Below are 267,603 nucleotides of genomic sequence, written 5' to 3'. Positions count from 1 at the left end.
TAACAGAAGAGTTAACGCTTGCTCCGAAGTCCTGAACTATGATTCCCCAAATTATCTTTTGGATCAAGACAAAACTCAGGCTCAAGAACATCCAACTACTACTTTTTGATACCTATATTTAATCCTCTCCTAATCAATTCTGTGCTACGACATGGGGTGTCAAGCCACCAACCGTTGAGTCTTCAGAAAGTGATCCAGGCAGGCTTCTCCTCTTCTTACTCTTCCCTGGAGAATTCTCTTCCTGGGATCTCTCCATTCTTTTCTGTGTGGTTCTGCTTACACCACTGGGCAGAGATGAAGAACCAAACAATCGGCATCGCTTGCCCTAGAAGGAGGGAGATAAGTTGCAGTTCTCTAGCAAAGATTAAAATTAGAAACTAAACAAGCCTCAGACTTTTGGAGTTTCAAAAAAAAAAAAAAAAAAAGCCACACATACACCACCACCACAACCAAAAACAAAATTCTACCTTATACAAGCCCTTGTCACTGCACAGTCAGAGCAGGACGCGAACAGGAACAGCTAAATTCAGGATCTATGCCTCTGTTTACACTTATTGCCCATTATGCAGACTGGGTGAGCTTGGAATATCGACATGCTCACAGAGTGATTTGCATCAATTAGCAGGCAATCCATTGACAGATTAAAGAGCCTTTTGCCTGAACCTGAATTCCCTTCAGCCTATCATCAGAAGACCTGGCTATAGGCATTCAAGGTAAGCCTACGTAGAACGGATTCTCGATACGTCAAAGAGTACCTGAAAAGAGAAGGTAGGATCTTTCTGCATTTTTGAAGCATTTTTGTAAAAAGGAAGTTTAAAGCCTGTGTATGCACACAATGAGCATTGTTCTATACTGACACAAACTTCCAGGCAGATGGGCTTTAGAGACAACAGAACACTGTAGAGGTTTCATACCATATCTTATTATGCCACTGATATTAGGAATACAGGATCAGTAACAGTGTGGTCACTTGTCTCAGTAGTGAAAACAGCTGCCAAAACAAAGCCCCTGTATGTGATCTGTTGTGCTCTGGTAGAACACTTACCCGACTGTCTGTTTTCCTCATGACTAGTGGCGCAGTCCAGAGGCTTGCCACATCAGATGGCATCTCTTCATCATTCTGAGGAAGGAAGAAAGTTTATTCACATCGATTTCATCATCGATAGTGACTGGAGATATCTAAGGCTTCTGCACAGCTTGATCAAACGTTCCAGCTCAATTCAGCTGTCAGAGCAGTTTTACAAATTACTTTCTCCCCTCCCCCTACCACAGATGGGAGCACCGCTTCAATGAAGTATTAGTTCAATAGAAACCTCAATGAAACCATGAAATTGAGTTAAGAAGCATTGGAAAAGGTTAGTTATATCAACTCCTTAATTAATAAGGATGCTACTCGCACTTTAAGCATTTCAAATTCAGCTAGAAAGGGTTTTCTACTTTAAGTAGCCTGAAAACAAATACTATTACCCCAGCTCTCTTTCAAGCAGGCTTCTAAAGTTAATACCCCCCGTACAAATAGTTTTCTCCAGTAAATGCAATTCAGCTACCAATAGGGACAGCAGCAACTACTTCCTTAGACTAAACGCTATCCACATCCCAAGTAAATGCCGTTGTCTGCACTAGGAAACAGTGCAGATACAGCAGAAACACTGAAGTGTATGAGTTGAGTTAATCTCATCATCTTTTTCATCTTTCACGATGTCCCAGTACCTATGCTTTTTGCAGTTTCACTTGTCACACTGACTTCTACAAGAACATTACGCACCACGGACACACTGTTGGCAGACCAGTAGCGTTATCCAGATGCGAGTTTAAAATATCTCATGTATTTCCTTTGTACATACCTTCAAGTCTTGATCGTCTAACAGTTCTAGGAATCCATCATCATCTTCACTTTCAGAGGAGGTTAGAGAAGACTGCTGCAGGAAAGCTGGCCTGTAGTTTTCCACGTCACCTGTGGGTACTTCTCCAGGGGGAAACTGAGACAAGACACCTAGTTTTAACAACATTCCTTCTCTTTTCTTGTAGGATACTGTAACCACAGAGACGGTGCCATGCTTCCCGCCACACTCCAGAAAATATGGCAGTCATTCCACCACTTTGAATACACTGACTTGAGCACCCCAAACTAGGGTCCAATACTTTTGTTTGGCCATTACAGTAGTGGAGCGCTTCATTAGCTTGGTTAAGCAATAATCTTCTCCTCTGGAAAGAGAGGCTATCCAGTGAACGTGCAAAGAGAGAAGACGGTGGTGTCTAAGGAATAGGAATTAACGTTATCTCTGCAGTTCCCAAGCAAGAAATCAGGAGTATTAAGCAGGATGAAGGACTATCAGGCTCAAGGAGGGGAGACAAGACCTAAGAGCTTCCACAGCTCATTCTGTGCAAGGAGCCATCACATTTTTCTGTTGCCTTTGCTAAGCAACAGAAAACGAAGAAGGTCGTATTTTTTCCTGCATGTCCTTTCTGTACACATGGTCCAGCTGCAGCAACACAATAGGTTTCATTGCTCCTAACGCATATAAATATCTACTTTATTGTCAGTGGACAATACAATTACAAACTAACCTCCTTAGTCTATACTGAGGTCCACGCTCGCTTGACCTTCTGCAGCATAAGCTCAGTTCTGCATGGACTAATCTTTCACAAACTACAGAATAATCCATGTTTTAAACTTTCAACTGCTCATGAACTGAAAGGGAGGAGAGTTTTCTTGTCCAGCAGACTGATAAGCTTTTCTATTTAGCACATGAATAGTGGTGATTAACGGCAACCTCTTTAAACCAAGAGCCACAATGCAAATTTTTCTTCCTCTCAGACAGCAGGTCCGTAGAAGATTAGGCAAAAATTAGTTGCCAAGAATACTTTAGTACTTACCATCTGAGCTGGGGCTGAATTCTGCCTTTGGCCAAGAACATCTTTTCCATCACGGGAATGGACGTGCACAGAACTACGAGAAACTGGTCTGGTTGGCTTCTTAAACTCAAATGATTCCTGAATTAAAAGGAGCGGAGTGATCACTTTACCAAAATAACAAACTGCAGAAGCTGCTAGGACCATTGTATCATTGTTTTTTCTGCCTGATGTTTTGAATTTAAGTTCCCTGCTGCCAATAGGAATAGTCTGAGTGTGAATGTTTTCAGAGTAAAGCTGTTGCAGGAGTGACTAAAACCAACCTTTCATCCTCTTAAATATCACCTACAGGCTTTCCTCTTTCTTTTGTCAGTCAGCTTCTCCGCAAGAGATATCATTATGAAGGCCACCAAGGCAGCAGCTTGGTCAGAATTATATTTGTTGCTTGGTGACTGGTACCTTCCTCCTGGTTTTCTGTAGAAACCTGTCCAAGTCCTGCCAATGGCATTTCCAGCAGCAAGGCCTTACAGGCCAAATAGGGAAAAGGATATTCATGCTGCTGACTGCAGATGCGGTCAGGAGCCACAGCTCCCCATGTAAGCAGTGGCAAGAGGTCAGGTGATCTAAACAGCCTTCTGGCGGCACCCAGGTAGCTGTCTAAAGCTAGCAGCATGAATACATTTTCCTTTGCCGGAGTCTAATCGGAGTCAGGGTTCAGTAGCATGAAGGAGGAGTTGCATAATCAAAGCCTTCAGAAGTCTGATTCACCTATAATCAGTTTGCAGACAGTACTTCAGTGCAAATTCCCTCAAGATAAGCTATGCAAAACTTTGATACATCTAAACTGTAGCCTGGCAGATAGTAAAAAAAAAAAAAAAAAAAAAAAAAAAAAAAAGCCTTTCCCACCACATCTACTGCTGGAGAGCTATGCTAATTCAGTTTCCTTGATACATCCTCTCATGCCATATCATCTCAGAAGACGAAAGAGCAACACTTACATTCTCCTTATTTTCCTCTTGTTCTGATAGTCGAAAAGCTTCGCAATCCAGAGAGTCTGAATGGTTTCTCTTCAGAGCAGGACTGGAGCCCAGGAGCCTTTGCTACAAAGTTCACACAGTAATGCCAGTTCAGTATTGCACAACTACATCTTAAGCAAAAGAACAGATAATAAAGAATAAAGTCTCTGACTACAAACTGGTGCAGAATATGTGCACGAGTCGTCGAAGCCGACATCTCAGAGCACAAACACCAAAACGTGGAGCTCTAGCTGCAGCAGAGTGACAAAGCTACATCACTGAAGTTTCACAGCAACACGAACCAGATTAAGTTTCTAAACTGTAATTTTGAGTTTCCATTAAGTATCATAGCAGCTGTTCTTGAGGCTAGAAAATTAGCAAGTAATGGAATGTATCCAATTAAACAATGCTTAGTATACTAAATCATTTAACATTTACACAAGATGAACGCCATCCTCACTTACTGGCAGTGAATGTATTCTTCTGAGCGGCAGTCGCATGCTACAATGAAAAAGAACCAAGAGTTATTTCAATATTTTGTTTTTAAAGATAGTAATATGAGGAAAATTCATTTTATTCAATAAAAGCTCTAAAAGCTGGAGAGGCAGATCTAGACCAGTCACTAACAGAAGTTAGAAGAGAAGCATACTTACTTCAGTCTGCTAGATTCAAGAATTGCTTTCTCAAATCTGAAAATAAGCGAGATGCCCTGCAGTTAATACCAAAGATAGTACACTAAATCAACCTTGTATTTAAGTCATGAAGTATTATCCTGAACAGAAGCCAACATGCTTCTTGATTACACTGTCTTTCTCAAGGTATACAGAGCCAGCTCATCCCATGCTTGTTTTTGCAATGACTAATTAGACTCCTTCCTCCCCCTCTTCTCCCCAAATTCTTTTCAGCATTGTTTAGAAAGGAAGCTAGCTTAAAAGAAAAAAAAAAGCTTGGTAAATCAGGAACCAAGGGGATCTGTCCCTCATCCCTAGGGGGAAGAGATTAGAGGAAAAAAAAAAAAAATCCAGTTGAGAGCAGCAAATTCCAAACTAAGAGCAACTGCTTGATATCAGTTAAGGCATACACAGGCAAAAATTATAGTTTTAAGCACTGAGTGAAAACTGCAACTTACATGCCAGTTGGTGCAGCCTCAGACTCCTGGTAAGGTGCCAATGTCATGCTCAAACAGTCTGGTTGGTACAACACATTAACTTAGACCCAAGACTTGTAAGTACTCTGGGACATAAGACAAGACAGAAAGCCTAGCATCTCAAGCTGCAGTGCACTACAGCACACACTGCTAGAAGCTTAATTCAAGAGAGAAAAGCCCATCGTACATGTGCCAGCAAAGGCAAAGCCATTTCAAGCCTCTCATTAGCCTTCATTTGTTAATGGCGCAACTTGAACTGCCAGAAGTCAAGCTTAGTATATGGTTACATACGTTTCCTCCACGATGTCGTCTGGGGTTGGAGGACCGGGTGAATCCAAAGCATAGCCTGTGGAAGAAAAAACAGGTTTTTCTACTGAGTGATGTCTTAGCACCTAGGGAACGTGAAGTATTGGACGTTGCTATGGATTTCTTCAGAAAGACACAGTAGCTCAGACAGGAGCTTAACACATGTAGAAAGCCCAGTCTGCAGCTTCATCTCAGTGTGGAAGTAAACAACAGCTACAAAAACACCCTAGCCTGTACTTTTGACCATAGATAACCAGGTATCAGAGGAAAAAAGAAACAATTAAAAAGAAAAACCCTCCCTAGACCTGCCTTGCAGGAACGTCATTCAGGATAGAATCTCATCACCTAACACAGAATACTCTTGGCTTATTTACTCACACTTCTTAAAACCCCCAAAGGACTAACTTGTATCTTATAACCCATGTTTTCAATTACAGGTTTTCACAGACAGAAATTTTGGGCTCATCCCCCTCCAAAAGTAGTCGGAAGTCCCGTCCAAAGGCATGCTAGTATACCAGAAATATAACTTCAAGCACTGTATAAGCAAAAACCGAACAATACAACTAAGCAATTACAATCAAATAGCATCTTTTAAGTAGAGTCAAGCATGAAGCCTACTTAAACACATATTCCCAAGGAGTTTTTGTATTATAGTAGTAGTCACAAGCCCTAGTGACAGGCCAACTGCTTACCAGAACGCACTCTGTACGAGTATGACAATACTTATTGCTACATCAGTGATTATGATCTAAACAACAAGTATAAAGAATTAGTTTGGTTAGCATGACAGGTAACGGTCTCAGAAGAGCAGAAATCTTAACCACACGAGCATTTTGTAAGCACTGCAACAAAAATAATAACTGAGAGGAGAAAAATCAAGTCAGAAGGGCTGCTGTAAATAGCAGCAAGCCTAACAGCTTAAGACCTACTTTGGAGACAGAAGGAATAAGTTTTTTCCAGGAGGAAGTAGAGATGTGCTAATCTTGGTTTTTCTATGTCACTCTGTGGTTTGCCAACTATCTTTGCATTTTACAAGTTTATAAGGTTCCTTTGAAGGCCAAAGTCCCATACACAGTCAGGGACACGTGCAGGTGCTGCACATGAATTCAAGCTGAAGCACTGACTTCCATCGCCGGGGTGGACCACTGAAGTATCAGAAGCTTCCCTGATTTTACAAAAGTCATGGGGTAACAACATATTTAATGTCACTGATATAACGCCTCTGAAAAATTACTTCTAGACGAACATCAGTACTAAAATGCAGTTCCCCACACTTCAAGGTAAACAATCAGCTGGTGAAAACAAAACAAAAACCACAAACAAAACCCAAGGCACAAGACAAACCCTGCTCAACAGCTTTTATTTGAGTGTGCGGAGCAGGTTAGCATAATTTGGGTTTAACGAGAGAAACCACATGAAGACAACTTACTCTAAAAGTTATTCCCCTGAAAAGGGCAAAAACTCAGTTCGGTTCCGTTCAGAGCTGAACGTAGATACGCAACAGATCTTAACAGTGAACGATTAGACACCATCTCAGTCGTTCCACAACCCCAACAAGTAGCTATAAATATTCATAAGCCAATATCTATAAGACACCACAGACTCTAGTGGGCCTCTAACTCACTAGCGAAGCCTATCTCGGGATATCTTTAGTAGCTTTCAACTTCAGCTGTCCGTATTGCGAGGAAGATTGACACGCTCTGGATAAGGCACTGACCTATTACCACGTACAGAGCAGAACACAACATAATCAGAACACAGCACCGATTAACATCGCACTGGACTGCAAAGCAGGATAGGTCAGCAGCCACATCTTACAGTCATCCCTAAAAATAAAAGCAAGCCACCTCTGCCGGAGTCCCCCCGTGGAACCAGAAACAGTTATTTTCCATGCTACCTCTACTGCTAGCATAATATCCAGGACGATCAAAACACCCGAAATCTCAGGCCGCACAAGTTTACCAGGTGGGGGAGACATCTGCCTCCCTCCCTCGAAGACCGTAAGGAGGAGAAGCAAGCTGCAGAGATTACAAGTATATAGCATTAGTTTCCTCTCCAAAACCTGGACGCTGCTCACAGTAAAAGGCAAGTAAAGAAGATATCATGCATTTCGCTCCATACTCATTATTTACTTAGTAACTGCAAAAGCCATACCTGAGTCAGTTGATTCCGATGACACTGTTCTCTGTAAACCATTACTATTCTTATTTCCCAAGACTTTTTCAGAATCGTCATGCTGACTGTAAAGAAAGACAGAATTTTTTTGTTGTTTTAAGCGTTCAGCAAAGTGAGAAATACAACATAACAGTGCATGAATGTGGTAACGCAACGCAAGTATAACACTTCTTGGCTAAGTGAAAGGATTCCAGCTTGGTAACCCTGCAGACTGAAGCCTTTTGTGTGCTAAACAGCAGATACATCACACACCCCACCACACTTCCAACTATGCTCACATCTATTGTCTGCAGGAACTTGGTTTTTTAATTCTAAAATGCAGTATTGATAACACTAGAAATTAGACCACCAAAATTAAGAGTCAGACTGACAGAGGGATAGAAACAGCCCGTTAAGACTTTCCTGGAAGCCCTTCTGGCCCCCTCGCGCCAGATTGCCAAGCTTTTCTGCATAACATTAACTGTGAAGTGTTCCCCACCCCACTTTTTTTTTTTTTTTTTTAAGTGATGCTTTATCCTGATCTTGTGCCATCACAAATGAAGGTTTTAACACAACAAAGCGACAGGCCTTGTGATAAGACCTCAGGACTAAAATCACTGCAACTGTGCAATAGGATACTGTTGCCTTGAATCATATCGACACCTCCCAGATTGTTCCCTAGAAACCCCTGTATCAGGGCGCCATTGTCTTCCTTGGGGCTGTAACCTTCCTTCGCAGCCCTGCTCAGTTAACTACACTTTGAGGGGGGGGGGGCCAACTGTCCAACTCCAACAGTCTCCCCTTCTAAGTAGGTAGGTCTCCAGCTTTGACTTCCCAAGGTTCACTTTTCCCCGCGCACGTAACCATCGGCGCGATCTACGTCACTCTGCAGATGAAGGGGCGCGCGGCGTTCAGAGCCCGACTCACAGCACGCGTCCGAGGACCAGCCGCCCCGCGAGAAGGCGGAGAGGCTCCAGGCAGGCTGCCGTGCCGGCCCGCCGGGGCGCGTCACACGCGCCCCGGCTTTGTACGGGGCTGCAGGCGCAACCCCTTCAACACGGGGCACAGGCGCACGTCCCGCAGGGCCTTCCTCTGGTACGTTAGGGAAGGGAAAGGCTACACGAGCGCGGCTCGTACATCAAATAGGTCAATTCAGAAGACGTGCCAGCCTACAAACTCTAAGGATAAAACAGCGAGCGTGCAGGAGCGCGCTGCGAATTGTTTGCAGGAATTCCAGGAATCCGAAGGAGGGAAGGGCCACGAAGCGAGTGATTACAGAGAGGAGAATGCTATAAAAACAGGAGGTAAAGGACAAACACGAGGAGGGCTGTCAGGACCGGACAGTAGGCCAGGGCAAGACAGGAGCCCTGTAAGGGAAACTGCAGAGGTTGCTGTAGGAACAAGGAGAGACGTTAGAGCCTGGAAACAGCAGAACCGGACAGGGCACCGGGGCAGCGGGCGCTGGGAGGGGAGCGGAGCAGGGAGAGCAGGCCGGCAGAGCCGCGAGGCCTGCGGCCAGGCGGGGGGCGAGGGGCGGCCGCAGGGTCGCGGGAGGCAGGCAGCGGCGGGAGCGAGAGGAGAGCTGCCCGCCGGGAGGGAGAGGCAGGCGCTGCGGGGTGGGGGCAGAGGCGGCAGCCCGGGGCCGCGCAGGGCAGACGCACGGTGTGACCCCGGGCCGCCGGGAAGCACGTGGGCAGGGACGGGGCGCTGCCGCGGGCTGGGGCGGAAAGGGGGGACGCGGCGGGGGAGGAGAGCTGCGCGGCAGGAACCCCAGCGGGAAACGGGACAGGGAGGGAAGGGGGAAGAGGGGCCCTCGAGGCCTCCCACCGTTTGGGGGGGGGCGGGGAGGCAGAAAGGGGCCTTCGAGGCCTCCCTCCTTTTGGGGGGGGGGAGGCAGAAAGGGGCCCTCGAGGCCTCCCTCCGTTTGGGGGGGGGGAGGCAGAAAGGGGCCCTCGAGGCCTCCCTCCTTTTTTTGGGGGGGGGGGGGGAAGGCAGAAAGGGGCCCTCGAGGCCTCCCTCCTTTTGGGGGGGGGGAGGCAGAAAGGGGCCTTCGAGGCCTCCCTCCTTTTGGGGGGGGGGAGGCAGAAAGGGGCCCTCGAGGCCTCCCTCCGTTTGGGGGGGGGGAGGCAGAAAGGGGCCCTCGAGGCCTCCCTCCTTTTTTTGGGGGGGGGGGGAAGGCAGAAAGGGGCCCTCGAGGCCTCCCTCCTTTTGGGGGGGGGGAAGGCAGAAAGGGGCCCTCGAGGCCTCCCTCCTTTTGGGGGGGGGGAGGCAGAAAGGGGCCCTCGAGGCCTCCCTCCTTTTGGGGGGGGGGGAGGCAGAAAGGGGCCCTCGAGGCCTCCCTCCTTTTGGGGGGGGGGGAGGCAGAAAGGGGCCCTCGAGGCCTCCCTCCTTTTGGGGGGGGGAGGCAGAAAGGGGCCCTCGAGGCCTCCCTCCTTTTGGGGGGGGGGGAGGCAGAAAGGGGCCCTCGAGGCCTCCCTCCTTTTGGGGGGGGGGGGAGGCAGAAAGGGGCCCTCGAGGCCTCCCTCCTTTTGGGGGGGGGGAGGCAGAAAGGGGCCCTCGAGGCCTCCCTCCTTTTTTTGGGGGGGGGGGGGGAAGGCAGAAAGGGGCCTTCGAGGCCTCCCTCCTTTTGGGGGGGGGAGGCAGAAAGGGGCCCTCGAGGCCTCCCTCCTTTTGGGGGGGGGGAGGCAGAAAGGGGCCCTCGAGGCCTCCCTCCTTTTTGGGGGGGGAGGCAGAAAGGGGCCCTCGAGGCCTCCCTCCTTTTGGGGGGGGGGAGGCAGAAAGGGGCCCTCGAGGCCTCCCTCCTTTTGGGGGGGGGGGCGGTTGCGGCCGGACTGACCCGCGTCCCAGCTGCTCCATGGTGAGGCGGAGGTCGGAGACCGGCGAGAGCTCGGCGGGAAAGAGGGACTTGACGACGGCGGAGGCGGCGGGCGGCGCCGGGGAGAGCAGCAGGAGGCGGCGGCGGTGCGAGCCCCCCGGCGCACGGTGCATGGCGGCGAGCCGACTCCTTCCTCCTGTCAGCAACCTCCCCCCCCCGCCCCCCTAACAACCCGCGCCGCTTTGACCCCCGCCGCCACCCGTCGCCCGGCGCGCGCGCGCCGCCCGCCCGCTCCGCCCCCGCTCCGAAGCTGGCGCCAAACTCCCTCTCCGCCAATCAGAACCAGCGTCTCCTCAGGGCTTTGGTGGGTGGGTGGGGTTTTTTTTTTAGTTCTACCCCGCCCGCTCCTTCCTCCGACCAATCGAAACGCCGGGAATCGCCTTCCTTCCCCTCATGGGCTGCTTGACAGCGCTTGCGGCCAATAGGCTTTGCCAGAGAGGGCGGCCAATGGGGTGCCTCGAGGAATAGGTGGGGGGGGCTTGCTTTGTGGCCGGCGGAGAGGACTACATTTCCCAGCATGCAACGCCGAGGCGGGCAACGCGTGGAACGCGTTGCCCGCCTCGGCGTTGCATGCTGGGAAATGTAGTCCCCAGCCTCCCTGAGGCGCCTCCAGTCAAGCCGCCCTCATGGGGGCCTGTTACTCACACTACTCCCCTCACTCTTGTCGCAGCCCTAAAAAAGGCCGGGTGCCTTTTTTTTTTTCCCCCCGTTTTTTTTTTCCCGGCGACAAGGGTTGTTTTAAGGCCCGTAAACCTTCTCACCCCGTCCTGTTTGGGGTGAAACGCCCTCCCGCCACAGGGTGCAGCATCCCCCGGGGAAGCGACACCCGCCCGGTGCCTAAAAATATAAAGTCACGGCGTATAACCACGAGTGGGAAACGGCCATTCCAGGCTGGAAACTTCAAAGGTTTAAAACAAAGAAAGAAAACAAAAAACGAAAAGCGGCCGCACGGCCTTGAGGGACCAGAAGGCTGTGCTGCCATTCAGAGGGACCTGGACAGGTTGGAGAGTTGGGCGGAGGGGGACCTCATGAAGTTCAACCAAGGCAAGTGCAAGGTCCTGCACCTAGGCAGGAATAACCCCATGCACCAGGACAGGCTGGGGGTTGACCTGCTGGAAAGCAGCTCTGCAGAGAAGGACCTGGGAGTGCTGGTGGACAACAAGTTGACCCTGAGCCAGCAGTGTGCCCTTGTGGCCTAGAAGGCCAATGGTCTCCTGGGGTGCATGAGGCAGAGTGTTGCCAGCAGGTGGAGGGAGGTGATCCTGCCCCTCTCCTCAGCCCTGGGGAGGCCTCACCTGGAGTGCTGGGTCCAGTTCTGGGCTCCCCAGGACAAGAGAGACGTGGCACTCCTGGAGAAAGTCCAGCGGAGGGCTACCAAGATGATTAGAGGGCTGGAGCACCTCTCCTAGGAAGAAAGGCTGCAAGAGCTGGGCCTGTTCAGCCTGGGGAAGAGAAGATTGAGAGGGGATCTCATCAACGTGTACAAGTCTCTGAAGGGGGAGTGTCAAGAGGATGAGGCCAGCCTCTTCTCCGTGGTGCCCAGCAACAGGACAAGAGGCAACGGGCACAAACTGAACCACAGGAAGTTCCACCTAAACCTGAGAAAAAACTTCTTGACTGTGAGGGTGACAGAGCATTGGAACAGGTTGCCCAGAGAGGTGGTAGAGTTTCCTTCCCTGGAGATATTCAAAACCTGTCTGGATGTGGTCCTGGGAAATATGCTCTAGGTGACCCTGCTTGAGCTGGGAGGTTGGACTAGATGATCTCCAGAGGTCCCATCCAACCTAAATGATTCTGTGATTCTGTGACCCACGCCGCGGGGGCTCTCTGGTCAGCTTTGTCCCATCTCCGGATGTTTTCCTTCCTCCGGGGAGCAGACCTGCGCGCAGAGCTGATGGCAACGCACGAGGGCACGTTCACGCAGAGGGGCCGCGATGGCCTCTGGCAGCACTCGCGTCCTCTGCCGTCCTGTCTACCGCTGAGCTGCCGGTCCCGCGCCCCCCTCAATCCCGAGGCTGACACCACCCCAGGTCCCCGCTGCTCCGCAGCCGCCGTTTCCCCTGGGCCCCTTTAATTTACCACCTTCATTGCAACGCGGTTTCATGCAGGCAGCTACCAGCACCGTTAGCAACTCCGCGGCTTCACCCAAATCCCCCCGCGACTCCCAGCCCCAGGGAGCAAGGGTGCAGGGCGGCCGTGTCCCCACGTCACACCACACGCAGCCAAAAGCAGCCAGCAGAGCTGTCAAAGACCAGCGTGGGCAATCGGGGACCAGGGCTGGAGCACCTTCCCTGCCGTTCCCCTACTTATCCGTGTGGCTGCGCCCTCAGCAACAACTGCCACTGTGAGATCTGGCCAGGATACCAGCACGGACACCCCCAGATAGGCCAAGCGCATCTTTAATGCTCCAGCAGACGAGCAGCAGCGGGAGCAGCAGCAGCATGCGGACACCAGGCAGCCCAAGCGGAAGGGGAGTTTGCCACGCGACGCCGCGCCGTCCCCACGCAGCCCTCCCGCTCAGCTAACCAAAGGCACGGGTAGGGGACCAGGAGGCATCCGACCCCATCAGTCACACAGCCGGATATAGGATTCCGCTGACCAGAGCCAAAAGTATGGGAAGACCTTCTCAGTGAAGGAGGCCTTGAACTGGAAGATCTGTGTCATGTTTTCCACGTTGTAGAAGGTCACTTCGCCGGCTTCGTAGTCCAGGTGGACCCTGATCTGCCGAGGCGCTTCTTGCAGGACCAGTGGGGTGGGGGGCATGGTAAGCGCCATGTACTGGCGATCCCAGTCCAGCCGCACGGCCCAGATCCCTCCCATGGCGAGGCTGAGCGCTTCCTTCCTCTGCACGGACTCCACGGCCACCCCCACGGCCCAGCTGTCCCCGTCCCCCACCTCCAGCTCCCAGTAATGCCTCCCTGCCGTGAACCCCTGGGAGCCCAGGACGCTGGGGCTGCCTGTGAATCTCTTGGGGGTGTCAGGGAGCTTTTGCTGTCCTTCCCCAAGACGCACGGTTTTGCCGTCCTTCGACAGGACCAGGTAAGGGTTTGCCGTCTCCGGGTCCAGGGTCACCTTCACTAACGAACGACAGAGGGAAACGTCAGTCCGTCGTCCGCCGACAGGCAAAGCAGTGCCTCTCCTGACATCCCGCAAGCAGGCACGCAGCACATGCAGCCCCCTCGCATGGCACAGGACCCTCCCCACCCTCCCTGCAGGGACCCAGAGGCTGCAGCCCCACGTCCACCACGGGCGAAGCTTGGCAGAAGCAACACTTCCCAGAGCAGGACTGGGCCAAGCAGCGTCCCCACGCCCCGGGGCTCTTTGACACAGAGGAGGATGCTCTGAATTCCTGCCGACACACTGCGCTTTGCCAAACCTCTGCTTCCCAACATCCCCGTTATTGCTGGGCTTAAGCATAACAGAGCTGCAGCACTCCCAGCCAGGCTGGGCACAGGGGTACCCGAAGGGCCGCAGGGGAACAGCCTATCGCCGGGGGAAGTGAGGAAGCGTTACGTGTGATGGTGCCAGGCCAAGCCCTGCTCCGCTGTCAAGGGACAAGCGCCCACCAAAGAGAGAAGCCGCTCCCAAGGCCCCGCTCTGCCCGCTAACCAGGCAGTCTCATTGCAAAGCCGGAGCCATCTGCTAACGCAGGATGCTCTGCTGCCATCCTGCGGCCGTCCCGCAAGGCCACAGAGGTGTCACCGCCCAGCACCACCACCCCGGCCCCTCCGCTAAGCCCGCTCCTCCTGGGGCCTCTGCTCGTGGCGGGGACCGCGGCTTAGGGGAAACTGAGGAACGCCATCCTGCGAGTCTGGTCCTCGGCCACGAAACCACAAGGCAGCGACCAGCCTCACCACAAACAGCTCCGACCAGCTCCGAGCCCTGTGGTGCTCCCAGGCCCGAAGGCACCCCCAAGCGCGTGCAGAGGCATTTCCCTTCTGTGCCTAAAAACCAGCTCAAAATGCTTATGGGCCCCTCTTGCTCCGGCCACAGGAACGGACCCACCTGCGTTTATCTACTAAATCCCTTACAAATCACGGCGAAAGAAGAGAAACTCTCCAGAGAGACAGCGAAGCCGAGGGCCCAGCGCTGCCCTGGCAGAGGGTCTTGTGCAGTGCTAGAGAACGGTGTCTCTGGCGGTTTCTCAGCTTGGGAATGGGCCTGCATTTTTATAGTGGGCCTAGTCAAAATGAAGGGACCTGGACTCAGATGTCATGGTGTGAGCCTATCTCTACCCTCTGGACATGAGGAAACTTATTTCAGGAAAGCTGTTCTCCCTTGCTTGTGCCCACCAGCTCCAGAAACTTACCCTTTTCTCTATCCATCTTGTTCAGCAGATTCACTAGAGGAAGGAAAGGGGGAGGGATGAGTTCTCTTTCCTCTTGCAGCCTCTTTCCTGCTCCCCTTAGAGCACTGAGGCCATCAGAGATGAAATCCTGATCTGGGCCCCACTGCCCACCTCCTGCCGCCCACCCCAGGCTCCAGCAAAGCCTGTCTCAGAGCTGCGGCCCTGCCTGGAGCCGGTGCGATGAGCCCGTGCCCTGGGCAGAGGCCACAGCGCGAGGATGCTCCCGGGAGCAGCTCTGCCACGGACACGTGTGTGCAGCGGAGACAAGCAGGAGGCACAGCTCGTGGCTTCTGCAGAGCCCCCTCCTAAACCCCCTGGGCACCAGGCGGCTCGCAGATGAGCTTCAGCAAACGTGTTCATTAAAGATAGCATGGCCCAGTGCCCTGGGGCAGCGGCAAACCCACGTGGGGCCTGGGCGCAGGCTGTGCAGCAAGATATCGCTCACTGCTTCTTTGCTTTACCTTTGAATTCAGCCATGGCACCCATGACCAGCTTGCTCGTCTTGGAGAGGCTGCAAACTCTCCTCTGCAGCTCTAAGGAAACCGGCTCCGGGATCGGGGCTTTCGCTGTCTCGCAGCTAGGAAGACACAGCAACGTGGAGGTGAGCCCTCACCACAGCAGTGAGCCAGCACCTGGGGCCAGGATGGAGACAGCGGGGAACAATCCCGTATAGCAAGAGGAAACGTCTGCCTGCAAAATTCAGCTGAGCTATTACTCTCCTCATCTCACGCAGGGTCCTGCGGCGCTCAGCCGCCCCCATGCTGGACACGGCTCACGCAGCGGGGCAGCCTCTCTCCCTGGTGGGATGGCACAAGGCAGGAGAGGGAGGCTGAGCCACAGGGAGAGACTGGCCACCCCGGAGCCCAGCGGGTGCAGAGCAGAGATGAGAGCCTGGGCCTCACTGCGTCCTGGCTACCAGCACAGAAACCTCGTCTTTGTCAGGCCGGGAGAGAGGCTGGAGAGATGCTGGGGGGCGCAAAGCCGACTTCCCAGCACTGAGCTCACCCGGCATTCAGGCGCTTGGCGCTTTTGAAGGCCGGTTTGTCTGTGACTTGCCCAACCCTTCTTTTAGCAAATATAGAGCAAAATAGAAATAATTTAGTGCTGGAAAAGAATATAAGGCAAAAAAAACCCCAAAAGCTAAGTTTTTGCCTACTGCAGGTTCCAGCTATTGCTCCCAGAGCTGCTCCACCCCCAGCCATACAACCAGCTTTGGTTCCTGATAACATCACATTAAATCCAAATACTTTGCAGGGCAAAGCCACTTCCCCTCTTGGCTACTGCTGCTGAGGCTCCTGCAGGGTTTCCAAACCTCTGCCCAGGAGGAGAGCGACGCTGAGCCCGTTTCTTACCTGTTCAGGGTGCTGTCAATATCCTAGGAAGGACAGAAAACACTAGTTCAGTTCTGACACTGCCACGAAGAACCACAGCGCCTGGGGCGGCGAGTTACACAGGTTGCTCCCCCGCTGCATGAAGGACTTGCCTTCCTCTGATTCAAACCAGTCTCCTCCCAGTGTCCCCCAGTGCCTCCAGTTCTCCCACTGTGGGACTCGGTGGACAACAGTGCAGGCTGCCGGACTTCACCCCTTCAGCTCCCTGTCCTTCCCATCACCTGCACCTTTCCCTTGCTCCCTGCCACTGCTGACCATCTCCCTGCGAGGCATCGCGCAGCCAGGCCCACGTGCCCCAGCAGCCACCCCGCACGGGACCCCGTCGCCGTCACTGCCAGGCCAGGGCGGCCGCCCGCCTCCTGCGCAGACCGGGCAGGGGCTCTGGTGCAGGGACACGCTCCTTCCTCCCGAAGCTCCGGCCTGACCCTCTGCTGCTGCCCGGACCTGTCGCCTGCTGCCGCGCTGCAGCCCTCCTCGCCGCTTTGCGCACCCCGGTGATGGGAATCCCCGGGGATCATCCAGTCTCCTGGCGACTGTGCGAGTCTAACATCACTTCTGCCTTTTCCCCAGCTCCTCAAAACTATCACATCCCCTCAGTTCAGGGTCAAGCCGCAGACGCAGGGGTGCTGCACGGCTGGCCGCCCCGCGCTCCCAGGCCTGCCAGGCTGCGCAGCCCCGCCGGGCGCTGCAGGACTTGCCAGACTGGCGAGGGCGACGTGGACTCACCATAAGGAATTCGATATCCGTCTGACCACGTTTCTTCTCTATCTTGGCAACCAGCGTGTCCAGCAGCGACCTCCTCGCAGAAACACTGCTGAGGTATTCGCTGCGCCCCTCTGCGAGCCTGCTGTGCACCTCGTCGAGCTGGGCCAGCAGGACACCCTCCTGCTCCTGCAGGAACTGCTGCAGCTCCTGGAATCCAGCCTGCAGCTTCTCCCTCTCCGATGCCACCATCCCCTGCAAGGCAGCGGAAAAGAGCCATGTCAGCCTCCCTCTACCTCCAGGTGGGCACGGGGACGCTGCCTGGGGAAGCAGCGCTAACGAGAGCAGGCCAAATAATCATGGGAGAAAGGAGAAGAGCTATTGGGGTGGAAAAGCTGGAAGAGCAGAGGCATACTGAGCCAGAGGGAAGTGAGGGAGAGGGCAGCGTGGAGACGAGTTTGGACACTGATGGGCCCAGGATGACAGCTAAGGCTTAACGAGACAAGGACGACGGGAGGGTGGACGGAGGATGTATGGGATTGACAGATGCACTGGGAGAGAGAAAACAGGAGTGCTCTTGCAGAGAAAGATAAATATATCCACTGAAAGGGAAAGGCAGGATGTGTGGATATACGGATATACAGGCAGGAAGAGCATGCCCATGGAGAGAGAGGAACATACCATCAGCTCATCGCTTTTCTTTTCTCCTTCTGGGTTAAAATCCTCCTTCTCTTTCTGGAGGAAAAGCAAATTGCTCTGAAGCATCTCCTGGGGAAAAAAATGCACATTCGGTGATTTTGGGTTGTGTTTGCAGGGCTGATATTGCTGTTCACCAGCCAGTCCCCATGGGGACAATATTGCTCTGCAAAGAGGGATAACTTTGGTGTTGGGTTTCGTTTTCTGCTCTGTCTGAAAAGGAACAGCTCAGAGACAGCTTCCCACCTACGGCACCTCTCTCCAAACATATTTGAGAAACTGGGTAGCGAGATGCCGATGCGCAGCTGTTTCGTCCAGAAACATTTCTGGAATAGCTGGAATCCTGATTTGATTTTATTTTATTTCTTTAAGAACAAATTTTTGTATTAAAATGGGATTTGTGGGGAGAGGTTTGAAATATCAGCACTGTCTCGTATCACTCAAAAAAAAAATACACTCCTGCTCGCTGTGCCCTACGGCAGAGCTGGTTCCCGGTGGGGACCCCAGTCCGCACACGGGGGAGAGACCGTGGTTCCCTAGAGACGCGGGTCCCAGACCCATCCCCGGCTGGCACGCAGCAGGGGACTGGGGACGCGGTGGGCTGTGGTGGCCAGACCGGGCTAGCGAAGGGAGAGAGGGATGTGAAGAGCCGTGGGAGAAAAGGCACCCCAGCCTGCCCCCAGATGGGCCCCCAACCCGTGCCCGGACAGGGCCTCAACGTGCACCCAGATGGGACCTCAACAGATGCCTGGATGGGACCCTAACCTGCACCCAGATGGGACTTCAACCCAGGTCCGGACGGGACCTCAACACATGCCTGGATGGGACCCTAACCTGCCCCCGGATGCGGCCTCAGCCCACACCTGGACGAGCCCCCAACCTGCCCCCGGACGGGACCCCAACCCAGGCCCGGACGGGGCCTCAACCTGCACCCAGACGGGACCTCAACACATGCCTGGATGGGACCCTAACCTGCCCCCGGACGCGGCCTCAGCCCACACCTGGACGAGCCCCCAACCTGCCCCCGGATGGGACCCCAACCCAGGCCCGGACGGGACCTCAGCCCACACCTGGACGAGCCCCCAACCTGCCCCCGGACGGGACCCCAACCCAGGCCCAGACAGGGCCTCAGCCCACACCTGGACGAGCCCCCGACCTGCCCCCGGACGGGACCCCAACCCAGGCCCGGACGGGGCCTCAGCCCACACCTGGACGAGCCCCCGACCTGCCCCCGGACGGGACCCCAACCCAGGCCCGGACGGGGCCTCAGCCCACACCTGGACGAGGCCCCGACCTGCCCCCGGACGGGACCCCAACCCAGGCCCGGACGGGGCCTCAGCCCACACCTGGACGAGGCCCCGACCTGCCCCCGGATGGGACCCCAACCCAGGCCCGGACGGGACCTCAGCCCACACCTGGACGAGGCCCCGACCTGCCCCCGGATGGGACCCCAACCCAGGCCCAGACAGGGCCTCAGCCCACACCTGGACGAGGCCCCGACCTGCCCCCGGACGGGACCCCAACCCAGGCCCGGACGGGACCTCAGCCCACACCTGGACGAGGCCCCGACCTGCCCCCGGATGGGACCCCAACCCAGGCCCGGACGGGACCTCAGCCCACAAATGGACGAGCCCCCAACCTGCCCCCGGACGGGACCCCAACCTCTGCCTGGACGGGACCCCAACCCAGGCCCAGACAGGGCCTCAGCCCACACCTGGACGAGGCCCCGACCTGCCCCCGGACGGGACCCCAACCCAGGCCCGGACGGGGCCTCAGCCCACACCTGGACGAGCCCCCGACCTGCCCCCGGACGGGACCCCAACCCAGGCCCGGACGGGGCCTCAGCCCACACCTGGACGAGGCCCCGACCTGACCCCGGACGGGACCCCAACCCAGGCCCGGACGGGACCCCAACCCAGGCCCGGACGGGGCCTCGTCCAGGTGTGGGCTGAGGCCCCGACCTGCCCCCGGACGGGACCCCAACCCAGGCCCGGACGGGACCTCAGCCCACACCTGGACGAGGCCCCGACCTGCCCCCGGACGGGACCCCAACCCAGGCCCGGACGGGGCCTCAGCCCACACCTGGACGAGGCCCCGACCTGCCCCCGGACGGGACCCCAACCCAGGCCCGGACGGGGCCTCAGCCCACACCTGGACGAGGCCCCGACCTGCCCCCGGACGGGACCCCAACCCAGGCCCGGACGGGGCCTCAGCCCACACCTGGACGAGCCCCCGACCTGCCCCCGGACGGGACCCCAACCCAGGCCCGGACGGGGCCTCAGCCCACACCTGGACGAGCCCCCAACCTGCCCCCGGACGGGACCCCAACCCAGGCCCGGACGGGGCCTCAGCCCACACCTGGACGAGCCCCCGACCTGCCCCCGGACGGGACCCCAACCCAGGCCCGGACGGGGCCTCAGCCCACACCTGGACGAGGCCCCGACCTGCCCCCGGACGGGACCCCAACCCAGGCCCGGACGGGAGCGGCCCGCAGCCGCGCTCCGAGGCGGGGGCCAGCCGGCAGCCCGGCGGTCGGCGCGGCGGCGGTACCCGGAGGCGGGGCGCGGCCTGCCGGGCGGGCAGGAGGAGGTGGGGGCCGGCGGCGGCGGCGGGCCCCAGGCGGCAGGGCGGGCAGAGCGGGCAGAGCGAGCGGCGGCAGCGCTGGCAGAAGAGGCGCAGCGGCTGGCCGTGGGCGGCGCAGCGCGGGCGGCGGGCGGCGGCGGCGGCCAGGCGGCCCAGGTCGGCCGCCGCCTCGGCGGCGCCGCGCAGCGGGCGGTTGGGGCGGCAGGAGCCCGGCGGCAGCGGGCCGCGGCACTGCGGGCAGAGGGGGCGCGGCAGGGCGGCCAGGCAGGCGGCGCACAGGCCGTGGCCGCAGGGCGTCAGCAGCGGCGCGGCCGGCAGCTCCAGGCACACGGCGCAGGCGGCCTCCTCCTCCAGCCGCGCCGCCAGCGCCGCCAGCGCCGCCGCCTCCTCCTCCTCTTCCTCCTCCAGCCGCGCCGCCAGCGCCGCCGCCGCCGCCTCCTCCTCCTCCTCCTCCGGCGGCGGCGGCGGCGGCGGCGACTGCGACCGCGACCTCGACGACGACATGGCGCCGAGACTGCGCCGGGCGGGGCGGGGACGGGGAAGTGGGGAGGGTGGGGGCGGGGCGTGGTGAGGGGGCGGGGCGAGGTGAGGGGGCGGGGCGAGGTGAGGGGGCGGGGCGAGAAAGCTGGTGCGTGAGAGAGAGAGACAGATTGTGTGTGAGAGAGAGAGAGACACATTGTGTGTGAGAGAGAGGTTGTGTGTGAGAGAGAGAGATTGTGTGTGTGAGAGAGGTTGTGTGTGAGAGAGAGATTGTGTGTGTGAGAGAGAGAGAGATTGTGTGTGTGAGAGAGGTTGTGTGTGAGAGAGAGATTGTGTGTGTGAGAGAGAGAGAGAGATTGTGTGTGTGAGAGAGAGAGAGAGATTGTGTGTGTGAGAGAGAGAGAGAGATTGTGTGTGTGAGAGAGATTGTGTGTGTGAGAGAGATTGTGTGTGTGAGAGAGAGAGAGATTGTGTGTGTGAGAGAGGTTGTGTGTGAGAGAGAGATTGTGTGTGTGAGAGAGAGGTTGTGTGTGTGAGAGAGATTGTGTGTGTGAGAGAGAGGTTGTGTGTGTGAGAGAGAGAGATTGTGTGTGTGAGAGAGGTTGTGTGTGAGAGAGAGATTGTGTGTGTGAGAGAGATTGTGTGTGTGAGAGAGAGAGAGATTGTGTGTGTGAGAGAGGTTGTGTGTGAGAGAGAGGTTGTGTGTGTGAGAGAGGTTGTGTGTGTGAGAGAGAGAGAGGTTGTGTGTGTGAGAGAGGTTGTGTGTGAGAGAGAGGTTGTGTGTGAGAGAGAGGTTGTGTGTGTGTGAGAGATTGTGTGTGAGAGAGAGAGATTGTGTGTGAGAGAGAGAGATTGTGTGTGAGAGAGAGAGATTGTGTGTGAGAGAGAGGTTGTGTGTGAGAGAGAGGTTGTGTGTGAGAGAGGTTGTGTGTGAGAGAGAGAGAGATTGTGTGTGAGAGAGAGGTTGTGTGTGAGAGAGGTGTGAGAGAGAGAGATTGTGTGTGAGAGAGAGGTTGTGTGTGTGAGAGAGAGAGATTGTGTGAGAGAGAGATTGTGTGTGAGAGAGAGAGATTGTGTGTGAGAGAGAGGTTGTGTGTGTGTGAGAGATTGTGTGTGAGAGAGAGAGATTGTGTGTGAGAGAGAGATTGTGTGTGAGAGAGAGGTTGTGTGTGTGTGAGAGAGGTTGTGTGAGAGAGAGAGATTGTGTGTGAGAGAGAGGTTGTGTGTGAGAGAGAGGTTGTGTGTGAGAGAGGTTGTGTGTGAGAGAGAGAGAGGTTGTGTGTGAGAGAGAGGTTGTGTGTGAGAGAGGTTGTGTGTGAGAGAGAGAGAGATTGTGTGTGTGTGAGAGAGAGGTTGTGTGTGAGAGAGAGATTGTGTGTGTGAGAGAGAGAGATTGTGTGTGTGAGAGAGGTTGTGTGTGTGAGAGAGAGATTGTGTGTGAGAGAGAGATTGTGTGTGAGAGAGAGGTTGTGTGAGAGAGAGAGATTGTGTGTGAGAGAGATTGTGTGTGTGTGAGAGAGGTTGTGTGTGTGAGAGAGGTTGTGTGTGAGAGAGAGAGGTTGTGTGTGAGAGAGGTTGTGTGTGAGAGAGAGAGAGGTGGTGTGTGTGAGAGGTTGTGTGTGTGTGAGAGACAGATTGTGTGTGTGAGAGAGGTGGTGTGTGAGAGAGAGAGATGTTGTGTGTGAGAGAGAGATTGTGTGTGTGTGAGAGACAGATTGTGTGTGTGTGAGAGACAGATTGTGTGTGAGAGAGATGTGTGTGAGAGAGGTGTGTGAGAGAGAGATTGTGTGTGTGAGAGTGTGTGTGTGTGAGAGAGAGAGGTTGTGTGTGAGAGTGTGTGTGAGAGAGTGTGTGTGTGCACGAGAGAGGTTGTGTGTGAGAGACAGATTGTGTGTGTGAGAGAGGTTCTGTCTGCGCAAGACAGGTTGTGTGTGAGAGAGAGATTGTGAGAGAGAGATTGTGTGTGTGAGAGAGGTTGTGTGAGAGAGGGAGGTTGTGTGTGTGAGAGAGGGAGGTTGTGTGTGAGAGAGAGAGAGGTTGTGTGTGAGAGAGATTGTGTGTGTGAGAGAGTGTGTGTGAGAGAGAGGTTGTGTGAGAGAGATTGTATGTGTGAGAGAGTGTGTGTGCGAAAGAGGTTGTGTGCGAGAGAGGTTGTGTGTGTGAGAGAGGTTGTGTGTGAGAGAGAGGTGTGTGTGCAAGAGGTTGTGTGTGAGAGATTATGTGTGAGAGTGTGTGTGTGTGCGAAGGAGGTTGTGTGTGTGTGAGAGGTGTATGAGAGGGGTTGTGTGTGTGAGAGCGAGAGGTTGTGTGTATGAGAGAGAGTATGTGAGACAGGTTGTGTGTATGCGAGAGAGATTGTGAGAGTGTGTGTGTGCAAGAGAGGTTGTGTGTGTGAGAGTTTGTGTGTGAGAGAGAGGGTGGGTGTCAGAGGTTGTGTGTGTGCGAGAGAGGTTGTGTGTGTGAGAGCTTGTGTGAGAAATTGTGTGTGTGAGAGATTGTATGAGACTGTATGTGAGACTATGTGAGAGAGACTGTGAGAGAGTGTATGAAGGAGATTGTGTGAGAGAGTGTGCGACAGATTTTGTGAGAGAGAGAGAGACTGTGTGAGAGCGATTGTGAGAGACTGAGATGTGAGAGACTGTGTGTGAGAGACTAAGAGACTGAGACTGAGTGATTGTGGGAGAGGCTGTGTGTGAGTGTGTGTGTGAGTGTGTGTGAAAGACAGACAGATTGTGTGTGAGAGAAATTTTGAGAGAGATTGAGAGATTGTATATGAGACAGATTGTGAGACTATGAGACTGAGAGATTGTGTATGAGAGAGATTGTGTGTGAGAGTGTGCAAGAGACTGAGTGAGAGAGATTGTGTGTGTGAGAGATTGTGTGTGTGAGAGACTGAGACATTGTGTGTAACAAATTGTGTGTGAGAGAAACAGAGCATGTGTGAGATTGTGCATGAGAGATTGTATCTGTGTGAGAGATTGTGTGTGGGAGACTGAGAGACTGTGAGACAGACTGTGAGAGATTGTGTGTATGAGAGACTGTGTAACAGACTGAGAGACTGAGAGATTGTGTGTGTGACAGAGATTGTGTGAGAGAGAGACTGTGAGATTATGAGAGACTGTGAGAGACTGTGATTATGAGTGTGAGAGATTGTGAGACAGAGAGACTGTATGAGAGTGTGTGACTGTGTGACTGTGAGACTGTGAGAGATTGTGTGAGTGTGTGACTGTGTTTGTGTGTGCAAGTGTGACTCTGTGAGACTCTGTGAGAGTGTGTGTGTGTGTGTGTGTGCCTGCTCCCCGTGCCTGTCCCTGCTCCCATCCCTGTTCCCCACTCCCATCCCCGTCCCCATCCCTGCTCCCATCCCCACTCCCATCCCCATCCCCATCCCTATTCCCGTCCCCGCTCCCATCCCCAACCCTGTCCCTGCTCCCATCCCCGCTCCCATCCCCAACCCTGTCCCTGCTCCCATCCCCGCTCCCATCCTCATCCCTGTCCCCCGCTCCCATCCCTATTCCCATTCCCCACTCCCATCCCCAACCCTGTCCCTGCTCCCATCCCCACTCCCATCCCCATCCCTATTCTCGTTCCCCACTCCTATCCCCATCCCCGCTCCCATCCCCAACCCTGTCCCTGCTGCCATCCCCACTCCCATCCTCATCCCTGTCCCCCACTCCCATCCCTATTCCCGTTCCCCACTCCCATCCCCATCCCCAACCCTGTCTCTGCTCCCCATCCCCACTCCCATCCCCATCCCTATTCCCATTCCCGACTCCCATCCCCATCCCCGTCCCCATCCCCAACCCTGTCCCTGCTGCCATCCCCGCTCCCATCCTCATCCCTGTCCCCTGCTCCCATCCCTATTCCCGTTCCCAACTCCCATCCCCAACCCTGTCCCCGTTCCCCGTGTCAGAGCAGCCCCACAGGGCTCAGCCGCAGCCAGGGGGTGGCGGCAGCACCGTGTGGGTCGGTCCTGCGTGGGGGCAGCTCCGGGCACCGCGGGCTGCGCGGCCGCTGGGTGCCGGGGGTGCCGGGCAGCCCTGAGTGGGTGCTGCCCTGCATGGGCGCGGGCCATGGCGGGGGGAGACATCACCCCCAGTGCCCCTCGAAGCCTTTGGCTCCAGCAGCAAAAAAAAAAAAAAGCCCTTTATTGGTCCTGAGGAGCCGCCCGAGGGGCGGGATGGGGCTGGACCGGCGGGGGGGGTCCCCACGCCACCCGCGAACCGGGGGCTGCTCACCTGTTCCCCTCGCTAGTTACCAAAGCTTTAAAAAAAAAAAAAACCTTAATTCTTTTTACCTTTCTGCAGCCGCCACCGGTGTCAGGCGCCGTCGGGGCGTTCGGCCGGCGCTGGGAATTCACGGCCCGGTTCCCCGCTCCGAAGCCAATTACGGTTAGTTATAGGCTGGAACGAGCCCCCGGCCGCCGCGGGGAGCCGTGCCGGGAAACCGGCCCACCGGGCCCAACCGGTCCCGCCGCCGGGCCGCTGCGCCCAGGCCGCCTGCACGGCGCCCGCCCCGGCGAGCAGCCAGGGCCGGGGCGGCTTTGCTCGTTCGTTTATTCATTCATTTTAATTGCACGTAGCCCTGACGAGCCGGGAGGGAGGGCGGGAGCCGCCTCCCCGCAGCACCTCTCCGGGCAACGCCGGCTTCGGCGACCCCGGCCCCCCAAGGCGAGTCGGCGGGAGCGCGGAGCGGGGCGCGCGCGCGGCCGTCCCGCGACGAGGAGGCCAGCGCGGCCCGCCGGCCAGCTCCCGCCCTCGCGCCGCTGCCTTCCGCCCTCGCTAGCCAAAGCGCCTCGATTTATCGGCCGGGCTCGTCCACCCCAAGGACCTCCGGGCCCTGCGGCGCGGCCTCGGGCTGATGCCAAAAACAAAACACAAAAAAAAAAAAAGAAAAAAAAATCTTCCTTTCCCCTCTTAGGCCAAGGCGGAGAGCAGAGAGCAGCAAACCTCCGGGCAGGCGGGAGCAAGCGGCTGGGGGGGCGCGAAGGGGCTGCCGGGCTCGTGCCCCGCTCCCGGCGCTGCCCGGCGGCGAGACCCCCGGCCCCGGGTGCTGGACGCCCAGGCGCAGCCCCGCCGCCTCCGCCGAGCTCCTGGGCAAAAGGGAGGGTGGCAGAAGCAGCCTGCGGTGCGCTTGAAAAACACCAAAAAAAAAAAAAAATCGCGGCAACCCTCAGTTTGCTTACCAAATGAAAAGTTCCTCCACATTTATTAAAAAACCAAACAGTAGATTTAAAAAGCAGTTAAGAGTCCTACTCCGGCAAAACACCCTGTACAGGTTTCTTTTTTTCTTTCTTTCTTTTTTTTTTTTTTTGATGGTGAGGATTCCCCCTAAATCAGCTGCTTCTGTTAATTATATATATATAATCTTTTAATTTTGCCGCGCGTTGCTTGCTTTAATTAATTAATTTATTTCCGATCAGCCTAGCCGTCTCCACCAGGCCAGCGGCGCTACCACACAAAGCTTCCTTGATGTCCATGCCCTGAGCCGGGGGGGATGGAGGGGGCCGGGGGACGGTGGGAGAGATGAGAAGAGGAGGAGGGACGGAGGGAGGGATGGAGGGAGGGAGGGAGAGGAAGCCGTCAGCAGCCCCTCACTCTCCCATGTGCGTCCTCAGGTGGTACTTGAGGGACTGCTTGTAGCGGAAGCACTTGGTGCACTCGGTGCAGGGGTAGGGCCGCTCGCCCGTGTGCGCCCGCTGGTGCTCCAGGAGGTGGTGCTTCTGGGTGAAGTTCTTGCCGCACTCGGTGCAGTGGTAGGGCCGCTCGCCCGTGTGGATGCGCTGGTGCTCCAGGAGGTGGTGCTTGCGGATGAAGCCCTTCCCGCAGACGGCGCAGGCGTGCGGGCGCTCCCGGGTGTGGATGCGGTAGTGGTTGGTGAGCTTGGACTTCTCGCTGAAGGTCTTCTCGCACTGGCTGCACTGGTAGGGGCGCTCGCCGGTGTGAGTCCGCTGGTGCCGCAGGAGGTGCGAGGGCCGGGTGAAGTTCTTGCCGCACTGGGGGCAGAGGAAGGCCATGTCGCTCTTGCCGGCGTGGATCCGCTGGTGCATGATGAGGCTGATCTGCAAGCGGAAGCTCCTCCGGCACTCGCCGCAGGTGAAGGGCCGCTCCCCGACGTGCGTGATCTGGTGCTTGCTGAGGCTCGACTTGTGGCTGAAGCTGCTCTCGCACTCGGTGCACTTGTAGGGCTTCCCCGGGGGCGGGGGCCGCGGCTGGGGCTTGAGGCCGTGCTCGGGGCGCCGGGGCACCCCCACGGCGCGGCGCGGGTGGCCGCGCTGGTGCAGCAGGAACTGCTGCTTGTTGCGGAAGCTGAGGTCGCAGTCGTGGCACTCGTAGGGCCCTTCCTTGAGGTGGTTCCGCTGGTGGATCATGAAGTTGATCTTGAGCATGAAGCTCTTCCCGCACTCGGGGCAGATGTAGGGCCTTTCCCGCGTCCGGTTCCGCTGGTGCACGATGACCGGCTTCATCTCCCCAGGGTCTCTGTCGCAGGCGGCGGGCTTGCCCACGCGGCCGGCGGCCAGGCTCCTGGGCGGCGCTTTGGAGCTGCACTGCGCCTCGCAGCCCAGCCCGGCCTCGTGGCTCGCGAACGCCGGCGGCTCTGTCCTGCCCGAGAACATGGCGCACGGCTCCAGAGTGTCCGGGTCGTCCTCTTCCTCCTCCTCCGTCTTAATCACTATCCCGTCCTCTGCGGGAGAAAAGCAGAACATCGTTACCGTCGCCGGAGCCGGGCAGAGGTGGCCTCCTAGGGCCACACGCCTCGGGGTTGCTAAAGAAACACCTTCACGGTCTTGCGCAGTCCCGCGCGTGCTCTGCCCCGCCGGCCAGCCACGAGCCAGTCCCGACGCGGAGCCGGGCGGCCGCGGCGGCGTCAGGCTGACCCGGGGCCGAGCAACCTCCTCGCCAGGTGTGAGGATGCCGCCAGGCTCTGCGACAGCCCGGGAAATTTTGCAATTCGGAGATGTTACCAAGGACACAAGACGGGGTGGGGGAAAAGTTCCTGCTGGTTTGCAAGGGACTCCAGGGACCGGGTTATTTCAGAGCTACTCTGTCACCCGTAGGGTTTGTCTCTGGGCAGCTCTTTTTGCCGGGCTACAACAACGTTGCCGGCCTCCTGCCACCGGCACGGCACGGCTCTGCGGACACGCAGCACCGGGCTGCAGCTGGGCAGCACAGCCGAGCTTTCCCAAGAAGCGGCAGCCAACAGGAGCAGGATGTCTCCAACACTGCCCTCTTCCCGCTGACTTACAGGGACAGCGGGAAACAGGACCTTCTCCAGAGGTCCTCCGTCGCGTCTCCTCACCGCAGAGGCCACGGCCGGAGCAGCCCGCCGGGGCGTCACTGCGCTCGGGCTCCTGCTCCCCTCCCGCCGCAGCGCCAGCCCGAACCTCAGCGAAAGCATCCTCTGAAGCTCTCAGACAAGAACCAGCTGGAGCTCCGCTCGCTCTCTGACTGGTTTCTTTCAGAAACCTGTGAGCAGATCACAGCAGCAGAAACACCGAGTGGAGGGGGACCTCCAGAGGCCAGCTCGTACCTCCACCAACTCCATCCTTCCCGACAGATGTTTGCATTATGCAATCCTAAAATGCCAAATGACAGAGCCCACGTGCTGCAGACGGGCTGTTTCACCGCTTCCTTATCCCTCTCCTTGGGAAAGTTTTCCCAGGATGTGGCCCAAAACCCCCCAGCTGCTCTTTAAACCCATTCTGCAGCAGGCCAGACCGGGATGACTTTTATGCCTGTGGTGCCTGGCACAATCTTCTCTTCTCTCCCCTAAATAACCTCGCTTCACTCCTTCCTTCCCGGCAGCTCGCACTTCCTAGACCTCTGGCCATTCCCATCTCTGTCCTCTGGATCTTCTCTGACGGGTCCACGCATCTGCTGGCATGCAGCGCCCAGACGTGCAGACATGCAGCACCCAGCACTGCCCTTTTCTCCGGCAAAGCGTGACCGACACTGAGCAGAGCAGAAGGATGACTCTGCACATCGTGCGGCTACTTGTTTCTATATCCTGCTGTGTTTGCCCTTTTTTGCAAGGGCATAATACTGTTGACTCACGTCCAGCCTACAGTTCACCAGAAAACCCCAGACCCTTTCCCTCAGGACTGCCACCTAACCGGCGGCTCCTCCCCCGAGCTTGGGCAGTGGATCATCCTTCGTACGTGCAGAAACGTGCGCTTGTCCCTGGTGAAGTGCATCCTCATTTCTGCAGGCTCCTTCTCCAACGTCTCAAGACCGGTTTCAGTTTGGATCCTGCCGGAGGTGCCTGCAGCCCCTGCCAGCTTTGCAAAGTTTGCTCCTCTGTCTGACCCAACAAGCACTTTCTGGGCAGGCTGTTTCCAAAGGGCCTCTCACCAACTGCGCCTACGGGCCCGAGCAACGTAGCCTGCTCCTCTACACAGAATAACACCGGAGAAGCAGGTTCACTTGACCAAGTCATTCCCAGCCCTCTGCAACACTAGGATGTTGGTAGTGGGGGGTCACTGGGGCTCTAACCAAACGCCGTCTGGGACAGAGCCCCCCCCCCGCCCCGCACACAGCGTGCAGCGAGCGCTTTTCTGATGCGTGGAGGACTACGTCACTGCCTGTCCCACAGGACCGCGCCAGGATCTTCCTCCCTCCGCTGACTGCTCCCCGCTGGGGAGCAAGTCAGGCGTGGGGAGAGGATACGCGCCATTCACCGGGTGCTGCCTCCTCCTCCTGGACTGAAGCGTGACTGCAGCTGCTCTGGAGGTGGCTACAGCCACTTCGCTTCTAGTTCTGGTGCCGGTGGGATTTAACTCCCCTCTTCTGTTGAGCTGCTTCCCCCTGCCCAGCCTTTGCCTGCCACACCGCACAGCTCCTCCTCGGCCCGCAGGTCCCCCCGACGCGTGGCCCCCGTGCCGAGCGTCTCACCTGTGCAGCTCCCGTGGTGAACGATGACTCTCTGGATCTCACTGAAGTCAGCTCCGTACTCGGAGGGGTCAGCCAGGCTGGTTCCTGGCAGGTCTCTCGGAGGGGAAACCGAGCCGTACGGACTCTCGCAGGCTGCCTCTTCATCCGGACTCTGGAAACTCCCCTCCGACTGCCCTGACATCCCGTGCAGCTCCGGGTTTTCAGGACTGTCTTCAGGAAGGAGCTCCTCTGTTTTGATCACGACCCTTATACCAGCTGCAGCAAGGAGAGAGCCCAGCCTGCCGTCATTCCCAGGACGCAGCCAGAAGAAATCACTCGCAACAACACACGCTTTAAGGCTCAGGTGCTGGGACCCACGGTGCAACCCAAGGTGCTGGGACCGCAGAGGTGTTTCGTGTGTTTAGCCACTCCCGCAGCAGGTCATCCACCTCCCCTTCAGGAACCGCCGCCGTGATCCGCCCGCTCACCTCCCTCCGATGCTCCGCGCGCACAGAGCTTCCCAGCTCCACCTGGGTTTAGAGACTCGGCACCCGCCAGGTTAGCGGTCCCGAGCCATCCCTGGTCCCCAGGCAGCGATGCCCTACATGCAACCGATGTTCTCCTCCTGTTGGCCCCAGCTTAAAGCTCTTGTGGTCGAGAGCAAGGGCAGCGGGTCTTAGTGACCACACGCCGGGGTCAGAGACCAGCACTGGAGCTCGTGCTCCCTCTTCTCGGACACCTCACGCCAGTCCCCCCCTCACCTCGGCTCTGCGGGTGCCTGGCCGGGTCGGGATGCCGAGAAACCCCCGGCTCCAGCAGACAGGAGCCTCCCCGTCGCGGGGAGCGGCAGAGCGCGGGAGTCGCACCGGCGCACTGTCTCAACCCCAGGCCCTGCCCTGGCTGTGGACAACTCCCTCCGGCTCTCCAGGCCCCTGTGCGCAGAATGGGAGCCGGCTTTCCTGCCTCAGGGGGATACTGCAAGGATAAACCCAGAGACCACGAGGCACCCGGAGACCACACGCACAACGAGTGGGTGGAGAGGATTTTTTGGGAAGGCTGCGACTCCCTCGGGTAGGCAGGTTTTCCTGATGGGAACCGGTTCTCCTTTCCAGCTAGGCACACTACCTCCCCAGGGAAGTGGTCTGATTGCAGATGTTTTCCTTGCTGTCAGCTCCTAGTGCCAAACTCTCTGGGCTCTGCTTGGCCTGGTTTATATGTCGAGCCGTACCTGGATGTCAAATCATTAATCAGCCAAACCTTTCTCACTTGTATCTAAGATTCCTCCTGATAATCTCCATGGTCACAGCTCTCAGCAACAAGTATTTTAGTCTTGCTCCTCTCTGCCTATCTCAGAGCGACTAGACTCTCTGCTCTTCTGAAGGCAAGGAAGGCATGGCTCCCCTTTCGGCCCTGTCTTAACCTGTTGTCTCACCTGCGGTGGCATCAGTAATGATCTCTCTCTCCTCCAAGTCCTGCTCGTTCCCGACTCGTGATTCTTCTCCTTGCTCAATCTGGGACAAGACGCCAGGTTTGGAAATTGCATAGTCTGTTGAGAGACAGAGGGAGGGATTACTGTACTGGGCATCCCGGCACTGATCTTCCACCTCTCCCCTGCGTTGTCGGGTGGGAACATGAAGAGACTCAAGAACATCCACAAGAGCTTGCGGGCAGAAAAGGCCCCTGCTGCAGCTGGCCCGGCTCCCGGCGCGCAGAAGCAATTCCTGCAGGCGGGGGCTCAGGTCCCACACACGGAGGAACTCCCTTAAACAGCAAAACCAACCCGCACATTCTCCTTGCAGGATTTTAGGACTCCTCAGGTAAAGTCCTGCTTCTACTGAACAAAAAAAGTGCTTTACCTCTGACCCCAGCATAGCTGAGCTTTCTCCTGCAGCTTCAGTAAACACTGCCCCAAAGGACCGTAGCTAAGGGCACGTCACAGCAGTTCTCTTTCCTGTGAGTCCCCGCAAACGTTGTCTCTGAAGGGGTACTTGGGCTTGTACCAGAAGGTGAAGTGAAGCCCTTACAAGAGCTTTAGGGGAGCTGGTCATTTCTCGCGGAGTAACTCAGGGCAGAAGGGGCCTCGGCAGGTCTCCAGCCCAGCTTCGTCCAGGCTGCCCGCAGCCCTGCCTGGAGAGCGCCTCTGCCCTGCGCTGGGAGCTCTGGCCCTCGTGGGGGGGGACCTTACACAGCCCATCCTCGTCCAAAGCCAGGAAGCAACAGAGGAGCACTAGAAACATCTTTCTGCATTTTTGAGTCTCCATTTGAAATGAGACATTAGGCTCTCGGAGGCACTAAGTTCTGCTCCTCCAGAAGGAGCTAGAAGACGCCCAGGACTGCGTTGAGCCAGGAGCTTCCGAGACCCTTCCTAAAACCAGAGAGAGGAAAGCCCATATTTACCCAGGGAGATCAAAGACTCGTAGTTCCCCTTCATCACGTTCTTGTAGAGCTCCTTCTGCCACTCCTCCAGCTTCTCCCACTCCTTGTCGTTGAAATAGACGGACACGTCGTCAAACGTCACCGGCACCTGCAATCACAAGCGTCACGCGCTCAGGTAAATTCCTGGCCCTCCAGGAGTCGGGAGCGCTTTACCTCCGACCGCCGTCTGCAGCCGCCGCAGGTCGGGCATTTGCCCCCTCTCACCTACAGCCAGGCTGTCGCTCAGCTTGCCGACAGCCGCGTTTTAACGCCATCAGGAGAAGCTGCTACTCTACGGACATCAGTCCGCGTGCGTTCATATTTGAAAATGACTCCCGGACAAGTTTCTAAGAGATTAAAGGTCTCGACCAAACGTCTGGTCCCGACCGGGGAGCAGGCGCAGAGCCCAGGCAGTGACTTCTCCAGCGGCGCTGGCCTGGTGCCCGTGGTGGTCCCACCGGCAGGAACGACTCCGCAGAGGTCACTGGGCTTGCACAAGTCTGGAGTTGGTGCAACGCGATAAAAATCGGGCACTAGGGCTGACGCTCATCTCTATCGATGAGCTGACGTAAAAGCCCAGGCTCAGTTACCCCAGCGCTCTGGGGAAGCTCTGCCCAGGCTGGAAGGGCTCTGAACTGTCACTAGTTCTGGAGCAAAGCACATCTCCAGCGTTTCCCACGCGCACCAACAACTCCTCTCCGCAGAACCGGGCGCGTAATTCCCCCGAATCGTTTACATGTCGAAGCCTATCTCTGCTTGCAAACCGTCCAGGAGCAGACTGCCGTTTCCGAGGCCGTTTGCCGAATAATAATTTCTGGGGATAACTCCAGGACGCGGCTGGCTTGGGAGAGCAGCGCCGTGGTGGAAGGGAGCTCTTCAGACAGGAAACGCCGCGCTCTGCTTCCTGACTGCGGTGCGGTGACATCTTCGGCTCTGGGTGTCAATCATCCCCCTCACAAACACAGCGTTAGCTCTCTCCGGATAAGCAGCGACGTTCATTTTAAAGCGTATGAAACGGTCCCATCAGCAAACTTTCTTTTAGTGAAAGAGTCATGAAATGCAAATAGGAGATGAATATTCATGTCGGACGTCTTTTGTTGCTCCGCTCAGCTAAGCCCAAACCGAACGTAGCCGGAGCTGGTCTTCTGTCCGCCGCTTCCCAGAGCTTTGCGTGCTCCTTCCTCGGCCCCAGATACCGCTACCTCATCTTCTCGGTTTCTCGATTACCTTTCCAAACTCAAATCGTGGTATGAAAGAACAAATCACTACCGGCCTGCCCAGCTCAGTGAAGCAGAACGGGAAACCTCCTGCCTAAATATCGTTTTTGCTACGTTCTCCTCAAATCCGTCTCCCCGCGCACGCGGACCCCGTCGGAGGGAGACACCAGAAAGCTTGACGAGGCAACGCTTGCGTCGCCGGTCTTCTTTTAGGTCCCGAAGAGGTAACTCGGCCGGGCTCGGCCCGTCCCCAGCCACGGAGCGCGCACCGACCCCCTCGCCCTGCCCCTTCCCCTCCGCGCCAGCCGGGACACCGTTACCTTGGGCACTTCTCCCTTCCTGCCCGGCGGCAGCCGCAGGATCCAGAAGTTCCTGTTCTTCAGCAGGTTCTCCATGTTCTCCAGGCGCCGCTGGAGCAGCCCGTACTCCTGGATGAGGGTGCCCAGCGCGGCCCACTTGCTCTCCAGCTGGTTGCCCAGCTCCACGGCCGTCTTCTCGCAGTCGATCAGCTTCTTCTCGGCCATTCCCGTCCTGCCCTCCAGGTCGAGCAGGCGGGTGGAGTGCGAGTCCACCTTGCGCTCCACCGCCTGGACGGCCGCCACCAGGGTCAGGGAGAGCTCGGCGGTCTGCGTTTCCCTCTCGGAGGTGCGCTCGGGGCCGGCGGGCGGCCGGCAGGGCGACGGGCAGCGCGTCTGCATGGCCGGGGCGGGAGCCTGCGGGCGCGCGGGGAGGGCGGGTGAGGACGGGCACCGCCGGCGGCGGCGGGACGCGCCGGGCGGCCGCGAGCCATGTTGGCCGGCGAGGCCGCTCGCGGGGCTCCCGAGCGCCGCTAAGCCGCTTAGGGGCCCAGGAGGGCCGCGACGGACCCGGGGGAGGGGGGGGGGGGCGAGGGTGGGGGGCACCCCGAGGGGGCAACCCCGGGAGGGGACACACACACACACACACACACACAGACACGCACAGGCGGTCACAGGGCAGGGCGCCCCGTCGCCATGGGGACCGAGCGGTGACACCTGGGCTGGGGGGGGGTCCCTGTCACCGCCGGCGGGGGCGGGACCGGGAGGTGACACAGGGGAGGGGCCCGGCCGGGGGAGGCCGCCCCGTCGCCGTGGGGTGACACCGGCGTTGGAGGGGGGGGGGGCGGGCGACACCCGCGGGCAGGGCCCAGGGGCCTGCTCGCCGCCGAGGCCGCCCGTCCCCGCGCAGCCCGGTGGGGGGGGTGGGCCGGGGGCGCCCGGTATGTCTGTGTGTCCCCCCCCCCCCCCGCCGCGCAGCCGCGCCCGCTCCCGCCGCCCCCAGCGCCGGCCCCGACGGCAGCGGCGCCGCTCGGCCCCCCCCCCCCTCCCAACCGCCGCCGCCTTCTTCCTCCTCCTCCCGCGGCACCGAGCGGCGGCCCCGTCCCCGCCGCCGCTGACAGCCCCCCCGACGGCGCGGCCCGCCCCGACGGGCCGCCCGCGGGTAGCGGCGGCGGCAGGCAGGCAGGGAGGCGGCCGGGCCGGGCCGCAGCCCCCCCCCCCCAGCCCCGCAGCGGGCGGGCAGGGCGCCGCGGGAGGCGGCGGGCGCCAGGCCGGGCGAGCGACGGGGCGGCGGCGTTGGGCAGCGCCGCGGGCTGCCCTTACCTGAGCGGGAGCCCCCTCGGCCATGGCCCTTTGTTCCCTGCCCGGGGCCCCCGGGGGGCCGCGACCGGCAGGAATCCGGCGGCCGCTCGCTCGCCTTCACCGCCGCCCGGCGCCGGGCATCGGGTTGGGCCCGGGGGCGGCGGGGAAGGCGGCGCGGAGCCGAGCGGCGGCGGCGGCGGCGGGTGGCGACGGCGGGGCGGAGCGGAGCGCGACGGGGCGGCCCGAACCGACCGGGACGCGAGAGGACCGAGAGCGGCTCCGGGTCCCGGCACCGCCGCTCCGTTCCTGGGCGCTCCGGCCGCCGCCGCCCCGCCGAGCCGCCAGGGGGCGCCCGGGCCGCCGCCGCCGCCGCCGCCGTCAACGCTGCTGCTGCCGCCGCCGCCGCCGCCGCGCCGGGGGCCGCCCCCCCCCCCCTCCCCACTCGCCGCCGCCGCCGGGCGGGGCGGAGCGGAGCGGGGCAGCGCCCCCTGCCGCACCGACGGCATCAGCGCGCCCCGCCCGCGCCGTCGGGGCCCCCCCCCCCCACCGCCCGTCTCCGCCCCGCCGCTCCGGTGGGGGGGGGGGGGGGGGCTGCTCCGGGGAACGGGCCGAGACCCCCCCCCCCTCCCCGCAACCCCGCCGCCGCTCGGGGGTCGGGAAGAGGCGGCCCCGAAGGAGCGCAGCCGGGCTCCAGCGAGAAGACGATGGCGTTTATTAGCAGGGGGGGAAGCGGCGCGCTACACAACCGCGCGCGGGGAGACCCTCGAGCCCACCCGCCCGACGGCGGCGCGCCAGCCCCGGGGGGGGGGGGCTCCGGTGGCCGAGCCCCCCCTGCCCGCCCCGCACCCCTTCCCCGCCGGCACGCGCGCGCTCAGGTGGCCTCCCCGCCGTCCGGCAGGCCGTCCGCGTGGCTCTGGTCCACCAGCCAGTCCCAGACGCTGTCCTTGAGGTGCCGGCGCTGGTGCTCCAGCAGGTACTGCTTGCGGGTGAAGCGCTTGGGGCAGGCGCTGCACTGGTAGGGGCGCTCGCCCGTGTGCAGCCGCTGGTGCATGCGCAGGTGCTCCTTGCGCATGAAGGCCCGGCCGCACTCGGGGCAGCTGAAGGGCCGCAGGCCGATGTGGCTGATGCAGTGGCGCCTCATGCTGGAGTAGTGTTTGTAGGTGCGGCCGCAGTCGGAGCAGACGTAGGGGTGGCCCCGCTGCCCCTCGTGGCCCTGCTGGTGATGCAGGAGGCTGAACTGGAGGCGGAAGGAGCGCCGGCACTTGCTGCACTTGTGCAGCCAGTCCGTGGTGCGGCGCTGGTGCCTGTCCAGGTTGGCCTTCTTGCTGAAGTTGCGGGGGCAGCGGGCGCACGGGTGCTGCTTCTCCTTGTGCGGCAGGGCTCGGACGCGGCCCCGCGGCGGCGGCGGCGGCGGGCGGGCGCGCAGGGACGGGGCTGCCCGGCCGTGAGCTCTCTGGTGCAGAAGGCACTGCTGCTCGTCGGGGAAGCTGACGCCGCACTGCGGGCAGCTGAGGCACGGCGCCGCCTCGGCCCCGCTCCCGCCCCACGCTCCCGCCGCGGCGCCGCAGTCCCTCTGGCCTGCGCCACGCTCCCCTCGGCTGCTCCCGGGGAGGCTCGGCTCTCGGTGACCGGCAGCGCCCTGATCGTTGCCCAGCAGCCCGGTCTCCCAGCCCCGCGGAGGAGACTCTTCTGGCTCTGCCGGTGACGCACCGCACGGCTCCGGGCTCGCGGTCACCCTCTCCTCTGTCTTGATGACAAAGCCGTCTTCAGCTGGAAGCAGAAGGGATCGAAGAGTGAGGAACCACGCTCCCTCCATCGTGCCTCGATTCCCTCCCCCTCTCTTCTCCGGCCATCTTCGTTCTCGGGCACGTGGAGACGGACAAGAACCCACCACTGAAGCGCGTTCTCCCTCTAGGGCCTAACTCAGGACACGGAAACTCAGGGCCGGGCGCCTTTTGAAGCCTTCTGTGCTTTTGTGTTAAACAAAGGCCTGATATAAGATCATTCTAGAAAAGGACAGGAAGACTCGTCTCGCAGTTCACTACGCAAAGGCACAGGGGGCCGAGGGCTCTGCTGCCGGATACGGGAAACGTGTCAGGGAAGGGACTGAGGGGTCCCCGCACTGACCGGTTCTCCCAGCACTCACCGAGCTGTTCGGCACCCCACTCACCCGCGGTGGTGCCACTGCTAGGGATATCTTGCTCTTCTGAGTCTCCCTGAACACCAGCACGGGGATTGTCATCTTCTTCCGCCCAAGAGACAACTTCAGGGGTAACAGCAGCGGGTTCTGCTGCTATGGAAGAGAAATTACAGTGCGATTAACCAACATCCACCTCTCCGTGGGTTTTTGGTTCCTCGGCATCTCTGGGAGAGCCACGGGGCTGCGAATTGCTTTGGCAACGTCCTGCTCCAGGTCTGGGCAAAGCTGTGCCACCCCGCGCAAGGGACGGCGAGGGCGGCCAGGAGGCCGTCTCGCAGGAGGCTCTGCAGCCGGCGTTCCTCTCCAGAGCTGCCCCTCGCAGCGCCGGGTCGGGAGACCGAGCCGCCGCCGCCTCGCACGGTCGCCGCTCTCAGACCCAGCCGGGCCGCGCTGGCTGCGCCCACCGGTTCCCCGCTGGCCGGGCACCTGCCTCACGCGGGGACACCCGCACTGAGGCGTCTGCGGCGTGGACTCGGGCCCTGCCTGGTTCTCAGGGTGACGGCAGGGCGCCTGCTGAGGAACAGCTCTGTATGGGGTCAGGCGAGCAAGGGAAGCATCGCCATCAGCCGGCGGCTCAGCCCCGGCACCTCTGTTTCCCCCTGCGCCAGCGGGGTGACCCCCGGCGGCCCCCATCCGGCCGATACGGTTGGCACAAACAGGACGCAGCAGGGGAGCGCTGGCCCAGCCCGGGCCGGGACTCCGCAGCCCCCGCCCAGCCCAGGACTCCCGCCGCCCCTCGCGAGCCGCGAGGCTCGGGGCCGCGCGTCCCCTGTCCCACCTGCGCCGGGCGCCGCGGGAAGCTCCCTGTCCTCGGGGCCCTGCTGCTCAGTGACACACAGCTCCTCGCCCCGCTCGATGCGGGACAGGAGGTCCGGTTTGGAGATGGCGTAATCTGTGCAGGGAAGAAGACAGACAGAGGGAGCAGGTTATTTACCTGCAGGAAGTCTCCGTAACACTCGAGCACGAGCGACACCAGACCTCCGCTCTGGGGCGGGCAAGGGGGAGGAAGTTCTCCTCGGCCTCTTGCAGGAGGCCCTGAGAGCTCTGCGGGGGACGCGCAGACCCACCCCTGCAAGCGGAGCAGCGCTCGCAGCACGGAGGAAGCCGGCTGCAGGGCGCTGCCTCCCCCCCTCCCTGTAACTGCCAGTGCTGCCAGACCAATCCACAGCCTGCCTGCCGGCTCCCTCCTCCCCCGAGATCTCAGCCCTGGAGGCCAGCGAGACCACAAACAAGACGACGCGTATACAGCTCTGGGAGAGCAATCTTCAGGCTGAGAAAGAAACACCCGCTGCAGGGAAGCGATTGCGGAGTCGGGCTGGAGGCTGCCCCCAACGCAGCACCGTGGGCACGCGCTGCGGCGCGAGTACCTGCGCCCTCGCCGTGCCCCGGCCACGGGCTGCCTTTGTCCAGCCGGCAAACGCCGGGCTGTTCAGGCCGCCCTGGGGCTGCCCACGGAGCAAAGCGGCTGCCAGGCCACGGGGGGCTGGGCACGTGCAGCCAAACGCAACCATCCGTCAGGGCTGAAGGACGGCACGTCTCTGCTGGTGCAGGAGGAGGGGAGGACGCGCGGAGCTGACTGCTCCTCACCCGTGTCCAGCCCTGCGCGCACCAGCATGGGGACGGCTGCGGCAGGGATTCACTGGACATCGCCAGCAGGTGACGACCTCTCCGTTCAGAGGGGGACAAAGCTCGTAAGAGTCACGGGTCAGAGTCTAGACCTAGAAAAACCTCTCGTACAAACCAGCACGAGAGCCGACCTGCCCTTGGGCTCCCTGCGGACAGCCACAGAAACACCAGCTGGAACGACTGTAATTCTGTGGCACAGATATCAGTCATGCCCCGGACAGAGACTACCCCCACTTCGCCAGTCTGCATCTGCTACCAGCGTGGACATGGCTTGGAGGAGTAACACAGCTGCAAGGTCTCATGTCACACCGAACCCTCTGAGCCACCCTGGCCTGCTGCGATACCAAGGCGTGAGAGGCGCACACAGATCTGCGGCTCGTTGGCTCACCTCAGCCATCACAGAGCTTCCCACAAAGGAGTGCGAACGTCTCTGCAAACGTCTCCTTACCCAGAGAGATCAGCAATTCGTAGTTCCCTGTCATCACGGTCTTGTAGAGGTCCTTCTGCCACTTGTCCAGCTTCCCCCACTCTGACTCCGAAAAGTACACAGAGACGTCATCAAACGTCACCGGCACCTGAAACCACAAACAGCCTCATTGCAATGGCAGCTCTGGTGACAGAAGGGAGACCTGACTCTGAGCAGAGGCTGTGACGTGGACAAAACACGTCGGGGAGACGGACCCTTGGCCACACGCTGTCTCTGCAGCTTTGCAGCCGGGCAACTGTACAAACAGCCCACCCAGTGCGAGCACCCAGAGTCGCGCATCAAACCCTTTGCTGCTCGGCTCGCCGTGCAGGGAGGCTCGGCTCGCGCGGCTGCGGCGAGGCCACGCTCACGTGGAGCCGACCTTACAGAGCTACCCCAAAAAGGAGGCGCGCTCTGCGCCATCGCTGCCTCGCAGCGCTGGCTGCCCGTGGCTCGCGCTGCTCGGGCGCGTGTGGGAGCACGCACAGCCCGCCGACCCACCCGAGGACTTTTTGCCCGTTTATTCCCCTGTCTGTTCATCTGCAATTAAGGACCCTCCACTGTTCGTAAAAGTCGTAATTTTCAGTAAGGGAGCTTTAAATTATCAACCCCTCCTGCTGCTGTTGGCTACTTGTTAATTGATTGTTGGCTATTTGTTAACTGACCATGTTCTCCCTTGCAAAAGGCCTTTCTATTTCGCTTAACCGCACAGGGATCAAACCATGCACAGACCCATATCTCGTGCAGAGGGTCCTTCCAGCAGGCAGGGCTGGAGGCCAGCCACAACCGGTGAACTACGCTCAGAGCAGGATGGGGCAGTGTGTCAGTGTCCCTTGCTGTTTCCGGTCACCACCTGAGCACCCGCCCGGGCCGTTACCTTGGGGACCTCGCCCCGGGTGCCCGGCGGCAGCCGCAGGATCCAGAAGTTCCTGTTCTTCAGCAGGTTCTCCATGTTCTCCAGGCGCCGCTGGAGCTGCTCGTAGCTCTGCAGGAGGGTGCCCAGCACGGCCAGCTGGCTCCCGAACTCCACCGACCCTTTCATCACGTCGGCGAGCATCTTCTCGGCCGCCACCATCCTCCCTTCCAGGCCCTGCAGCTGGGCCGCGTGCGAATCCACCTGCTGCTGCACAGCCTGGGCGGGGGGCGCCGCCGGGCACGGGGCGGCCGCCCCGCTCGCCGCCGGCGCTGCCGCCATCCCTCCGCCTGCCGCTCGCCTGCGGGTGACGCGGGGCTGCGAAGGGGCCAGGGGCCACGCCGCCATGTCCTGGGCTGGGCTCTGCTCACCGGGAGACAAACACAGAGCAGGTGATCGCGGGGTCCCAACGCGGCCCTGACAGCCCCCCCCGGCCGCGAGCCTGCGAACCCCCTCCCCGAACGCTGCCGGCTGCGGCACCCGCGTGTGGGGACCCGCGGCCCCGCAGGCACGCGGAGGGACAGGAACCGGGGGCTCCCAGTTGGAGCAGGGGGCTGGGAGCTGGCCTGGGGAGGGACCGAGGGGCACTGGGCTGACTGGGGGGACTGGGAGGTGAGGCGGGGGAGAGCGAGGGGAACTTGAGGAACCCACGGGTGAACTGGGGAGGGACCCCCAGGGTGGTACTGGGCTGACTGGGGGGGACAGGGAGGAGAGGGGGACAGAGGAGAAGTGGGAGGGGAGGCTGGAGGGGAGCTGGGGGGAAACTGAGGGTGAACTGGGCTAACTGGGGAGGATGGAGGGGTGACTGGGAAGGGCCTAGAGGGAACTGGAGGGGATCAAGGTGGGACTGGGGGCACTGGGGGGGATCGAGGGAGCACTGGGGGGCGGGGCAAGGAGGGATCTAGAGAGTTCTGGGGAGGGCCTGGGGGATCGAGAAGCGTACGGGGGGGGCAGGGGGCACTGAGGGGCTGGGGGGATCGAGGGGGTGCTGTGGGGGTCAAGGGGCACTGGGGGGGCCAGGGGGATCGAGAAGCGTACAGTGGGGGCAGGGGGAATGAGGGGCTGGGTGGGGATGGAGGGGGCACTGGGGGGGCCGGGGGAAGAAAGGGGATGGGGGACAGGGGGGCACTGGGGAGAGCGAGGGGGTGCTGGGGGAGTGGGGGGATTGAGGGGGCGCTGGGGGGGACCGAGGGGGTACTGGGGGGGGGGTCAGGGAATGCTGTGGGGGGGTGGGGGGATCGGGGGCGCTGGGGGGTCAGGGGGGATCGAGGGGGCGCTGGGGGGGGTTAGGGGGGATCGAGGGGGCACTGGGGGGGGTTAGGGGGGATCCAGGGGGTGCTGGGGGGGGTCAGGGGGATCGGGGAGCGCTGGGGGGGTCAGGGGGGATCGGGGAGCGCTGGGGGGGGTCAGGGGGGATCGAGGGGGCACTGGGGGGGGCAGGGGGGATCGAGGGGGCGCTGGGGGGGGTCAGGGGGGATGAGGGGGGGCGCTGGGGGGGTCAGGGGGGATCTAGGGGGCGCTGGGGGAGTCGGGGGGGATCGGGGGGCGCTGGGGGGGGGTCAGGGGGGATCCAGAGGGTGCTGGGGGGGGTCGGGGGGATCGGGGAGCGCTGGGGGGGTCAGGGGGGATCGGGGAGCGCTGGGGGGGGTCAGGGGGGATCCAGGGGGCGCTGGGGGGGAGTCAGAGGGGATCCAGGGGGAGCTGCGGGGGGTCAGGGGGGATCGGGGAGCGCTGGGGGGGTCAGGGGGGATCGAGGGGGCGCTGGGGGGAGGATCGGGGGGGGGGGGCGCTAGGACGGGGCCGGGCTGCTTCCCTCGACGGCAGCGTTTCCCGGAGCGCCGGGCCCGGCCCCGCCGCCCTCCCGTCCCTGCCGCACGGCGCTGGGGTCTCCGTCCGTCCGTCCGTCCGTCCCCCCGGCCCCGGCCCGGCCCGCCGCCCGACCCGGCCCGTACCTGCGCACAGCTCCGCGCCGCCATGGCCGCGCCGGGGCCGCCCCGCGACCGCGCCCCCCACAGGCGGCCGCGGCCAGGGAGCGGCGCCGCCCCCGGCGCCCCCTGGCGGCCCGCGGCGGCGGCGGCCGGGCCGGGGCGGCCGCTGGGGGGCAGCCGGGCGCCGGGGGCGGGAGGGGCGGGGCGGGGCTTCCGGGGGGCGGGGCTACGCGGCCGGCACCGCCCCCCGCCGCCGCCGCCGCCGCGGCCTCGCGCCCCGCGGCCCAGGTGTGAAATGGCGGCCGGCGGGCGGCGTCGTCATGGCAACCGCGCCCCGGCCCGGCCCCGCCGCCCTCGGCCCTGCCCGGCCCGGCCGTCCTGTCCCCTCCATCCCACCCCATCCTCTCCCCTCCCCTCCATCCCCTCCATCCCACCACGTCCCATCTCGTCTCGCCCCGTCCCACCCCACAGGATCACAGGAGGGCCGAGGTTGGCAGGGACCTCTGGAGATCGTCCAGTCCGACCTCCTGCTCCAGCAGCGTCCTCAGAGCACGTTGCCCAGGACCGCGTCCAGGCGGGTTTTGAAGATCTCCAGCGAAGGAGACTCCACCGCCTCTCTGGGCAACCTGGGCCAGGGCTCGGTCACCCTCACAGTCAAGAAGTTTTTCCTCAGGTTTAGGTGGAACTTCCTGTGGTTCAGTTTCTGCCTGTTGCCTTTTGTCCTGTCGCTGGGCACCATGGAGAAGAGACTGGCCCCATCCTCTCGACACCCCCCCCCCTTTCAGACACTTGTACACGTCAATGAGATCGCCTCTCCGTCTTCTCTTCTCCAGGCTGAACAGGCCCAGCTCTCGCAGTCTTTCTTCATAGGAGAGGTGCTCCAGTCCCCTCATCATCTTGGTAGCCCTCCGCTGGACTCTCCCCAGTAGCACCATGTCTCTCTTGTGCTGGGGAGCCCAGAACTGGACCCAGCACTCCAGGTGAGGCTTCACCAGGGCTGAGGAGAGGGGCAGGATCACCTCCCTCCACCTGCTGGCAACACTCTGCCTCATGCACCCCAGGAGACCATTGGCCTTCTTGGCCACAAGGCCACACTGCTGCCTCATGGTCAACTTGTTGTCCACCAGCACTCCCAGGTCCTTCTCTGCAGAGCTGCTTTCCAGCAGGTCAACCCCCAGCCTGTCCTGCTGCCTGGGGTTCTTCCTCCCCAGGGGCAGGACCCTGCCCTTGCCTTGGTTGAACTCCATGAGGTTCCCCTCCGCCCACCTCTCCAGCCTGTCCAGGTCCCTCTGAATGGCAGCACAGCCTTCTGGTGTGTCAGCCACTCCTCCCAGTTTAGTATCATCAGCAAACTTGCTGAGGGTGCACTCTGTCCCTTCCTCCAGCACATTGATGGACCAACTGAACAGGATTGGAGCCAGTATTGACACCTGGCGGACACCTCTAGCTACAGGTCTCCAACTAGACTCTGCGCCACTGATCACAACCCTCTGAGCTCTGCCATCCAGCCAGTTCTCAATCCACCTCACCCTCCACTCATCCAGCCTGCACTTCCTGAGCTTATCTAGGAGGATGTGATGGGAGACAGTGTCCAAAGCCTTGCTGAAGTCCAGGTGGACAACAGCCACTGCTCTCCCCTCCTCTACCCAGCCAGCTGTCCCCTCAGAGAAGGCTATCAGGTTGGTCAAGCATGATTTCCCTCTGGTGAACCCATCCTATCCCCTCCCGTCCCATCCCATCCCATCGCATCCCTCCCATCCCATCCCCTCCCATAGCCTCTCATCCATCCCATCCCATCCTGTCCATCCCATCTGTCCTGTCCTATCCCATCTGTCCCACCCTGTCCTCCCATCCCCTCCCATCCATCCCATCCATCCCATCCTGTCCCACCTGTCCCCTCCCATCCATCCCATCCCATCCATCCCATCCTGTCTCCTGTCTCATCCATACCCTCCCATCTGCCCCATCCTGTCCCATCCATCTCATTCATACCCTCCCATCCCATCCCATCGCGTCCCCTCACGTCCATCCCATCCTGTCCTTCCCATCTGTCCTGCCCTGTCCCATCTGTCCCATCCTATCCCATCCCATTTGCTCCATTCCATTCCATTCATCCTGTTCTGCCTTTTCCCATCCCCTCCCCTCTGCCCCATCCCATCCCATCCATCCTGTCCTGTCCCATCTGTCCCATCTCGTCCCAGCCCATCCCATCTCATCCATCCCCTCCATCCCAAACATCCCGTCCTGTCCCATCCCAGCCCATCTATCCAACCTGTTCATCCTATCCCATCTCATCCCATCCCGCCCATCCTGGTGCAGCCACACGGACAGGCCCCACTCCCACGGCAGCAGCCTCCTGGTGCCCGGCTTTGTTTCTCTTGGAGGTCCCAAACCATGGGGACGATAAGGGGAAGCCAGTAGGACCAAGCGCTTGGACGACCAGGAAACGGTGCCGGTTGCAGAAAGGCAGAGAACAGTCTCCAGGAACAGCTTTTGATGGACAGGACTGTGGGACGAGCCCGCCCTCCTCGTAGGAACGGAAAGGGATTCCTTCCTTCTGAAAGGAAAATCCTGCCCTCGCAGCCCCTGCCCGGCAACGGAGCGGCTGTAACTAAACATTGGTCCCCACATCCTGGAGGACAGCCTGGGCAGCGAGGCCGAACGGGCATCTCTGCGGTGGTGGTCCCGTCCCCACATCCCCTCCCCACGTGTGGGGAGGACCCTCGGTTGGGTCCTGCAGGTATCTCCTCCAGCCGCTGCGCGTCCTTGCCGGGGGTGATGGGGTGGGGGAACCAGACGCGCTGGAGAGACGGGAGACCTCCGGGGAGGAGCCAAGCAGGTCGAGAGTCCCAGCTCAGGGGCTGGAGGGCCTCCGGCACCTCTACGGGGACAGAGACGTTCCCTGCGACTCCCCTTCCGCTCTCCGGCCGCGCTCCACCAGCGCCTGCTCCCGCTCACCCCAGGTCCTCCCACGGCCCCAAACCTGGAGCCCTCGGAGACCGCGATCCCTCCGAACGCAGCCAGCCGCACACGGGGCAGCGAGCGTCTCGCAGTGCCTCCGGCACAGCCCGCTGGGACGCGGCCGGAGCACACCAGCACCGGGGACGGCACGGCCCCGGCACCTCCCGCTGCCACCAGCGCGGCTGAGCTGCTCCTTTTACAAGCGCAACCCGGATCCCACACGGTGCTTTCCCTGCTGCCGCTCACATCTCATTTGGGACCGCTTTTATTTTTAACAGCATGACTTGAACAAACAAAACCCACCAAAGCCCGGCTGGGCTGCCTCTAATTTTTGGAGCCAGCAGCAGGAGCAGCTGCCCGGAGCTGGGGGAGGGAAACAGCCCTTTTGCTGCTTCTCGGCCTCTTTGCACGGGCCACGCGACCCCAACTTTGTGAGCAGCCGCTTTCCCGTCACCGGCCCGTACAGGAGGTGAAACATCCCAAAGCGACCGTACAACTGCTGGCACGCCGGCAAGGAACAGCTCAGGACAGAAATGAATGATTCTCCAGTTATTAGTTCCATTTCTGCAGCCTCCCAGCGTCCTGCATCCCGGTGCGCAAGGACAGACTCTGCCAGCGGAGGGGGAACCGCTGCCTGTGCCGAAACGCAGCCGGAGCAGCAGGAGGCCATCGCCTGCCCGCCGGCCGCGGCACGGCGCACCGCCAGGGACGCGCGGCCCGACAGCGTCACCAGGCAAACGAGCCGGGGACGTTTTCTGAAAATTGCTAATTGTGGCAGCAAGGTGGGAAACGCGGGGCCCCGGATGGCAGGTCCTCGCGCCGCTGCCCGGGCAGCCGTCGGCGCTGCCTCCTCCGCGCGGTGCTCCCGCCAGGAGAAAGGTGGCGAATGGCCCGAGGAGCAGCGGGAGGCACGCTAGCGAAGGCACGGGCGCACGGGGCAGCTCAAGGAGCCGCTGCGGAGTCCCTGGGGCAGGCCTGCGCCGGCCCTCGGCGAGGGCAGGAGCCCCCGGGCAGGCGCCAGGGCTCTGCTGGCTCCCTGCTCTGCCAACACCCCCCGGCCGGGGCCTGCACAGGGTTGAGACGCAGGGGCGAAGGCAGGAGGGCGCAGCCCAGCTGGACACCGGCGGTGGTACAGAGCTGGGGACGCGCTGCTGGAAAAGGGCAGGAGCAGCGCCGGCTGCTGCTCCCCGCCAGCCCCGGGGGCTGCTCCCGCGCACGGACCGGCTCTGCGGGTGCACGTGAGAGCGAGCCAGGGCAGCCTGGGGCTAAGCCCCGTCAGGGCTGCGTTGCCCGAGACACGCGGCCCTGCCGCAGCGAGACAAAACGCCGTGCTGCGCTGCAGAGCCAGGCCTGGCACAAACAGTTTATTGGCAGCTCTGGTACAAAACGCTCGGGCACACGCGAGCGAGGAAGCAGCGAAGCAAACCCGGCACGTCCACGGTGCTGCCAGGCTCTGCAGACAGCCTCCTTCGGGCGGCGGGCCCGAGCAAGCGCGGCCCTGCACGCCCCGGTCCCTCGCTCTTGGCAGCCTCCAGCTCCGCTCAGCCCCGGCGGACCAGGGCACCCCGTCGGGGCGAGGTAGGAAGAGGAGCCCACAGCACGCACGGCCCCTCTCGGAGCACGCGAGGGGCTCCCCATGCCCCCTGCAACAGGCCAAAGTCAGTGCTGGAGGGCAGCGATGTCCCAGCTCGGTGCCCGACCGCGGCAGCCGGGGCAGCCGCTGCAGCCGCACACTAGCACTTCTCATGGCAAGGGACTGTCCCAGCTCCACCTGCACAGCCAAGTCCGGCGACGGCAGACGACTCCTCCGCCCTTGCTGTGGCACTGTTCGGTGCGTGGTACAGTCCAGCTCCCGGAGGCGCAGTGCTACCTTCACGTAAAACCAGAGTCTGCTTCTAGCCGTAACGGCAGCAGAGAAAAAGCTTAAAAACGTGAACCCCAAATGCTGAACACCAACCGTCAGCACGACCAAGTGCCCCAGAGCTGCTCCAGACAGCCTCGCTTCCAGGACACGATTCCGCAGACGCTTGGCACGGACAACAACAGACTTGAGCAGACCCAGCTCAGCTTGTGCAGTTCACCAGTTCAGCAAGTTACCTGGAAAATGCTAATAAGTAACAGCCAGGTGCAGGCCAGTGTGCTGCAGTTGTCACGACAGGAGAAGGGAGAGCGAGGACGAAATACAGAGGCCAAGCAAGGGGAACTAGGGCTGCGATCACTCACCCCACACGGGCTTCAGAATGGAAACACTGTATTGACAGACTTTACAAAAGTTATTACAAAACACGATCACAAACCAGCAGCTGACAATACACAGCGGAAGAGACACCTACTTACAGTCACCTCAGGAACAATACCACTTAGCTCTTAGAGAATTCAACCAATATTTACATAGACATCTGAAAAAACTCTGGTCAGTTACTTCATACATTTAAGTGTTTTAGATCAACTGTGAAATATAGTGCCACACATTTCATTGTATTATAATAATAATAATAATATAATACTAGTTCTAGATTAACTAAAAAACCAAACAGCTCTTTACAGGGGTTAGGAGAAGTTGCTTTCACTTGTCTGACTTACCTGAGTGTGAGACCAAACCCAGTTAAAAAAAATAAAATAAAATCGCCTTCATTGACAGGAGTCCGTATGACAAACCAGCGGCACCTTTCCCTTGGGCCAGAGGGAAACTAAAGCCTCACTGGTGCCAGTTACATCCTGCGAGAACAGAGACATCTCCTCCTCGGGTTAGGTACTCAGTAGTGCCTCTATGCATCCACATACTTCCCCTCCCGATTCCTCCTGCTCCAATCTCTGCTCCAATGTCCTGAGCCCCTTCTCCATCCCATCCGTTCCTCCTACACCTACTTTTTCTCACCTTGCTCTTTGCCGCTCTCTCCTCTTTGCTTTTCTACCTTAAACAAGTTCCGCGTCAGGTCCTTAACCGCATCTCTGCTTCCTCCCTCTCCCCTTGATCCCAGCCCTGGCCTCACGGCACAGAGCTGCTGCTCGAGGTGCGGCAACACAGCTGCAGCGAACGGCCGGTTGCCTGGGAATGGCGTCTTCCCTCCCTCCCTCATGCTTCCAGCCTTGCAGTGAAACGAGTGGAAAAGAACGAAAGCGAAAGCATGTCACTCCTGAATATGCACAAAGATAGGTGGGGAAACACCTGCTAAATACGGACCCCAGAGAATCTCTCAGGACTATTCTCTACAGGCAAAATCCAAACCTGCGTAGGGGACAACTAGTACAAGGCCTACACCGCTATGGAAGTCCCACGTAACCCCGCAGGGTTGAAGAGGTGCCTAGGCCTTCTTATGAGAGTTTTTAAGAGGAATTCCTTTGATGCTTCAACAAAGCGGGCTTTGTAGCACGACCACATGGATTAGCTGCGATACAAGTTCACTTCCCATCATGCTGCTTGTCCACCTGCTAGACTGTATCGTAACCGCGAGCCCTTCTGCCCTTGCCACCCACAGCAGCGTTACTGCTTAGTTTCTTTTTTCACACAGAAATGGCCGGTTTGAGTTGCCGACTCCAAGTTGGCCTGCGAGTCCTCCATGGGCCGGGGGTTGCGCGAGTGGATTTTCTGGTGACAATTCAGAGACTCTTTGTAGCGGAAGTGCTTCCCGCAGACAGGACACTGGTATGGAGTCTCCCCGGTATGGACCCGCCAGTGCTTGAGCAGGTGATCCCTCCGGATGAAGCTCTTCCCGCACTCTGTACACTGATAAGGCCTCTCCCCTGTGTGGATGCGCTGATGGCGGATGGCTTTGGAGAGGTCCCGGAAGTCCTTCCCACAGTAGGTACATGTCAGCGGCCCGTCGCCCTTCCCCGTATGAAGCTTCTGGTGCAAGATAAGACTCACTTCCAGGCTGAAGCTCTCCTTGCACTGGGAGCAGGTATATGGTCTCTCCACCATGTTGTTAGCCTGGTGCCTGACAAAGCCGTACTTGAGACCAGAGCTCTTCTCTGAATCGGGGCGCTTGGACGGTTTGGAGCGGGACGGCCCCTGGGCTCTCGCAGGAGTTATTTTGGATTTCTGTCTGAAGCTTTCCCCTTGCTCCAGGGAAGTGCAGGCTTCCTCGCCTGCGTGGGCTTTCTGGTGGGTGGCAAAGAGCTGCTTGTCCAGGAAGCTCTCCCCACATTCACAGCAGATGTACGGCCCTTCCACTGCAGCTGCTTCCTCAGGAGTGTCCTTCTTTGCCAAGTCTTTCCCGCGGCGAGCAGATCGCCTCAGCCCATTGCCCGTTGCGGGTCTCTGCTGTGGGGTGGATCCACTTCGACTCTTGCTGGTTGGCTTTGCCTCTTCCTCAGGGTTCGGGAAAACATCTTCCCATTTTCCTGCTAATGAGCTAGGAAGCTCAAGGTTCTCTGGACCTTCCTCATCGCACTGCTGTGCATCTGGCAGAGCAGAGACAGTTATGTCATTTCTTTGAGATAACAACTGCCTCATTATTTAGACTGAAAGATCTTTTGGGGTAGAGGTGGTCTTTGCAGTGCACAAACAGTACGTGGCACTACAGGGTTGCAAGTCCCATCTGGGAGCTATCTAAGCAGTACCGGGATACAAATAGAGCCAGAATATTTTGACTTCTTGGGAAAGCTCAGATAATATGACGATGAGGCCTCTCTATATAGCTAGACACAGAAAAAAAGTGGGTTTCTCAGCAGGAGATGAACCAGAACAGATCTTTGAGAACATGCAGTTTAGGACAGCAAAATAAAAAGGGGGGGAAAGGGGAAAATCCCCTCTTTTCCTTTTGGGTTTGTATGGCGCATAGGCCAGGGGCTGAAGGATCTTCCATAACGTAAAGAACAGTAACTCAAAGCAATCCCAAGGACCCTGGCAAAGAGAGGATGACAGGAGCACAGAGGATCAGGGAATGTAGAAAGAGGTCTGAAAAGCAACAGGTTTCTGCAGAATGCAAGAAGGTAGAGACGTGCCCAGTATTTCTGTGCACAGAGAAGGCTGCTCAAACCCTCCCTATCAGAGGACTCTTCAGGTGCTCGTCATTTTGTCAAACACCTAAACACGCAGTCTGAAAATGGGCTGCTTTGTTTTCATCAGGCTGAATTTTCGGAAAAGCATCATCCAGAACAGTTCAGCTGCTTCTGAGAACAAGGCCAGCAGACCAAAAGCACATCCTAGCAAGCTTTCCTTAAGCGAGCAGTTATGCGTTCCCACGCGTCAAAGCGGGGACTTGAAGTGATGGGGCAGGGACAAGGCCACGCCTTTTGCTGTCCCACAGAAAGCCTCACGTTTGGCTGAGACAGAAACCTGTGAAACACACCAGTTTACATATTCTTCTTTGCTGCTAAAGCCATCGAAGTTTGCCTGCACTATGCATGCTCCAGCTCAAAGCTGACCAGACTACAAACATAATACCTGGCTGAGCGACCCGCCCCTGTACAGGTGACCCGCACTCCCTAGCCGGCAGCTGCTTTTACAGCCTTGCTGCTCGCGTACGGTAGTTTCTGCACACGTGTTATCCATCTGCCATGGCTGTCATCCAGCTGCCATGCTGACCCTTGAAGCGAGCCTGGCAGAGATCACAGTAAAGGCAGGATCCCACGCCCAGGCAATCCCCACCAAGTGCCAAGAGCCTGAGCCCGTGTCCGTCTCCCGCCTCGGCCGTTGCAGGGCTGTGCAGCGCTCAGCAAAGCTCTGCGCTTCTAACTCACATGTACTAGCAACCTCCGCGTTCTCCTCCTCTTCGGAGCCCTCGTGACTTTCAGCCAGAGTCTCTTCATATTTATTCCACGAGCTCTCATCCGGACCAGGAAAGGAAAACTCTGTGCATAGGAGAAGAGTGACGTGAGTTTATATTCACAACTGCTCGCTGCTTTACCGAGGATTTCAGGAGAGACGGCCCCATCAGGCAAGAGCCAGCTATGAAGGCAAAGCCCCCTCTCCGCCCGAGGACAATCCTGGCAAAACTCATCAACAGAAGCAAGTGGGAGAGCTCAGGCAGGCTGTGACAACCACATGTCCGTTTTCTACCTTCCCACCGAGTCCTAGGAATTTTATAGCTCACCGGTGCTGGGATCGGTAGGCGTTTCTCCCTCAGAGTCACCCTGATCCTCAGCATTGGGATCCTCTCCTTGTTCTATACGCGACAGAAGGTCAGGCTTAGAAATTGCAGCATCTGTACGTTTAAAAAAAAAAAAAAAAAAAAAGGTCAGAACATTTCCTTTGCCCTTGCAGGACAGAGACTGTTACACCTTTGCCCACCAACCTTCCTTCACTGCTGAGGATGACGGGTAATGGAAAGAGAGGCTTAAGAAGATGCTCTCACACATCTGCACCGCTCACCTTGTCTGGGCCCTGGGAACATGAGCGGACTGCAGGAGCACACTCTGCTCAGGTGAGGAGCACCTCCCAGCCTGCAGCGTGAGGAGGAGAATAAGAAAATGCATCTGTGCTTACCTCCAGACTTCCTTTCTTCTCCTTTGTGCTAAGGTCCGCGGATCCATTACAATGGGAACTTCAGCTTGGGGACAGAACCAGACCTGTCAGCCAACGGCAACAGAGGAAGTGCCCTCCCCATACAGTTCCCTCCAGCCGAGGATTTCCACAGCCAGAACTGTTCCATCCTACTCTTCCGAGTCACAGGCTGTTTGTGGATTTTGATGGGGGAAAGGGGAAATCACACTCTCTCCTAGTACGGAGAGCGGAAAATTTCATTTTGCAACAACAAACGTGAGTCTCCGGTTATTCATTTCCACCACTGCTCTGGTGAATCTATCTGGCTTATATGAGGGCCTGATCTCAGAACCCAGTTACTCAAAGAGAGGAAACCTGCAGATTAAGCACAGATACATTTTTCTAAGCTTCAGGCTCAGATCCACAGATCCCTTTCGGCAGGACTGTTACATTCCTGCGCCTCTGAAGTAGGATGTAGGGTTGTTTTTAAACAGGAGAATGGGGGGGGGGGGCAATATTTATCCTTTGCCTTTCTCCCTTGTACCTAAGGATGCAGCAGAACTCTACACTCCTTCCCACCCCTCACCCTCCCCCCAAAAAGATACGCATCAGCCAGATTTGGATGGCAGGACGTACAGTTTAGTGAGCTCATATATAAGTGATCTGAACGCAAAGAGGGGATTTCTGTCTACCGGGGATGTCTGTGCTCTCTGGACACTGACGTTCAGCCAGGGCAAGAACATCTCTCAAAATACACGTAGGTGCTCCGAAACGCTCGCAACGGTGACACGTCCACGCAGGTGCAGCACAGGTCCAAGTGTCCCTCACGGCCTGGACGGCAAGGAGCGAGCAGGGCACGTTCATGGAGCCTTGAACGCGCTGCCCTGAGCCACGCGAAGGGAAAGCAGACGGCAGAGCCTGCCGTTGCCCTCTCGTTCCTCCCAGCTCTATCCCTGACAACTGCAGGAGCAGCTACTACAACGGTCTGCACGTGAAACGCCTCCCTGGGGCTGGGCTAGGGATTAGACAGAGTGCCAATGCAGACAGCTGACAAACCTTGCTCTCCTTCCTTACGAAACTCTCTGCAGATGGAAGGACTGCTCATCCACAGAAAAGACTGGAAGGAACCTCAGGAGGCAGGGCACCCCTCTGCTGCTAGTAACTGCCCCAAGCGGCAAGCGGCTGATGCACCCAGCGCAGTGGATCTGTGGACCTTTGCATGACAGAGTAAGAATCTCCCCTTTTTCCCACCTTTACCTAGCTTTGGGGTCCTCTCATTTCCCCTCCTCCTCACTACCCAGGTCCTCGCCCGGCTCCTACGGGCCACAGAGACTGCCAGGGAGATGCGGCCACTGTAGCGGTGCTCTTGCGATAGCCATCCACAGCTAAACTAAAACTGTGAGGATTGAACTTCTAAGTTTCCTGGGCTGCTGTTGAAAGCCAACATAACGCGTTACCAGACCGCCACACCATCCACCCTCCCCGAGTCGCCAGTCGCAGGGGTGCTCGTATCCACCAGGCCCTGAGAAAACCTGGCGCGTCAGGAAGCTCAGGGCGAACCCCAGCCGGTCTTTACCCATCGAGATCACGGCCTCGTAGTTGCCTTTCATGATGTGCCTGTAAAGCTCCTTTTGCCATTCGTTCAAGCTTTTCCACTCCTGCTCAGAGAAATTAAACGAAGCGTCGTTGAACGCCACCGGGACCTGCAATCAAAAGCATCACACGCTCAGCAAAGAGCCTCCTGTTGAAGAAAACATCCGGGAACAACCGCTCAAGCGTCGCGCAGCACCGTTCCACGCAGCGATGCCCGTTCCTCCTCACACGCCTTACGCGTCCCCTCGGTTCGCGCAGCTTAGCCCTGGCCTGCAAGGGGTACGATGGGGTTTCCCCTCAGCATCTGCCTACTCCGGCACCCTGCTCCGTCTCCCTGCGTTGCAGACGGCGTCTTTAGCGTAGCGCCCAACAGAGACTCTCTCCCCACGTCATCCTCCACGCTAGTCTCCCGCGGTCACCTCTGAACAGGAGCAAGGCGCACGCGAGCGAACCTAGGCGCGCAGGCGGGGTGAAACCACACCACGGGACCTGCGCGATTCAGAGGTCTGCCTACACGGATCCGTCCGCGCTAAGCCGCCCGCGACCCCGCACAGGGCAGCCCGCGTGTTTGCCGAGTACCGCGGATACATCCTGAGCGGTAATTAATGCGAAACGAGCCGCAGCAGGCGCTTCGCAGCCAGCGCTGCCGCAGGAGAGCAGCGTCCCGACGAGCTGAGCTGAACTCCAGCTGCCCTTAAACAGAACTGCTAGCGCGGAGGACGTGCAACGCAACCCCCGTTTCGGGGACGGGGCCGATACCTTGGGCACTTCCCCCTTTGCCCCCGGGGGCAGCCGCAGGATCCAGAAGTTCCTGTTCTTCAGCAGGTTCTCCATGTTCTCCAGGCGCTTCTGCAGCTGCCCGTACTCCTGGATGAGGGTGCCCAGCGCGGTCCACTTGCTCTCCAGCTGGTTGCCGAACTCCACGGCCGTCTTCTCGCAGCCGATGAGCTTGGTCTCGGCCATGCGCATCCGCCCCTCCAGGTTCATCAGCTGGGCCGCCTGCGAGTCCACCTTGCGGTCCACGGCCTGCAGCTCGGCCACGAGCGTCAGGGAGAGCTCGGCGGCCGGCGGCTCGGCCTCGGCCTCGGCGGCCTGCTCGGCGGGCGGCGGCAGCGGCGGCGCCAGCGCCAGCTCCTGCGGCTCCATGTCCCACTCCAGGTCCTGCGGGGACACACAGCGGGCCGTGGCACCGCGGCTGCTCCGGCAGCGGCCGGGCCGAGGCGGCGGCGGCGGCGGGGGGGGGGGGGGGGGGGGGAGCCGGGCCGGGGGCGCCCGGGGCCCGGCGCGGCGGGAGGCGGCGGGGGCAGCGCTTACCTGCGCGGGGGCCCAGTCGGCCATGGCCGTGCGCGGCGGCGGAGGGGGCGGCGGCGGGAGCGGGGGCGGCGGCGGGAGCGGGGGCGGCGGCGGCGGGAGCGGGGCGGGCCCGGCGCCTCCTCAGCAGCGGCGGGGCAGGGCGGCCATGCCAGGTGCCGCGGGGCGCGCTGGGAGCGGCGGCCGGAGCGGCGGCGGCGGGGGGGGGGTGGCGGCGCCCCCTGGCGGCGGGAGGAGCGCGCGGCGGCGGCGGCGCTGCGGGGAGCGGGGCGGGGGGGGAGCCGGGGGGGTCACACCTGGGGGTCACAGCTGGGGGGTCACAGCTGGGGGGGTCACAGCTGGGGGTCACAGCTGGGGGGGTCACAGCTGTGCTACAGCTGGGGGTCACACCTGGGGGGGGTCACAGCTGGGGGGGGTCACAGCTGGGGGGGTCACACCTGGGGGGGGTCACAGCTGTGCTACAGCTGGGGGTCACACCTGGGGGTCACACCTGGGGGTCACAGCTGGGGGGTCATAGCTGGGGGTCACACCTGGGGGGTCACAGCTGGGGGTCACACCTGGGGGTCACACCCGGGGGTCACACCTGTGGGGGGGTCACAGCTGGGGGGGTCACACCAGGGGGTCACACCTGGGGGGGGTCACAGCTGGGGGTCACACCAGGGGGTCACAGCTGGGGGTCACACCTGGGGGGTTCACACCTCAGGGGGTCACAGCTGGGGGTCACACCTGGTGGGGTCACAGCTGGGGGGGGTCACAGCTGGGGGGGTCACAGCTGGGGGGTCACACCCGGGGGTCACAGCTGGGGGGGTCACACCTGGGGGTCACAGCTGGGGGGTCATAGCTGGGGGGGTCACAGCTGGGGGTCACACCCGGGGGTCACACCTGTGGGGGGGTCACAGCTGTGCTACAGCTGGGGGTCACACCTGGGGGTTCACACCTGGGGGGGTCACACCTGGGGGGTCACAGCCGCGTTACAGCTGGGGGTCACACCTGGGGGGGGTCACACCTGGGGGGTCACAGCCGTGCTACAGCTGGGGGTCACACCTGGGGGGGGTCACAGCCGTGCTACAGCTGGGGGTCACACCTGGGGGGTGTCACACCCGGGAGGGTCACACCTGGGGGGGGTCACAGCCGTGCTACAGCTGGGGGTCACACCTGGGGGGTCACACCTGGGGGGGTCACACCTGGGGGGTCACAGCCGTGCTACAGCTGGGGGTCACACCTGGGGGGGGGGTCACACCTGGGGGGTCACAGCCGTGCTACAGCTGGGGGTCACACCTGGGGGGTCACACCTGGGGGGGGTCACACCTGGGGGGGTCACAGCTGGGGGGGTCACAGCCGTGCTACAGCTGGGGGTCACACCTGGGGGGGGTCACACCCGTGTGCCCCCGCCCCACGGCCCCCGTCCTGCCCCCCGCCCGCCCCACGGCCCCTTTCGGCTCCCGTCCGCGCCGCGGCCCCGCCCCCTCTCCCCCGCGCGGATTGGTCGGCAGCGCGTCCAATCCGCGCGACTCCCGCAGGCGGCGGCCCAATGGCCGTGGCGGCGGGGCGGGGCTCCCCGCGCGTGCCCGTGCGCGTGCGCGTGCGCGCGCCGCCGCCGCCAGCGGGGCCGCGCGGGGCTTCACGGGGCGGCGGCGGCGGCGGCGGCGGCGGCGGGCAGGTAGGTAGGTAGGTAGGGAGCCGGCCCGGGTGCCGCCGCCCGGCCCGCTGCCCCCCCCGGTGCCGGTGTTCCCGTTCCTCCCCCCCCCCGGTGCCGGTGTCCCCGTCCCCCCCCGGTGCCGGTGTCCCCGTTCCTCCCCCGGTGCCGGTGTCCCCGTTCCTCCCCCCCCCCGGTGCCGGTGTCCCCGTCCCCCCCCGGTGCCGGTGTCCCCGTTCCTCCCCGGTGCCGGTGTCCCCGTTCCTCCCCCGGTGCCGGTGTCCCCGTTCCTCCCCCCCCCCCGGTGCCGGTGTCCCCGTCCCCCCCCGGTGCCGGTGTCCCCGTTCCTCCCCCCCCCGGTGCCGGTGTCCCCGTCCCCCCCAGTGCCACCACGGGTGCCCCTGTCCCCCCCCCCAGTGCAGGTGTCCCCGTCCCCCCCCCCCAGCGCCACCACGGGTGCCCCTGTCCCCCCCCCGGTGCAGGTGTCCCCGTCCCCCCCCCAGTGTTGGTGTGGGTGTCCCCATCTCCCAATTCCTCCCCCCAGTGCCGGTGTCCCTGTCCCCCCCCTCAGCGCCACCACGGGTGCCCCTGTCCCCACCCCCAGTGCCGGTGCCCCCCCCCTGCGCCACCACGGGTGCCCCTGTCCCCCCCCCCCCGGTGCCGGTGTCCCCCCCCCCAGCGCCACCACGGGTGCCCCTGTCCCCCCCCCGGTGCCGGTGTCCCCCCCCCCAGTGCCACCACGGGTGTCCCTGTCGTCCCCCCCCAGTGTTGGTGTGGGTATCTCCATCCCCCTATCCCCCCCCCGGTGCCAGTGTCCTCGTCCCCCCCCCCAGCGCCACCACGGGTGCCCCTGTCCCCCCCCCCCGGTGCCAGTGTCCTCGTCCCCCCCCCCAGCGCCACCACGGGTGCCCCTGTCCCCCCCCGGTGCAGGTGTCCCCGCGTCCCGCTGCACACCCGCCCCGCGCCCCCCTCGGTGCGGCCCCGCCGGCGGCACCGCCCCCCCCGCCCGGCTCCCGGTCCCCGCGCACCTCTCCAGCCGCGCCGCCCCGGCAGGGCGCCATGAAGGAGGCCCGCCAGCGCCTCGTCTGCCCGGGTAAGGTGCGGCGGACGCGTCCTCGGGGCGGGGGGCACGCCGGGAGCGAGGGGGAGCGCCGCCGGGGGGGGGGGGGACCGCTGAGCACGGGGAAACTCGTCGCCTAAGTGAGGGGCCGAACGCGCAGAGCCCGGGCTTTGGCCCGGCCGGATCCGCCGTGAAGGCGGGAGGATTCACGCCCGGACGTGCTCGTTTCCGCAGGGGACCGGCCGGCGAGGAAGGTGAAGAGCGAGGAGGGGGTGTCGCAGCCCGGCGGGTGCCTGGCCCCCGGCGCCCCGCCGACGCCGCGCGCCGGCCGGACCGACTTCCCCGGGCCGCCCCGGCAGCAGAGCTGCGGCTACCGGAGCGTCGCCGAGGCGGAGCCGAACGCCGCCGGCGGGTTCAGCCCCCCGGCGGACCCCTTCGAGGGCCGCCGCCGGCCGAGGGAGCCGCCGCACGGACGCGCCGAGTGCCCGAGAGGCTTCGGCCAGAAACCGGACGCGGTGCGGCAGCGGCTGGCCCGCGCCGCGCAGCGCTCCTACGTCTGCGGCCGCTGCGGGAGAGGCTCGGCGGAGCGCGGCAGCCTCGCGGCGCGCCGGGCCGGGCCGCCCGCGGGCAGCCCCTGCCGCCTGGCCGCCGGCGCCAGCAGCTCCCTCGGCGCGCCGGCCGAGGCCGGGCCGCCCCGCAAGGAGCGCAAGGAGCTCTCGCTCACCGAGAAGGTGCGCGTGCTGGAGATGCTGGACGGTCCCAAGGTGTCCCAGAGCGAGCTGGCCAAGCGGTTCGGGGTGTCGCAGCCCCAGATCTGCCGCATCATCAAGAACAAGGAGCGCATCCTGAGCGAGTGGCGCCAGCACAGCAACCCCGAGCGGAAGCGCAAGCGGGAGGGCAAGGACGTGGCCATCGAGGCCGCCCTGCTGCGCTGGCTCGAGAGCGCCCGCGCGGCTGACCTGCCCGTCAACGGGCCGCTCCTGCAAGTCAAGGCCAAAAACCTCGCGGAGGCCCTGGGCAAGCCCGATTTTGACCCCAGCAGCAGCTGGCTGGCACGTTTCAAAGTGCGCCACAACATCACCTTCAAGAAGCCGCCCCGGGAGAAGAGGGATGCGGAGCAGCCTACGGCGGAGCACTGGGCCGGCACGGTGCTGCCTGACTTGCTCCGGAGCTACGCGCCCTCCGAGATCTACCACTGCGGGGAGACGGGCGTCCTCTTCCGGGCCACCCCGCCGGGAGCGCTCCCTGCCAGACGGGTGGCCGGCGAGGAGAGAGCCGCCGGCCCCAGCGACCGGCTCACGCTCCTGCTCTGCACCAACGTGGACGGCTCCGAGAAGGCAGCGCTGCTGGCGGTGGGGCAGAGCGCCAGCCCCCGCTGCCTGCGCGGCGTCAACCTGGAGCACATGCCCTGGACGTACCGCGCCAGCAGCCTGGCTCGCATGACGGCCCCTCTCTTCGCCGAGTGGCTGCAGGAGTTCAACGAGGAGATGCGGCGGAAAGGGAAGAGCGTCGTGCTCTTGCTCCACAAGCACGACGCTCACCCCTACCTCGAGCTGTCCAACGTCAGGATGGTCTTCGTGCCCCCGGCCACCACGCTGGCGCAGCCCCTGGACCGTGGCATCATCCGGGACCTCAAGGGCCACTACCGGCGAAGGATGCTGACGCGGCTGCCCGCGCGCGCTGGCCCTCCGGCAGAGCGCGGCGCGGAGCAGCCGACTCTCCTGGACGCCTTGCACGTGCTGGTCCAGGCCTGGGGAGACGTGCGCCCCGGCGTCATAACGAGCTGCTTCCGGGCTGCCGGCTTCAGCCCGGATCCCAGCCCGGACGCGCCCGCCCTTGCTGCGCTCCAGGCGCCCGGCTGGCTCAGCCAGGAGCGGTTTGAGCGCTTTGCGCCCACGGACGAGGGCCTGGACTGCTGCGGGGAGCCAGCAGACGCGGAAGTGACGGAGGTGGCAGACTGGGAGGGGGGGATGGCCGAGGGCGAGGACGCGGAGGAGCCCGTTGCGGTGCGGCCCTGCCCCTCGGAGCCGGAGGTCCGGGAGAGCCTGGCCACGCTGAGGCGGTACCTGGAGTGCTGCGCCACGTCGCCGGCTCTCTTCCAGGCCTTCTACAAGCTGGAGGACGCGGTGCACATGGTGGCGGCGGGCAGCGGGCCAGCCCTGCTCGGGGACGCCCGGCCCAAGCAGTGAGCGGGGCGGCCGAGTGCGCCGCGCTGCCGACGATGCCCCGCGGCGGCTCGGGGCCGTTTGCTGTGTTGGTCGGGGCCCCGGGCGGCGCCACCCGAACGCGGGTCTGCTCCGCGCCCTTGGCAGCGGGGTCGGCGTCGGGCCTGAGCTCCCGCGCCCGCCGCTGCAGGGCTCCGGCTCGCCAGGCGCCCCGGGGCCGCTGGGCGCCGCGCGGGCAACGGCGCGGAGCCGCCGTGCCGCCGGCCGGCTCGGGACGCCCGGCTGCCCCGCGATGCCGCGGGCTGCTCTGGCCACGTGGAGCCCGGACGGTTGCAACAGGCGCATTAAAAAGCAGCGAGTCGGCAAACCGCAGAGCGGATGATGTTTGTCTTCGATATAAGTTACAACCCAGCAATTAGCGGCGGAGAACCGCCGTGTTCCCGCGGCCTGCGCGCGCCTCCCTGCGGGGCCGGCGGGTTCGGGGAGGCCGTGCTTTTCGGCGGCGCTGGGGCTCGCAGGGGCCGCGGGCAGCCCCGCGGGAGGCTGGAGCGACTCCGCCGCGGACCGGGGTAGAAAACGGCCCCGAAGGCCGGCGGTCCTCGCCCGGCCCCGATGCCTTGGTGAGTGCTGGCGTGGGCAGCGCCCCGGGGCCCCTTCCTGCACCCCAGTGGGGGGGAGCAACACCCTGGACCCCCCTTTCTGCACCCCACTGTGGGGGGGGCAATGCCCCAGGCCTCCCCGCTTCCTGCACCCCAATGCAGGGTGTGCAACACCCCAGACACCCCCCTTCCTGCACCCCAGTGTGGGGTGTGCGATGCCCCAGGCCCCCCCGCTTCCTGCACCCCAATGCAGGGTCTGCAACAGCCTGGACCCCCCCCTTCCTGCACCCCAATGGGGGGTGGGCGACACCCCGGGCCCCCTTCCCGCCCCGACGGTTGGTGCATGCACTGCCCCAGGCCTTGCTGGCCGCAGTTTGGGAGGGGTGCTGCCAGCACCCGGGACCGCTGTGTCCCGGGTGGCGCTGGGCTGTGCAGCCCCCCCTTGTCCTGCACCCGCTTCAGCGCGCGCCCCAGCACCGCGTGCCGGGGGGCAAGGGGCACCCGCTGCAGTGCGCGGGCAGGGTGCACCGGGGGGGGCGTCAGGGTGCAGGGGGCGGGAGGTGCAAGGGGCACCCGTGGGGGTGCATGGGGCAGGGTGCACCTGGGGGGGCTCAGGGGGGTGCACAAGGTGGGGGTGCAAGGGGCACCCACTGGGGTGAGCAGGACAGGGTGCGGTGCATGGGGCAGGCTGCACCGGGGCACCCATCGGGGTGCAAGGGGTGCAAGGGCCACCCCCAGGGGTGCACGGGGGCAGGGGGTGCAAGGGACACCCCCGAGGGTGCACGGAGCAGGGTGCCCGTCGGGATGCACGGGGCACCGCTGACGGAGCACAAGGATGGGTGCACCGGGGAGGCGCAAGAGGCAGAGGGTGCAAGGGGCACCCCTGGGGGGGGCAGGCTGGCCCGGAAGGTGCCCATGGGGATGCACGGGACACGGGAGGGGCAAGGGGGTCACCCGGGGGTGCACGGGGGACAAAGGGGGTAGAAGAGGCAGGGTGCACCAGTGGGGACAGGGGCGCTGCCGGGGGCGCATAGGCCGGGTGCCCATCGTGGTGCCAGCACACGGGGTGCGAGGGGAGCAGGGTGCCATGGGGGATGTGTGGTGAAGGGGGCCCACCCTACGGGGGGTGCGTGGCACAGGGTGCCCACGGGGGGATGCAGGGGGTGCAGGTCGCCCGGGGACACAGGTGGGGGGTGCAGGGTCAGGGCCTCTGGGGGGTGTCTGGGGTGCAGGGAGCCCATGGGGCACGTGCGGGACATGCAGGCTCAGGGTGCCCACGGGGGTGCCGGGTTCCCAAGGGGACACACGGCGGGTGCAGGGTCAGCACCCATGGGTGTGTGTGGGGATGCAGGGTGCCCGGGGGTGCAGGTTCCCACGGATACACGCGGTGGGTGCAGGGTGCACGCTGGGGGTGCGGGGGGTGCAGGGTTCCCACAGGCACGGGGTGCAGGCTCAGGGTGCCCACGTTGCGCACAGGGTTCCCAAGGGCTCCCACGGACACGCGCGGGTGGTGGAGGGTCAGGCCGCCCGGGGGGGCTCAGGGTTCCCACGGGCACGCGCGGGGAGGCAGAGTGCCCGGGGGGTCCGGAGGGGTCCGGGGGGTGCAGGGCCAGGGCGCCTACGGACACGCGCGGGGAGGCAGCGTGCCCGGGTGGCTGCAGGGGGGGCAGGGTTCCCACGGGCACGCGCGGCGGGTGCGGGGTCAGGGCCCCCACGGGGTGCAGGGTTCCCACGGGCACGCGCAGTGGGTGCGGGGCCCCCACGGGGTGCAGGGTTCCCAGGGGCACGCGCGGCGGGTGCGGGGCCCCCACGGGGTGCAGGGTTCCCACGGGCACGCGCGGCGGGTGCAGGGTCAGGGCCCCCAGGGGGTGCAGGGTTCCCATGGACACGTGTGGTGGGTGTGGGGTCACGGCACCCATGGGGGGTGCAGGGTTCCCAGCGCCATGCGCGAGGATGCAGGGTGCCCAGAGGGTGCAGGGTTCCCACGGGCACGCGCGGCGGGTGCAGGGTGCCCGGGGGTGCAGGGTTCCCACGGGCACGCGCGGTGGGTGCAGGGTGCCCAGAGGGTGCAGGGTTCCCACGGGCACGCGTGGGGTGCAGGGTGCCCGGGGGTGCAGTGTTCCCACGGGCACGCGCGGCGGGTGTGGGGTCAGGGCCCCCGGGGGTGCAGGTATCCCACTGGCACGCGTGGGGTGCAAGGCCCCCATGGGGTGCAGGTATCCCACGGGCACGCGTGGGGTGCAGGGCCCCCAGGGGGTGCAGAGTTCCCACGGGCACGCGCGGTGGGTTTGGGGTCAGGGCCCCCGGGGGTGCAGGTATCCCACGGGCATGTGTGGGGTGCAGGTTTCCCACGGGCACGCGTGGGGTGCAGGGTGCCCGGGGTGCAGGGTTCCCACGGGCACGTGCGGCGGGTGCAGGGTGCCCAGAGGGTGCAGGTATCCCACGGGCACGCGTGGGGTGCAGGGCCCCCGGGGGTGCAGGGTTCCCACGGGCACGCGCGGCGGGCGCAGGCTCGGGGCGGGGCGGGGCGGGGCGGGGCGGGGCGGGGGGGGAGGAGGCGGCGCGGCGCTGCTCCCGCTGGCCCCGGCAGGCGGCGCCCTAGGGCCGCCCGCGCCGCCGCGCCCGGCCCCGCGCCGCGCCGCCCGCCCGCCCGCGCCGCTCGGAGGCGGAGGAAATGAAGGCCAGTTCCGCCGAGGCGGGAGCCATTACCCGCCGCCGCCGCCGCCGCCGCCGCTGAGCCCGCGCCGGCCCCGCCGCCCCCCCCCGCCGCCGCCGCCCCCGCACAGGTAGGCGCCGCCGCCGGCCCCGCGCCGGGGGGGGGGGCGGCTACCGGCCGCGGCCCCTTTGTCCCCGGTGCCGGCGTGAGGCCGGGGGGGGGGGGGGGAGGCCGCGCCGCTACCGGGCACCGGGGTCCCCTGGCGCCGCCGCCCGGCCGGGCCCCTCCGCCGCCGCCGCCTTCCCGGCCCCACCGGGCCCTCCGCCCCCCCCCCCAGGCCCTCACCGTGGCCCCCAGGCGCTCGCCGAGGCCCTCACCGTGGCCTTGAGCTGCTCGCCCTGACCGCGGCCCTCAGGCGGCTGGGGGTGTCCTCTGCGGGGCCCTCAGCTGCTGGCCGGGGCCCTGAGGCTCTCACCATGGCCCTCACCACGGCCCCGAGGTGCTCACCACGGCCCCGAGGCTCTCATCATTGTCCTCTGCATGGCCCCGAGCTGCTCACCGTGGCCCCGAGGTGCTCACCGTGGCCCTGAGGCTCTCATCATTGTCCTCACCGTGGCCCCGAGGTGCTCACCATGGCCATGAGTCTCTCATCATTGCCCTCTGCATGGCCCCGAGGTGCTCACCATGGCCATGAGTCTCTCATCATTGCCCTCTGCATGGCCCCGAGGTGCTCACCACGGCCCCGAGGCTCTCATCGTTGTCCTCACCACGGCCCCGAGGCGCTCACCGTGGCCCTGAGGCTCTCTTCATTGCCTTCTGCATGGCCCCGAGGTGCTCACCGTGGCCATGAGACGCTCGCTGTTGCTCTCTGCATGGCCCTGAGGTGCTCACCATGGCCATGAGGCTCTCACCATTGCTCGAGGTGCTCACTGTGGCTCTGAGGTGCTCACCATGGCCATGAGGCTCTCATCATTGCCTTCTGCATGGCCCTGAGGTGCTCACCATTGTCCAAAGGGGTTAATATGGCCTGGAGATGTTCATCATGGCCATGAGGCACTTGCTGTTGCTCTCTACATGGCCCTGAGGTTCTCACCATGGCCCTGAGGTGCTCATCGTGTCCATAAGACACTCGCTGTTGCCCTCTGCATGGCCCTGAGGCGCTCACCATGGCTGTGAGGCTCTCACCATGGCCCTGAGGTGCTCATCGTGTCCATAAGACACTCGCTGTTGCCCTCTGCATGGCCCTGAGGCGCTCACCATGGCTGTGAGGCTCTCACCATTGCTCGAGATGGCTCTGAGGTGCTCACCATGGCCATGAGACACTTGCTGTTGCCCTCACCATGGCCGTGAGTTGTTCACTGTGGCCATGAGGCTCTCACCATTGCTCTCTGCATGGCCGTGAGGCTCTCACCATGGCTGTGTGGCTCTCACCATTATCCCAAGGGGTTAATATGGCCTGGAGATGTTCATCATGGCCACGAGACACTTGCTGTTGCCCTCTGCACCGCCCTGAGGTGCTCACCATGGCCATGAGACGCTCGCTGTTGCTCTCTGCATGGTCCTGAGGTGCTCACTGTGGCCATGAGGCTCTCGCCATTGCCCGAGGGGGGTTAATATGGCCCTGAGGTGCTCATCATAGCCATGAGGCACTTGCTGTTGCCCTCACCGTGGCCGTGAGGCTCTCACCATTGCCTTCGCCATGGCTCTGAGGTGCTCACCGTGGCCGTGAGACACTTGCTGTTACCCTCGCCATGGCCCTGAGGTGCTCACCATGGCCTTGAGGCGCTCACCATTGCCCTAAGGCACTCACTGCGGCCCTAAGGTGCTCATCGTGGCCATGAGACACCCACTGTTGTCCTCACCATGGCCCTGAGGTGCTCACTATTACCCTCTGCGTGGCCCTGAGGCAGTTGTGGTTGTCCTCACCATGGCCCTGAGGTGCTCACCCTGGCTGTGAGGCTCTCACCATTGCCCTCGCCATGGTCCTGAGGTGCTCACCCTGGTCATGGAGTTCTCACCGTTGCCCTCACCATGATCCTGAGGTGCTCACCCTGGTGATGGGGTTCTCACCGTTGCCCTCACCACGGCCGTGAGGTGCTCACCCTGGTGATGGGGTTCTCACCGTTGCCCTCACCATGGCCCTGAGGTGCTCACCCTGGTGATGGGGTTCTCACCGTTGCCCTCACCATGGTTCTGAGGTGCTCACCCTGGTCATGGAGTTCTCACCGTTGCCCTCACCATGGCCCTGAGGTGCTCACCCTGGTGATGGGGTTCTCACCGTTGCCCTCACCACGGCCGTGAGGTGCTCACCCTGGTGATGGGGTTCTCACCGTTGCCCTCACCATGGCCCTGAGGTGCTCACCCTGGTGATGGGGTTCTCACCGTTGCCCTCACCATGGTTCTGAGGTGCTCACCCTGGTGATGGGGTTCTCACCGTTGCCCTCACCATGGCCCTGAGGTGCTCACCCTGGTGATGGGGTTCTCACCGTTGCCCTCACCATGGCCCTGAGGTGCTCACCCTGGTCATGGGGTTCTCACCGTTGCCCTCACCATGGTTCTGAGGTGCTCACCCTGGTGATGGGGTTCTCACCGTTGCCCTCACCATGGCCCTGAGGTGCTCACCCTGGTCATGGGGTTCTCACCGTTGCCCTCATCATGGCCCTGAGGTGCTCACCCTGGTCATGGGGTTCTCACCGTTGCCCTCACCATGGCCCTGAGGTGCTCATCCTGGCCGTGAGGCACTTACCCTCACCGTTACCCTCACTGTGGCCCTGCGGCGCTCCCTGTGTTGAAGGCGCTCACTGTGGCTCCGAGGTGCTTGCCGTGACCCTCGCCGTGGCCCGTGTCGCAGTCCCAACGCGCGCGCCGCGGCCTTCTCTGTGGCCGTGACCCTCGCTGCGGCCTGGAGGCGCCCGCCGCGGCCCTCTGCGTGGCCTCGCGGTAGCTGGCTGCGGGCCCTGCGGTCGGGGAGGTCTGGGGGCCCTTGGTGTCCCCTGCCTGCCGTAGGGACCGTGCGGGGCGCTGCCACCACCCACAGCTGCCCTTTCCTTTTCTCCCCTCTCAGGTGCTCTCGAGCCGGGGCGAGGGGATGAGGTGCCCCCCTGCCGCGTGGTGTGCCGAAGCGGCTCTTTAGATCCTCCCCGGCCCAAGCCTCCCCTGCCATGGATGCCTCGGGGGCTCTTGCTTCGGCTCCCTCCTCCGCGGCTCCCTCGGGCTCCCGCAGCCCCATGTTCCCCCCAGGAGCTGACAGAGAGGAGTGGGGACCGAGGTTCAATTGTGCCCCTTCCACCTCTGCCGCAGCCTCGCAGGCGATGCCAGCATCTGGCCGGAAGAGGAAGGCCAACTTCTCCAATGACGAGACTGAGACCCTGGTCTGGAATGTGGTGCGGCATTTCAGCGCCCTGTACGGGTCTGAGGCCCTGCGGGCTCACCCCGTGCGCCGGAAGCAGCTCTGGACCCAGATCCAAAGCCGCGTCAACTTCCTGGGCTACACCGAGCGCTCCATCGACGACCTCAAGCACAAGTGGCGTGACTTGCGGTTGGACGTCAAGAAAAAGATCACCTCCAAGAAGCACCTGCCTATGAACCGCGCTGGCGGGCCGCTCCACAAGCCGCGCCTCACGCCCCTGGAGAAGATGGTGGCTTCCACCTTCTTGCAGGCCAGCCACGACTCGGAGCCCGAAATCATCTTGGACCCAGGTCAGTCGTGGTGGTTCTCTGGGGACAGGAGAGTTGGAGTAGCAGAGTCCCGTGCTGCATCCCCACCTGCGCTCTTCGAGTGACGTCCGGCCTGGTAACGTCACCAGGCCACGGTCCCCCGAGCTCCGGGGTCTGCCGAGCGTTTGCTTTCTGTGCTAGCCGGCGCGGCGTGCATCGTGGAAGGAGACTTGTGGGTTTTGCTCTTGTATGCGGTGTGTGTCAGGATGACAGCATCCAGCAGGGCTGTGGTCCTGTAATGTCTGAGTAGCAAACGCCAGGGTTGAAAACTGCGTGCGCTGGAATTAAAAATCCATCGTGGAAATAACCTGGGATCAACAGGAGCACGTCAAACTTTGTGGGAGTGGGTTGCTTTAATTTGATACAGTGCCTGGCCTTGCTGGATACCATCTAAAGGCAGCCGGTAAAAGACGGGATGGGGTTTCATTTCCCCTGTTCTTCTCAGGGTTAGCGTTCCCTATGCTTAGCTCAGGTTAGAGGGAGCGGGAGCAGCTGCTTCGCTGCAAAATCACGCCGTCCTCCTGCAGCGGCTCACGCCCTGGCGCTGCGCGTGGCGGAGGGGCAGGCGGGTCCCTGGGCAGCCGGTGCCTTCTCGGCGGGGCCGGCCCTTTGAGCCCTCCACCGCCCTCTGCAAAGTAAACCTGTACCTCCGCCTCGCGCCGGCAGCGCAGAACCCTTTTGCCAGCTCTGCTTTTTTGGTAACGTCTTTTTAAATTCACACGCCCGAGAGACGCTTAGGGGAAGACGTTGGTTAAAGGTCCAGCGTTGTTGCTCCTTGCAGCGGCGAGTGGGCTCCGGGGGGCTCTTGAGGCTGGGCCCAGGGGTGAAAAAACAGACTAGACTGTGGTTTTGGCTGGAAGGTAAAAACACCTCCTGCCTCGACATTTCTTCAAAAAGGAGGTGTCCGGCTTCTTAGTATCCCCAAAGGACACCAGAGTTAGCTTGTTCCTGCCCCCTTCGTCCGCTCTTTGGTTTTCAGCTGAGCTCGTCAGGTCTCAGCGGGGATGGGGCGGACAGCGTGGGTTTTTTTTTTTCACTTCTGAAGCAGTACGCGCTTTCAGAAAGTCCGTGCAGGGTTGGGCTGTCTCTGAACCGGACACCCTTTCTGTTACCGAGCAGAAGCAGCTCTGAGGCTCGAGGAAGACGTCCTGCGGGACGTTTAGGGGATGCCAGCTCTCCGTGGGACTGGGCTGGTTCAGGACGGTCCTGGGTGGCGGCGATGGTGAGCCGTCCTGGAGGCTGCCCCCGCCGGAGGACCCTCTGGGTCTCGTGGTGTGACTGTGTGTCCCACCAGCATCGCTGCCCTGCAAAGCCCTGTGGGACCTTTCTGTTGGGGAGCCCCGGCCCCCGTTGCCCGCAGGGCGCGCGAGCCGCCAGTGCCATCGCCGCAGCCGCTGAGGCTGGATTCTCTCTGTCCCCGCAGATCTGTTCTTCCCCGGCGCCACCAAGCAGTCCTTCATGCACCTGCAGCCTGGCGTGAGCCACCCCAGCATCTACATCGACACCAACGGGCAGCCGTCGTCCTTGCCGGACGTGGAGGGCTCCGCCGTGCCCCGGCTGGCGGTGCAGAGCCCGGACCCCTCGGTGGTCTGTGACTACAGCCGAGGGGAAGGACAGAGCAGCTCGGGTGAGGCTCCGAGGCAGCCTGCCGCTGGCTCCCCCAGGGGTTTGCGCGGCAGAGGGAGGGCGCCGGGGCTGGACGGAGGCGAGCCGGGAGCGTGGCGGCCTGGCCCCGCGCGGGCGGAAGGAGGCTGCGAGGCGGCGCCTTGCACCGAGAGCCTGAGCCCGGCGCGGCAGCGGGGAAGCGTCGCGGGCCGGGCTCAGCCCTCGGCCCGGCGGGGGCTGGCGCTGCGGCGGCCGGCCCGGGGCAGCCGGCCGGGTGCTGCGCGTGCCCACCCGGCGCTCCGGACGCCCCGATCCGGGGATGTTTCCCTGCTCCCTGGCCACCCTGCGCTTTTGTCTCCGGGCCTGAGAGTCCCGCGTGGCTGCGGAGGGGTGGCTGCAGACCGGGAGCGCGCTCTGCTAACCGCGCGGCCTCGTTGGGTGGCAGGAAGAGGCGCCGCAGCCGGGGGCGAGCGAGGGGCCCGGGGAGCTGGGGCTGCGAGGTGCCGGGCCGGGAGGGGCCGAGCGGCGGACGCGAAGGGTGTGTTTGCTTGCTGTGATCTGCTCCCATCTTTCCCTTAGGGGCGTCCGAGGGGGACATCCGAGTGTCAGGGAGGGATAAAGGGCTCGCACAGAGCAGACGCGGCGGCCGCCAAGGCTCACGGGAGGGCGCCTCTTCTCTTCCAGCCGAGTCGGGACCAGAGCTGCGGACTCCGGACGTGTCAGCCATTTCCCCGTCCCTGCGAAACGAGTCCCTCGTCTCCTACGCCTCCATGTCAGAGGAGGAGGAGCGGGAAGGCCGGGAGGTGGACAGGGGCCACGGTGGGGCCGTGGGGCTGCAGGCCGGGCCGGAGGCCCCGCTCTCTGCGGAGGAGGACGTGAAACTGTCCCGCCAGGCCATGCTGATCCGCAGGTGCAGCTCCCAGGGCTCCGTGACGTCGCTGCCCGAGGACCCGCTCAACCCCGGGGACGCGCACTCGGACTGGGGCCACGAGGGGGTGTCCGACCTGCCCGCCCTGGGCCGCGGGCTCGACTCTTCGCACCCCGAGGAGCAGGCGGGGGGCCCCGGCCCGGAGATGGGCGCTTTGCCCAGGGTACTGATGGGGCCCACCTGGGAGAAGCCGCCGGAGGAGGAGGCGCCGGCGCGCTCCCCGCTGCACGGCGCCCTCACCGAGGAGTCGCTGCCCTCCTCCGCCTCGCCGCCCGGGGACGCCCCCGCCGCCCCCGGCCCGCCCCGCGGCCTGGGCTGCTCCCGCCTGCGGGAGGACCGCCGCGAGAGCTGGAGGACTAACATCCATCACCTGCTCGACCTGGAGGAGCAGTGGGACCAGCTGTACCACCAGGAGCTGGCCATGTGGCAGGAGGAGCGGGCCACGCAGCGCGAGGAGAGGGCCCGCGACCGCGAGCTCCAGTTCCGCCTGCTGGGCGTCCTCACGGACATCCGCGACGAGCTGCGCTACCTGCGCCAGGAGCGGGCCAGCGCCCGGCAGAGCCAGGCGCCTCCCGCCGAGCCCCGGCCGGAGCCCGACCCTCTCCTGGAGCAGCCCAAAGCCGAGCCCGGCTTCCCCGAGCCGCAGGCCGCGAGCGCCGGCTGGGCAGACCCCGCCGTGCCCAGCAGAAGCCCCTTTGGGAACCGGGGCCGGGGCCGGCGCCGGGGCCGGCCGCGCGGCTCGGCCTCCAAACACAGACGGCCCTTCCTGACCAACAGCTAGGGGCAGGCGGGGACGCTGTCCCGCCAAGGACGTGGTGTGTGTACGGCCCTCCCCGCGCCGGGCCGCGGACAGACGCGTGGGCGCGCGTGGCTGGGGGGGCGCGAGCGCTCCTGGGGGAGCGGGCCGCCCCGGGGCGACCGCGCGGTCCTGACGCAGGCCGGGCCCCCGCGAGCGAGGGCGAGGGGCGGCGCGCGTGCCGGCAGCGCCCGGGCCCGGCGCGCGGCAGCCCGGGGCAGGCCCTGCGGGGCGCCGGCGGCCGGGGCGCGCGGAGGCGTGTGCATGCGCGTGTGTCAGCGGGGGCCGTGTGACAGCGCTAGTCGAGTAGGATTACTACCTTTCGGGGGGTGGGGAGTTAGGAACACTTAGTCGCTGATGTGCGAACATTTTATGCAAATCATTTAATGAACTAATTTGCATATAACCATAAACTTCTGTTTAAAAAAAAAAAAAAAAAATCCCCAAAAAACCGGAAAAGCCGTCTGCGTGCGTGGACTGGGTGCTGGGGCGGCTCCGCGTCGGGGCCCTGCCTCCGCGCGGGCAGCTCGGGGCCCCCGCCGCGCCGGGTGGCGCCAGGGGGGCCGCGCGTGCGGCTGCTGCCCCGTGCGGGCTCTCGGGAACGGCGTCGGAAAGGGGCTTGTGCAGCCGGGCTGCTCTCGCCCTCCTGGCTCCTCGCGCAGCCTCCGAAAAGCCGGCGCGCCCCCGCGTTTGCCCGCTCTGCGCCGCGGGTGTGCGGCGCCGGAGCCCCGGCAGGAGGCCGCCCGGTCCCCCCGCGCGCGCGCCCGTGTGCGGCCGTCTCCGCTGCTGCGTCATGCTGCTCGTTCGCCGCCTGCCCGCGGTCCCTCCCCGCTCGGAGCCGCGCTGCGCCGGCCCCGGCGCCGCCTTCGCCGCCGCCTGCGCTGCGCCGAGCCGCCCGAGCGGCCTGCGGCCGCCCTTCCCTTTGCTGCGCTGCCGGGGAGCCCGGCCCCTCGCCGACCGGCTGCAGGCGCGCGGCCCCGCCGCCGGCACCGAGGAGTCCGCAAGCGCTGAGCGCCGCTGCGGGGCCGCGGGGTCCGTGCCAGCCCGAGGAACGCCGGGCTCGGCTCGCTGCCTGCTCCGGCCGGGCCGCGCTTCGCCCTCCTCCCGCGGGACGGAGGGGCTCTTCTCGGGCGCGCCGAGGGCCCGCTCGTCCCCGGGGGCTTTGCCCACCCCTGTGCAGGCAGGCTCGAGCCCGCACCTCCCTCCCATCAGGCTGGGGATGGACCGGGACCCTCCTTGCTCCCTGCAGCCTCAGACGCCGCTCTCCGCACCCTGAGCTGGCGGCGTGCAGAGCCCCACGCAGGCTGCACCGGCTCTGGGCAGCGTGCAGAGCCCCCCCCCCCCCAGCAGTGTGCATGACCCCCCCACCGCGTGCAGCCTGCATGCCGGCCCCTGGGCAGGGCGCATGGCCCCCGCGCAGCCTGCACGACTCTGCGCAGTGTGCAGGGCCCCACGCAGTGTGCAGGGCCCCCAGGCAGCGCGCATGGCCCTGGGCAGCCTGCGCGGCCCCGTGCAGTGTGCATGGCCCCCACGCAGTGCACACAGCCCCCACGCAGCGTGCACGGCCCCATGCAGCCTGCACGGCCCCGCGCAGTGTGCACGGTCCCTGGGCAGCGCGCACAGCCCTGCGTGGCCCTGCGCAGTGTGCATGGCACCCCATGCAGCGTGCAGAGCCCCCATGCACTGTGCACGGCCCTGGGCAGCGCGCACGGCCCCCAGGCTGCCTGTGTGGCCCTGCGCAGTGTGCATGGCCCCCACGCAGCACGCAGGGCCCCCATGCACTGTGCGTGGCCCTGGGCAGTGTGCATGGGCCCTGGGCAGCACACATGGCCCCCGTGCAGCCTGCGTGGCCATGCCCCCCCCCCGTGCAGTGTCCGTGCCCCCCCCGTGCAGTGTGCATAGCCCACAGGCAGCCTGCATGGCCCTGGGCAGTGCGCACGGCCCCCGTGCAGCCCGTGTGCCCCCATGCAGTGTGCAGGGCCCCCACGCAGCCTGTGTGGCCCCCACGCAATGTGCAGACCCTGGGCAGCACGCACGGCCCCCGTGCAGCCCGTGTGCCCCCATGCCGTGTGCACGGCCCCCACGCAGCGTGCACGGCCCCCGGCAGCTCCCCGGCCCCCGCATGTCCTGCTCCCTGCGGCTGCAGCCCGCACCGGGGGGGACGCGGTCAGCAGGCTCCAGCGCCTCCGACCTGCGGCAGAGCCTCCCCCCCACCCCGGTGTCGGTTCTGGCACGCGGCCGCCGCATGTCGCCCGGGGCCCGCGTGCCAAATGTCCCCTCCCGCAGGGGCCGGCGGGTGGCACGCCGTGCGGGCAGAGGGGGACGCCGAGCCGGCACCGCAGCTGCGCGGCGGCGGCAGCTCAGAGCAGCCGCCGAAGGAGCCGGGCGGAGGGAGGAAGCGGTTGGCCGCGAACCTGCCGCCTTTGGCTCCCTCCTGCCCAGGCAGAACCGCTGCTGCCCTGGCGGAAGCGGGACGGCACCGACCGCCCGGGGCGGCCGCGCGGCTCGGCCTTGCCAGGCCCGAAGCGGCCTCCGAGGCCAGCGGGGACCCGGCTGCGAGGAGGAGGAAGGGGCCGGCGGGTGTCAGTCGCTGCCGCCTCCAGCAGCGGCCGGCCGGGAGCCGCCAGCCGGGCTCTTCCCACGCCGCTCCCGCTCCCCGGCGGGATGGAGGAGCCGAGCGCCCGGACGGCGCCGCTGCGGAGCCTCCGCGGGAGCGGGGACCTGCTGCGGGAGCCCCGAGTGCCCCACTGCCCCAAGTCCCCCTCTCCCCCGACTCCCCCACAGTCCCCAAGTCCCCCACTCCCCCAAGTCCACCACTGCCCCCACTCCCCCGAGTCTCCCACTCTCCCGAGTCCCTCACTGCCCTGAGTCCCGCACGGCTCCCACTCTCCCACTCCCCCAAGTCCCCCACTGCCCTAAGTCCCCCCGCTCCCCCGAGTCCCCCACAGCTACCAGTCCCCCACTCCCTCGACTCCACCACTCCCCCAAGTCCTTCACTCCTCCGAGTCCCCCTCTCCCCCAACTCCCCCACTCCCCCAACTCCCCCACAGCCCCAAGTCCCCCACTCCCCCGAGTTCCCACTCCCCTGAGTCCCCCATAGCCCCGAGTCCACCACTCCCCCGAGTCCCATACGGCCCCGAGTCCCCCACTCCCCCAAGTCCTCCACTCCCCAGAGTCCCATACAGCCCCGAGTCTCTCACGCCCCTGACTCCCCCACAGCTCCGAGTCCACCACTCGCCTGAGTGCCCCACTCCCCCAAGTCCCCCACAGCCCTGAGTCCCCCACTCCCCCAAGTCCCTCCCCTGAGTCTCCCACTCCCCCAAGTCCACCACTGCCCTGAGTCTCCCACTCCCCCGACTCCCCCACAACCCCGAGTCCACCACTCCCCTGAGTGTACCACTCCCTCGAGTCCCCCCACTCCCCTGAGCCCCCCCTCCCCTGAGTGCCCCAATGCCCTGAGTCCCCCACTCCCCTAAGTCCCGCCCAGCTCTGCACTGACATCCTGGCCACGAGCTGCCAGCTCGGCTGCCCACACCAGGGGCTCCCTGCACCCCTTGGCAGGGCACAAGCCCCCCCGGCCTGGCTTTTCGTCCCTCCTTCCCGCCTTCCAGGCCTCCTTCCCACCATCCCCCCCGCCCCGTCCTTCCCTCCCTCCTGGCCTCCCTCCCTCGCTGCCTGTGCAGGGGGCTGCAGGGTGGTGGGTTGGGCTCAGGGCCAACCCCACCAGCATCATGGGCAGGAGCCCTGGCGTCTCCTTTCGCGCCATGGCTCGGTGCCTGCCCGGTGCCCCACGGTGGCACCGCCAGACCGGCCACGGCCATGGCAGTGGCTCACAGAATCACAGACCTTTTGAGGTTGGCAGGGACCTCTGGAGATCATCTAGTCTGACCTCCCTGCTCCAGCAGCGTCCTCAGAGCACGTTGCCCAGGACCGCGTCCAGGCGGGTTTTGAAGATCTCCAGCGAAGGAGACTCCACCGCCTCTCTGGGCAACCTGGGCCAGGGCTCGGTCACCCTCACGGTCAAGAAGTTTTTCCTCAGGTTCAGACAGAACTGCCTGTGGTTCAGTTTGTGCCCGTTGCCTCTTGTCCCGTTGCTGGGCACCACGGAGAAGAGACTGGCCCCGTCCTCTTGACACCCCCCCCCCCCCTTTCAGACACTTGTACACATCGATGAGATCGCCTCTCTGTCTTCTCTTCTCCAGGCTGAACAGGCCCAGCTCTTGCAGTCTTTCTTCAGAGGAGAGATGCTCCAGTCCCCTCATCCTCTTTGTAGCCCTCCGCTGGACTCTCTCCAGGAGTGCCACGTCTCTCTTGTACTGGGGAGCCCAGAACTGGACCCAGCACTCCAGGTGAGGCCTCCCCAGGGCTGAGGAGAGGGGCAGGATCACCTCCCTCCACCTGCTGGCAACACTCTGCCTCATGCACCCCAGGAGACCATTGGCCTTCTTGGCCACAAGGCCACACTGCTGCCTCATGCTCAACTTGTTGTCCACCAGCACTCCCAGGTCCTTCTCGGCAGAGCTCCTTTCCAGCAGGTCAACCCCCAGCCTGTCCTGCTGCCTGGGGTTCTTCCTCCCCAGGGGCAGGACCCTGCCCTTGCCTTGGTTGAACTCCATGAGGTTCCCCTCCGCCCACCTCTCCAGCCTGTCCAGGTCCCTCTGAATGGCAGCACAGCCCTCTGGTGTGTCAGCCACTCCTCCCAGCTTAGTATCATCAGCAAACTTGCTGAGGGTGCACTCTGTCCCTTCCTCCAGGTCGTTGATGCAATAGTTGAACAAGACTGGACCCAGGACTGACCCCTGGGGGACACCACTAGCCACAGGCCTCCAACTAGATGCCACACCACTGACTACAACCCTCTGAGCTTGACCATCCAGCCAGTTCTCAAGCCACCTCACCCTCCACTCATCCAACCCTCACTTCCTGAGTTTACCTACGAGGATGTGATGGGAGACAGTGTCCAAAGCCTTGCTGAAGTCCAGGGAGACAACAGCCACTGCTCTGCCCTCCTCTACCCAGCCAGTCATTCCACCAGAGAAGGCACTCAGATTGGTCAAGCATGATTTCCTCTTGGTGAATCCATGCTGACTACTCCTGATCACCTTCTCGTCCTCCATATGCTTAGTGATGACCTCCAGGATGAGCTGTTCCATCACCTTTCCAGGGGTGAAGGGGAGGCTGACAGGCCTGGAGTTTCCTGGCTAATCCTTCTGGAGGAGTTTCCTGGAGTTTCCTGGCTCCTCCTTCTTGCCCTTGTTGAAGACTGGGGTGACATTGGCTTTCTTCCAGTCCTCAGGCACCTCTCCTGATCTCCAGGACCTTTCCAAGGTGATGGAGAGTGGCCTAGCGATAACATCCGCCAGCTCCCTCAGCACTCGTGGGTGCATCCCATTGGGGCCCATGGAGTTGTGGATGTCAGGTTTGCACAAATGGTCTCTAACCCGATCCTCCTCCACCAAGGGAGAGTCTTCCTTTCTCCAGCCTTCCTCTCTTGTCCCCAAGGTCTGGAATTCCTCAGGACTGGCCTTAGCAGTGAAGACTGAAGCAAAGAAGGCATTCAGCAACTCTGCCTTCTCTGTATCCCTCATCACCAGGGCACCCACCCCCTTCAGCAGCGGGCCCACATTGTCCCTAGTCTTCCTTTTGCTCTGGATGTGTTTGAAGAACCCTTTCTTGTTGTCCTTGACATCCCTTGCCAGATTGAACTCCAAGTGGGCCTGAGGCTTCCTTGTTGCATCCCTGCACACTCTGACAACGTCCCTGTATTCCTCCCAAGCGGTCTGTCCCCTTTTCCATATTCTGTAGACTTCCTTCTTCTGTTTGAGTTTTGCCAGGAGTTCCTTGCTCATCCATGCAGGTCTCCTGCCCACTTTGCTCAACTTCTTACTCAGAAGGATGCACCGATCTTGAGCCTGAAGGAAGTGATACTTGAATATTAACCAGTTTTCTTGGACCCCTCTTCCTTCCAGGGCCCTACCTCATGAGATTCTTCCAAGTAGGTCCCTGAAGAGGTCAAAGTTAGCTCTCCTGAAGTCCAGCGTTGCAATCTTACTTGTTGCCCTGCTTCCTCCTCGCAGGATCCTGAACACCACCATCTCATGGTCACTGCAGCCAAGGCTGCCCCCAACCTTCACATCTCCAACCAGACCTTCTTTGTGAGTACAAGGCTTGGTGGCAGCAGGGAGCTGCAGGCACCCAGGGGTGCTGGAAACGAGCCAGGGGCTCCTGCACGTCTGGGAGGGTCACGGCAGGGGGACCTAGGGGCCTGACACCTGGCACTCGCCCAGAAACTGCACATGGGGACCCAGCCCCGAGGGGTAAAGGCCTATGTGGGGTGGGGGGGAACAGATGTGCACAAAGACACATGCGCACACGCGCACGCGCACACGCGCACACACACACACACGTGCGCACGCAGGTTCCTGTGCTCGGTATAACCCAAGACACCACGCCCTGCTCTGTATTTGTTGTGCATGACCAGGCACGCGCGCTGCCAGCCACGCCACGGCTGGAGGCACCGCGCAGGACCAGCCCCACGCCGCCTGGCCAGCCGGGGCTCCTCGGGGTGCCCAGCTTCCTCCAGTTTTTCACGCTTCCCCAGCTGTGACTTTGCCAACAAGTTCATGGCTGCAGGATGCTCGGCCGGACACTGCCAGCAGGACGGGGAGGAGGCCACGGGCCACAGGGCCCAGAGGGGATGAATGCACTGGCTGATTTGGGAGCCCCTCACCTGGGCGTCAGGGCTCGGCAGCAAAGCGCGGGCAGGGCCAAGGGGACAGTGCCGTCCTCCAGCCCCGCTCCGGCCGGGGAGGGTGGGGGACACGTCCCCCCACACGGGGGGCACCGTTGGCATCCCCGCGTCGCGCACGGGGGGGAAGGCGCGGCGGCCCAACACGACTTTATTGCATCGTCCATACAAAACTACACCTCCAAGCGCTGTACAGAGTGGGCCGGCGGCGGGCGAGTAAAAAGAAGCGGCAGGGGCGGCGGGGCGGCAGGCGAGGGGCTGCGCCGCGGCGGGTGCCGGCTCCATCGGCGGGCCGGGGCGAGCGGCAGGCGCCGAGGCCGAGCCGCAGCGGGCGGCAGGCGGAGCGGCAGCCAAGCCCCCCGCCGGCCCCGGTGGGGCCTCTGTTCGGTGCAAAGCTTTGGGGCGGCCGCCGGCGGCGAGGCTCAGTCCGCGGCGGCGGGCGGGCCGGGGGGCAGCCCGGGGGGCGGCGGCGGCGGCGGCCCCGGCTCGGCGCCGTGCACCCGCTGGTGGTCCTTGAGCGACTCCTTGTAGCGGAAGCTGCGGCCGCAGGCGGCGCACTGGTAGGGCCGCTCGCCCGTGTGGATGCGCTGGTGCTTGAGCAGGTTCTGCTTGCGGATGAAGCTCTTGCCGCAGGCGGCGCAGGCGAAGGGCCGCTCGCCCGTGTGCAGCCGCTGGTGGTTCTGCAGGTGCTCCTTGCGGCTGTAGCACTTGCCGCACTCGGCGCACTTGTAGGGGCGCTCGCCGCGGTGGATCATCTGGTGCCGCACCAGCCCCGAGTGGCAGTTGAAGCTCTTGCCGCACTCGGCGCAGGGGTAGGGCCGCTCGGCGGCGTGGCTCCGCTGGTGGATCCGCAGGCTCTTCTTGCCGCTGAAGCTCTTGCCGCACTCAGCGCAGCCGTGCGGGCGCTCCTCGGCGGGCCCCGGCGCCGCGCCGGCCCCCCCGGCCTCGGCCCCCCCAGCCTCGGCGCCCGGCGCCTTGCCCAGTCCGCGTGGCGCCGCTGTCACCGCCGCCGGGGCCGCTGCCACCGCCACCTGTCCCTCGGGGCCGCCGAAGGCCGCGCCGGCGAAGAGCAGCTCTGCAGAGCCGCCGGGCAAGCCCACGTCGGCGGGAGCCTCGACGCGTGGGCACCGCTCCTCCGTCTTCACCAGCAGCCCCTCGCCAGCTGCCAAGGAAAGGAGAAACTGGGGTCGGTGGGGCCCCGGTGGCCGAGGGGGCAGCCGGGGCCCCGAGCCCGCCGCCGCCAGGCTCCGGCGCTGCCCACCTGGGCCGGCCGCCGTCAGGATCTCTCTGTCGGCCAGCTCCCACGGCTCGCGGCCGCACGGCTCTTCCTCCTGCTTGATCCATGAGAGGAAGTCGTGGGCCGTGATCAGCGCGTCCGCTCCTGCGGGGCACGACGGAGGTGGGGGCGAGGCCAAGTCGCCCGCCGCCGCCCGCCCCCAGCCCGCCGGCCCCACGCGCGGGGGGCCCGGCCAGGCGCTGGCGGCGCGGGCTGCCCCAGCGTCACCTGCGCAGGGGTCGGTGGCGATGCCCCGCTCCTCGGCGAACTGCTGCTCCCCCACGAACGACACCTCCTGCTTGATCCGCGACAGCATGTCGGACGTGGCGATGAGCGACTCTGCCGGCAGGGAGAGAAGTGCCAGGCGTCACCCTCCGGCGAACGCCCTCCCGCCCGCCGGGCACGCAGGGCACGGCCACGCGGGAAGGGAAACGGCGCCCCAGGCTCCCGCCGCACACGACGCCTCCGTCTCACGCCGGCCGATGGTGCAGCCCGCGGGCTCTGCCGCAACACCGGCAGCTCCAGGCGTTTCATGGGGTCGCTCGGGAGCCTGCAGGTCTCTGCAGGTGCCTGGGGAGCAGAGCCCGGCCGCAGCCCCCCCAGGCCTTGGGGATTCAGCGCCGCGGGAAAAGCAGCCGGGCCCGCGTCCCGGGGAGGGGGGAAAGGAGCAGGGCGAGGGAAGAGCGCGGCGGACAGGAGGAGGCGTTGGAGCCGGGACGGGAGGACGTGCCGGGGCAGACGCGTGGCCCGGGCTGGTGCCCCACCTGCGCAGGCGTCCGCCGGCAGCTCCCTTGGCTCCAGGTCCCTCGGCTCGGGGACGCAGGGCACCTCCCCGCGCTCGAGCCGGGGCTGCGCGTCGCTCCTGGAGAGGGCACCGTCTGCACAGAGAGACACAGATATGGGTGGCAGCGGCCCCACGACGGTGGAGACCTGGCCCCGGCCGTCACCCAGCGATGGAGACGTTCGGGGCCGCCCCGCTGACGGAGGGGTTTGGCGCCGACATGACGTGCCAAGACGCGGGTGCGGTGGACGCGTTTCGGAGGGCTGCCCGTGCCGGGGCCGCACACAAGCCCCAAGAGCGGGAGACGCGGCGGCTCGCGTGGCAAGAGCCGCCCCGGGTCTCCTGGGGACATGGCCCTCAGCAGCCGACCCCACCTGGGGGGCTGGCACCCCCAGGGATGGGGCCCTCCGCGGACAAGCCGCCGGTCACCCGAGCCGGGGAACGGGTGAGAAGGGATGTTTACCCAGAGAGAGCAAAGATTCGTAGTTCTCCTTCACCAGGTTATTGTACAGCTCCTTCTGCCACTCCTCCAAATTCTTCCACTCCTCGGCGGAGAAGTAGACAGCAATGTCAACAAACGTCACCGGCACCTGCGGAAACGAGCCCCGGGCAGGTCAGCGACAGCTGCTCGCGTGGCCCCAACACCGTCGCTGCCGGCTCTGCTCTGCCCCGGTTCCCGTTACCTTGGGCACTTCCCCCTTGGGGCCGGGGGGCAGCCGCAGCACCCAGAAGTTCCTGTTCTTCAGCAGGTTCTCCATGTTCTCCAGGCGCCGCTGGAGCAGCCCGTACTCCTGGATCAGGGTGCCCAGCACGGCCCATTTGCTCTCCAGCTGGTTGCCAAACTCCATCGTGGTTTTCTCGCAGTCCAGGAGCTTCTTCTCGGCCGTGCCGGACCTGCCCTCCAGGCTGAGCAGGCGCGTGGCCAACAGGTCGATCTTCCTCTCCATGGCCTGCACAGTGGCCACCACGGTCCAGAGGGAGGCCTCGGCGGAGTGGAGCTGGGCCTCCCGCATGTGCGCGCGCTCGGGCAGCAGCGGGGGCTGCAGCGGCATCAGGTGCTGGGCCTCGACGTTCCACTCCTGCACCTGCGCCGGGACAGGCGTCGGGAGCGGCCGGCGGCAGGGGGCCCGCGCGTCGCTGCCGCACAGCGGGCACCGGCCCCGGGCGCTCGGCAGCCCCGCGCCCCCGAACGCGCCTTCGCCCCGTTTGGAAACCTGTTCCTGCCTTTGCGTTTCAACCCTGGGGGTCCTCTCCCCCCCTCAAGGTGCTCCCCATCCCATCCCCGGGTAAAGGAGGGAAAGGGGCAGAGCCTGGCGGTGCTGAGCAGCCAGCCGCACAGCCCCCACGCGTGACCCGCATTGGGACGAGCTGGCCCAAAGCTGCTGGGCTGCAGCTCCGGCCGGCGGCTCAGCACCACCGTCCCCCGCACTCTGCCTGCCCGGGGACCCTTCCTTCCCGCGAGCTGCTCCGAAACCCCCCGCGTGCACAGGTCCCGGCAGCGCTGACAACTCAGCACACACAGGATCGGGCCCCCTGGAGCACGCGCTGCGGCCCAGGCAGCCAAGGGAGCAACAGGCCTGAGGGGACGGTGAGGGGCTGGCCGGCAGGTCGGGAAGGGATGGCAGCGCGGCCACAGGGTCCGGCACCGGTCGTAGCACCCTGGGATGCTGGAGGGCACCGCTGCGGTTCAGCCAGGCTGCACTGGCCACCCTCCAGCACCGCGTGGTGCGGGTGCAGCCCCCCGCCCGCCCGTGGGGCGGACAGACAGACCCTGGCTCCAGAGGGTCCCGGCCCCGCGCTGCCGCCGTGCCCGTGCTCAGAGCAGGCCTGCCCTCCGTGCACCCCGGGGCGCTGGCAGTGGCTGTTCTGGGCATGGCTGAGCCGCACAGCGGAAATCTCCAAGGGGGAGACAGGCGAGTGGGGGGCGCAGGGCAGCGCAAGGCAGCACAGGGCAGGGTCGTGCAAGAGAGCACCCTGGGGCACACGTACAGCGGGGGCCGAGGGTACTTGGGGGCATCCAGGGCTGGAGTGTGCATGGGGCACCCCGGGGCACACGGACAGCCGGGGCCGAGGGTACTTGGGGGCATCCAGGGCTGGAGTGTGCATGGGGCACCCCGGGGCACACAGACAGCCCTGGGCAGAGGGGTGCCCGGGCACCCCCAAGAGAGAGGGGCATGGGGACACCTCGGGGCTCACGGACACCCCTGGGCAGAGGTACATTGGGGCACCCCGGGGCACATGGACATCCTGGGTTAGAGGTGATGGGGACATCCCAGGACACACGGACATCCCTGGGCAGAGGGGCACGGGGGCACCTCGGGGCACATGGACGTCCCCGCGTTAGAGGTGATGGGGGCACCCCGGGGCACAAGGGCATCCCCGGGCAGAGGTGATTGGGACACCTTGGGACACTCGGACATCCCCAGGTTAGAGGTGATGGGGACAACCAGGGGCACATGGACATCCTGGGTTAGAGGTGATGGGGGCACCTCAGGGCACACGGACGTCCCCGGGCAGAGGGGCACGGGGGCACATGGACATCCCCGGGCAGAGGTGATGGGGGCACCGCAGAACACACAGACATCCCTGGGCAGAGGTGCACGGGCACATGCCGGGGAACACGGACATTCCCAGAGGTGATAGGGGCACCTCGGGCACGAGGGCACACAGATATCCCCAGGTTAGAGGTGATGGGGACAACGTGGGGCACACGGACATCCCCAGTCAGAGGTGATGGGGGCATCCCAGGACACACGGACATCCCTGGTCAGAGGTGCACAGGCACACCCCGGGGCACACAGACACCCCTGGGCAGAGAGGCAGAGGGGTACCCAGGCACCCTGGGGCACCCGGACACCCCTGGGCAGAGGTACATGGGAGCACCCCGGGGCACATGGACATCCTGGGTTAGATATGATGGGAGCAACCCGGGGCACACAGACATCCCTGGTCAGAGGTGCACAGGCACACCCCGGGGCACACAGACACCCCTGGGCAGAGAGGCAGAGGGGTACCCAGGCACCCTGGGGCACCCGGACACCCCTGGGCAGAGGTACATGGGAGCACCCCGGGGCACATGGACATCCTGGGTTAGATATGATGGGAGCAACCCGGGGCACACAGACATCCCTGGTCAGAGGTGCACAGGCACACCCTGGGGCACATAGACACCCCTGGGCAGAGGGGCAGAGGGCTACCCGGACACCCCCAGGCAGAGGTACATGGGGGCACCCCCGGGCACATGGACATCCCTGGCCAGAGGTGATTGGGACACCTTGGGGCACACGGACATCCTGGGTTAGAGGCGATGGGGGCACCCTGGGACACACAGACACCCCCAGGCAGAGGCGATGGGGGCACCCTGGGGCACAAAGACACCCCCAGGCAGAGGTGCACTCTGGGGCACACAGATAGCTCTGGGCAGAGGTGATGGGGACACCCTGGGGCACATGGACGTCCCCACGTTAGAGGTGATGGGGACATCCTGGGGCACATGGACATCCTGAGTGAGAGGTGATGGGGGCACCCCAGGACACACGGACGTCCCCGGGCAGAGGGGCACGGGGGCACCCCGGGATTGGAGCAGGCACACGGCACCCTGGGGCACGTAGCCATCCCCAGCCAGGGCACACAGAGGCATCCTGGACGGAGGGCGCTTCGGGGATGGGGGGCATCCAAGGGCGCAGGGGGACCCCGGGGCACACAGGGCTGCGCGGGACATGAGGCAGCACGGGCCAGGGGTGCACGGGGGGAGCCGGAGGTGCATGGGGGGAGCCTGGGGCTGGTGTGCATTGGGCAGCATGGGCGAGGGGTGCCCAGGGGGAGCCTGGGGCCGGTGCACATGGGGCAGTGTGGGCCAGGGGTGCACGGGGGGAGCCCAGGGTGCACGGGGGGAACTGGGGGTGCATGGGGGGAGCAGGGGGGCGGTGCACATTGGGCAGCATGAGCCGGGGGTGCGCAAGGGAAGCCAGGGGTGCTCTGGAGGATCCGGGGGTGCTCGGGAGGAGCTCGGGGCCGGGGCACATTGGGCAGCATGAGCCGGGGGTGCACGGGGGGAGCCAGGGGTGCTCGGGAGGATCCGGGGGTGCTCAGGAGGAGCTCGGGGCCGGTGCACATTGGGCAGCATGGGCTGGGAGTGCACGGGGACAGCCCGGGGGGGCACGGCGGGAGCTGGGGGAGGGGGGCCAGTGCACTTATGCAGCATGGGCCAGGGGTGCACAGCTACAGCCCAGGGGTGCCCAGGGGGAGCCCGGGGCTGGTGCACATTGGGCAGCATGGGCCAGGGGTGCACGAGGGAAGCGAGGGGTGCACGAGGGGGGACCCCGGGGCCAGTACACATGGGGCAACGTAGGCCGGGGGTGCATGGGGGAACCAGGGGGGCGCACGGGGCAGCGTGGGCCGGTGACACACGAGGGGAGCCAGGGGTGCCCAGTGGGAGTCCGGGGCCGGTGCACATTGGGCAGCATAGGCCAGGGGTGCACGAGGGGAGCCAGGGGTGCACAGGGGGGAGCTGGGGGGTGCACGGGGGGAGCCGGGGGGCACTGCACATTGGGCAGCATGAGCCCGGGGTGCACAGGGGGAGCCGGGGGTGCACGGAGAGAGCCTGGGGCCAGTGCACATTGGGCAGCATGGGCCAGGGGTGCACGAGGGGAGCCGGGGGTGCACAGAGAGAGCCCGGGGTGCACGGGGGGAGCCGGTGCACATTGGGCAGCATGGGCCAGGGGTGCACGAGGGGAGCCGGGGGTGCACGGGGGGAGCCCGGGGTGCACGGGGGGAGCCGGTGCACATTGGGCACTATGGGCCAGGGGTACACGAGGGGAGCCGGGGGTGCATGAGGGGAGCTCGGGGTGCACGAGGGGAGCCGGTGCACATTGGGCAGTATGGGCCAGGGGTGCACGAGGGGAGCCGGGGGTGCACGAGGGGAGCTCGGGGTGCACGAGGGGAGCCGGTGCACATTGGGCAGTATGGGCCAGGGGTACACGAGGGGAGCCGGGGGTGCACGAGGGGAGCTCGGGGTGCATGAGGGGAGCCGGTGCACATTGGGCAGCATGGGCCAGGGGTGCACGAGGGGAGCCGGGGGTGCACGAGGGGAGCTCGGGTTGCACGGGGGGAGCCGGGGGGCGCACGGGGGGAGCCCGGGGGCCGGTGCGCACGGGGGGAGCGCGAGGCGCGGGGGCGGCCCGGGCCGGCAGGACCCCGCAGCCCCCCCCCCCCCCCCTTCCCCCGGAGGAGCCCGACGGGCCCGGGCCGCGGCGGGCAGCGCCCCGGAGCGCGGGCGGGGCGGCTCCGCCTCCGGGCCGTGGCCGTGGCCGGGGCCGGAGGCCGGAGGCGGCGGGGGTGGCCGGGCCGGGCTTGGCTTACCTGGGCGGGCGCCCACTCGGCCATGGCCCCGCGGTGCTGGGCCGGGCCCCGGCGGCTGGGCCCGGGCCGCGGCGGGGAGAGCGGGCTGCGGAGCGGGGCCGAGCTGCCGCCCGCCGCCGGCGGGCCGCCGCCGCTGGCCGGGCCGCTCTGGGTGCCTGCGCGCTGCGGGCCGGGCACCGCCGCCCCGCCGAGGAGACAGGGGCAGCCGGGGAATTGCATCCGCCTCGTCGGTCCTTTACGGGCAGCGCGGGAGGGGTGGAAGCGGTTGGGAGCGCGGAGCACTGCCGCCTACCGGGCGCGGGGACGGCAGCGGCTGCCGCGCCCGGCCCGGCCCCGAGCACCGGCCCCGAGCACCGGCCCGGAGCCGCCGGCGCTGCCCCCGCTCCGCCGCTTCGCCTGGGCGCTGCAGGCCGCTGGGCAGGAGCTCGGCCAGGGGCTTCTGCCCCCATGGCCTGGCCCCCCCCCCCTCCCGGAGCTTTTACCCCCCAACCTCGTCTCCCCTCCGACAAACCCCACCTGACCGCCCGCCGGCGGGACGGGACGGGACGGCGGGGCCGCCAGCAGCCGCCTGCGCCGAGAGCGAGAGCCCTGCCGGGCTGAGCACGCCGGGGCTGAGCAGGACACCGATGCCACGGCTGGTGGGAGACCCGTGTGCAGGGGTGTCCCGGTGGTTGGGGACCCACCTGCGCACTCATCCGTGCTAGCCCGGGCTTCTTTGAACTGGTAGCACCAGGGGAACTGCACTGGTGGGGAGATCAGCTTTAGATTTTGCAGGGGAAAAACATTACGGTCCTGCCTTTATGGAAATCTTAGAGGAGAATCTTCTCTGAGCCCGTTATTGCACTAGTGTCTTCACCAGGTGGGCCGCAACGGAGCCTCCCGTGCTGGACAGGGACCAGAGCCAGCCCCAGGCTATGGCACACGGTGGGCAACCGCAGCCACGGGACAAGAAGGGTTAATGAAACGAGTACAGCGGAAAAGCAGGCGTCACAGGACGCCTTAAGCAGCCATTTCGCTTAAGGATGTGATGGCTTTATATCACGTCCCTTCCAGCGCTAAATCGAGCACAGCTAGAGCGCAGGATCGGAGCGCTAGGTCCCACTAAAAACCACACGCTGCTCTACGGCGCGGTGCTCCCGGCAGGGGTGGCTGCCTCCGGGAGCCCGCGTAGTTCCCAAACCCGAGGACTGCGTCCAGCCCCTTCCTGCACATGGCAGAGGAAATCAGCCTCGGCTTCTGGACCTCAACCCACGCTCCCAGCCCGCTCGCGCGAGCCCCTGCCCTGCAGGTCTGCCTCTGCCCCACTTAGCCATCATGTCTCAGCTCAGGTTTTGCGGTCTGCAAGATGAGGATAACAGTAACAACCCGCCTACCTGACGGCAGCAGCCTCAGGATGAATTATTCAGTGTTTCAGGTACCAGATATGTTTCCCTGAGCCCGGAGGCTGGCCTGGTTCCCTTTCATCATTGCCAGTCAGGAAAAGCAGCACCAAAACCACTGGAAAAACACACAAATGTAAAAGTAACAGAAGAGAGGATGTGACCCAAGGGGCATCGTGGGCATGCATCACGCCCCCAGGGTACGGCTCGCTACCGAAGACAGCGTCATGCACAGAACGGGGCTGCGAGCAGGCGACAGGCCGAAAAGAAAACCTGTCAGGGAAGTGTAGGACCTCCTTTGCCTCCAGGTTTTCAAAGCCTCAGTTACCGTTGGGTCATGCCTTCCCAGTAGACTAGAAACTTTCAGATGGCTGCTGCTAACAGCAACCCCTGCCTCTGTGCACCGCAGGAGCATCTTGCCTGTCAGTACTTACCACGAGAAAAAGCACCATCATAGTGACCCAGGGCTCACGGCCGCGCCGCACTGTCCCCGCTGACACGCTGATCGGACAGGCTCTGCTAGGAGAGGGCAAAGCCGGTTAGAGCATGTACGTGCGTGAGCACAGAGGACTTCAGTGGCGGGCAGGGCGTACGCTGCTACCTCTATACAGTGACAGCCTTACCTTCGGCTCTGGCAGCGAAACGCTCACGTTCGTACAAGTTACGCGGTCAGAACTAGTCCAGACGCCTCCCCCAATGCTGGGGACCGGCACGCCGTCGCTCTCGGGCTGCGACGTGGCATTTCACACCGTCTCCCTCTCCTGAGGCCACCCGTGGCTCAAGTCCAGCTTGGGGAGGGCCTGGAGGTCCTCCAGGGATGGAGGGATCCCCCTGTCACACATGGCAATGGGACAGTCCTGCTCCCAGGCATGGCAGACAGTGCCTAGCTCTGTGGGTTGCACACGCCCCTCCAAACTGCCACTCCTCCTCTTTCTCTTCCTCCTGCCACCAGCAGTACCTTCTCAGACATCCCCTGTGCACGCCTGCCACCAGCAGTACCTTCTCAGACATCCCCTGTGCACGCCTGTGGCTCTGCTACCGTGTTTTCCGAATGGAGACAGCTCTTTCCTAACATCACTGCTGTCCCTTTCGGTGGCTTGGCGGAGAGCAGCCGTCCTCTGGCCCTCCATCTCTCCATGACCCCCGAGCCCAGGCTCTCCATCACGGCTGTTCTGAAGACCCTTCGCTCCCGGGGACATGTTCACCTCCTGTCTGGACCTTCCAAGCAGCTACCATATATCTTCTGCCTTCCCTGCCCTGCTTCTGCTTCCTGCCCGTGGGGAGACACAGAATCACAGAATCACAGAATCGTTTAGGTTGGAAGGGACCTCTGGAGATCATCTAGTCCAACCTCCCTGCTCAAGACCGTTGACACCTCCAGCTCTCCTCGCTCAGCACAGCACAGATGCTGATATTCCCCAGGGGCTCTTTGTACTGAAAGCTTTTCTTGCGTATCTGGCACCAGCGCAGTTGCTCTCGGACACGGGCAGCTCCGTGCGCGCGCGCAGAGCTCTCCCTGCTTAGCCTCCCGTCAGTCCTCCGCGCTTCAGGCAACTCCTCGTGAGCACGAAGCCGCCCCTGCAGCGCAGCCAGGCGGAGGGGGCTCCCCCGCTGCAGGCGCTGGCGATTCAGCAGACATCGCTTGCGGCAGTCGGCCTCGTCGCGCTGGCCACGCAGGCTAGCGCCGCCCATGAAGTGGTGACTACGCGCTTCGGACGTGACCGTACCTCAAGGACTTCGAGGAGGGACCACTTTTTGCTGTGGTTTGTGGGGTGGCCAGTACAATGGGGCACTGATAGGTACCACCGTTAGCAGCTCTGACCCAGCGCTGACTGCTAGCGGTTTGGAGGAGCGAGACATGGCAAGGCTAGAGCAGCTCAGAGGACACTCTTCCAAGCACCCATTCCTTCGGGCTTCGTTGCCTGAGCTATGCCCGCCCAGAGCCAGGCGCTCGGACAGGCCCGGACTCTCACCGGCGTTGAGGACATCTTGGGCCTGGCTGGGCTCCAAACTCTGCCTCTTCCTCTTTTTTAATCCAGATGGAAATATCAGAGGAGGAACGTGGAGCTCTGCTCAGTGAACGTGAAGGCAAGTTACAGTCCGTTGCCAGGGACAGAGGGAAGGCTACAAGAAGGTTTTGGGTCTGAGCGGAGACACAAGACCAATGTCCAAAAAAAGCTGTGGCTCACAAGCGTTCTCCGTTTTCTGTCCTCCAGCTCAGCGCTCGCCCGTGCCAGGCTCCTGTGGGACTCCCCTCTCCTCCGGGCCACCTTGACCACCATCGCACAGCTCTCCAGCCCGGGGATCGGGCATCACTAGCTGGGGCAGGAAGGGAAAGAGGAGTGTGTTAGCCATCGTCACGGACTATTTCTGTGAGTTTCGACTAGATCTGCAGAGAGGAACAGCTTTTCCCTGCCCAAGTGGCAGATGTGGGCTCGGAGAGGAACTGCTGCCTGCCCGGAGCCGTATGAACTCCCGCGTTCCAGCAGCACTGGGATTCAGCAGCAGCTGCTTCGGATTAGACGTTAGCGGCGAGAGCGGCTGGGGAGCCGGCAGAGCAAGGCCAGAGGTTGCTTCGGCCGGGCGCCGTTTTGGCCGACGGGAGGCGCAGCCAGCGGCGCGGGAGCCGAGCCACGGAAGGGCAGCTCGCGTGGCAGCGCTCCGGAGCCCGGTGAGAGCAGCCAGCCTGGGGCTTGGGCCGCCGAGCCGGGGGCCTCCGGGCGTCTGTTTCACGTGGAGAGGGCGAGCTTCAGCTCAAAACCTATCATGGCCGCTGGCCCTGTCAGGGGCCTACAGGCGAATTTCGAAAACCGGCGGCACCGCGAGGCCAGGCCGCGCCGTCGCCATGGCAACCCCCGCCCGCTGCCGGGCGCTTCCGGGCCGCGCCGTTGCCGCGACAACTCTCCCCACCCGACCCCACCCCACCCCACCCCCTGTCCGCTGCCGGGCCGCGCCGTTGCCGCAGCAACCGCCCCTCGGCCCCCCCCGCGCGCCGGGCCGTTACCGCGGCAACCGCCCCTCGGCCACGCGCCGGGCCGTTACCGCGGCGACCGCCCCTCGCGGCAACCCCCCCCCCCCGCGCCGGGCCGTTACCGCGGCAACCGCCCCTCGGCCGCGCGCCGGGCCGTTACCTCGGGGGCCATTTTCTGTTGAGAGCTGTGGTGGCGGCGGCGGCCTGGGCGACGGCGGGGCTGGCGGCCGCTCCTGTCTCCGCTGCTGCCAAACACCCGCCCCGGCCACGGCAGCGATGTGGCTGCAGGCCTGGGATTTCCCTCCGGCGCCGGCCGGCCGCTGCTGCGTTCCGCTAAGGGGGATGCGCGTGCTCCCGTCGCGATTTCGGTGCGTTGCGGTATCTCTCCGCTCCGTCGAAATCCCGCGCGACGTCCAACATCTTCACACGAGCTCCTCCGATGCGAAGCTTGACGCCCGCCGCACGGGGAGCACGGCTACGGTGGTGCTCGGAGGCCGGTGGAGGCTGGCGCGCCTCCCCCGCGTTTCCGACGGGCGCGTTGCGAGGCGGTGCCGGCTCCCGTCGGGCACCGTGAGCTCATGCTCCCCTCGATTACTTGGATGGAAACCCCCAAAAAAGGCTCCTCCGACCCGAAGACGGCCGTCAAGGGACGGAGTGCGCAGCGGGGTCGGCAGAGGACCCCGCGTCCCCGGGCAGCGCCGTGCTCCAGGGAGCGTGGTCTCGCCGTCCGACCTCGAAACAGCTTCCTCCTTTTCCCTTCCCCTTTCAGGAGAGCGGTGGTGAGCGCGGCGACCACGGCTCCCTCTGCGCCGTGTGCACCTCCAGGTTAGGTGTAGGCAACAGCCCTCTTCTACTGCCGTCCCTGAGCGCTCGCCACCAGGCAAAGCCAGATGGACCCCCTTCTGCCTCGTGGCCCGAGCTCGCTGGCTCTTCCCCTGCCAGGAGCTGGGGGTTTACTCTCCTCTTTGTGGTGGATTCAGACATCACCCAGAGCCGTGCCGGCTGCCCGGTGGCCGCTCTAGCCTCGCTGCTGCGAGACACCACAATACGCCCTTCATGGTTCGTCCATGCTCGCCTAGCAAAAAGCAGAGAGTTTTCCGAAGTCTCTTATAGCACGAGTAATATTTCCCTGTGAATGTCAAGTCCTCCCAGGGAAAAGCTTGGTCATTCGGGGGCTAATCTGCTGCAGATCCCGCTCTGGGTGCCGGCAGGGAATTAAAAGCATTATCCGATACTGCGGCGGTTTCCCTCCTGAGACCTCAAGAGCTGTCCACTTGCTCCAAAGGACTTGGGGCTTCCGTGAGGTGGACACAGTGGCCGCAGGGCCGTAACCCCCTAAAACCAGCTCTACCACATCCGAGCAAAGATCCAGCCAGGCTCCTCCAGCCCAGCCTTGGCAGTGCCTAACCCTTTGCCCAGCGAGGAGTAGAAGACCACGGCGAGGGTGTAGCGCTAATGCTGCCAAAGACTCTCCTGGCTGCCAGCGCTTTGCAGCTCAGGGACTTCCCAAGCCACAGGTCACATCTCTGTATTTAAGCGCTTCCTTTGACTTTTCCTGCTGGAAAATTATCCAGGCTGTTCTGAGCCAGCGTAAACTCTGCACCTACAGCATCTTGCTGCATGGAGGTCCGCAGTTAACTCACCGCTCTGCAAAGAACCACCTCCTGTTTGCTTTGAACCTGCTGCTACTGCCTTAATTTGACATCGCACAAGTCTTGCAGTGGAAGAGACAAGGAATGACTGATCCCGTTGCCCTCTCTGTACCACTCCTGATTTTACAGAGCTGCAGCATTTCTGAGCAGAGGAGTTCAAATGCAAGTAGTTGGTTTTTTGCACAGAAACTGTTCCAGACCACGTACCGTTCCAGTCACACTTTTCTAAACCTTTTCCAGTTTCGCCTCCAAGACAAGGGAATGGGAAGCGCCAGGCTATCCGGCACAAGGGCACACCCAGGAGCTGTGGAGCGCATCCACCGTCGGTCGGCGTGGGGAAGGCAAAGGGCACGGATCGGGCATGCAGCAGGGAGCACCTGACCCAGGACTGCCTGCCTGCTCCCAGGACAGACCATTTCCCAAAGCAGCTTTAGATGCACCTGGGTCTTTGTCTGCTGGATAAACGTAGCTTTTTTTGTCTAAACCAGCCTCCTTGGATGGTTAGGATGCCATCTGCACTAGTGGCTGTGCTTCTTATCTCGAAACGCCTAAGCACGTTTCAAGTCAAATAGCTCCCTCTCCAAAGTCTCTATAAAGGGTGACAATAATATATCATTGCTGGGTTTGCTACAGGAGCCTGTTGTTCCCAAGGTCACATCACTGCAAAAACACATTTTATATTTTTGTAAGTGTTTGTGTCATTCTACGCCCATCCAACCATTTAAAAGTGGAACAGAGCTCCAGGGTCTGGGGTGCTCTTCCCATTTTGAACTGAAGATCGTGATGATCAAACTGCAACTCATCAGCGCTCCCTGGGAGCATCGGTGATGATCTGAAATCTTTGCAAAATAAAAATGGCACAAGGTAACAGAAACACTCAGCTAGGAAGCCATCCACGTCACAGTGAGGGCTAGCTCAGGGCAAAGTTGAAACGCAAAGAACGGATTTTTCTGTCTTTGAAAGTAGAGAAGTTGGGAAACGGTCTGCATGTGCCCAGTCTTTCCCCAGCTTTACACTAGCAAGAGAAAGCATTTAAGCCTTCCACGTCTTTTACAAGAATAGTCTTTGGACACTGATACCCTTTCTCCAAGTCATGCTATGAAACTTGCTGTCTCTGCTCTGCAGGTGAAGGGAGCGGGTGAAAAGGTGAGCGCTTAATGGGCTGCAGCTGCAAATCATGCAGCGAGCGCATGGCAATGCCCTGCTGCACCGCAGGCCACCAGCCATGCTGAAGCTGAAAGCGCCCCGCGTGCCCTCTGTGCGAGCTCCGTGCGAACGTCCCCAGCTCCGCCGGTCTGCCCTTTCCCGAGGAGCAGCACAGCGGTGCAGCGCCTGGTCCCACACTGTGTTTTTTCCTGAGCAGCAGCAGCCTTTGCAGCCGCGCGTGGTCAGGCAGAGCCGAGTGCTGGGCCGGCACCGTGCCGTCCGAGCGCCAGGGAGGGATGCAGCCGGCCCCATCAGGCAAGCAAAGGCTGTGGCACTACCCTCCCAGACCCCGTGATCTTCCAAGCTGCTGGTCCACGATTTATTTTATTTGATGAAGGCAGCTGGGTGCATCCAGCTCACCGCTGAGTACTGGTAGAAGTGAGTGGAGGAAAGTGAGCCGTTACACCTCTGCGTGAGATGCCCCAGTCAACCGGCTGCTTGGAGAGATGTACTGCGCCCTCCTTTGAGATGCAATAACATGGCCTTGCGAGCATCTGGAGCTTGAATGAGTTAGTCCCTTTAATGCCACATATTGCCTAGCTTTTCTCTGTAGCATGCATTTGCTTCACATTCTGCCAGATGTGGCTATGAAACTTATTCAAGAAAGTTCAAACTCTTTGTACCTTGCCTTACAATCATTTCATACTCAGTTCACCAAGGTTTATCCCCCTTCCTGTTCTTGCATTTGGATACGACTTCCACTCTCCAAAGGATGCTTTTTTATTTCTAGTAACTTATGTTATCTGTGTTAAACCGTGGCTGTTTGGGGGGTGGGGGCCTGTGCAGTCCTTTTCTTGCCTTTTTTGGCAAGTAGCACATCTTTGCTCTTAGCCCTTTAAATTGCCTTAAACCGCTTCAGCAGTCCCCGTAAGCAGTTTACTGTTTTAGCTCTACTTTAATTCACTTTTAACATGCTTTCTTTCTCATACAGTTTATCTTTTTTAATTGAAACACGGTAATATAGCAGATGTTGTATTTATTCTTTTGTTGTTCCTACACAGATGTTGAATTTTAGCCTGCTATAGCTACTGTGACAAAATAGCTCAAGCATCTTGAAGCAGATCACGTCCCCTGCTTAGGCCTAAACCGAGGGTGGCTTCTCTTGCGGATTCGCTAACTAGCAGGCAAGAACTAGCAAGCATCAACTGTGTCAGAAATGCAGTTTCTGCACCACACCTTCTTTTACACATTGATAGTTAAACAGTGTTCAGGGTATGACTAATTTTACCTGGTCTTACCTACAACAGGCATTTATAACTGATCTCATGGTTTAAGCTCTCTTCATAGCCTGCGGAGAGAAAGGGGCACTTCTCGGGCACCACTCATCTCACCCTGACGTACCCATCCACAGCGGGGCAGGTAAATCATGCTGTAGGAGTGCTAAATCACGTTTTAGGTCGTCTCCCGGGACTAGGAGGAGAGAGCAGATAACTAGCCCAGGTGCAGAGCCCACAGCACAGATGCCCAAATCCTGGCAGGAATTCCTTCCCAGGCCCCATCACAGCAACCGCCACCCATACACGGTCTTGGCAGCTTTGCTGGGCAGGTTATGTGGCGAGTGGGCAAGGAAAACAGAGCTTCTGTCCATGGCAAGGACCATGCTTCCAGCCTGGGATACAGTCATGCGAGGGAGGTCCTGAGAAAAGCCTCCAACATCCCTCCACGCCTGTCCGTGCTGTGGAGAAAGGAATCCACTGCTGAGCACTGGAAATCTGGCATCTTTCTCAAATTTCTGTGTTGGCTTAAAACCCTGTTGCAAAATGGCAGCCTGGCAAATGCCAAGTCAAAGCAGGGGAATGCTCCTCAAGGCCCCCTGCATGTTTTAGGTCCTTCTTTAGCTTTAGTAGGTCTTGGGGTAGGTCTTGACCCACTGTCATTGGGAAGGTGAATAATCTGCAACTCTGAAATGGAGCAGAAGTAGTGGGTTTGCTGATGACAGTGTATCTGAGCAGCGGCTGGATCCAGAGAGAGCAGAGGAAGGCATAAAGGATGAAATTTGGCATGGGTGGTATCCTTTAAATCAGGGTGGGTGCCACATGGCCATTATGTAAAGCGCCCCATAATCTTTCCTACATGTATGTCCACAATGTCAACAACAGGTAGGAAAGTGCTACTGGCATGTTTTACAAGCGAGGTAAAAAGAAATTACGAGAACCGTGCAGGTCAAGCAAGATGAGGCCGAAATCATGCAAACGCCAATGGGATGGCCTGGGAAAGAGACTGCTTTTTTGATGCCTTTTGCTAAAAAACAGCCACATCAAGAACGAAAGACAGTTTATTCCCAGAAAGTGCACGTACCAGATCTCAGCTTGTGTAGTTTATTATTTATTCGCATTTCAGTAGCACCCACGACATGCAAGGCACCAGGCAAACACACAAGATGAGATTCTTCACCTGAAGAGATCAGTGAAAAGAGAGAAAAGTGTGGAAAAACTTTAAAAAGAAACAATCTATTGTCACCATTAATCATGAAATAATAGACATTTTTTAATTTGTGAACAGAGCAGAATAGGAAAGGGCACTTAAGACCACAAACTATAAAGCATAACCAAAACTGAAAGGGCAGAAAACCCTCATATGCTACACCCAGAGCCTGTTTCTACCATTTAGCAGAACAGAAGGGCTCTTAAAACTAAACATTTTATTCTTGAATGTGTTTCTGTCACTGCTACTTCTGATAAGGTGTTACATAGCAGGCTAAACTTTATATTTGCAGACCAATAACTTTCTTTTTTTTAGAAAGATAATGAATTGTAAATTCTCTTAATAAATATCTAACTCGCTAAAGATCTCACTTTTTTTCTGGGACTGCACAAACACAACAGTTTATGCAGTAGCTTGTATTTCCTTGATGCATGAACATTATTTCTAAAGGCAAATATACTGATTTCCACTTAGATTTCCTGCTTTCTCTGCTACAAGGATCAGAATAGAATGTATCCTCTAGCAAGTCAAACTCCATGACTGAAGAGAATTGAAACAAAAGCTCCGAGAGAGGAATTCAGAGAATCTCATGTTTCCTGCACATGTGTTTCTGTACGAAGACTCAGGCAAGAAATGGCTAGTTTGTACATCCCTCCGACTTGTTTCCCATCTTAACCTCCCAAGTACTTCTACCAGATACTAAAGAATTACTGTATTTTTAGCATACTTCAATCAAGCTTTTCTATACTACTTTAGTCTGCATTTTGGACTAGGACAATGGTATACGTTGCTGGGCTTTCTCATGCTAAGCATATGCTATATTCCTTTTATTAATTTCAGAAGCACATTTACTGTGCGGAATATTTAGCTGTGGTAACAGATGGGACACTGTTGCTTCATACACCTGACGAGGTGCACTGACCAACACAAGTGCACCTACCAGAGGCCATCATACACTACATAGGTAAACACGTTCTTGAAAACAGGGTAATTTGCTCTACACTGAATTGCTTTTGGGATACAGAAGGAACAGAAATGGCCTATCCAAGTAACCACTGTGTATTAACAACAGTGTTTCATGTCCCTTAGCACTGGCCATAAATCTTTACTACGTTTTAAGTTTCAGTGTGATTTTTCATGGAACCTGAAACCACAATGTTTAAATATAGCTTCAGAAATAACTGTTTTTGGAGTTTATATTATATAACAGTAGTATGTTGAGAGAATGATTACTAGAGCACGCAAACTACTTGTTTAATCATTAAGGGACTAAGCATATTCTCAATTATGGCAAAATTCCTACAAGCATCAACAAAACGGAAGGAGGGTTTGTATTTGTTAGAAACAAAGCCAATAAAACTTATCTTTAAAGCTGAAAGGCTTGACAGATTCTTTCATTTTCCCTTTCATTTTAAATCCATCAAAATCTCTGCATTTTTTATGTCACAAGTAGAAGGCACTTCACCAAGCCCCTTAGAAGACAACTCTAAGTGACACATTCCTCCTATTGTACGCGCTCGGAGTCTCAGGTCAGGGAGAATGGATGTTAGGTATAGTTTTCTCGCCAAATCAAAGCCCTTCTGCTCATAGGTAATGGAAAATAAAATTTTCACAAAATCACAGATACAGATTCTCTCAGTTCCAGGTACTTCAGACACTCATTTCTTCAGATGCAAACAAGTCATTTCAACATAGAGTTGATCTGACTCTGGATTTCCCTACAAATCTGAACTTTTACTGTTCAAACAAAACCAGAATATTCTTTGCAGAAGTCACAGTTCCTCTAGTTGTCCATTCTCACTATGTCCACTGCTAATGCTAAGATCCGCTCAGAATTTTGAACAAGCAAGATAGTACACACAATCCTTATTTTGAACAGCCCCACTGCTGTGTGGCTTTGCATCTCTAACTCCATTTAATCTGTCTCTGTTTAACCCGCTAAACAAGCATTAATATTTGCATTTCGGAGCGTTAAAAAAATCTCATTTTTAAGTGGCGATCTCTGCCTAGTCTTTCCCTGGATGGCCGCTCCTTAGCTCTGCACTTGCAGAACAGCAGCGCAGAAGGAGGCAGAGTTTCCAACATGAGGCCTTTCACTGAGGTTCTGCTTGGGGTTACTGAGACATTCAATTATGCGGGAGAACAATGAAAGAAAAGCTGTCCCCAATGTAATTTGTGAGAAGAAAATAATGAGAAGCCAGTGAGGAAATACTTTTCTGTAAGCTATAGCCATATTTAGGACTGGCAGGGATCCCTTGCGGCCAAGTTCAGTCCCATCCTAGTGTGGACAACCATGTTACATAGTTACCTTCAGAATTAATCAAAATCCATTACGGTACCAGTTGTTTCTTGCGCCTACTATTTCTCATGGGAAGCTGAGAACACCAACTTAATTCAAGGGCTCACTGCAAAACAGGTGCTTTGAACTGGGAAGTTACACTAGTTTTTCAATCTTTGCACTCAATTGGAATAAGCAAAAATACTGAAGATGTTCTCCATCCTGCAGAGAGAAGATACAGGTTCTATCAACACTGTCCTCACAGGACTCCCTTCCTTCTGTCCGTTAATCTTGCCTCTGCATATGAAGCTATTGCTTGTTTCTTTAGTTTACAGAGAACAGTCATTTTGCATATACTTTGCACATACATTAAGAATATGCCCTTACTCTTCTCCAGAATCTCAGTTCTGAAACTGGCATCTCACCCACTGTGAGATGTTGGAAGCACCTGTCTGATTCTGATTTCCATGCAGTTGTGCTTTCAGTGCCACCACTACTGTCCAACGACGGCAACTGCGGAACTAACATTTTTTGCTATTCTTACACCTTAATCTAAGCTCTTAGAAGCTCCATTTCCTGCTTATAACTCTGTGGACGATCCTCTTCTAATCTAAATATTTTGTGCTGATCTTTCACAGTCGTCTTGTATCTGAAAAGCTTCCAGCATTTTTCTGCGTTAATACAGGCATTCTCCAGCATAAGCTGTTTGGTGCTTCAGATTTTTTTTTTTTTTTTAAACATGCCTTTGGTACAGTCACAGCTCTATACACCACCCCCTCCCAGATATGAATCATCTGGCCATTAATTAAAATCTGCTACTAATCAATGCTTATTAGGCTGGCACCAACCAGATGCATTTCATGCTTGAATTTCATTCACTTTAATAAAACTGCTCTCATCTTAAAGCTTCCCCTATAATCTATATAGGACTATAAGCCATCATCACCGGGTTGAGTTTTTCATAAATGAATGGAAAATCTATCCCAAGAACACTTCTGGCACACAGATTACATGTGTATGTTATGCGTTCGCAAGTGATTCGTAAGTCTTGGTTTTTCTGTAAAACTTTTTTCACATTCGGTACATTTATAAGGCCTCTCTCCTGTGTGAGTTCTTTGGTGTCTAATCAGATCTGCATGGCGACCAAAGCTTTTACCACAGTCTGTACATATGTATGATGGTATCTGACTCTTTTTGGTGTGAATTTGCTTATGTTTTAGAAGTCCTATTTTCAGTTTAAAAGTTTTCTTACATTCTGTACACAGATAAATTCTTTCTCCTGTGTGGGTTTCCTGGTAAAAAAGGATCTCTCTGAATTTGTTAGATTCTCCGTCACCAAGAGAGCCGTTACCTGTTCTCCTTCCCATTGCCTGATCTGCTTCTGAATTCTGACAACTCTCAAAAGTTACCTCCTTGTCAGAAATTTGGCAAGTCAGGTCTTGCGATCCTCCTGAAAATGATCCATGCAGCTCTGTATTCTCTGAACTCTGTGCATGACTCTGCATCTCAGATTTGATCACAGTCTCACCAGAACCTGGAACGAAAAGATTCCAAACAGTCCCTTTATCTGACTTGAGCTGACAAAAATCTCCAAAGAATAAAAATTCCTGATTCATTGTGACTACAGCTATACAAATAAAGTAAGTTTTGGATAAAAAAGTAAGAATGTGCTATAATTCACCCACCATCTAAATCCTACAAGCCTGTGCCATTTCAGTGTATTGCAACTTTAATTTTTGACTGGTTTCAGGCCATCACACACCTGTGCTAAGACTTGCAGAAATGTATCTTTCCTCAATATCTTGCTGATCCTCGACATGCAGTGCTTCTCGTGACTGGGTATCATTTCGGGGAAGCGGATGGTCTGCATAAGGCACGTACAATGGAAATTATGGTTATTATTTTCCTCTTTTTTTTTTTGATTACAAAAGTGTCGCCTGGCCTACTTTAATTGTCTTGACGGACGCAAAGGATTGTAGGCAAAGTTGCACAGAGAGGTGCTGAAGAAGGCTTTTCATCAGGCAGTTCACTTTCAGTTTCTGAGGCATATAGTTTACTTTTGCCCTTTTTTGTCAGCATGACTCATTTTCATTAATATACATGAAAAATATTGCCTTTTTCTTTCCCAAATAAGCCTAACTGAAAGAGCTTTCAAGCCGAGCAACCAGAAACAGCCTTTTCCTCTCTTCATCACTCTTCAGTGTGGATTGAACAGACATCCAATAATTATATTTAAGGTTGCCTAGACACTGTTTTCAGTGACTTAGCAATATTTACCCTATAACCAATCTGAGATGAAATATCCATTCAGAATTCTGTTATAAACTTAGTTAAAACACTTTGGTCAGTCCCCGCGTAAGATCAGACAAGTAATGTATTGCTCTGACATATTAAGAAGTTCCTGCACCCTTTTCACAGAGAGGCTCTATCCTGTTAATGCTGTGAAGCAAGGACTTGCTGTTCGGGGGGGCACCAGCGTGGGCTATGCAGTTTTCTGCGTGCTGTGAACAAGTGAAAGTCTGCCCCAATTATAAACATCCAAAAGTTTCCATTTTTACAGACCTAGCAGATTCTTGTAATATTTTTCAGCAGGAAATTATCTGATAATTCCCTCTGTGCTGAACAACCTCCATACCCTGACAGCGCGGGTGCTGACATGATGCCCACAGGGTTGAGCGTAGGCAACCCAGAGCTACGGGTCTGCAACGGGACTTTCCCTGCCTCCTCCTCCGCCTGCCGGGGCAACAGCAACTGCACTGGAATCGGGAGGGTCTTCCTGTGCCCTCCGGGGTCCTGCTGCTGCCTGACGGGCAGAGCAGTGCGGAGGAGAAGGAAGTTGCCTGACTTACATGCATAAAAGGAAAGACGCTGGAAGTGGAAAGAATGAAAAGGGTGCAGAGAAGGGGCAGCTGGGGGCAAGCGTGGCACCTGGCAGCGAGCACAGCTGAGGTGGAAGAGGAGAACAAGAGCAGACAGGGAAGATGCAAGAGTTGCAGAGGGTCTCTAGAGAACGACTGGGATGGAGCAAGAGCAGAAAGAGACAATCTGAAATTGGCAGTACAAGGAAGGAAAAGTCTAAGCACCAGGCAACATCTTGGGGCCTAGAACTGCCAGCAAACACTTTGTGCTGCTGTGCTCCAGCAAATACCTGTGTAACTCACTGTCTACATACCCCCTCTCTCGCCCTCCAGGCAAAGAGCCAATGAGGAGATAACAGTAAACTATTGCGGCAGCTGCTCTGGCATCTAAGAAGGGGGTCAGGAAGCAGGGTGCAGGGCAGTATCTATCTTCCAATTTTTTTTATATTTCAGAAATTATATCCAAAAGGTTGAAAAGCTAAGTGTTCAAAAATAGAAGAGCTTGAATTGACTATAACCATATCAGCTATCTGGTGCGCGTATGCAATGATTCGGCCCTAACTGTCTTTCCGATATACAACTTGTTTTCCCCTAAGTAACTCATATACATAACATATATTTTTTTCTTTTCTTTTTTTTCTTTTTTTTTTTTTTTTAAGATCAGAGTGGTACAAAAATTAGACGCTGCTGTCAGCAGAATCCAGTTCTTCTACTGTAGAAAATGGAAGGTATGTAAAAAATTTGTAAAAACAAGATTTAGATTTCCTCATTGTTCCTCTAAAGCTTCAAAGTAATTTCATACTTGAAACTACAGAAGTAGCAACAGAATGAGGCCAGGCTAAATCAGCATTTCTCAAACAGAACTGAAGAGGGTCACAAAGCATAAGCAGGAGTAAACAACTGAGGCTGCTGGAGTTCCCAGCAGCTCTCTTCCTCTAGCCTGGAGGACAAGTAAATGCACTTTTAGCCTATAACGAGAGCAGGTTCTTCCTTCTATTAATCCAAGCCATCAGCTGAAAACTGAGGAGCCGGAAGGGCTTCACACCTTCATATTTAAAAAACAATGACTTAAAACAAATGTGTAGTTAGACACTTACAACTAATAACGAGACCTAATTTTTTGGAACATCGTCCACGTTGATTTAATCATTTCTGCACCAAAATAGTTCAATAATCTTTAGTGAACCGCAAACACTGCGTGTACATCAGGATTTTAGGATTCATGATACTGTATTTCATTGCAAACTGCTCGTGATATTTCCAGACAAAAATTTCAATTAGAACAGATACTTTTCTAAATTCGTAAGTGAATCGAAACACACGAGAAGCTCTCTGACCAGCTCATTAGCTCGTGTATCTAAATCTCTTCCATTTGTTTCTCGTTTTACCGGTGGCACCATCAGAGATAATGACCTAAATCCCTTTCCCAGGGGAGACGCTTTCACTCCCTCTTACTTTATCCATATCACGCAGGCAAGGTATCACCTATGCACACAGACTAAACAGCGAGAGCGCAGAGAGAAAGCAGCAGATACGGAGGCATTAGAGAAGTGACTGTCCTTCAGTCTTACAGGAAAAAAGCTGGGTGGAACTTATCTTCTTTCACAAAGATCCAGAAGCATCTAAGCACTAATCCACTAGAAATCAAACCATTTGAGGACTGTTAGACGCGAGCCAGCCCAGAAACAGCGCACATCTCAGCCTCCAATGAGAAAGGGAAAACTAACCTTTACCCAATGAGGTTAAAGATTCATAATTCTCCTTTATCACTTTCTTGTAAAGTTCTGTTGGCCAGTCTTCTAAGTTCTTCCCCTCATGTGCTGCAACAGTATCAAATGTCCCAGGGACCTAAAACAAAAAGTGTTCAACGCTTAATGCCATTTGCAAGTAGCCCGTCTTTGAAAGCCCTCTTTTTCAAACAGTATCAAACGTGCTATCATCAGCCAACTGTTTCTAGCAGCGCCCATGTTACTGTATATCCAGGATACTACTTAAGGATCTAAATAAGAATCTTTACTGTTATTTCTGTGTGCACTTAAGAATGAGTATAACTATTTAAAAGATCTGACAACTCAACTGAAACAATGACTCTAAAATAACTGAGTCAAAAATTGGTGGGGAAGAAAAACTATGGTCATCATGGACACCCACGTCAAAGAAATCGACTCTTCTATACACTGAGAAAAGAAAACACTCAAGATTGTAGTTTAAATATCTTAAGTCCTGAGGCAGGTCCACTGTCTGTCAGATCTGGCTGTCGAGTTTTTCCCCTAATAATAAAACTTAAAGGTTAAGATAAACAAAGGAAAAAGTAAATCTTACAAATACTGAGAGATGAATACTCTATTTTTGCAAACGTTGATTGAAGGAGGAATGTTAAAAGTATATGCTGTAATTTCTCCCGAATTTCTTTCAACTTTAATCTAGATTTTTCTTTTTTTTGGAGATGAACAGTGCTGAAAGCAGTTACTGTCACTACAAACTTCTTTTATCTGCTCCTTCACTGCCTAGACATGACATGCTTTGTTTAGCTTCAACAGTGTATTTTCGACAGCATTTTACTCCTAAAGTTTAAGTAGCAACCTGCCGAGCTGAATTAATACTTGCTCAATCTATACTGCTCTTCCCAAACCCACTAGCTGTACAGTGACACTGAGAATGAATTTATACTTTGCCTTTACATGCTATTACCTTTATATATTACCTGCTGTATATGCATACGTATTGTTAGTATTTTATATTCATATTTTGTTGAGTGTTTCTACATGCTTGCCTGTGAATAACTTTTACTTTGCTTTTCGGCCAGATACACGTCTCGCTGGTTCAGAAGTTTTGCAGCGTGCACAGCATACCCAGCTGCACAAACCTGATGCCAGCAGAAACCATTTGGCAAGTTAAGTGTTATAAACTTGTCACAAGTTTGGATCACAATCCAAACTGAACAGTCGGGAAAGAAGCTTGAGCAGAAACCAAGGATTTGTCTCACAGCCCCAAGCACCCACCCTGCAGGCACTATGCCACCATCTCAGTGAGTCTAAAGGACGTTTTTGTAAGCATAAGAACTACTGAGTACAAGTACAGGTTTGCAGGAAGAGAATCCATTTTACAGCACAAAGTGGGACTGGATTTCCAATAAATATCATGCTTTTTTCCCCAACAAACATTTACACACAACATTGGAATTTGACCACAAAGAGAAATGAAACCAGTCATATCACCAGCATCATTTTTATTGTGTCAAATAGCATGTTTCATGTGTCGCTGCTTCCTTGAAGAGCTTTACGTGCAGATACGCACTTATTATCCTCCTTTAATTTCACAGAAGTAAATACAGTGGCAAATATCTTAGTTACCTTCAAGTGTTCGGGATTCCGGATTCGTTTTCGAGTTTTATTACTTATTCCACCACAGAAACTTCGAGGCGTTCCAACAAGCCAGTTTCCGTCTTCACCCAGAATGAATTTTTTGGGAACAGCTTCTTTCAGGAGGCGTCTGTTTTTTCTAATTTTTAAGGGGTCAATTTCAAAAGAAGTGTCCTCAAAATGCTTAGAACAGAGTCGCTGATGTTTAGAAGGTGTTCCCATGTCACGACCCATGTTATGAATCCACTGCTTCAAGAGAGGTTTATTTTGCAAAGGAAAACCATAGAAAGTAACCGTACTGTTTTTATACACCCCACTGGTAGCATTTTGACAGTTCAGGGCTGAGCAATAAACCATTGTAAAGTGAGAAATAAGAACAAATCCAAAAATAATGTGCCAGGAGGAGGGTTTCAAGACTTTTTAATCAACTATTGCTTTAATAGACCTAAACAACTCAAGAAAAAACATGTGACTGACAGAAAGAGCCGAGTTCACGCAGCCGTGAAACGTGGTGCTGAACTTCACTGAAAGAGACGTGGACCTCACCGTAGCTGGCATCTGTGACACGCAGAGATAAAAAGTCAGGCTGCTTTTTCCTCACACCAACCAACAGCATATGGCTTCCCCAACTGAGTAACTGTATATGATCTGAAAGGGAAAAAAATCTTTTAAATCAGCTTAACGGACCACTACTACACAAAGTTATGTTTAAAGCAACTTCTACTATGTATGCAAATAGATACATAAACATACATGCACTTCATCAACTAGTGTATCCGTGAGGAATCCTAACACACTCCCTCACAAAGCTTAATACGCAGTTACTCAGAAGGCAGCAGCAGAAGGGTGATAGCCAAATACTTTCCAAAGTGCTAAAGCTTGGGTTTACACGTGCAGAACTGAAATGAAGACTTCCCCCTCATAACAGCTGCACATTGGAGAAGGCGAGCGCCAGGGGAAACGGTACTTGGGATAACAACCAGGGAGGAGGAGGAGGAGGTCTCTGCACAGGCACAGAGGGGAGGGAACCACAAATATTCACTGCTTTAAATAAAAAAAAAAAAAAAGGAATTATCAGGGCGTGCGCGAGCCAGGGGAGCCCAGGAAGCGAACGGGCCGCCCGGCGCAGGCCGGGAGCGCTGCTGCACTGAACCACAGCCCAGACCTGACTCCAGCCAACGCTCCCCCACCCTCACCGGGCCTGGGCGCGCAGTCACGCTTCACAACCCCGCCCGGGGCCGGACGCGGGAGGACATCGGGCCCCTCGCACCGCTGCTGCGGAGCCTCGCCGCCCCTTGCGCGGCCGAGGGCAGGGAGGCCGCGGGGATGACGACACCCCCCCCCGCCGCCGCCGCGCCTCCCGAGGCGGAGAGCAGCAGGCAGCTGCGCCGGGGAGGACACGGGCCGCTCCCCAGGCCTCCCGCCCCGGCGCCTTCCCCCGCCGCGCAGGGCCGGGCCCGGGCGGCACCGCGGAGCCCAACCCGTCCCCGCCCGCCATCTTACCTCCGCGCCGCCCCACCCCGCCGCGCCGCGCCGCCCCGGCTGCCAATCAGGCGAGACGCCCGCCGCGCGTGCCGAGCGCCGCCCCCACTTCCCTTCGCCATTGGCCAGCCGCCTCTCACCCCTTCCCGCCTCGCCTTCCCATTGGTGGGCGCGGCCGGCGCGGGAACCAATCGATGTCGGCGCCGTGCGGCGCGGCCCCGACGAGCGCGGGAGGGGCGGGCACGCTCACTCCCATTGGCCGGCAAGCCAAGGGCTTTCATTGGAGGAGGCGGCCGTGACGTCGCGGAGAGGGAGGAGCGAGGCTGGGCCCTCCCGTTGTCATGGCAACGGCGCAGCAGGGCCGCGGCCCGCTCCGGGCCGAGGCGGGACCGGGGCCGCCCCGGAGGCAGCCCGGCGGCGGAAGGCGACGCCCAGCCCTCCTCGACTCCCCGGGGAAGCACCGACTGCGGCCCCGGCCCTACGCAGGGGACCGGTTCCGCCCCGCAGCCGGGAGAAACCAGCCGTTTCCCGCTGTTGGTTGTTTACACACGTTTTCCAGAGCAGTGACTTGCCGCTAAAATAGGGACGTGGGGGACAGAAGACCCAGAATATCTCCTCTTGCTTCAGCCTTCCTCATCTTTTTGCCTTTGCCTGGAAAATGATGGAGCTGCTCATCCTGGAGGCCCTTTCCAAGCACAGGAAGGGCAAGAAGGTGATCAAGGGTAGTCAGCATGGATTCACCAAGGAGAAATCGTGCTTGACCAACCTGAGAGCCTTCTCTGGTGGAATGACTGGCTGGGTAGAGGAGGGGAGAGCAGTGGCTGTTGTCTCCCTGGACTACAGCAAGGCTTTGGACACTGTCTCCCATCACATCCTCGTAGGTAAACTCAGGAAGCGTAGGTTAGATGACTGGACAGTGAGGTGGCTTGAGAACTGGCTGGATGGTCAAGCTCAGAGGGTTGTAGTCAGTGGTGTGGCATCTAGTTGGAGACCTGTGGCTAGTGGTGTCCCCCAGGGGTCAGTCCTGGGTCCAGTCTTGTTCGATGTATTCATCAATGACCTGGATGAAAGGACAGAGTGCACCCTCAATAAGTTTATGTTGATCCAAATCTGGGAGGAGTGGCTGACACACCAGAGGGCTGTGCTGCCATTCAGAGGGACCTGGACAGGCTGGAGAGTTGGGCGGAGGGGAACCTCATGAAGTTCAACCAAGGCAAGGGCAGGGTCCTGCCCCTGGGGAGGAAGAACCCCAGGCAGCAGGACAGGCTGGGGGTTGACCTGCTGGAAAGGAACTCTGCAGAGAAGGACCTGGGAGTGCTGGTGGACAACAAGTTGACCATGAGCCAGCAGTGTGTCCTTGGGGCCAAGAAGGCCAATGGGATCCTGGGGTGCATGAGGCAGAGTGTTGCCAGCAGGTGGAGGGAAGTGATAAAGGGACTGGAGCATCTCTCATACAAGGAAAGGCTGCGAGAGCTGGGCCTGTTCAGCCTGGAGAAGAGAAGACCGAGGGGGAGATCTCATCAATGTGTACAAGTATCTGAAGGGGGGGTGTCGAGAGGATGAGGCCAGTCTCTTCTCCGTGGTGCCCAGCGACAGGACGAGAGGCAACGGGCACAAACTGAAGCACAGGCAGTTCTGTCTGAACATGAGGAAAATTTTCTTTACTGTGAGGGTGACCGAGCCCTGGCCCAGGTTGCCCAGAGAGGTGGTGGAGTCTCCTTCGCTGGAGATCTTCAAAACCCGCCTGGACGCGGTCCTGGGCAATGTGCTCTAGAGGACGCTACTGGAGCAGGGAGGTCAGACTAGATGATCTCCAGAGGTCCCTGCCAACCTCAACCGTTCTGCAATTCTGTGAATGACTCACTTCCAAGCTCATAGCATATCCCTAACAATTGTCATTACAAAAAGAGGAATTTCCAGCCATAAAAGAAGCATCCTAACAAAACTTAAGCAGAAATATGCAAGTAAAATGGCTGCTTAATGTAGCTGATCACAACTGCCTGAGATTAAATGAGCCCTGAACCAAAATGTGCTGGTTCTTGCCCAGCTCAGGCACTGCTGCTGCTTCCATACTTTTTCACAAGGCTCAATGCCATTGACAACAAGGCTGCAGATATTACATCCCGAATTTTTCATTGCTAAAAGGAATGCATTGTATCCTTGCAATGTCACAGCATGCCAGCCTCTCACCAGCTCTGTCCCCCTTAAGAAACATTAAATATGAGTAAAAATACAGTTTCTGAAGGAGAAAGCATTTAGGAAGCATTTATTTTCATTTGATACAGAAAACTGTACATAAAAATATACACACCAGATCTGTAATGACATGCTAAAGTAAGTGCAACAAAACACAGTTTATGGCTATGCAAAGTAAAAACCATATCCTAGGCTTTCTGGTCATTTTACAACACATTACACAGGTCAGTCCCCCACCCTCAGGATCCTCTCTGCCTCTCTCCGGCTGAGGCAAGGTTCAGCAGTGGCAGACCCCCAGAGCTCCCATGGTTTACCTGTAGGCACAGACTCCCTCTCAAACTCTGCTCCACGCTATCCACTTGCTACTTCCTCTAGAGGCTTCTCTTAAATGGTGCAGGTGGCTCTTCCAACCACAGGGTTAACACTTCCTTTTCCTAAGCATTCTGCACTAATGGGTGTTTCCTGGCACTGCTTTACTTGTTCAGTGGATAATTAGTAACTTTAACTCATTTGTTTTTAGAGCAAGGGGTCTGTTCTCTGCTCTGGACTCTGGACTCCAAGAAGCCTAGGGGAAACATTTCAGATATTCTCCAGCCTGAAGCTTTCCCAGTTATTTCATATATTGATCTGATTTCTCCCTTGAGCAGATTCACTGCTGGCACTAATTCTGAGGACTGCAGGTTTCCTCTACAGCTCCAATATGTCCCACACAGCGACAGAAACAGTCACCAGCGGAAGCTGCAGAACAGCTCCACAGATCACTTCTAGGCAGCCTGCAAAGACAAATACCCAGTGTTCTTCCCTTCCCTCGGAGGGGGGTCGGAAAGGCGGTTCAACACCCTCCTCCTGCCCACAGTCCAGCCCAGAATTGGGCGATCCTGCTGCAACCCTGCCTTCCCGCCCAGCATGGGTGATATCCAAACAGCCTGTGAAACCCACTGCTGGACAGGCTTTGCTACATGGAGGGCATTACAGATCCCCTGATGTCTGTGCCGTGCCAGTTGGCTAAAGTTACCTGTGCTTCTTGCGTGTGACTTTCCTGATGCTTCATGAAACTCTTCCTGAGCACAAACCTTTTCTTGCACAGATGGCACTGGAACAGCCTTTCTCCTGAATGCTGGCGCTGGTGCTTTAGAAGATAATCCTTTCTCCTGTAGCTTTTGTCACACTCAGAGCACTTGTATGGCCTCTCTCCTGTGTGAGTCATCTGATGTCTAACAAGCCACGAATGGCAAGTGAAGCTTTTCCCACAGTCACTGCATATGTAGGACTTCCCTTTCCCCTGGCTCTGCTGCTGGCTTGCTAAGCTGCCCTTGGGTGGGTAGTGTTGCCCACACATGGCACACGCGTCCGACTTGTCCCCTGGGTGATCCCGGCAGGGGCTGGTTAATGAGTTTTCTGCGGGGAAGTTCTCCCCACTTTCTGCGCACGCAGACGGCCGATCCCCTCCACAAAGGCCACTGTGGTCCCTAAGCCTGGTTGTGCCTTTGGGGTTTTGTCCGTACTCGGTGCAGGCCACTCGCTGCTGCCCTGGGGGCAGCCCCTCTCGGCAGTCAGGAGCAGCCCTTTGCCGGATGCGTTTCTCACTTGGAGCGCACGGGTGTGAGCGCAGCGTATGAAACACCCTGTCCTTGAGACTGTTCTCAGACGTAGGGCCTGGAAACATCTCCCCTTCTTGGGCTCCCTGCGGAGTCTGAAGGTGCCCCTGCCGGCTAGAGTTCCTCTCACCTCTGTTGTATGCGTGTGGTCTCTCTCCGACACTGTTTTCCTGAGTGCTAAAGAAATCTAAGTCCTCACCGAACCGTTGGTCATTGCGAGTGTAATCCCCAGCGTTGTTCTCGGTAGTGGCTGCTTCCATCATTTCTGAATTCCACTGACTGTCCCATGTCACTCCAGGACTGGGAGCCTCGGAAACCTTCTCTCCAGGTGTTCCCAGTACATCAGAGTCACACACGGCGCTTTCAAAACAATCTGCCCGAGGATTACTCTTTGTGTTTTCATCATTCACTAAAACAGACAGATGTTACAGTCTTTTAATTTAGAAAGCCTCTTAAGAGTATCACAGAAGTTACCCCTCCAAGTCTATGGCCATGTTGCACCAACGGACAGACAGGCAAAGTAAATAAGAAGGCAGGCTTTAATACTGAGGGGGAGGGCAAGTACCAGCGCCCCACTGAAACAAATCTCCAGGGGAGAAAAAAAAAAAAAGGCCTCTTTGCAATTGATTTTGAAATCACTGACACAGTATCAAATATTTTTAGAGTATCACTAAAAGTGACTGATGCAGTATCAAGTTTGCTTTGCACTTTACGTATATTCACTTCGATAACAAATATCATTCTTTAGTGACTGGATACAAAAGTTTCAATCTCTATCAAAGGTGCTTCACACCTCTGTCTAAAAGCACTGTGGATACTTCAAGCCTCTGAAAACCAGTCTTCAGGAGAAAGAGTCACAATGTCTCATCGTCACCCTCTCATTTAGATACTCTGAGTTTGAGGCCCAGGTAGTCAACAGCGTCACACCTCAGTGCTCTTAGTTGTTCTTTGGAGACTCCACCAAGTATCTCGAGGAGCAAAGGTCCAGGCTAACACACCTAAGCTAGCCAAGTGAGACAGTGCAAGCGCACCCCTTCTTGTATGTAAACTCTACAGGCAGGACTCCTGAAGGTAAATGCTTTCCTGCCCTATCCTTGCTCAGATAAGCTCAGATCAGTGCTGAGCAAAGAGGAAGGTTCTCCCACCTCACAGGTGATCCCCAAAAATGCCTGGCATGAGGACCCCAGGGCTCCCACGCCGCTCAGGCTCAATGCACAGCTGTGCCCAGGCTAAGAGCTTTAAGCCAGACTGCCTTTCCCCTAGACACCTCTCCTGCTTTCTTCTGAAAACATTTAAGACTCCCAATAATCCAACCCCAAAAGGTACTTGGCATCTTAGCTGCTAAGCCACAGCTCTAGAATCATCATTGGACGGGGTGGGGGGGAGAAAAAAAAAAAATCAACAAACAAACTTTTCCGTCCTTACTATTCCCCTGACCTGCGGATTCCCTCTTTCTGTAAGGGACTATTGTTTCCTGTGACAAATACCCATTGTTTCATTTTCGAGATTATTTTCATCAATGCTCTTCAGGCCAGCCCTCTGGCGCACCAGGATTCTTCTCTTCCCTAGGGTCTGTGACCCTTCCAACACCTGACTGCTGCTATAGCAAGACTCTGCTACACTTAGCATCATAAGGGACCAAGCATCTCTCAGCAGCGCCACTCAGTTGAGTCCAAAGTTATCTACACTGCTTAAACATTCTGTGGTCTTACTTCTCCTGCTGTAAATTAGGATATAGGCACACAAACATGTTACCACAGGACAAGCTTGAGTGAGAACAGCTGGTGCATTTTATGTTCTACAGTAAAAGTTTGTGCGTGTCTTCTCATCACAGTAACTCCAGGTTGTACTTGAGAAGTATAGACTGGAAAGTCTGGAAGAGACAGCCTGAGTTAGCTGGGGAGTCCCATTCTCTGAAGTCTTTAAGAGCAGTTTGAACAAGCATCTCTCAGGAAGGATTTAGGTAGAGCTGATCGAGCCTTATACGAGGGGGGGAATGTTCTGGATGATCTTTTTTCCTGTGGGGTAAGACTGTTCACATGGGCAGTTCCCACAGTTGATGTGCTGAGAGTTTATACGTTGATTTGCTCCATAGTAATTTCATCATGTGTTCCTGAATGTCTACATTATTTACATGAAGTGAAGAAATTCCAGGCCACCAACAGATCTCCACACAAAATATTTCTTTGCACCTCCTTGTCAATTAACCACTTAAGAGCTATGCTAGATTGTCCTGGGCTGTGGCCCAAGAGATTGTATTTAATGTCCCTATCCAAATCTACACACCCGATCTCTGAGGTTAAGTCTTTATCCAAAGATGAATCTCTCATATTAGCTACATCTCAAGCATGATCCATATTCCAAGTGTGCTCTGTACAAAAAACTGCCTCTGAATGAAAGTTAGCATGGCCATGTCCAATCAGCACATCCTAAAGTTGCTTTGCGTTAAAGCTGCCTTTTCTTTTGCGCCAAGATAGCTCTCCTGCTTTGGAGCATGAAGTCAGGGCTCCACGTTCATTGGTTCCAGGTCTAGGCAATATCAAGCCAGTTGGAAGAATAAACTTGATCCTGTAAGGCCTGAGCACACAGCTGAGCTTCCTAAACAGAAAGCCAAGACTATGTTTATAACGGTCTTAGGCCACCTGAGGGAAGAAGGTGACTCTTCAGCTGACAGAACCTGAAAATTCTGTGAACAAATAAAAGCTAGTAGACTGAGGTTTGTACCAGTTCGTTAATGGCTTACATTGTATGGCCGTGGTGTTTAATATTATATGAGAAATGCTCTAAAGATCTACTGTCCCTGGAAATCTCAGCTCAAATCCATTACTGACCTGTACTGGGATCTGTAGAGATTTCTTCTTTCTCCAAGTCTTGTCGTTCATGGAGGTATGGCTCCTCCTCTTGTTTAATCCAAGATAAAACATCAGTTGCACAAGCCTGAAACCCTGTTCATTGGGAAGAATTTATACAACAGAGAGACACAGGAGAAAGATGCAAAGCATGGAAGATTTGGAGATTCACAAGGATAAGAAAAGTGCTGACAAAGCCTCGGGGAAGGCACAGCCACTGAGAGCTGCCTGAGAGAGAATTCCTACAGCGGGAGATCTTCCATGGAATCCTCACCTGCGTAAGGGTCTCCAGGGAGGTCCTCGCCCTCGGCATCTGGCAGCTCTCTGACACGAACCTCTTTGCCTCTCTTGGTCCGAGTTGAAGCGTCAGGCTCATAAAATGCTTGCTCTGCTGGAGGAGAAAATTCATGACAAGCGTATCAGAAGTGCTTACGGTCAAAGTTTCACAGCTGTGAGGCATGCTGCCCCCTTGTCTGCGTGCCAGCCCTCTATTTTACACAAGCTCCGATAAACCCAGCTTCTTAATGAAACCTGATGGAAAGGTCTAAAAATCCCAGATTACATTACGCACTAGAGGCCAAGGAAAATCAGCCAACACGGAGCCAGCAGTTAGAGCTGCTACCCTTTGTACAGAGCGAGGACAGTCGAGCTCCGAAGCAGCACAGGTTTTTGAGACGCAAGGAGGCACCACCAGAATGAGAAGGCAAGAAACAAGTCTCTGGGCTGAGCAGTCTCACCAGCTACTATCTGTTATAGGAACAGCACTACCCGGATGTCAGGACACTCATCCATGTCAGAAAAACCATGGAGGAAAGGTGAAGGAGGAAGGCAGCCTGAAAATGCTGGATATGCAGGAGAACAGGCACTGTAACCTTGCCAAATCCATCAGAAGACCACAGGGAACGTGGAGCAGAGGAGCAAAGGACCTGCCACGGCCGGTCCAGTTCCTCTGCAGCCAGAATATGCACACGCAGTGCTGCTTCTCCCAAGAGAGACTGGTGCAGTGGACTGCACCAACCACATACCTCATTCTGTCACTGATTTTTCCTCCTCCAAATTAACCTGTTGGCCCCAAGAAGTGAGTAACGGCCCCCTTTGCACTAGGTATCTGACCAGCTTACAGCTGTCAACTCGAGGGATGCAAAGTAAGGAGTTTAAGGGGGAATGAAACGTTTCCTACCCCACACTGGGCTGCTTAAAAGAAAAGCAGCCACATATTCCACAAACTCAAAAATGGCTGTGAGAAGGCAAAGATGAAATACCAGCCACTTATCGGTGGCAAGTCTGTTTAAAACTTGTGAGGTTTTATAAAAAATGTGGAATACATGAGGAGAGGTGAACCACTTGGAACATAATCCCTTTGTCTCCCCTCCGAGGCAGGCAGCTACTCACCTAGGCAGGGCTCTTCAGGACCTTCTCTAGCCTCCACCTCCTCCAGACCTGCAGCGCACAACTCCTCCTCTTGCTTAATGTCCATTAAGCTGTCTTCTGCATAAACTGGATGTTCTGTTTGTAGGGACAAATGCTATTTTAATTCCATAGGCAGAGGTGGTTCCAAACCTCATCCCATGTCAGGCACAGCAGCGCTGTTCTGGCTCACGTAACAGGGAAAACCTCGCTTCAGTGCCAGTTCTTGCTGACCGAGACCTCTCAAACAGAGCTACGTATGTTTGTAGTCAAATCCTGAGCAGATGTTGAAGCAGGGCTGAGACCCTGCAGATCACTCTGCCTTTACGCCCGCGTAGCACGAGCAATGAACCAGAGCAAAACTTTCTGCACGCATGAAAGCAGTGACACGGCGCAGGCTCGCGCAAACGGAGCAGAGCTGTTTCGAACAGCCGGCCTTGACACTGGGCTGGCGGGGAACCACCGCGCTGGGGCCGGCAGGGCGGACAGCACCTGACCGCGAGGCCGGGCACGTGCCACGGTCGGCAGTGCGGCCACCAGCTGAAGGGAAAAGCGAGACGTTGAGCCGCCAAGGCTTCGAAGAGCAAGTGAGAGCCACGGGTGAGGCTGGAAGAGAGGGGCAGGGGCAGGAGCTGGGGCCGGGGCCGGGGCCGGGGCAGGAGCTGGGGCCGGGGCAGGGGCCGGGGCCGGGGCCGGAGCTGGGGCCGGGGCAGGGGCCGGGGCCGGGGCCGGGGCCGGGGCAGGGGCCGGGGCCGGGGCCGGGGCCGGAGCTGGGGCCGGAGCTGGGGCCGGAGCTGGGGCCGGGGCAGGAGCAGGGGCCGGGGCCGGGGCCGGGGCAGGAGCAGGGGCCGGGGCCGGGGCCGGGGCCGGGGCCGGAGCTGGGGCCGGGGCAGGGGCCGGGGCAGGAGCAGGGGCCGGGGCCGGGGCAGGAGCAGGGGCCGGGGCAGGAGCAGGGGCCGGGGCAGGAGCAGGGGCCGGGGCAGGAGCTGGGGCCGGGGCAGGAGCTGGGGCCGGGGCCGGGGCCGGGGCAGGAGCAGGGGCCGGGGCCGGGGCAGGAGCAGGGGCCGGGGCCGGGGCAGGAGCAGGGGCCGGGGCCGGGGCAGGAGCAGGGGCCGGGGCAGGAGCAGGGGCCGGGGCAGGAGCAGGGGCAGGGGCCGGGGCAGGAGCAGGGGCAGGAGCAGGGGCAGGGGCAGGGGCAGGAGCAGGGGCCGGGGCAGGGGCAGGAGCAGGGGCCGGGGCCGGGGCCGGGGCAGGAGCAGGGGCCGGGGCCGGGGCCGGGGCCGGGGCCGGGGCCGGGGCAGGAGCAGGAGCAGGAGCAGGAGCAGGAGCAGGAGCCGGGGCCGGGGCCGGGGCCGGGGCACGGGCAGGGGCCGGGGCCGGGGCACGGGCAGGGGCACGGGCAGGGGCACGGGCAGGGGCACGGGCAGGGGCACGGGCAGGGGCACGGGCAGGGGCTGGGGCACGATCCGACGGCCCGCGGCACTCACCGGCGCTGCGGCGGCGGCTGCGGCCGGGCTCGGGCTCGGGGCGGGGGTCGAGGCCGGGGTCGAGGCGGGGGCCGGCGGGTCGGGGCTCGGGCGCGGCCCCGGCCAGGGAGAGCAGCAGGTCGCAGTTGCTGCGCATGACGGCGCGGTGCAGGGCCCGCTGCCAGCCGCGCAGCGCCCGCCACTCGCGCGCGCTGAAGTGCACCCAGACGTCCTCCGGCCGCAGCGGGCTCCGCGCGCCCATCGCCGCGGCCTCGGGCCGGGGCCCGGGCCCGCCCGGCTCCAGCCGCCGCTCCAGCGCCTCGAGGCGGCCGCGCAGAGCCAGCGCGACCCGCAGCCGCCGCTCCGCCCGCGCCAGCCGCGCCTCCAGCCGCCGCAGCCGCGCCGCCACCCCCGCCCCGGCCATGGCCGCCGCCGCCGCCGCCGCCCCCGGGCCGGCCCGCAGCGCCCCCTGCCGCCCCCCGCCGCCCCCCGCCGGCGGGGCCCGGAGCCGCGGGCGGGAGCGGGGCGGGAGGGGAGGGGGGTCCCCTGGGAGAGGGGAGAGAGGGGAGGGGGGTGCTCTGGGGGGAGAGGGGAGAAGGGAGGGGGAGGGGGGTTTTAGGGGGAGAGGGGAGAGGAGAAGGGAGGGGGGTCCTCTGGCAGGAAAGGGGAGGGGGAGGGGGTCTTCTGGGGGGAGGAGGGAGAGGGGAGGGGGTCCTCTAGCAGGAGAGAGGAGAGGGGAGGGGGTCTTCTGGGGGAAGAGGGGAGAAGGAAGGGGGGGTCCTCTGGGGTAGGAGGGGAGAAGGGAGAGGGGAGCGGGGTCCCATCAGAACCAGGAAGGGAGAGGGCCCCCTCGGAGCTGGAGCTGTGAGGGGAGGAGGGGTCTCCTCGGAGCCGGGGCCGGGAGGGCGCGGGGTCCCCTTCGAGCCGGGGCCGGGAGGTTGTGGGGTCCCTCGGAGCCGGGGCCGGGAGGGCGCGGGGTCCCTCGGAGCCGGGGCTGGGAGGGCGCGGGGTCCCCTCAGGGCCGGGAGGGCGCGGGGTCCCTCGGAGCCGGGGCCGGGAGGGCGCGGGGTCCCCTCGGAGCCGGCGCCCCGGGGTCCCTCGGGGCCCGAGGCCCAGCCCGACTGTGGGAGCGTGAGCACGGGCTCCCGGTGCCGCTGCAGCGTCCCCGCCACCCGGGCACCTGGGGGCCCAGTCCCGTGCGACCTTCCCCGCACCGAGCCCCTTCTGTGTCCCCGGGGCCCTGCTGAGGGTGGCAGGAGCACGACTGACTTTCCCTCCAGGGCGTGGAAGGAACCAGGCCTGTCCCCTAAACGGGACACACAGAGGCCGAAGGCGCCCGCTGCCGGTGCCGGGTGCCACCCATCGGGATGCTCGTGTCGTTCGGGTCCCGTTGGTGCGGCAGGAGGCCCCTGGGCAGCCTGGGGCTGGCGTGCTCCAGAGGAGGACTGCGGCGGAGCTCGCGCGCCCGCCACGCAGACGCGCCAGCCCTGCCTCCGTACGGCAAGACGCACAGAGACGCTTCTGTAAACAGCAGTCTGGAACCAGAAAGCAAAGGAAAGGGGGATTGCTCTAGCCACGGGAAGCCCTCGCAGCGCAAACCAGCAAAAGCTTGAGGTGTTTTTAAGCAAAATTGTGTCGGGCGCTGTAGGCATCGCTCTGTCCGTGCGCGGGAAGGAAGAGAGCGCTAAGCCCTGCGTTAAGCTGACGTCCAAGGAATCCGGGTGTCACTAAACAGCGAGCAAGTGAGGAGCCCCGTGCAGTCCCGAGGCCGGTGCATGCCTGCGTCGCTGAGCAGCGCTTGTGGCAGTCACGACTGAATTTGTGAAAAGCAGGAAGCACAAAGCTCTGAAGAGCTCTCCCATTCATTCTAAGTACGCGTCCTTATCTCTGAGACACTGGGGAGCTGGGCAGAGAGGGGAAGCGCGACTCCCTGGGCAAAACACTGCTTCAGCTTTGATACCAAGGGCGGCAGCAACAACAGATGGAATACGGAGCGCACATCAACTATTTCTGATGCTTCGACAACCGTTAAGATATTAACTCTCCCGATCAAAAATAAGACAGCGTTGTTAAAATAGCGCAACCCTCCCAGCCCGCGTTTCTAAAACGCCTATCTTCTTGCCATCCGGACACCGATTCGTCTGCGGTTGTGGTTACAGAGACATGCAGAAGGAGAAGCTAATCTCAGATGCGAGCATCACATCAGTCGGCAGTACTTTCTTTAACTATTGTTTAAAAATAAAATGTCTAACAGTGGTGCAACAGGGAGGAGAGAGAGCAACGCTGCCGGACTGCTCAGTATTACTTGTTATTGTCAGACATGGTAAGACACAGTAACGGCCCAGAAGAATCACCTGGAGTTATGTTTGTAAATAATTTTTGCACATTGCCAAAGTGATCCTAACTAAGATGTAGGATGTTCCGGGCACAGTGGAACCAACTCATCTTTGAAGCTGGTTTAATTATTCAGTGATAACTGCACCTCTGCTACTTTATGCAACAGTGTCTTTGAGTCCCATCCTAGAACGCGTCCTGCGCTTCCTAGGCTCAGCCGGGCGGGCGGAGGTAAGGAAGGCTGTAACGCTGGGGTTGCTGAAAACTTGTTGCTGGCAGCAGGACTCATTTGGTCTGCCTGTAGAAGGAGAGCTGTACCGCGAGCTTATTCACACGCTATACTTAGAAGCTATTACAATTCAGGCCGCCTCCAGATTTCAGATGCGCGCACTGACAACAGTTCTTCTGCTTAGGTTCCACTGCAATATTAAAAAAAAAACAAAGAAAAAACACTGAAAACCCATGCGCTCCTCTTTCTAATTCAGCGTAGACTCTGTCTGCCATTAGTAAGGCATGATACTACAAACTGCTGTTTGCTCTGAGCAGGAAACGTGAGTGTTAAGACAGGGACTTCCTGCTCCCAAGGAAGATGAGAGAACGCGATTCCCTAGGAGCTTGCTGGCAGCGCGCGTGAGCTGTCCCTGCCGGCTCAGGCCACGCTCCGGGCAAGGCGGCCTCCACGGTCAGGGCTTTGCCCAGAGCACAGCAGGAGGATTAAAAAAACCAAAACCAAAAAAAAGGAAAGCATTTAGAACTTCACAGCTTTAATCCGTTCAAGTTTAATGTTACTGTTATTATTAAAAATCAAGTATCTACTGCTGCAAATGTAACCGGCGTTTTACAAACAGATAGAAACAAACAAGTTCTCTGCCCTGGAGGGCTCACAGCCTGGGCGACGGGAGGGTAAAAGGGAGGCGAGAAATCCAACTGGAGTCAGTAGGAAACCACTGAAGAACTGCCTGGTCTATCTGCTTCCTGGGCAGGACCTCGACGCCTTGTCCAGGTATGAGATGCCCTATCCTGCTAACTGCCAAGAGATCCTCCTTTAGCACGTCTGCCAGACCTGGACAAACACGGGGGAAACATTAGTCTGTTTTCGCTGCTTCAGGGTAGCAGGCAGCCACCGACCGCTAAGAAGCGACGGAACGTGAAACGCTCTGTCCTCGTGGACTTATTACTTTGAGAAAATGAACGTGTGCAGAGACGGGCTTGCCGCACGCAGACCTGCTCACGCCCCGCAGAAGCTGTGCAGTCAAAGACCTCAGCAGCACTAAGATGAGAGGACGGTGCTGCAGGCAGTTGGTCACCAAGCAAACACCTGCAGCTGAAGACGGTTCCGCGCGCGTGGCTCGGTGCCAGTTCCCACAGCACGGCTTCCGAGCAGCTCCCGCAGGCTCCCGCCAGCCTGCTCCGGGCAAAAATCAGGTTAGTTTAACAGCGCGGGGGCTCTGAGCTGGCCGCCCCGGCTGGGCCGAAGCAGCACGGGAGCGCTCCTGCATCACGCTCTGCCGGCAGGGCAGGCGAGGATGAGCAGCGAGGACCCGGAAAGAGACCTCACTCTTCAGCCAAACGAGCTTCCAGAGGAAAACATGTAAAAGGCAATACGGCACAACGACAATCATGGACCGGTCTTCAAGCTCTGCTGGGGCAGATCTCATTCCAGTGTGGCTTGGCTAGGGACAAGCCCGAGTGGGAGTGGGTCGAAAAGATTTCAGGTAGGTCCGGGAGGAACAGCCTGGGAAACGGGCTGACTTCTCCAGCTCCTCTGCCTCAGTGGTTACTGCCCACGGTCCCCTTGGTTAAATGCCGCAGCAACGCGCTGAGGCAGTCTGCGCTCAAGCACAAGCCTTCAACCGGCCCTTCCCCTCCCATGAGGCCTCTTGGTGGCTCAGGGCAGCCACCACGGCAGCCAGCTGCAGTCAGTGCACATCTCTGCCCCGGGGGGACAAGCCCCCCGCAACCCTGCCTGCACCCTCTGGACACCTTGGGGTCAGGAAGCCACTGAGGGGGTTTCTAAACACAGATTAGTGATGGCGGGAACTAACAGCAGGTTTAAACCTGGTCAAGTAACAATAGGAGCCCCAACATATTTGGGCAACTCGCTCAACAAATTTGAGTTGCTGGGAAATGTTTCTTTAACCATCTGGGATATAAGGAAAGCTCATCCTCAAGAGCAAAAAGCATCTGTACCACAGGCTACCCAGGGAGAAAGGGAGATAAAGACAGGAAAAGACAACAAACAATAAATAAGCAGAACTGAAGTGTTAATGTACAGGCAGCTACCAGAAAAACCGTTATCCCAACACTTACTTCAGCACAGGAGTACAGATGTGCACCATCTGTGGCTAACAAGTGGTTTCCCTATTCAGTTCCACTGGAATTGTCTTAGAGGTATCAACAGGATTTGGCTGATGCCATCTCCTTTAGGTGTGTTCAGAAGTGACAGATGATGGAGCAAATTCCCCTCACGGATACGGAATCACAGAACGGCCAAGGTTGGAAGGGACCTCTGGAGATCATCTAGTCCAACCCCCCTGCTCAAGCAGGGTCACCTGGAGCACATTGCCCTGGACCGCGTCCAGGCGGGTTTTGACTGTCTCCAGGGAAGGAGACTCCACAGCCTCGCTGGGCAACCTGTAGTTACTGCAGTGCAAGTCTAGAGTCTCCCACGGTGCACATCCCGATGTAGATCAGAGCAGCTCAGAGCAGAGTTGGCCCTACCATTATCATTTACAGCAAACTAAATCCAATTTTAAGCTCTAGAGAAACAACTGAACCTATTTTTTTCTAGCTAGCTTCCTGAGCAGTAGCAGCAATGAAAACGTCATTTAGCCTGTGTTGAGGCATACAGAGAGTAGGGAACTTACTGGCTGCCCCTCCTTGGTGAACGCGGCCTCCGAGCAGACCATCAGCAAGGCCTCACCTTGTGCGCGCCTGTAGTTGCCAAGAGTCTTTTGAGAATATGCAACTCCAAGTCGCCCATGAAACTGAGCACAGCAGAACTTCAGCACAGGGAGCAGCCAGGGAAACTCCAGGCAAAGAGCGGCTGCTTCAGAAAAACTCTACCTAGCTGTAACCAGTTCAACCAACTGATTCCACGTGCTTCCTTTAAACCTGGAGAGGTCCTAAACACTTTCATTCTCAAGAGATTTTCAGGCTGACTAGGAGGTACCATGGCATACCATCACACCAGGAAGAAAAGGGCAGTGGTGCCAGGGTGAATCCTAATCCTACTTTGCATGGACCTTTGGATTAAATTGTCAGAGAACCTTTAACGCTGAGCAGCAGAGAGACAGAGACTTTCTTTTCTTCCACCTCCTGCAGGGGCTGCAGGATCCGAGCAAGCCCAGCACAACCTAGAAGAAGTTGTTTAGTGGTGCCTTTCGCACGTTCTGTGTACCCACAGGGTTCCTCTCACGCAGGTGGATCTTCTGGTGCTGGAGGAGGTGCTGCTTCTGGGTGAAGCTCTTTGAGCACTCGCTGCATTGGTATGGCCTCTCTCCAGTGTGGATCCTCTGATGCCGGATCAGATTGGAGGGGTGGCTGAAGGTCTTCCCACAGTACGAGCAACCCAGGACCCCTCCACTCCGGCCCGAATGCACACGCTGGTGGATGGCGAGCGTTTTCTTCTGCGAGAAGCTCTCCTGACACTTGTTGCACTTGTAAGGTTTATCCCGCAGCTGGCTCTTTTGACTTGGCCTGTAGCTGCCGTTGGTGTTGACGCTTTTCATGCATTTGGGACTGCTGTATGCTTTGTCTGTGGCTGGGATCCTGGGGTGGGCTTTTGCACTGTTGTTCTGCTTGAGGCTCTCCGTGCGCTCCACAGCTGCATGGGTCCTGTCTTCCGCGTGGATCTGCTGCTGCAGCTTGAAGTGCTGCTGATGCAGGAAGCTCTCGTCGTGCTCAGTGTGCTCACCACAGCACAGCGCGCCATGGCTCTGCTGGTGCATTGTGAGGATCTTCTTTAGCCGGAAGCCCTTCCCACAGGCACCACATGTGTGAGGTCTCTCACTGGGACAGCTTTGCCCGTAAAACGTGACAGCGTTGCTTTCACTAAGACCCCCTTCCTCTGGGGAAGATGGTACCAGCCCACTTGTCCTCTGGTTTCTCTGCTGCACCGGGGAGCTGTACTGACTATCAAAGGGCAGCTCCTCACTGGGACCCTGGAAAACAAGCTCCTGTGCTTCCCTGGATAATGTCCTGGGGGTCTCTGAGCTGTGAAGAGATTCGTAAGAGTCCAGCTGTTCTATTTTGAATGTCAGCACTTCATCTGCTGGAACTGAACACAACAACAAAAGGGACATTCATTGGCCTGAGATACAAGACTCTTCCGAAATTCCCCCATTCCTTCCCCCATACATGAATCAAACAGACCTGTCTTACACAGGGAACATGAAAGGCAGCTGCACTCACAGATCAACAGAACTAGCTGAAAGACTAAAAGGAGAGAGGGTACAAGTGAAAAGCACAAGAACGCTTCCGTTTCAGCTGGCTTAACAGCGAGTGCGAGAAGCTGTGAGGGAGGGGGCAGAAAGAAGTTCTGCCTTCCAGGACAGTAGGGCTCAAACACTCCCCAGACAGTTTCCAGAATGTCTCCAGCCATCTTCCTTCCTCTAAGCGCTGATATCTCATGAACCTGGGGTAGCCCTTTGCTTCCTTTGTTCATACAGCCTGGGTATCTGCCTCCCTCCCACACCAGTGACTCAGTATTTCTCACTCTTCAGAGAGCACCAGCCCATTCCATGGGATCTACCTTCCCTCTGTGCCCTGGACGTGAGGACCCATCTACGTAGCTTCCTTCTTTAAAGAGAACACACGAACAGTAGCTGTTTCTGACTCCGAGACATACCTGCTACTGCTTTGGATATATATGTTATGAGGAAACCTCTTCCACAGTCTTCTGTGAGGCAGACCTGCTCTGGGGGTTCATTACTTCTCATCTCTGAGCTAGGACTGTCTGGAACTTACTCTTGACTCTCACTCCTATCTGAACACTTTGCTTCAGCTCACCTGGATGTGAATATAACGCACAGGTAGAAAACCAAACACAGGTCAAGGACACCAACTGGTAACATACAACCATTTAGAAAGCTGTAGACAGGGTGAGCACAAAATCTAGCAGGCCAGCCCAGGGATTGGCCTCCTGTCTAAAACGTGTTGTCTCTCAGTTCATCAGTGCTGTGGAGCAACTGACAATGGGACATGCAGAGGTGACACAAGAGGCATGACAAAAAGGGTCCAACGTTTATGATCAGAAGGGAAATAACATCAAAAACTGACCAAGCCCCACAAATACCTCTGATGCATCACAAAGAGAATACACAGAGACCAGGACGGACAGTGAGGAAGAAAGCCCAAAACAAGGGAGTGACCGGTGAGCTGGGAATGGTCTACTCCTCAGGTAAGTACTATTACTGTAATATTGGGAACAAAAGAGTCATGCCAGCTCACTGGTCACTACCCCAGCCATTATGTAGCTGTGGTAGGACTGCTCTAGAGTACAGTTCCCTTTTCTGAGAATGCTTCAGCCAAGCAGAAGAAATTCCAGGAAAGGAGCAGCGCATAAGCTTTGGAGGACGTGAGAATAAACCAGGAAGAGGGAGCTTCTTGGGCCAGACGCTCAGAAGCTCAAGGGGCTGCAGAAAAGAGCTGTGCTCTGCAGCAGCCATTGCCTTGCCAAATGCTGGGGACAGCTGCCCCGCAGCACGATCAGAGCCAGAGACGACAGTCTCCTCTGCAAATCTGCCCAAACCCCTTCTGAGCCCATTTTGCTTTCACCCTTGGTTGTGTCCCATGGCAGTTATGTTCTACAGCTTACGCATGTATGGTAACAGACTCTCTGCTGCTTGGTCTAAAGTAAATGCCTGCTTGTCTCACTGGGTGCTCCCTTGATCTTGAGTGTGAGAAAGGGTTGTTCCTACAGCCCCTACCCTGCACCATTCACGAATGCAGACTTACGTTGTATCCCGTTTTGCCACGCCTTTCTCAGGCTAGAGTCCTACGGTATTTAGTCTCTCCTGATACCGAAGCTGTCCCTCCTGATGCTCTTCTCTGCACCGTGTCACTGACTGCCTTTATTCTTTTCAAGATCAAGTGAACTGCATTCAAGTTTCCAACGCTGTGGCATAGCAACGTCTTCGGAAAAGATGCTGAAAACTGTTCTCAGTTCCTTTCCTAATAACTCCTTGTATTCTGTTCGACTTCTTTCAGGGATTCCTGTCCTTTCCCTTGCCCTTCACAGTGTTTCGCCTACCTGGCACTGTAACCTTTCCACTAGCAATACTGTTCCTAAGCTTTCTCCTCTCCTTCCCAACCTCAGTGTGGTTCTTGTCCTTTCTCCACTCTCCCACCTGCCTCTGCTGAGTCCCCACAGCTTAGCATATGCTGTCGCACAGTGGAAATGTGAAGGCCTTTGTGTGGCACCAGCTCTCCACCTTTTCTCCGTCTGTACAGCCTGAACCTGCTCAGAACTCACCCACACTGAGCTCTGCAAATTCTGCAACCTCCGTGGCTCCGCGCTCCTCCACGCACGGCTCTTCCTCTTGCTTCACAACGCATGGAAAGCTTGGCTCTGGAATGGCGTAGTCTGCTAATGTAAAGAGGAAACCCAGGTTTCTTTACTGGATATCACAACACCATCTGGCTCTTCCCTTGGTGTGCCAAGGTTTGCACCCAGTTACACTGCTTTTATATACAACCTCTTTTTGGTGTCTCCTACTCCTGTTCTCTTTCCGGGAGCTTTACTCAGCTCTCTAGGGAAGCAGTTTCCCTCTTATCCCTCAGGTGATCGTGTCTCAGGACAGTGCCCTCCCCGACAGACATGTCCGAGCACGCTCTTTCAGAACAACACTCACCAGTTCTGGGTTCAGCCAGCGTATTCCTTCTCTCCTGCGGGTCATCCTGTCCTCTCAGGCACGGCGCTCCTTCTCCGTTGTCCTGGCTGCTCACATCACACGTAAATGCCAGAGACTCTGCTAATGGGAAAAATCAAGCCCATTACGTTTTTTTCTAACACTCTCTTATTCCCCCTGAACCTCCTGCTCAGAAAGATCTGACAAGCTCCATCCGTAGCAAATCAGGACTATCACCTTTTGACACCCTCTGGTGACGACAATACACAAACATTACACCCGAGGATAAACTCGTAATTCATCTCTTGCCTGCGCTTGGTTCTGCAGGAATGTCTCTTTCTCCCGAGTCCACCTGGTTCCCACCGCAGGGTGCTTCTCCTCTCTCAATTTGGGACAGGAGGTCAGGTTTGGAGATTGCATAGTCTGTTGAGGAATACAGATGTTAAAGTTTCCATGCTGCATCAAACCGCCCTCATTGCTGTTTGTGCCAGGGGATGAAAAAAGCCTGGAGAAACACAGGCCTGCTGGGGTGAGCGGATTCTGCTGTACCCGTGGGGAGGAATGCTCCCCTGCCAACACTGCTGGGGCTCAGCTGTACCTCGCTGTGCAGAAAGACCAGAATTACCAAACCAAGCCCCACTGGGGATGGCTATTTAACTCCCAGTTCTTGGGGCAGAAATGGAAACCAGCTTGGCATAACCGTTCCCTACATCCCTAAAGCCCAGGGAAGGGGGCTGGCCTTTCCTGAACTTCCAAAGCTTGTTTTAATGTCTTTAATCCAGGCAGTCACCCGAGCACCTACTTCTAGATGCTCAGAGGCTCCGACTGTCTACAGACCATCAGACTGATGATGAACAGACTGATGTGAACAGAACCGACTGTACATCAAGAGCATGTGCAGGCCTCTAGTGCTGTAGACATCTCCGTACTTCCTGTAAACTCTTTGCTGTTGGCGGTGTTTCTTCTTCCCCAGACCTGTTCCATAGTGCAGGTGGTGCAAACATTTAATAGCATGGAGAGCCCTCTGCAGAGCCCCCCAGGAGATGGCAGCTTCTGCCACTGACAGCCAACCCCATCCCATCTGAGAAAAATCCGTGGGCCTAAGGGAATGAGCCTGCAGACTGCGCGAGGCACAGTACACAACACGGAGTGGAGGGGGTGTCTGGATGTAACACTGAGGTTAACTGCAACCAGTATCCACATCCAGCAAACACTGGATCCCGAGGGATGGGATATTATGTGCACCGTGCTCCAGGCTGGCATCAGCAAGGAACACAGACCTCTACGAGTTTCTACAACTTTGGTTCCCAGCTATGAGAAAAAGTCCCCAAAACAGAGTTAGTCCAGAAGCACCAATAAATGACTGAAAAAGTGATATCTACCCAAAGAGATCAGAGACTCATAGTTCCCTTTCATCACATTTTTGTACAGCTCTTTCTGCTCTTCTTCTGGATTCTCCCACTCTCGCTCAGAAAAGGAAGCAGTGTCATTTCCAAAGGCCGTTGCGACCTGTAAGCATAAAAGTTACAAAGTCAGCACCTTGTCTGGTATGTCAGCTGGCCCTGCCATCCTTAGAGCGTTGAGAAGAAGAAAGTTTCTAACTTTTATTTATTACTTCCACCATTTCCAGAAGTGTATTAAGTACCGAAGGGAGAAAAAAGTCCTGCCTGGGAATATTTTCTACTCAGGCATAATACAAAGAGAGTACAAAACAGGAGAGAGAGGAATGGCTCAGACCTTCAGTTTAAATAACTTTGTTTATTTGTGCTAATTATTGGAAAGCCTACTGCGAATTCCAGAATATTCTTACATCTCCTTATGCAGAGCCTTAGCTGATTATAAAGGCAGTTCATTTACTTCACTGTAATTGTTTAAGGGTAAGAATCTACTACTCAACATAAAATGTACGAATTTGTCCTTTTATGATAATATACAATTAAATCTATATATGTGAACAAACAGTTCACTTACTCGATACTTGTTGATGCCACGTGACAGCAATTCTGCAAGAAGCAATTAGAAGTTAAGCTGTTTCTGCAGAGTTCATTAAATATTTAAAGATAAGTGGGAGAAGGCTGCCACTTGTGTGGGAGAATTACTGTGAGAGCACAATGGTAGCATTAATTTTGAGAGTTGGCCCTTGCAGAGGCTCGGCTACTGCAAGAGGTCTCCTTTGGGTAGCCCGTTTCAGGATGAGGTTGAGGAAACAGGCTCTGTGAGAAAGCAACAAATGAATTATGTTTTGCTGTTAACAAGGTAGAATGTGTGATTTGTTGATTAAGTATAAGCAGAGAATTATCTGCTTAATTTGCAGCAGAAATGATTGAAGTCAGATCCTAGAAACAGTAAGGTGTAAGAGTCGCGGAGCACTGGAAGAGGGAGCCCGAGAAGGCCGCAGGTCCGATGCCACTGCCAGGTTTTCCAATGGGCTTGATAAAAATCTCAGGGATGAGGTCAGGGTAACAGAGGCTGCTTAGAACATGGGGACACAGGAGCAGATCCTGAGGTCCCTTCCAGGCCGACGCTTCTATGGTCATTTATAAAGGTAATAGGATCCCCTGGAACTAAACGGTTGTCTCAGGGAGCGCTTGAACTGAGAGAGGTTTATTTGGAGATCTCAACCCCCTCGTCTCAACGAGGATTTGATGTGTAGCGCTCGCAGTCTCCACAAGCAAATACTGCAGCTGATGTATGCGAAAAAGTAAAAATCTGAGTTTCTGAAACCCGCACAGGCTGTTTGAAAAGCCCTTTTCCAAACCTTCCTTTGTTAGCAGCGGCGCATCCGTTCAGCACCGCACCGTAGTCGGCTCAGTAAACAAGGCCCAGGTGACACCCTTGCTGTCCCTCCCCAAAAGCATGCATAGCCATTTGTTACCTTGGGGACCTCGCCCCGGGTGCCCGGCTGCCGCCGCAGGATCCAGAAGTTCCTGTTCTTCAGCAGGTTCTCCATGTTCTCCAGGCGCCGCTGGAGCTGCCCGTACTCCTGGATCAGGGTGCCCAGCACGGCCAATTTGCTCTCCATCTGGTTACCAAAATCCACCACAGTTTTCTCACAGTCGAAATACTTCTTTTCGGTTGTCACCGTCCTCCGCTCCAGGTTCAGCAGCCGCGAGGCGTGCGACTCCACCCTCCTCTCCACGGCCTGAACGGCCGCCACCACCGTCCACAGGGAGATGCTCGCGCTGCTCGACCTCATGCTTTTGGCGCAAGCTTGTTCTGGCAGGACGGGGCAGCGGAAACTCGCCGAGCACGGGGAGTCCATTTCCCACTCCTGAGCCTGCGTGCGAGGACAGGGAGAGGCCTCGGTGGCAGCTCCAACCCTCACGCCCCAGTGGCTTCAGCACGGCTTCGGCCACCCGGCCCGGCCCGTCCCCGCGGCTGCTTGATTGTAAAAGGGAAGATGAGGTCAGGAAACACCCAGCGTGGAGGCAGCCGGCGCGCTGCCGCGGGCCAGGACAGGTCCTTCCCGGCGCGCGGGGCGACTGGGATGTCTCCATCCGCGGAGACGTTCAAACGCCGCCTGGGCACGGTCCGGGCAGCCTGCTCTAGGGCACCCTGCTGGAGGTCTCCAGAGGTCTCCACCGAGCCCAGCCGCTGGGATGGGTCCTTCCCCGCCCGGGGGGGTCGGGACACCAGGCCAGGGCCCTTCCCTGGTGTGGGGCAGCTGGGACAGGCCCTTCCTTATGCATGAGGAGGCCGAGCGGGCCCTGCTCCGTGCGTGGGGCGGCCGGGATAGGCCCTTCCCCACGCGTGGGGCGGCCGGGTGGGCCCTTCTCCACACGTGGGGTGGCCGAGTGGGCCCTGCTCCGTGCGTGGGGTGGCCGGGATAGGCCCTTCCCCACGCGTGGGGCGGCCGAGTGAGCCCTGCTCCATGCGTGGGGCGGCCGGGACAGGTCTGACCCAGCCCGTGGGGGTCGGGACACCAGGCCAGGGCCCTTCCCCGTACGTGGGGGGGCTGGGACAGGCCCGACCCGGCCCGTGGGGGTCCGTACACCAGGTTAGGGCCCTTCCCCACCCGGGGGGTGGCCCGGTGGGCCCTGCTCCGTGCGTGGGGTGGCCGGAACAGGTCCGACCCGGCCCGTGGGGGTCGGGACACCAGGTTAGGGCCCTTCCCCGCATGTGGGGGGTGGCCGGGTGGGCCCTGCTCCGTGCGTGGGGCGGCTGGGACAGGCCCGACCTGGCCCGTGGGGGTCGGGACACCAGGCCAGGGCCCTTCCCCGCACGTGGGGCGGCTGGGACAGGCCCGACCCGGCCCGTGGGGGTCCGTACACCAGGTTAGGGCCCTTCCCCGCATGTGGGGGGTGGCCGGGTGGGCCCTGCTCCGTGCGTGGGGTAGCCGGGACAGGCCCGACCTGGCCCGTGGGGGTCCGTACACCAGGTTAGGGCCCTTCCCCACCCGGGGGGTGGCCCGGTGGGCCCTGCTCCGTGCGTGGGGTAGCCGGGACAGGCCCGACCTGGCCCGTGGGGGTCCGTACACCAGGTTAGGGCCCTTCCCCGCATGTGGGGGGTGGCCGGGTGGGCCCTGCTCCGTGCGTGGGGGGGCCGGGATAGGCCCGACCTGGCCCGTGGGGGTCGGGACACCAGGCCAGGGCCCTTCCCCGTACGTGGGGGGGCTGGGACAGGCCCGACCTGGCCCGTGGGGGTCCGTACACCAGGTTAGGGCCCTTCCCCGCACGTGGGGGGTGGCCGGGTGGGCCCTTCCCCGTACGTGGGGCGGCTGGGACAGGCCCGACCCGGCCCGTGGGGGTCCGTACACGAGGCCAGGGCCCTTCCCCGCGCGTGGGGGGTGGCCGGGTGGGCCCTGCTCCGTGCGTGGGGCGGCTGGGACAGGCCCGACCTGGCCCGTGGGGGTCGGGACACCAGGCCAGGGCCCTTCCCCGCACGTGGGGCGGCTGGGACAGGCCCGACCCGGCCCGTGGGGGTCCGTACACCAGGTTAGGGCCCTTCCCCGCATGTGGGGGGTGGCCGGGTGGGCCCTGCTCCGTGCGTGGGGTAGCCGGGACAGGCCCGACCTGGCCCGTGGGGGTCCGTACACCAGGTTAGGGCCCTTCCCCGCACGTGGGGGGTGGCCGGGTGGGCCCTGCTCCGTGCGTGGGGGGGCCGGGATAGGCCCGACCTGGCCCGTGGGGGTCGGGACACCAGGCCAGGGCCCTTCCCCGCACGTGGGGGGGCTGGGACAGGCCCGACCTGGCCCGTGGGGGTCCGTACACCAGGTTAGGGCCCTTCCCCGCACGTGGGGGGTGGCCGGGTGGGCCCTTCCCCGTACGTGGGGCGGCTGGGACAGGCCCGACCTGGCCCGTGGGGGTCCGTACACCAGGTTAGGGCCCTTCCCCGCACGTGGGGGGTGGCCGGGTGGGCCCTTCCCCGTATGTGGGGGGGCTGGGACAGGCCCGACCTGGCCCGTGGGGGTCCGTACACGAGGCCAGGGCCCTTCCCCGCGCGTGGGGGGGCCGGGACAGGCCCGACCTGGCCCGTGGGGGTCCGTACACCAGGTTAGGGCCCTTCCCCGCACGTGGGGGGTGGCCGGGTGGGCCCTTCCCCGTACGTGGGGGGGCTGGGACAGGCCCGACCTGGCCCGTGGGGGTCCGTACACGAGGCCAGGGCCCTTCCCCGCGCGTGGGGGGGCCGGGACAGGCCCGACCCGGCCCGTGGGGGTCGGGACACCAGGTTAGGGCCCTTCCCCGCACGTGGGGGGTGGCCGGGTGGGCCCTGCTCCGTGCGTGGGGCAGCCGGGACAGGCCCGACCCGGCCCGTGGGGGTCGGGACACGAGGCCAGGGTCCTTCCCCGCGCGTGGGGGGTGGCCGGGTGGGCCCTGCTCCGTGCGTGGGGCGGCTGGGACAGGCCCGACCTGGCCCGTGGGGGTCGGGACACCAGGCCAGGGCCCTTCCCCGTACGTGGGGGGGCCGGGACAGGCCCGACCCGGCCCGTGGGGGTCCGTACACCAGGTTAGGGCCCTTCCCCGCACGTGGGGGGGCCGGGATAGGCCCTGCCCCGTGTGTGTGTGTGTTGGGGGGGGCGGGGGCCGCACACCGGGCCGGGCCCCTTCCCCACGCGCGAGGCGTCCGCCAGCCCGGGCCCATCCCGCCCGGCCCGGGCCGCCGGTTGGAGCCCTCCTGCCGCGGAGCCCGCTGCGGCGGCGAGAGGTGCCGGGACCCCCCCGCCTCCCGCCTCCCGCCGCCGCCCGGGCCTACCTGCGCCTGCCGCCGGCCGCCGCCAGAGCCGCCCCGGGGCGCCGCGCGGCCGCCGCGCCGCCAGGGGGCGCCCGCCGCCGCCTCCCGCCGCCCGGCAGCACCACGGCGCCCCCTGGCGGCCGGCGGCCGCGCCGCCCGCTCCCTGCCGGCGGCTGCCCGGGCCCCGCGGGGGCTCCGCCGCCGCCGCCGGCCCGCGGGGCTCCGGGGGGGGCTGCGCAGGGCAGCGCCGAGCCCGGCTGCCGCCGGCGGGGCTGTCGCGGCGGTGCTCGGCCCTGCAGGGCCGCTGGCGGTGCCGCCCGGCCGGCGGGGGGCGCTGTGGCGGCGGCGGGCGGGGGCGGGCGGGGGCGCGGGGCCGCCCCGGAGCGGTCATGGCGGAGCCGCGAGGCCGCCGCGAGGGGCTGGAGCGGGAGGAGGCGGCGCTGCGGCCTGGCTGCGCCTGGGCCCCGCCGCTGCTCCCGGTACGGCCCGGCCCGGCCCGGTCCGGGGGCGCCTGTGGGGCCGGGGGGGGCAGGGAGTGAGGGTGGGGGGCTGTGGGGGGGCTGGAAGTGAGGGTGTGGGGCTGTGGGGGGGCTGAGGTGGCTGTTGGGGGGGCTGTGGGGGGGCTGGAAGTGAGAGTGTGGGGCTGTGGGGGGGCTGAGATGGCTGTTGGGGGGGCTGTGGGGGGCTGGGAGTCAGGGTGTGGGGCTGTGGGGGGCTGTTGGGGGGCTGGGAGTGAGGGCGTGGGGCTGTGGGGGGGCTGAGGTGGCAGTTGGGGGGGCTGTGGGGGGCTGGGAGTGAGGGTGGGGGGTTGTGGGGGCTGTTGGGGTGGCTGTTGAGGGGGCTGTGGGGGGCTGGGAGTGAGGGTGTGGGGTTGTGGGTGGCTGTTGGGGGGGCTGTAAAGGGCTGGGAGTGAGGGTGTGGGGCTGTGGGGGGGCTGTGGGGGGCTGGGAGTGAGGGCGTGGGGCTGTGGGGGGGCTGAGGTGGCTGTTGGGGGGGCTGTGGGGGGCTGGGAGTGAGGGTGGGGGCTGTGGGGGGGCTGAGGTGGCTGTTGGGGGGGCTGTGGGGGGCTGGGAGTGAGGGTGGGGGCTGTGGGGGGGCTGAGATGTCTGTTGGGGGGGCTGTGGGGGGCTGGGAGTGAGGGCGTGGGGCTGTGGGGGGGCTGAGATGTCTGTTGGGGGGGCTGTGGGGGGCTGGGAGTGAGGGTGTGGGGCTGTGGGTGGGCTATGGGTGGGCTGTGGGGGGCTGGGAGTGAGGGTGTGGGGCTGTGGGTGGGCTATGGGGACCTGAGAGTGAGGGTGTGGGGCTGTGGGCGGGCTGTGGGGGCCTGGGAGTGAGGGTGTGGGGTTGTGGGGGCTGGGGTGGCTGTTGGGGGGGGCTGTGGGGGGCTGGGAGAGAGGGGGGGCTGTGGGGCGGCTGTTGGGGGGGCTGTGGGGGGCTGGGAGTGAGGGTGGGGGGCTGTGGGGGGGCTGTGGGTGGCTGTTGAGGGGGCTGTGGGGGGCTGGGAGTGAGGGTGTGGGGTTGTGGGTGGCTGTTGGGGGGGCTGTAAGGGGCTGGGAGTGAGGGTGTGGGGCTGTGGGGGGGCTGAGGTGGCAGGTGGGGCTGTGGGGGCTGGGGTGGCAGTTGGGGGGCTGTGGGGGTGTTCGTGGGGGCTGACAGCTGTGAGGGGGGCTGGGAGTGAGGCTGTGGGAGGCTGGGGTGGCACGTAGGGGGCTGCGGGGCGTGGGGTTGAGCCTGGGGGGCTGTTTTGGGGGTGGGGGGGCTGCGGGTGACGAGAGCTGCGTGGGGGCAGGGAGCTGTTTTGGGGGCACCTTGAGGCTTGGGGGCCGTTTCTGTGGCCGTGGGGGGCCGCTGTGGGGGGGGGGGGCTGCGAGTGACTGAGGCTTGGCGTTTGCTTACGTGGGGAGGGGGTGTTTGGGCTGCGGGGGCCGCTTGGGGCTCCCCGGTTGCTGCTGCACGCCCCCGGCTGGGGCGGGGGGAGCTGCCCCCGCCGCGGCGCTGAGCGCGGCCCCTGTGGTCCCAGGTGCCGGTGACCTTCGAGGACGTCGCGGTGCGCTTCAGCGAGCAGGAGTGGGCGAGCCTGGACGACTGGCAGAAGGAGCTGTACGGGAGCGTGATGCAGGGGAACTACGAGATGCTGGTTGCCCTGTGTAGGACTCCGCTTGCAGTGCTTTGGCAGCAGCAGTTGCCGCCGGGGAAGCTCTCTCGGGGTTGTTTTCCTGCCCCTTTGCGTTTCACTGGCATCTCCAGCCCTCAAACCATCTGCTCAATTTCTTGTCCCCTCTGAAAGTGAGCGGAGGTTGCCAGATGCGCTCGGTGGGTGTCGTAAGTGCTCGGTGTCCTCTCCTCGTGGAGAACAGGTACACTGAGTCCCCTGAGCCATCGTTGCAGAAATCCCGTGTCGCGTCTGTCTAGAGCCTCGTGTGGGTTCCTTTCGGCGTGGCGGGCGTGCTGTGCGTCCCTCTTCACGCAGCGTGGCTAGTCGTACCCTCGTGGCGGGGAGGAGGTCTCGTGGGGCAGCGTTTGGAGTGCCTCTGGCTCATTCCCAAATGCGTGCCGCTCACACCTGGAGACGAGCTTTCCAAAAAGCCAGGAACCCGCAGCAGAAATCCTGCTGAAAAGAGCCCTGTTTGGAACCTGCTGCGGAGCTGGGGGTGGCACTGAGGTGTCCTGACCTGAAAACGTCGCTTTGCCCTGCCTTGGAGTTTGTTGCAGACCTGCCCGCCTGTAGGAAGCGGTGTAAACCAGGTCTCCCAAATGGGGCGTTTTTCAGGACTTGCCTTCGGTGGTGTTTTTCTCTTTAGGGACATGCGTACGTATAAAAGGTTTGGAGTTCGGCTAGTTGCAGGACAGCACCCCGTTCAGCCCCGCCGGGGCTGCACGCTCACTGTTCTGTGTAATCCCAGAGCAGGTCGGGGAACTAGTGTCTTCCTTATGGCAGTGGCTCTTGTCACAGGTGGGCGAGTCAGAGTCTTTTATCCTCATCTTTACTGGATGACGATCCTCGCTTTGCTTTCAGACTAGCTGAACTCGTGGCTAGTGATGAGCGGTAGGTGGTGGTAGTTTGGAGCACGTAAATGTAGCGAGGCAGACTGCAGAAGTGGAGGGAGGCAGAGCTGTTACGTGAGCGAATAGGGTCTCAATCAGGAGACTTGCAGCTCTCTTCCTGTGCTTCAGAACCTGTATTTTCCCACCTGTAGGGTGAATTTCTGGTAGACAGGTGGTTTATATAATGAGAACTTTCCCTAGATGGAGCAGGGATGGATTTTCTGGTAGTTATTACTGCTTTTTTTTTTTTTCTTTTTGCCTGTGTCAGAAGATTCTTCTCAGATTCTCCCTCCAGGACTCCTGCCTGCTGGTCCCTGTCTGTGTCGCATAACTGCCCGTGTGCTGGCATTGACACTGTTCTGTTTGGAGATGAAGTTTTTCTGGGCAGGGACTGGGCTCTGTCCTGAGAGTGCATGCAAAAGGCTATGGGTGCACCGTCAGAGATACTGTCACATCTTGCCCCTGCTGTCTGTCTTGCCCTTGAACAGACTGTGCCCTATGCAAGCCTGACCTCTTATGTCGGATTGAAAACGGGGAAGAGCCATGCGTGCCAGCGCAGTCAGACTTGGAGAGAGTAGACGTGCCTGTGGATCCACCCACAGGTGAGTGACGCTGCGTTTCTTCCGTGCCAGGATCCTGGCTCCTCTCCACTTAAAAGGACAATTGAGATCCCTGCCCTCAGCCGCAGGGATTGAGGTGTCTTCTGTGATGGCTGTGAACAGTCTGTGCTGAGAGATGATGGGGGAACATGTGCTGGGACACATCAACAGCCTGGAAACGCTCCCTTGGTACAGCAGCTCCTGTGGTAATGCGTATGCCGCAGGGATTGTGCTCTGCGTCTCCTGAGGCGCTGTGAACCTGGGAAGAGGGGACCCGCCGTCCCCCCATGCCTGCACTTGCTCCTTTGCATTCCTGGCTGGCTGCTGGTAAAGCAGAGTGTCCTTTTTCTCCCCAGAGCTGGACTGTCCTAGCAGCGTAAGCAATGATGCTCTGCTGCGGGTGGAAACGGAGAAAGAGTCTTGTGAGGGGAATTGCGGAGACTTGGAGGAAAACAGGAGCCCAGGAGACCCACCAGACTGTTGTGCATGTGAGTGGCTGGCAAATCCAGCCTGTGTGAGGGGTCTTGGGACCCTCCTTGGCCGTGTCTAATCCAGTGTCATAATCAGTGTTTCTGCTTTCACAGCACACACCCCTCATGGAGTCCTTCCTGTTGCAGTGGATGTCAGTCAACCAACCCCTTCCCCTTCCCAACCTCTCTCCGTGTGCTCGCATGAAGTGGTGAATCCGAACCAGTCTCCATCTCCTCCCCCTGCAGCAGGTACAGGGTCCTTCATCCCTCTTTGGTGGGTTCTGCAGTCCCAGGGGATGGTGGCATGCTCAGAGAGCAGCAGGAGGTTTCTGCAGGGCCCAGGGCTTTCAGGACAGGATTTTTACGTGATCCAGATGGGCTACAAATGGGTTTGGACAGTGAATGCTGTTGCCAGCCTTGAAACTCTAAGGAGTAAGGCATGGCATAGTGTGAACCAGCTCACTTGGTTATTTTGTTTGAAGGCTGAGCCCCTAATCTATGTTGGACTCTCTCCATCCTACTAAAGTCTGTTGGACTCTCCCCATCCTACGTAAGTGGCATTTGTTGTTTCAAATCACCCTTGGGGTGTCTACGATGACGAGCTGTAGTTGTGCCCTTTCCTGCAGTTCGGGTATGAGAACACTGAGCTGGAAGAGAAGAGCAATTCAGAGATTTGCACCAGCTTGCTGGCTAGCGGGGGGACGAGAGGGAAGGAGGCAGGAGGAGAGCCCCTTGATCTTTATGCTTTGTCCTCAAAACTGAGTGGAAGAATGACATTTGGTTCTGTAAAATTTCCAGCAGATGCTGTGGTGGGGATTGCAGCAGCGATACAGCAAGTGGAGGTTGCTGCAGAAAAGCTGCCAACGCCTGAAATGCCGTTGAAGAGGCTGGAAGAGGAGGACGTGAAAGATTCAGGGAAAGGTGGCCAGGATCCAGTGGAAGATGTTCCTGAAGATCCGGGTAAGGAGGACGTAGCAGGTCTTTGCAAAGCAACGGCACATGCAGATCCAAGCCGCTCAGTTACTTCCCTGGGGAACCTGGTGGAAAGCTCCTGCGTGGGCAGGACTGCAGCCTGCCAGCGAAGCTCCACTCGGGAGAAATTCTATACGTGCCATGCGTGTGGGAAGAACTTTCTGCTGAAGATAAATCTCATCATCCACCAGAGGAGCCATGCCAGCTGGGTGCCATACATCTGCGCGCACTGTGGCAGGAGCTTCAAATCCAAGAAAAAAATCCAACGTCATCTGCATATCTGGGCAACCAAGGGGTCCTGCCTGCCCTCTGATGCCGAGGAATGCTCCGGCTTGGCACAGTGCCCTGCCGCACAGTCCGTTGCCCAAAACAAGGGCACCGTTGCCGAGTGGGAGAAGTCCGGCCCCAATAGGTACCCGCTGCCTCCTGGGAAAATGATATATACGTGTAGTGAGTGCATGGAGAACTTCTCCAGCCAGAGCTTTCTGATCCTCCACCAGAGGATGCACACAGACCATCACCTCATCCTGTGTCCCTGCTGCGACAGGAGCTTTGCCTGGGCCTCTGATTTTGTCCGCCACCACCGAATCCACACGGGTGAGAGGCCGTATCAGTGCACTGAGTGCCAGAAAGCCTTCAAGCGGCACCACCACCTGGTTGTCCACCGGAAGATCCACGCAAGGAGGGAAAGGCCATACTAGTGCAGTGAGCGTGAGAAGAGTTAGCTCTGTCAGCAGCACCTGTTTGAGCACAAACGCGTTCACATGAAGTAGACGGCGTAGCGGAAGAGGGGGGTGAGAGGAGGGCATGGGATGCCGAGTTTAGAGGAACAGGGCAAAGTCAGGAGGTGTCTTACCTCTTACAGCTGCTATCTTACCTTCTTCTTTCTCCCTCCTCAACCGCTTGTGTGACTGGGTTGGACAAACCATGATAGCATGGCTGGAGCATGGGATGCTACACCGAGCTCAGCCCACCCAGTGCCGGACACGCCGTCCATGCCTGTGGGTCGCTCCTCACATCCGAGCGATGGAAGAGCAGCTGCAGTGGGCAGAAGCACTGCGGGAGAGGAAGAGGGCGATGTTTAGTTGAAGGTCTCTTCCCTTTATTAGAGAGCATAAATAGATGGCCGTAGAAACCAGGTTGCTCCTGACGGCTGAAAACTGCTTCCTTTGGTCATCGTTGGCAAGCGCCGGGCTGAAGCCCGCTGCGGTAGCCTCGCCTCCCTGTGCGGCTGTTCCCCGTAGGCTGCGCGGGGCAGGTCCCGGCATTGGGGTGCGGGATGGGGGGGACTCTGTGCCCTGGAAAGGTCACCTTGGTCTTCCCACCGCTCTGGGAGGCATGCGTTACATGTGAAATTAGGTGGGGGAGTGAGTGGTCCTTTTAGAGCTGAGGAGCTGGGTAGCTAACGGGGGAAAATACGTTTGGATAAAAATGATGCTGAAGTAAGACTAGAGCGTTCTCAGGGCAGGGTGAGCGCTGGAGCTGAGGCTGAAGGCCTTCAAGGGCACAGGCTTAGGGGACGGTGAGGCTGGGCTTTGTAGGAAGGTAATCTCAGGAAGGGGATCCTAGAACAACTAGGTCAGCGGGTCGCTGCCTTGAACTCCCCGTGTGCCTTTTCTCGGCGCCGCTGAAGGCCTGTGCCGCTGGGTCCTTTCCCTTGAACAGGCAGCGGCTCTTCCGGACCGTGCTCCTCTCGCTCTTTTGGGTAGTTACTTGGCCAGCGGGGCCAAGCGGGTGCTGCAGCCGTAGGCGTTGCCCTGCTCAGGGAGGGACCGATGTTCAGCCCAACTGCAGCCCCCGCGTGACGGGGCCGGGGGAAGCTGACAAGTGGAGGTCTGAGGATCGGCACGGAAGCGACGTGTCTGGCTGCGAGCGAGTAAGGGGGGCTGCGAGGCGACGCTGGGGCTGCGGCGGGTCCCAGGCGGAGCTGGCAGCGTTTGCTGGGATGTAACGGGCTGGAATAAAGCGCAGGAGCCGCTCGCGTCCTGTGGCCGTGTCTTGGCTGGCGTGCTGTCCCCGGGGGGTGGGCAGGGGGTGTCCTGGGCAGCGATGGGGGACTGCAGGCCTGGCGGGGGCTGCATCCACCCGGGCTGGGCTGGGGCTGGGGGGCCGGGGAAGCTTGAGTGGGGGGACTGGGGGCAGCTGGGACTGGGGGGAGCTGGAGCCCTGGAGACTGGGGGAACAGGGGGGCCGGGGAAGTTGGGGCTGGGGGAAACTGGGAGCAGGGGGAAGTGGGGCTGGTGGGGACTGGGGGGAACTGGAGCCCTCGGACTAGGGGAACAGGGGGCCAGGGAAGCTTGGGCTGGGGGAAACTGGGACGAGAGGGATACAGGACTGGGGGGGACTGGAGCCCTGGGGGAGCGGGGGGCTGGGGAACCTAGGGCTGGGGGAAGCTTAGACTAGGGAGAACAGGGGCTGGAGGGGAACCCGGGGCCGGAAGAGCTGGAGCGAGGGGGCAACTTGGGAACCTTGTGACTAGGGGGGCGGGGGGAGCCGGGCCGGGGCCGGGGGGGAGGGCGGTGCTGCCGCGGGGCGCGGTCCGCCCGGCCGGCGGGGGGCGAGGGGGGGCGGCGGGGGGCGGAGCCGACAGGGGCGGGGCAGCAGGGCGGAGCTGGCGGGGGGCGGAGCGGAGCGGCAGGGGCGGAGCCGTCAGGGGCGGAGCCGTCAGGAGCGGGGCGGGGCGGAGCGGCGGGGGGCGGAGCCGGCAGGGGGCGGAGCCGGCAGGGGCGGCGGGGGGCGGAGCCGGCAGGGGGCGCTGCGGGGCGGCGGCGGCGGCGCGGGGCGGCCATGGCCCGCTGGGGCCCCGCTCAGGTACCGGGGCGCGGGGCGGCGGCGGCGGCTCCTCCTCCTCTTCCTCCTCCTCTTCTTCCTCCTCCCGCCGGGGCCGGGGCTGGGGCCGGGGCTCGGCGGAAGCCGGTAGCGCCGCCGTGGGGGCGGCAGGCCCGGCCCGGCCCGGCGGGGGGACGCGGCGGCTCCGCCGGGGGGCGCGGAGCCAGCGGCGGCCGGGGGCGCTGCCCGAGCCCCACCGGCCCCCCCCAGCACCCCGCAGCACCCCGCAGCCCCCCCTGGCACCGAGCGCCCCCCCGGCCCCCCCAGCACCCCCCGGCTCCTCTGGCCCCCCCAGCACCGGGGCCCCCCACCCCCCGGCCCCCCCAGCGCCCCCCAGCTCCCCCAGTACCCCCCCAGTACCAGCACCCCCCACCCCCCGGCCCCCCCAGCACCCCCCGGCTCCCCCAGTACCCCCCCAGCACCGGCACCCTCCACCCACCGGCCCCCCCAGCACCCCCCAGCCCCCCACCACCGGCACCCCCCACCCACCAGCCCCCCCCAGCACCCCCCACCCCTCATCCTCCCTCAGCACCCACAGGCCCCACCAGCCCCCCCACCACCGGCACCCCCCACCCACCAGCCCCCCCCAGCACCCCCCACCCCTCATCCTCCCTCAGCACCCACAGGCCCCACCAGCCCCCCCAGCACCGGCACCCCCCACCCCCGGCCCCCCCAGCACCCCCCGGCTCTTCTGGCCCCCCCAGCACCGGCACCCCCCAGCACCCCCCAGCACCGGCCCCCCCAGCGCCCCCCGGCTCCCCCAGTACCCCCCCAGCACTGGGGCCCCCCACCCCCCGGCCCCCCCAGCACCCTCCGGCTCCCCCAGTACCCCCCCAGCACCGGCACCCCCCACCCCCCGGCCCCCCCAGCGCCCCCCGGCTCCCCCAGTACCCCCCCAGCACCGGGGCCCCCCACCCCCCGGCCCCCCCAGCGCCCCCCGGCTCCCCCAGTACCCCCCCAGCACCGGGGCCCCCCACCCCCCGGCCCCCCCGGCCCCCCCAGCACCCCCCGGCTCCCCCAGTACCCCCCCAGCACCGGCACCCCCCACCCCCCGGCCCCCCCAGCGCCCCCCGGCTCCCCCAGTACCCCCCCAGCACCGGGGCCCCCCACCCCCCGGCCCCCCCAGCACCCCCCGGCTCCCCCAGTACCCCCCCAGCACCGCCCCCCCCCACCCCCGGCCCCCCCAGCACCCCCCGGCTCCCCCAGTACCCCCCCAGCACCGCCTCCCCCACCCCTGGCCCCCCCAGCACCCCCCTGCTCCTCTGGCCCCCCCAGCACCCACCGGCTCCCCCAGTACCCCCCCCCCACCGGCTCCCCCCACCCACCAGCCCCCCCCAGCACCCCCCACCCCTCATCCTCCCTCAGCACCCACAGGCCCCACCAGCCCCCTCAGCACCTAGCACCCCCACACCCACCCCAGCCCCTCCCAGCACCCACCGGCCCCCCCAGCCCCTCACGCCCCCCGGCCCTGCCGGCTGGAGCGCTGGGGCGCCGACCTGCTCCCAGCGGCCCCCGCCACGGGCCCGCCGGCCCCTGCAGCTGCCGTGTCGCGTAGCGCCTCTCCTTTCCCCCCCCCGTCTCTGCTCGCAGGAGCCCGACTGGGGGCCGGAGCCCTGGCAGCAGGTGCCACCGCAGCCCCCTGGCCACGTCGCCATCCCTGTGCCCGAGGGGGACAAGCAGCCGCAGGTGCCCGAGATCTCCCTGTGGACGGTGGTGGCTGCCGTCCAGGCCGTGGAGAGGAAGGTGGAATCGCAAGCCCTGAGGCTGCTGAGCCTTGAGGGACGAGCGGAGACGGCCGAGAAGAAGATCACGGACCTAGAGAAAGCGGTGCTGGAGTTCGGCGGCCAGCTGGAGAGGAAGTGGGCCGCGCTGGCCTCCCTCGTCCAGGAGAACACGCGGCGCCTGGAGAACGTGGAGCGTCAGCTGCAGAACAGGAGCTGCTGGCCCCTGCGACCCACCCTGGGCCCCAACGGGGACATGCCCAAGGTAACGGCGTCGCAGGAGCGCCGGGCGGCAGCGTGCAGGGCTGGTAGCAGCGCTGGCTCCTCGGGGGGGAGGAGGCAGGCCAGAGTGGCGGGGACGCTCAGCTCCTCCAGCCCTGCTGCGCCTCGAGCGGTGGCCCTGGGCTGGCGCGCTGGGGCTGCGGTGAGAGCTAGAGCTTTCTGCTCTTTCCTGTCCCCAACGAACAGGAGGAACGAAACAGGAAAACCCTGAGCGTTTGCAGTCTTTTTAGGTCCCAGCTAGTAGCCTCGCTCCTAGAGAGGGCTTCCTTCCCCTCTGTCGTCCTCCCGCGTTAGAAGCGGCTTGCGTGGATAAAGGGAAGGATGGGTGCTTGCGGATCTATCAGCGATGGGAGCTGTGGGTGGAGGGAAACAACCGAGCAAGAAGGAGGGAGCCTCATTCTGCAGTTTGGAGATTGGTCCCTGAGTTCAGTGTCTGCCAACGGCTCTTTTCTCTGGGAGCTCTGGAGGGGAAGAGACACCTACGTTTTATTTTCCTCGTCTGGCTTTCTGCGGGCATCGTGGGAGCGGTGGGGATTTCTCGTGTGGGAGGCGAACGACGTGGGGAAGCGCTAAGAAGCGTCTTCTGGGGTTTCAGGTCCCAGCAGCTTGTGAGGACGAAGCGATCAGTTTGCCTGAGCAGGAGTGGGGGAGCTTGGACAACCGGCAGAAGGAGCTCTTCAAGGTTGCGATGAAGGGGAGTTACGAGGCTGTGGTCTCTCTTGGTGAGGATCAGTCTCTGCTCGCCTTTCGGAAACTTTTGGGTTGAATCGAGCTCAAGGCTGTTTGTAGGCTGTTGGGTGGAAGGCTGGCGGAGAAGAGGTAGTGAGAGATGAAGCCTTTTTACGTTTAAGGTTTGGTGCTCCTTGGTCATGGGTGACAGGTTTACTTCATGCTCAGCCTGCGCATCTGGAGAAAATCTCACCTTGCAAACGCACAGCCCCAGCAGTGATGTCAGTAAGGGTAGAGAGTCCTCAGGCACTATCGGGATGTGGCCCTCTGCCAGCCCTGACTTTGGCGCTTGCAGTGCGAGGCCTTGCCCCTGTGAGCAATCGTTGCTGGTGTTCGTTAGCACTGGCGGCCACGTACAGGCCCAAGCTCTGCGTGCTGCTCTCCATGACCCGTGATCTGGTCTTTGGGAAGTCTCCCGTGAGGTTGGTTCGCAAAAGCTGGGTGCAGACAGTGTAAATGCTCAAGCCAGTTCTTAGATCTCGCCCCGGCAGGAACGTTTCAGGAGGACTGGGCGTCCCGCCGGAGTGCCAGGAGTTAGCACAGCGTCTTCTGGACTAGAGACGGGAGCCCTTCCCGCGTGTTCGGGACCGTACACAGCATGGATTTCAAGTGAAGCGCTTATGCGGTGTCCTGCAACCTGCTTTCCTGCGTCAGGCCTTTGTCAGTGTTTCCCAGGACGTGGGCTCTATATTTACCGCCTCGTAGGGACTTGCTTTGGACAGTCCTAAATTTTAGCGCTAATTATTTATGGCTGAGATTTCAAAGGATGAGTGCCTGACAGTTGACTCTTTTGGGGTAACTGAAATCATTTGCCTGGTTTAGCTGCCTGGTCGCTCTGACTGTCATGGGAAACCCAAGCCACTGCTTTGGGAACCCGGGACCCTGCCAAGCATCCCACGGCTCCGGCTGTGCAGGAGCAGCCCTTTATCATTGTCTCGTGCCACAAAGGGGGTTGGTGCCAATCCTCAGCGTCAGCCGTTCATACAACCGCTTCCTCCTTCCTAGGACCGGGTGACACCAGCTCCAAACCCACTCTGCCGTCGTCAGGTGAAGACGAGGAGGAGTCGGGTCCCAGGACTCAGGGGCTGCTGGAGAAGGGAGCCGTCCCTGGGCACCTCGGCTCTGGTGAGTTACAACAGCCGCCACATGCTCCTGCGCAGCAGCAATTGCTGGGAAAGAGCATTAAGAAGCAAGCCAAAATGAATGCCAGGAGGTGGTTAAGGGTCCCATTAGACGGTTGAGTGGGAATTAAGAATTGAGGAGAAAACACCTTAGAGAGAAAGAAATCTAGAAGGGTCCACACTGAATGCTCCTCTCCTAGGGCAGAGGAGAGCATCCCGTCTGAGCCGAGCAGGGTTTAGGCTGAATGTGCCTGCTTTGCTGTTGCTCACGCACCTCTGGTACCTGCCCAAAGTGAGATGGAAGTTAGACATTGCTCACTGAGGACCCTGCTTCATAGCCTTCAGCAGTTCCCTGCAGAGAGGGCCCAGCGCAGCCAGTGCCTGTGCCTGTCCCACCAGAGACAGTGGCAGTGTCTCCAACAACGCATCAGAGCCCTGTCATTTCCAGTCTTGCACAGGGACACAAGCTGTTCGGATTTTTTTTTTTGGGGGGAGGGGGCCTCTTTAAAACTTTTAAGACCAAATCTTTAAGCCTAGAACAACCTACTTGCCAAAGAGAGTGGAAAACTCTGGAGGGAGGTTGGGATGTCTGTGGCCAGACTTCGCATGCGAGTGTGGCTCTGCGGCTGTTCACCTGCAGACAGACGCTCATTTCTGCTCCTGGAAGGCTTTGTTTTGATCCTGTTTCCCGGACTGACCCACCTAAACTTTGCCATTTCTGACAAAGACTCCTTCTAGGACAAATGACTCTGCAGCCTCACCTTTGCCTTCATATTCTTCTGTTTTGGCTTCTTTAAGAGTATCGCACTGTCAGGACATTGGGTGACCCTGAAGTTCAACAAGATAACCAGATTACCACCCCCCCCCCCCAAAAAAAAAACAACATGCCAAAGACCCCTTAACCTCATGTATCCTTCTCCTTCTTTGGTCATGGTAAAAATCTTTCTGCTCACTTTCTAACGGCACATTTCTGGGTTGTCTTGCCAACGTGCTACAGAGGAAGCTCAGCAACTCCTCCTGAATTGGGGCTGTTGGCATTTGAGAGCTTTCCTTTGCTGGGAATGAATTGCTGTCTCTCAGCAGGTGAGAAGATCGTGATCAAGACAGAGGAGCAGCAGCCACCGGAGGAAAGACCTGAAATCCTGGCTCTGCCACGAACGTCCTCAGTAAGACTGGAAGAGGAGGCTCCCCTGAGCCAAGAGCAGTCAGTGCCTTGGGAGAGTCACTCTGGCTCGGATGAGCGGAAGGGAACAGGAGACGGCCTAGGGGAGCTCTGCAAACATCACGCTGCCCAGCCTGAATTCAAGCCCCTGCTTGTCCCGGCGGAAGCTCGCCCTGCTCCAGCCTTGGCTTTCCCAGCAGAGCACGCGCACAGTGTTGGGACTGAGCAGCAGTTCGCCTTGCCCCAGGGAATCCAGCTGGGAGAGGAAACCAACGCAGAAGCTGCCTTGGCACAGCCCAGCTTGGAAGAGGATCGGCCGTGTGCTGCGGGGGAAGAGCCCCGCATGTTCCCGCTGGGCTGGAAGAGCATCCGGCTGAAGCGGAACCTCCTGGTGCGCCAGCAGAGCCACACGAGGAAGAACAACGGGTCGTTCATCTGCGCCGCCTGCGGGAAGAGCCTGGCCCACCACGCCGCGCTGCTGCGGCACCAGCGCCTGCACACGGGCGAGCGCCCCTTCCAGTGCCCTGCCTGCGGGAAGAGCTTCAACGAGAAGTCCAACCTCAACAAGCACTACCGCATCCACACCGGGGAGCGCCCCTACCGCTGCTCGGCCTGCGGCAAGGGCTTCATCCAGAAACATCACCTCCAGAAGCACCAGCGCATCCACGGGGTGCAGCTGCGGGGCGGGTGGACAGGCCGGCCTGCACGGGCCAGCGCGGCCGGGGAGAGGCTCTACCGCTGCATCGAGTGTGCAGAGAGCTTCCCCCAGCAGGCATCCTTGGAGGAGCACCAGCGCCGGCACACGCAGCAGCGGCCCTTCCAGTGCACCGGCTGCAGCAAGAGTTTCCGGCACCGGCAGTCTCTGAACCACCACCAGAAGGTCCACGCAGTTGCCAGCTTTCCTGGGACCAGCTTGCTGAACCACCACCAGGAGCTGGAGACCAGCCCCTGCAAGGGCTTGACCCAGGACAATCCGTAGCACAAGGGCTGGAGAAGGGAAGGAGCAGCGAGATTGCAGGCTGCTCCGCAGAAATGCAGCGGTTTGTGGTGTCAGGACGCACCACATGCAAACGCAGCTGGTGCTGCGAAGCCGCAGAGCTCACCGCAGCACTGCCTGGCTCTCCCTGGACGCTGCCTTGCAAGACAAGGACGGAGGGTATCCAACGTGCTGCCCAGGGAGAGAAACGCGCGGCAGACTGGCCCAAGACAAAGCAGAGGAGGTTTGGCAACAGGGGCCAAGTCATGTTGTGCTGCTGCCTTATGAAAGGGGGATTCAGCTGAAGAGCAGCTGCTGCGTGTTCAGTACGGTGGCGTGGGGAGTGGTGCAGCTGAACTCAGGGTTACCCAACTACGACCAGCTATGAGAGCGTCTGGGGGTGTTCAGCGGCCCTAGGAAAAGCTGTTGTTGTGGGCAACAGCTGGGTCCGTCAGACAAACGGGGAAGAAGTTTGGATAAAAGTTTGAGGTGATGTGGTCTCCTGTTGCACTCTGGGAGGTCTGCGGGGGCAGGGGGGCAGGTTCTTGGGGCAGTGCCTGCAACCCCCCTGCACGAGCCTTGCTGCCCCTGCACGTCTGCTGTGCCCGGGGTTCGAGTACAGGAGCCTGGTGGGGCAGCGCGGGGCCCCCTTCCCTGCCCTCCTGCAAGCCGAGGGGCTGTGACCAGAACAGGCGGCTTGACCCAGTGGGGCCAGAGTGTCCCTGCTCGCACGGCGATCGGGGCCACGAGCAGAGTCCCCTGGTCCATGCAGGGGCCCCTGGCAGCTGCTCGGTGTTTGCTGTCCTGCCGTGCCCAGGGTGCACCGGTGACTTGGCGGGGGGGGGGGGTCCGTTCTCTTCGTACCGCTAGCACGCCCAGAGCAGGAGCCAGCTGGGTGCTGCCCCTGCTCAGGGAGGGAGGAAAAGCGCGAGGAGGCAGCGCTCCCGGGCGGGACGCGCTGCCCACCACGACAGAGACACCCCGAGAGTGAGAGAGCGCCCTGCTGTCCCAGGGTCAAAAGCCTTTCCTTAGCCCACCAGGCTGGGACTCCAGGTGCCCTTGCCAGGGTGCCTGGGCCAGGGTTCAGGGTGTATTTGCACCCTGCCACCTCCCCGGGGGCTGCTGGCTCTGCCCCAGCTCCCCCACAGCCCCCCCCGGCCTGGTGGGCGCAGCCTCTCCAGCGCCTGCTGGCACCACCCCAGGGTGGCACTGGGTCCCGCTGCACAAGGCTGCAGTAACCCCGGGGGCTGGTGACCCCGCTCGGCCCCCTTCAGCCTTAAGACATGTTGCTGGCCCTGGGGGGGGGGGGGGGTGCAGCTGTGCTGATGCTGGGTTGAGGGAAGAGCACGCACCCCCCCCCCCCCCCCCGAGAGCAGCACAGGCTCCAAACTCCTTCCCGGCATCTTTATTCACAGCAGAAGCAGCTCAGAGCGCAGCAACGCCCCGTGAGCTGCAGCCCCCCCCCCCCCGCCCCCGGCCGCCCCACGGTCCCTACACGGGGGCCAGGAACACCCCCAACACCGTGGCCCCGACCCCGGCGTCAGTCCCGCACGCCGCTTCTCCCGGGGGTGCAGTTAGGCACGTTTGCAGCTCAAAGCCAGCAAGTCTGGATGGCAGCATCCGTGGCACGAGCTGGGGGGGGGGGGGAGCAGGACAGCCAGCCCCGTGCCCCCGCCGCTACTCCGTGCTTTCCACCTTCACCGACTGCCCAGCGCCCCGGTGCCCTGGCGGGGGAAAAGCCTGGCCTTCACCCGTGCCCTGGTGCGGAAGGGGAGCCGGCGGGCAGCGTGGCACCGCGGGGCAGGGGCGCTCCCCGCCGCGGACGCGCTGGTGTTTGAGGAGGGGCTCGTGCTGCACGACGCTCTCGGGACAGTCCCCGCACGGGGGCGGCTGCTCCCCGCTGTGGACGAGCGCGTGCCGCAGGAGCCAGGAGTGGCACGCGAAGCTCTTGGCGCACTCGGTGCACTCGTAGAGCTTCTCCCGGGAATGGCTGCGGAGGTGCTTGAGGAAATAGGGCTTCTGGGCGAAGCTGGCGCCGCACTGGGCGCACCGGTAGGCCTGCTCGCCGGCGTGCGTGTTCTGGTGCACCGTCAGGTTGGCCAGGCGCGTGAAGCTCTTCTCGCACTGGGCGCACTTGTAGGGCTTCTCGCCCGTGTGCGTGCGGCGGTGCTGCTCCAGCGTGGACAGGCGCCCGAAGCGCTTCTGGCACTCCCCGCAGGCGTAGGGCTTCTCGCCCGTGTGCGTGCGCTGGTGCTCCAGCAGCGTGGAGAGCCGCCCGAAGCGCTTGGGGCAGGTGCCGCAGGGGTAGGGCTTCTCGCCCGTGTGCGTGCGGTAGTGGGTGGTGAGCGTGGACTGGTGGATGAAGCTCTTGCCGCAGTCTGTGCACACGTAGGCCCGGGGCCCGGCGGCGCGTGGGCGGGCGTGCTTGGCCAGGCTGGCCGGCGGCGCCGGGCCCTCGGGGCGCTGCCCGCGCTGGGCCGGGTGCTGCCCCGGTTGCGCGCACCGGTGCTGGGCGAAGAGCTCGTGGCAGCTGAAGCTCCTGCCGCAGGCCGAGCACGGGAACGGTCTCGCTGCGCCGGCGCCTCCCTCGGGCAGGGCAGGTCGCTGCGGGGCCAGGCCCGTTTGTGCCGCGTCCCGGCTCTGCTGTGTCTCACCTGCTTGGCCTGCATAAACGCCGCCGTCCAGCCTTCTTGCCACAGGCCGGGGGGGCTCCGGCCCAGGCACGTCCTGCTCCGTGCCCTGCTCCCTCTCGCAGCCGGGCAGCCAGGCTGCCGCTGGAACAGAGAGGCTGACATCAGACCGCAGCACTGCTCCTGGGACCGGGCAGGGACGGCCGCCAGCATGTCACACGCTGCTGCGGCACGGCCTGGGCGGTGTCACAGCCCCGAGGCATCACAGACACCTTAGAGAGGAACTTGCAAAATCACGGAAACCAGGGGCCTAGGCGTGAAGGGGCCCTGGCCTCTGCACGGGGGTCCCGGGGAGGAGGAGCGCAGGGCGGCTGCGTTGCCCAGCCACAGGGCCGGCGCCGAGCGCAGCAGCGGGGCTGCAGAGGGCTGCGCAGGGCGCCCCAGCCGGAGAGGCAGCGGGAGCAGCGACGGCACAGCCGCGAGCGTGGGAGAGTGGGGGAGAAGAGCAGCTGTGCAGGGTTGCGCGCCCCTCTCTTCTGGGCAGCACTGGGAGACCCCGCTCAGCTTAGCTCTGTTCACAGCTGGCCCTGACTGCTAAGAGGTGACCTGGTTCCTGTCCGTCCCCTCCAGCCAGCGCTGCAGCCGGTCCGAGAGCCCTGCCCCAGCGAGGAGCTGCCCTGCGGGAACGCAGAGCCGCCGGTCACGGCCCCGGTCCGACAGGGAACAGCGATGGAGGCTGTGGGATCTCGCTCGCCAGAGCTGACGGTGCGGTAGCAATACAGAGCCTTCCTTGCCCTCCTGCTTTCGAGCTCCTCTGCGGTGTTCAGGGCCACCTGGGCTCATCACCCACCTGCTGGCGTCTCCTGAGCGTCTCCTTTTTCTTCCACATCCTGCTGGTCCTCCTTGACCTGCTCTTCCTCCTGTTTGATCTGCAGAGAGACTTCCAGGCTGCAGCTCAGAGGCTCTGTTACAGGAGATGAAAATTAAGCTAAGTTCCCTAGGAAATCACTGACCATCAGAGAACAGGACTTTTCTCCTCTGCAGCACAGCAGCACACCCGTCTAACTGACCCAGAGTCTCCGATGCACGTCCCAGCTGCAAAAAGGTCTGGCTGGATTTAGTCCAGCCAAAATCCTCTTGTTCCCCCTGCTCCCCCCGTGCATGCCAGGTCCAAACGAGCGTAGGCCAAAGATGGACCATACCCCAGGCGTGTTTGCGCAGCTCCTACACCACGCTGTGCATCCCTGCTTATTTGCTCCTATAATCCTCATGCCTTTGAGAAGTTATTGCATAAACCCACAGAGGCGGCTCCAGAGCATGCAGGACGCGCTGACACGACAGCTCAGGTCCAGCCGTACGAAGCTCAGGCAGCCCTCACCTGCGCTGGGGTCCGCAGAGCTCTCGCTCCCCTCCTGGCCCGGTCGCTCCCTTGGACATGGCTCTTCTCGCTCGAGCCGAGACAGAACATCAGGCTTGGAAATGGCATAGTCTGCTTATGGGAGAGGATACGACAGGGGATGACTGAAGGCAGAGGCACAGCTTAGAGTCCCTCATTGGAGTGAACGGCTACGGAGCAATCGGCCAACAAGGCCTGCGCTGCACCTCCCTGGAAGGCAGCAAAATAAAGTCGTAATTGCGTTCGCAGTGGCGACGGTCCGTGGCGTTACCAACAGGCTTTGTGGGGAGAGGTAACAGGTCCGGCGGGCAGACGCAACCACCGCCACAGTGCTTCTGGCAGCCTCTGGGACCAGGAGTGGCCGGGTGACGTGGCAGCATGTCCCGCTCCTGTGGGGACGGACAGCAGCAACCGCTGTCACCTGCCACTTTCCTTTGGGACGCCTCACGCACCGTACAGCAAGCCCCTTCCCCTGCACGGGACGTGAAGTGCTGCACAGACCCCTCCCCGTGTCACACTAAGGTCCAAGCCAGCCCGGAGAGGGCTCTGCACGTGGGGCAGAGGGTCGCGCTCACCACCGCGACCTCGTGGCGGGCGGAGGGGATCGAGCTGTGCTCGCTGCGGCTACGCCGAGAGCACGTACAGAGCTCACCCCGAGCCTCACGGAGCGACGCTTCACCCCAGCTATTACCTAGCGAGATCAGGGACTCGCAGCTGCCCCTCAGCACGTTCCTGCACCACTCCTTCTGCCGGTCCTCCAGGCTTCCCCACTCCTCCGGGGGGAGCACAGTATTGTCCTCGAGTGCTGCCAGGACCTGAAAGCAAATACTCAGCTCAGCACTGTTAGGTGTCACAACCTGATGCGCGGCCAACCGGGAGAACAGGGAACACACATCACCGCTCCAGCACTGCTCCGTGCTCTAGTTTAAGCAGTATTTACACGCAAAAGAGACACAGGAGGGAAGGGAAAAGAAGTTGGATTTGCTAGCAGGAAAGTCAGTACAAGAATTCTTAACTCTGCGGCAGCACAGTTCAAGGTGACTGCGATCCCCTCTTTGTAGGGATTACGTGCCTTGCTGCTACGTCCTGGGACCCTGCTAGGCCAGGCCCTGCTGCACAGACCAAGAAAGAGGCAGCCAGACAGGGGCGCAGGACTCGAGGAAATTATCTCAGCAGTGTCAAGAAGGCCTATGTGCCCTTGCAGCAACTGGAGAATAGTTAGGGAAACGGTGGCAACAAGAGCGCAGCGTTCCAGCGCTCTGCACGTCTAAGGTAGCTTCAATCCAGGACGTTGCAAATGCGTTAGAGAGAACGAGGCCCCGCACTTGAGGGGAAAAAGGCAGATATGTCTCAGGCTAAAACGTACCTGCAGATGTTTTGCTGCTCCATTCAGCTGGGGGCTACGTTTCAATTTTCTACAAAGAGTCTCTAGTGTTTCTTAGCGCTTGCGTGTGCAGCACTGACATTTAAGTGCCGGCAATCCCCTGGGTGCGTGGCAGCAAGGCAAAACAGTCCTGCTGGGGACAGAGAGGAGCTTAGTGCCAGGGCACTTCAGCAGTAACGCAGCCGAGTGAGAACACGGTGGCCTGGTCGGGAACATCGTAAGAGGACAGACGGTCTCCCTTTGCCTACAGCCAGCCGGTACTTTGTCACAGTTTGAGCAACCCCAGCTGCGTCAGTGGCATTGCGAGGGGGTGCAAACAAACAGCCTGTCCCATGCTAGACGGCACAGAGAAAAGAGAGCGAGCTGGTGCTCCTTGGACCGGCATCGCTCACGCTGCCCTGAGCGGACGGCTCTAGCGAGAGGAAGGACGGTGCCATCCTACAAGGCATGTGGGCTCCGCGTGGGAGGGACGGGAGGAGCAGTGCGACCAGGATGGCAGCAGAGGCAAAACAGGAAAGGATCTCTGGTACTCTGGCATGAGAGCTCTGCTTCTCTGCTGCCCCTGATTCGCCAGCCAATGTAAGGCCTGGGACGCTGACCACGTGCCCTGCTAGCCATGGGGTTAACTGGTCCCCTCTGAGCATAAGGGAACCTTAAATCACACGTTCACAAAGCCAGAAAGACGGGGCTCGGCAGCTAGAGCGACCTCCCCCAGTTCAAGTACTCCTCAAGGCAGTAACACGCCCTGAAGCTAACTAAATTGCTCTAAGTCACCGGCTTTTAAATGAAAAAAGGCCACCCCACTGCTACCCGCGCTCTGCAGAAAGGAAGAGGCAGCTACCTTTGGGATATCTCCGTTAACGCCGGGCGGCAGCCGCAGGATCCAGAAGTTCCTGTTCTTCAGCAGGTTCTCCATGTTCTCCAGGCGCCGCTGGAGCAGCCCGTACTCCTGGATGAGGGTGCCCAGCGCGGCCCACTTGCTCTCCAGCTGGTTCCCGAACTCCAGCTCTGTTTTCTCACAGCCAAATATTTTTTTCTCGGCTGCCCCTGTTCTCCCCTCCAGGTCCAGCAGCCGCGCGGCAAAGGAATCCACCTTCCTCTCCACGGCTTGGATCGCTGCCACGAGGGTCCGCATGGAAATCTCCGTGTTCTGGGGAGGCGTTTGATCCGGGACAGCGGCAGGTTGGAGCGGCAGCGGGCGGCGGGCTCCAGCGTCCCATCCCGGCACCTGTTTGCCGGGAGAGAGGAGGAAAGGGGCTGAAGCGACGGCACGCTCCGCCGAGAGGCGCGGCGGAGGGGATGGCGAGCCCTCCCCGCACCGCGCTGCTCCGCGCGTCCCCTGCGACGGCTCCTCCGCGGGCGAGACTGCAAAGGGCCCCCCGGAGCCCCGGCACCTCCGCCTGGATCGCAGGACTTCGCCATCCCCTTTCCGCCCAGGGGCCTGAACTGCCCTGTTCTTCCCTACAGTTAAACAACGCGAACGGGGCTTTTCCGCGCTCCCTGCACTTCTGTAAAAAGCACCAGGGCCCCCAGGTTAAAAGCCCGGACACAGCGGGAGCCCCTCGCACGGACGGGGCGGGGGGTGAGGTACAACAGGGACGTCTTGGGGCAGTGGGGGGGGGACAGCGATGTCCCGGGGGCTGTGGCGGGGGGACGGTGACGTCTTGGGGACAGTGGGGGGGGGGACGGTGACATCCCGGGGGGCAGCGGGGGAGGACGGCGACGTCCTGGGGACAGTGTGGGGGAGTCGGCAACGTCTTGGGGACAGTGTGGGGGGGGTGGCGATGTCCCGGGGGGCAGCGGGGGGGGAGATGGCGACGTCTTGGGGACAGTGGGGGGGGGGACGGCGACATCCTGGGGGGCAGCGGGGGGGAGATGGCGACGTCTTGGGGACAGTGGGGGGGGGGACGGTGACATCCTGGGGGGCAGCGGGGGGGAGATGGCGACGTCTTGGGGACAGTGGGGGGGGGGACGGCGACATCCCGGGGGGCAGCGGGGGGGAGATGGCGATGTCTTGGGGACAGTGGGGGGGGGGACGGCGACATCCCGGGGGGCAGCGGGGGGGAGATGGCGACGTCTTGGGGACAGTGGGGGGGGGATGGCGACATCCCGGGGGGCAGCGGGGGGGAGATGGCGACGTCTTGGGGACAGTGGGGGGGGGACGGCGACGTCCCGGGGGGCAGCAGGGGGGGAGACGGCGACGTCTTGGGGACAGTGGGGGGGGACGGCGACGTCCCGGGGGGCAGCGGGGGGGGAGATGGCGACGTCTTGGGGACAGTGGGGGGGGGACGGCGACGTCCCGGGGGGCAGCGGGGGGGGAGATGGCGACGTCTTGGGGACAGTGGGGGGGGGGGACGGCGACATCCCGGGGGGCAGCGGGGGGGAGATGGCGATGTCTTGGGGACAGTGGGGGGGGGACGGCGACATCCCGGGGGGCAGCGGGGGGGAGATGGCGACGTCTTGGGGACAGTGGGGGGGGACGGCGACGTCCCGGGGGGGTAGTGGGGGGGGACGGCGACGTCTTGGGGACAGTGGGGGGGGACGGCGACGTCCCGGGGGGGTAGTGGGGGGGGACGGCGACGTCTTGGGGACAGTGGGGGGGGCGGCGACATCCCGGGGGGCAGCGGGGGGGGAGACGGCGACATCCCGGGGGCAGCAGCGGGGAGGACGGAGACGTCCCGGGGGGCGGCGACGACAGCCCGGCGGGGGTCACCCCGCGGGACCGCGGACACCCACACGCCGCCGCGGGCCGGGGCCGAGGCCGGGACCGTCCCTTACCTGCGGCGGCGCCCAGGCAGCCATGGCCCCGGCGGGAGCCGGCGCGGGGCCCCGCTGCACGTCGGGAGCGCGCCGCGCTGCACGCCGGGAGCGCGCGCGGCGCGGCTCCGCCCACCGCCCCGCCGCAGCCGGCCCGTAACCAGCATGGCCGCCGCCGGCGCTTCCCCTCCAGCCTGGGCGCGGCCATCTTGGCTGAGGGCGCCGGCGGCGGCTTCCGCCATGTTGGTTACGGGCAAACCAGCCGGTGTCCCGTGGTGGGGCCGGTGCGAGGCGCGGCGGCGGGGCCCTCTGCGGCCGAAGGAGCCTCGGCTGGTCCGTAGCTCCAGACCGGAGCGCCCTGCCCCTTTTGCTCTCTGCCTGGAAGACGGCTGCTTCCTCCCGCCATCCCAGCTGCCCGCTCCGACCTTGCCGGCCCCGCTCTGTCCTGGGGCGGCAGAGCCAACACCGCGTGCCGCACAGCCCTCCCGACACCCGTACGCCGACGGTCTGCGTAACGGCGGAGTAACAGCCGCTGCCTCGCTCTCGCGGTCTGCCTTAGGACAGCCAGCGTTGTGCCGGCTGTTTCGTCCGTCGCTGCATCCGGAGGTGGCTGCAGAGCTACGAGCAGCGAGTCCGCGACCTTCCCCAAGCCGTAGCTGCCGCTTGCTTCGCTCTCCAGTCTGCGAGCCTGGTTACCGTTCCCACAGGACTCGAGGGCGTCCGCTCAGACCTGCCTTCGCCGCCGGAGAAACGGCTCCCGTCTTATCTACGTTCCTCATGGGTCGCGAACACCTTCCAGCGCACAGGCAATTGCTCCGAGTCGGGATGGAAGAGGTGCTCCCTTGGCCCGAGCCGCTCAGTATCCACAGATCAGCTCGGGAGAACAGAGCGGCAGGTTCTCACAGGATGCCCGCACAGACAGCAACACTGGGAATTTTACAGAGCGTTTCTCACCTCCTAGTAATACCAACAAAAGCGGCTCAAAGTAGCAGTCAGTTCGTTGATAACGTTTTCACACGTGGCAGTCAGAGCCGGTGTTGCTACGAAGCAGCGCTCCTACAGCTTTCGTTTAATGCTTTGAGTCATTACATCACTTTGTGCGGAGATGAGAGGAAAAGCCAGGAACGCATCACACGCCGGCTGCAGTTCTCGCTGCCCGCACCAGCCAGCGCTGTCAAACGCCCTTCAGATCCCGCCCTGGGATAACGCCTGGGTCCCAACGATACTTGGATCTTGAAGGTTTTCATTTTGGCTTGTAGACAAAAGCACTGCAACACCACAGCAATCGACGTAGGAAAAGTCAGCGGGACTGTCTTTGGAGACCAGAGCGCCAAATATTATCCTAGGCTCAAAACAAGTGTGTTTCAGTGAAACATTAAACTGTGAAATATCCCCCAAGCTTATCAAAGGCACCCTATGTATGTGCTCAGAGCTCCGGGCATACAAATGCTGCAAAAGGAAAACCAAGAAAAACAGGCAAATGTACAGACAAATACTTTATTAATTCCATAGCCTGAGAAGGATCTGGGACCTCACACAAAATGCTGGTCCCAGTCACGACAACATACAAAGGCCCCAGGCTGGGCAATCAGCCCAAGGGAGAGGCCAGCTCCTCCACGAGACCCAGCGCCGGGCTCAGAGGCCCAGCTCTGCCCACAGGCAATACCGCTGTCCCGGCTCGCTCATCCCACGCGAGTCACAGGCATCACCGGCTCTACCGGGCAGCGATAAGCAGCTCAGTCACTCGAGCCCACGCAGCGGCACCCGTGCTGGCTGGGGGAGCCCAGGCCAGAGAGCGAGCTCGCTCCCTGGCCCCATTAGCACAGCACAGACCGTAAGGCATCAACCACCTCTGTATGTCACAGGGCTCTGCAGCACAGGCTGACTTGTCTGGCCACCGTCACCCCCTCATGGCTATGATACAGTCTAGGCACACTCTGCATTGCAATCTCAAGGGACAGGAAACAAGAGCAAGGAAATGGCCCAGCGGAGCGCTGGGACGTTCTGTGCATCCGAAAGGAGCTCTGAGGAAGAAACCCTCAGCGCCTCCATCTCCGACACCACGTCGGAGGAGAACAGCAGCGCTGCCCCTCCAGGCTAGCAGGGAGGCAGCTGGGCACCGCCGGGTGCAGTGCACTGAGCACTAAGGAGTTACACCACGACACAGCAGGGACGACATTATCTCAGTGCCCAGCGCACGCTGCCAGCAGCAGCCCCATCTGCAGTCCATTAGACCCTGCAAACGGCCAGGAAGAATGAACGATACTCTGAGCAAACCGGCTCCCCGTGCTCCCTGGCCTGGGAGGGACAGAGAGTTGGTCATTTCAAAAAATTACATCAAACACAATTTAATGGAAAAACAGAAAACTAAACACAAAACGAGTCCTAAAAGCTTCTCAGTTTGCCATGCACAGCGATGCCACCAGGACAGGCTTCTTCCTTCTGTGCATGTGCTTCATGTTTCCTACTGGTGCATGTGATACGTGCAGGGCTCTGGCTAGGGACGTGAACAGTTGAAAGGACTCTTGGGGATGCCTGAGCCACGTCAGCTAACCTGGCCTGGCTTTCACCAATTACTGGGCTGCCGGCGGGCAGATCTCACTCCAGGGGACATCTGAGGTAGCTACCATAACTCGTCTTTCACAGGATCAGTTACTGATGGATTCTGCACATGGCTACGTTGGATGTGGAGACCACCTGCAATGTGGAGACTGGGGCTTCCCTTTGCAGCAGCACGGAGTGGAGGGGGCGAGCCCAGCGTCACTGGCGTGCGTCAGGACGTCCCAGCTGACACCTCTGAGGTGGAGGAGGGGTCCTCACATGCCTGCTGCAGCAGTGCAGGGGTGCTAGGGTAATCTTACCTGTTAAGTATTTCCCAAGGGACTCTCCATCTATGCTTGTTGCTAGTTATAGGGGTATTAACCCTGTTACATATTTCCAGTTGTTGAAGGCTGGGCTCTTTGAAGGAAGTAATGCTGCTGGGGCCTCAGAAACACTCGCAGCATCCTTGCAAACAGAAAATATCGCAGTTTGATTCATTCTATTTATGTTCCGTTCTGGCTGTTGTATAACACGTCAAGCTCACCAATGCAATACAGATATTCTCAAACTGATCTGGCGTTTAGCAATAGGATTCCGTCACTGGGCTGGGTTATCAGACGAGCATGGCTAGGACAAGATGGAGCCTCAGAGATGCCAGGCCAACAGGGCAAACTGTTGCTTCTGCCAAAATGGCCCTGAGATGACAACACTGACTTCCTCCACCTGCCCCATAGTAAAGAAACTTTAGCAGTGAAATGAGCTCCTTGGGAATCCAGCTGGGCTTACTGTCAGGCTGATTCCCTTCTGTCTGTCTTCACTGTGCAATTTTATTTCCAAATCCAAGGGATCAGCTCCAACATCACGTAATGGGTGAGCTCAATTCCTGTTTGCAATTCCTCTTGCAAGAGCTGCAGAAGAAATATCTGATACTCTAGGAAGGTCAGTGTGTGTTAATTTCTTGCATCAGCCAGCAGACACAAGAGTCTGAGGAATGATAAAGCATTTTGTATCACTAGAGGTGTCTGTAATTTGCCCTCTTTGATGGTATCCAAGCTTTGATTCATTCTATAATTCAGAAAGCTCCCCAAATTCAGATTACAGATGGTTTACAACCCCAGTGCCCCACCACGTTCAAAATCTGTCTTGATGCTCACACTGTTTCTCTCTGGGGACACAAGCAGTTTGGATCTCTCCTACTGTCATTTATCAGTCACCCCCAAAACCACTGCCCTATTTCCTAGTCTTACAACAGGCTGGACTGCTCTCCCACCAAAGCAGCGGATTTGGCAGTGCCTGTCTTCAAGCATGAGATTTGCAGGACCAACCAAGAGAGCATCAGCTTTGGTTGCAGTGGGTGCAGGACTAACATCTCTCTTCGATTCGTGATTTAGTGAGCGAGGAACACCCTCTTCTTTGGGTACCCCTGGCGCTTCTCTTTGCTGGGGCTGCTTGGGCGCTGGCAGGACAGTCTTAGGCTGGGCTGCCTTGGGCTGCTGGACCATATCCAGGGCTTTCTGGCGGTCGTGTATTTTCTGGTGGCGCAAAAGGTGCGTTCTGCGGGTGAAGGATTTCTTGCAGTCACTGCAGTGATAGGGTCTGTCACTGGCGTGTGTCTGCAGGTGTCTCCGAAGGGAGAAGGGGCACGAGAGACTCTTCCGGCAAATACTGCACTTCAGCAGAGATTTCCCGTGAGTCCTCCGCCTGTGGTCTTGGGAGAAACGCGTGCTGGGCAGGCTCCTTGCGTCCAGTTCATTCTTTGCCTGGCCCAGCCAGGACTCCCCAGCGCGTGCCCTGTGATCCAGGCTGTGGGTGCCTCCATAGAGAGTCCCGCAGAACTTCTTCCTCGGCCGGATCCTCAACTCCGGATGGACGTTCCCCCAGACCTTGGCCCCAAAGGCCCTGCCTTCTGTGTGGATGCTCTGGTGCAGGTCCAGATGGCTTTTGTCTGCAAAGCTGATCTCGCACACTGTGCATTCATAGGGCCCCTCTTTGGCATGGCTCCGCTGGTGGATGATGAGGTTGATTTTCAGACGGAATCGCTTCCCACACTCTGTGCAGGGGTGTGACCACTCCCGCACGTAGCCCCGCCGACAGGTACCCATCAGCAGGCTGCTGGCTGCACACTTGTTTGGCTTCTTCTTGCTCTTGGGTTTGGCTTCCTCCTTTTTTGGGCATTTCTGGATCTCCAGGTCGGGCGAGGGTGTGGAAACCTCTTGCAATGCCTCGGGTTCCTCCTCCTTCACCTCTACTTTTCCAGGAGGAGAAGTCCTATCACATGCCGTTTCATTTTCCAGTGAAAAGCCTTCCTCTGCAATGGAATGACAATACAGGTATTAGTCATTCGTGATCTTAGGGCGATCCCAGGTTGTGGGTGAGCCCGAAAGCACTGGGCAGGCTTTTAGCAAAAAGGGTGCTACCAAGACATCTGAGAACAGAGCTTGGAAAGAGCACAGAGTCCTGCCCACATGCAGTTAAGTAACCTGATGTGCTCTCGGGTGAAGCAAATCTGGAGCTCCCAGGAAGTAGCAAGATCATGGTCTGTCACTGTGCAATTATGGCAGGGTTGTGCAAAGGGATCCACCTCTAAAACCACGGCACCAGTGACTGCCACAAGATGTAGCAGGAAAAAAGGATCACTGAGGAGCTAGTCTGCAGTACTTCCAGGCTCTTCACTTTTGTCACTCATGTGACTATCATTAAACACCAAAGGTTACAGGCAAAGCAACTCTAATGAGGACTGTGCAACTCTCAAGACTTCCGGTGACTACTCCACAATCCCTCCCGCAGCCAGGCAATTTAGTCTGCACAAGCCCTGCCCAGAACCAGTCCTGTTTATCTTCTGTGCGCTGTGCCTAGAAATAAACTCTGAAGTCCCTGGAAGAAGAACATGCTCTGCGCATAAGCTTGGCAAAGCTTCACCAACAGAATGGAGGGTCTCTGCAGACTGCCATCCCCCCTTCCTATATCCCCTACCCGCTCTGCTCCTGCAACAGAAGACAGGGCCTTATCATGGGAAGCTTTAGGCGATATAAGCTTGAGGTGAGGCAGCCAGCTCTACCGCAATGCAGCGAAGCTGGGAAGAAGGAAGCATGCTACTGCTGTAAACTTCCTTCTCCCTCCTCTCTGCTCTGCTCCGCTGCTGAGGCTCACCAGCTCCAGCCAGATCTGGGACCCAGGACTGCTCTCTGCTGCCCACTCTCCTCTTGCCCGGGCTGGCTTGAATGCTACCCTCCCTTTACCCTGCGGCACTGTTCTCCCCCAATTTCTGACAGAAGGATCCTAACTGCGGCGCTGTTCTTGCCGCAGATGGGTCTGAAACACCCTACCCAACACCAGCCCTCTTCCCTTACTAGGTGATAAAGGAGAGGTCTGAAAACAGCCTGGGTTGCTATGGCCACGCAACCCTGGCCTTCTCAGAAATCCCTGCATGTCTCCAGCTCCCTGTCTCTGCACACACCAAAAGAACTAACTGTAACTCATGAACCCTCCTGGCCAGAGCCCCAGCACTTTCCTCTCTGTCCCCATTTCAAGCACACTGGAGAGCTGGGAGACGCTATCAAACCAGAACAGCGGCTCCCTGCCTGCAGGACACCCTGTCTCCCATGCACAGGGTTACTCACTGGCACTGAATTCAACCGGGTCCTCTTTCTGCTCTGTCTCGGGCTGATCTTCCCTGCTCAACTCCTCTTCTTGTGTACTCAGTGACATGACATTCATCACCAAGATGGGGAGTTCTGTTTACAGAGAAGAGAACAGCAATTTTAAACACCCACAGAGAGCTTGTAGAGCTTCTCATATCTTCTTGCTTTGGTGCAATCCTGACTGGAGATGTACTGGAAATACAAAGAAGAGCCAGAGAAAGCTGCACCCATGAAGCAAACACATGCTCTTAAGGAAAGCATGTAAGGTGTTAGCAGGAACTGGAGTGAGCCACACGCAAGGTCCGAAAGCAGAGAGAGGTCTGAAATGAAAGTCACCAAGGTGCCACAGGCTGTCGCTTCTCCAGAGCAACCTCATCCCTCCTATTGTGTTCAGGCCGTTGAACCCCTTCTACTTTCCCCAGTAACACTTCGACTCCCCCTGCCCCGCAACCCAGGACTTCTGCCTTGCCCTGGTAATGCTCCTCTAAGCACAGAGGCTTGCCGTGCTCTCTCCCACAGACACTGCTGGGTGATCTCCAGAGAAAGATGGGACAGGAACTGCCCAGGGAAGCACGTCCGCATGGCACCCATGTAACTCACCTGTGTCAGCTTCCACGGGAGCTTCATCTTCTTCCAATGCTTCTTCCTTCCGGTCCATCTCTTCCGGTGGCTGCGGGGGCTCCTGACTGTCTTTGGCGCAGAGCTCTTCATCCCTCTCCATCTGGGACAGGATGTCAGGCTTGGACACAGCGTAGTCTGCTCACGGGACAGGAGAGCAGCGGACAGCACATTTTGTTAGGAATTGGCCAGACTTCTATTCTGTTGAACTCTCAAATGTTTTAAAGCGATCTTTCTTTCCCTAGCCCCAGAGCTGGCAGGCAATACAGACACAGACGCATCATCTGTGCTGTCACAGGCAAAACGGTGGCGCTGATTTCTTGCCCCTATGGAGGATTCACACACAAGGACAGCGGTAGCTCAAGTACAGAGAGAAAATCTAAATAATGGAATGTGACTGGAAATCGCAAAGGAGAGGGAGAGGCTTTGTCTTTAGGTAACATCTTTTTTCCTCTCTTCTCTATAACACCTGGCAAACATCCTGCCAAATACACACTCGGTGTGAGCCATTCCTTGGTAACGCTTCTCAAAGGATAGGGCTTGCCTTGCCCTCTGCCCTGCCTGCCAGTGCTCACTCAGCCCTCCTGAAGCTTCTTAGCCCTCCAGCTCCTCACTCCAGCATGAAGGAGCTCTCAAATGCAGGTCTTCCTGTGAGCGTCATCTTCTCTTGGCTCTGTCAGGGCCTGTTTGTGGCTTTCCAATGTATCCCTCTTCCCTTGCCCAGCCTTCCCACTATGGCAATTGATTTTTGCAACTCTTCCATACCAAGTCTCAAAGCTCTCTGGACTGCTTCTGCTCCCCGCAGCCCTAACGGAGCTCCTCCAGCCTCCTCTTCCCGTTGCTGCAGGGAGCCCAGGTTCCTCACTACCCAGCATGTCTCCTCTCAGCACAAAAGCAAGCAGGAGTGTCTGTGGAAGACCTAGGGCTGATGCATGCAACCAGGTAGAGGATTGCAGAATTGCACAGAAACAGCTGGAAGGAATCACAAGAGGTCTGTCCCACTGCTCTAAACTTCATCCCAGCCCTTCCTAACATGTTTTGTCTGCTTTCCTCCATGGGAATCATCTGCCCAAACGTTAACGTTCCTCTCGGAGGTAAGATTCCTCTGCACTCCATGGAAGTCTAGTCAATACAGCCAGTACAGACTCTGAGCGGTTCATTTCTCTGCAACACAACACTGCTGGGAAAGAGAGAAAGATGGGACAGGAACAACCCAGGGAAGCACGTCCGCATGGCATCCATGTAACTCACCTGTGTCAGCTTCCATGGGGGCTTCATCTTCTTCCAATGCCTCTTCCTCCCAGTCTTCCGGTGGCTGCGGGGGCTCCTGACCGTCTAGGACACACGTATGCGGGGGCTCCTGACTATCCTGGAGACGTGTCGGTGGGGGCTCCTGACTGTCTTTGGCGCAGAGCTCTTCATCCCTCTCCATCTGGGACAGGATGTCAGGCTTGGACACAGCGTAGTCTGCTCATGGGACAGGAGAGCAGCGGACAGCACATTTTGTTAGGAATTGGCCAGACTTCTATTCTGTTGAACTCTCAAATGTTTTAAAGCGATCTTTCTTTCCCTAGCCCCAGAGCTGGCAGGCAATACAGACACAGACGCATCATCTGTGCTGTCACAGGCAAAACGGTGGCGCTGATTTCTTGCCCCTATGGAGGATTCACACACAAGGACAGCGGTAGCTCAAGTACAGAGAAAATCTAAATAATGGAATGTGACTGGAAATCGCAAAGGAGAGGGAGAGGCTTTGTCTTTAGGTAACCCCCCCCCCCATTTCAACTTCAGTAATGATTTAAAGAACAATTCTTTTGTGCTATTGTTATCAGATGAATTTAGGTCTGAAGTAGGGACAGAGAAATTCCTGCTTTGTAGAGATGTCCATGTCTGATGGACCATGAGAGGAACAGGCTTTTTCTGTTTCTAGAGAATATCATTGTGAAATGGAAAGCCTCACCTCACCAGTAACTGTACAGACCAGCGCGTTATTAGTGGTGCCCATGAAACAATTTTTGATGGGGAATATCTTATAGCCCAAATCATCCAAAAACATGTCAGATTTCCTTATGAGGACCAAACACAAACAAGCCAGTTCTTTATCAAGGCACATGGGAATATCCCTATTACAGAATCACAGAATACTTGAGATCGGAAGGTACCACTGGAGGTCATCTAGTCCAACCCCCTGCTCAAAGCAGTGTCAGCTAGCACAGGTTGCCCAGGACTGTATCCAGTCAAGTTCTGAGTATCTCCAAGGATGGAGACTCCACAGCCTCTCTGAGCAACCTCTTCCAATGTTAAACCACCCTTACAGTGAAGAAGTGTTTTCCTGTGTTCAGAAGGAATGTCCTGTGTTTCAGTTTGTGCCCGTTGCCGCTCGTCCTGTCACTGGATACCACTAAGAGTCTGGCTCCATCTTCTTTACAGCCTCCCATCAGATAAACATTGATAAGATCCCTGTTACTTTAAATCAGGGCTAAATAGACAGAAGACAAGAACTAGTTTAATATGCAGTCATCAGACTTCAGCCAGAAAATTCCTGAACTGTGCTGGAAGATCATGATGGTTCCCTGACCCTGCAATCTACTTATGCAGTCATTAGCAACGGCATCTGTTACGGATATTGTTTGTACTAGATATTTTTTATATCATCATCATTATAATTTCTATGCATATCTCTTACAGAGATTGTTCATTGCTCATGAGCAGGACAGAGGGAAAATGATTGGGTCTGACCACCCAGGAAAGGTTCTGCCAGCTACTGGCATCCAGCCCCACAAGGCAGACCAACAGACAGACTGCAGTGGGAAACAGTGCAGCCTACGCTGAAAAGAGGCTCGTTCAGAGGAGTAAACCCAGCGAGATTAGAGTCTGTGCCTTACCCAGGGAGATCAGGGTCTCATAGTTCCCCCTCATCACAGCCCTGTACAGATCCTTCTGCCAGCTGTCCAGTCTCTCCCACTCCTGCTCATTGAAGTACACCGAAATGTCATCAAACGTGACCGGCACCTGGAATCACAAGCGTTACGTCCTCAGGTTCTGCTGCAGTTACGAAAAAATGGAAACTGCACATACACAGTGTGTTTGGCTTTGGTCATAGGAGGCTCAGGACAGACAGAGAGAAAAACACAACTTGCCTGATTGGGGCTTGTGAATTATAAGTTTTGTAAGAGTCACAGGTGCTCGGCCACCTAAACCCACTGTTAAGATCACTCTGACGTTTCCCAAACCACCTCCACAGCCGCTCAGCCCTGCCCTTGGCCTTCCAAGCGCCAGCAATTCAAAGCCGGCAGATGGCCCCTGCCCACTCCCAGAGCTCACAAATTGCCAGGGGGCCTGGAAGCCTCCAAGTGGGATTTGCAGCACAGCTCACTCCCACTGGCAGAGCGCTGGGGCAGGCCCTGCGGAGCGTGGGGTACAGATGTGTGCGCGGACCAAGGGAGAGCCACCACAAACATGGCAGACCGCTATAAATACTAGAAGCTTCTGATCACTCTCTCTTCTTTCCTTTTTGAATTCTGCATTCAGGAAAACCAGGCTGCGACATCTAATTGTGGCAGAAAGTTTGTCTCCAGTATCCTGAAAACAGAGAGGGGGCTTTGCTGGTCTGGCAGACACCCCTCTCCAGTCGGCCTACCTGCGTAGGAGCCCACTCATCCACCCCTTCCTGCCATAGGGACCCCACGTGGCCTGCTTGTTGGTTAGCCGCACGCTGGGTGCGGTCTCTGCGCAGCTCCCTCAAGGCAGGCAACGCCAAGGGAGCATCGGCGTTTGGCTTCTGCGCCTCGAGGCTCAGGCAGTGCAGCCCCAGGGCTCGTTACTGCCGTTCGCACGGCGCGGAGCAGCAGGCCCCAGAGCGCTGGGGGGCAGCGCGTGAGCGTGGGGCGGTCACCCCAAACGAGCCCCCCTTCCTGCACCCGCCGAGCCGCAGCGCCTGCCTGAGGCTTTAACCATGGCGCAAGGGGGCTCAGGGACTTGGCTGCCGCTGGTGCCAGGCTGGACCCTCACCTTGGGGACCTCGCCCCGGGTGCCTGGCGGCAGCCGCAGGATCCAAAAGTTCCTGTTCTTCAGCAGGTTCTCCACATTGTCCAGGCGCTGCTGGAGCTGCCCGTAGCCCTGGAGGAGGGTGCCCAGCGCAGCCACGTGGCTGCCCAGCTCCCCCACCAGGTTCTCGCAGGCCAGGAGCCTCCGCTCAGCCCTCTCCGTCCGGCTCCGCAGCTCCTGCAGCTGCTGGGTGTGGGCCTCGGCCTGCCCCGCGGCGGCCCGCGGCCCCATGGCCCGCACCGGCACACGCTTGCCAGTGCCCGAGTCCCACGCCGAGACCTGGGAGGGAAGTGACAGACGAAAGAAAGAGGGTGAGGTCCTACGGCCATGGCATAGGGCATGGCCCATGGCCTCCAGGTGCCCCTGCAGGGATCAGCACCCCCAAGGGGACCATCCCCAAGCCCCACAGCTCCTCCTGGGCCCTGGCACCCGCAGGGGGAGCCCCCCAAGCCCCCCAGGGGATCCCCCAGACCTTGGCAGCTCCAAGGGGTTCCCCTCATGAGGGTCCCCTCCCAAGCCCCACATCCACCCCAGGCACTGGCACCTCCTAAGGGGACTCCCCCAGAGCCCCCAACCCCCTGGACTGGCACCCCCCTAAGGGCACCCCCTAGCCTGACACCCTTGAGACCAGTACCCCCAGGGGACCCCCGCCCAGCCCCACGGGACTGATTCCCCCCAAGGGGAACCTCCAGCCCCACACCCCCATGGGACCAGCACCCCCACAAGACACTCTCCCCAGGCCCATGACTGGCACCCCCAAGAGGACCCCCCCCCAGTCCCACATACTCCCAGGATCACCCCCCGCAAAGGGACCACCACTAGTGCCACAACCTCAGGACTGGCACCTCCCGGGCCCCCCTGGCCCCATATCCCCCAGCCCCTCGGCACTAGCCCCCCCTCCCCCCCCAGCCCCATATCCCCCAGCCCCTTGACACTAGCCCCCCCCCGGCACCACATCCCCCAGCCCCACGGCACTGGCCCCCCCCGGCACCACATCCCCCAGCCCCACGGCACTAGCCCCCCCTGGCCCCATATCCCCCAGCCCCTCAACACTAGCCCTCCCCAGGACCCCCCCCGGCCCCGCATCCCCCAGCCCCACATCCCCCAGCCCCATGGCACTAGCCGCCCCCGGGGCCCCCCCGGCCCCACATCTCCCAGCCCCACATCCCCCAGCCCCACGGCACTGGCCCCCCCCAGCCCCACGGCACTGGCCCCCCCCAGCCCCACATCCCCCAGCCCCATGGCACTGCCCCCCCCAGCCCCACATCCCCCGGCCCCATGGCACTAGCCGCCCCCGGCCCCCCCCGGCCCCACATCCCCCGGCCCCACGGCACTACCCCCCCCGAGGCCCCCCCGGCCTCACATCCCCCAGCCCCACACGCCCGCCGCCTGTGGCGCAGCCGGGGCGGGAGGGCCGGACGGCGATGTCCCCGGGGCCGGGGCCGGGGCCGGGGCCGGGGCCGGGGCCGGGGCCGGGGCCAGGCAGCACGGTCGCTCCCGGCCGGGGGCAGCGGCAGGCTGGGTCGCTCCCGGTCCGGGCCCCGGTTCCGGGCCCTGGCTGCGGCCCGGCGCGGCGCAGGCCCGCGGCCGGCCCCTACCTGAGCGGGGCCCCGGCGGGACATGGCCGCCGCCGCCGCCGCCGCCGCCCGCCGGGCCGCCAGGGGGCGCCGCCGAGCGCCGTGACGGGCGTGGGGACACGGGGCGGGGGGGAGCTGCGGCCGCCGCCCGCCGGGCCGCCAGGGGGCGCCGCCGAGCGCCGTGACGGGCGTGGGGACACGGGGCGGGGGGGGAGCTGCGGCCGCCGCCGCCCGCCGGGCCGCCAGGGGGCGCCGCCGAGCGCCGGTCCCCGCGGCCAGGCCGGGCCGGACCCTGCCGGGCGAGGCGGAGGCGCCGCGGGCCGGGCTGGGCCGAGCGCTGCGGCGGCGGCGGCGGGGAGGGGGGGGTCCGGCCCCTCCTGTCCCCCCCCCCCCCCCCCGCTCGCAGACTCACAGGAGGGCCGAGGTTGGCAGGGACCTCTGGAGATCGTCCAGTCCGACCTCCTGCTCCAGCAGCGTCCTCAGAGCACGTTGCCCAGGACCGCGTCCAGGCGGGTTTTGAAGATCTCCAGCGAAGGAGACTCCACCGCCTCTCTGGGCAACCTGGGCCAGGGCTCGGTCACCCTCACGGTCAAGAAGTTTTTCCTCAGGTTTAGGTGGAACTTCCTGTGGTTCAGTTTGTGCCCGTTGCCTCTTGTCCTGTCGCTGGGCACCACGGAGAAGAGGCTGGCCTCATCCTCTCGACACCCCCCCTTCAGATACTTGTACACATTGAGGAGATCCCCTCTCAATCTTCTCTTCCCCAGGCTGAACAGGCCCAGCACCCTCAGCCTTTCTTCATAGGAGAGATGCTCCAGCCCTCTAATCATCTTGGTAGCCCTCCGCTGCACTCTCTCCAGGAGTGCCATGTCTCGTGCTGGGGAGCCCAGAACTGGACACAGTACTCCAGGTGAGGCCTCCCCAGGGCTGAGGAGAGGGGCAGGATCACCTCCCTCCACCTGCTGGCAACACTCTGCCTCATGCACCCCAGGAGACCATTGGCCTTCTTGGCCACAAGGCCACACTGCTGGCTCATGGTCAACTTGTTGTCCACCAGCACTCCCAGGTCCTTCTCTGCAGGGCTGCTTTCCAGCAGGCCAGCCCCCTGCCTGTCCTGCTGCCTGGGGTTCTTCCTCCCCAGGGGCAGGACCCTGCACTTGCCTTTGTTGAACTCCATGAGGTTCCCCTCCGCCCACCTCTCCAGCCTGTCCAGGTCCCTCTGAATGGCAGCACAGCCCTCTGGTGTGTCAGCCACTCCTCCCAGATTTGGATCATCAGCAAACTTGCTGAGGGTGCACGCTGTCCCTTCCTCCAGCACATTGATGCAATAGTTGAACAAGACTGGACCCAGTGGTGACCCCTGGGGGACACCTCTAGCTACAGGCCTCCAACTTGACTCTGCGCCACTGATCACAACCCTCTGAGCTCGGCCATCCAGCCAGTTCTCAATCCACCTCACCCTCCACTCATCCAACCCTCACTTCCTGAGTTTACCTACGAGGATGTGATGGGAGACAGTGTCAAAAGCCTTGCTGTAGTCCAGGTAGACAACATCCACTGCTCTCCCCTCCTCTACCCAGCCAGTCATTCCACCAGAGAAGGCACTCAGATTGGTCAAGCATGATTTCCTCTTGGTGGATCCATGCTGACTACTCCTGATCACCTTCTTGTCCTCCAGATGCTTAGTGAGGACCTTCAGGATGAGCTGTTCCATCACCTTTCCAGGGATGGAGGGGAGGCTGACAGGCCTGGAGTTCCCTGGCTCCTCCTTCTTGCCCTTTTTGAAGACTGGGGTGACATTGGCTTTCTTCCAGTCCTCAGGCACCTCTCCTGATCTCCAGGACCTTTCAAAGGTGATGGAGAGTGGCCTAGCGATAACATCCGCCAGCTCCCTCAGCACTCGTGGGTGCATCCCATCGGGGCCCATGGAGTTGTGGATGTCAGGTTTGCACAAAGGATCTCTAACCCAATCCTCCTCCACCAAGGGAGAGTCTTCCTTTCTCCAGCCTTCCTCTCTTGTCCCCAAGGTCTGGAATTCCTCAGGACTGGCCTTAGCAGTGAAGACTGCAGCAAAGAAGGCATTCAGCAACTCTGCCTTCTCTGTATCCCTCATCACCAGGGCACCCGCCCCCTTCAGCAGCGGGCCCACATTGTCCCTAGTCTTCCTTTTGCTCTGGATGTGTTTGAAGAACCCCTTCTTGTTGTCCTTGACATCCCTTGCCAGATTGAACTCCAAGTGGGCCTGAGGCTTCCTTGTTGCATCCCTGCACACTCTGACAATGTCCTTATATTCCTCCCCTCCTACTCTCCCCGTCCCCCCCCACTCTCCTCGTCCCCCGCCCCGTGCTCCCCGTCCCTCTGCCCCCCCGAAGGATCCCCCTGCCCCAGCCTGCCCCCCCCCGCCACAGCCCCCTGGTGTCCCGGGCCTGCGGGTAGTGCCACCCCGGGCTGGGGCTGCTGGGCGCTGTGGTCCGCCGGCCCTGCCGAGCCGTGCTGAGCCGTGCCGGGCTGTGCTGTACCGGTCCGTGCCGAGCCAGGCCGGTCTGTGCCGTGCCAGTCTGGTCCGTAACTGTCCGTGCTGTCCCGGTCCGTGCTGTGCTGGTCTGGTCCGTTCTGTGCCGGTCCGGTCTGATCTGCAACTGCCCGTGCCATCCCGGTCTGTGCTGTGCTGTTCTGGTCCGTGCTGGTTCGTGCCGGTCCGTGCCGTGCTGCGTCGGTCCGTAACTGTGCGGTCCAGTCCGGTCCGGTCTGTGCTGTGCTGGTCTGTAACTGTGCGGTCCAGTCCAGTCTGTGCTGTACTGTGCGGGTCCGGTCTGGTCCGGTTCATGCCATGCTGGTCCGTGCCGGTCCGGTCCGGTTCGTGCTGTGCCATGCTGGTCTGTGCCGGTCCGGTCCGGTTCGTGCTGTGCCGGTCCGGTCCGTGCCCATCCCATCCCGTCCCATCCCGCCCCATCCATCCCGTCCCTCTCTGTCCCATCCCATCCCGTCCTCTCTGGTCCCGTCCCCGTCCCATCCCACCCCATCTGCCCCATCCCATCCCTCCCGTCCCATCCAGTCGCTCCCTGTCCCATCTGTCCCCGTCCTTCCCCGTCCATCCTCGCCTCCTTCCCCCCCGTCCCTCCCCGTCCATCCTCACCTCCTCCCTCCCCGTCCCTCCCCGTCCATCCTCACCTCCTCCCCCCCCCGTCCCTCCCCGTCCATCCTCACCTCCTCCCTCCCCGTCCCGCCCCGTCCATCCTCGTCTCCTCCCTCCCCATCCCTCCCCGTCCATCCTCACCTCCTCCTCCCCATCCCTCCCCGTCCATCCTCACCTCCTCCCCCCCCGTCCCTCCCCGTCCATCCTCACCTCCTCCCCCCCGTCCCTCCCCATCCATCCTCGCCTCCTCCTCCCCGTCCCTCCCCGCCGGTACCCAGCGGCGCCGGGAGCGCAGCGCGGCCGCACCATGGCCTCGGCTGCCCAGGTAGGAGCAGCGGCGGGACGCGGCCGGGGGGCGGCGAGCGGGGCCGGGCCGGCTGCCGGGGGGTGCGGGGGCCGGGGCCGGGCCGGGGGGGCCCTGCTGGCGGGCAGCAGGATGCGGAGCGACCCGCCCCCCCCCCCGGGGGGCGACGCTGAGGACGAGGGGAGAGTGGCCGGGAGACCGCCCGCCCGTCCGAAATCGCCCAGCGGAGGAGATACCTTCTCGGAGGCAGCGAGGTTCGCGCAGCCCCTCCGAGCCTGCGCCTGGCCACCGGCGGGCTTGGAGAGACCCTCTTACTCGCCGTTGCCTTTTCTCTGCCTGGTGCAACCTTTTGGGTGCGTGCACAACGCACCCATGTTTAGGGGCAGGCTGGGGGGAGATGCGCGGGGCTTGCCGAGGGCCGGCCAGGAGCCTGCGGCGCGCCGAGCGGCTGCTGTGAGCCAGGATGCAGCCCTAGACGTGAGGGCTGCAGCCGTGAATTAGGGGCTGGCCTTCATCCATCCCCTGCTCGGAGCAAGTTGATTGCCGGCCGAGGAGGGATGTTTGTCTGCACCATCCCTCCGCGGACACCCGGAGCCCCCTGTCCCCCTCCCCGGGCTGGAGGGTGCTTAGTGCCCCAGGGGCCAGGGAGGGGGGGTCAGCGCCGCGGCTGCTGCGGGCGAGAGCGGTGGGCGCTGAGCTCGGTCTGCGCTGCGCCGGGGAGGCGCGAGCTGCCTCGCTGCCGGGACGGCCGCGTGCCGGGCACGGCTGTGCCCGCCGTCCCGCACGGCTCCTGCGTTTCTGCGCCGACGGAAACCACAGACGGGGCGGCCGTGCATCGGCTGCGGTGAGAGTTGCCTCCTTGCTGCGGGGTTTGGGAGCGGGAGCCGGTCGTCCTTCCCCGCTGTGCTAAGACCCTTGGGTGAGCGCTGTGGAAGGACGGCAAATCCCCCCCCCCCCCCCCGGCCCCGAAATGAAATGTTTTCTTGGCAAATCTTTGCATAATTGATGTAACCGGGACAGCCAGGGTGCCAGGGAGCCGCGAGCAACGATCACACGTTGCGCAGGGCACCCGCCCAGCCAGCGCGCGCAATTAAAGGTTTGACAAAGTTACTTCGGCCGCAAATATCAGGGTGTCAGGCCACGTTATGTCACGTCATCCCCGAGGGAGCGTGAAACGCACACAGACGCGTCGGCGAGCGGCACGGCGCGAGGCTGTGCTGGGACACCTGCGCGGGGCGAGGACGGCGCGGCGGCGGCCGCGCGGGCAGGGCGGCAGCCGGGGGCTCCCCCGCGGCCGTGCCTCGGTGCGCGGCCCCGGGTGCCGGCTCCTGCCGGGGGGCGCCCGGCCGCAGCCCCGGGTGCCGGGTTCCCGCGGCAGGGCGCTCCGCTGCCCGCTCCTGCAAAGCGCCCCGGTGCGGGGAGGTGTCCGGAGTGCCCCGGGGCGGCAGGGGCGAGGGGCTTTGCGTCCTGGGCCTCGGCAGGGCAATCATCGCAGGTCGGGTCTGGCGAGGAGCCGTGATTGACGGCTTTCCAAATGCATCCGGAACGGTGATGGAGCGCGAGCCCCGAAATTTCGCGTGAGCGGTGCTGGAAGCGAGCGCGGCATCAGGAAGGCACATCCGCGCGCCGGGATTCCTGCTGGCGCTCGGCAGCGAGGGCCTCTATCAGTAGCTGATTTTGTTTGCTAACGAAGGCAGCGTGGCAACACCTGCCCGCTCGCATCACGTCAGCGCAGCGGCTTCGGCAGGCAGCAAACGCGCTCGGGCGGGTGGTGGCCGGGGAGGGCAGAACCGATCCCGAGGTCGCCGGCCGCTGCCTCCCTCGGCCCGAGCGCCGGCCGGCTCCCGCGCTCTCGCCGCCGCCGCGCGAGCTTCCCGCGGCTCGGCTGCAGCCGTCGGGCAGTGCCGGGCCGGGACGGCTGCCGAGGGGCCAGCGGGGCCGAGCTCCCCCCGCCGTCCTCCTCGAGGAGCTTTCGCTGGGGAGGGCGGCTCTGGTCCCGGCTGTCCCCTTGCAGCGGTGCCGACGGCGTCCCTGGGGTCCCACGGACACGCGTGGTTTGTCGGCTGGCTCTGCCGCACCATCGGGGAGCGCGAACAGCCCTGAAGACGTGCTTTGCTTTACCCCAGACCCTCTTTTTCCTCCTTCTGAATGAGCAAGCTGCTTCTCGGTTACCCTGTCCCTGCTGCTTTGCTGATTTTACACCCTCATTTGCTAATTTTGGCCCCGGGTGGATGATCTCCCTCCTCTGGTCTGCTCCTGTTTCTGACCTCTCCTGCCAGAGGGGTAAGTCCTGCAGCGCAGGGGCTCTGCCGGAGGGGCTGCCCTCCGTCCGTCCTTGCCCACAGGCAGCCAGGATGAGCCCGGCAGGGGCCTGGGGGGGGCATGAGCTGCTCCCAGGCTCCGGCACGATGCGTATCAGCACGCTGGGACGGCACATATTGCTGCACCGGGACGATGTGTGTCAGTGTCCTGGGATGATGAGTGTCGGTGCACCGGGACAACACGTGTCGGTGCACCAGGCTGGTGCGGGTCGGTGCACAGGGACAACGCGTGTCAGTGCACTGGGACAACGTGTGCTGATGCGCTGTGGCCCCCAGACCATCGCCCCGCGGCGCTGCCGGGGCGCGCGGCGGCTGCAGCGCGGGGCCGTTGCTGCATGACGCGCGCCGTCTCTCGGCAGGCGCCGGTGACGTTCGAGGACGTGGCGGTGCGGTTCTCCGCCGAGGAGTGGGCGATGCTGCAGCAGTGGCAGAAGGAGCTGCACCGGGAGGTGACGGAGGGCACGTCCCGGCTGCTGGCCTCGCTCGGTCGGGGCCGCTCGGAGACGCCGGCGGGGCTCGGTCGCACGCCGGCCGGCTGCTGCAAGCGGCGGCGGCACGGCACGGAGGACGCCGCCCCCGGGGTCTCGCCGCCCCGCAACGGCGCCGCGTTTGCAGGCGGGGAGCCGGCCCCTGGCCGCGGCGGCGCCGACGGGGACCCCCGGCGCGGCGGGACACGCGAGCGGCGAGGACGGCGACGGGGCGGCCGCGGGCGGGCTCGGGGGGCGCATGCCGGGCCCCCCGGCCGCCTCCCCCTCGGCGCCCTGCTGCGGCTGGTGAAGGAAATCCCGGCGTTCCTCTTCGGCGGCTCGCCGGCCGGCGCGGAGCCCGGTGAGTGCCGGGGCCATGCCGGGGCCGAGACGCCGCGCTGCCCTGCCGCGTGGGGCCTCCGCTCTGCCGCCGGAGCAGCGCGGGGTGCCCGAGCGTGGGAGGGGGCTGCACCCCAATGGTGGCTGCACCCCGCTCCTGGCCGCCCAGGCGGCTTGGCAGCACGGCCGGGAGCGGGGCGCGTCGCGGCGGCGCCCGGGGTCCTGCCGGCTCGAGGTGGACGCTGCTGCAGCGCTCGGGGACGCCTGGGCCCCGGGGCGGTCAGGGTGACAGGGGCTGCTCTCCGTAGCTCCAGCAGAAGGGTGGCCGGAGAGCTCCCCGCTGCGGAGCCTGCAGGAGCTGGTGGGGAGGGGGCCGGGCTGGGCCGGGCCGGCAGCGAGCTGGGCCCCCGCCTCCGGCCGGACGCAGGAGCCAGAGCAGCCGGGCCTTGGCTCTGCGCCCTGGAGAGGCTGCCCCAGAGGTATGGCACGGCATGGCACGGCCTGGCCTCCTGCAGCACGGCGTGGCATCATGCAGCACGGCTTGGCATCATGCAGCATTGCATGGCATCATCACGGCGTGGCCTCATGCAGCAGGGCATGGCATCATGCAGTATGTCTTGGCATCATGCAGCATAGCATGGTAGCATGCAGCATGGCATGGCATCATGCAGCACGGCGTGGCACCATGCAGCACAGCTTGGCATCATACAGCGTGGCATGGCATCATGCAGTAAGTCATGGCAACATGCAGCACGGCATGGCATTGTGCAGCATGGCACAGGCTCACGCAGCATGGCATCATGCAGCACAGCATGGCACGGCATCGTGCAGCACGGCATGGCATCATGCAGGCCGGGACGGCATGGCGTGCAGCATGGCATCGCATTGTGCAACACAGCCTGGCGTGGCGCAGCACTGTGGTACGACACAGCACGGCCTGGCGTGGTGGGGCATAACCGAGCACGGTGGTGGCACACCGTGGCAGTGCTGGGATGGGCACGGCTGTCTCCACGGAGGTGGCGGGAGGGAGCTGCATGTCCGCCACCCTCGCTGACCTTGCTGAGGTTTGGGCATTGCCCGCGTGGCCCTTGGGGGGCTGGTGCTGGAGTGGTTGCAGGGGTCGGGGTGTCACTGCCCCCCAAGCAGGACGGGTGACAGGGCACAGCGCTTGACCCTGATGCAGCATCCTGCTGGTGCCCACCCGTGGCTGTGCTGGGGGAGTGTGGGACGCGAGAGCGGCTTCGGGGTGAGCCAGAGCCCCATGCCAAGAGGAGGGGCCAGAGCTTGCCCGAAACATGCCCTGCAGGCTCATCCGGCTCTCCGTGGGCCTTGCAAGTGGCCTCGACCACAGCTGCTCCCTGCTGCAGTCCCAGGAGCTGCTGCCCGGAGCTGCCCAAAGACGGAGGGGGCTGCCCCAGACCCACGCGCAGTGTCTCTGCGTGCAACGTCTCCGCGTGCAACGTCTCCGCATGCAGCGTCTCCACGTGCAGCATCTCTGGATGCAGCATCTTCACCTGCAGCAGCTCCGGGTGCAGCATCTCCACGTGCAGCATCTCTGGACGCAGCATCTCTGCGCACAGCGTCTCCTCTGCCGGCACCGCCGGGGGGAAGCGGGGGCCGAGCAGGCTGGCAGTGCCCTGGGCTGCAGAAGGTGGGCTCAGTCACAGCCCGGGACGGTCCCCAGCACGGGGAGCTGCGCGGCGGGTGCCCACCCGCGATGCTCCTCGCTGCCTCGCGCTGCGCTGGCGCTCCAGGAGGGCCCGGCGGCTGCAGCCCCTCGTAGCGTGGGCCGGGGCAGGAGGGAGCGGGGTGGTGTGCGCTGGTGCCCCGCATGGGTGGGTGCCCCCTTGGAGAGCAAGGGCAGCTGGTAGGGTCCAGTCCCCGTGGGGCTGGTTCCCGGGGGCATCCCCGTGGGGCCGGAGCCTGGGGGCACCTCTGCGGGGTCCAGGGCTCAGGAGGCATCCCAGGTGGTCTGGTCCCTTGGGACATCCCTGCGACGTCTCGTCCCTGGGAGGCATCTCTGGTCCCTGGGAGTATCCCTGGGGGGGGTCTGGTCCCTGGGGGCATCATTGGGGGGGTCCGGTCTGTGGGAGCATCCCTGGGGGGGGTCTGGTCTGTGGGAGTATCCTTGGGGAATCTGATCCCTGGGGGCATCCCTGGGGGAGGTCCGGTCTGTAGGAGCGTCCCGGGGGGGGGGGTCTGGTCCAAAGGGCATCCCTGGGGGGTCTGGTCCCTGTGGACATTCCTGGGGGGGGGTCCTAGTCCCCGGGGGCATCCATGGGGTGGGGGGGTCCAGTCACCAGGGGCATGCATGGGGAGTGTGGTGTGGGGGGGCATCCCTGGGGTCTGGTCTGGGGGCATCCCTGGGCGGGGGTCCAGTCCCCAGTGCATCCCTGGGGGGGTCCAGTCCTTGGTGCATCCCTGGGGGGGGGGGTTAAGTCTCCAGTGCATCCCTGGGGGGGTCCGGGTCCTGGCGGGGGGGCGGGGGCAGGAGGCCCCCGCTACCTGACGTGCCTGCCGGCCGGCGGTCACGTCACGCGGCCTGTGCTCTCCTGCCTGCAGCCGGGCGCGTGGCCTGCAGCCCCCTGCAAGGGCTGCTGAGCTGCCGGGGGGCATCGCTGCCCCGACGCCGGGCCGATCCCGGCCGGCCGTTGCCAGCGGCACGCCGGGGCCCGGGGACCGCGGCCCCTCTGCAGCCGGCGGGTGCGCGGCCCGCGACACGAGCGTGGCAGGGCTCAGCCGGCCGCGGTGGTGCTCGGCGGGTTCGAGGGTCAATCTGCCCGAGGGGGAACGGCCGTCACCCCGTGCCGGCACCCCGGCTCCCACCAGCGCGGGTTTGCAGGGACTCGGGAAGGGCTGGGATCCCCCCGACTCGCTCCGTCTTTGCGCAGACACAGCCCTGGGCCCTGCGGCCACATCCAGCCCCGGCGCTGAGCCGGCGCGCGGCTCTGTGGCGAACGAGCACCAGAGCCCCCCAGGAGGAGGTGAGCCGGGGGCCGGGAACCGAGGGCGCCGGGAGGATGCTCGGCCGTGTGCCGTCCCTGCAGCCTGCCCGCGGGCGGGCCCTGGCGGCTCCGTTTTGCAGGGGCAGCGACGGGGACGGGGCAGGATGGGGCCGGAGGAGCCGTGCCTCCCGCGCCGCCCGGCCTCACGCCGTCCCTGTGCGCAGGAGCGACGCCGGGGGACTGCCCGCTCCGCGGCCTGGAGAGGTGCCTGCGGGCCATCGCGGGGGCTGCCGGCGCCCGCCCGGCGCCTGCCGACGGTGAGACCGCTGCAAAGGGGAGCCTGGCCAAAAATACCCCAGGAGCGCGGCCTTCATGGGAGGATCGAAGTGGCTGAGCCGAGCCGGGGCGGGGGGAGGAGCGGGACGGGCTTGCAGAAATGCCGGGGGCTGCTGCAAAGTGCAAGCGAGGGGAGGTTGTTGGGGGTCCCCCCCCACCTGGAGGTTTGCAGGATGCTGGAGCAGGAGGGAGAGCTGCCAAACCCTGGGGCGTTTGGGAGCTGCAGGCTGGGGCGGTGCCGTCCGCGGGACTGAGGGCTGGGCTGGCCAGAAGCTTAGCTGACGCATCCCTGGGATGTCGCATCCCTGAGATGTCACATCCCTGAGATGTCTCATCCCCGGGATGTCGCATCCCTGAGTTGTCGCATCCCTGGGATGTCGCTTCCCTGGGATGTCGCTTCCCTGAGATGTCGCTTCTCTGAGTTGTCACATCCCCGGGATGTCGCTTCCCTGAGATGTTGCTTCCCTGGGATGTCACATCCCTGAGTTGTCACTTCCCTGAGATGTCGCATCCCTGGGATGTCACTTCCCTGGGATGTCGCATCCCTGAGATGTCTCATCCCCAGGATGTCGCATCTCTGAGTTGTCGCATCCCTGGGGTGTCACTTCCCTGGGATGTCGCTTCCCTGAGTTGTCGCATCCCTGGGATGTCGCTTCCCTGGGATGTCACATTCCTGAGATGTCGCTTCCCTGAGATGTTGCATCCCTGGGACGTCGCATCCCTGGGACGTCGCATCCCTGAGCTGCCCTGTCTCTGTTCCCCCAGGTGCGCCGGCGGGGGATGCACGACCCCCGTGCCAGCGCTCGGGGAGCTGCTCGGAGGAGACCCCCGTGAGCGGGCCTGGGAGCGCCGGCGTGGGGGCTGCGGCGGGGCTGGGGCGGCAGCCCCAGGGAGCGAGCGTGGACGGTAGGACAGCGGCTGCAGTCCCGGGCCGGAGGGATTTGGGGGAGAGGAGCCCGGCGGCGTGCCTGCTCCTGGCCTTCGCCCACGCCGGGGCCCGTCCGACCCTGGGGGGGGCCGTGCGGCCGGAGTGGGGCACCCGGGGAAGGACGCGCCGGTGTGACGGGCTCCGAAGGAGCCGGAGGAGCCGGCACGCTGGCGGCATCGCCCCTGGGCGCAGGCGGGTGCCGGCGGCCGGCCGGGACGACGTCTTCCTTCTGCTTGGCAGGGCCGAGTCCTGGCAGCGCCTGCGGCTTCGGATGGGAGAGCTGGGGGACGGTGACCCCCAGGGCTGGCGGTGCCCACGGCGCGGGACGCGGGGCGCCGCGGGTGTCGGAGGCGCCGGCGGGGACGAGACCCGGAGCAGGTGAGGGCGGCAGGGTTTCCTCGGGCCGTGCACGCCTGGGGACCTCCCCCGGCACCGTCGGGACGATCCCGGGGTGGGGGTCTGTGGGTCCGGCCCCGGGGACGGCACGGCCGGGTCGGGGGGAGCCCGGTGAGTGTGTTGCCCCCCTGCCCCAACCTCAGCGCTCGGTGGGACCAGCCGTGCTGCCAAAGCCAGGTCTCCATCAGCAGCTCGCAGGGGAGAGAGGGCCAGTGCCAAGAGCCCCCGGGGCCCCGCGCGGGCTCCCGCTGCGGCCGCCCCGCGCCGGGCGCGGGCTCTCGCGCTGGCCCCTGCGGGGAGGCAGCGGCCGCGGCCGTGGCTGACGCTCGCCTTTCCTGGGGCAGAGCCGGCGGTGGCCCCGCTCCGCAGCCTGCTCGAGTGCCTGGAGGCCATAACGGGCTGGACGCCCGGCAGCGGCGCGCGGGCCCCCGGCGTGCGGAGCGGAGCGGAGGCCGGGCTCCGGCATTGCCCCGGCGCACCCGAGCGCGGCGGCTGCCGCCCGGCCCCCGGGACGCACGGGGCTGGCGCTGACCCTGCCCGGTGCCGCGGGGTGCCGGCGGCCGGCTCGGGCAGCCCCCGGCCACCCGGCCCCGCTGCCCCCCGAGCCGGCACGGGCTGCGCCGAGCCGCCGGCCACCCTCGCGGGCGCCTGCAAGCTGCGCGGAGAAGGTGAGCCGTCGGCGCGGACGCGCGTGGCCTGCAGCCGGTGCAGCTGGGCTGGGTGCACACGCCGCTCCTGGGCATGCAGAGCCGGGCTGGATGCCCGTGCCGGCGGTGCTGTGCACGCTCAGGACCGGCACCAGGGAAGGGCCCGCGTGGGGTGCGCTTGTCCTGCTGACGGGTGTCCCTGCAGGGGCGCCGGCGGCACCTCCTCGCCTCCCTGCTGCGGCGAGAGCGGGCGGCGCAGATGTGCCCGGGGACGGCTGTCCCGCCGGCGGTGCACGGCTGCACCCGTGTCCCCGGCGAGCAGCGGCCGGGACCAAGAGACCCTTTGCAGAAGGTAGCCGGGGCCGCGGCAGGGCTGGGGCAGAGCCGGTGCTGCCGGCGGGGGCGCGCGGGGCCCCATCCCCCTGCCCGCTCCTGGGGGCGCGGAGCGGCTGGTGGGCAGCGCCGGCACGGCACGGCACGGTGCGCGCGGCGCCGGCTGAGCTCCTGCCCTCCGCCTTGCAGCGGGGATGCTCGGTGCTCTGCCGGCAGCGGCGGCCGGCGGGGGCGACTCGCCCGAGAAGAGAGGTCCGGAGGGGGCCCCGGGCGGCGGCGGCAGCGGCGGCTGCGGCTGCTCGGAGGTCCCGGCCCTGCGAGCGGAGCTGGGCCGCCTGCGCGCCACGCTGGCCGGGAAGCTGCACCGCCTGCGGCAGGCCGTCGGCGCGGTGCGCCGGGAGGCGTCGGGCGCGCGGCGCTGCGTGCGCCGGCTGGAGCGGGCGGCGCGGGACCCGGCGGCCGGCGGCGGGCGCCTCCGCGCCTCCCTCCGGCGCCTGCTGGAGACCCGCTCCCGGCGCCGGAGCGCCAACGCCGTGGCCGTCCCGCGGAGGATGCTGCCGGCGGCGCTGAGCCTGCCGGCGGCCACCGGGCCGCTGCAGATTGAGAGCGCCGGCCGGGCACGCGGGGACCCCCGCTGCCGCCCGGCCCCCCGGCCCCGGCCCCGGCCGCTGCTCTTCACCCTGCCGCGCTTCGCCGACAAGCTGGCGCTGCTGCAGGCGGTGCGGCGGCGCGGCTGGCCCCCGAGCTGGGCTGGGGACCGCCTGGCCATCGTCCCCGCTGCCCACCCCAGGCTGCACCACCGCCGCCACCGCCGCCGCCGCCGCCGCCGCCGCCGCCGGCCTCGGCAGGGGCTGCCCGGGGCCGTGAGGGCTGCCCGGGGCTCGGCGGTGCGGCGGGGAGGTGACCCGGGGTCCCGTGCGGCGGCTGCGGGTGCGCTCGGCCCCTTCCCCAGCATCTCCAGGGCTTCGGGAGGTCCCAGACGTCCCCAGGTCCCGCTCGCTCCCGTCTCCTCCCGGGACCTGATGCTCCATCCTGCGCGGAGCTGAGCCCTTGCGCTGCTCAGTGCATGAGTGGAGCCAGCGCGGCGGGCTGGCCGGCGGCCGGCTCAGGCCCGGACGGGGAGGGGGATGTCCCTTGTGTGCGTGTCCCTGTGCCCCGAGCTCGCGCCCCGCAGTAAAGCAGCGATGGGAAAGCGGCTTTGGTGTCGTCTCCGTTCCTGCCTGAGCACGCGGCCGGCGGTGGGAGGCAGCGCACGGGGAGCCGCCAGCGCTGCGGTGCGGCCGGCGCCGGGTGGCCGCAGGGGAGCGAGGCCAGCAGTGGCCCAACCGCCCCGGCAGCGGGAGGCGATCGCGGGGGTATCCGCGGAGTCACATCCTGCAAGGCCAACGGCCGCGGGGCAACGGTGCCGCTGATGCCGTGTAGAGCCAAGATTATTGCTGGGATAGTACCAGAAACCCCAAAATGGGGCATGGACATAGCAAAATGGGGAACCGATGGGTAAAAGTAACCAGCAGTGGGTTTGAGAGAAGAAATGGGGGAGCATCAGTGGCGAAAAAGGAGAGGCAAAAGGGATAAAGAGGTTTTCCAGCGCTGCGGTCGGGTACTTGCCGGCAGCACTGTGCTGGCTCGCCGGGGCAGCAACCCGAACCCTCCGCGCTGCCCGCGCCCCAAGAGCCAGCCTGGCCCGCGGTCGGGGGCCACGGTGCAGGGGAACACCAGCCATGTCGGTGCCTGTCCCAGCCCTGGTGGCCCCAGTGTCCTGCCAGCATCCAAAAATTGTCCTCATGCAGTCGGCAGAGCCATGGGGCTGCAGGGAGCAAACACAGGGTGCAGGGTGCAAATATGGGGCTGCAGGGAGCCAACCTAGGCTTGCAGGGAGCAGACACAGGGCTGCAGGGAGTAAACCTGGGGCTGCAGGAGCCAAATGCGGGGCTGCAGAAGCAAACATGGGGATGCAGGGAACAAACATGGGGCTGCAGGAGCAAATCTGGGGCTGCAGGGAGCAAACCTAGAGCTGCAGGGGCCAATCATGGGATGCAGCCTTTTGTCCTGGCGGTCAGAAGTGTATGTAAAGCACCTGGACATTTGCAATGTGAGGGCATCTGGCTGGTGACGATAACTGACTCGTGACTGTTCAGCAAAAACACAGCAGCAACGCACAGGAATAGCAAAAAACTGCCCTGCGATGCCGGGCCGCTGGGAGCAGGGGATAACAGTGCCAGTGCTGGAGGCCGATGGCTCTGTCGGGAGCTGCTCAGAGCTGCCGGGGGGTCACCGGCACTTTGGGGCAGATACGGGAACTGCAGCAGTGGTGGAGACAGCCCAAATCCTTAATGCTTGCTTTGCATCAGCGCTCCCCAAAAAGGCCCGCACGGAGGGAGCGGCTCGCACTGCACTGGCGTCCCGGGGCGGCCACGATGGCCAAAGCCTGGCGAGGGCAGGCGGCCGTGCCTGCCGAGGAAGGGGAGAGCAGGGCATGCCTGGCAGCGCTGAACCCCCTCGCTGAAGGTCTTGGGGAAAATACTGCAAGAAACAGCCAAACCAATGCTCCATAAGCGTAAGCATCTGTCTGGCTGCTTTACGCGAGTCATGCCAACCCTCTCCAGCTCACGACCCATTCACGAACCCGTGCGCTAGTGCACAACCCTGTGTCTCCTTGTCCTGCTGCCCCAATGGGCTCCCAGCAATTAACAGACGACCTGGCACCAAATATGGGGGTTTTTCTATGTTTCCAGGCCAAATTCCCTAGCAGCTGGCAAAACCTGGGCTTTGCGGTGCTTCCCCCGCAGGTGGCCGAGCTGGGCAAAGACCCCCGGCCCCGAAGTGCCATGGGGCTGCGGGGGCAGGAGCTTTCCCGCCAGTGTCCCCTCGCCCTTGCCCGAAGGCTAACCCCAACCATGGCGCTGGAGCCACGGGGCCTCCGGGCTGTACCGCAGCGGGACGTGCCGGCTGCGCCTCTCCGGCAGGGCACGGCAGGGCTGCGGCGGTGGTGGCGGCAGTGGCCGGGCACGCCTGCAGACCAGCAGTTCTCCATCCAAGGGTCCTGCAACAGCTGCCCCGATAAATGCACCCACTGAATCCGGCTCATTAGCTTTATTCGGCGGCTTTGCAAAGCAGGTGAGGGAGCTGCCCCCAGCCCGCAGGGCGGTTCGGGTGGGCTGCAGGGCAGGGAGGGCGCGAGGGCCGAGCTCTGCCGACTCGTGTCTGCTGGAGGAGGCGCGGGATGGCGGGGGGGGCCTGGTGGCGATTTACCCCCTGCCCTGCCAGGAGCGGCGGTGGGGGCCCGGGGGCCCCCGTTTGCTGCTCTCTTCCTGGGCGTCCCCGGCATCCCCTTCAGCGGAGTGGAAGGCACCGCCAGTGCTCTCTCCTGGCGAGGGTTTGCATCCTGCCCCCAGCACCTCGTCTTCCCGCGGGGTCTGGGTGCTCAGCATGTCCTGCAAGACAGAGAGGGGTGACCGCTGTGGGTGACACCTCCCCAAGAGCCCCAGTGCTGCCCTGGCCCCGGCACCACGCTCGGCAGGTCCAGCATCGGAGCAGCCCCGGCCACAGCAGCTCCCGGCTTGGGCCGGTGACCGAGGACTCGGACAAGAGCCGTTCCCAGCTCCGCACCTCGCGCCTGCTGGAGCAGCCTTCCCTCTGGGGATGCAGCACTCGGGTCGCTGCCCTGCTGGACACCCTGCACCCAGGTGAGGGGCTGGTGCATCCCTGTGCCCCCTGGGGCCACCCGATGCCCCGTCCCTCCGTGCAGCTCCTGCAGCAAGGAGCATTTGCTGCCGCTCCTCCCCGGGTGCGGGTTCCCACGCGCCAGCACCGCGCTCCTGTGCGGGACCGAGGTGCTGGCTGCTTGTGGAGGACATGCATGTTGGGGACCTCGCTGCTCCACGGTGCCCATGGTGCTGCAGGAAGCTCCCAGCCACCTGCCCAGCTGTCGCGTAGCACCCAGCCCGGGGGAGCCACGGGGCGTCCGCGCGGGCGAGGAGCCGCCGTGCCGGGCAGCGGGACGCCAGGGCTGTGTCCCCAGGTGGCACCGGCAAGGGGGGTGCAGCAGGGAGCCGAACCGCTCTCAGAACGGCTGAAAGAGGCTGCAGGAGAAGGGCGGAAGGGGCACCGCCAGGGGATGCAGGGCTCACGTTGCCCGGCCGGCTCCTGGGAACGGCCTCGTGTCGCAGGAGGAGGATGGCCGCGGCTGCTGCTGTGCAAAGGCGGGTAGGAGAGGCTCTGGGGGTGGTTTACAGGCAGCGGGAGCTTAAAGAGGCTTGAAGGCAGAGAAAGACGAAGCTGTGCTGAGCAGAAAGGGGCAGAAAAGTGAAGCCCAGAGGCGTCCTCTGCATCGTGCAGGAAGGTGCTGTGCAAAGGGCTCGTGGCACAGGGCGGACTGGGGTGAACGCATGGCAATCTCTGCATGGAAAAAGCTGCTTCTGCAGTGGGACATCAGGCCCAGAATAAACCATGGTGATCCCAAGTGACAATTATCCCTTCTTGCTCTTCCAGAGCTCATTTATAGCCTAGCTGCTCGTGTGTGCAAATCTCCATCTCCCCACTGGCCCACAACAGACAAATCTTATTTTCTTTCCTGACCTCTAGCTTCATCCACATGCTGGGAGCACTGAGCACTGGTGGGGCAGGGAGCAGACAAGGGGAAGCCAGCGCCTCCCCTCACCTGCAGCACCGCCGAGGTCTCCACTGCTGGTGGAAACCCTGGGGCTCTGAAGACCACTGCAGCACAGTCCAGCCCTCCTGCTTTCCACAGTATTTATTACTGCTGTTTTCCTACTTTCTTTCTTTCTTTTGGTCCGATCCTGACCCCAACTTGCTGATTTGTGTACCTGGCTTGGCCTCCAGCTGGACCTGGTGGCCGTCCCCAGACCTGTCTTGCTTGCCTGGTGCACGTGGTGCAGGACTGGGTCCTGGTTAGCTCGCTCAGCTCCCGCTCCCCTCCCCTCGTGGCAGCCGGCCCTTGCTGCTCCCCGGGAAATACCAAAGGGGATTTCACTGCTGGGCTCTTAATTTGAACTTCTGCCTGAATTTACCTTCCTCATCACAGAGGAGCTACTGGGTTTTCTCATGGGTTGCACTTGCAAAGGTTTCTTCTCTTCTCTCTTGACCCTCTGCTGTTCACCCTGTAGGAGTGAGCAGAGCATCAGGCCAAACTGTAACGTTTCCCCAAGCTGGGGAAAATGCACCTGGCAGTAGGTGGAAAATACACATATACATTTCCTTTCCTGCTGTCCCTAGCACTGCGTCCCATGACGTTAGGACTTGCAGGCACACAGGACTGCCCGCTGCAGGTCTACATGCCACGCAGACCAGGGTTGACTCGGCCCCATGCAGCCAGACCCCATCCTGCTGTCCCAGGGCACCAGCACACTGCATCTGCACCCCACCTCGCAGAGGACGGGGTGTTGGGTCCCCAGCACTGCTGGCGAGCAGTTTGGGCTCTCACCGGCTGCTCTCTCCTCCTGACTCCATGGAGGATGTCCACGCTGCTGATTTCATAAGGTTGGTTTTGGGGAGGTCTGCTGCCTTCTGGGTTTTTCTTGCCATGTTTTCTCTTTGGAGGCTGTAGGCAAAATTTGGAGTGCACCTCAGTGCAGTTATCAAGGGATGAGGGGCTGGCACAGAGCCTTCTGCCTTACAGCAGTCCTAGAGAGGCTGCACGCTGGCAGAGGCACATTTCACCCTCTGCTTTTTCTGGTTTCTGCGTACATACCCATACGCTTTGCTGAACTTCCTCAACTTCTCTCGTGCTTCGGGACAAAGGATTTGACTCCTGCAGAAAGAGAGAGAGGTGCAGAGGCCATCCTGCCTCTGCTGCAGGGCTGGACATGCCTGGGAGTGCTGACGGGTGTCCTTTACCATGGACCCACAGGGTGTTGGGGAAAACGAGCAGTGGGCCAAGCGCAACAACGCTAAGCTTGCCCTGAGGCAAAGTCGACGGAGCGTGAAATGAGATGCAGAAGATGCCAGCGCTGGCTTGGCCTGGGAGGAAGGACTGTCAGCAAAAGGCAAAGGCTAACGGGGCATGAGAGGAGGCTTGTGAACACACCCTGGGTCAGGTCCACGCTGGCACGTTCCCACGGATAGGGACGGCCCCGTTGGGCTCTCACTGCTGCCGAGGAGCCGAGTGATCTCTGTCCCACCAGAGATCCTGAGCAGAGGAACTGCCCTCTTCGCGGTGCTGCCTTTGTGTGCGTCTGTGGGGCTACCTGATACCTCTGGGGTGGCAGCACAAAGCCTCCTCCTCCTCTGACCTATTTTCTCCAGCCCATGTGGCGACTTTCCCTGGGGCTCCCCTTGGGCACTGCTTGCTCCCTGCTCACCTCGCTCAGGACGGAGAAGCACCCAGAGCATGGTCTGTAGGGCCGGCGCTTGCCCATGCCGCTCGTCCCCACCTGAGGAGATGAAGACCTGGTTAGCTGGAGTCACCCTCGTTACCAAAGCCTGGTCTGCGTGGGGTCGTTTTGCCTCCTGAGTAAATGCACCAAGCTCTCAAGAGGAGGCCAGGGTGAGCAGCACCAACTCGGGCAGGAAGGTCCAGGCAGGGAGTGCCTGCAGGAGCAGGAGCCCAAGGTGGGAATGGCCTCCAAGGTCCCATTTACCCTAATCCCTGGGACCGGTGCAGGATTCATCCCACCAGCTGATGCCCAGGGGTGCCCAGTCCTTTCCCCAGCTTCTCCCCTGGTGCTCTGCTACTAGCGACTTCATTTGCAGGATGTGTTTTGTGCTGTTTTTTTGAATATGACCTGTGCTCACCCTCATTTCCCATTCCTGGCCTTGCCACTGCTCTCCATCGGTGCGTGCCCCTTTCCCCCGGCTCTTGCATGACCAAGAGAGACACGCGGCTAGTTCAGTTATGTTGCTCTGGCCCTGGCTCCTGCCTCTGTCACCTTACTCCCATCCCTGTGGCATTTTCACTGCAGAGGAACACCAGCTCGTTGCTGAGCTCCTCACATTTCTTGATACACTTCCTTGGGGTAAGAAGAAGGAGCTGCCATTCTGTAGGACCTTTTCTTCTCTGGTTTTGTCTCCGTGCTCAGCGGTAGGTTGCTCCTGGACACTATGCCTCCGGATGATTTGCCAACTCTCAGCATGGCTCCATGTGTTGCACTTTCCCTATGGCTCTTCCTGCCTGAAGTCCAGACCCTGTGACTGTGCACAGAGGCAGTTCGGAGCCACCATCCTCATTGGTGCTTTCCCTTAGTAAAGCCGTCACCCCATTCTGGTACAACTTGTGCTCCAAACTCCCCACGTCTCCCTGACCCGTGCCAGGACAGCTTGTGTCCTGCTGGCCATGCGGTGACAGAAGCTGACAACCTGGCGATGCTGGCAGCTCTCTGCGGGAATGCAGGGTTGGAAGAGCAGGTTGTTTGCAAAGTCCTCAGGGATGCACTGGCCTGGAAACACTGGAGGTGGCAGGAATACGACTGCCAGGAAGCTGTGCCAGGCTCCCACATCACTTCGCAGTCCACACCATCCTTGCCCGGCCGCATCCAGGACAGGGAATGCTGAAGGGCAGTGCCGAGGTGCAGCAGCAGCAAACGAACCGTGCTCAGCCTGAGACGTGCGTGGCACGGCCGGCAGTGGGGAAAGACTCGCCGGACCTGGTGCTTGCATCCCTCCTCCCCCTGCTGAGCCCTGCCCTGACGAAATGTTTGCCGGTTGTGCAAGCCCTGCCGCTGCGAAAGGGGCTGTCACAGAGCAAACACATCGGGGCGTCCCAGAAAGCCGATGGCTGGGTGGGACTATGTGCTCCTGTGGCATCGGACGGTCGGGAGTGAAGGGCTTGGCTGGACCTTGGCAGTGCTTCTTGCTCCAAGCCCGTCCTCAGGCCACCCTCACTCGGAGCCACGCAAGGGAGAAGGAGCATGGGACCACAGGGGACGTCGCCTGCTCTTCCCCAACAGAGCTGCTCTCGTGGGCTTTAACCTGGACATTTCTGGGGGCTCTGAAGGGCTGATCACCAAACTGCGTGGGGTGCTGATGGCCGAGCAGCACGCGTCCCGCTGGGGCAGGGACTGTGCCCGCCGCACCGAGTCGGCAATGGCAGAGCCCTCCTAGCATCAGCCCCACGAGGACGCTGCACCGGGCGGCCAAATCTGCTCCTGGGGAACAGAAATCCTCCAGGCTGAGAAAGCGTCCAGCACGCAGAGACGGGGTACCCAGAGGCCTGTGTTGCGGCCGTTGTCTGACCCAGCCGTTGACTGACCCAGCAGGCAGCCGTGGAGCTGGGCATGTCCCATCCCGGGTGAGCAGGAAGCCGAGCTCTGCTTCCCGCAACTGGAGCCACCCAGGTGGGGCAGCTGTGCCCCTTTTCAGGGCACTTTCCCTCCAATCTCCCTCCCCTCCTGTCTGGGCCTGTCTGTTATTCCCCAGAAATAACCACAACGCACCTCCTTCTCCCGGGTTTCGGTTTTCGCCTTCTTCAAATCCCCGTGGTTAGCTCTGGCCATGGCCATGAAGGCTGCAGCGAAGGTGCAGAGCAGCCCCAGCCTCATGGCGCTGCCGGCTGTGGCGTGGGGAGCACGGGCGTCAGGAGGTGCTGGTGGGGGCTCGGCTGCTGCTGTGGTGCTCGCCGCCTGGACCTTGGCCGTGTGATGTCAGCGGTCAGAGGCCTGCTCCGAGTGCCCAGTTCGGTGTCAGGCTGTTCATTGCCGGTCGATACGGGAGTGCTGCAGCACGTGGGGCCGGGGGGGGAATGTGCCAGTGTGGACACGGCCTTTCCCTGCAGGACAAGCTCTGGGAGAGGTGGGGATGGGGTAGATCCCCCTCCACTATTGCAAAGGTTCAGTTTGGATCTGTTGGAAGGAAACATCTCCCCAAAAGTGCTGTCTCAGGGCTCCTCCTCTCCCAGGGCTTGCTGGCACTTTCCCATATCTTCATCCCACGTTTGCAGCCCTGAGCATCAGGCGACCGCTCCCCCACCCCCAGTCAGGGGTCTGTAAAGGCCTGTACAGCAGCAAGGCCAGGGCGAGTCTGCTTTCCAAACTGCCCTTTGCTTGGTACTCATCCAGGCGTGAAGCCACAGCAGCGGCATCAGGCCAGGGAGGCTGGATTCAGGGCATGTTGCCTGCTCTTGGGAGCAATGACTTCAGGCTGACATTTTTCCAGCTTCTCCTCAGCACAGGCGCTGCCTGATGGCACCCACGAGTTCTCCGCCTGGACCTTTCCCATGCTGCAGAGGCCTTGGGAGGCTTCCTGGAGTAATGTACAGGCACCCTGGCATTGCTGCACCCCTCACCTGGGATCTTCTGGTCCGTCGTCACTCGTGGCATCTCCTTGCCTTGGCATTCGGAAGACTGCCTCTCCACGTACAATCTTTCACATCTCAATTTTTTTTCCCCCCTTCTATTAAGGTACATCACTTCTCCCTGCAAGTTTCCCAGAAGCTGCTGTCTCTCCCCAGCTCTGCTCCGGTTGCTGCTTCTCCTGAGCAGGATGGAAAGGCAATAACAGGTCGTGAGCTCAACTTCCAATCCTGATGCAAGCAATACTTTTAAAAGGGAGGAGAAAAAGATGTAAGCTCAATGGAGCCCCTGTGCAGTGAGCACACGGCTACCAGGGAAGGGGGCAGCAGGAACTGCCTGCACTTACAAAGCGTGAGACCATTTCAGAAGATAAAGAAATAGCTCACAGTAACGAGTGTTGGCAGTGTGGTTAGTGTATATCCAGCACGGACAGGGCGTGCTTGCACGGTTGACTGTGGACACTGGGGACGGACTCTGGGCACACTGCCCACGAAACAAGCAGCGGGAGCCCCTGCTTCCAGCATCAGGGAAATGCGCCTTCACTCCGAGGGACTGGGAAGTAGCTGCAAGCTGGACTCGTCTAGGTGCTATACCGACCGGGAGGGAAAGATGGGGCCAGAAGACACCGTGCCCATGGAAATGGGGGAGCATGGCCCCGCAAAGCAGTCAGGGCACTACTGAGAGCTGGGTTTGGGGAGGAGGGTGCCTGCAGAGCAAGTGTGTGGGCTGGCCCGTCCGTCCCCATGGCACTACCCAAACCCAATGCAACCTTATGGGCAGTGTTAACGGCGCTGGCTGATACTTGGACTACGCAGGGGTAGAAGACACCACTCTGGAGCAAGGTTATTAGATGCCGACTACCTTCAAATCCCTGAACTGCAAGGGCAACCCAGGAACCTTGCGGGGAAGCGGCCGGGCTGTCCCGGACCACAGCGAGGTTCGGAGGAGTGTGAATTTCAGGTGAACTAATAGGCTACAGTATGGGGGACTGCACAGGCGCTATCAGACAGCAAAGGAAGCAATAACTCTGTAGGTGTCCAGATAACAAGAGAAGCAATAACTCTTCAGGAGCACCCAAGTCCAGATTGACACCTATGCGGCGCAAGTCTGAGGGTCGCACCCTGCTGTTCCTCATGGGCTCTGCACACCAAGTGTTTTGGCAGCTGGAACGATTCATCAGTCAGCATGTTCCCGTCTCCTTGCCTATTTTCCGCTGTTTACCCGCTACAGGCAGAGAGGGGAACTCCTGTGCAGACAGCGCAGCGCTGAGCCTGAGCTCGCCAAGGAAAGCTCACGCCTGCTGCGAGATGGCTCTCGTCAGCGCTGCTGCGTCTTCACCCACGGCAGCGTCTCGGGCTCGCACTCGCAAGGCCGGGGACACTGGCAGTGGCGGAGTGCTGCTGGCAGCTCACCAGCTGGACATCTCCTTCTGGCAGGGCCTCTCTGGACTCCCGGAGCTTCAGGCTACGGCCCAACTATGGCACACACACAGTTCGAGAGTCCAACACCTGGTCTGGGGAATGGGTCATAAGTTATTTTATATTAGCAGTAGCGGAAAACTGCATTAAAAGCATTCATCAGTTCAGCTCCCTACTCTTGGAAAGCAGCTGGCACAGAGCAGACTTGATGCTGGAACATTTTTCCACCATGAAATTTCCTGAGACAGAAAAGTCAGAAGCATTAAATGAAAAATAAGTATAAAACCCTCCCAGTTCCCAGCTGGGGTGGTGTGGGGAGGGGGTACAGCTGCCAGGAAAGGCAGACACATGAAACAGACCCATTTCTCCCGCCCAGGCCAAGCATTGGCCAGATGTGCCAGCTGTCTGCAGGTGTGCACGCACCACGACTCCATGAAGGCCAACGACAACAGAGCAGAGAGTAAAGCCTCCCGCGGCATTTCCAACCCCCCCAAACGGCCTTGTTCACGAACACTCTCCAGCCTCTTTGAGCAAAATCCTGTTCTGATTCGGGAAGGCAGAAGGAAAGAGGCCCGACACTCAAAAAGTAACGCTAAAGGGACAGGTCGCAAATTATGCGGTAACTCCCGTTGTCTCCTGCCTGGAAGCCACTGCACCGCTCCGGGCTTGCACAGAGCGGGGCGCATCTCCCCGGCTACGCTCCGAGCCGAGAGCTGGCGCGTGCCGTGGTTGCTAAAGGCAAGGGGAAGGCCTGGCTGGGGAAACGCCTGTCAGTTCAGGGAGCCTCCTACAAATCCCTGGGGAGCTGAGCACAGGGCTGGCGCCAGCGGGAAGGCGAGGGACCCCCGAGGGGGGCTCGGAGGGCTAACGCGACCCAGGCCGGCCTTCTGCTGGCGGCCGCCGCGAAGGGCGGGGCGGGACCAGCCCTGCGGAGCCAGCGACACGGGGCAGCGGCGGGCGGGCCTGCTCCGCTCCGCTCGGCTCGGGCCGCCCTGCCGTCCCACGGGCAGCCAGCTCCCCGCCGCCGCCATGGCGCCGCTGCCGGCGGCCCCGCCCTCCCCGCCGGAAGTGGCCCGCGTTGCCCGGGGAACCGCGCCGGAAGTTGACCGGCGGCGCGCTTCCGGCGATAGCCCCGCCTCCCGGCCACGGCGGAAGGACGTCGGCGACCTCGTGACCAGGAAGTGCGGCTGCGCCCGCGCAGCCCCGTCGCGGAGCTGGCGCCATTTTACACCGCCCGCAGCCACGTGACGCCGGCCGGCCGCGCCATTGGCTGTCCCCGGCCCCGCCGCCATTTTGCCCCCCCGCCCCGGGCAGGCCGTTTTGAAAAAACGGGGAAAACATCATCTCAGTACTGCTGCCCGAGGAAGGTCGCTTAGTTTTATACGTTAAAAAAGGGGAGGAGCCCATGAAACACGTACTCCAGCTGGGGACTTCTAAACACAGCAGCATAATCCCCCAGGTTATTAACCGCACGTCCCTTTCTTCTCTCAGAAGCTGGCAGACACCGAAGGAGCCGTCGCACCCTTGGGCACTGTGCAAGCGTGGCTCCGGCAGCATCTGTGTATAGAGAGCCGAATAAAGTCCGTGATGCAACTGTTGCCTTTAAACTCCCCGTCTCCTTCGGCTCTCCTTTCCGCTCCTTCTTCATCCCACAGTTCTGCTGCTCACTCCCGGGCAAAACTTAATTTGGGACATGGGTCTCAGTTTTCTTCATCCATTCCAGACCATTAATTATATAGCCTTTCCCCATTTCAAAGTTTTTGACCACGGGCATGAAACACTAGCGCTCGTTCACGTGCAGGAGCTGTGCATGGCACAAACCACGCTTCCAGCCTTGACATTTGTGAGCCTTTTCCATATTGTCCGAGAGTGCCAAAGCTTTTCTTAGGCAATCAATTTGCTTCTTAAAAGCCAGGGCTTTGTGTCACTCTGAACGTTCCCCAGATTGGCACAGCAGCCTGCAGTTAGGACAGTGGACTCTCATACCCGTTCTCTGCACGGTCCCCTGGCCAGCAGAGCTGCTAATAGTCTTTACATCCATGGACACGATTGTACAACTTCTGACTAACTTTACACTAGTTTCTTGAGCTAGTAACGTTTGCCTTGTAAAAGGAAAGAGGTCTTCCTTTTGATCCTCAAACAAGAGGATAGCTCACGGCATGACCTTCCTGTGCACAGACCGCCCCAGCTTGTCAGGCATCTCTTTTGCCCTGCTTGGCAGCTGTGCATCCGTTAGACCTCTCACTGCTGTAAGTGCTTTGAGACTACCAGCAAAATAGAGGTTGTCTGTTAAAGGAGGGCTGGGAAGAGACCGTGTTGCTAGGTGACATCTCCAGGCATTCCTTATCTATGTTAGGAATAATTCCCAAGCTTCTGTCACCAACACCAGGGAAGACATGTCAGGCCCCTTCTGATGACAGAAAAAGGCCCGACGTGAGTACAGTGGAAACAGCAGGTTTATTGACCTGCTCCTAGCTGCATTCCTCAGGCAATGGGCTGCCTGACAGGGACTCCCAAACAGTCCTGATCATATACTTTTCTGCCCTTTCCCCCTCTTATCATGCCCTTTTCCCGTTCTGGATTCTTCCCCTTTATCATCCTCGTGCCCTCCCAAACAAATAGCCCGCCCTTCCTTTTTCTCTGTTGGTCCCAGTTTTGCTACCTTCATACCCAAATTTGGCATTTTGGATACCTGTTACCTAGGTAATCTCAACCTTGTATGCAGTTAGTGCTATGCGTCCCTAGGTACTACCGCTCATGCAAGACTCCTCTCCAAAAGGTCGTCCTTTCAGCCACCTGCGAAGTCCAGCAATTTTCCACATTCCTCCCCCTGAACCACCTTTGAAATCCAACTGTCCTTTACAGCATGTTCTGTAACTTCTGTACCGTCACTAATTGGCATCTTGCACATCCAGCAATTTCCCATGTCATTTTGCTGTAGTTTCTCATGTTCTGTTTAGGTAGCTTAACCTCAGGCCAGGGCTACTCAGTCAGTAACCCAGTCGTCTGCCTGCAGCCTTAACATTGTCCCTGCAATACAGTTCTACTAAATAGCGCTGCTTTTTGTCGATACTTTTAGCAAGTGAACGCTGTAGGGTTCATGATAAGCCCCTAACAGCTTTACCACAGCAATAGGTGGAAAGCCTGATAAAAAACCAAACCAAATCAAACAAAAATTCCCTTTAATATTATAGGAGATTATTGACCCATTCTAAAAACTTCTCTGCATTCATACTGCTTAAATAAATAGTGGGAAAATATAGAGAGCTGTGCATGCTGACTGCATCAAGGTACAGCTAGGCATTAAGGGTAGCTGCATAGAGTGCCCTGGAGAACCCAGGATTCTTCTCTGCCTGGGCATACCAAAATAAGCAGCCACTCCTTGTTTGCTAGAGAGCATGCCCATGCAGAAAATAGATGGCAATACAGCTTAATGGGAGGACAGAAACAACGACAGTGCTCAGGAACAGCTTGGCCTGAAAAATGTACTGACTAGCAGACTGCTTACGTACAGCTGCCCTTTATTCCCTCTTCTCTCCATTTTCCACATAATTTTTCCTCTTTTATCCACATGGCCCCTTCCCTCTCCCTGCTTTTCACCTCTTTTCCTAAGCATCTGATAAGTCCCATACAATCGCATTTCCCCCAGCAGACACTGTGGAATTAAGTTCTGTCCCCCTTTATGCACTAATTCCCTTTAGTGTGCGTTTCACAGTTTCTTTTGTTAAGTCTCCTTAGGCCTTTTTCCCTGTTGCAAAACTTCTTAACTGTTCACTCTGATGGTATATTAGGAGCAGCTGTCTTTTATTTATTTATTTATTTATTTCTGGTCATCAACTGTCTATCTGAATAACTATGGGCCAGACCTCCTTACACTGAGCATAGCCACCAAGTTCAAATGTCTGGCATACACGGTCTAACATGTGATCTACAGTCCGCATGACCATTTCATAAGCATCATGTAGTGATACAAATTCTGAATTAACAAATCTGCGTCTTTCGACATTTTGCTTAGCCTCAAGTCTCTGGATCGGGCATGCCCACTGCTGCACACGTTCCACATAAGCCATGGGTTGCACTACTTCCTCCTTCACCTCTGTGAGTGCATTTGAGGGTGGGAGCGCAGCTGTAGATTCAAATGACACCGCTGGGGCATGGAGTACTTCCAATGGGATCTCTTGGGGGTTATCCTCATTCTGAGACTGTGGGGGAACAGTTTCCTGCTCCACAGGAGGGCAAAGTGCCCCACAAGTCCCCTCCATAGGGCTGTCTTCTGCCCTAGCAGGAGAGACAGCTGCTGACCCAGCAAGTTCAGAAAAACAGTCTGTGCTTGAGGAGCCTGGAGGAAAACGTAACCTTTTGCTGACAAAACGCTTGTAACGCCACAAAATTCGCTTAGCTTTCCCGATTAGTCGCCCCATTTGCAACTGTGATTTTCGTTTTACCAGCCTGTGAATCATGGCATGACACTTATCAGCAGAACCAGCACCTTTATAAACTCTGTCCTGAGAGCCACTAACCTGTGCCTGACAACTACTCCTTTGTACCTGACAATATTCATGGTCTCTAAGTGCTGTAACAACGTCCTTGCCATTTCTGCAGTAGTCGTGGTCTCTCAGAACATGTGGGAATAGACTGCTACTCAAAAATTGTGTCCTATTCCTTGCACAGTAACAGTGGTCTTTCAAAATAATTTCACTGAGATCCTCAATCTTCTGTTTCTTGTTTGCAAGGTAAAGCCTCATTTCTTCAGAGGTGTATGATCTTTTCTGGACACTGCCTTGGGGGTCACCACACACATGTTCCTGGGAATCTGGATTTTTGTTCTGTCTTTCCATCACTGGATGAAGTCGAAGTCCTGTGCTTTGGTTTTGGTTTGGCTCAACCTCTTGCTCTTCTGCTACTTCTACTTCCTTCCCAGGCCAGAATCCTGTCCTTTCTTGGTCCTGGCTTTCAGTTGGCACCACTTCTCTGTTGGCTGTTGCTGCCTCCAACTGACTCCTACTGCTGACACATTTGAACTTGTTCAGCAGTCTTCTAGAACGGAGACGCCACTGCATACACCGCCCACCTGCTGAGAGAGAATTGGGAAAAGTCTGTCTTCTTCCTGGCAGGGCCACTGTGATGGGACAGCAAGCAGCAGGAAGAGAGGGAATGTGCGGAAGGAATGGGGGGGATGGTGACAGCCTGCAATCCCTCCACCTAGAAACAGCCACTCTCACCCATTAAGGGACACCTGGGCTCCACGGCCCCTGTACTTGCTGGATGGGCATGAGAGCCAAGTCCTGCTTGGCGGTGTGGGGATGCTGCCTGAGCAGGTGTGGGAGAGGCCCCGCAATAAATGCCCTGGAGAGCCAGGTACAGCACAGGAAGCTGGGGATAGCAGTGAGGGCTGGAGTCCACCTCTAGCCTGTTGCTCCTGAGCCCAGGTCATGAGGAAGGCGGAAGACCAGCATTCACCTTGGTGGGGAGTCTCCATTCTCTCCTCCAGCACACAGCGTCTGTCAGCACCAGGCCGCCAGCCTGAAGGATGCTCCACCAGCCAGGACATATCCCCACCAACTCCTGCAGGAAAACCAGCCAGATGTTATCTTCCAGATAGGGGAAGCCCTTCTGTTCTACAGCATGGGGCTAGAAGAGGAAGCTATGACCCTGCCCACAGATGGCTGAGTTAGGGGGAGGATTCTCCATGGGTAGCGGGAGCATAAGCAGATCTGCAATGGCCCTGCTTGAGCTGCAGCCTTTGCACAGGGAGAGAGATTGCCTCCATTTCCCCTCAACATTACTACCACTCTATGCAGGCCACGGGGAAAGAGTAGGAGACACTATTAGCACAGGCAGTGAGGAGGGGAAGGTGATTTGGACAGGAGGGCAAGTGCGTAACACAGAGATAGTCTGGTCCCTCCTAAGGGGGGCAAGAACCTGGTGCACCCTTTAGGAAGTCACTGGACTTCATGACTTCTCATCAGAGTGAGTGCTGTTGAAGGGATCTGGATTGTTACCGCTCACCTGGAAAGGGGCTGTCAGGTCCATCCCACATCACTGGGTTCTGTGGGGTAGAGACCCATGGCTCTTCCCCACGCTCCATCCGATACAATATGTCAGGTTTGGGGCCTGGGTAGCCTGAGGAGGGGACAAGAGAGTGTTGCTCTATAACCTTTTATTCCTACAGCCAGCAGTTTGTAAACAGGGAAAGAAGTGTCTTCTCTGTAACCCTCTAAGCTGTGCTTCACTGCAACCAGAGAAGTCCTGAGCAGAAACAACACCTACCTATATGGAAAAGCAGGAGATACATCCGAACTGCTGTCACGGAGGAATTCATTCACGGGGACAAGGAAAGACCCAGCTCTTTCTGACAAGAGTACAAGAGCCTGCTCCCAGCTCTGCTGACGGGTTTTCCCAGCAAGGGCTTAGCTGTTGCTCACCCCAGGAGCAGCACTTGGGTGCTTTGTGCCACTGCAGCTTGCAGCTCAGATTCTGTATGCAGATAATCAGCTAGCTACCTCGTTCCCCTCCTGCTGGCAGAGGGCAAGGCCTCTGAAGTTACCTTGCTGATTCAGGGAATTCCCCCCTCAGCTATCATTACAATGAACCTGCTCCCCCTCAGCTTGCCTGGTATGCGTCCATCCTGGCCTGCTGCACACTGCAGCTTTGTGCCTCGTGCACGGCACTGCAATGTCACTGCATGAACACCAAGGGAAGGGAGCAGAGTCTGTGACCCAGGGGCCAGGAACTCCAACAGGAAAGCTGCATGACCTCAGTGCAGGCAGATCACCTGGAGTTACATTTCCAGAAGCAGCTATTAGCGTATGGTGTCCTGCTTGGACAAAGACCTGTGCTCTTCCAAGTACTAAGCTCTCTCAAGACTGGGGGTGCTTAGGTGCTCAACTCTTTAACTATTATAATTTCATAAAAAAGAAATGGCCAAGGTTGGAAGGGACCTCTGGAGATCATCCTGTCCAATCCCTCTGCTCCAGCAGGGACACCTAGAGCACATTGCCCAGGATCACGTCCAGACAGGTTTTGAATATTTCCAGGGAAGGAGACTCCACAACCCCTCTGGGCAACCTGTGCCAGGGCTCTGTCACCCTGATGAACCCTGCAAAGTGCTAAAGGCAGTAAGATCTTGATCAGTTCAAACAGGAAGCTGCTCTGCTCCCAGTATGGTTCCCCAGCTGACAGCTTAGCTTAGTGTTAAAACTGCACTTTACCCAGAGAAGTCAAGAGCTCGTAATTCGCCACCATGACACCCCGGTACAGCTCCCTCTGCCACTCCTCTATTGTTTCCCACTCCGCACGGTTCAAATAGACAGCAACATCCTCAAAGGTCACCGGCTCCTGCCAAACATAAGCATCACATACTCGTTAATACATAGAAGCTCACAGCCCCACGGCAGAAGGGTTTCCTACGGGTACTATTTCCCAGGCACTATTTCCATTCCTGGAAAAACTACCATATGGGGGATTCGGAACACCAATAAACAGCACTTCTCACAGGCTCTGTGCTCAGGCTTTATTCTTGGGTGGAGGGAGGGAACGTATGTGAATTATGGACCATCACAGAATGACATCTTAGCAAGGCATTTTGCCTGGAGCTTGGGTATGTTTTCAAGTCAGTCTTTAGTGCACCAAGAAACCGGAACAGCCAGCTGTGACCCAACCCTGTCCACCCACAGACACCCTAGAAATAACCTTGCTCAGACCCAGACAGGAGGAAGCTGTGGCCTGGCTCAGTCACACTGCTGTAAAAAAAAGCAGTCATGTGTCACACTGTGTACCACCTTTGCTAGCATTGGACTAAACCTAATTAGCTTTTTTAAAGCTGAGCTGCAATTAAGATTAGTCAGATGAAGGGGCACACATGTGCCAGTGATGAGCACGCTAATTGCTAGATCTTGTTTCTGAGCATCAGGTGAATCGTTGCAGCTTGCAATGCAAAGGTGGGTCCAGCTTCTACTTTGTTTCAGAACTCTCTCTAACGTCTCTGGACGAGATGCCCGGCTACAAAGGGTCCCTAGCAATTATTATCACTCAAATTTCCTGGCAGATCTAAGGCTCTTTTCACTGCAGATAGAAGAGGAAGAGAGTTCCAGCCTTGCCCCTTAGGCCTATGTGCCTCTACCAGAAACAGTGCAAGACAGAGGCATCACCTCAGCAGGCAATGCACTACCACAGGGAGCACAGGCAGCCACACACTGCAGGTGCCCCTGAGCCGAACAGGAACCCCAGGACACGGCACTGGAAGCACTGGGCACACATGAAACATGCCTGGGAACCCCAGGGTGAGGCGGGAGCAGGGGCAACATCACAGCGAGGCATGGCATGGGGACGGCAGCAGGGAGTATCACAGAGACGCATGAAATGGGTTGGGAGGGGACAGTTTCACAGAGAAGGGTGACATAGAGGGATTGGAGAGGACAATAGTAAAGCAGGGTAATGTGGAGAGGTTGGCGAGGGCAATATCATAGGGAGGTGTGACACAGGGGGGCAGTTCAGGGGGCAATACCCCACAGAGGCAGGAAACGAGGGAGGGGTTCGAGGGGCAATACCCCAGAGAGGTGTGACACAGGGGGGTGGTTCAGGAGGCAATACCACAGAGAGACGGGACATGAGGGGGCGGTTCAGGGGACAATACCACAGAGAGGCAGGAAACGAGGGAGGGGTTTGAGGGGTAATACCGCAGAGAAGAAGAAAATGAGAGAGGGGTTCGGGGGGCAGTATCCCAGAGAGGGGGGACATGGCAGGGGCGGTTCAGGGGGCAATACCACAGAGAGGCAGGACATGGCAGGGGCGGTTCAGGGGGCAATACCACAGAGAGGCAGGCCATGGGGAGTGGTTCAGGGGGGCAATACCATAGAGAGGTGGGCCATGGGGGGGTGGTTCAGGGGGGCAATACCATAGAGAGGCGGGCCATGGGGGGGGTGGTTCAGGGGCAATACCAGAGAGAGGCAGGACATGGGGAGTGGTTCAGGGGGGCAATACCATAGAAAGGCAAGACACGAGGGGGGATCAGTTCAGGGAGCAATATCCCAGAGAGGTGGGATATGACAGGGTTTCAGGGCGGCAATACCCCAGAGAGGCAGGACATAGCAGCAGCGGTTCAGGAGGATAATACCACAGAGAGGCGGGACACAGCTGTTTGGGGGAAGCAATACCACAGATCAGAGTGTCGGGGGTTTGGAGGGGGGGAACACAGCTCCAACTGGGGTGACATCGGGTAGGAGGGGCCATGTAGCTCAGCAGGAAGTCAAGGTCTTCGTGCCCACGGGGGAAGGGGGGGCATGTTGCGCCACCCCCCCCCCCGCATGTGCCTGGGGGGTTGGGGCCCGGCTCCTACCTGTGCCCGTCCCGACATGACCCCCGGGCGGCGCGCGGAAGGCCCGACCAGGAGGAGCGGGGCCGCCCTCCCTCAAGGCAGCGGCGCGGGCCTCGAGCCCCGACTTCCGGCGCGCCTCGGGCTCCGTGCCGGAAGTAGGCCGCGTGGTGCGCTGCCCCGGAAGCCGCGGCGCGCTTCCCGCGCGAGTATCTTCTGCCCGCCGCGCTCCGCCATGCGTTTCCGGCTGGAGCCCCGCCCCCCTCGGAACCCGTTAGCACCACGTGACCCGGACTTCCGGCTTATGCCCATGTGACCCGCGCCTGCGCGCCTAGGGGATTTCCCTGCCGGGCATGTCCCACGTGACCGGAGGTAGTGCGGGCGAGGCCATGTTGCACACCGCCCCCAACCGCGTGATGGGTGTTGTGGTGGTGTCATTGGCGGGCCGGCTGCGCGGTGCTTGCTGGGAGTGCCAGGGGTACACGTTGCCATGGCGACAGCAGGGCTCTGCTGGGGAGCCCCTGTTTGGCCTCGTTATAGCCTGTGGTTAATCCCTAAGGCTTGGGCTCCAGCACAGAAGGTGTGAAAGCCCCTGGTTTGTTCGGTGCCTTCTGCTGGTGGTGTTTGCTCTGCTCTTAATTCTCCTTCTGGGTTATTCAAACTGAAATACTCTTTAAGTTGGAGCTCTCAAAGTCACCTGCCTCTTTGTTACAGCCCCTCGTTGGAGTTGGTTTCTTTGGATGTCTCAAACTGGATGCAGAAGGACTCTGTAAGGAGGACGTGTACAACTTAAGAGCATAAAGCAATTTTTTATTGACTAATGCATGCAAAACATAGCTACAATTAACAAGCTATTGGGCTAAGTGTTCACGTGCTCACCACCATCCCTGAGAAGGCATCAAGAGAGTCTTTGCTGGCTAGGCAGGCATCAGTAAGGAGAGGAAGGGTCAGCCTCTGCAGCAACCTGGAACGAATCCTCAGCATCACCGAGTTGCTGCCTGCTACCAGCTCCATCAGCACTGCTAATGCTGCTATCTAGACATGGTGTTTCCTGACTAGTCCCTGACCTGAACGAACAGCCTCATTAGCCTCCTTGTTTGCTTTTTTAATAGGATTATATATCTTCCCATGATGATGTTTTTCTTGTTGAATGTCTGAGCTACCGAAGATCCTGTCTCAAGAGTCCTGCCTCTGTCTTTAAGTTTCACCTTCCTTATCTCTCTTGCAGACTTTCTCAAGGCTCTTAGCAGTCTGAGCCAAAGGTACAAAGTAGGGCTGTATCATAGCTATACCTTGAATCCTTAGTACTCTGGCAGCTAAACCCTGAGGGGTGGAGGGAGTCTTATAGCAGGGCTCACAGAGAGAGAGAGGGGGTTACACCCTCTGGGTCCTGGTTTAACAGGTGCTTAGGTTGTGCTAGGGATAGATTGAGCAGGGCAGTTCTGCTCATTCAAGTGGGTGCTTGGGAATGTTTGGATCAATGGGGAGAAGCGTGATGGAGGCTCAGAAAGAATATCTGGGCAAGATATTCTGGGCAGTTATTTTTCAGGCAAGGTTTACATGGGCTACAGACTTCTCTCCAAGTGGGAATGGTTTTGCAGCATCAGCTGGTGACAACAGAGGCAGCGGAAATAATCCAGGCCCTCCCATTCCTTTTACTCTTGGAACTAGGTTTTGATTCTTCACTTCTGCCGTACTGACCTGTCTGTACACCTCAGGGCTCCTCTTTATCCCTGTCACAGCAGGACCACGGCTGGCTGCCAGCAGCAGAGGACTGGGGCATCCCAGCTGTCCCAAGTTCCAGCCCTGATTCCGTAGGGGATTCTATTTAATGGCTGCAGCATCTTCTTCCCTCCTCTGCCCCACCCAGCCATTTCATGGGTCCCCTAATAACCTGATTGCCACATGCTCTGCCTTCAAGGAGCAGCCACTAGATGGATCTCAGTGTTCACAGCATTTCTGCATGGGAAGTGTGAGCATTTTCTAGTATCTGCTGTTGCTGGAGGTTCACCTACTTGATGGCTTCCGGAATTGAGCCGTTATATTTCGGTATGTTGGCAACTTTGAAGTCAAAGCTCATTCTAGTAAAAGGCTCCTAAATCTGCTGAGCCAGCAAAATTGACAGCCCTGCTCTTGTATGGAGGAGGTAAGACAGAGCTGATGTGTTGGTTGCAGGCGTGGAGCAGTGGGGAGAAGAAATACTCAACTGAAATGTATCCCATAACGAGAAGATGACATTTTTCCAGTTTGCTAATTTTTGTGATTATTTAACAGTTTCTGCTGTTAAAGAGCAATAGGTCTGCATATGAACTTTTGTCTATATATCAATTGATGTCAGGGTGTTTGGTGAAGCTGATTTACTGTTCTCAGAAATCATCTCCTGTGTACGTTCTCTCTAACATGCACAGTGGCAATTCACAGGAGAGAGTTAATGTCTAATCTAGCCATTGTGTCTGGAGAAGAAAAATTATAGTCATCAAAAGCTGCAAAGTTCAACATCCAGGACAAAGTGTACAGGTACCTTTGATTATTTTTTTACAAGTATTATAAGGGACAAAAAGGGTTGTAATACCCATTTTTGGGTTGTGGGCTATGACTTGCATTGATAAGGCTCAGCTAATAATTCCAAATGAGAACAGAAAGTCAGCAGAGAATGGAAATTTTGACTGCATTTCCATAATGGTAGTTTAACAAGCTCCTCGTTTTCAAGTTTGTCTGTACTATTAGTACATGCTGGATCATATCTAGGTCATTAACTTCTGATAGGTATCTTTATCCTAAAAATATCATGGTCAAAGGAATGAGAAAGTATTTCTCTGCTGTGCCAGAATGTCTTTAGTAAGAATTTCATTTATTTATATCCAAAGAAATTATTAAAGCTATTTTCCCCCAAATTTGCCCTATGGATCTTTCACATACTTTCTGATTATTAAGGTATTATTAATTCTTTGCTTGTTTTGTGAAAAGGAAATTCTTCTTGCAGACTCTAGCACAGGTTTTTTTTTTAATTATGGTTTGTTTTGAACTTCAGTTTTATTATGCTGTTTTCCAGTAGTCCTAAGGGCTATAAAAGGGTTCCTTTTATAACTATTTGTAAATGTGTCACTGAGCCCAGGGAAACTCAAATGGAGGTTGGTCAGTCCCTGCTCCCTGCGTAGCAGAAAAACTTCAGCCCTGCAAATTTAGCAGGACAGGCACTCTGGGAGTGGGTCCAGTGCCATGGGCAGATGAAGGGCCTCTTTCATCTCAGAGGCAGCTCTGCCCAGTTGCAGACTGTCTAAAAGGGTGGAGTAATGTCAGCTCTGTGGCTATCAGCTGCCTGGGTTGGATAATGGCTCAGAGCCCTCCCACAGCCCTCCCATGTATAGTTCTATAAAAACATCTTTCATAGTGCTGATAGGAAACAGAAAGTAGCATGCTGAAGATGCTGTCCCAGCTAACTGCTCTCGAGTAAGACACGAATTGCATCGTTCTTGGCTGCAGGGCTGTGACCTGAAGAGGTAAGAGCAGAGCAGGGGAGATCTGCAGGAAGACCAGGTAGATCTTTCTACGTGAGATAGGCCTCGAGTGACTGCCCTTCCCGCCTTCACTTCTGCAATGGTGGTTAAAAAGATCTGGGTGTTAAATGGCTCTGAAGGATCTCTCTTTTGGGGTGAGGGAGCTATTGTGTTGGTGTGCGCAGGGGAAAAGCTCAGCCAATGCTCATTTGCAGGTATGCGCTGGAAATGGAGCCTGGAAATGGTGATGCTTTGCTAAGGTCGGGGTAAAATAGGGATGGTGTTCAAGATGCCACCGGTGCTAGTGCTCAGGGGATTGTCGGGGCAGGAGGTCTGCTGGGCATTCCCAGCAGGGCTGGGCTATCTTTCTCACCAGGGTGGAGTCATGCTCAGCCCTGCCTGAAGAAATTCCAACAGAAACACCCCATCTCTCATCCAAGCACGTGTTAAGTTGTTTTTCTGTCCCAACTTTTCCTTAATTCCTTTCTGCACTGCAGATGTACCAAAGCTGCCTTTTATTCTTACCTCCCCCTACCCTTTTTTGAGGAAGGGAGAGCAAAACTCAAACATGGCTGGACCTATGAATACATGCATAACAGCCCAGTTCTTGGTTTCCATCATATGTAGCTGTAGAAATGTGATTTTATGTGTTGTTCTGCTTTGCTGTCTTTATTTCAATGCATGTCTCACAGAACTGCTCTGCTTTTATCCCAGCTCGCTGCTGCAAGCCTTAACACTTGCATGTCCAGCTGTACTCCAGTGTTTGAATGTGAAAATTGAATCAGAAATGAAAGACATGACAGATGATCAGAGCTGGCACCACTTCACTTTAGTATTTTGGTGACACCCTCACAGCTAGCAATGCTGCCTCCATTCTCAACCTAACAAAAGCAACGCACCAAATAGAAACGCACACAGATCCTAAGATTTTGCCTTAATCCTAAGACTAAGTGGCTACTAGCTTGCTTTTATAAGTAAGTAATGTAAAATTATGACAGGGCTGCTTGTGCTTAAAGCTTTGTTCTTTAAGCTAAAAAAAAAGAGTAAAAAAAAAAGAGTATTTTGTGTGTTTAGGAAATGCAGTGGGGACTTCTCGCACTCTCCAGTTGTCTGTGATTTTTTTTCACTGTATTTCTCTGCTTCCTTTGACCTTCCTTCTGAAATGCAGATGCTTTCCTCCTCAGGCAAAGGAAAGATGGCTGCAGGCAGAAACTGACACTGGACCCTGTCAAATCAGTTAGTGTCTGCAAGCGTCCCTAATGCTGGACTGATTTTTAAAATAATACTGACACAACTTATACCACTGTAGTAATAATAGCAATAATAAGACATGAGGGAGATATATATATAGCATATTAATTAAAGTGCAAATGTTATGCTAATTATTACAATTACTCTGGTAGTAATTACAATATCATAGTTCTGTGACTATAGTATTATAATCTTCTTTTTTTAAACAAATTTTATTACTATAATTATTCAAGATAGAGTCCACTGCTGGAACAGCCACTGCAGGTGACTGGAGCACTTGCTCGTTCTCTGAAAAGTTTGCTTTTCTGAGTTGGCTTTTGACTTTGGGCTTAGATGTGTGCTGTGCCCCCTCCCCCCCCCCCCAAAAAAAAAAAAAAAAAAAGTGACCTGAACACAGGAGGCAGGGTCAGCTCTTCCTGGGCTCTCCTGTGGGAGGTGTTCCTGTTGGCATAGTCAGAGCTGAAGGAGGAGGTGCCACACACAGCCTTGAACATAGGACAAAAATTGAGATGGCCAAACCCTAACAGTTCTTTTCTGGGGAGGCAGCCCTGATCTGTCCTTATGTGCAACCAGCTGGAGCAGGGGCTTCTGGGGGGCTGAAACACTCAGTCCATTTCAGTGGGATGGTTCCCACACTGGGAGAGAACACCAAACCCCAAAGCGCTGGCTGTGTCAGTTTTGGCATGGATGGGTGGGTCCGTTTGAGCCTTTGAGCTAAGATACCGAGGACCTGCCCAGCTCTGTGGTGAGCACAGCACACGGCAAAGCAGGGGTACAGAAGGAAGGGCCCTATAGGAGACACGTGTTTTCTGGTCGTTCCTGAAGAGTGAGCATCAGGGCTTCAGCACACACCTCTGTTCCCTGCTCTCCCAGCAGAGCCGCATGGGTCCTGCCCATGCCTCAGCTGCTCTCTGCAAGCACAGTGTCCTGTCCTGGGCCTGTGGGATGCATTTTGTGAAGGCCTGCAGTGGGGCAGGACATGTGGCAGCGTGGTGGTGGAGGGAGCAGGGCCTGCTGTGGTCCAGGAGAGAGGAGGAAATGTTTGGTAGGAGGCTTTTGGGCCTGAGTGGGTCTGTGTCTGAGGGGGATCACTATGCTCAGCTGGAGTGGTGGGAGAATTTGGCTCTTTGTGGGGCTGAGCGGGTCTCTGAGTGATGACCTGAGGTCTCCTAGGGGCATGGGAGAAAATGTGTCCCCAAGGCATTGCTCTAAAGGACCCCCTCTCCGAGGCGCAAACAACCTAGGAAACACAACCCCTGCCCTGGTTGTGACTGATTGCCTCTGAGATGTAACAAGAGAGAACTGCACTCCCCTGCCTCCCTCAGCATGGCAGGGCCTGCGGCCCTGGACTTCATAGAGCTTGGATAAATCTACCTTGCGATTGCCCTTGGGGAATGAAACATTGGTCTCTTGGCTGATGGAGGTGCACAGTGACATTGTGTATGTGCATGTGCGTGAGAGAGAGAAAAAAAAATTACTATTTGGATGTAGAACTGCCTCTTTCTGCGTGCACACACACACAGAGTGTATTGCTCACCTGACTCCCCAGTGGTTGTCTTTGTCATCTTTGTTATCACAGGGACAGAAAAAAGGGAGATTTTTGCAAATAACAGCTTAAAATCTCTCTATCTTCTTTCAGGCTTTCCACCTAACTGGACTCAACATGGCAGAAGACAGGATGCCCCCAGGTGCGTTTCTTACCTGGTGATCTCAGCAAGCCAAAGGCTGTCTCTGCTTCTCTTTGAATTCATTTAGGTGCATTGCTGGTAAACGTAAACCCAGGTTTGCATTTATAACTATATTATCCACATTTGTGCAATTTGCATGCAGAGGAAACTTCAGGACTTGGAATAATGTTTTTGGGAAGAGCAAGGCCTTAAGGATTTCTTGAGATTACCTCACACCTCCCCACTTCTAATACTGTGTTGCCCGAGGGCAGGGGCAGACGGGGTAGCTGTTGTCCAATGGTTACAACCTGAGACACAATGTAGGGTGTAAAGACCTGCTCCAAAACCCAGTCGTTTCTGTGCCTGTTGCATGGAGCCCATAGGCTGTTCTAGTGCGGTGCCCAGCTCACAGCAAGGGGTGGTAAAATCTCTCTCACGATGACGCTTGGGGATGGGGTCATGCAGCAGCAGGAAGAGGACCTGGTGCAGCATAAACTGCTGCATGTACATTGCTGAGCACGTGTCTTTTTGGAAGCAGCAACGCCTCAGTGTGACTCATCTCAGCCTGACCTTTCTTTTCCTCTGCAAGCTCCCTGACCACAGGGTAGCTGCAGGATACACTTTTTTCACCTTGTGCCCTCAGAAGAAGACTGGGCATTCCCCAGCCCAAGACTACAGAGGCCCTTTCAGGGAGCACTGACCTGGATTCTCTTGAGGCCCCCTGAGGAGCCCCATGTTGTTACTGATGGCCCTTGGGGATGCCTGCTCAGGCTATGGGGACATGAGCTTCCCACACCCTGGGATCTGGGCTGGAGAGGAAGCAGGGGCTAATCAGGAGGCTGGTCAGTACTTTCTCAGTTTCCTGGGGTGTCACACCAGTGACTGGCTAATGCCAAATCCAGAAGGGTTCCGCAGCAGAGCCCTGGCCCAGGCCTTGCAGGCAAAGGCTCTCAGCCTGGGGAAAGCCTCTTGGGACATGCTGCCCTGGCCCCAGACCTGTGCTGACAACACAGGGGTTCAGCTCACCTGGAGCCCTGGAGAGTGTCCTCACCCCACAGCACAGGGCACAGAGCAGGCCCTGGGCTGGGGGGAGCCACAGGACAGACCTGTGGGGTATCTAGATCACACAGGTGACCACAGCCCCTGTGCGGTGGGAGCGTTACACAGAGCCAGGACTCTATTTGGCAGCATCTCAGCTCTTTGGCTGCTGTCCTCACTCTGACAGTGCTAAATTATACCTGTTGTTGCATATTGGGCCCCTAGAAGAGATGCAGACCGGCTGACTGCAAGTGCAACGTATGGGACAGGAAATGTGGCCTGTACGTAGCCAGAGCTGGGAGGGGGATCTGCTCAGCCTACTCCTCTCCAGCTGTGGTTTCTTTTTTTTCCCCATCCAGAGGGGCTTTCAATCAGGACAGCTTTTGCCTGGGTTTTGGTTCCTCCCAAAGCATGAACTTTCCTTCTGTGGTAGAGCTGGGTGAATAGGCAGGATCAGCTGGGGCTGAGCAAGCCTTACTTTGCCTGTCTGGACATGGTTTCAGTCCATGCCCCTGTCCTGTCCCCTGGTCCCCTGGTCAAGGAGAGATGCGAGGGCACTTTTGCTTCTTGCCCTGGGCACCTCCGCCTGGGACCCTGGTAGGGCACCTCTGCCTCAGCCCCAGCCTGCAGCATGCAGGGAGGAGCATCCGTGGCACCACTGGGCTGTGGGGCTTAGACACATGTCTCTGATTGCTCTCCCAGCAGCAGAACATCCTGCTGAACTGAACATCCTGCTCGTGGGTAAAACTGGCAGTGGGAAAAGTGCAACAGGAAACACCATCCTTGATCGTCCAGCATTCTCTTCCAAAATAGCACCACATGCCATAACGAAGGATTGCAGCAGAGCTAAAAGAAATTTCAAGGAAAGAGAAATTGTTGTTATCGACACTCCTGGCCTTTTCGACACCAAGCAAGCTAATGAAGAGACAGCCAGAAAGATTAAAGAGGCTATTCACTACCACTTCTCAGGGGTCCATGCCATTCTTCTGGTGATGCAACTGAGCCGAATCACTAAAGAAGAGATGGAAGTAGCTGAGTGGATAACAAAGATTCTGCATACTGAAGCACAGAGGTACACAATCCTCACATTCACTCGAGCAGAAGAGCTTGAGAAGCCAGAAGATATCAGAAGTTTCATAGAAGGCAGTGAGTATCTCAAGGGGCTGGCAGAAAAGTGCGGAAACCGGTACATTGCTTTCAGCAATGTAGCAAAAGGAGAGCAAAGGGATAAGCAGATTTCAAGGCTGATTAGTGAGATTGATAAGATGATAGAAACTAACCATGACAGGCCATGTTACACACGAGAAATGCTGGAGAAAGATAAACGGACATTCTTTGCAAGGTTTTGTACTATCCTTTAGCTGGTAAGGATTCTGTTAGACGGAAACTTCTCCTTTGTTGTGCTTTTCTTACTGCCTGCCGAAGCTCACAATTTCTCCTTCCTTTTGTAAGGCTAGCCTGATGTGCTCTGGGGGGAAGCAGCATGTGGCCCAGCTGTTTCTTCTTGTAAAATATGTACACATGTTAGAGTTAAGGACAGCATAAGCAAAGAGGCTGTCTGTCTTCACTCCACTCATCTAAGATGAAACAGAAAATAGCCTTTTGTTTGGTCAGAGGACAGACAAAATGCCATAAGGAATATGGAGATGTTAACATGGTGATTAACCCACATAGCTCAAAGCCATTTGAAATCATTATGGACCACCAGGGCTGTAATGACCTCTCCAGGGTCTGGGAGGGATAGCTGGTCTAGGAGGTGCCAGTGTCGTCTTGCTGAATCTTGCTGTGGTGAGGAAACTGCTCATGTTGCTTGCTGTGCAACCCCACCTTTGCTGGTCAATGCTCTAATTGGGTACTTGTATGTAACTGTTGGGCCTAAAGGAGCTCTCAATAAATGCTGAACCTCACTGTCCTGAGAAGTGTCAGTCAATGTACTCTAACATGCTGCGCTGAAACACCTATTTGAAGAAGTGAGGTGCAAACCCAGTATGTTCAGGGTCAGACCGAAACTCAGGCTCCTGCAAAGCTGGTGAGTTTGATGTCATTCATGAGCTGTGCGCTGGGCCAAGAAAGTGAGGTCTCGCTCCTCATCAAAGTGAGCACAGCAGGAAGCGGAAGTCTGCATGGCTTGCCCTGAACGTAGTACTATTGGGAAAGTGGGGCAAGGAGAGCACCCTAGGGTCACTGCCAGACCTATCCCTGGATGGTGAACTGCTGGGACTGGGAATGGCGGTGCCTGGAGAGTGTAACAGAGAACATGAAAATAATATTCATCTGTAGAACCTCACATTCTCTCAAGCTGCAAATGTTCCTTAATAACCCCCAAAATGCCAAAACTTGCTAATGAGCAACCTAAGCTTAAAAACAGGTTTACCAGGATGTCCAAATCCTCCCCAGGACATGCTGAGGGGTGTCCGTTCCAGGTGAGCCCATGACACTGACTCTCCCAGCACACCTGACCTTACAGCACATGGCTTTGTGCACAGCCGGAGCAATAGACTGACTGCTAGACTGTGGGTCCCCCTGGTGCAGAGTGGGCAAACGATGGTGTTAGAGTCCAATATTCTCTGACCAGAGAGAATATCTTTTAGATATTCCACATATGGAGGCTGTAATGCTTAATATCAAAATTTACTTATTTGATGTTACATGGGATTTTTGATTTAGCAGAGCGATACAGCAGTATACTGAAATCACAATACAAGCGTAAGTTACACTTGGCAAAATATAGCAATTACAACACGCGGTTCAACCACAATACCAATGTGATTCCCATTACTGGTCTCTATAATATGCTTACTATCATGATGCTGGCCATCCCCAGGCATTGGGAAGGAATACGTGGATTGAAACCAGCTCAAGTCTATGGCTCTCTGAAATTTCTTTTCTTGTTCCGTTTATGTACTGTATGCTGGGCTGAGCCATGTACACACTCCTTCCCATGCTGATTTGGCTAACTCAGGAAGACATTCACATTCTTTTGATGAACTCGGGGAGAAACATTTACATCACCAGCTGATCCACTCAGTTGTGATATAGTTAGTTGATCCACTCAACTGACATAGCTGTTCATCTAAAACAAAGGCCACCCTCCAGTCCCATTTGTGTTGAGATACATTCAGCTTTCTATGCAACAGCTGTGCTCAGTCACACCTGTCTTATACCCTGAGCTTCATGGGCACACGGCCCCTGTCCATCTCCTCTGAGCCTTCTTCCATTGTAGGGCTTTACTGGTCGGTCACAGATGGGGATGATTTCTGTTGGCATTTCTTGTTGGCTGACATGGATGGCTCCCCCACAACACGCGCAGCAGTTTGGGGAGCACAGGGCTGACTCTTGCCTCCGCTGTGCTCTATGCAGGCCTCAGATGTCCCAGTCTGCATGCCACCAGTCCCAGATCACCTGGCAGAGCCCTGCCAGCATGGAAGCTCCTCTGAGGAGTGCTGACACAAATTGGGGCCGTGCAGGGTCAGGGACTTTGTTCTCTCAGCCCAACCCTTGTCGCCGCTTTGGCTCTGGAGCAGAGTAACCTTGGCCCAGGCAGTCTCTGCTCAGGGCTGGAAGGTTTGCTTGCTCTAGGCAGGACGCTTGGCACCATCACGGACGTTTGCCCATATTACCAGAGACCAACTGTTAGAGCGTGACTCCCCTCGGTGCAGAGCGGGATGATTTCTGCCCGATTTCCCATTGGCTGACACGGATGTGTGGATCTGTTACAGCACTTCTGTTACAGACACAAACCGTGCAGGGCCCAGGAGGCGCGACTGGAGAGGCTCAGTGCCCGCTCCTCAGGCAGCCTATGTTGTGACAACGGTGCGCGTGTGTGTGTGCGCCCCATTGGTGCCTATGCCCTGTTGTTCCCCTGTGCCTTCCTGGGGCAGCGTCACTGTGGTGGTCTTGATCAGTTTGGGCTGGGGCCAAGAGCAGTTGTGTGGGGCCGTGGCTGGGACCAGTGCCTGTGATTGCTCAGAGAGCAGCTGTGTGGGGCGTTTCCTGTGAGCTCTGGAAATCCCTGTTGAGCCGGGGGGACACGTTCAGGCCAGTAAACTCATCTGGAAACACGCTTGGAGTGCGAGCCCTGTGATGATGGTCCAGTAAACAGGCTTTTCCCGTAATCGCTGTGACCTCCCGGAATTGCAGATAATGAAACCTGGTGCGGGCAAAGGCAAGCTTGGCTGAAATAAATCACCCTGCAAGATGCTGGCTGGGACCAGCGCCTGTGATTGCTCAGAGAGCAGCTTGGGGGAGGGGGTGATGTTTGCAGCGAGCTCTGGAAAGTCCTATTGAGCTAAGGGGGAAACGTTCAGGCCAGTGAACTCATCTGGAAACACGCTTGGAGTGCGAGCCCTGTGACGATGGGCCAGTAAACAGCGATTTCCTGTAATCGCTGTGACCTCCCGGAACTGCAGATAATGAAACCTGGTGTGGGCAAAGGCAAGCTTGGCTGAACGCCTGTGTAGTCAGCATAGACAGTGGAGGAGTCGCCGGGGAGGGAGTCGCTGAGAGGGACTCACTGAGGGGGGAGTCACTGAGGGGAGTCACTGAGGGGAGTCACTGAGGGGGGATTCGCAGAAGGGGGAGACACTGAGAGGGGAGTCACTGAGGGGGGAGTCGCTGAGGGGAGAGTCACTGAGGGGGGAGTCACTGAGAGGGGAGTCATTGAGGGGGGAGTCGCAGAAGGGGGAGTCACTGAGGGGGGAGTCGCAGAAGGGGGAGTCACTGAGGGGAGTCTCTGAGGGGGGAGTCACTGAGGGGGGAGTCGCAGAAGGGGGAGTCACTGAGGGGAGTCTCTGAGGGGGGAGTCACTGAGGGGGGAGTCGCAGAAGGGGGAGTCACTGAGGGGAGTCTCTGAGGGGGGAGTCACTGGGGGGGTCACTAAGAGGGAAGTTGCTGAGAGGGGAGTCGCTGAGTGGGGAGTCTCTGAGGGGGGAGTCGCAGAAGGGGGAGTCACTGAGGGGAGTCACTGAGGGGGGAGTCACTGAGAGGGGAGTCGCTGAGGGGGGAGTCGCTGAGGGGGAAGTTGCTGAGAGGGGAGTCGCTGAGTGGGGAGTCACTGAGGGGAGTCTCTGAGGGGGGAGTCACTGAGGGGAGTTGCAGAATGGCGAGTCACTGAGGGGAGTCTCTGAGGGGGGAGTCACTGAGGGGGGAATCACTGAGAGGGGAGTCGCTGAGGGGGGAGTCGCAGAAGGGGGAGTCACTGAGGGGAGTCACTGAGGGGGGAGTCACTGAGAGGGGAGTCACTGAGGGGAGTCACTGAGAGGGGAGTCACTGAGGGGAGAGTCACTGAGGGGGGAGTCGCAGAAGGGGGAGTCACTGAGGGGGGAGTCACTGAGAGGGGAGTCACTGAGGGGAGTCACTGAGAGGGGAGTCACTGAGGGGAGAGTCACTGAGGGGGGAGTCGCAGAAGGAGTCACTGAGGGGGGAGTCGCAGAAGGGGGGAGTCACTAAGAGGGAAGTTGCTGAGAGGGGAGTCGCTGAGTGGGGAGTCACTGAGGGGGGAGTCGCAGAAGGGGGAGTCACTGAGAGGGGAGTCACTGAGGGGGGAGTCACTGAGAGGGGAGTCACTGAGGGGGGAGTCGCAGAAGGGGAGTCACTGAGGGGAGTCACTGAGAGGGGAGTCACTGAGGGGAGTCACTGAGGGGGGAGTCACTGAGGGGGGAGTCACTGAGAGGGGAGTCATTGAGGGGGGAGTCACTGAGGGGAGTCACTGAGGGGGGAGTCACTGAGGGGGGAGTCACTGAGAGGGGAGTCATTGAGGGGGGAGTCACTGAGGGGGGAGTCATTGAGGGGGGAGTCATTGAGGGGGGAGTCACTGAGGGGAGAGTCACTGAGGGGGGAGTCACTGAGAGGGGAGTCATTGAGGGGGGAGTCGCAGAAGGGGGAGTCACTGAGGGGGGAGTCGCAGAAGGGGGAGTCACTGAGGGGAGTCTCTGAGGGGGGAGTCACTGAGGGGGGAGTCGCAGAAGGGGGAGTCACTGAGGGGAGTCTCTGAGGGGGGAGTCACTGAGGGGGGAGTCGCAGAAGGGGGAGTCACTGAGGGGAGTCTCTGAGGGGGGAGTCACTGGGGGGGTCACTAAGAGGGAAGTTGCTGAGAGGGGAGTCGCTGAGTGGGGAGTCTCTGAGGGGGGAGTCGCAGAAGGGGGAGTCACTGAGGGGAGTCACTGAGGGGGGAGTCACTGAGAGGGGAGTCGCTGAGGGGGGAGTCGCTGAGGGGGAAGTTGCTGAGAGGGGAGTCGCTGAGTGGGGAGTCACTGAGGGGAGTCTCTGAGGGGGGAGTCACTGAGGGGAGTTGCAGAATGGCGAGTCACTGAGGGGAGTCTCTGAGGGGGGAGTCACTGAGGGGGGAATCACTGAGAGGGGAGTCGCTGAGGGGGGAGTCGCAGAAGGGGGAGTCACTGAGGGGAGTCACTGAGGGGGGAGTCACTGAGAGGGGAGTCACTGAGGGGAGTCACTGAGAGGGGAGTCACTGAGGGGAGAGTCACTGAGGGGGGAGTCGCAGAAGGGGGAGTCACTGAGGGGGGAGTCACTGAGAGGGGAGTCACTGAGGGGAGTCACTGAGAGGGGAGTCACTGAGGGGAGAGTCACTGAGGGGGGAGTCGCAGAAGGAGTCACTGAGGGGGGAGTCGCAGAAGGGGGGAGTCACTAAGAGGGAAGTTGCTGAGAGGGGAGTCGCTGAGTGGGGAGTCACTGAGGGGGGAGTCGCAGAAGGGGGAGTCACTGAGAGGGGAGTCACTGAGGGGGGAGTCACTGAGAGGGGAGTCACTGAGGGGGGAGTCGCAGAAGGGGAGTCACTGAGGGGAGTCACTGAGAGGGGAGTCACTGAGGGGAGTCACTGAGGGGGGAGTCACTGAGGGGGGAGTCACTGAGAGGGGAGTCATTGAGGGGGGAGTCACTGAGGGGAGTCACTGAGGGGGGAGTCACTGAGGGGGGAGTCACTGAGAGGGGAGTCATTGAGGGGGGAGTCACTGAGGGGGGAGTCATTGAGGGGGGAGTCATTGAGGGGGGAGTCACTGAGGGGAGAGTCACTGAGGGGGGAGTCACTGAGAGGGGAGTCATTGAGGGGGGAGTCGCAGAAGGGGGAGTCACTGAGGGGGGAGTCGCAGAAGGGGGAGTCACTGAGGGGAGTCTCTGAGGGGGGAGTCACTGAGGGGGGAGTCGCAGAAGGGGGAGTCACTGAGGGGAGTCTCTGAGGGGGGAGTCACTGAGGGGGGAGTCGCAGAAGGGGGAGTCACTGAGGGGAGTCTCTGAGGGGGGAGTCACTGGGGGGGTCACTAAGAGGGAAGTTGCTGAGAGGGGAGTCGCTGAGTGGGGAGTCTCTGAGGGGGGAGTCGCAGAAGGGGGAGTCACTGAGGGGAGTCACTGAGGGGGGAGTCACTGAGAGGGGAGTCGCTGAGGGGGGAGTCGCTGAGGGGGAAGTTGCTGAGAGGGGAGTCGCTGAGTGGGGAGTCACTGAGGGGAGTCTCTGAGGGGGGAGTCACTGAGGGGAGTTGCAGAATGGCGAGTCACTGAGGGGAGTCTCTGAGGGGGGAGTCACTGAGGGGGGAATCACTGAGAGGGGAGTCGCTGAGGGGGGAGTCGCAGAAGGGGGAGTCACTGAGGGGAGTCACTGAGGGGGGAGTCACTGAGAGGGGAGTCACTGAGGGGAGTCACTGAGAGGGGAGTCACTGAGGGGAGAGTCACTGAGGGGGGAGTCGCAGAAGGGGGAGTCACTGAGGGGGGAGTCACTGAGAGGGGAGTCACTGAGGGGAGTCACTGAGAGGGGAGTCACTGAGGGGAGAGTCACTGAGGGGGGAGTCGCAGAAGGAGTCACTGAGGGGGGAGTCGCAGAAGGGGGGAGTCACTAAGAGGGAAGTTGCTGAGAGGGGAGTCGCTGAGTGGGGAGTCACTGAGGGGGGAGTCGCAGAAGGGGGAGTCACTGAGAGGGGAGTCACTGAGGGGGGAGTCACTGAGAGGGGAGTCACTGAGGGGGGAGTCGCAGAAGGGGAGTCACTGAGGGGAGTCACTGAGAGGGGAGTCACTGAGGGGAGTCACTGAGGGGGGAGTCACTGAGGGGGGAGTCACTGAGAGGGGAGTCATTGAGGGGGGAGTCACTGAGGGGAGTCACTGAGGGGGGAGTCACTGAGGGGGGAGTCACTGAGAGGGGAGTCATTGAGGGGGGAGTCACTGAGGGGGGAGTCATTGAGGGGGGAGTCACTGAGAGGGGAGTCACTGAGTGGGGAGTCACTGAGGGGGGAGTCACTGAGGGGAGTCACTGAGGGGGGAGTCACTGAGGGGGAGTCACTGAGAGGGAAGTTGCTGAGAGGGGAGTCGCTGAGTGGGGAGTCACTGAGGGGGGAGTCGCAGAAGGGGGAGTCACTGAGAGGGGAGTCACTGAGGGGGGAGTCACTGAGGGGGGAGTCACTGAGAGGGGAGTCACTGAGGGGGGAGTCGCAGAAGGGGGAGTCACTGAGGGGAGTCACTGAGAGGGGAGTCACTGAGGGGAGTCACTGAGGGGGGAGTCACTGAGGGGGGAGTCACTGAGAGGGGAGTCATTGAGGGGGGAGTCACTGAGGGGGGAGTCATTGAGGGGGGAGTCACTGAGAGGGGAGTCACTGAGTGGGGAGTCACTGAGGGGGGAGTTGCAGAAGGGGGAGTCACTGAGGGGAGTCACTGAGGGGAGTCACTGAGGGGGGAGTCACTGAGAGGGGAGTCACTGAGGGGAGTCACTGAGGGGAGTCACTGAGGGGGGAGTCACTGAGAGGGGAGTCATTGAGGGGGGAGTCACTGAGGGGAGTCACTGAGGGGAGTCACTGAGGGGGGAGTCACTGAGAGGGGAGTCATTGAGGGGGGAGTCACTGAGGGGAGTCACTGAGGGGGGAGTCGCAGAAGGGGGAGTCACTGAGGGGAGTCTCTGAGGGGGGAGTCACTGAGGGGGGGGTCACTGAGAGGGAAGTTGCTGAGAGGGGAGTTGCTGAGGGGGGAGACGCTGAGAGGGGAGTCGCTGAGAGGGGAGTCACTAAGTGGGGAGTCACTGAGGGGAGTCACTGAGGGGGGAGTCGCAGAAGGGGGAGTCACTGAGGGGAGTCTCTGAGGGGGGAGTCTCTGAGAGGGAAGTTGCTGAGAGGGAAGTTGCTGAGAGGGGAGTTGCTGAGGGGGGAGTCGCTGAGAGGGGAGTCGCTGAGAGGGGAGTCACTAAGTGGGGAGTCACTGAGGGGGGAGTCGCAGAAGGGGGAGTCACTGAGGGGAGTCACTGAGGGGGGAGTCACTGAGAGGGGAGTCACTGAGGGGAGTCACTGAGGGGGGAGTCACTGAGAGGGGAGTCATTGAGGGGGGAGTCACTGAGGGGAGTCACTGAGGGGAGTCACTGAGGGGGGAGTCGCAGAAGGGGGAGTCACTGAGGGGGGAGTCTCTGAGAGGGGAGTCACTGAGAGGGAAGTTGCTGAGAGGGGAGTTGCTGAGGGGGGAGTCGCTGAGAGGGGAGTCACTGAGGGGAGTCTCTGAGAGGGGAGTCACTTAGTGGGGAGTCACTGAGGGGGGAGTCACTGAGGGGAGTCACTGGGGGGGAGTCGCAGAAGGGGGAGTGACTGAGGGGAGTCTCTGAGGGGGGAGTCACTGAGGGGAGTCACTGAGGGGGGAATCGCTGGGGGTTGTCACTGAGGGGAGTCACTGAGGAGGGAGTTGCTCAGGAGGGAGTCGCTGAGAGGGGAGTTGCTGAGCGAGGAGTCACTGGAGTGGTAATCGCTGAGAGGGGGAGTTGCTTGTGGGGGGAGTCGCTGAGGAGCCCTGTCTACTGAGATCCTCTCTCAGCCCTTGTGAGATCAGCGTCCCGTCAGGGCTTTGTGCAGCTTGGGTGAGGCAGCGAGCGGTTGCATGAACCACCGCCGACAGGAGGAATTGCACCTCGTACAGTTGTGTGGACCAGTGTCCAATACATACTCATCAGCCAAGGTTTGCTGGGTGCTTTCCTCTGCCCTCTGTGGCTGTTTGGTCCCACAGTACAACAGTGCTCACCAAGGCTGTTCCCATTCCTTCCCTGGGAGGCCATGCTCCGGAGCTTGTTTTCATACTTCTCTCTGTCATCTCTGCTGCTCCCTGCTCTCCCAAGGCCAATGTGCTGTGGGTGAGATGACCTGCTGGCACAGCTGTGCAAGGGACTAGGGTAGCAACACCCAGTGGTGAGACGACGAGGGCAGGAAGGGAGATGAGTTGGAGGGTCTGTGTGGTTTCAGCAGGGTTTGGGCTCCTCAGGCCCATGGTCCCATGGTGCCAAGGTCTGGGCAGCTCCTGGAGAAAACTTGTTGCTGCAGGATGATTACCCCATAGGACTTAACAAATGAGAGCTTCAGCATCATGCATCAGGTTTGCTCATGCTGCCATGGGACTGGGGTCTCCTCCCCAGTTCCCCAACACAGGTGGCAGCATAGTGCCCCCATCCCCATGCTGTAGCCTGGGAAGGGCACGTTTCTGAGGCCAGGCTGGCTCATAGGCACCCGCAATCCCCAGGCCAGGTGCGCAGCTCAACCCCATTGACACCTACCTATTGCCCCCTCGAACCACCCAGAGTTCCTGCGACCCCTGAAACACTTTCCACCCCCTGTGAACGGCCAAGGGCTATCCACTGTGCAAGACACCTTCTGCAGTGCACCTATTTCTATTAGAAACTGCCTAGCCCCACTCCCCCACCATAGCTCACCCTATGCAGTGCCCAGAGCAGAGATGGACAGGGCCCGCATTTCCTCCTACCAGATCACACCTTCTAATGCTGACACACTCATGAACAGGCCCACACCCTGCAATGCAGGAAACGCCCAGTCCGAAGGTAGTCAATTCTTGGACGATGGGGAGTATCTTATGGGGCTGACTGTGGCCCCCACACCCTTTCACCCCAGGGCTATTCTTTGTCTCCCACTGCCCCAAGGAGCCATCCTGACCTCAGCCCTGGCTTTATTATACTTTTTAGCTTTATTATACTTGTAGATTGTCTGGTGTTGTTTAGCGTTGTCCAGAGTCCATCATATGGGCAGAATTGCTTAACTCTAATAAATTCTTATACTTGACAAATGATCTCTCGAGTTCAGCGCAACTAATCCCAGAATCTGAGAGAATCCTGGATGCCCCTCTATTGGCGTGTCACAGGCAGCTTTGGCTTTACAACCTGCTCACGGTGCAATGTTTCCTGAAGTGACTCTCCTCATTTACTGCAGGCAGGAGGAGACGTGCTTTGCGGGAGAGGCCTTGAACGCTGCTGAGGACACTTTGCTGGGTTTTTCCAGCTCCTTTGATGGCTGCTCTCTGCCCTCTTTCCATTTGCAGTCTCCTATGTTTTCTCACATCTTCACTCCTGTGACCCCACCACCCTCTGGATGACTTTTAGCCATCTGTGGACTTGCATACAATGTGGAGAGCCCCCCTTTGCTGGTGAGAACAGAGACTCTAAGCTTCTCCAGCAGGATGTGGTTTACCCTTATGGCGTCTCAAGCATGTAAGCAAAAACAATGGTGAAAAGGCTTGTTTTTCAGTGTTACAGGAAGTTAAGGAGATGTGATTAAGAATAAGAGACCTCAGGCTGCCTGAGAGTTCTCTGCATAGTTGAAATTGGGGCCTGCAGATACTGTTGGTGGGACAGAAGTTTCACCCTTCCTGTGAAAACTTTCTGGGGTTTCAGATATTATGAAACAAGGATAAAGTTAATGACTTCTGCGGTCTGAGGATATTTTCCACCCACTTCCTACCCAACCACGTGAGCAATCTGTCTTACCATTACTTAGCTTTTCCTTCCCCTACCCATTGGGCACCTGCCTCTGGGATGTGACCATTTTCAGATGTCCCTAGACGTCTATGGTATCCATCTGTGATAGTGTGCTCTTTCCCCTCCCCTGATGTGCTCTCTCGCCCCCGCCCCCACCCCAACCTGACGTCTCCATAAATAGTACATAGCCAGAGGCTACTTAAGCATGCACCCACCCAAATATGGCGGGTATACAAATATAGTATGAGTCAATCATCTTCCCCCATAAATAGAAGTCAGCCCAGAGCTCATTGAGCTCTCCTGCATGGCAGTGGGTTGCACGGCAGAATCTCCTCTTGAGTAGGGACACCTCTCAAGGTTACTCCTCGAGGTTGAGAGATTCCTTACTTGTGACAGAATCGTGTGATTCTGTGAAGTGCATCAATCCTCACTCATCTGTGACACCATCACCCTGGCATAAGGCGCGCACTCTGTACAGCTTGAGCACCTAGTGCACACTCATATCCTGCTTATGGCAGCTCCCATTTCTGAAGTGCCTGCACACACACTCTCAACCCCCGAGCTTTAACCCGCTGCTCTCCTGGGTCTCCAGGACCTCCTCAGATAGATCTGAAGTGAGCAAGCCTTACCATCAATGTATCAGAGCCTTGGGTTAGCAAGCAGTGTGAGCAGACAGCACCAGGAAAGAAGGCAAAGGAGGTTATTTGGTATCACTTCAGGTTATCCTGAAGTCCTAGAGGACTGGAATTCCGGTTGTGACTAGTCATGATGCAGGCAATAGCTCTGGGAGCTATGGGCAAAGCAACGCTCTCCTGCGGTGCCAAGCTTGGCTCCCAGTGCTCCAGCATCCATGCAGCCAGCTGGTCCCTGTTGACCATACCAGTCAAGCAAGGGTCTGGTGCTCCAGGCATGAGCAAACTGAGCTGGGGAAGGGGAAGGGCTGGGGAGGGGGGGAGGAGGGGCGATTGTGCCCTTGGGACACAGCAGTGTCATTGAGCCTTGGACTCACTGGTGTTATGTCCTTCTGTGACTGATACTGTCTGCACCATGTCACTTTGTAGCCCAGAAAATGCAGCATCACCACTAGTAACAGGACAGATGCTTTGTGTTATGCTAACAAGTGAGGTGTCAGGACTTATTCTGGCCTTCCTGGGACTTGGCTGGAACTTAACTGAAATTCCCTGAAAACATCAGTTTACAAGCACCTGGAAGACACCAGGGAGGTATGTACTGGCCAGCACAGGTTTTCTCAGTGTCCCCTTCTCCTTTTCATAGTGCCTATCTCAGGTGACACCTGGGTTAACCACTCTGTGTTTGGAGTATCCTTCACCCTCTCTCTTATCAGGCTGTGGAGGGCTCCCCAAAACAGGCTGCTGCTGTGCCAGCACACCTGAGATGTGCCTGTCTGGCCCTGCAGCAGTCAGGAGATCTCAAACATCATCCCATCAAGCCTGCTGTGGCTGAAGCCCACTGTGCCCACTGACAGCAAGGGGACCCTGCAACTTGCCCTATCCCTTTTCCAGTGCCAGAGAGGCTGTCACATGCTCCTTGGCCACTCCAGCCAGCGGTCCTCTCACCACCCATACTGGTATTTCCAGGACTTCTTTCCTTCTTGAGGGGACAAGCCTCCAGGGGCAGAATTAACACCTCTGTCCCCTGATCCTATGGGAGGACAGGGCTGCCCCCAGCACTGGGGATGGGTAGATCCTGGACAAGTGGTGCTGTGCAGTGGGGGAATCGCAGCTCAGTCTGACATCCATAAGGTACTGAGGCCAGCAAGGTGTCCATGGACATTGTGTTGAAGGTCAACCGAGCTGCTTCCTGGAGCCAGTGCCCTGAGTGGGGAGTAAGGCTTCCCTGTGCCTCGACACCTTCCCCCAGCCTTCATCGCATGAGGAGGGGCAGGAAGGAAGAGCAGCCCTTGAGCACTTACCCTGAGCATGCCAGGCAGAAGCCTCTCTTCTGGCTCTCCCAGGTTCTGGTTGCATTTCCATCCTCCTCTTCTCCTTTGCCCATCTTCCGGCCAGGAACAGACCCTTCAATTTCCTGCAGGCTGAGGCACAGCTCTGGTGTTCATCTTGGCTGTTGTCCTGGGTCAGGTGCCCTGGGGTTCCCTGGCTGGTGGCCACACTACTCCAGCAAGGAACATGCACCCATTGGGCCTGTGCCACAGGTCCCCAGGGATGTCTGAGACACCCCAGGACAGCCCCAATGGCATTCCCACTGTGTGGGCAACTGAATGTAGTGTGAGGGACCAGGGCTTTACAGATGCCATGAATCCCATCCATCCTGACAGGGTGTCTGGGAGCACATCAGTTCACGCATCAGCACAGAACAAGCAAGCAAGCGAGGCCAGGAAAGGACCACTGCTCTGATACATGTCCTGTGGCTGTACCATCACGCCAGCAGGGGAGAGCCTTGGCTGCTCCAGCACCTCCAGCGCTACCCAGCACTGCAGCGCCAACAAGGCCTTGGACTCCTGGCCTTGCCACACTGGGCATACCCCTGTCTCTTCTGCCCCTCGCCCATTGCTGGGTGAGTACAAAACAAAAGACGGTACAGGGGGAACTGTTCTTTGGGCTTTCTCCAACACAGTGACTGCATTTGACAGACCACACAGTGTGCACAAGGAGAAGACTCTCTGGAAACTCTTCCCTACAAGGCAGAGACAGGCCCTGGGGAAAAGAACAGGACTTCTCTCTCCTCAGACAGTGCCATGCAGCTACCAGCACAGAGCTAGTTGGTGCACAGCAGCTTCCACAAGTTGGATGGAGTTGTTTGCTTTGGCAGATACAATGCTATCACCACTAGGCTCGAGTGTCAGCAGCTGTGCAGCTCCATGGCTTGCTTGCATCTTCCCTAAATGTGCCACAGCGAGATTAAGTTTCACACCTGCTGTGATACAAACCTTAATCCCACTCAGAGCTTGTCTTGCCATAATCTCCATGTCCCAGATGGGTTTAGTTCTTGGCTGCTACCTAACATCACAGGCCTGCTTACATCTAGGTCACCCACCTATGGGTTCTGGTTATCCCTTCCCTTTCTTATAATCAGTCATAGAGGCGCTCCTAAAGCTGCTGAAGCAAAGCAGGAGACGGCTCTGCTGGATCTCCTGGCAGAAACCAGAGCTTCTCTGAAAAGTCCAATGTCTGAGTACAAGGACTTTTAGAGGACATACTGCTGTCAGACTGGTCCTGCATGTTCCCAACTTTTACACACATTTAATCCTCCACGGACACTACGGTGTCACTTTACTAGAAAGCAAGTATAAATGAGTCAGTAGCCTCTCACTTTGTGCATTTGTTTTATACTAACAGAGTCTTAGGCCATAACACAGAACAAAGACTTCAACAGCGCTACAATGGAAATCAACTGTGTTATTAAGCAACATGGTGCAATTACCAGGGAAAAAGTAAGACAATATAAAGTCATCCAATGCTAACCAAAGAAGCGAATATACAGTGATACAACCTGCCTCCATCCCCAGGAAGACACCCGACATATAAAATGTACAACCCACAGAATCATTTTAAGTGTGCAATAACAATCTAGCCATGGACTGCTGTACACTGCTCTTGCCACCCGACCCACCATGCAACAGCAATCTGCTCCCCATGAGGCTTTCTGGGTGTTTAGCTGTTGCTCCACTAGCTTTCCAAAGACTCTGCATTTTTCTTCAAAATCTCTCTCATTCCCACTGAGGACCAACGTGGCTTGGGAATAGAGTTTGTTTGTGTAATAAGAATTTATATTCCCCTTTACCACCCTCTGAGTGAGCTCTAGCAGTTCTCTGACCTGGGTGTCCTGTTCTGCTCCAGTTGCCGTGTTGTTAAAAGCACAGTACCGGTCTCCACAGTCTCGAATTAGTCTCTGGAGAGCTGTGTTGTCAGTGTCCGTCACGTACTCATGTAGGGAGCCGTCCCCCAAGTCTTCCTTCCGGGTGAAGAGGACAATCGTGTGCTTCATGGCCTCATGCCCAAAGATGCACCAGACTTGCTTTGTAGCGACCTCATCCTCCTCTGTGTACCGGCCCAGCTGGGTCACCAGCACCAGCACATGAGGACCTGGTGCAGACAGCAGCAGGCAACGTGCAATCTCTTGGTACGATTCCTTGCTGCACCTCGGCGTGTCAAAAATGGCAGGCGTGTCTGTGACCAAAACCCTCCTGCCCTGCCAGACAGTACTCGCGCTTGCGCACCTCTGCGTCACTGCCTGCACCCCTAGACGTGACTCAAATGCTCTCCTCCCGAGGATGGTGTTTCCCGTCGCGCTTTTCCCACCTCCGGTTTTACCAACAAGCACCAGCCTTAGCTCTGTCTCCTTTACTTGCTTGTCTTCGCACATAGCTGTCCAGAGCAGAAGTTGTAAAGATACTTCAGACAGAGAAGAGACAAAAGAAGCACCAGAGATTCTGCTCTGGCCATTGCAGCTGGGGCATGGGGCAGGGGTGGCAGGTGAGCGCCCCTGTACTGGGGATGCTGTCGCGAGCCTCTGCTGTCCTGAGGGACAAGACTCAGACATGTCCCACCAGCAACCGAGACTGAGAGCAATGAGCATCCTCAATTCCCAGGGCTAGTGCTGTGGCCCCTGAGCTGATGCCAGGTGGCAAGCTGCATTGCTGCTCATCTCCAAACAGCCTCACACGCAAATGGGGAAGTCTTGCGCCTAAGCTCTGGAAGTAGCTTCAGGCTGCAGATCTCTGCAATACAGAGGTACCCATGCAACCACAGAGACATCCTTTTCTCTTGCAGTTTGTACTGCTTTGTGCAGAGGCCTGATTCCCATCAGTTCTGTGCAGCCCCAGTGAGCTAGAAAGCAAATTAAACTGTCACTAAACTTCCTCAGTCAGTGCAGGGACAGTTACCTCCAGAGGCGATACAGAGTCCTGGAGGGCTGTACACAAAATCCCACTAATCAAGAAAAATATCCAGCAAAAACGGGGCTTCCGGCATTTCTTTTGGTTATACAAGGAAATCTGACCTCCCAGCTGTGAGAGAATTATAGCAAAAGACAATAACTTGCACTTGTTCCCTTACCGTGGCATGTGTCTTAATCTTGTGGGCAACTATGCCTCATGTTTTGCTGGGTTATTTGTGGAAAAAGGGTGGTGCTGGAGATTCATTACAGATTGTACAGACAGAACAAAACTAAACACACATGCAGGCCAAGAGACTTCCTTCTAGGTTTCAATATCTCTCCACTCTGCTTAAACGCTCAGGACACCTATCTTCACGTAACGGTGGAAAGAGCAATGGCTTTTAGCAAGAAGCTGAGCTCCACAGTGCTGAAGGCAGTATTATTCCTGTTTAAGGAGGAGGGAAATGACTACGTGACCCTGGGGACTGTGGGTGCAGGTGACATAAGAGCACAAGAAGAGCCTTGCAGACTGCAATAGTGGCTCTGAGCTGGTAGAGAGGGGGACATGGAGAGGGGAACGGTCTAATTGGATAAGTTGAGCAAAGGGGACAGGAGACCTGCATGGAGGAACAAGGAGCTCCGGGCAAAACTCAAACAAAAGAAGAAAGTATACAGAAGGTGGAAGTAGGGATAGGCCACTTGGGAGGAATATAGGGATGTTGTCCGAGGATGCAGGGATGGGACTAGGAAGGCCAAGGCCCGTTTGGAGTTTAATCTGGCAAGAGATGTCAAGGACAGCAAGAAGGGCTTCTTTACATACATTGGTAACAAAAGCAAGACTAGGGAAAATGTGGGTGGGTTGCTGAATGGGGTAGGGGCCCTGGTGACGAAGGATACAGAAAAGGCAGATACTGAATGCCTTCTTTGCTACAGTCTTTACTGCTAAGACCAGTCCTCAGGAATCCCAGCCCCTGAAGACCACGGAGAAAGCCTGGACAAAAGTGGAGGAGTGGGTTAAGGATTACTTCAGCAAACTTGACATCCACAAGTCCATGGGCCTTGATGGGATGCACCCACGAGTGCTGAGGGAGCTGACAGACATCACTCCTAGACCGTTCTCAATCATCTTTGAGAGGTCATGGTGATTAGAGGAGGTGCCTGAGAACTGGAAGAAAGCAGATGTCACTCCAGTCTTCCAAAAGTGCAAGAAGGAGGAGCCAGGAAACTCCAGGCCGGTCAGCCTCACCTTGATCCCTGGAAAGGCAGTGGAGCTGCTCATCCTGGATACCATTTCCAAGCACAGGAAGGACAAGAAGGTGATCAAGGGTAGTCAGCATGGATTCACCAAGAGGAAATCATGCTTAACCAACCTGAGAGCCTTCTCTGATGGGACAACTGGCTGGGGAGATGAGGGGAGAGCAGGGGGTGTTGTCTCCCTGGACTACAGCAAGGCTTTCGACACTGTCTCCCATCACATCCTCACAGGCAAGCTCAGGAAGTGCAGGCTGGATGAGTGGAGGGTGAGGTGGATTGAGAACTGGCTGGATGGCCGAGCTCAGAGGGTTGTGGTCAGTGGCGCAGAGTCTAGTTGGAGGCCTGTAGCTAGAGGTGTCCGCCAGGGGTCAATACTGGCTCCAGTCTTGTTCAACTATTGCATCAATGTGCTGGAGGAAGGGACAGAGTGCACCCTCAGCAAGTTTGCTGATGATCCAAATCTGGGAGGAGTGGCTGACACACCAGAGGGCTGTGCTGCCATTCAGAGGGACCTGGACAGGCTGGAGAGTTGGGCGGAGAGGAACCTCATGATGTTCCACAAAGGCAAGTGCAGGGTCCTGCCCTGGGGAGGAATAATCCCATGCACCAGTACAGGCAGGGGGCTGGCCTGCTGGAAAGCAGCCCTGCAGAGAAGGACCTGGGAGTCCTGGTGGACAACAAGTTGACCATGAGCCAACAATGTGCCCTTGGGGCCAAGAAGGCCAATGGTCTCCTGGGGTGCATGAGGCAGAGTGTTGCCAGCAGGTGGAGGGAGGTGATCCTGCCCCTCTCCTCAGCCCTGGTGAGAAAGATGATGTAGCCCTGGCTACAAAGATGATGAGGGGACTGGCGCATCTCTCCTATGAGCAGAGGCTGAGGGAACTGGGCCTGTTCAGTCTGGAGAAGAGAAGAGTGAGGGGGGATCTCATCAATGTGTATAAGTATCTGAAGGGAGGGTGTCAAGAGGATGGGGCCAGACTCTTCTCCGTGGTGCCCAGCGACAGGACGAGAGGCAGTGGGCACAAACTGCAACACAGGAAGTTCCATCTGAACATGAGGAAAAACTTCTTTCCTGAAGTTTTCCTGAACCTGTGCCCTGGCACAGGTTGTCCAGAGAAGAAGTAGTGCAGTCTCCATCCTTGGAGATATTCAAAAGCTATCTGGACGCGGTCCTGGGCAATGTGCTCTAGGTGACCCTGCTGCCTGAGCCAATGGGGAGAAGGTTGGCAGGAGCTGGCCCTAGCTGTGTCTGAGAGGCTGGCAGGTCCCAGTCCCTTGGTGGGAGCTGTTTCCATGGCTGGACTAGGAAACTCAGTGGTGCCACAGAGCACAACTGGGCAGTAAGCTTTGTCACCTACCCACTAAGCTGCAGGAACAGTCCTTGCCATGGCTTTGACTGTGGCTGGTAAGCATGTTCCCAGGCAGTGCTGGGCCTTACGTGAGAGAGCTGTTCTTGGCACTGCTCCTGCTGCAGGCACAGAGTAGTCATTGCCCTGCTTTCTCAATAAGCAGTGGCTGTTTGATTTCAGCCCCTGGAGTGCAAGATGGTCCATGCTCAACAGGAACATGGCCTTTGTGGGACACTTTCCTTCATGGGGACAGGAGAGAGCAGCCAAGGAGGTGTGCAATGCAAAGGGCTCAGCAGCAGGGAAACGGACGACCAGGAGAGCCAAAGGACAGGGGGCTTTGGGGGAGGAAAGCCGTGTGGTGCCTGCTCAGCTCTTCCCTGCTCCTCTCCCAGCTACCCGAACAGATGTGCCACGTCCCTGCCCTGCCCAGGTAGTGGCTCCTGCCTGCGGTATTGCACTGCAAGCGGGGAGCAGCATGATGCCTCTGAGCACTGCTGTCTGCAATCCCCTGGGCTCTGAAGTGAAACGAAATCCTGGGAGGGTTACAGATCAGCACAGCTTTCATCAAACAGTTTCCAGGAGGACATCCTAAAGCTGTTCACAGCTGTGCCCGTTTGCCATTTTTTAGAGGCTTCAGGAGGATCCACAGCTGCCTCTTCACGGCGTTTCCTCCCTGCAAGCCAAGAGCTTCTCAGGGGAAAAGCACAGCCTCGCAGCCTGCTTTGCACAGTGTCAGCACATATGCAGAGAAGTGAAAAAACAGTGTCACGTACCTGCGTCTCCAGGCACTGTAGAGCACCCCGTTTCAGACTGAGAGAGCAACGTCTCCTGGCAGCCCTGCAGAGCTCTCAGGAGGCGCTGCCAGTCCGGGAGCGCTGCGTCCCCGCACGGGAGCGGCTCCGGCCCCTGCACTGCTTTCGGTTTAGCTCCGCAGGAAGTTGCACAAGCGGCAGCTGCGAGAGGAGGGAGCGCGAAGGGAGGCGCAGGGCTGCGGGGCAGGGCGCACACCAGGAAGGGGAGGACTCGGCTGTGGCAGCGCTGGAGGGGTTTGTGGACGAGCTGCAGCCCCAAGAGCTCCAAGGCTGCGGCTGCTGTCGTCAGAGCCCACGGGAAACATGTCAGGGCCAGCATCTGCTGGTGTGACCCGAGAAGACCCACCCGTGTGTGCCTCTGGGATGCTGCTGTGTTTGGTGCCTAGCCCTTCTGCATGGCCCCCACTCCGCTACCCCAGTTGCACTGCCCACTCTCCTGCCCTGTGGCCAGCTTGGGTCTGCCCTTGCTTCTGCACTTCCCCTCTTGGGATGGGGATTTTTTGTCCCCTCACCGGGTGCTCACACCCACAGCTATTGCCTCACAGTGCTGGGACAGGGTGGCTTGAGGTGTGCTGGAGAGGGCTGTGCTCCTGTGGCCCCTCAGCCTCTCTGAGAGCTGACACCCAAAGCTCTCCTCCTGGATTGTCCCTATGCCCACAGCCCCCCTGCAGCCAGGGGTACAAGGGCTGGGTACCTGTGCAAGTGTGTTGCAAGGTAGTGCTTGCAGCATCAACCAGAAGCTCACCCTCAGTGTGAGCCTGTGTGAGATCCTTCTCATGCATGTCCCTCCTTGCACCTCCTCTTCCCTGGGGTCCATCTCCCTTCTGTCTCCCAGTCCCCTCTCCATGGCCGCTGCTCCCCCACAACACGCGCAGCAGTTTGGGGAGCACAGGGCTGACTCTTGCCTCCGCTGTGCTCTATGCAGGCCTCAGATGTCCCAGTCTGCATGCCACCAGTCCCAGATCACCTGGCAGAGCCCTGCCAGCATGGAAGCTCCTCTGAGGAGTGCTGACACAAATTGGGGCCGTGCAGGGTCAGGGACTTTGTTCTCTCAGCCCAACCCTTGTCGCCGCTTTGGCTCTGGAGCAGAGTAACCTTGGCCCAGGCAGTCTCTGCTCAGGGCTGGAAGGTTTGCTTGCTCTAGGCAGGACGCTTGGCACCATCACGGACGTTTGCCCATATTACCAGAGACCAACTGTTAGAGCGTGACTCCCCTCGGTGCAGAGCGGGATGATTTCTGCCCGATTTCCCATTGGCTGACACGGATGTGTGGATCTGTTACAGCACTTCTGTTACAGACACAAACCGTGCAGGGCCCAGGAGGCGCGACTGGAGAGGCTCAGTGCCCGCTCCTCAGGCAGCCTATGTTGTGACAACGGTGCGCGTGTGTGTGTGCGCCCCATTGGTGCCTATGCCCTGTTGTTCCCCTGTGCCTTCCTGGGGCAGCGTCACTGTGGTGGTCTTGATCAGTTTGGGCTGGGGCCAAGAGCAGTTGTGTGGGGCCGTGGCTGGGACCAGTGCCTGTGATTGCTCAGAGAGCAGCTGTGTGGGGCGTTTCCTGTGAGCTCTGGAAATCCCTGTTGAGCCGGGGGGACACGTTCAGGCCAGTAAACTCATCTGGAAACACGCTTGGAGTGCGAGCCCTGTGATGATGGTCCAGTAAACAGGCTTTTCCCGTAATCGCTGTGACCTCCCGGAATTGCAGATAATGAAACCTGGTGCGGGCAAAGGCAAGCTTGGCTGAAATAAATCACCCTGCAAGATGCTGGCTGGGACCAGCGCCTGTGATTGCTCAGAGAGCAGCTTGGGGGAGGGGGTGATGTTTGCAGCGAGCTCTGGAAAGTCCTATTGAGCTAAGGGGGAAACGTTCAGGCCAGTGAACTCATCTGGAAACATGCTTGGAGTGCGAGCCCTGTGACGATGGGCCAGTAAACAGGCTTTTCCCATAACTGCAGTGATCAGTTATTGCACCAACCTCACCGAGGGAAACCAGGACAACACTCCAACAAACATCTTATTGGAGCTTATAGCACAGCTCCCATAGACTGTGTGTGCCAGACCTGTGGACACAAACCCTTCAGACTCTGCAAACGGTTAGAAACTGTTTATGGGGGACTGGTTTAAAGAGAATGAAACTGCACCCCTGCTCAGAGAGGGATGTGAGGGTGTCCAGAACAAAAGAGATCTGAGAAATCTGTGAATAATGATCCTTTTAGCAGCCATTGTGCCAGGAACCATTTCAACTTCATACATTACGTTATTACCGTTGCGGCCCTATATGTGGATGGTGAATAAACCGCAGCGAAGTCCCCGCAATACAATTCTGAGAACGGCTGCTGTGTGAGGGAGTACACACAGCATGAACAGACAGTTGGTGGCTGTACCCTGCTCGTTGACAGGGAAGTGCTCACTCATGACTACACCCTGCTGCCTTCAACCTGTCTCCAGATCAGGAATGTACCAATTGCTATTCCCTGATTAAAACTGGGAACCTAAATGCAGAAATATGCTTTGTGTGGGCTCTAGCTGTCACTGTTAATATGATTGTGTATGGGGTACTTGACAATGTGATAAAGAGAAACCAGGGGAAACCTGCGCTGTTTGACTGCAGGTGAAGATGGTCTGATAGCAGCTCTCCTGGCAGGAAGAGTGTCAGCGCCCCAGCCCCAGCCCTGCTCCTGCCTCGTGCAGGTGGCACCAGCAGGGGCATGTCCCCAGGCATGTCCAGCTGCAGGGGCAAACACAAGTGAGGCAAGCTGGGACCAGGTTGCCCCCATGGCAGCAAGCCCCAGAGGAGAGCACAGATGCTCTTTGGCTCGCCATATCCCCCGGGGAGCAAACCAGGGAGATGAACAGCCTCAGAATCAGACCAAGGGGAATGAAGATCATGGACTTCAGAGAGGGATTTGCCAACAGCTGTGACAATCTGCAGAGTCAATCACTACTGTTCCTATCAGGATCAGGCCTGACTCACAAGCTGCACGTGGATGCTGCTCCTGAGAACTGGCTCAGAGTAATGAAATTTCTTTATTTCATTGTAAGCCCAGTGAGAATTCAAGTACATGTGCTACAACAGAAAATATATTTCCAGCCTGTCCTGTGCCTCTGGTCCCCCTCACCATGCATTGTTGCCAGAGCCAGTTTTAGCACCTCATCAACTTGGGCATCCCGTTCTGGCCCTGTTTCGTTGTTGTTCACAGCACAGTATCGCTGCTTGCATGTCTCAATCAGTCTCTGGAGAGCTCTGTTTTTGGTATTCATGACGTACGTTTGCAGGGTGCCATCCCCCAAGTCTTCCTTCCGGGTGAACAGGACCATCATGTGCTTCATGGCCTCCTTTCCAAAAACCTGCTGCAGCCCCTTCTCCACCTCCTGGTCCTCCTCCGTGTACCGGCCCACCTGGGTCACCAGCACTAGCGCACAGGGTTCCTGGGAGAACTCGAGGCAGCGCCTCTTCTCTTGGGTCATGCGCTCGTCCTGAAGCAACTCATCAAAAATGGCCGGCGTGTCCTGGACCACCACACGCATCCCTTGCCACATCCTGCTCCCCTGGGCACAGGTCATTGTTACGGGCTTGGCTGCCAGGCGGGACTCGAAGACCATTTCCCCAAGGAGGGTGTTCCCAGTGGCACTTCGCCCCGCTCCACTCTTCCCCACCAGGATGATGCGCAGCTCCTTCGGCTTGCTGCTGCTGGAGCCTTTGGGAAGCAAGTCAGATATGGTGAGCACACCAGGCTCTCTGTCTGGTGTCCTGTCCTGGCGTGCAGGGTCTCTGGGGAGCCCGAGGGTAGGTTTTAGACTTGTGCAGGCACTGAGCTATCCTCTCTCAGGATGGGAAGTGTACAAACCCTCTGTCTGAGGCAAGGGCCAAGTGATGCTCTCTGCAGGGTTTGCACCTGCCCCAAGGCCGTGGACTCCCATCAACTTGAGTCATTTTTGCAATCAGAGAATAAACAGGGAAACAGAAAGGGGAAACTTTATCTGTGGCAATAAGGAAACTGAAAATAAACTGCTGAAAAGAAACCTATCTGGGCATGAGGTTAATGAGAAGATGGACTGCAACCTCCTGACATTCTTCAGGAGTTTCAGTTTGACACTGATGCAAAAAGAACATGGAGGCTTATTTTTCTTCTCTTTATCTTAGGATATTTACCAAAGCTGTGGTTCAGTAAAAGCGTATTCTCCCTCCCTCTTGATGCCTGGCCAGACCCACCGAAGTCTCTTACAACAGTACAAGTAAATATTTAACTCACCTTTCAGCCTCCCTACTCATCCTTTCTGCTCCCTGCCACTGCCCCTTGATGTTCCTTGCAGACCTAGAGATTCACAGATCTTTTGAGGCAAAAAGCTAAGACCCCTCCTCTGACCTCTTGTATAATGTAGCCACAGAATTTCACCCCTGGTTCCTAGAGCAAGCTAGATATCTGCAGAAAACCTCACTGTTTTCAGTTAAGACAATCAACCATGACTGAAAGTCCTGGAGTCTCCACCTCCTCCATGGGGTGCCCACCTTGGGGATGATGCCCTGTAGTTGGGATAAAGGGATCTGAAATGCACTGTGCTGGGCGGGTGGGTGCAGAGGGTTGTGAGGCCAGACAGGAATTTCTGCACTCCTCTCCATGTTGGGTGAGCTCTTTCCTTACCCTGGAGCAGCCCAGCTCCCCCTTAACCTGGTTAATGAAGAACAGACTGTACATACTGAAAGCAAAAACTTCCACTCAGACATGCTACTCCATACAGTAGTATGGGCAGGAGTTGGACTCTACCACTGTCTATCTTTAGCACCCATCTATGATGGGATGACGAACACCAGAATATTTTAATCCTAATTCTGTGGGTATGCTGTGGTGTTACAGCAGGGTCCAACCTCACCCCTTCGTGCACAGAAACCACATGCTGTTGGAAGAGCCAAGTCCTGACCCCATGCGGGTGGTGGGGAGCGCTGGACATGATGACGGCCCTCCTTATCTCCTATCTATGGCAGTGAGCTGTGTGCAGGATCTTGTGTCACCAGGATCAGAGACTGCAGAACATCAGGTCAAGCTCTGGTGTCTCTCGGATCCCAGTTCCACATTAAGCATATTATTAAGCATATACTCACCTTTGCCTGCAGTCACATTATCTTGCAGGTTGTCTTCCTTTTCTGCCAGCTGTGTTTTATTGTACGTTTCTTCCATGTTCCCTTCCTGCTCTTCACTGTTATCTCTTTGGTCTTCATGTGGTTCTTCAGGATTTTCACTTCTGACCTGTTCCCATTCTGGGTTTTCCATCTTCCGCATCTTTGGTTCAGTCTGCTGTTCTTCCCCTTCCAGGTCCTTGCACAGACTTGACTTGTCTTTCTCCAAGCCCTCCTCTTCAGAGCTACATTTCCTCAGCTGTTGCAGCATGTCCGGGTAAGAATGCACACGGGAGTCTGGGATGCTGTGCTGCACTGGGCTGTCCTTCTCCACCACCTGAGGGGATTCCATTGGATTGCAAGCTGGGATATCTGGCTCTGCCTCATGTACATGGGTGTTGGAAGAACAAAGGTGGTCCTCAGGTGCTTGAATCAGCTTCTGCTGGTCTTCATTACCTGCATCAAGCATTTGGCCAGGCAGGTTACCCATCACCTCTTCCTTTTGGCTGGATGTCATAGCCTCAGCTCTCAAAGTCACCTGATCCGGCCTCACTCCTCCTTGGTCTTCTGAAGTGGAGAAGCGCAGCTGAGTCTCAGACACTGGACAGCAGGAATCTGGGGAGGAGAGTACCGTGCAGTGGCTGATTTCACAGGAAATGTCTTTACCAAGCCCCTAGGTGTCAAATACCAGGTGCATGGTCAGCCATGGTATTCCTCCCTCTCCCCTTTTTGGCATGTCACAGTGGTTGCCTTGCTCCCGTTTGGGCTCAGATCCAGTCTTCCTACTGGCTTCCTGCTGTTGCTTTGTCTCCTGCTTTGCAGCGATAGCTCCTAGTTGACACCCTCGACCCCATCTTGAAGGGGCTCCCAAGCTCCTGGCCCCAAACCTTTTCCATCATCCACCAGCCTGAACCCAAGAAAGGCCTTGGGCCTTCCTGGGGCGCTCGGGGCGGGGCTGGGGTCAATGACTGCAGCCTTCAGCCCATGGTCAGCTGCTGCTCAGCCGCAGGGGGGCTGGGACTCCATGAAGTGCCTTACGTTTGCAGAGGCCTCCAGAAGACCAGACCTAAGACCCTGCCTGCTTTCACCACAACCCTTGTCCCAGCAGGGCTGAGCAGCTTCATATCTGGCTCGCGCTCAGGCAGCTCAGGCCCTGCTTCTGTGGGAACAGCACTGGAGAGGGAAGCCAGGCTTTGACTGGCACAGCAGGGTCCAAGGCAAAAAATATCTGTGATCTGACACCCTCCACGAACCTCTTTCTCACAGAGCACATCTCCTTCTGCAATGCACTGAAAGAGGAAAGTCGCCCAACAGACACTGCGCTGGGTGAGGAGGTGGCAAAGCCACAGCTGCCACATGAAGCAGCGTTGGAGCTGCACGCGACACAGCCACCTAAGCAACACAGCCATGTACTCACTGCTGCATCTGCAGAGCTGACTCTGAGAGACTGGGCTGGAGCCAGCATGGCTCCTTGGAACTGCAGGAGACAAGGAGCACCTCCAGGGCATAAGGATACAAGGCCCACAGCCACCACCCCGAGAGATTCCCCACTGCCCCAGTGAGACCCAGCCACCCTGGGATCGGGCTTTCCCTGCATAGCAGCATTCATGTGCATGTCCGTGTCACCAGGGATGGTCAGGACAAGGATGGATGGGTGATGCCTGTTTCTGCTGAGGTCCTGCCACCCCGGGAAGGGCCCACGGGCAGCAAGAAGCTGTCCTGCTTGGCTCTCGGACATGGGCAGGAAGCTGCTGGGGCTGCAGCAAACCTTGGGAGCAAGCCTGGCTGCAAAGGGTGTCCTGGGGGGGCAGAAGGGCCATGGCCCCTGGGGGGGATCACAGCTGGATCTGGGCGCTGTCAGTAAGGGTGGCTTCAGTGGAGGCAATGGGGGCCACGGATGAGCATGGTGGCACTGGGACCAGCGGGCACCAGGACACCCAGCCCTGGAGCCCTGCAGCAGTGCCAGCAAAGCCGCCCCAGGTCCGGCTCCCTTACTGGCCTGACCCACAGCGGCCAGCCTGCAACTCAGCCCTCTCCCCACTCCTTCTCTGTCTTCTCCCTCCACATGTTTGCAGCCCTTCCCCTCCCCAGCCTGGCCCTGGCACCAGCAGCTCTCATCCACCAGCCTGCCTCCGCCCCAGCCGGCAGCCCTGGCGTCTAAATGAGCGGCCCCTCAGCCCCCAGCCTGAGTGGTCCCTGCTGCTCCAGGTGCCCATCCAGCCACGGTACCCGCCCCTGTGCCCAACCGGCCCCAGTACTGCCCCAGTGCCTACCGTGCTGCCAACGGTACCCACCTGGTCCCCGGTTATGTGCCTGGTCCCACTGCCCCTGGTGCCTGCCCAACCCACGGCCCCTGCCGGGCCCCTCCGGTGGCTGGAACTGCCCAGCCCCAGGTGCCCTGCTAACCACACCAGTCTCGCCCGCCCTGCTCCCCAGTACCCAGCGGGTCCCACGGCCCCGCTGCCCGGGTACCTGCCCAGTCCCCAGTACTCGCACGGTCCCCGGTACCCGGCTGGCCCCATGGGCCCCTCTATCCGCCCGACCTCGCGCCCCACGATGCTCGCCCTGGCCGCGGTCCCCATTCGGTCTCCCGCACCCAGCTGGCGTCGCCGCCCCCGTTAACTGCGTGGCCCCCGACAGCCGTCCGGTCCCGGCACCTGCCCCGGCCCCCCGCTGACCCCCGCTGCCGGCCCGTGTCTCCCGCCGGTACCTGTCCGCCCGCCGCCGCCGCCGCCGTGTCCTGCGGGGTCGGGAGCGCCGGCGCGGCCCGGGGCGGGGGCAGCAGCGCCGGCCGCGAGCTCCCGGAGCGGAGCCGCGACACCCAGTGTCGGCGCGGGGAACGGCAGGGGCGGGCGGCACCCGGCACCGCCACCCTGGCGGCGAAGGACCCCGGGGACTTGACAGCCGGGACACTGGGAACCAGGGACAGAGGGACCCGGGGCACCGGGAGGCTGGCAGCTCGGACAAAGGGACCCGGGATCCCAGGATCCAGGGACACCAGGACCTGGGACTTTGGGTCCCCAGGAGCTGGGAGTACTAGGACACAGGGCCCTGGAACACAGGGAGCCAGGGATACAGGGACCCCAGAGTCCTAGGCATTCAGAGACCCCAGGGATGCAAGCACCCCGAGACTCAGGAAACCCCGGGAGGCCCAGAGAACCAGAGACCCCAGGGATGCCAGGGACCAAGGGGCTGGGGGGGCTGCACCGCACACAGGCATGACCTGAAGAGTCTGCGTCCCCCGTGTCAGGTGAAGGCGCTGGCAGCCTATGTGTCCAGCAATCAGCTGTGATGGTGGGTCAGGTGCAAAGGATGCTGTCCCTGGCTGTTCCTCACCTCCCCACCCCATCCCTTGGTTTTTAGGTAAGGTGCAGAGATCAGCAGACACCACTCCCCTCCCTTTCCCTGTGCCCGACTTGGGTAGTCCTGGTACAGAAAGCAGAGTTATGCCAATGTTTATTTATCATTTAAGTCCAGAGGCCACATCTGATTGCTCTAGGGGTTGCTCTAAGCTGATTTCATGCTCAGTCCTTGTATGGGATTGTCAGAAATGGTCCAGCTCTCACGCTGCTGAGGTTTCACAGATAGGCAGGAGTTTGCCTCATGCACATACAGAGATCCTGAAAATTCCTGGTCTCTGTGCGTTGCCCTTTACGTCCTGGAGGCATGTTCATTAACTGATCATCTCAGTAACTGCTGACAATCTGGAAGAAAAGAAGATGCTGGAAGGCAGGCAGGCTAGTGCCCTGGGCTGTGGGGTGGGGATACCAGCAGAGCTAATGCTGCACTGGCCCTGTGCTCTGTGTGCTCCTCTGAAGCAGCAGCTCCCACCTCCGGGAGCTGTGGAGCTCTGGGTTCATGGAGCTGTGGTGCCATCTGCCTTGCCCAGAGCAGCAGGGAAGGAAAGGCAGGAGGAAAAGCTCTTGATACACATGCAGCAGTCTGAGACAAAGCTGGCTTTCTCCATCCCTCCCCTCTGGGTCTCTGGAGTCCCTGGCTTTCCTGTGTCTTGGGGTGCTTGGATCCCTGGGGGTCTCTGAATCCCTGGGTCTGGGTTACAGCTTTAGACTTGAACTTTTTGGATTAACAACATGTCTGGAAGCTTCCCATCTCATAGCTGAAAACTTACCTGCCCAGCTCCTGCTCCATGGGAGGGAGACCCAGCAGTCTCCTGGGGTCAGTCATGGACCACAGAATCACAGAATCACAGAATCACAGAACGGTTGAGGTTGGAAGGGACCTCTGGAGGTCATCTAGTCCAACCTCCCGCTCAAGCAGAGTCACCCAGAGATGTTACACAGGATCGCGTCCAGGTGGGTTTTGAAGATCTCTGGGGAAGGAGACTCCACAACCTCTCTGAGTAACCTGTGCCAGTGCTCTGTTACCCTCACAGTGAAGAATTTTTTCCTCATGTTCAGATGGAACTTTCTGTGGTTCAGTTTGTGCCCGTTGCCTCTTGTCCTGTCGCTGGGCACCACGGAGAAGAGTCTGGCCCCATCCTCTTGACACCCTCCCTTCAGATACTTATACACATTGATGAGATCCCCCCTCACTCTTCTCTTCTCCAGACTGAACAGGCCCAGTTCCCTCAGCCTCTGCTCATAGGAGAGATGTGCCAGTCCCCTCATCATCTTTGTAGCCCTTCACTGGACTCGATCCAGTAGTGCCATGCCTCTCTTGTATTGGGGAGCCCAGAACTGGACACAGCACTCCAGATGTGGCCTCACAAGGGCTGAGGAGAGGGGCAGGATCACCTTCCTCCACCTGCTGGCAACCTTCTGCCTAATGCAGAGGTGAGGTTCATGAGGTTCCTCTCCGCCCAACTCTCCAGCCTGTCCAGGTCCCTCTGAATGGCAGCACAGCCCTCTGGTGTGTCAGCCACTCCTCCCAGATTTGGATCATCAGCAAACTTGCTGAGGGTGCACTCTGTCCCTTCCTCCAGCACATTGATGCAATAGTTGAACAAGACTGGAGCCAGTATTGACCCCTGGCGGACACCTCTAGCTACAGGCCTCCAACTAGACTCTGCGCCACTGACCACAACCCTCTGAGCTCGGCCATCCAGCCAGTTCTCAATCCACCTCACCCTCCACTCATCCAGCCTGCACTTCCTGAGCTTGCCTGTGAGGATGTGATGGGAGACAGTGTCGAAAGCCTTGCTGTAGTCCAGGGAGACAACACCCCCTGCTCTCCCCTCATCTCCCCAGCCAGTTGTCCCATCAGAGAAGGCTCTCAGGTTGGTCAAGCATGATTTCCTCTTGGTGAATCCATGCTGAAAAATGGATGTCGCATGTATGGTGATTTTCCCTTTGTGCTTGTCTGTGTGCTGAAAGAGAGTTCATGACATGAACTGATTAGTGCCAGAAGTGGCCATGCGCCTGCCTGGCTCCAGCCTCTGCCAGACTGTGTACTGCACAGAGCAGGGGGGGAGAGAAAAGGAGCAGGGGAACGGGAGAGACCAGGGGCCTTAGGAGCAGTTTGTAAGTTGTTCCTTAGATGATTTTAGTAAAGCATCAGTTGGGCTCTCCATGGTCAGACCAAGGTTCTGGGACTGCAGGGGGATGGGGCTGTGCATGGCCGGGCTGGGGCATTGGGACTGCAGAAGGATGAGTCCTGACATGCCGTTGGTGTGGAGGTCAGGAGAATATTTAACCCTCTGCCAGCGTCATTCACCCAAACCATCTGTAAGACGTCCTCATGCACATTGGGCTCCTGCCTGTTCCCCATTCCAGGGCGACCTGCATCTCCCCCTTCATGCACATCAGACCTCTACACGGAGGAATGGCCTATGCCAGGAGAAGACTCCCCTCTGTTTTGTTTCATCCGCACTGCCCCTTTTCCCATTTCTCCCTGTAGTGTAAACCCAGCCTCTGCAGAGCAGGGGGCTTAGCCGAGATTTGGAGTGAAGCAGTAGCTGGCATGGAGACCAGTGGAGGGCCAGCCATGGGCCAGGGGCGCAGTGGCAGGAGGGCCTGTGACAGGGTGAGGGGCAGTGCCTTGGCTGGGGCTGCTCAGCACAGGCAGGCGGGTGCATCCCCCAGCAGGGTGCCTGCAGCAACAGGAGTGCTGGGGTGCCCGGGCTATTGAGGGTTACTGAGGGGTGCCAGGGGATGCCAGCCATGCTAGAGAGCCTGTCTGCAGCAGGCTGCATCCTCTGGAGGAGCTCTGGGTGCTGAGGTTGCCAGGGGCTTCTGAGGAGTGCCAAGGGTTGTTAGGATATTGGGGTGCCAGAGTGCAGGGGTACCGGGGTGCTAAAGTGCCACGGGTAACAGAGCGCTAGGGTGTCAGAGTGCTAGGGGTACAGGTGTGCTGGGGGTACTGAGGAAATGGGATGCTGGGTTACTGGGGCTATCGGGATGCTGGGGCAGTGGGGTATCAGGGATACTGGAGATATTGGGGTGCCAGACTGTCAGGAATACTGGTGTACTGGGTTACTGGGGGTGCCAGGGCACTGGAGGTACTGGGGTGTCAGCACCCTGATACATGTCCCTGGGGTGATGGGTTGGCCCCATGCATCCCCAGAGTGATGGGGAGGTGGTCCCACATGTCGCCAGGGAGGTGAGGCAGGTAGCCCCAGGCACATCTATGAGGTGACAGGGTGACCCCATGCACATCCCTGTGGGGATGGGATGGCCCCACATATGTCTGCAAGGCGAGTAAGGAGCAGGGCAGCCCAGGGTGTTGGGGTGCTGTCTGAAGCCTTCCCAGGCGAGGCAGACCCATGGCCTGAGGAGCTCATGTGCCTTTGCTGCCTTAGATCTTGGCTCAGGCACAGCCCCAAACATAAGGTTATCTGAGCCCCATCACTACTCTCTGTGCCTGGTCTCATCTCTCCCCTGTGAGCTTAGCAGGACAAATTCCCAGAGGTGCATTGGTGCAAACTGGCCTGTTGCACAAGCTGGGCTTTTTGGGCTGGGCAGCACTGTGGGCCAAGCCTGTTTTGGGCTCTGGGTTAAAACCTTTAGCACCTGGTGTTATTCTGCATTCATAAGGGTGGCATTCAGAGCAGCATCAAATGCTGAGGGTGGCATTCAGCATCTTTCTCAGTGGGGAGCACCATCCCTCTGCCAGCGAGGTTCTTGCAGAGCCTTGCTGAGTTGCTGCAGAAAGGGGGCTGGAGGGCTTCCAGGGGCTGGGGCTGTCCCTGGTAAATGCTGCACGCTGGCAAGGGAGTCAGGACTTGCGGCACCCCTTCCCTCCTGCTTTGTCTTGTGCCTTGTCACTTCGCAGGGTCCTCAAGCACTCAACACACTGCAAGCCTGCAAACACAGAGACCACCTCACAGCCACCTGCAAAACCGCCCTGCTCCTGCCTTGGGGACAGAACAGCTGCTTCTATGGAAAAACACAGCAGGACAATTCTGTGTTTGTTCACCTGGTGGCTAAATGACTAGGAGAGCTGAAAGGAAGCACCCTGATGGGCAACATGGGGTCTCTCTGCCTGGGCTGAGCTGTGGAGGAGGTCCAGCTGGTGCGTGGGTCTCAGGTCAGGGCTGAACTGTGCAGGCACCAAGCAGCTGGCAAGAAAGTGGTGGGAGTCAGGGAAATGTCCTAGGGAAACCGCTTGCGTTTTGTTCCGCAGCTGTCTAGAACCCTGCTGGCTGTAACTGTGTGCAAGAGATGAGAGTCAGGTTCTTCAGGTTTCAGTTCTGTCTTCTTTGCAGACATTGCTGCCAACCTAGACATGATTCATAGGTCTCTTGCCATTGCAGTAAACTGCAAATATCTCTCTCTCTCTCTCTCTCTGAAGCAGGAGGGCAGCTGCACGGAGAGGGGGTTAAAATGAGACCTGCTGAACTGGCCACCTCCAGTGATACACAAATGCTCTTCAGGGTTGTCACAGCAGAAGACTGCAGGGCCCAGGGAAGGACCTGGGGGGTTACCCCCCTCGGGAGAAGGGAGATCTGGAGCCTCACTGATATTCCAGGCTATGGGGTGTGTGAACGCTGTGTGTGAGGTGAACGTACCAAACTTGGCCCATGCCTGTGGGCAAAGAGCATGCATTGGTGTAGTCTTGTGGGGTGGGACTGTGCTTTGGCTGGGGGATGCATGAGTCCACTTCTGGGCTCCACAGTACAAGATCGACATGAATTTCCTGGAGCGAGTCCAGCAAAGGGCCAGTAAGAAGGGACTGGAGCATCTCTCCTATGAGCAGAGGCTAAGAGAGCGGGGTCTGTTCAGTCTGGAGAAGAGAAGAGTGAGGGGGGATCTGATCAATGTGTATAAATATCTGAAGGGAAGGAGTCAAGAGGATGGGACCAGACTCTTCTCCGTGGTGCCCAGTGACAGGACAAGAGGCAGTGGGCACAAACTGCAACACAGGAAGTTCTGTCTGAACACGAGGAAAAACTACTTTCCTGTGAGAGTGACAGAGCAGTGGAACAGGTCGCCCAGAGAAGTAGTGGAGCCTCCATCCTTGGAGATATTCAAAAGCTGTCTGGACAGGGTCCTGGGCAATGTGCTCTAGGTGATCATGCTTGGGCAGGGGCTGGACCAGACAAGCTCCAGGAGTCTCTACCAACCCCAACCACTCTGTGATTCTGTGATATGAGCTGCTACTACAATGCTGCTGCTCAGTAACGACAAAATCTACAGCCAACAGGGGGTCATCTGCCCGAGGCAGAACTCTGCAGGCATGATGGTGAGTGGGGCGCGTTGTCAGCAAACCAAGTCAAATGGCTTTCCACTCTGCATGGAGCCCAGGAAGCGGATAAGGGGGGACGGCCCTCAGGACAAGCTCTCTGGACCGCCCCAAGGTACGCTGCCTTGCTGTCCCCTGCAGGGTTCCCAGAGGAGTATTTTGCACCGTGCCAGGTGCTGCGGTGGCTACCTCGGGGTTGTGTGGTGTGTCTGTGGGGTATACAGTAGTTCAGCAGTTTGCCAGTCAGCCTCTTTGGTTTTACTTTTCGTGCATTCAAGAGTTTCTTGGCTTGCGTTTCTGGTGATGAAAATATGTCTGGTGCGCCAAATACTGTGGTTCGAGCTCTCTGCCTTCCGCTCTGGATACAGTCTGCCTTAGGGATTTTCTCTGAAGGACTGAATTTATTCCTTCTGCCATTGCATTTTCTGGGAAGAAAATAGTGAAATGAGCCAAAATCAATAAAATGAGACTCAGGCAGGAGAAGTGCCTCCAGCTTTCTCCTGCTGGGTCTGATAGCTGAGTTCCCAAGGTCAGAGCCGTGGTAGTGCCCTGTGGAGGTTTTTCTTGTCTGCTGGGTGGAAAGAAGCAGGAGGGTTCAAGGCCGTGTGAGAGAGTGGCCACGGCTTTGGGCTGGCACGGCCCCTCCTGCTCTGCCTCGGTAGGTGAGGACCCTAGAAGGGCCTTGCACAGCGTCTCGCTAGCTGGGTCTGTCTGCCAGCTTCAAGTGGAGCCTGTGAATAAACATGTGCTGACTCGAGAGTCTAATATCTCAGCAAATGTTGTATCTCTGAGCCTGGAAACTCTGCTCTGAGCCCTGGAACGGAAGTGAAAAGGAAATCTCTTGCAGCTGCTGTGTGATGATAAAGTTGTCCTGGCTTGGTGGCTTCACGGGCTGAGGCACTTTTCACCACCTGAGGGCTTGAGCACAGGCTAGGCCATGACTTGAGATGCCAGTCCCAAACCCTGAGGGCCGGATAATGGTGTGGAAGGAATCTCCTGAACTGGGGGACTTCAAGGGGGAACTGCGGAGAGAGGAGGGAGTTGGAGGGCCAGCGCTGGGAAATGCCTTCCCAGTGCAAAGGCTGGATCTCTGTAAGGGGTCAGAGCAGGGGCACGGCTGCAGCCCAGCACTGATGGGCGCTGCACACTAGATGAGAGCAGTGGTGAATGGAAACCTAGAGTACTTTGTTTCCAAGGCCAGGCATTTTTTACTGCATATTGACTCCCACTTTGGCAGGAGGGGAGCGGGGTTGGAGAGGTGCTCTCCCACTCTCCTGAGGCTGTGCTGGGGTCGGGGCCTGAGCTGAGATAGGGCCATGGAGGGCTCTGTCCCAGCCCAGCGCTCAGCCTCTTGGCCAGGTGCGGAGTCATTGTGCTGGATGCACAGGCCCAAGGGGTCCCGGTCTGTCCTCAGCCCTCCTAACAGAGAGGATGGGGCTGTAACTCAGCAGTGCTGAGGACCTCACCTACCCTCATGCTGCTCAGCAGGGCTGCACCCCATCCCTCCATGTGTAAACAGCTCCAAATGCTTCATCCTCCTGGGATCTCCTGCTGCCTCCTGCCTGCTCCAGCGGTTGCTCTAAGCAAGCTGTTTTATGAACAAATTACCAGTGAAAGAGGTGAAAATTGAAATCCCAGGAAGGTCCCCATTCGCCACATCTGGAAACAGAAAATGCAGTGCTAAGAGCCTTCAAAGCACAGGGGACAGCCTTCAAACTCTCTAGGGGACTCTCTGCTGATGCTTTGTGGCTGGCTTGACGGGTGGCGGGAGCTCTCGTGCCCTTGGATTACTGTCCTGAATTTACTTCTCCTTCCACCCTGCTGTGTCCATCCCTCCACCATGCACTGGCCTTGGCGCGGGATGGGGCCATTCAGAGCCTGGGCTAGCAAACCTGGTGTTTTGATGCAGCAGGTTATGTGAAGGTGGACATGAATCACAAGGGAACCGTCATAAAACAGGAGAGAACAGCAGCAAGACCAGAGCCTGGCAGCAGGTTGGCGGTGGCAAAGCAGAGCCCTCCGCTGGACGGCCCGCTGTGTGCACCCGCTTCAGCAACGCAGAGATTCGCATGACGAACAACTGCAAAACTGAAACCGAGTCTAGACGGAGATAGACAGCTGGAGAGAAACCACCTGAATATACCACAGAGCTGAATATGAGAACCCAGCTAGTTCAGAGAGAGTTGATCAGGCAAAGGCTGCCCCCCTCTCTTGGCTCTTGCCTTGGTATGGCTGGGGAAAGAAAGGGGGCAGCGAAGCATTGCAGGGGATGACAGAGGGGAAAGGGGGGCCTGAAGCAGGGAAGTGGAAGGGGCCCGGCACTGAGCCCACTGGTTGTGCCCGGCTCTCCCCCGCATGCCGAAGAGAGGAGCCGGGAACAGAAACCGCGGCCTCAGACCCTCGTGCCTCTCTCTCTTGCAGAAGGGACACAGGTCAGGGACCCCCAAAGCCACGCTGCAAGCACGCCCTCTGCACACAGAGTGCTTTCCACCCCGTGTCCCCCAGCAGCAGCCCTACGTACCTGCTGGCCCCAGGGGTTCCTTATCTGCGTTTCAAGTGAGCAGCAAAACACCTCTCCTCCTCCAGACCCACCGACTTAACATGTCTAAAATTCTTCCAAGGGTGCCAGGCTTAACGCAGTGAAGCGGCAGGCAGTGGAAGTTTGACCTTCATGACCTCATGAAGTTCAACCAAGGCAAGTGCAAGGTCCTGCACCTAGGCAGGAATAATCCCATGCACCAGTACAGGCTGGGGGTTGACCTGCTGGAAAGGAGCTCTGCCGAGAAGGACCTGGGAGTGCTGGTGGACAACAAGTTAAACGTGAGCCAGCAGTGTGCCCTTGTGGCCAAGAAGGCCAATGGTCTCCTGGGGTGCATGAGGCAGAGTGTTGCCAGCAGGTGGAGGGAGGTGATCCTGCCCCTCTCCTCAGCCCTGGTGAGGCCTCACCTGGAGCGCTGTGTCCAGTTCTGGACTCCGCAGTACAAGAGAGACATGGCAGTACTGGGGAGAGTCCAGCGGAGGGCTACCAACATGATTAGAGGGCTGGAGCACCTCTCCTAGGAAGAAAGACTGCAAGAGCTGGGCCTGTTCAGCCTGGGGAAGAGAAGATTGAGAGGCGATCTCATCGACGTGTACAAGTCTCTGAAGGGGGAGTGTCAAGAGGATGAGGCCAGCCTCTTCTCCGTGGTGCCCAGCAACAGGACAAGAGGCAACGGGCAGAAACTGAACCACAGGGAGTTCCATCTGAACCTGAGGAAAAACTTTTTCACTGTGAGGGTGACAGAGCATTGGAACAGGCTGCCCAGAGGGGTAGTGGAGTCTCCTTCGCTGGAGATATTCAAAACCCGTCTGGATGTGATCCTGGGCAATATACTGTAGGTGATCCTGCTTGAGCAGGGAGGTTGGACTAGATGATCTCCAGAGGTCCCATCCAACCTAAACGATTCTGTGATTCTGTGATTCTGTGATTCTGTGATGTGATCTCTGTGGCACGAGCTTTTTGTTGTACTGCCAAACCCCGCTCGGTGACAGGTCCTGGGGGCCGTGGGATGGAGAGCCTTTGGGGCAGAAAGGGAAGCCCTACAACCCAGAGACTGGGCAGGCGCCTGTGGCGCGGCCGGGACCCCAGCCCCTCCACAGCCTGCTGCGCAGCGCAGTTCTGCGTCCCGAGGCTGGCAAAGCCCCAGGACAGGAGACAAGGGATGCTCGCCCAGGTGGTCATAGCATGGCTGCAGAAGAGGAGCAGGTCCCAGCCAGGGGACCACCACCTGGGATCCCTCCCCAGCCACCTTCCCCTCTCCAAATCTGCTTTCCTCACCCAGCGGCCACCTAGTTGGTCATCCTTGTGCTCCCTGTTTTCTCCCTTACCATTGGGGTGCTACAGCTGCCGCCAAGCCAACCGCTGTTGGGACTGAATGAGCCTAGCCCTGATGCCTCTGTGATGGGACCGACGTGTTCTGTGGAGAAGCTGCTGAGGTAGGACGTGGCCTGTTATGCTTGTCCATCCGGGCAGCCAGCTGGTCAGGTGCTGGGCAGAGGAGGCTGCCTGCTAGGCTGTCTGCTGTTACGGGTGCGTCGGCTCTCCAAGCCTGGGGCAACCCAGGGCTGTAGCAATGGGCTGCAGACATTCAGCACCAGCTCAAATCCAGACCAGAACTGCTAGTGACTCACATCCTATGGCTTTCTGCTGTCCTGCCTTGTTCCCAGAGGACAAGACACCTTGTCTCCCAGCCTGCCGTCTCAGTTGCCCAGTCTCCAGAGAGAGGACGCAGACAGGTCCCTCCTGCCAGCTCTGCTCCCACGGACTCCCCGCAGGCTGCTGGCAGGGTGCCCCTGGGATGTGGTGCCCAGGTCTGTGCTAGCCCTGGGCAGCAGGCCGGTCAGGAGGGGAGCAGGGGTGTGCGGGTTGCACTGCTGAGCGCTCTGCTAGTGCCATCGCCGCTCAGAGGGATGCCAAGGGCTCTGCTTGGCTCTTCAAGCTGCGCCACGTGAAAGGAAGTATAGAGGCAGCGGGCTGGGACAGCGGTCATGCTGCCTGCCTTTATGGGGTTGGTCAATAAGGTTAAGAGAAAAGACAACAGTAGGTCACCAGGACACATTGCAAGGGAGGCCTCGTCCTGGCCAAGCCACGCCTCAGCCGACGTGCCAACAGCACAGCTTCAGCAGCGTTTCCAGTGTGCTGACGCGCTCCCAGCACCAGCAGCAAATGCCCTGTCTCTGCCACGTCAGCTGTGCGGCGGGAACCCCCTCTGGTGTGTTACCCTAGAAGTCACAGCAAACAGCACTCATCCAGGCAGCTCCAAGCATGAGAAAGTTTTCATGGGTATAACACCAGCAGAGCCACTTGATGCCCAGCATCTCCCGTGTGGTGAGTGCTGTGGGAACCGTTGATGGCAGGCGCTCTTGCAGTGGCTCCGGGCAGTGCTTGGGGCATGTGCTGTCTGCGGAGCCAGCAGAGCGGCCCTGGGCTGCCTGGCAGCCTCCACCTCTGTGCCTGGCGTGGGGAGAGCCACAGTGCTGGAGCAGCCCACGGCTCGCTGACGCAGCTGCGCCGGCCAGCGCGTGCCACCTAAGCCCATGTAGCATTCCTTGGTGGCCCGGCAAGCCAAGCTCATGCAACGGCCTTGGGCTAGAGGGGGGTTCTCTGCTCCCAACCGCACCCGTCCCAGGTTACAGCCATCTTTTGAGAAGACAGAGGGCAGGCCAGATCTGCAGAGGCTGCAGCACAGCCCTCCACTGATCCCCCCAGGGAGGAGCTGGCTGAGCCCCATGGCAGTGACCACGACTAACCCAGGAAAGGTTGGTGAGGGGCATCTGCAAGGGGGCATGTGCTGGCGAGGGTGAGCTTGGGACACGTTTCGTGATGATCCCACTGGGAAAACTCAGAGCTTTCAACATCTGGGAAAGGAAGCAAAAGCAAGTGGGTGATGGAGACAGGGAGCAAACCCTGCTGTGCAAAGTGCCAGGGTCGAACGTCCACCAGCAACAAGTGCCGATGGGCCAGGGGTGACAGGGAAAGTGCAGGGGCTCGCATCTCTGACCAGGCGGGAGGGAAGGCAGCACCTTAGCCCTACAGTGCCTGAGGCTTCCCGAGGAGACTTGCACACCCCAATTGTCCAGGCTCACGTTTCCTACCCGCGCAGCCCTGCAGCCAGCACCTGCCCTGTAAGACGGGTTGGGGAAGCAGAAGACAGGTTCCCAGCAGAGGCTGAAGGTTGCTCAGGTCCAGCATGACTGCTGCATGAGGAAGCCAATGGCTCTGTGCGGGCAGGCTGCCGGGCAGGCTCCTACAGTCCTTGGGCTGCTCCTAATGAACCTGCACGCTGGCTGCTGAACCACAGGAAGTTCCACCTAAACCTGAGAAAAAACTTCTTCACTGCGAGGGTGACAGAGCATTGGAACAGGTTGCCCAGAGGGGTGGTGGAGTCTCCTTCGCTGGAGATATTCAAAACCCGCCTGGATGTGATCCTGGGCAATATGCTCTAGAGGGCCCTGCTTGAGCAGGGAGGTTGGACTAGATGATCTCCAGAGGTCCCTTCCAACCTAAACGATTCTGTGATTCTGCTGGGCCTATCTCAGAGATCCCCCCCCCCCCCCCAAAAAAAAAAAAAAAAAAAGTGCTGCTGAGAAGGAGTCTGCACTGAACTGGTGCCTGTGCAGCACTAACAGAGCAAGCTCACAGGCCCCACTGCTTGCTGTGGGGCAGCGCAGAGCAGGTTACGGAGACGTAAAGCAGATCTGTCCTCGGCAAGGTGTGTCTTAGATGTGCCCAAGCGAGCTCTGCGCTAGCTGACGTCCTGGTGACAGCCCTGTCTGGCAGCTGAGCTCAGCGCACGCTGCAAAACCGGTCCAAGCAGCTCTGGCTGGTGCGCTGGTTCCCACTGGCGCATCTCAAGCGATTCATGCATTCGCGCCGGCTGCCCCTGGACTCCCTCGGCAGCGCCTCTCCCCTGCCACCGCGGCGGTGCAGGCCTGGCCTTACCGTGCAAAGCCCTCATCACGAGCACTACGCAGCGACGACTCCCAGGGCTGATGCTTGCCCCTTCAGGGGGCTCGGAAGGCACTGACGTGGAGCAAGACACAGCATTCCCCTCAGTAAAATGCTGGTTTTCAAACACGTGAGGGCAATGCTGTCAGTCCAGGGCGCATGTAATGCAACAGCCCTTGGGGCAGCAGAGAGGAGCAACTGCCACGAACAGGAGCCGAGCGAAGAGCAGCACGCGGGGGCTGCTGCGGAGGACGCGGGGGCTGCGCACGCAGGGGGCCTTGCAAGGCTGCGCCCAGCCTGGGCGCGTGCCCAGGGAGCCCCCGGCAGGCACCAGCGACCCGGGGGAGCTGAGGGGATGTTTCTGCAGAAAATACCAATCTGGAAGGCCCTGGAAAACCTGGACAAAGCCCTACGATAATCCAGAAGATCCCAGTGAGACTGGAGACGCTGCACTTTCCAAGCTTAATTAATTTAATTAATACATGTCAGAAGCACCTGCATTTCCACACACACAGCGGTAAAAGGAACAACTGGAAAGACAGGACAGGACACAGGTTTATTTTGTGCAGTTATTTGCACAGGTCTCCACTTTCTGTCCAATGGTAACAAGATTTCAGAGAAAGCTCTCAGCCTCATTTGCTCCAGTGTTTCCAAGCCCACCGCCCTGGCAGGCAGCGCGCTTCCATCCTTGCAAGGACCGCGCGCCTGCCCCGTCTGCGCTGCCCTTTCAGCACAGGTCTGCGGAGGAGCTCAGCCCTGGCGGCCCAGACAGCGCAGCACCGACCCAGTGCCCCCGCACGCCTTTCAGGGCACAGCCCGAAACTTCGGGGCTGGGAGAGGGTCCGCCGCCCCGGGTGAGGAGGAACCCAGGACTGAGGCCCCTCTTGCTCTGGATCTAGCCAGGCCAGCGCCCACATCTCGGCAGTGGATGCCGGAGACTGCTTTGTCCAGAATGAAAAGTTTGGGGAAAATCCCTGGATTTGAAAAATGCATTTCTTCAAGTCTCTTCTTATCTACACCGGACTGTCCTGCTCCAGGCAACAGGCAACGCACTCCGTGCTGATGCAAGATGCTGGAATTTGGGAACCCTCGGCTGGAGGATGCCCAGACCAAAGCTGCAGGCAGCCCCTTCCCATCTCCCAGCACCGGCCGCCGGCGGTGTCCAGGGAGGAGAACAGGAGATGAGAAAGAGCGCAGCAACACTCCTCTTCCCAAAGGCTTCATGTCTTGAGGCACCAAGCCTGTGGCCCTGCTCCTGCCGTCCCCAGCCCGCGTGTCCCGCCGGCCGCGCAGCGCCCCGGCAGCTCTGACCTGGGACAGATGCTCTCAGGACGCGTCCAGCAGCTTCCGCATCGACCGGGGAAGACAGCGCTGGGATGGCCCGGGCAAGCTGGAGCCCGTCCCCGCACGCAGCAGAGGTGGCAGGGAAGCCAACACGCCGCAGGAAACCGGCTGCTTCCAAGGGCTGGGGCTTCGCGGTCAGGACGGCGCTGGCCGTGGCGGTGGCGGAGACCCTGCGGTGTGCTGCCCGCTCCCTGGGGGAGGCCGGTGCCTGCGGACGCTTGCAGCCCTGCGTGATGGCGGGCAGCGGCAACGTGGCCCCGGCTGCCCACAGGGGAGCTGCCTGGGCACCCAGCAGGGCTGAGCGAGCCACGTCCTCAAAGCGAGCAGGACTGCAGGAAAGAAACTTAGAGCAGGAAGAGTCCAGACCCAGCACAGAGGAGAGAGTTGTTCAAACTTGAATTGCTTAACAGACAAAGCTGATTCTCAGGGATGTCTTCCTTTGCTGATCTCTAATACCGCAGCTACATCCCTGTTGAAATCTCTTTCCCCTCCACACTCAGGAAAAGCCCTGGTGCCCTCCATGCCTCTTAGCAGCGGCAGGGCTGCTCTAAGCGGAGGACTTAGCAGCGTCCTCCACCTCTGCATGGCTTTCCTCATCCCACTCTGCTTGCCCTTGCGCCAGGAGAGTCCATGCAAGGGCCCCAGCCAACGGTCGAGACCAAGCATCCTCTGCAGGAGCATGGGCCAGCCTGCCCCGTTGCTTCTCTTTGCTCATGGGAAAGGCGCAGCGAAATACAGCATGTACATCCCTGCGGAGACGTGCACCAAACGCTCCCCAGAGCAAGGCCGAGGAGGTACATTTATATTTGTCCCAGAGCCTGTTGCTGGACCGAGGCATTGCACAAAGGAGCAGCATGAAGAGTGCCTCAAGCCCAGGCTGCAGCGGTGCTGTAGGATCGGGGCTGTTATATTGCCACAGTCCAGCCCTGACTAGCTTGGAGGACCCAGGCGCAAGGCCTCTGTTCTGCAGAGTGCTGAGCGCGTACTAAACTTCACACGCATGCAAATGGGTGTCAGTGCAAGAGCCGAGCATGCGCTGCATTGCTGCCCAGGGTCCCCGCGCACGGCTTTGCAAGAGGGAGTCCTGTTCCAGCTCCCTCAGGAGTCGGCAGGGACCGGGACAGTTCCTTCACTGGGAGCTGGGTCCCACATGCAGCCACTCTTCAGACTCATCCGCCAGGGAAAATTCATGCTAGCGTTGCTCCTCTGAGAAGGCTCTTCCCCCCTCTTCCTCCCAATTTACAGCATCATCCTGCATGCCGGGAGCCCAGCACCAAGCACGGCCAGTGACAAGCCCCAAGGGCCAACGCGGTGAAGGACAGAAAGGAAAACCAACCAGTCCGGCTTCATTCCCCCGAGCGAGCAGTGTGAAATGCAAAGGACTGATTAACAGCACAAAGCGACAACAGAGGAAGCTAATTTTCCACTGCAAGCAACACAGGTAGCAGCAGCCCAGGCGGCTGGGCTCCGAGCTTTACGTTGACGATACATGATGCACTTAACCTTCCTTCTCCTCCATCTCTCCATCCATATCCCCTCATCTGTGCACACAGCAAATCCTGCCTCTTTTCAAAGCATTAGCTGAACCTCCCCAGGTTTCAGGCGCAGAACCGAAACATGCAGCAGAGAGGACTGGGCGAGAGCAGCACAGGCACACGGGGCCAGGTCCCTGCGGAGGGACAGTGCAGGAAGCCACAGGCCCGCGGTGGTGGCAGCCTGGGACAGACCCCGGCGCCACGCGACTTCCCTGGGCTGCAGAAGATGAAGAACCAAAGTGAGATTTCCTGCCCCACTGGTGGCACGTGCCACGTCTCTCCTGCACAGCCTTTTCCCATTTCCTGTTGCTGCCTGCGCCACTGGGCAGGTTTGGGGAGCTCTAGGAGGCTGCCGTGCTCCTCTTGTCCAGCCCAGGCAGGTTCTCCGGTGACCTGGACAGCAGAGGAGGCTGGTTTTCCTGTCTCTCGCTGCAGCTAACCCCTCCTGGCCAGGGCTCCGGGGTCTCAGCCGTGCCGGCACCAGTGTCCGGGGCAGAGCCTTCCCCACCTGCAGGCGCTCGCAGTCCTTCCCTGCCCAACCCTGCAGCCGTCCTCGCTGGGCGCTGGCCGCCACGCGCTGCCCTCGGGGATGCTCCCCTGCCACCTCCGGGACGGCCTTCGGCCAGCTTTTTGCCACGTGCACCGAAAACTCACCTCTGCCTGGAGCGCGGGAGAGTCTGCCTCTCCGCAGTGGATGCGCAGCCGCAGTCCCTCCTCCGGGCCGGAGCTGCTGGCGGTTTGGAAGCAGTCTCTACTCTCGGGCTTTGGGTTATATTTTATTTTTATTTTGCGCGATTTCTGTGCTATTTTGGGCTTTCTGCACAGGTAGGATGAGACTCTGCTTCCTCTTCTTCACCCCCCTCTCCCCAGCGGGGCTTACTGCAGGTGCCATGTGGTGGTGGAGCTCTTTCCCTGCAAAACGCACCGATGTTCCTCCCAGCTCGTAAGATCCAGCTTCTCTCTTACGCTGGTAGTCGTCATTCCCTGAGTGGAGAAGCACAGGCAGCGATTAACCCGCGCGCGCGTGCAGCGCGCACAGGGACAGCGCAGAGGAGGAGAGCGGGGCTTTCCGGCCTGGATCGGGGCAGCACCAGCCCAGCTAGGGAGCGAGTGGGCAGCGCCAACCTCCCTCCTCTTCCTCCGCTGCCGCCCAAGCCAGCTCCGCGCCCCAGCGCGCAGAGGAGCAGGAGCGTCTGGGCACGCATCCTTCCCCGAGAGCGTCATGACCTGGGCGCACACCCAAGCAGGCCATGACTGCCCTAACCGAGACGGGAATGAGGGGGCGACGGCCAGAGAGCCCAGCAGGCTCCATGCCAGCCTGCTCGGTGCGGACGGCCACCCCGAGGATGGCACCCAGAGCCACCCCAGGGCCGCCTCCAGCCATGCTGCAGGGCGCTGGGCCCGGGGGAGTTTAACCTGCAGGCCCCAGTTGCACCAGGCTGCAATGCTCCAGTGCCAAGACACGGGGAAGAAATTCCTCTTTAGGGAGTAACTTGATTTCCAGGGGCAGCATATCGTTCACGACTCCTCCTGAAGCCCACAGGGGCAACAGGCATCCAACTGAGACAAAAATCAGGCCATAAAAGTCTAATCCAAGTGGCTAGCAGGGCACTGGAGGTACTCGGTGCTGTGCAGGATCAGCCTCGTGACAGTCAGGAGAGAAACTCCAGCAGAAAAACGATCCAAAGGAACTGGATGAGGAACACGGCAGGAGGCCAGGGGGAATTTCCCAGACAAAGACGGGGCTGATTTCACCCCGTCACATTGGGCACGTCTGTGGGCACGGCAGGGCTGAGCTGTACACCCGGAACAGACGTGCCCGAGGCTTTCCGCACTGCTCTGATGGGGCCGTCACGTGCCTCCAAATCCTGGACAAATGATTAAAGACCGAAAAATTCCCCCAAGACTAAATTTCCAATGGTAGGGGACAAGAGTGAGCAGGGGAGCCCAGCGGTACCCTAGCGCCTAGAGGAGAGGCCCTGGGTGGGATGGGCTGCAGGGAACATGGCCTTGGGGAAAATGCCCCACAGCGGGGGTCCCCCCAGAAGGTCCACGCGATGTGCCTGGCCTTGCTCACGCGGCTAATGAGCCACGGGGCAGGGGCCCGGCCAGAGGGCCCCGTTTGGGCAGGGGTCCCGGGGCACGCAGGGCTCACGTGAGGGCCTTCTCTGCCGCGTGGGTCTTCTGGTGCGTGGTGAGGTTGACCTTCTGCGCGAAGCTCTTGCCGCACTGGGCGCAGGCGAAGGGGGTCTCGCCCGTGTGCGTGCGCTGGTGGATCTTCAGGGAGCCCTTCTGGCTGAAGGTCTTCCCGCAGTGAGGGCAGGCGAAGGGCCGCTCTCCCGTGTGGGTCCGCTGGTGCGTGGCCAGGCTGCTCTTGCAGCTGAAGCCCTTGCCGCACTCGGCGCAGGTGAAGGGGCTGCCCGCCGCCCCGAGGCCGCGGCTCTCCTCATGCGCCTCCGGCCGCGGCGACCGGCTGCAGGCGGGGGCGGCCGCGGCGCCCGCGCGCGGCCGGTCCTCGGCGTGGGTGCGCTGGTGGTTGAGGAGGAAGCGCTGCTCCCGGAAGCGCTTCCCGCACTGCCCGCAGGAGAAGGGCTTCTCGCCGCTGTGGATGCGCTGGTGGGTGAGCAGGTTCTGCTTGAGGCTGAAGCTCTTCTGGCAGACGCCGCACTGGTAGGGGCGCTCTCCGGTGTGGATGCGCTGGTGGATGATGAGGTTGTGCTTGAGGCTGAAGCCCTTGCCGCACTCGGCGCAGATGAAGGCGCGCTCCCCGGCGTGGTGCTTCTGGTGCCGGGTGAGGCTGGGCTGCTGGCCGAAGCATTCCCCGCACAGGATGCACTTGAACTCCTTCTCCGCCTCCTCCTCCGCCTGGCTGTGGATCACCAGCACCTTCTCCTCCCCGAAGCTCTCCTCGCCGCCGGGGAAGGCGAACGGGTTCTCGCCCGTGGGCGACGCCAGGTCAGTCATGGGCGCCCGCTGTCCGGCTCACGGCACCCGCATTCCTGGGGGGCACAGACAGAGAGGGCTCGAGCCCGCGCGCCGGGGAGACGCGGCCCCGCCGCCGCAGGGCTGTCCCGCCGTGCCGCCGCGCCGCGCCGCCCGCCGCCTTCCCCAGCGCCCAGCCCCAGGCTCCGGGAACTGGTTGGACCGGCACGCGCCAGGGCTGGCCCGCGACTGCCGAGCCGCCCGGCAAGGCGCAGCGCTGACGTCCTCGGGGCGCTCCCGGCCTCGCCGCTGAGCCCTCCGCAAGCCCCTCTCCTCAGGGCGACCCCAGGGTCTCCGCCGGTGGGACGGAGCTGGGGACCGCTGCCGAACAACGCAGGGCAAGGCCACGCTGCTCGCGAGGAACCAAAACGAGGAAGGCGCCAGGGCCCGGGCTCAGCCACAGAGGAAACGCGACCACGTGCCGGGCCATTAGTCAAGCCCGTTGCCGGCCCAGGGAGCCCTCGTGGCGCAGGGCTGGCTCGGCGGGCGGCTGCCCACCTGCAAGGGAGCAAACCCGCGGCGGCCGAGCACCGGCTGCTCCGCAGCAACAGCTCTCCGCTGGTGGGGCCGTCGCCGAGCCGCATCTGCCCCTTCCCCCCTGGGGACACCGGGAGGCTGGGGCACGGCCCGGGGCTGAGACCGCTCCCTGCCGTCACACCGGTGTCCCCCAGCGCTGCAGACGAGAGCGGGGCTGGACGCAGGCGGCCGCGGGCCCGGCTGGGGGCAGGGCCGGGGGCGCCTTTGCAAGGGGAGGGGGCCGGGGGGAGGCCGGGGCTGCCCCGGAGCCCCCCCGGCCCGCCGCCCTGCCCGCCGCATCCCGGGGCAGCTGCCGGCGCCCGGCACGGAGCTGCGACGCGCCGCATTGCGCCTCGCCGCCGCGGCTGCACCGCCCCCGGCGCCGGGCCGCGCCGCGCCAGCCCCGCCGGGCCGGGCCGAGCCGAGCCGAGCCGAGCCGGGCCGGGCCGGGCCGGGCCGGGCCGCCCTTACGTGCAGAGCGCTGGGGGAGGGCGGCCCGGCTCGGCTCGGCCCGGCTCAGCTCGGCGCGGCGCATCCCCGGCCCGGCTCAGCCCGGCCCGGCCCGGCTCAGGTAGGCTCGGCCCGGCGCAGCGCATCCCCGGCCTGGCCTGGTTCGGCCCGGCTCGGCCCAGCGCAGCGCATCCCCGGCCCGTCCCAGCTCGGCGCGGCCCGGCTCAGCTCGGCTCGGCTTGGGCAGCGCATCCCCGGCCCGGCCCGGCCCGGCTCGGCTTGGGCAGCGCATCCCCGGCCCGGCTCGGCTCGGCTCGGCTTGGCGCAGCGCATCCCCGGCCCGGCTCGGCTCGGTGCAGCGCATCCCCGGCCCGGCTCGGCTCGGTGCAGCGCATCCCCGGCCCGGCCCAGCCCGGCTCGGCTCGGCTCGGCGCAGCGCATCCCCGGCCCGGCTCGGCTCGGCGCAGCGCATCCCCGGCCCGGCTCGGCTCGGCGCAGCGCATCCCCGGCCCGGCTCGGCTCGGTGCAGCGCATCCCCGGCCCGGCTCGGCTCGGTGCAGCGCATCCCCGGCCCGGCCCAGCCCGGCTCGGCTCGGCTCGGCGCAGCGCATCCCCGGCCCGGCTCGGCCCGGCCCAGCCCGGCTCGGCTCGGCTCGGCGCAGCGCATCCCCGGCCCGGCCCGGCCCGGCTCGGCTCGGCTCGGCGCGGTGCCTCCCCGGTTCGGCCCGGCCCGGCCCGGCCCGGCTGCCGCATGTGACCGCGGCGCTTCCTGCTGCCGGGAGGGGCCGCGGCGGCCCCGGCACGGAGCTGCCCCTGGGCGCCCGGTCTCCGCCGCGGCCCCGCGCACCGGCGGCGGGGGGGGGGGGGGGGGGGTCGGGGGGGGTGGGAGGGGGCGCGGAGCCCACGGCCGCCCGCGGGGCACCCACCGCCCGCCCGCTGCTCACCCGCCCGGCGCGGCTGCCAGGAGCCCTCCTCGGCTGCCTGCTCCAGTCCCAGCTCTTTGTAGCCCTCCTGGCTCCTCCTGCCCGGCTGACGCACAGGCACAAGCCACTTGTTCCTTCCCTTTCGCGGCTGCTGGCTCCTGCCTCAGCTTGTTCCCCGGCCCGGCTCTGCCTGCCAGCGTGCTGCGGGCGGCCCCGGCCGAAGGACGCTGCGGTGCCCCGACGGCGGAGCCGAGGCCGGGGTCCCCGCAGCATCGCCCGGGGCCTGCGCTGGGACCCCGCGGGCGTCGCGCCTGGGGGGCCTGGGGCCCTGCGCACCGCCCGCCCCTGCAAAGGCACGAGGTTTGCACCCCCAGCAAAGGACGTGCTTCCCCCCCCCCCAACCGCAGCCGGGGGGCAGTGAACTTGCCCCCCACCCCGAGGAGCCAGCCCAAAGAGCCCCAGAGCAGATCAGCTGCACGTGCAAGGGGCGCAGCTCAAGGAGCGGGGATGTCTCGCCCGCTGCGACGGCGACCACCGCGGACCCAGCCCGGCGCGGCACAAAGGGTTTTACGCATTGCAACCCGAGCTGCCGGGAGCCGAAAACAAAGGGTTTCCGAGGAGTTTCTGCAGGCTGCTGGGAGCTGTAGTCCTCCCCAGGCGTCAGCCCAGGGCCGGGCGCCGAGGAGGCGGCGGCGAGGCTGCGGGGGCCCCGCACACCCAGGCTTGGCCCCAAGGCAAAACCAGCCGCAGCCCCCTCGTCCGGCGCGGAGAGCCCCTTCCCGGCCGCTGCCGAGACAGGACGGGGCTCTCCCCCTGCGAGGCCAGCCCCGAGCGAGCGAGGCGGGTTTGGGGGGGGACGGGGCGCTCAGCAAGGGGGGGTCCCAGGGCCTGCGCCTGCTCCCGCGGCCCGGCGGCCGGTGGCTTGCACGGGCGCAGCAGCTCCGAGCCCACGGGGAGCTGAGCGCGCGGGGGCTCGGCGCCCCGAACCGCCGCTGAGGCTCCGGGCACCCGGCCGTGACTCCGGCGGGCAGCAAGGTGCAGCCTCCCAAACACCTGCATGGAGTCGGTGCACGGGAAGGAGACACCCCCCCCCCCCCCCCCCCGCCGCCGTGCTGCTCCGGGACGGCTACGGCTGCTCCGCAGGGAGCAGGCAGGCGCGGAGCTGCCGCCGCGGCAGGAGAGGCAGGATGGCAGCGGGGGACCCCGCTCCGGCCCCCCCCGCAGCTGCAGCCCCGTGCGCTCCAGCCTTAGCAAATCCACGCGGCGCGAGGTGCTGAGTCACCTCAGCCCACGCGGGAGGAAGGACGTCTCCCAGCCCGGCACGGGCTCCGCGAGGCTCGGGCTGGCAGGCAGGCACCTCGAGGAGGCGCCGGGCGCCCCGAGCTGCCCCGGCAGCGGGGGTTCCCCCGCGCGCCCGCACCCCTTCCCAGTGTGCTACGGGCTCCGGCGCGTGTTGCAACAGCCTCTGAGGGTGCCCCCATGCCAACACCCGCACTGCGCTCCCGGGCCGCTGCAAACGGGTCGCGCGAAAGCCCCCGCCGGAGCGCCCGGGGGAGCAAGCGCTGCGGCTGTCTGCGGGCGCGGACCACAGCGAAGTGGGAAAAGCCCCTGCTGACGCCTGCCGGCAGGTTCCCTGCTCCCCGCGGTAAGCGGAGCGGCACGCGGTCAGCAAGCGGCTGCAGCAGGCTGGACGGGAAGCGCTGAAGGCGCATGGGAGAGACGCACACGGGTGACACGCAACACAGCGTCCCCATCAGAGCAACGGAGCCAGCAAAATGCCCCCTCCACCGCCTCCCCCTGCCCCAGTTTTCCAGGTGCTGCCGGACGAGGCTGGTGGGAAGCTGCGGCCGGACAGCACCATCCCTGGGGCCGGCGAGGCACCGTCGGGAGCTGGCAGGCGCTGCCTGCAGCGCTGCGTGCCCGTGGCACGATTCGCTCTCCCGGCAGAGGAGAGAAGGCGCGCGGGAACCTGGGGCTCGTGCCCGTCACTTGAAAGGGCCGCCAGACCACCGTGTCCTCAGCGGCGAGGAAACGCGTGTGGTTGCAAAGCCCTGGAGCAAACAGAGCAGGAGCGAAGCGCGTTGCCCTGGCCGGCTGCCCGTCAGCAGGGCCGGGAGATGGGCGTCCGCTCCCACATGGGAGCCGGCCCCGGGCGCGCGAGCCGGGCACGCACGGCGGCTCTCTGCAGGCTGCGGCTTGCCGGGGCTGTGCTGCGGGCCGTGCGGGGCAGCGCGTTCGGTTGGGACACCCGTCCGCAGAGATCGCTATCGCTCCGTTGCCCAGACCTGCCGGACTCGGGTCGGGTCGCGCGGTGACAGCACCTCTCGGCGCCTGCCTTCCCGGAGCGTCTGCTGAAGCCTCCTGCGGCGCCAGCCGGCAGGCTCAGGACGTTTGCGCCTTCCCGGGACAGAGCCCACCGCTCCGGATACCCGGCACGGCCGAGCGCAGCCCGTGCCCGGCGCCGAGGACGGCTGCGGGCGGCGGGGGAGCCGGGCCGGGCCGGAGGCAGCCGGGGCGACGGGCTCTGTCCCAGTGCTTGGAGAGACGCTGGTTCTGGCGGAGGCGCCCGGGACCCCGGGCACGGGGAAGGGTGCCGGCCGGGGGCTGCGCCGGTGCTGAGGGGCCTGCGGAGAGCCCTGCCCGCAGCCCGGGCGGTCACAGTGGGACCCCGCTCCGCGGCCTCGGAGGGGGAAAGGCTGCTGCTCCGCGGGCGCGGGAAAAGGCTGTCTGCCTCCCGTCACCCGCCGCGACCCGCGCAACGAGCTGTCGAGAGGCGCTTGGTTTGTTAGGGCTGCTGCCGGGGGGCTGCCCCGGGGCGGCGGCGGGGACGGGACGGCCGGCGGCGCCCTGGCAGCTGCCCGGGGCCGGCGCGGAGAGCACCGGGCGCCCGCGACCTGCCCTGAAGCCACTGTCGAGGCGGACGACCCTGCGCTCGCGGAGCTCCCGAAACACCGGGGACGCCGCTCTCCGGCGGAGAGGTGGGCAGCTCCGGGGGGGCCCGGGCCAGCGATCCCCCACACGGCGCGGAGGGAGCGCGCGCAAGGACGCTGACTCTAGCGAGGAAGTCCCCTCCCCGAGCTGCTACGGCCGCGGAGGCAGAGGGATGTCACCGGGAACGAAGCCTGCTGCAACGTCCTTCCCTGACGCAGACGCAGCGCCGGGAGCCCTCCGCCCCCGCCGAGCCTCGGCCGCCGCTGCACGGCCCAGGCCGGGCCCCCCCGCGGGGCTCGCTTCGCCCCGAGCCCTCCCGGTGCCCTCGTGCGCCCTCGGCCCCGCTGCTCCTCGCGGGGCCGGCATCGCTGCCGGGGCCGGGCGCACGTTCCCCGCCGAGCGCGCGCCGCGGCGGCTGGGCCCGGGCAGCCCGCGTGTTCTGCAGACTCCTTCCCTCTCACCGGCCTTCCGGTGCCACGGGGCGCATCCTGGCGCCGCCAGTATCGGCAGACAGGAACAAAGAGCTCTTCTTCCCGACCGGCCGTTTTATCACCGGCCCTTTCCTCTCCCAGCTCGGCGCGTTCGCAGCCCGGCGGCGCTCGCCCCTCGCGGACCGCGGCCCGGCCCGGCCGGGCTCTGCCCAGGACCGGCACGCTGGCAGCCGGAGGGGGTTTCCCTCGTGGGCGCCGGCCTCGCCAGCAGCCCTGCACACCCGCCGCCCCGGCTGCGCAGCGCTCGCGCGAGCCCTGGGGCAGCGGCCGCCCGGGACGACCAAGGCAGAGCCGTGCCCGAAGCCCGCGCGCCGCCGCGGCCCCGAACGACGCCCCTCTTGGGCCGGTGTCCTGCGGCTGCGCCCACGGCACGCTCCGGTACAAGCCCCTTGCCCAGCACGGGGGAGCTGGGTCCCCGAGGCAGCGCGGGCACTTACCTCTGGCAGAAGCCAAGACGTTGGAGTGTACGGCGGGGACAAGGCAGTCACGCGGCGCTTCGGCAGCTCCCCGGCTGCCTGCTGCAGGAAGACGCGGCGCCGACGGCACCCGCGCACCGGCTCCAGCGCCGCGCAGCCCATCGCCCCCCGAGCTGCCCGCTAAGACAGCAAAGTGGGGACAGCAAAGACCCGCAGGGTCTCCGCAGACCACGGGCAGGCAAGCTGTCGGGAGACGTGCAGGACCAGGGCCTGCGCTGATCTAAAACTTGCCGAAATTTGAAGGACTGGAGGATTTTCTGTTTACCCCCAGGCTGGTCTGGCGGGTGAGCGAGCAGCTGGGGCCGAGGTGACGGGAACAGCTCCTCTGGCCTTCAGGAGCTCTACGAGTGCAAGTTCCCCGCCAGTTTTGCTGACAGTCCTGCACATTTTTCCTTTTCCTAGCAGAGGTTTTTGCTACGGGATGCAAAAAGTCAGGAATGCTTCTGCGAGCAGCTTTGCAGTAGCACAACTATAAATTAAACTGCAACAAAACAAGACAAGGAAAGCGCGCGCGGGGAGGAACGACCTGCACAGCAGCTTTTTTCTTCCAGCGCGCGGCCGCGCGGGTGCCGGGGCCGGGAGCTTCGGCCGGCTGCTAGGGAGCGGTGCTGGGGAAGCCGGGGAGGGGCTGCCTCGAGAGGGCGCAGGGCCGTCAGCGGAAGGGATCCCCCTGCCCCGGCCCGACACGCACCCGGACGATGCTGCTCCGCGCTGGGAGGTGGGGGACTATTTGGGAGGAATACAGGGACGTTGTCAGAGCGTGCAGGGATGCGACAAGGAAGCCTCAGGCCCAGTTGGAATTAAATCTGGCAAGGGATGTCAAGGACAACAAGAAGGCCTTCTTCAAATACATCCAAAGCAAAAGGAAGACTAGGGAAAACGTGGGCCCGCTGCTGAATGGGGCAGGTGCCCTGGTGACAAAGGATACAGAGAAGGCAGAGTTGCTGAATGCCTTCTTTGCTGCAGTCTTCACTGCTAAGGCCAGTCCTGAGGAATTCCAGACCTTGGGGACAAGAGAGGAAGGCTGGAGAAAGGAAGACTCTCCCTTGGTGGAGGAGGATCAGGTTAGAGATCTTTTGTCCAAACTTGACCTCCATAAATCCATGGGCCCCGATGGGATGCACCCACGAGTGCTGAGGGAGCTGGCGGATGTTATCGCTAGGCCACTCTCCATCATCTTTGAAAGGTCCTGGAGATCAGGAGAGGTGCCTGAGGACTGGAAGAAAGCCAATGTCACGCCAGTCTTCAAAAAGGGCAAGAAGGAGGAGCCAGGAAACTCCAGGCCTGTCAGCCTCCCCTCCATCCCTGGAAAGGTGATGGAACAGCTCCTCCTGAAGGTCATCACTAAGCATCTGGAGGACAAGAAGGTGATCAGGAGTAGTCAGCATGGATTCACCCAAGGGAAATGATGCTTGACCAATCTGATAGCCTTCTATGACAGAATGACTGGCTGGGTAGATGAGGGGAGAGCAGTGGCTGTTGTCTACCTGGACTTGAGCAAGGCTTTTGACACTGTCTCCCATCACATCCTCCTAGGTAAGCTCAGGAAGTGTGGGCTAGATGAGTGGACGGTGAGGTGGATTGAGAACTGGCTGGATGGCAGAGCTCAGAGGGTTGTGGTCAGTGGCGCTGAGTCCACCTGGAGGCCTGTAGCTAGTGGTGTCCCCCAGGGGTCAGTCCTGGGTCCAGTCTTGTTCAATATATTCATCAACGACCTGGAGGAAGGGACAGAGTGCACCCTCAGCAAGTTTGCTGGTGATACTAAACTGGGGGGAGAGGCTAACACACCAGAAGACTGTGCTGCCGTTCAGAGGGACCTGGACAGGCTGGAGAGGTGGGCGGAGAGGAACCTCCTGAAGTTCAACACAGGCAAGTGCAAGGTCCTGCACCTAGGCAGGAATAATCCCATGCACCAGTACAGGCTGGGGACTGACCTGTTGGAAAGTAGCTCTGCCGAGAAGGACCTGGGAGTGCTGGTAGACAACAAGTTAAACATGAGCCAGCAGTGTGCCCTTGTGGCCAAGAAGGCCAATGGGATCCTAGGGTGCATGAGGCAGAGTGTTGCCAGCAGGTGGAGGGAGGTGATCCTGCCCCTCTCCTCAGCCCTGGGGAGGCCTCACCTGGAGTACTGTGTCCAGTTCTGGGCTCCCCAGTACAAGAGAGACATGGCACTCCTGGAGAGAGTCCAGCGGAGGGCTACCAAGATGATGAGGGGACTGGAGCATCTCTCCTATGAAGAAAGACTGCAAGAGCTGGGCCTGTTCAGCCTGGAGAAGAGAAGATTGAGAGGCGATCTCATCAATGTGTCCAAGTATCTGAAGGGGGAGTGTCAAGAGGATGAGGCCAGCCTCTTCTCCGTGGTGCCCAGCAACAGGACAAGAGGCAATGGGCACAAACTGAACCACAGGAAGTTCCATCTGAACCTGAGAAAAATCTTCTTGACTGTGAGGGTGACAGAGCATTGGAACAGGTTGCCCAGAGGGGTAGTGGAGTCTCCTTCGCTGGAGATATTCAAAACCCGTCTGGATGTGATCCTGGGCAATATGCTCTAGAGGACCCTGCTTGGGCGGGGAGGTTGGACTAGATGATCTCCAGAGGTCCCTTCCAACCTAAACGATTCTGTGATTCTGTGACCAGCCCGGCCCCCCCAGCCCTCGTCCCCCAGGAGCCTGGTGGAGAGCCAGGGCGACGGGGTCTGCAACGGAGAGGCGGCAGGGGAGATTCTGCCGCACAGACCAGCCCGGGGTTTGAAAACAAGGGCTTTGGACAAGTCCAAGCCCTGCTCCAAGGCCTCTCCCCGGGGAGGCAGCGGGGAAGGAGCGAGCAGGGAGGCAGAGAAGCACATCGGGGGCTGCCCAGAGCCGCCGGGGGACGGGCCGACAGCCCGAGCCTGCCGCCGGCCCGCGCGCAGCCTCCCCGGCCCTCAGCAGCCGCTGCCTGCCCCGGCCCGGGGCCGCTCACGCGAGCGCTGCCCCGCGCTGGCCGCTGCCCCTTGTGCCCCAGCTCCCTCCTGCAGCAGCTCTCGTGCCGCAAAAACACCCACCCGCTGCAGCCTGCGCGCAGCCCCCGGCACGCGCCGCGAGCGCTCCCCTCCTCGGCTCCGCTTCGAGGCACGGTTAGAGGAGAGGCTTTGCCCAGAGGCAGCGGCGTGGCGCGTCCCCGCGGCATCCACGCCGGCCTCCGCGGGCCCCCCGCAGCCTGCGCCTTGACCGGGCCGAGGGAAGCTGCCAGCCCCTCTCCGGCGGGCGCCCCGCAGCACCCCCCACCGTGGCCCCGGCCCGGCCAGCGCTCCGAAGCGGCCGCTGCCTGCAGCCCGCACCGGCTGCCCTCTCCCGCCGCCCCCGCGGGGCACCCGGCCGGCCCAGGGGTGCCCGAGGCCGCCGGTGGGCCTGGGGAAGGAGGCGCGTGTCCCACGGAAGCGGTTCCAGCCCCAACCGGGAACCTAAACTGCATTCACCGGAGCCTGAGTTCAGGTCTGGATTTAGCCCCAAGGGAAAGAGCGCAGCCCCTTCCCCGCAGCTGGCGCTGGCTCGTTCCCCCCCAACGCTTCCCCGAAAAGAGGAGCCAGGAACCTGCTGTGAGAAAGCTTTTATTTTAAATAACCTCAAAAAAATAGAATTGCAAGGACCTGAAATGTTGCTGGAGCGCGATGCTGAGCAGAGCGGAGGGCAGCACGCGAGCCCAGGGAGCGAGCCATCGGCGGCGGTGGCCCGGAGGCGGCAGGCAGGGGCGGGAGCGGGCCCTGCTGCCCCGCCACCGTACCAGACTAAAGCTCTTGGATGCCACGAAAGCCGTCGGGCAGTTCCCCCCACGCTGGTGTGGGCCCCCGACCCACAACGGCCTCGGGTCCTCACGGCTGCCCCTCCGGCCCCTCGATGGGGCAGCCGCCTGCCGCTGCGGCCTCCTGCCCCGCGGGGGACAGGCGAGCGCCGCGGTCCCGGCCCGGCCCCCGGCCCCTCGCTTCGAGGAGCGGGGTGGCCCGCAGCACGCCCTCCCTGCCGCTGCGGCGCAGCCACAGGGTACGCCCCGAAAACGTTCGCGAGTGGCTGCGCGTACCGAGCGCCCCCCAGCCCTCGCGAGAGCGCGGCGTGGCACCGAGCTGGGCGCCATCAGCAGCGCCCCGCGTGCTTTCAGGTGAAGGTCTTTGCCAAACCGTTGCGGCCACAAGGCTCTCGCAGCCTAGCAAAGCGAAATAGGGTTCTTGCCACCATAGCAAGGGCTGAGAACTATGCAGTTCATTACATGCTGGGGGAGGAGCAATAGAAAGATGGTTTCCCTCAGATGCAGCAGGCAAGATTCGTTTCCTCTTTTATGTAAAACGCACCTCAAAGCAAAAAGAGCTTCCAGGCCAGAGTTCTCGTTTCTGAAGCACGGCCCTTGCCAGCCCCTCCACTGCCCCCAGCTGCCTGGCGAAGCGGCTCCCTCCATTTCACGTCCGCGGAGCGTCAGCTCTGCCGCTGCCAAGAGTGAGCCGAGACGCCAGGGAAGCCTTAGCAAACAACCTCCGTCTCACACAACACCCTACCTTCACACCAGGCATCTGCTGCTGCAGGGAGCCCCCGAGGCTTAGGGGCACTTGACACCGACGAGAAAACAGGCGGACACCACCACAAGCTACCGGAAAGGCTCTGGCAGACACTACCTCTTCCCCCGGCATTTCTGGGTTATCTATTTAGAAGTTAATAATCGAGTACCAGAAAGAGGTGCTAGTCAGAAAGATTATCCAAAGAGCAAGTACAGAAGCACAAGCTACATTCCCCTTTCCCCACCCCCCAATAGTCACCCTGAATCATCTCCTCCAGGGACAGAGGAAATGCTTATCGTGGTCCATTTTGGAATTAGAGCTGCGGTTAAGTCAGTAGTGACCACCTGCGGCTAGACATTTTTGAGCTGTTTTCCCCCAACGCCTGTCCTTGCCCAGCTGCTCTCCGCTCCACCTCCCAGGCTGGATCTTGCTCTGTTGTCTGGGGGACATCAGCAGAGGTTCACCTCTAAGGCAAGAAGGGATCCAGCACCTTTCCCCAGGACTTCTTGCTTTCTTCAGCTCACTCATCACGTTCAGTGAAGCCGTTCTTCCTCTGCCCACAACTGGCAGCGGGTGTCAGCTCTCCACCCCTGAAGCATCCCGTGGAAAGACATCCAGTCCAGAACATAAGGATGGAGGGTTCTGGCACAGGGGCCCTTCGCTGCCCCTCCGCTGTCACTGGGTCCGCACATCACAGGACTGTGCTCAGGCATCATCCAGCTGCACCTGGACCCAGGAACGTGCAGACATGCTTCTGCGTGGCCTGCTGCATGACGGAAATTAGTCTTAAGCCGATATACGGAATCCCAAGCTCTTCCCCCCGGCTCCTTATGGTCAGGATCTTCACATGCAGCAGCCAGTAGAAGCAAACACTGCAGATCCACAGTCCTGTTATCGATTCCTGCTTCTCAGCTCCATCTCCTTTCCACATTTGGCATGTTTAGAAGATGGAAAGCTCACACTGTGCATCAGGGTCCATCAACAGCTTCACGACTGATACTTTCCTTACATCCAATACTCACCTGTAAGGTACTCTGCTCTGAAAAGCATGCCATTCCCGGTCTCGTGAACCACCACAATCCTCCGAGTCCCTACCACCACCATGTCCTGGGAGGCACCACAAGCTCTGACTTGCAGCTTTCCCTACGTGAGGCCCGTACAGCCTCTGCACTGTCCTCATTTGGTTAGCAATCTGGCTTCTGGTTGGAGCCACTGCCCTATTTAGGTTTGGTGTCTTTAGTGCAAGAGCAATGAGGTCTAGTCCCTTGCTCAGCGATAGGTTTATGGCAGTTTGTTCAGGTGCGCACACGTTACAAGCAGCTTGGGCATTGAGAGGTTTTCTCTTCGCCATGTGCTCTCTCAGGCACTCTCAGGACTCTCTTATCCTCAAAGCTTCTGCTACAGCCACCGTACTTGCACCAGATCTCCGCTCTGCAGTCATGCTGGGGTTTCAGAAGCAGCTGCCGCTGGCTCATGCAGTCAGTACAGCAGCACTGCGGCTGCAGACTTGGCTTCTCACTCAAGCTTTCCCCACCCTCTGCGCATTTACAGGGGCACTGCCCAGCGGGTCCCTCCTGCGGATGGTGAGAGCCAGACACTAGGTGATGATCGTCTTGCATTAGTTGCAGAAGGATGTCTGCTGCCCCGGACGGGCTCTCTGGTCTGTTTGGGGGCTGCACTCCTGCCCGAAGCTCTTCCCGAGCCAGCGATCCGTGAGCAGCTCCCCTGGAGCAGGGGGACAGGAGCATGTTGGGAGGTTCAGATCCCTTCCCCAGGGGAGCGCTTGCATCTGGCTCCTCCTGATGTGCTGGGCAGGTCCCCTCGCAGCAAGAGGGCGGCATGGCCCCCGTGTGCGTCCGGCGGTGCCGGAGGAGATGGGCCTTCTGGCTGAAGCCCTTCCCACACTCGGCACAGCGGAACGGCCTCTCCCCCGTGTGGGTCCTCTGGTGAACAGCGAGATTCACTTTCTGCCGGAAGCGCTTCCCACACTCCGCACAGGCGTGCGGCCGCTCCCCAGTGTGGCCCTGACGGTGAAGCTGCAGATCTCCGTGTTCCTCAAAGGTCTCCCCACAGAGAGAGCAGGGATACGGGCTCCCGGGGTGGCCTTGCAGGCTGGGCGTCTGCCCCGAGACCGGCTCGCTCGGGGACCGCTCTGCTGCGTGCACTCGCTGGTGGACTCTCAGGGAGAGCTTGCTCTTGAAGCGCTTGGGGCACTCCAAACAAGTGAAGGGCTGTCTCCCGTTGTGGGTCTTTTGGTGGGCGATAAGGTTGGGCTTCTGGGCAAAGCGCTTGCCGCACTGGGTGCAGGCAAAAGGCCGCTCTCCCGTGTGTGTGCGGTAGTGCGTCACCAGGTTCCCCTTCTGGTTGAACCGTCTCCCACACACGCCACAGGTGAAGGGGCGCTCCCCCGTGTGGATGCGCTGGTGAGTCACCAGGTTGGTTTTCAGGCTGAATCTCTTCCCGCAGACGTCACATCGGTAGGGCCCTCTGCCCCTGTGGTTTTGCCGGTGCTTTACCAAGCGCTCGTACTGAGCAAAGCTCCTCCCGCACTCCGGACACACCCAGGCTCTCCCTTCCACCTGCTTCTCCGGCGGGGCTTTGGGGGACAGCTCATCACCGGAGCTTTTCTCATGGTCAGGGCACTGAAAGGGCTTTTGCCCTACATGACTCTTCTGATGGGCCACAAGGGACAACCACAAGCCAAAGCTGTTGCCGCACTGGTTACAGATGAAGGGCTTCTCTGCCCCAGGGGCAGGCGGAGCAGGGGCTGGCCCATCCCCAAGGACAGGCTGCACCCCCAAGTGCCCCAGGAGATGCTGACTGTGGCTGAAGCCAGTCGCACACCCACCGGCAGTCTCCATGGCAGGGCTGTGCTGTTGCCTTAGGAGAGTCACCTTCTGGCAAAACCCTTCCCCACACTGCACACAAGGGAAAGACTGCTCCCCCAGCGGGGGTTGCTGATGCGGCAGCAGCTGCTCCTTTGGGGGAAAGCTTTTCTCTGTACACGAGTACAGTTCTTGGCTTTCAGGGATCTTCTGAACAGGCAGTGGTGGCATAGGATTGAACGGCGTCTCTTGCTCCGGGCCGCCTGGCTGGAGCAGCGTGGGCGCAGTCCCGTAGGGCAGGGCTGGAGCCGGACTCCGACCCGGGCATCTCCGCTGGCGCGGAGCATGAGTTTTCTGGTGCGCTTTCAGGGACACTTTGTCCTTGAAGCATTTCTGGCACTGACTGCAAGGGTAGGGGCGGACGTCCGTGTGGGTGCTCTGGTGGGTCACCAGGTTGGTTTTCTGGGTGAACCGTTTGCCGCACTGGGTGCAGGCGAAGGGGCGCTCCCCCGTGTGCACGCGGTAGTGTGTCACCAGGTTGGTCTTTTGGTTGAAGCTTCTCCCGCAGAGAAAGCAGGTGAAGGGGCGCTCGCCAGTGTGGATTCTCCGGTGGGTGATGAGGTTGGGTTTCTGCCGGAAGCTCTTCCCGCACTCAGGGCACACAAAGGGGGTGTCTTCCTGGTAACTTCTCTGCTGGGCTCGGAGTTTTGGCTTGGTGGATGTGCCGTCCTCCTGGTCGCCCCCTGCTAGCGCCTTCTCCCCAGCAGCGTGTATCCGCTGGTGGGCAAGGAGGTTGGCCTTCTGACTGAAGCTCTTGCCACACTGCGTGCACGGGAAGGGGCGCTCCCCCGTGTGAACGCGTCGATGGGTCAGGAGGTTGGGCCTCTGGCTGAAGCTCTTCCCACAGTCCCCGCACCTGTAGGGTTTCTCTCCAGTGTGAATCCTCTCATGCGTGATGAGGCTCTGCTTCTGGCGGAAACCCTTCCCGCACTGGGCACACCTGAAGGGGCCAGCCCCAAGCTGGGGTACCCAGCAGGCAACCCGGGCCGAGACCTGGCTGAGGCCAGCCGCACCATCTCTCTCCATGCCCGCCCGCTCAGCTGCACGTTGCCCACTGTGAAACCAGCGGCTGGAACTGCTTGTGGCTGTGGGATACAGCTCCAGGGAGCCGGCAGTGCACCCAGGCTTCTCCTCCTGCTGCTCAACTTTATTTGTTCGACCAGGCTCAACTGGATTTCAAAAAGAGTCGAGACATTAATTTCCGAGTCTTTTGCTGCAGCCTGTAACACTCTAAGTAACCAGGGAGATCAGAACCCTTCCCGGAACCCACCCCACCCTTGACTGGCTGCGAGCAGCACAGGCAGCCAACAGTAACAATTAAAAATTGCAATTAACTCGCTGCAAACATCTTGTCTCTGCACACAAGATGAACCTCCTCTGTCAAGGTCAATATCCAATCACTCCCACAGCCTTCGCAAAGACGTGTGAGGCACCTACCTGCACAAGGGCTCACGAGGATCTTGCTCTCCTCCTGCATCTCCTGGCCTTCAGTGTATGGCTCCTCCGCTTGTTTAATACCGAACAAACCACCGGGCTTGAAAAATCTGTAGCCTGGTTGAAGGGATAAGAGCTGGTCACCATGAACTGTCACACTGCAAAACATGCATTTGGCATACACATCATTATGCTGGAGATGCCTGTGTTAATTCACAAATAAGCTAAAATTAACAAAGCCTCTGGGCGTTGCTTTCATCTATTTTAAGCTTCTGCTGCCTGAAGTGTAATTAAAGATAAAAGGAAATACACGCATCAGACTCCCTCCTCCTGGTAACGCATGCTCAAGGGAAAGGTGAGAAAGAACACCATTCCTTGGAAAACAATTTTCATTCCAAAGTCTTTCACAAGCTCACCTAAGTATCCTTAGAACCCATACAGCACTCTTCATGATAGGATTTCAAAGTCTACCCCAAAAACGTAATTAATTACAACTTGAACCTCCCAAATTTATGGAAAGTCTCAGTCATTAACAGAGAAACACTGCTACCAGAGCAACTGCAGCAGAGGCTGGCTGAACGACCTGCCTCAGGCTCCAGGCTGGGGGATTTCCTCCCAGCTGAGCAACACTCGCCCACATTTACATACATCCTTTGCTTCACCCTCTACTTCCCCACTACCCCTGCCCCCAGCCTCAGTGAAGAGGAGCAATCAAGGTTGCCAGCAATCGAGGTGAACCGGCGCTACCATAGGACTGACTGTACTCCAGAGAATACAAAAACGTATCATAAAAACCTGTCCCAAGTGAGTAAAGTATCTGAGCTTATATTGGTTTGCCTTGCATGCTGACACCCCGTCTGCTGCTTGCTCCTCACAGTAGTCACCTGTGCAGGGATCTGATGGGATTTCTATGCCAACAGAATCCAGCTGATGTCCAGCTCTTGGCACCTCGTTCAATCTGGGATAAGGGAGCAGGTTCAGGATGTGGGCAGGCTGGTCCAGGAGAAAGAAGACTCATGTTAACAGGCAGCACGCTCAGTATCTCACCAGCTTAGACCTAGCCGCATCACCAGCCAGGGGCATAAGCAGACAGCTACGGCCAGAGAGGGGACCTTAGGAGATGGAACTGGACATCAGCTTCACTCCATAGCCCGCCTTTTCATGCACCCAGTCAACAATCACGTCAGGTTAGCAGTAGTGATTCATCCGCGGTAACCTCTACGAGCGGAGCAGGAGATTCTAGGAGACACTGGCTAGCTGTGACTTTTTTTTTTTTGGGGACAACACCGAGCCAGGGTAGATCTGAACTGGTGAAGCAGGGATGACAGGCTCTGTAGCACATCTCCAGCTCACCGACCTCTCCTGCCCCTCCTCTGGTGGGTGCAACCAACTCTGCTCTGTAGAATATGCAGTGACCCCAGCTAAGGCCAGGCTCCGCACAGCAATCTGGGCTATTAGCAATCATTCCTTGAGCAGACTGCTGGCCAGGCCTGCTTTCACCATCTTAAGATTGAAAAGCAACAGGAATTTTTTCCACCATCCTGTCAAGCAACAACAACACGCTGGAAAGACTGTGCCTGCTATCCACGCTGCTCTGTGTCACCAGTTGCCTGAGGCAGCCAAAAAGCAGCCCTCTCCTGTGCTGGGAAAGGTGTAAATACACATGTTACATTCTGGCAGCACCTGCAGCATCCCCGGACACCACTGAAGGTCCTTGCTCATGCAGCTTTGGAGAGCAAGCACCAGCTAATTTAACAGTGTCATCACCCTGAAGCCCTGGAGTAAAAGCATTTTCTTACACACATTGGAAGCGCCATCTCTGCTTTGGGGAAGAGATTCCTGCAAATGGATTTGAAGGAGAAGGCAGTAGCTCTGACGTTCATGGACTATTACTGGTGAGACCTGCCCCACAGCAAGGCGTGCAGGTACGACCAGCCCACAGGTGCCACACCACTTCAAACACCTAGACCCTCAGCAAGCACTCTCACCCCCTTGAGCCATCATTTCTACTGCCTTGCACACAGCTCAAGAGCTAATGAGCTTCTTGCCCAGCAGGATCACCAGCAAGGTGTGCTCCTTCATCACACCCCAGCAAGACTTCATGTGCCATTTCAGTAACTCCACCTGCTCCTTTGGGGAGCAACAAAACCCAACACCCTTAAACACTACCAGCATTTGCAACAAGCAGCAGCCATGGGTTTTTCCCTCGCAGAGGGTTAGGAAAAGCTGTTTTGGTACTGGAGGACACGAAGGGCTGGTTCTGCCTAGCTATCCCCCTTGACACAAGAGCCAGGTAGTTGGCATAGCAAAGCTGCACATAACATTAGGCCTGAGGACACACTGCTTTCAAGCCCCTGCATGCAGCATGTCAAAAGGCAACTCTCAGTTCTTCAGAAAAAGAGCTAGAGATGGTAGGTACGTGAGTCCACACAGAGAGCTCCCTGTCTAAACAGCTGGGCAGAGAGGTGGGAAGTCAAAGCAGAGGACTGGGAAGGTATCACAAGGGTACTGTGTGATATTTCCAACCTTGCCACTGATTTGCTTCAAAACAAGCAAGCTGCTATTCCTTTGTGCCTGTTTCCTCATCAGCAACAGCACCGGCAGACAGAAACTCTCCCGTGGAGCCTGCTAACGCCTGGAGCCACACGCCCACCACCCTCGCTCTAACAGGATCACTTGTTTCTCCAGTGGGTCACTTGCCTGGGTTACCTGCTGGGTACGATCACTGAGCACAGTTTCCCAATCCAGCCAGGTTCAGTACCAAAGGAGGAAACCTCTGTAACGAGCCCAAACTAGCTTTTCCTGGGAAGCTTGACACCCTGTCCTCCCATCTTCCCTCCCCAGGATTCCTCTCTCCCTCCCTCGAAACTCCTCTTTAGCTTGGCAGGAGCACAAGGAAAACAGATGGCAGAAGTCACCAAGATCAGCCACTGCTCTGATGATTGTAACAACTTTAAGAAGTGCCAATTTAAAAGAAAAAAAAATCTTGCACAGGATTAGCGCAGCCTCCTTGGACCGCGATATTTCTAAACAACAAGAAAAGGAGAAAACCACCAGAAGAGTTTCCATCCCCCTGGGAAAGTGCCAAAAGGCCACCCACCACAAAAACGTCATGGCATAGAAGAGAATCAGCAGTTCCTCCCAGCCACCCCAGCAGTGTACTCCTCTGTTATTTGACAGAGAAAAGCAGGGAGAAATTTGCAGTCAGAGCTCACCCCTCAACACTGGCCTCTCCCGCCTGGGGACGTAGGCAAGACAGCAATCAGCTGACAATTCCCCCCCGGCCGTACCTGGGGGGCACCCCCTGCAGACATTTTTCCAGCCTTGCGAAGGAAGAGGACATCAACTCTCAGGAGAGCACAGGGTGGTGCTTATCCTTTCCCTTCACCTTCCACCACAGTCACACATTCAGACCTTCCTCAACTTCCTTCCAGATGGCTGCTGCAGGTCCCTGGGTTGACTGAAAGGAGAGTTAATAAGGGGGGGAAACCGCGAGGTACGCACAGGAGAGAGGCAAGCAGAGAAAAGCTGGGAGAGATCAGCTGCTTCGGGAGAGACTTCACTGATGTTTGTATCCCTCCTCCTTCCAGTTATTTTAAGGGAAAAAAATGAGCTAACCCCAGGGTCTGGCCTGAATTCAGAGCCTCTGTTTACAGTAGAGCTTCCCCAGGGCCAGCGCGCAGAGCCCTGCTGGGATTTGTAGTCCGCGCGGGGGAGGCCTGTTACGGCATGCGGAGCGCAGCCCAAGGCTGCACCGGCAGGGGAGGGAGCCGGGAAACTACAGCTCCCAGCAGCCAGCGATCCCGCGTGGAACCAGCCTCTCCCTCCCGAGGGGAGCGGGAACGGCAAGGCACAGCCCTGGCGCGAGTTGGCTAGTCGGGTCCTGCGCAGCGGCGCGATGGGGCGACAACGGCCGAGACAGGCTCTGATTTGCCTCCCTCCCCAGAATTCATTTTCATAAATTGGATATCCTGGGCAGCGAGATATACTCAGCAGATACGAAGCAATCAGGTTTGCTCAGTCTTACAAAAGCTGTGCTTTCGGTTTTAATGAGTCCTCCTATCCTCACAGGAGAGAGAAAAATAGATAGGGACACCTCATTTGCCTTAAAAGGTGACTCTTTTGTTATCTCCTCTCTCAATGGCCTGAGCAGGATATGATATTCTAAAGGGAAAACGTATATAGTTACAACAATTTAAAGAACAGCTCTCCTTCGTTCACATGCAGGAATCCTACGTTGTCTCTTAAAAAAGCCAGGGTTCACACGTGTCCCAGCTTTCACCTGGCCAGCATGTGAAGCCTGGTTCAAAAACAACTGCACTTTGCAGTGGATAATTAGGCAGACTGACAGCACGGAATCATTGGAATCTCATAACATCTACCGAAAACATCACATTTCCAACACGCTCTAACAGCCAAGGCAGCCGACAGCAAAGACGGCTTGTGCTGCAGGCCCGGCCCCTCGGATGATAGCACAGGGTGCTGCGTACTGCAGGGCAGACGAGGCCTGCCTCGCGCTGCAAGCCTACTGCCGCTCTTCCAGAAGCGAGTAATAACAAACACAAGCTTTTATGCTTTGTGTCCAATACTTTCTGTACTTCGTTATCTTCAGCTGCTGCAAACTGTTCTTCCTTGAAGAGGAAGGAGGCTTATGTCTCAAGGACAGTACTCAAAAGAAATCAGAATCACTATGAAATTTTGTATGAAAACAGAGTACAACGTGAGCTAAAAAACAAAACAGGTTTTAAAGTAGTCTGAAGCTGCTCTATAATCCATCAGCTCTTGCCTGGGTCCTCCATCATTTAGGGGTGCTCTCAAATCTGTGGCAGCTATTAAAAGCTCCGGGAAGAGTCCTGCCAGACCTGTTAGACTTGATGATCAAGGCAGCTTTCTTTCTTGTCACGT

The 267,603-nt window shown here is 59.9% G+C and overlaps 18 protein-coding genes and 3 long non-coding RNA genes across 72 annotated transcripts in view; 8 read left to right on the top strand and 13 right to left on the bottom strand.

Moving 5' to 3' along the window:
• The window catches only part of CDC25A (cell division cycle 25A), a 16,814-nt gene extending 6,228 nt beyond the window's left edge, over nt 1–10,586 (bottom strand). The window contains exons 1-11 of one of the 2 annotated variants that reach the window (XM_068933961.1): nt 10,313–10,509; nt 7,477–7,562; nt 5,308–5,362; nt 4,999–5,056; nt 4,523–4,558; nt 4,334–4,370; nt 3,852–3,953; nt 2,878–2,994; nt 1,845–1,979; nt 1,046–1,120; nt 173–325 (exon numbers count right to left, since the gene is read on the bottom strand). In XM_068933961.1, coding sequence (XP_068790062.1) covers nt 173–325; nt 1,046–1,120; nt 1,845–1,979; nt 2,878–2,994; nt 3,852–3,953; nt 4,334–4,370; nt 4,523–4,558; nt 4,999–5,056; nt 5,308–5,362; nt 7,477–7,557 — 849 coding nt within the window. In that variant the 5' untranslated portion in view covers nt 7,558–7,562; nt 10,313–10,509. Of the gene's footprint in view, nt 1–172; nt 326–1,045; nt 1,121–1,844; nt 1,980–2,877; nt 2,995–3,851; nt 3,954–4,333; nt 4,371–4,522; nt 4,559–4,998; nt 5,057–5,307; nt 5,363–7,476; nt 7,563–10,312 lie in introns of both variants that reach the window. The other variant, XM_068933960.1, reaches the window with a different exon arrangement.
• A 2,148-nt stretch (nt 10,587–12,734) lies between these two features.
• On the bottom strand, nt 12,735–20,181 carry LOC104150099 (E3 ubiquitin-protein ligase TRIM7-like). Of its 2 annotated transcripts, none has more exons than XM_068933943.1 (7): nt 20,039–20,181; nt 17,474–17,560; nt 16,817–17,047; nt 16,052–16,074; nt 15,161–15,276; nt 14,661–14,693; nt 12,735–13,428 (listed from the first exon to the last, which is right to left on the bottom strand). In XM_068933943.1, the coding sequence occupies exons 2-7, from the start codon at nt 17,555–17,557 to the stop codon at nt 12,917–12,919; spliced, it is 999 nt and encodes a 332-aa protein (XP_068790044.1). In that variant the 5' UTR covers nt 17,558–17,560; nt 20,039–20,181; the 3' UTR covers nt 12,735–12,916. The 2 variants fall into 2 exon arrangements, with proteins under 2 accessions (XP_068790044.1, XP_068790045.1); XM_068933944.1 differs by lacking the exon at nt 20,039–20,181 and adding an exon at nt 18,766–18,784.
• Nucleotides 20,182–25,727: 5,546 nt separating this feature from the next.
• Nucleotides 25,728–54,106, bottom strand: LOC104143134 (uncharacterized). Its single transcript, XM_068934275.1, has 17 exons — nt 54,080–54,106; nt 53,525–53,926; nt 52,749–52,875; nt 50,784–50,894; nt 50,431–50,541; nt 48,234–49,149; nt 46,446–46,640; nt 39,821–40,598; nt 38,926–39,052; nt 37,630–37,743; nt 36,798–36,944; nt 35,529–36,421; nt 33,374–33,766; nt 31,819–31,945; nt 30,854–30,967; nt 29,443–29,697; nt 25,728–27,235 (listed from the first exon to the last, which is right to left on the bottom strand). The coding sequence occupies exons 1-17, from the start codon at nt 54,101–54,103 to the stop codon at nt 26,145–26,147; spliced, it is 5,925 nt and encodes a 1,974-aa protein (XP_068790376.1). The 5' UTR covers nt 54,104–54,106; the 3' UTR covers nt 25,728–26,144.
• On the top strand, nt 42,618–47,304 carry LOC138066244 (uncharacterized). Its single transcript, XR_011139477.1, has 3 exons — nt 42,618–42,764; nt 43,170–43,463; nt 44,104–47,304. It is a non-coding gene; the product is annotated as an uncharacterized lncRNA (long non-coding RNA).
• Nucleotides 54,107–56,677: 2,571 nt separating the features above from the next.
• On the top strand, nt 56,678–59,145 carry LOC138066236 (tigger transposable element-derived protein 3-like). The gene is made up of 2 exons (XM_068933903.1): nt 56,678–56,805; nt 57,007–59,145. The coding sequence occupies exons 1-2, from the start codon at nt 56,772–56,774 to the stop codon at nt 58,959–58,961; spliced, it is 1,989 nt and encodes a 662-aa protein (XP_068790004.1). The 5' UTR covers nt 56,678–56,771; the 3' UTR covers nt 58,962–59,145.
• Nucleotides 59,146–62,197: 3,052 nt separating this feature from the next.
• LOC104143135 (uncharacterized) lies at nt 62,198–69,393 on the top strand. 3 transcript variants are annotated; one of them, XM_068933905.1, is made up of 4 exons: nt 62,198–62,322; nt 65,257–65,891; nt 67,333–67,536; nt 68,199–69,393. In XM_068933905.1, exons 2-4 carry the CDS (start codon nt 65,354–65,356, stop codon nt 69,221–69,223), a joined length of 1,767 nt encoding a protein of 588 aa, XP_068790006.1. In that variant the 5' UTR covers nt 62,198–62,322; nt 65,257–65,353; the 3' UTR covers nt 69,224–69,393. The 3 variants fall into 3 exon arrangements, with proteins under 3 accessions (XP_068790006.1, XP_068790005.1, XP_068790007.1); XM_068933904.1 differs by having other exon boundaries at nt 68,094–69,393; XM_068933906.1 differs by having other exon boundaries at nt 62,210–62,322; nt 65,493–65,891; nt 68,094–69,393.
• Nucleotides 69,394–75,834: 6,441 nt separating this feature from the next.
• On the bottom strand, nt 75,835–90,060 carry LOC104143136 (zinc finger protein 282-like). 5 transcript variants are annotated; one of them, XM_068933927.1, is made up of 12 exons: nt 87,915–90,060; nt 85,783–87,102; nt 85,407–85,741; nt 85,218–85,299; nt 84,778–84,901; nt 83,921–84,147; nt 78,727–79,128; nt 78,507–78,633; nt 78,027–78,140; nt 77,491–77,601; nt 77,248–77,367; nt 75,836–77,148 (listed from the first exon to the last, which is right to left on the bottom strand). In XM_068933927.1, the coding sequence occupies exons 7-12, from the start codon at nt 79,093–79,095 to the stop codon at nt 76,409–76,411; spliced, it is 1,581 nt and encodes a 526-aa protein (XP_068790028.1). In that variant the 5' UTR covers nt 79,096–79,128; nt 83,921–84,147; nt 84,778–84,901; nt 85,218–85,299; nt 85,407–85,741; nt 85,783–87,102; nt 87,915–90,060; the 3' UTR covers nt 75,836–76,408. The 5 variants fall into 5 exon arrangements, with proteins under 5 accessions (XP_068790025.1, XP_068790028.1, XP_068790027.1 ...); XM_068933926.1 differs by having other exon boundaries at nt 85,218–85,302; nt 85,407–87,102; XM_068933925.1 differs by having other exon boundaries at nt 85,407–87,102.
• A 15-nt stretch (nt 90,061–90,075) lies between these two features.
• Nucleotides 90,076–102,182, bottom strand: LOC104143137 (zinc finger protein 157-like). Of its 9 annotated transcripts, none has more exons than XM_009673464.2 (6): nt 101,526–102,182; nt 99,900–100,020; nt 97,077–97,178; nt 96,666–96,848; nt 92,911–93,006; nt 90,076–90,245 (listed from the first exon to the last, which is right to left on the bottom strand). In XM_009673464.2, exons 1-6 carry the CDS (start codon nt 101,889–101,891, stop codon nt 90,082–90,084), a joined length of 1,032 nt encoding a protein of 343 aa, XP_009671759.1. In that variant the 5' UTR covers nt 101,892–102,182; the 3' UTR covers nt 90,076–90,081. The 9 variants fall into 9 exon arrangements, with proteins under 9 accessions (XP_009671759.1, XP_068790041.1, XP_068790043.1 ...); XM_068933939.1 differs by lacking the exon at nt 90,076–90,245 and adding an exon at nt 92,302–92,513; XM_068933940.1 differs by lacking the exon at nt 97,077–97,178.
• On the bottom strand, nt 101,938–112,819 carry LOC138066238 (zinc finger protein 282-like). Of its 5 annotated transcripts, XM_068933932.1 has the most exons (7): nt 112,554–112,819; nt 111,052–111,165; nt 109,934–110,050; nt 109,642–109,755; nt 106,228–107,219; nt 103,157–104,076; nt 101,938–102,182 (listed from the first exon to the last, which is right to left on the bottom strand). In XM_068933932.1, the coding sequence occupies exons 1-6, from the start codon at nt 112,792–112,794 to the stop codon at nt 104,035–104,037; spliced, it is 1,620 nt and encodes a 539-aa protein (XP_068790033.1). In that variant the 5' UTR covers nt 112,795–112,819; the 3' UTR covers nt 101,938–102,182; nt 103,157–104,034. The 5 variants fall into 5 exon arrangements, with proteins under 5 accessions (XP_068790033.1, XP_068790034.1, XP_068790035.1 ...); XM_068933933.1 differs by lacking the exons at nt 101,938–102,182; nt 103,157–104,076 and adding an exon at nt 105,258–105,985; XM_068933934.1 differs by lacking the exons at nt 101,938–102,182; nt 103,157–104,076 and adding an exon at nt 105,258–105,985 and having other exon boundaries at nt 109,934–110,047.
• Nucleotides 112,820–115,613: 2,794 nt separating this feature from the next.
• On the bottom strand, nt 115,614–129,909 carry LOC104143147 (zinc finger protein 777-like). 15 transcript variants are annotated; one of them, XR_011139471.1, is made up of 8 exons: nt 127,910–127,957; nt 124,593–124,994; nt 123,100–123,226; nt 122,027–122,140; nt 121,721–121,837; nt 121,342–121,455; nt 117,177–119,145; nt 115,614–116,271 (listed from the first exon to the last, which is right to left on the bottom strand). XR_011139471.1 is itself a non-coding variant. In XM_068933911.1 (7 exons), the coding sequence occupies exons 2-7, from the start codon at nt 124,977–124,979 to the stop codon at nt 118,223–118,225; spliced, it is 1,785 nt and encodes a 594-aa protein (XP_068790012.1). In that variant the 5' UTR covers nt 124,980–124,994; nt 129,785–129,909; the 3' UTR covers nt 115,614–118,222. The 15 variants fall into 15 exon arrangements, 13 of the variants coding, with proteins under 13 accessions (XP_068790012.1, XP_068790011.1, XP_068790010.1 ...); XR_011139469.1 differs by having other exon boundaries at nt 121,721–121,840; nt 124,593–125,098; nt 127,910–127,950; XM_068933911.1 differs by lacking the exon at nt 127,910–127,957 and adding an exon at nt 129,785–129,909 and having other exon boundaries at nt 115,614–119,145; nt 121,721–121,840.
• Nucleotides 128,256–142,287, top strand: LOC104143148 (zinc finger protein 184-like). The gene is made up of 10 exons (XM_068934269.1): nt 128,256–128,367; nt 129,909–130,035; nt 131,422–131,535; nt 131,889–132,020; nt 132,117–132,251; nt 132,801–133,674; nt 137,234–137,789; nt 138,402–138,528; nt 139,541–139,660; nt 140,737–142,287. Exons 1-10 carry the CDS (start codon nt 128,278–128,280, stop codon nt 141,795–141,797), a joined length of 3,336 nt encoding a protein of 1,111 aa, XP_068790370.1. The 5' UTR covers nt 128,256–128,277; the 3' UTR covers nt 141,798–142,287.
• Nucleotides 142,288–143,277: 990 nt separating this feature from the next.
• On the bottom strand, nt 143,278–161,282 carry LOC104143149 (zinc finger protein 777-like). Its single transcript, XM_068934224.1, has 12 exons — nt 160,773–161,282; nt 159,647–159,773; nt 158,013–158,228; nt 156,744–156,899; nt 156,123–156,236; nt 153,704–154,810; nt 149,983–150,059; nt 148,046–148,432; nt 146,512–146,635; nt 145,803–145,916; nt 145,275–145,388; nt 143,278–144,568 (listed from the first exon to the last, which is right to left on the bottom strand). The coding sequence occupies exons 1-12, from the start codon at nt 161,154–161,156 to the stop codon at nt 143,472–143,474; spliced, it is 4,017 nt and encodes a 1,338-aa protein (XP_068790325.1). The 5' UTR covers nt 161,157–161,282; the 3' UTR covers nt 143,278–143,471.
• A 6,948-nt stretch (nt 161,283–168,230) lies between these two features.
• KRBA1 (KRAB-A domain containing 1) lies at nt 168,231–172,299 on the top strand. Its single transcript, XM_068934183.1, has 5 exons — nt 168,231–168,282; nt 168,420–168,971; nt 170,256–170,600; nt 171,841–171,933; nt 172,119–172,299. The coding sequence occupies exons 1-5, from the start codon at nt 168,231–168,233 to the stop codon at nt 172,286–172,288; spliced, it is 1,212 nt and encodes a 403-aa protein (XP_068790284.1). The 3' UTR covers nt 172,289–172,299.
• A 204-nt stretch (nt 172,300–172,503) lies between these two features.
• LOC138066242 (uncharacterized) lies at nt 172,504–174,040 on the top strand. The gene is made up of 3 exons (XR_011139475.1): nt 172,504–173,136; nt 173,399–173,536; nt 173,899–174,040. It is a non-coding gene; the product is annotated as an uncharacterized lncRNA (long non-coding RNA).
• A 50-nt stretch (nt 174,041–174,090) lies between these two features.
• Nucleotides 174,091–174,864, top strand: LOC138066243 (uncharacterized). The gene is made up of 3 exons (XR_011139476.1): nt 174,091–174,222; nt 174,407–174,553; nt 174,724–174,864. It is a non-coding gene; the product is annotated as an uncharacterized lncRNA (long non-coding RNA).
• Nucleotides 174,865–177,612: 2,748 nt separating this feature from the next.
• On the bottom strand, nt 177,613–183,326 carry LOC138066241 (uncharacterized). 2 transcript variants are annotated; one of them, XM_068933953.1, is made up of 6 exons: nt 182,925–183,326; nt 180,855–180,926; nt 180,245–180,304; nt 179,978–180,094; nt 179,565–179,654; nt 177,613–177,968 (listed from the first exon to the last, which is right to left on the bottom strand). In XM_068933953.1, the coding sequence occupies exons 1-6, from the start codon at nt 183,027–183,029 to the stop codon at nt 177,783–177,785; spliced, it is 630 nt and encodes a 209-aa protein (XP_068790054.1). In that variant the 5' UTR covers nt 183,030–183,326; the 3' UTR covers nt 177,613–177,782. The 2 variants fall into 2 exon arrangements, with proteins under 2 accessions (XP_068790054.1, XP_068790055.1); XM_068933954.1 differs by lacking the exon at nt 179,565–179,654 and having other exon boundaries at nt 182,925–183,137.
• Nucleotides 183,327–188,362: 5,036 nt separating this feature from the next.
• Nucleotides 188,363–194,783, bottom strand: LOC104143140 (uncharacterized). Of its 2 annotated transcripts, none has more exons than XM_068933936.1 (5): nt 194,535–194,783; nt 192,409–192,535; nt 191,207–191,320; nt 190,658–190,762; nt 188,363–190,271 (listed from the first exon to the last, which is right to left on the bottom strand). In XM_068933936.1, the coding sequence occupies exons 1-5, from the start codon at nt 194,550–194,552 to the stop codon at nt 189,031–189,033; spliced, it is 1,605 nt and encodes a 534-aa protein (XP_068790037.1). In that variant the 5' UTR covers nt 194,553–194,783; the 3' UTR covers nt 188,363–189,030. The 2 variants fall into 2 exon arrangements, with proteins under 2 accessions (XP_068790037.1, XP_068790038.1); XM_068933937.1 differs by having other exon boundaries at nt 188,363–190,268; nt 194,535–194,776.
• A 1,675-nt stretch (nt 194,784–196,458) lies between these two features.
• LOC104143150 (GTPase IMAP family member 9) lies at nt 196,459–203,870 on the top strand. Of its 4 annotated transcripts, none has more exons than XM_068933952.1 (3): nt 196,459–196,559; nt 200,898–200,946; nt 202,669–203,870. In XM_068933952.1, the coding sequence occupies exons 2-3, from the start codon at nt 200,922–200,924 to the stop codon at nt 203,322–203,324; spliced, it is 681 nt and encodes a 226-aa protein (XP_068790053.1). In that variant the 5' UTR covers nt 196,459–196,559; nt 200,898–200,921; the 3' UTR covers nt 203,325–203,870. The 4 variants fall into 4 exon arrangements, with proteins under 4 accessions (XP_068790053.1, XP_068790051.1, XP_068790052.1 ...); XM_068933950.1 differs by having other exon boundaries at nt 196,490–196,559; nt 202,666–203,870; XM_068933951.1 differs by lacking the exon at nt 196,459–196,559 and adding an exon at nt 197,619–198,010.
• Nucleotides 203,871–216,978: 13,108 nt separating this feature from the next.
• LOC104143141 (GTPase IMAP family member 8-like) lies at nt 216,979–229,876 on the bottom strand. Its single transcript, XM_068934149.1, has 5 exons — nt 229,790–229,876; nt 227,065–227,694; nt 225,024–225,661; nt 221,925–222,345; nt 216,979–218,037 (listed from the first exon to the last, which is right to left on the bottom strand). The coding sequence occupies exons 2-5, from the start codon at nt 227,594–227,596 to the stop codon at nt 217,130–217,132; spliced, it is 2,499 nt and encodes an 832-aa protein (XP_068790250.1). The 5' UTR covers nt 227,597–227,694; nt 229,790–229,876; the 3' UTR covers nt 216,979–217,129.
• A 12,783-nt stretch (nt 229,877–242,659) lies between these two features.
• LOC104143151 (zinc finger protein 300) lies at nt 242,660–250,224 on the bottom strand. Of its 4 annotated transcripts, none has more exons than XR_011139473.1 (4): nt 249,978–250,220; nt 247,241–248,084; nt 245,740–246,069; nt 242,660–245,478 (listed from the first exon to the last, which is right to left on the bottom strand). XR_011139473.1 is itself a non-coding variant. In XM_068933949.1 (4 exons), the coding sequence occupies exons 3-4, from the start codon at nt 248,047–248,049 to the stop codon at nt 246,063–246,065; spliced, it is 816 nt and encodes a 271-aa protein (XP_068790050.1). In that variant the 5' UTR covers nt 248,050–248,084; nt 248,566–248,740; nt 249,978–250,224; the 3' UTR covers nt 242,660–246,062. The 4 variants fall into 4 exon arrangements, 2 of the variants coding, with proteins under 2 accessions (XP_068790050.1, XP_068790048.1); XR_011139474.1 differs by having other exon boundaries at nt 242,660–245,302; XM_068933949.1 differs by adding an exon at nt 248,566–248,740 and having other exon boundaries at nt 242,660–246,069; nt 249,978–250,224.
• A 7,203-nt stretch (nt 250,225–257,427) lies between these two features.
• Nucleotides 257,428–267,603, bottom strand: part of LOC104143143 (zinc finger protein 665) — a 14,584-nt gene continuing 4,408 nt past the window's right edge. For 5 of the 10 annotated variants that reach the window (XM_068933895.1, XM_068933898.1, XM_068933897.1 and 2 more), the window contains exons 2-5: nt 265,989–266,158; nt 263,583–263,691; nt 262,702–262,815; nt 257,428–262,433 (exon numbers count right to left, since the gene is read on the bottom strand). In XM_068933895.1, the coding sequence (XP_068789996.1) occupies nt 259,690–262,433; nt 262,702–262,815; nt 263,583–263,691; nt 265,989–266,012 (2,991 nt within the window). In that variant the 5' untranslated portion in view covers nt 266,013–266,158 and the 3' untranslated portion in view covers nt 257,428–259,689. Of the gene's footprint in view, nt 262,434–262,701; nt 262,857–263,582; nt 263,692–265,988; nt 266,159–266,316 lie in introns of all 10 variants that reach the window. The other 5 variants (XM_068933901.1, XM_068933899.1, XM_068933900.1 and 2 more) reach the window with 3 other exon arrangements.

The sequence above is a fragment of the Struthio camelus genome, chromosome 2 (genome assembly GCF_040807025.1).
Source record: "Struthio camelus isolate bStrCam1 chromosome 2, bStrCam1.hap1, whole genome shotgun sequence".
Taxonomy (NCBI): Eukaryota; Metazoa; Chordata; class Aves; order Struthioniformes; family Struthionidae; genus Struthio; species Struthio camelus.
This window is presented reverse-complemented; position numbering and strand designations above follow the sequence as displayed.

Bases quoted from the DNA above. Each gene is read 5' to 3' on its own strand.
- LOC104143148 (XM_068934269.1), top strand. From the start codon at position 128,278: ATGGCGGAGCCGCGAGGCCGCCGCGAGGGGCTGGAGCGGGAGGAGGCG. The intron at 132,252-132,800 runs GTACAGGGTCCT...TAAAATTTCCAG, and splicing joins ATCTCCTCCCCCTGCAGCAG to CAGATGCTGTGGTGGGGATT. The intron at 139,661-140,736 runs GTGAGTTACAAC...GCTGTCTCTCAG, and splicing joins CCCTGGGCACCTCGGCTCTG to CAGGTGAGAAGATCGTGATC.
- LOC104143137 (XM_009673460.2), bottom strand. From the start codon at position 101,891: ATGGTTTATTGCTCAGCCCTGAACTGTCAAAATGCTACCAGTGGGGTG. The intron at 100,021-101,525 runs GTAACTAAGATA...TTTTTGTTTTAG, and splicing joins GGAATCCCGAACACTTGAAG to GTCCCTGGGACATTTGATAC. The intron at 96,849-97,076 runs GTGTGTGATGGC...TTTTCGTTCCAG, and splicing joins TTCTGCAAGTCTTAGCACAG to GTTCTGGTGAGACTGTGATC.
- LOC138066241 (XM_068933953.1), bottom strand. From the start codon at position 183,029: ATGAGGCTGGGGCTGCTCTGCACCTTCGCTGCAGCCTTCATGGCCATG. The intron at 180,927-182,924 runs GTGCGTTGTGGT...TCATCTCCTCAG, and splicing joins CCGAAACCCGGGAGAAGGAG to GTGGGGACGAGCGGCATGGG. The intron at 180,095-180,244 runs GTATGTACGCAG...TTTTGCCTACAG, and splicing joins AAGTTCAGCAAAGCGTATGG to CCTCCAAAGAGAAAACATGG.
- LOC104143136 (XM_068933924.1), bottom strand. From the start codon at position 83,428: ATGGCCGAGTGGGCGCCCGCCCAG. The intron at 79,129-83,404 runs GTAAGCCAAGCC...GTCCCGGCGCAG, and splicing joins CCGAGTGGGCGCCCGCCCAG to GTGCAGGAGTGGAACGTCGA. The intron at 78,141-78,506 runs GTAAACATCCCT...CTCTCTGTGCAG, and splicing joins CGAATCTTTGCTCTCTCTGG to ACGGTGCCCTCTCCAGGAGC.
- LOC104143149 (XM_068934224.1), bottom strand. From the start codon at position 161,156: ATGGGCCATGCCCTATGCCATGGCCGTAGGACCTCACCCTCTTTCTTT. The intron at 156,900-158,012 runs GTGAGTTACATG...TCCCGTGAGCAG, and splicing joins CCCCATGGAAGCTGACACAG to ACTACGCTGTGTCCAAGCCT. The intron at 144,569-145,274 runs GTGGGTGATGAG...TCTCTGTTCCAG, and splicing joins CGCTCAGGAGACGCCAGCAG to CGGCAGCCTGGCTGCCCGGC.
- KRBA1 (XM_068934183.1), top strand. From the start codon at position 168,231: ATGCGTATCAGCACGCTGGGACGGCACATATTGCTGCACCGGGACGAT. The intron at 168,283-168,419 runs GTCAGTGTCCTG...TGTGGCCCCCAG, and splicing joins GCTGCACCGGGACGATGTGT to ACCATCGCCCCGCGGCGCTG. The intron at 171,934-172,118 runs GTGAGCCGGGGG...CCCTGTGCGCAG, and splicing joins CCAGAGCCCCCCAGGAGGAG to GAGCGACGCCGGGGGACTGC.
- LOC104143134 (XM_068934275.1), bottom strand. From the start codon at position 54,103: ATGGCCGACTGGGCCCCCGCGCAG. The intron at 39,053-39,820 runs GTAACGGCCCGG...TTGTGGTTTCAG, and splicing joins CCCGGGGCGAGGTCCCCAAG to GTGCCGGTGACGTTTGATGA. The intron at 33,767-35,528 runs ACCTGAGCGCGC...GCGCGCCCGCAG, and splicing joins TGCCGGACGGCGGGGAGGCC to GCTCCCGCCCCGGCCATGCA.
- LOC104150099 (XM_068933943.1), bottom strand. From the start codon at position 17,557: ATGCTTCAGAGCAATTTGCTTTTCCTCCAGAAAGAGAAGGAGGATTTT. The intron at 16,075-16,816 runs GTGAGTCCACGT...TGTCCTTCCTAG, and splicing joins CGGATATCGAATTCCTTATG to GATATTGACAGCACCCTGAA. The intron at 13,429-14,660 runs GTAAGTTTCTGG...GTCGTTCGTTAG, and splicing joins CAAGATGGATAGAGAAAAGG to TGAAGGTGACCCTGGACCCG.
- LOC104143151 (XM_068933949.1), bottom strand. From the start codon at position 248,049: ATGACTGACCTGGCGTCGCCCACGGGCGAGAACCCGTTCGCCTTCCCC.
- LOC104143135 (XM_068933904.1), top strand. From the start codon at position 65,354: ATGGATGCCTCGGGGGCTCTTGCTTCGGCTCCCTCCTCCGCGGCTCCC. The intron at 65,892-67,332 runs GTCAGTCGTGGT...CTGTCCCCGCAG, and splicing joins CGAAATCATCTTGGACCCAG to ATCTGTTCTTCCCCGGCGCC. The intron at 67,537-68,093 runs GTGAGGCTCCGA...TCTTTCCCTTAG, and splicing joins GGAAGGACAGAGCAGCTCGG to GGGCGTCCGAGGGGGACATC.
- LOC104143141 (XM_068934149.1), bottom strand. From the start codon at position 227,596: ATGACATCCAGCCAAAAGGAAGAGGTGATGGGTAACCTGCCTGGCCAA. The intron at 225,662-227,064 runs GTGAGTATATGC...TGCTTCCCAAAG, and splicing joins TAATGTGACTGCAGGCAAAG to GCTCCAGCAGCAGCAAGCCG. The intron at 222,346-225,023 runs ACTTGAATTCTC...CAGAAGGGCTAG, and splicing joins TTTTCTGTTGTAGCACATGT to GCACCAAACACAGCAGCATC.
- LOC138066236 (XM_068933903.1), top strand. From the start codon at position 56,772: ATGAAGGAGGCCCGCCAGCGCCTCGTCTGCCCGG. The intron at 56,806-57,006 runs GTAAGGTGCGGC...TCGTTTCCGCAG, and splicing joins CCAGCGCCTCGTCTGCCCGG to GGGACCGGCCGGCGAGGAAG.
- LOC104143140 (XM_068933936.1), bottom strand. The intron at 190,763-191,206 runs GTGAGCGGTAAC...GTTTTCCTGCAG, and splicing joins ACCTGACAGCCCCTTTCCAG to GAGTTGGTGGGGATATGTCC. The intron at 190,272-190,657 runs GTGAATGCTGGT...ATTCTCTCTCAG, and splicing joins AATGGAGACTCCCCACCAAG to CAGGTGGGCGGTGTATGCAG.
- LOC104143150 (XM_068933950.1), top strand. From the start codon at position 200,922: ATGGCAGAAGACAGGATGCCCCCAG. The intron at 200,947-202,665 runs GTGCGTTTCTTA...TTGCTCTCCCAG, and splicing joins AGAAGACAGGATGCCCCCAG to CAGCAGAACATCCTGCTGAA.
- LOC104143147 (XM_068933911.1), bottom strand. From the start codon at position 124,979: ATGGACTCCCCGTGCTCGGCGAGTTTCCGCTGCCCCGTCCTGCCAGAA. The intron at 122,141-123,099 runs GTAGATATCACT...ATTCCTCAACAG, and splicing joins TGAGTCTCTGATCTCTTTGG to ACTATGCAATCTCCAAACCT. The intron at 119,146-121,341 runs GTGAGTTCTGAG...TGTTGTGTTCAG, and splicing joins ATTTGCAGAGCTCAGTGTGG to TTCCAGCAGATGAAGTGCTG.
- LOC138066238 (XM_068933929.1), bottom strand. From the start codon at position 112,794: ATGGGCGCGCGGAGCCCGCTGCGGCCGGAGGACGTCTGGGTGCACTTC. The intron at 111,166-112,553 runs GTGAGTGCCGCG...CCCTACAAACAG, and splicing joins CAGCCGCCGCCGCAGCGCCG to AACATCCAGTTTATGCAGAA. The intron at 110,051-111,051 runs GTGAGTAGCTGC...TTTCTCCTCCAG, and splicing joins TCCTGAAGAGCCCTGCCTAG to CAGAGCAAGCATTTTATGAG.